General features: G+C 42.2%; 4 protein-coding genes and 1 long non-coding RNA gene across 26 annotated transcripts in view; 3 read left to right on the top strand and 2 right to left on the bottom strand.

Annotated features, from left to right (window-relative positions):
• The first annotated feature begins 8,414 nt into the window (after positions 1–8,414).
• On the top strand, positions 8,415–69,132 carry TEC (tec protein tyrosine kinase). Of its 4 annotated transcripts, none has more exons than XM_028745126.2 (18): positions 8,415–8,713; positions 32,185–32,367; positions 47,758–47,862; positions 48,453–48,534; positions 49,779–49,907; positions 51,755–51,795; positions 53,324–53,499; positions 54,597–54,662; positions 56,558–56,612; positions 56,754–56,833; positions 57,814–57,947; positions 58,834–58,908; positions 60,762–60,933; positions 62,620–62,836; positions 64,639–64,703; positions 65,212–65,330; positions 65,903–66,060; positions 67,778–69,132. In XM_028745126.2, exons 2-18 carry the CDS (start codon positions 32,230–32,232, stop codon positions 67,847–67,849), a joined length of 1,884 nt encoding a protein of 627 aa, XP_028600959.1. In that variant the 5' UTR covers positions 8,415–8,713; positions 32,185–32,229; the 3' UTR covers positions 67,850–69,132. The 4 variants fall into 4 exon arrangements, with proteins under 4 accessions (XP_028600959.1, XP_028600958.1, XP_077790476.1 ...); XM_028745125.2 differs by having other exon boundaries at positions 8,416–8,848; XM_077934350.1 differs by lacking the exon at positions 8,415–8,713 and adding an exon at positions 19,606–19,790.
• A 1,428-nt stretch (positions 69,133–70,560) lies between these two features.
• NIPAL1 (NIPA like domain containing 1) lies at positions 70,561–85,107 on the bottom strand. 2 transcript variants are annotated; one of them, XM_028745130.2, is made up of 6 exons: positions 84,810–85,107; positions 78,202–78,468; positions 76,801–76,857; positions 75,659–75,749; positions 73,968–74,128; positions 70,561–72,221 (listed from the first exon to the last, which is right to left on the bottom strand). In XM_028745130.2, the coding sequence occupies exons 1-6, from the start codon at positions 85,090–85,092 to the stop codon at positions 71,590–71,592; spliced, it is 1,491 nt and encodes a 496-aa protein (XP_028600963.2). In that variant the 5' UTR covers positions 85,093–85,107; the 3' UTR covers positions 70,561–71,589. The 2 variants fall into 2 exon arrangements, with proteins under 2 accessions (XP_028600963.2, XP_028600964.2); XM_028745131.2 differs by lacking the exon at positions 76,801–76,857.
• Positions 85,080–164,961, top strand: LOC114604708 (NF-X1-type zinc finger protein NFXL1). Of its 15 annotated transcripts, none has more exons than XM_077934340.1 (28): positions 85,080–85,168; positions 91,782–91,939; positions 97,455–97,532; positions 98,247–98,389; positions 101,594–101,701; positions 102,460–102,612; positions 103,774–103,880; positions 110,286–110,456; positions 111,144–111,253; positions 113,034–113,167; positions 115,707–115,885; positions 116,560–116,721; positions 116,902–117,002; positions 119,898–120,012; positions 120,335–120,459; positions 122,001–122,123; positions 125,839–125,929; positions 126,779–126,899; positions 128,871–129,030; positions 129,945–130,036; positions 131,418–131,439; positions 141,431–141,571; positions 145,517–145,683; positions 148,415–148,484; positions 153,573–153,677; positions 157,140–157,226; positions 162,062–162,115; positions 162,624–164,961. In XM_077934340.1, the coding sequence occupies exons 4-28, from the start codon at positions 98,274–98,276 to the stop codon at positions 162,795–162,797; spliced, it is 2,988 nt and encodes a 995-aa protein (XP_077790466.1). In that variant the 5' UTR covers positions 85,080–85,168; positions 91,782–91,939; positions 97,455–97,532; positions 98,247–98,273; the 3' UTR covers positions 162,798–164,961. The 15 variants fall into 15 exon arrangements, with proteins under 15 accessions (XP_077790466.1, XP_077790467.1, XP_077790471.1 ...); XM_077934341.1 differs by having other exon boundaries at positions 85,086–85,168; positions 91,795–91,939; XM_077934345.1 differs by lacking the exon at positions 91,782–91,939 and having other exon boundaries at positions 85,089–85,168.
• Positions 164,962–170,998: 6,037 nt separating this feature from the next.
• Positions 170,999–176,757, bottom strand: LOC144328898 (uncharacterized). 2 transcript variants are annotated; one of them, XR_013394275.1, is made up of 3 exons: positions 176,619–176,757; positions 175,814–175,965; positions 170,999–171,224 (listed from the first exon to the last, which is right to left on the bottom strand). It is a non-coding gene; the product is annotated as an uncharacterized LOC144328898 (long non-coding RNA). The 2 variants fall into 2 exon arrangements; XR_013394274.1 differs by having other exon boundaries at positions 175,814–175,969; positions 176,619–176,748.
• CORIN (corin, serine peptidase) overlaps positions 175,844–243,793 on the top strand; it is a 111,551-nt gene continuing 43,601 nt past the window's right edge. The window contains exons 1-11 of one of the 3 annotated variants that reach the window (XM_028745118.2): positions 175,844–176,039; positions 176,123–176,244; positions 193,361–193,505; positions 196,820–197,257; positions 205,177–205,387; positions 217,917–218,098; positions 229,685–229,798; positions 233,404–233,511; positions 237,993–238,103; positions 238,493–238,615; positions 242,545–242,652. In XM_028745118.2, the coding sequence (XP_028600951.2) occupies positions 175,844–176,039; positions 176,123–176,244; positions 193,361–193,505; positions 196,820–197,257; positions 205,177–205,387; positions 217,917–218,098; positions 229,685–229,798; positions 233,404–233,511; positions 237,993–238,103; positions 238,493–238,615; positions 242,545–242,652 (1,858 nt within the window). Of the gene's footprint in view, positions 176,040–176,122; positions 176,245–176,644; positions 176,778–177,634; positions 177,872–193,360; positions 193,506–196,819; positions 197,258–205,176; positions 205,388–217,916; positions 218,099–229,684; positions 229,799–233,403; positions 233,512–237,992; positions 238,104–238,492; positions 238,616–242,544; positions 242,653–243,793 lie in introns of those variants that run through there. The other 2 variants (XM_028745117.2, XM_028745122.2) reach the window with 2 other exon arrangements.

The raw sequence follows: 243,793 nt of genomic DNA, 5'->3' as shown, positions 1-243,793 counted from the left end.
TTTGCTGATGTACTAAGCACTAGAACCCCGCCCTTATGAGGCAACTTTATGATCTAAGATTCCACCCTTCCCAGGCCTCCAGTGCTGTGAGAATATTTTGCTCCACCTTTGTGGATGTTGGCAACTTCATTAATAAAAGACCAGTTTTACTGCATTTTTCTGTAATTAAAATACTATATATTTAAATAAACGCACGTGCATATACTTGGAAACGAACTCATTTCAGGATCACACTGTAAAAAAGGCATTTATCCATAAATTCCCACATTAACAAAAAATTATCCACATTGAAAATTGTGTGAATACTTTCTATATAATAATAAATGGCTAAGAATAATTCAAATTCAATATATTATATCTCTGGTGTACTTCTTAAGCATTGTGGTTAAATTAACTTCTTACTCTAAGAACACTGAAGAGCTAGCTAAAAGGAATGTACTGATAAAATATCTATTTTATTTCTGTTAGCCTTTCATTAGGCTGCTTTTTCTACTCAAGGTTGTGCAGTCTTTTCGCAGGGCCATCTCTAGTTCAGTGTTTCAGATCCAATATGATTATCAGGAGCATTCATTTTTGTGGCCGCTTCACTGGTTCTATATACTAGATGACTATTAATAAACAATTATATAAGCCAAATGTAAGAGTTGTATTCAAAGTTGTTCATAGAGTGGTAGACCCATTGAAATTAATATAGGTGACTGGTAATTTAAGTGGGTCAACCCTAAGTATGACTAACATCAGATGCAATCCTAAATGTGCATGCCCAAGGCCCTTTGCTTGAATTTATGTTTAATTTAGTTAAGATATTTTTCTACCACCCTTCAATAGAAACAACAGCACAGGTTATTGCCTTTGGTGGATTGCTTTGCTATATTTATTACACAGTATGCCAACTAAATGCAACAAATTCCATTGCTATGTATGGGCTGATGGGTTTTTTTAAACAAAAAAATTAATGTTGAATATATGCAAGGCAGAACCCTTGAACCTTGCTGCAAATTTGGCCATGAAAATATCTTCCCTTGCTGTAAACGACAGTGGTACCATCTACCTTACAGCACTGTAGCCCCCAGGATCCAGCCATTTCCACTCAGATTCCAAAAGTACATCCTTGCATATGATGTAGAAATCTGCCCTCTTTACAGCAGTGTGCCATGTCTGTCCTCCTCCTCCCACATCTTACCGTCTTGCAGCAGCCAGCTACAGCATTACAGTCTAGGCTTTGAGGGAAGATTGAGACATTTCTGTGCAGATACATTGCTAATACATCATAAGGTATCATTTGGACGCTGGTGGTGCTGTGGTCTAAACCATTGAGCCTCTTGGGCTTGCTGATCAGAAGGTCGACAGTTAGAATCCCCGCGACAGGGTGAGCTCCCATTGCTCTGTCCCAGCTCCTGCCAACCTAGCAATTTGAAACCACACCAGTGCAAGTAGATAAATAGGTACCGCTGCGGCAGGAAGGTAAACAGTGTTTCCATGCGCTCTTGTTTCTGTCATGGTGTTCCGTTGCGCCAGAAGTGGTTTAGTCATGCTGGCCACATGACCCGGAAAGCTGTCTGTGGACAAACACTGGCTCCCTCGGCCTGAAGCGAGATGAGCGCTGCAACCCCATTGACTGGACTTAACCATCCAGGGGTCCTTTACCTTTTTACCTAATATGTCATAAACACACATGGATCCTAATTTATAAAGGTGTTGTATTTTTAATATATAACTTCATAGAATGTATACAGTACTAAACAACCTATATTGTAGTGCAGCTTTTCCTTGCAACGTCTAGAAATACCTGAGGATGCTAAATTATACATTTGCATTTGTACTCATATTTTTGTGTAGAAAATGTGGCAACCATAGTAATCAAGCACCATCTAGTGGCAAGTGTTTATAGCGTCATTTACTCGGAATTAGTAATACGGTACAGTAAATCCTTATGTTACTCGAACACAAGCCATTTTCTAATTTGATTACAAAAATTGTATACTGTAGTTTGGTAATACTAAATTAGCTGTAGCAGCATATGAAATGATCTTCAAGAGCTTAATTGCCCCACTAGGACCTGCTCCCATTCTCTTGCTGTCAGATACCATCATTACAGCAGAACCATTTATTTTTCAGATTAAAAGGGTGAGTTGGAATGAATGTATTATAGACTTTGAAAATATTGTTGCTATAAAAGACATCAAAATTGTTACACACTTTTGTTCTAAGCTTAAAAATTAAGCACAATACTCTGTGAGAGTGTGTCTATGTTGGAGAGCGGGGGAGCCCTGGATTTTGGAGTTTTAAATATCAATCTCAGTAACCTATTTATGTGTGTATATAGTATAAGTTACCTATAGTTATATTATCAATTCTAAAAGTGGAAATCAGTCTGTAAAGTGGGGCTATAAAGACCATGGACCTGTTTTTGAACTCCAAAAGTCCATTTAAAATAATTAAAATGTGACAATATCCCTGTGATTATACAGCAATCCCAAGAAGTCCCTTTACCCCATTGACCTGATATATAGCAGAACTATCATTGCTTTGCCTTGTAAGCAGATGACAACCCTAAACCTTAAATGAAATGCAGGCAAGCAGGCATCTCTTCAACATAAACTAGATGTTTTCTTTATCTCTAAATGATGGAAGAATTAATGGTTTCTTTCTTAAGAGAGTACACTTTAGGGCTTCCTCTTTCCTCTTACCTCACTGGTCCCATTAGTGTTTTACAAGTCTGTCTTGCTTCATGACAACTGAAGATCAAGATAGATCATGATTTTTAAATAATTACCCAAGGAGAATGAGAGGGATATTCACAACCATCTGGCATTGAACATTTGACCAGACAAAACTTACATTACAAGACCTTTTGAGACATCTGGGAATAAAAAGTAGAAATTCAATTATTGGAGACACATAATTATATACACATCACTTTTCCCTCAATTATAGTATTTCATGTCAGATAAGATGAATGGTAATGTTAAGCAGGTCTGTTTGACATTACAGATGGCAAAAAGTTTTTCTAAGGAGGTTCCCCCTATTTATCATGCAAGTGTTTTCATTTTGTTCTCTGAAAAGCTAATGAGAGCTAAAGTTAATGTGAGCTTTATATGAGGCAAAAGATCATGAACAGGTTTAGTTGTCAATTGGTGATGTATTATATGTTTCTGATGCTTTCCTGCAACCTTCTAAAATCTAGACCAATGTCTGAAAGTGGAATTTTATCTCATGTATTACAGGATGAAATCTATGTATTTATAGAAAAAATGTCATATATAAACAGGATCCAGCATAATTTTAATTATAATTTTGTAACACAATCCTAAACAGGAACCTCTTTGCTTGCAGAGACAAAGGATCTGTGATATGCATGCAATGTTTTTGAGTTTGTCAACTGCTTCCTTTAACCCTTTATGTTACTTGTAGCTCTTAAATGTGACACAATTGTTTTATAGGTTTGGGGGGGTCAATCTGGATGACACTCAATGGTTCCTTCCAGATATATGATCCTGTAGAGGGGATGGTAAACTCTATAAGAGGACACCAGCCAAACCAGTTTCCTTTGTTAAGGCAATAGAATAATCTTAGCCAACCAGTTAAGTATTTCCATTAACATTAGAAAGAGGCTGCCCTGTCGCCATAGAGTCAAATGGGAGTAACCCCTGCTCACTTAGTAGGAAGCTACCTCAACTTGAAAGGTAGAAGAATATTAGCCAGTGTTAAGTGTGTGAGGTTGGGCTACTGCTGGAGGCTGGAGACAGAGAGGTGTGTCTGCTCTGTGCTGTACCCAAAGCTGAGTTTGGGCAAGATCAGCTGGAGTGTGATTGCTGTGAACCCCTTCATCCTATGCTCAGGTTGTATATATGTGTAAAGAAAGACATATATCCTAAAGGTAGCACAGTCTCCACTGAACTTCATTCCAAGGAAACCAAACATGGGGTAAACGCAGGAACCCCTAGAGTCTCTCACTGGTCTGAGATTGGGATGCACAAATCAATATACAGTGGTACCTTGGTTGTCAAACTTAATCCATTCAGGGAGTCCGTTTGACTTCCAGAACTGTTTGAAAACCAAGGCACAGCTTCCAGTTGGCTGCAGGAGCTTCCTGCACTCAATCGGAAGCTACAGAAGCTGCGTCAGATGTTCGCCTTCCCAAAAATACTAGGAAACCGGAACAGTCACTTCCGGGTTTGCTGCGTTTGGGAGCCGATTTGTTCGGGAGCTAAGCCATTCAACAACCAAGGTACCACTGTAAATGACTATCAAGCCTGTTGTCCTGGCAAGTACTACACTTCTGTCACTAGAGGTCAGATTATACATAGTTATGCATACTTGAAACTCTACACAGAAAAAAATAATCCTCAATATAAAACCATTCATGTGTGTTAACTAACTCTGAAAGTATCACAAAGTTTCCTAAATTTATTAATGAATTTAAGCTCCCAGGGTGGAGAGAAGTATTTGACAAGGATATAGTGGCATAGTAGCATCACTTTCAGTTTTCCTTTGGCAGTCTTGTGACCTACTGTTGAACTATGACTAGATTATTGTTACATTCCCCCAATCTTTGAGTGGTGAGAGATTTCAGAGGGTGACAGCAGGTTTGGTTGCTGTAGAATGAAGGCCACCGGAGATGGTTTTGTCCTTCCGATGGCTGAGTTCAAATAATGTGGGCTAGCTTCTGCTAAAAGTGTTTTGTTTTGTTTTTTAGCTTATGAAATTATTATAGACACCTTGCTGAACATGTACTTTCTCCCTAATAGATGTGATATGCATATGATTCCATCCAGATTAGGGTACTGTAAAGTGCTTCATGCGGGCATGCCTTTAAAAGAGTGTTAGGAAAGTTCATCTGGTTCTAGGCTGAGAATTTGAAGAAGGAATACATGTTTGTATCTCACCAATACTTACCGTAAGTACAGTAATGTCATTGGCTTCCACTTTGTTTCCAGGCTCAAGTTAAAATGTTGGTTCTGAGCTATAAGCAATCCTCAGTTTCCCACCACTCATAGTAAAGGAGTTGCAGCCTGGACCACTATTCTTGCTTCTCCAGACCCCCATTTCATGCTTGGCCCTTGTTCTAAGGTAGGTGTAGGGAACTTTTAGCCCTCCAAATATTGCTGAAAGACAACTCCCGTCATCCCTGGCCCATTGGCCACACTGGCTGGAGATGATAGGAGTTGTACTTCAACATCTGGAGGAACAAAGCTGAAGTTAGTGGCACCTTTTAGGCTTTGGATGAACTCATTTTTAGTAGGCTAGATATTTAATGGCTATTTAACTTGATTAGCCAGACTCCTTAATTGTGATACAGTACTCTTTTTAGTCTTAATGATTTTAACTACTGTTATGTTTCTTTGGTTCTTATTTGATGGTTTTATTAAGTCATATAATCATTTTAATTACAGCATATTAAAAGCTGCCTTGGTTGGCTTTGTTGAATAGCAAGGTATAAATATTTTAAATGAAATCACTGATAATGAAAGCGTTGAAGAGTGCCTGAGAAGAAGAAAATGTTAGGTTAATTTTTTAATATAGTTTGGAGAGGGGAAGATCTAATTATTAATAATAATAATAATAAATATTAAATTGTTCAAGTAGCCAGACAAGTACCATGATGGTCCTAAGTATGGGTTCTTAGTATAAGAAATAAAGCTGCTCTGTTCCAGAGGTCCTAAGTATGGGTTCTTAGTATAAGAAATAAAGCTGCTCTGTTCCAGAGGGCAAATGGATGGGACTCCCATCCATAGTTAGAAGAACAAAAGTCAGAACCTCTGTGTGTATGTGTGTGCGCACGTGCGTGAGAGAGAGAGAGAGAGAGAGAGAGAGAGCACACTGGGCTAGAAGCAGGCTACAGGGAAAAGCCTGAGAAGGAAAGACATGCTTGAATCCAAGGCTGTAGCTATTGGAGAAGCAATACCTTCTGGGCACCACAGACTCAGTATATATGTGTATATATGTGTAAAAAAGCCATATATCATAAGACTACCACTGTCTTTTTTGGTCCCTCATTCTGAGCGCCTGGCAGCTTGCACCTCTTTAATGAAATCCAAGCCTTCATACACAGTTCCCCATCTAGAAGAATAGCACAGAAAGGATCACAGAATGCAGCACAGACTGAATCTTTTGTGAAATTATTAAGAATGTGGCTAAATACTGACCTCAACACACCTAAATTTACTTCTTGGCTCTGAAATGATGGAATACAGCTGATGTGGGAAAGAGAATATAACATTCTGTTTACTAGGATTTATGAACATGTTCTGTTGTTGTACAGCACGATGGGAACAAAAGCATTGTATTCCTGTGATTGTACACATCTTAAAATGCTATGCCAAAATGATCAAGAAAGCCAAACCCTTGGTGGAAGAATCAAAGGCAGAGCTTGCTTTTATTTTTAGTGAAGAATGTTGCCATATTTTCCTTACAAGATTTCCCAGCAGAAACAATGTGGGTTGGCTGGCAGGAATTAGGTGTTTCCTCTGGGTTAGGTTCCTACTATTGTTAATGAGTGAACTGTTAATGGAATGATCCATTTCTTGTCATGCTACATATATCTGCTACCAAACACATGCCTATGTTTAAAAACACAAGGACAGGACTGTTCTTTACAGACTTCTTTATTTCTCATAACATTGCAGCATAAAGACACGAGCCATCCATACATTTTTCAATAAAGTTCTTGTTAGCTTATTAAAGCTTTTATGGGGTGCCAAGTATAGAAATATTTTCCCATTTAAAAGCTCTCTCTCTCCTTCCCTGCAAGTTTTGTGTGCATGTGTGCGTGTCCTAGCAGCAGGGTTAAATTATACTCATAATTTCCACTTATGTAAGAGTGAATACCAAAATTCCAATGCCTTTCAATTCATTGCTCAGAACACTGAAAGCCAGGAGCATATTTACTTGATAGAATGCAACAAAAAGCCTACAGACCGCATCTCTATGGCTCTGCGTATGTTGCTAGACTACAGGTCCCATCATTCCTGAGCAGCGGTTATGCTGGGAAACATAGAAATTAGGCAGCAAAGCCTTGTTTTGAGCAAGTCCAGCTATGAAGTAAGCTGGCTCTGCTTTCTTAAGAAGAAACAGGCAACAACTTGGGAAGTAAGTTAAAAAATATATAATTTTTGTACTTATATTCATGCATTGGTTCACAACCATGGCAGCAGCAAATCTATGCAGACAAAATACTTATATTTACAGTCTAACCAGCTTCAGGCTGGTGATGGGTTTCTCTGAAGCACTAGCCCCTCAACTGAATCTGACTCAGCAGCTACAGTCCCCGGTTTGGTGGGTTCAGTTCAAGGGTGTCAAGGAGACTCAGTGGGTTCCTTGTTTTGGTATTGGGGTCCAGCCCAGGGCTTTTAAAATCTGCATTCTTGGACCTTCTGACTCAGCTGGCCCTTTGCCCACTCTGTCAATATTCAGGTTACCCAGGAAAGGGTTCCCAAAGGTGTATAAGCTTCCACCCTGCCTTCTCCCAGGGCCTATTTCGACACCTCAATGGCCCATGTTTATTGTGCCCGCTTTTCAATTATAGTGAGCGATCTATCCAGTATAGGGTGAGAAATGCCATATATTAATGCTTATCCTCAAAGGAACATGCCGCCACAACCATGAAAGCCCAAAAGTCTGCTCTGATGTAAGCAAAATTACGTCGTAGCTTAAGTGGTTCCGACTACCCCATTTGGGGACTCTTGAATCAAGCCTAGGATCAAGGATGAGCTACAGTGGTACCTCGGGTTACATACACTTCAGGTTACAGACTCCGCTAACCCAGAAATAGTGCTTCAGGTTAAGAACTTTGCTTCAGGATTAGAACAGAAATCGTGCTCCGGCAGCGCGGCAGCAGCAGGAGGCCCCATTAGCTAAAGTGGTGCTTCAGGTTAAGAAGAGTTTCATGTTAAGTACGGACCTCCGGAACGAATTAAGTACTTAACCCGAGGTACCACTGTATAAACAGGTGACCGTTGTTTGAGGAGGTGAAAATCTAATGGAAAGGGTTATGAGTTTGGACTGTTCCAGAGAGTGGGCCAACTGATGGTTCAGATAGGCCGGCTTCTGTGAGTTGCATCCTCTTCCATCTTTTCAGGCTCAAGACCACACAATTTGAAGCAGCTTTCCTCCACATCTTACCCTACACCCACACCAGAGGTACCAACTTGAAAAACATGGGGTGGAGGGGTAGGCAAGCCCTACCTCACATAATCGATCACATGAGACACACACACACACACACAATTTAAATGACAATGCCCAACTTGGGGAGTGGGTTTCTAGTCCCCTCAAATATTTTATTGGGGGAGCACGAAAGGACCTCGGGCCCCTAGGAGTCGTCTCCTATGACCCGCACCATCCGCACGCGCGAAACGCTCTTTTGCGCGGAGCGCCTCCAGGAGGCGCCATGACTGCGCCGGCGGGAAACCCAAGCGCTGGCTTTCGGCAGCCTGCAAGCGCGGCGAGCGAAGACCTCGGAGCCGCCGCTGCCGCTTCCTTTTTCCTACGCTTCAAGAAACCTCCTCCTCCTCTTCTTCCTCCTCCTCCAACTGCTCGGGCGGCGTGTGCAAGGGAGAGGGCGAGGGGACGGGAGGAAAGCGGCTGCCCGCTTCGGTGAGCTGAGGGGGACGGACACGGCGGAGCTCCCTCGCTCACGCCCGCCTTCCACCTCTCTCAGGAGCCGCACTTTCGGCTCCCTGTCGCGGGCGCCGGCCGGAGCCATCTTCGGGTAAGAGCAGCTCGACGGCGGCGCTCGGCTCCTCCCCTTTCACAACTACCTACAGTACTTCTTAGCGCTACAAGTCGGCGAGGAGACCGGTCGGCTTCGGGTTGCCGCCTTGGACCGGCGTCGGGCAGCGGCTCTGTAAGTCGAAAGTCTTCACCTGTTACCTCAGGTCCTTCTTTTTTTAAGTGTGTGTTTGTGTGTTAAATAAGTCCCAGCGAGCAGTGTTTCCCAAACTTGGGTCTCCAGTGCTTTTTTTTGGGGGGGGGGGAAGGGAACACGACTACAATTCCCATGATCCCTGCCCCCTGGTCCTGCTAGCTAGGGATGGTGGGAGTTGTAGTCCAAACAAACAGCGGGAGACCCAAGTTCGGGGAAACCCTGGACTAGAGGGAAGTTCTGCTGATCAGAGGAAGGAAAACTCTAAGGAGATCAGTCATACCCCCTATTTTCAATCTCACTATCTGTGCACGTCGCTCAAGATCCGCCTGAGAGAGATTGAATTCACAAGTTACGTGCCTGACTCGGCTTGCGAAACGAGAGCGGGATAGTGAAGTAACTGCGGGCGCAACCTTGGGGATAGTAGGACGTTCTGCTCCTCCGTTCGCGTTTATTATCCCCGTGGCTGCGATGCAAACAATCGGTGGCATTTAATATCCGGCCTGGGGTTCATTCGAGGGCCGGGCTGTGTGGAAGGGCAGCAGGGTGCAGGAGGGGTGAGGATGTTTGACAAAGGGCTGAGGAGACCAAGGTTCAGTTTCCTAGCTGGCTAGGAAGCTCAATGGGTCATTCGCAAGCTCTTGGCCCAAACCTGTCTCACTGGATTGTTGTGAAGATAAAAGGGGGTGAGGAGACAATGAATGACAGGAATGGGACCGCCAAATGTTCGCTGGACTCCCAAGTCCCACCATCCCCAGCCAGTATGGTGAATGGTCAGGGGTGATGTGAGTTAGCATTGCCGTTTCAGTCCCAGGTTGCAAATTCTTTCCTGGCATTTTCGGAGTTTTAAGCAAGGCAACCAGGCAAGTGGGCTAGTGCGTTGTGTTTTTCTGGGAGTACTGAAGGGTTTGCAGTACCAGCACCTTTCCATCCCCCCCATTGTTAAAAGAGTGGCACTTAACTATAACAACTTCATGGTGAGTACCAATACCTTTTAAAAAAAGAAAGCACTGCAAGTGGCTCTTTACAAACCTGATGCAACCACATTTTGGGACTGTGTGTGTGTGTGTGTGTGTGTTTAGGTCTTCTATACCTTCCTGACATGACTGCCCTTGGCTTTCCACCTTGGCTAGGGAAGCTATACTTTGCTGGCACAATATTCTGGGAGGGCCTTTCATATGAGAGCTCAAGACGGACATTATACATGATATGGAGAAAGCAGTGTTAGAAACTGAGATATGAAAACTAGGAGCTAAATGGCACCTTAAAACCTAGGTTATTCGTGTCGCAACGGAATGTCTAGGCACGCTTTTTTAATAACCAGACTACAAAGCTGAAAATGAATGAACTGCAGCTAAAATCTTATATTAATTTTTCACGTGATTTAGTCCTCATCTGAAGACTGCAAAAACAAAGCCATACTTCCCCTGTCCACCCCCTAATATTCTTATGAGGGTCCCTTCTTCAGTCCTCAGACAGTGGCTGAAAGTGGGGAGGCAGAAAAAGCTCCTCCTTTTGTTCTAGCAGTGGCAGTTTTAATCTGAAATCTTAGGCGCAGTACTGCTCCCAGAGCTCAGAAACTGCTCACATTAATGAAATTCCCTGTCACAAAACGGGCCTAGAATAAGGGGAGTTTCGAATGCTGGGAGAAAGTGAAGAGAGAGATTTTTTTCCTTCTTTCATAATGCTGGAACACAGGACTACCCAATCAAGCTGAATGTTAGAAGATTCAAAACAAGCAAATGAAAGTACAGCGCAAAGTTAAAACTATAAAATTCACTCCCACCTTCTTGATTAGCTTTAGAAAAGGATTATACAACTTCACGGAGGATAAGCCTTCTGGAGGTCTGTTCTTAACCTGAAACTGTTCTTAACCTGAAGCTTCACTTTAGCTAATGGGGCCTTCTGCTGCCGCGCCGCCAGAGTATGATTTCTATTCTTATCCTGAAGCAAAGTTCTTAACCTGAAGCACTATTTCTGGGTTAGTGGAGTCTGTAACCTGAAGCGTATGTAACCTGAAGTGTATGTAACCCGAGGTACCACTGTATTATGTTTCCATTAGATGTATAAATGACCTGATTCAGCATAAGGCAGCTTTCTTTGCACTGTTGGAGGCATTATGCTTCTGCATGCCAGTTTATGGGAATCACAAGTATTGGGAGAATACAGTGCCAGTGTGATCCTTCCATCCCAAACTGGTTTTTTGCACATGGCATATTGTGTCCCATCCTTTCACTTTCTGCCATATTAAAGTGGCAGCAACTGCTGCAGGAGGAGGTGCTGAAAAGGCCATTTTGGCTTCTCCGGAAAAGTTGTGACAATGTGTTTCAATAAAATATTAAAGGCTGCAATTTAAAGAAGCAATATTCATGCACAGAAAAACTACAAATACAACTACAACTTTTACCACAGCAGTTTCCACTGCTGATGAGACAAGTTAGCTTTAAAAGGCAGTTTGGCTTTTAGTAGTAGTAAGTGCTGACCTGACAGTGTCAAACACAGTTTCAGTTATCTTCACAGTACTCCCTTCCCGTGTGCAAATTGCCTCTATTGGTTGCTGTAAAAATGCTCTGACAATTTAGCTACTAATGGGTTTATATGTCACTAATAAGTTGCTGAAGCATTCTTTGACCAGTTTCATCTAAGAAACTGGCTTAATCTTTCTTGGCATACCAGCCCACACATTTCTTTGTCAATCATTTATGATCTACAAGGAAAAGGAAAATAAGAAACTTTTCTAAAGCTAGCCCTAACCACTGAAAAGGGTGTTAAAAACAATCTCATGTATACTTTTCGTTTTAAAATTTACACAGTAGATCACTCTACTGGCGGCTAACATATTGAGGTTGAATCTTGACAAGACAGAAGTATTGTTTTTGGGGGACAGGAGGCGGGTGGGTGTGGAGGACTCCCTGGTCCTAAATGGGGTAACTATGCCCCTGAAGGACCAGGTGTGCAGCCTGGGAGTCATTTTGGACACGCAGCTGTCCATGGAGGTGCAGGTCAATTCTGTGTCCAGAGCAGCTGTTTACCAGCTCCATCTGGTATGCAGGCTGAGACCCTATCTGCCTGCGGACTGCCTCGCCAGAGTGGTGCATGCTCTGGTTATCTCTCGCTTGGACTACTGCAATGCGCTCTGCGTGGGGCTACCTTTGAAGGTGACCCGGAAACTACAAATAATCCAGAATGCGGCAGCTAGACTGGTGACTAGGAGCAGCCGCCGAGACCGCATAACACCAGTCTTGAAAGACCTACATTGGTTCCCAGTACATTTCTGAGCACAATTCAAAGTGTTGGTGCAGACCTTTAAAGCCCTAAACGGCCTCGGTCCAGTATATCTGAAGGAGCGTCTCCACCCCCATCATTCTACCCGGAGCCTGAGGTCCAGCGCCAAGGGCCTTCTGGCAGTTCCCTCACTGCGAGAAGCCAAGTTACAGGGAACCAGGCAGAGGTCCTTCTCGGTAGTGGCACCCGCCCTATGGAACACCCTCCCACCAGATGTCAAAGAGAACAACAACTACCAGGCTTTTAGAAGACATCTGAAGGCAGCCCTGTTTATGGAAGCTTTTAATCTTTGATGCGTTACTGTATTTTAATATTTTGTTGGAAGCCGTCCAGAGTGTCTGGGGAAGTCCAGCCAGATGGGCGGGGTATAAATAAATTATTATTATTATTATTATTATTATTATTATTATTATTATTATTATTATTATTATTATTTTACTACTCTGTAGTTCTTTTATAATAGTGTCACCTGCATAGTGGTAAACAATGTCCCCAAATTTATCCAATTTCTGCCACTTACCATTTACAGCACTGTGGGTGGCAGGAAGAGCCCAGGAAAATCAAATGAATCCTTCACATGGGATCCTTTGTTGCCCTAGCAGTTGTTAACTTGTTGGCATAAAAGAGGTCCCAAGCAAAAACTGACCCAGAGAAACAGATAAAATACCTTTCTTATGGCACATCATTTATGGCTTCTCAGACACATTGTCACGTATGATGCAGTTGAGATTCCTGCATTACAGGGGGTTAGACTGGATAACCCTCAGAGTCCCTCCCAACTCTACAATTCTAAATTTCTATGATTAATCTGAATTTGGGTTGAGGTAGAAAAATATTCCATAAAACTTCCTACATCTGTTTTTAATTTTCTTTTAAAGAATTACCATATTGGGATAAAAAAAGTGCTTATACAGTACATGATATATGCAGGCTTATTTGGGGCATTCTTCAACACTGGAATTCATCTTGGAGTGAAAAAATAAACCATAAAATTGCCCACGTTTGTTTTTCTTGAAGAAATAGAGGGAGTTGTAGAGGGAATAGGTCTCCCTGTGATTGATAGGATTCTAAATCTCCCTAACAGAAAAGGTTGAAAGTCTGGGAGTTGTTTTTGCTTTTGTTCCAACCCTGCTCTTTGGTAAGTTGGTTGCCAGAGTAGCTAAAATGCTTTCTTTCTGCTCTGTTTGTTGCAATGCCTTGACCTTTCTGGAGTAGAGAGGAACTTGCAATACTAATCTATGCTTTCTTAACTTCCAAGCAACGCACTCTGTATGGGGCCATTCTTGAAAACAACTCAGGGGTTTTAGCTAGTGCAAAATGTTGCCACACATCTCCTTACATATAGGGAACAGCAGAGTCGTATACAGTCAGTCTTGCTTTAGCAGCACCAACTGGCACTATGGTTCAGTTCAAGTTGCTGCTTAGCTATAAAACCTTTCATGGTTGGCATCCAATGGATGGTGCCACCTGTCCCCTACTGCAACTTCAGTCCACCCGTTAGCAATGCTGTTGCCTTTGATTGTACCTTCAAAATCTATGATTGTTCTCAGGCTCTTCTCTGAGTCCTTACTCCACACGAACTAGAATTTGTTGTAGAGACTTTAGGAAGGGAACTCAGGCAGGGGCAGATCAAGTGACAGTACTTTTTCTGTGCTGGCCCCACCACTGTAGAGCTCTCTCCCCTGAGATATATTATCAGCTTCTCAGTGCTTCTTTTCTGAAAAAATGTTTAGGGGTACTCTCATTTTGACTCAAGAAAATTACCATTTTATAGTTCAAACTGGGAAAAATAAAGACAGTAAATGGACAAAAGTACAAAGATTCACCAAATGTTTAGGGGTATGTGTACCCCTGTGTCCCCCCCAGGAAAAAGGACTAAGCTTCCTCGTTGGTAGTATTAGGATAGGATAGCTCTCCTCAGACCCTGAGGTTCTGGGTCCCAGTTTTCCATTCCATCAGGATATGAGGTAAAGGTAAAGGGACCCCTGACCATTAGGTCCAGTTGTGGCCGACTCTGGGGTTGCGGCGCTCATCTCGCTTTATTGGCTGAGGGAGCCGGCGTACAGCTTCAGGGTCATGTGGCCAGCATGACTAAGCTGCTTCTGGCGAACACGGAAATGCCATTTACCTTCCCGCCGGAGCAGTACCTATTTATCTACTTTCACTTGACATGCTTTCTAACTTCAAGGTTGGCAGGAGCTGGGGCCAAACAATGGGAGCTCACCCCGTTGCAGGGATTCGAACCACTGACCTTCCGATCGGCAAGCCCTAGGCTCTGTGGTTTAAACCACACATATATTTTTAGGCTTTATTTTAATGAGATAGTTTTATAAGCAGTAGACTCAGTAGTCCTAGCTGGCTGTGATATATTGATCTGAAATGTTTTAACTGCTGCTTCTGTAACTGTGATTATGTTGTTTACATATTGTATGGTTTTAAACTGATTTAATTTCTATAAGCTGCTGTTCTGAGCAGCACGTTTCTTTCCAAACTGGCCTGCCAGCAAGTTTTAATACCACAGATACTACTTCTTTCACATCTCTTTGGCCTCTAGATTGTTAGTTTCAGGACCAAAAAGTACATTTGCAGGGTCATCTTTGGCCCAGAGGCCTCTATTTGCTGAGCCAAATTTAGGTTTTATTTTCACATGACTACAGATGGAATTAAGAAAGTGCTGATTTAAGCCTCATGCGCAAAAAGGCCCCTTGTCCATTTTTTGGTGGTAAATCATGTAAATCTAGCTTCCAAACAAAACCATTTCAAAATTAAAGGCATAGTGTATGCTGCTACAGTGGTACCTTGGAAGTCAAATGAAATCCGTTCCAGAAATTTGTTTGACTTCCAAAACGTTCAGAAACCAAGGCGTGGCTTCTGATTGGCAGCAGGAAGCTCCTGCAGCCAATCAGAAGCCGTGGAAGCCCCATCGGACATTCGGGTTCCAAAGAACATTTGCAAACTGGAACACTCCCAGGTTTGTGGTGTTTGGGAGCCAAAACATTCGACTCGCAAGGCTTTCGGGATCCAGCGTACGACTGTATCATTGTTGAATCTAATGCCATACAAGAAAATCAGCATTATACCAACCAAGTATGTAGTGACCAGTGTTGAAGTAGGATTTGGCTGCCACTATGGTTTGCTTCTGTATGTGAAGGGGTGGGTGGGTGGCTATCTTATCCTTGGCTTCAGGCGCTAAAATGTGGGCCAGCAGGGCCTGCCCAAGACATATCCCACTAGAGGTCACTGTCCCTGAGTCTCAATCCAGCACTGCCCACTGCTTGCACCCTCCCTCCACCACAAAAGCAGATTTATAGTCCCATTGTCATCATGGTCGTTTCAAAATAAGAAGCCAACCTTTCACTTGAGTATTGCATATGGAGGGTGGGTAGGCAGCTACTGCAGGTGGTGGTCCAGAGCTGAGCAGGAACATCATTAGTGAGCCATGCTGCAACTCATCCCCATGTTGCCAAGCCCAGACACTTTAAATATTTTCAAAATGTCATTTTGTATTCTACGAAAGGAGGGGAGGGAAACTTTTAAAGCCTCTTGCTGCCCTGCCACACTTCTGGAGTGTGGGAGAGTGTTGTTGTAGTCCTTTAATACCTCCAAAACACCTGAGTGTAAGAAGAGTCTGCTGGGTCAGACCAATGATTGTCTAGTCCAACATCTTGTTTCCCCCAGTGGCCTCTGGGAAGTCTGCAAACGGAACACGAAGCCCAAGCCTCCCCCTGTTTTTCTCCCATCCCAGCAACTGGAGGTTGGATATAGCCATAATGTCTAAGAGTGATTGATAATTCATCCTCCATGGGTTTCTCAACTCCATCTTTAATGACTGCTAAACTTGTGGCAGCCAGTTCCATACCCTGTGTGAAGAAATACTTCCACCAGTCTGTCTTGAATCACCTGTGCAATGAATTTAATTAAATATCCAGAGTATTAGGTATTAAATATTTCTCTCTAGTCAGTTTCTTCAAGCTTTGCATTATATTATAAACCTCTTAGCATATAACTACTTTTTTTACCTGCTAAAAGTTCCAAAGGTAGACTTTCCTCATTTTGGTTGCCCTTATCTGTACCCTTTGTAGTTCCACTACTAGTACTGTATGCAGTATTCCAAATGTGGTCATACCAAAGATTCATATAAAGATATTAAAATACTGGCAGTTTTATTCCTGATCCTCTTCCAAAAATGCCAGCAAGATAATCCCCTTTCCCTGCAGGGCTCTACAACCCTTTCCTCACCTTTCCCCTGTTTTGTGTATTCATTCTTCCATCATTTGGTAACTCGCCACACAGATTGGGTAGTGAGTGATTTTTCTGCATAATACTGCTAACTGTGTGAGGGTAAGGCTCTTGCTGGTGGTGCAGATCAGATTTAGCCCAAATGCCGCACAGTTGCCTTAAACAGTTTTTTTAAAAAATACATCTGGAAAGGCACATAGGTATGTAGGTATTTTGTGGATATTCTTATGATTATGTAGTGTCTGAAGCATATACCATAACCAGAAAGGTTCAAATGCTAACATTTAGTTACAGTCATACCTTGGACGTCAAATGCCTTGCGATTCGAACGTTTTGGCTCCCAAACGCCGCAAACCCAGAAGTGAGTGTTCCGGTTTATGAACGTTCTTTGGAACCCGAATGTCTGACGGGGCTTCCATTGCTTCTGATTGGCTGCAGGAGCCATATCTTGGTTTCCGAATGTTTTGGAAGTCGAACGGACTTTCGAAATGGATTCCGTTTTACTTCCAAAGTACGACTGTATTGCTTGATTGTAGTAAGACCCCTAACTAAGCATTTACAAGAAATATGAAAATTGCCAATAAAAACAACTAATTTTTAAAAAGATAATTAAAACAAACAGTAAAAGAAATTTAAATGCATCATCATTTATGTATATGGTTTGGCTAAACAAAAATGTTTTAAGCAGGCACCTTATTCTGGGGTTTTAATTTTGTGTTTTTCTTAGTTTTTGAGCTTTCAGAGGAGCACCAAGCTTGGACTTGTGCATGATTAATATGCTGCTATCATTTGTTGATGTATTATTGTCTTGCCTATTAAAAAAGAAAGAAAAAGAAATCCAAGCTGGCTATGTTGAATATTAGCACAAAACGTAACCAACTATACTCTAAGCTTGGAATGAAAGATTTGTCTGGTTATTAATTTACAATCCATGTGTAGTTTGTTGACTGGTTTGTTTCTACGTTTTGTCCCTTTCTTGACTACTGTCTTTCTCATTCTCTCTCCTTCAACTCATCTCTTTGATTTTCTATTATTTGCATCTCTCTGGACCATCCCTTCTTCCATCTCTTTGTTCCTGTTTCCACCACCACCACCCTGGCACCTATCTACTGATTCATTAAAATTATATGCTTCCCTTCCTTTAAAAAGTTCGAGGTAAACTAAGGTAACAGTAAGCTAAAACAAATAAACTAAAACAGCATAATACACAAAGATACAATGCAGCCACTGAAAGAATTAGGCAATAGAAACAATTCTCACTGTTTTCATTATGGAGCAAGTTTAAAACAACAGTGATGCAGGACAGGAAATGAGAACCATTCATGGGCATCCTAAACAGGTAGCTTTTAGCAACCGTTAAAGAGGGAGCAAGATGAGCTTCACTAATGGAGGGGATCCTAACTTTCGGTGTTTGCAGCTAAGGAAGCTAGCCTGGCAAGATGTGAGAGGGAATTTTCAAAGACAAAATTTGCCCCCCCCCCCCAATATTTCTTACATTCACAATATTTTTATTTTGCATTTTTAAACAGATCTTCTCAGTAGGTATCCGTAGAAATAGAGGTTGTTGTTGTTGTTTTGTGCCCCCTCAGCTCAGTGCCCTGTGTATGGGAATCACCCGCACCTCCCTAAATTGGCACTGTTGGTCTCAACTAAGAATACACACCTGGGTCTGTGGAGAAGAACTTAGCAGGCTCAAATGGGAGAAATATCCCATTCAAATATCCTGGTTCCAAGCCATGAAGGACTTTAAAGATCATCACCATTTCTGATATGAACCTGGAAACAAATTGGAACTTGACCAGTGATTTCAGTAAGGAAGTCACACACTCCTTATGCTTATTTAAAAAACAATTACATTAATAGGTGTGTTCCGGATTAACAACCCAGAATTTGGAACCAATATCACTATCTGGACACTCTTCAAAGGCAACTCTATGGAGAGTACACAAGAGCAGTCCAGATGTGATGTAATGTGTGCCACCTAGCCTGATTTGCAGCTAGGGTATATGTGCCACCCAGGGACGCGGGTGGCGCTGTGGGTTAAACCACAGAGCCTAGGACTTGCCGATCAGAAGGTTGGTGGTTCGAATCCCCGCAACGGGGTGAGCTCCCGTTGCTCGGTCCCTGCTCCTGCCAACCTAGTAGTTCGAAAGCACGTCAAAGTGCAAGTAGATAAATAGATACCGCTCCGGTGGGAAGGTAAACGGCGTTTCCGTGCGCTGCTCTGGTTCGCCAGAAGCGGCTTAGTCATGCTACATGACCCGGAAGCTGTACGCTGGCTCCCTCGGCCAGTAAAGCGAGATGAGCACCGCAACCCCAGAGTCGGTCACGACTGGACCTAATGGTCAGGGGTCCCTTTACCTTTATATGTGCCACCTAGCCAGATTTGCAGTCCTCATAAATAAGCATACTTGGTACATTGACTGCAGTTAAGCAAAGGCTCCGTTGGTCACAGCTGACGCCTGGGCATTTAGGGACAATGCTAAGTCCAGAAGAACCTTACATTCCTTTCTATGATCTTAGACCATGGGTTCTTCCAGCTTTTTTCCCCTCTAGGCCCTTTGATTTGCATCACCTTCTATAGGATCTGAACAGTCAATGGCAACTGGAGATCTGACTGCTTACGCTACTCTCCTGTAGCATTAGAACATCTCATCCAATCACTTCTTACAACCATCTCAAAAAAAACCCTTAGCCTATTATAGTGGAGATGGCATTCTAGAAACCTTTTGTTCTTGGCCAGTTTTTCTGCAGATAGGTTTTATATGAACAAAATAAAGACATATTAATTGGGGGTGGGGAGGGGAACGCCGCACAATAATTTTAAATTGGCGTATATTTTGCATGTTGTGGATGTAGAATTCCCAAATTTCACTTCAGCATATGGAGGTTAAAATGCTGCAGTTTGTAACAATCTAAATACAACACTTTATATGCTCCTATTTAAGAGATTAGCAAATAGATGCTGAGCCATCACAGGCAGTTTTCATATGGGCGCTCAGATAGCTAAACCACTGGTGTCCGTCTTGAGAAGGGCTTCCTCTCTCTACTGCTTGTTACTTCCTCTTTCTCATAGTCACAGGGTATGCTGGTGGTTTCCCCCCTCCTCCTCTGTGGGTTATTTTTTTTCTTACTCCCTGTTTTTTCCTGATTGCCTTTCATCTCAGTCTCGGTTCCCTTGAGGCTTGATCCTCTTTGTCCATGTGCTTCGTCTGTTGGTCACTTTATGGAGTGAGCTGAAGAAGAATAATTTCATGAGACTGATTTCCTGCTAGAGAGAGAGAGCGATCCTATTCCATATAGTTTCCTGCAGTGGGCACAGAATCGCCCCTCCATTTGTGCAGCTGCCATGACGTGCTGGATCAGAGACCAATGGAAGAGAAAAAGGGCAGGCAAAAAGGTGGGTGAGGCAGCAGTGGTATTACGATAGCAGTTTTTAAAAATCTGGCCCGTACAATTACTGTGCATTCCTATAAGCATTTTATGTTCTTTTCTCTCTGCCTTTCAATAACAAAAGCTTGGCCAGATCATCATGGCCAAATTAGACATGCTGGGGCCATCATTTGTGTGTCTACTTATAAAGTGGGGCGAGGGCTCAGTCTAGATACACACCATAAGCTTAAAGTAAATCTGTCCCCCCAAATAATCCTGAAACTGTAATTTATCCCCCAGAGCTACAGTTCCCAGCACCCTTAACCAACAGTGGTCTATATGTAACTTAATGGAATACTTAAAACAGTTAAACAAGGGCAGGGACACTGAGCTCTCATGTGTGCGCAAATTACTTAATACGCCTCTCAGTCCATTTCGCCAATCATGTTTTTCTCTTCCTTGGCTCTGATACAAGTGAGCTGGGAATTCAGAACTGTGGCTGGAGCAATGGACTAAATGAGGAGAGGTAAAATGCAGGAGCGGGGGAAGGTTTAACGACTTTCTCCTACAGACTACTTTTACTGTTAAAAATAAAACATAGGCACTGCTTTATTTGCGAGTAGGAGAGATACACGGATGAAAAGAGCCAGGGGTTTGTCGCTGTCATGTTCGCTTTGATCCTGAAACGCCTACACGTATCTGACTTTTGGTAAAATGAATTCCTATATTTTCCAACATAATGTCACTGGGATCAGGGACATATAATGGCTGAAACATGTAAGAATGGAAACTTTTACTTTCTGGAGTGTTGTCTAATTTTGAATATATTTCTAGTTACAGGTAGGTAGCCGTGTTGGTCTGCCGTAGTCGAAGCAAAATAAAAAAATTCCTTCCAGTAGCACCTTAGAGACCAACTAAGTTAGTTATTGGTATGAGCTTTCGTGTGCATGCACATTTATTATTATTATTATTTATTTATTTGTTTTGTTTCGAATATATTGCATTAGTAAATTTTATAGCTAATGGTTGGATCCAAAGTAAGTTGGCCAGATTTGGGTTACTGGACCTACATGCAAACTTTATGAATTTCCCCCCTTTTCTTTATTCTAGAAATACCCAATATCTCTTGAAATTGCATGCCCATATACTATAGTCTGCATTTGCTCTGGACACTTCCTCTATTTGCAGACAAATTTAGTGTTCCATAAAGTGTGACGAGACTTTGCGTGGGTGGTTGCTCTATTAAGTTTATTTTCAAGTAATATATAGTTGCACGTGCTTGGCACAGCTGCCTCCAGAAAGCAAAAAATACCACAATTTCAGTCACCTCGGAATAATGTACCATTCTACAGAAGCTCATTTGGGGAGACAATTATGAAAACAAGTCAAAAGATCTTGTAAAATGGCTGCCTTAATCTTATCCAGCGCCTACATACTGTGGTAGGCAGCATTCTCTGAAGAAGAACTCAGATTAAGATCTCCTGATTAATTTCAACCAGAGGAATTGATGATGCAGTTTTCACAGAAGACTCTAGTCTTTTCCTTTCCCCTTCTTCTTCTGGTCTCAGCTGGTTGTGGAAGATTTAGCATAAATAACTGTTTATTGATAGGTAGCGTGAGCTGTCAGGAATTTATCTTAGATTTTGATATGATTAGAGGTTGGCATGGAGGAACCTGGTGCTTGCAAATGCCATATATGGGGGGAAAGTTAAGCAGATTTTATGATATGGCATTGCCTCACCCTGCAATAGGATTCTAATCAGTGTGTGAAATGTCACATGCCACCTTCCGAGTCGCAGTCAGACTGGAATGCAACTTCTTTTAACGACACAATAATTTTGTGTTGCAGTTATTCTAGTCAAGTTCCAGATCTGCCTTAAGCCCCAATGGTTTCATTTGGAAAGGTAAGCAGGTACCTGCTTGAAGCCCATGGAACTTAAGGAACAGCTTCAATGAACACAGAGAGACTTCTTTCCATGTAAACATGCATGGAGTGTGAGAAAGTTCTTTTTGTATTTTCCTATATCATATCCTGACGGGATGGAAAACTGGGACCCAGAACCTCAGGGTCTGAGGAGAGCTATCCAGGACCGCAGACCCTCCAAGTGTCCCAATTTTCCAGAGACAGTTCTGGAATTACAGAAGCCATCCTGGTTTCTGATCTGATTCTGGAATGTCCTGGTTTTCTTTTCCCCTTTCCCCCAAATCTCAGGAATACAATTAAAAGTGGTGGAGAGATCAGACACACACACACACACACACCCTGGTCCTTATTGGAAACAGGAGCCTTTGCTGTGTGTACGTGCAAAAACAGAGTCCTATTTATCCTGAAAATAAAATACCTGCAGTAAATGAAGCTGGCATACAAAGCCTTTTTTTATTTTTAAAGGAAAATATAACAAATCCACTTTAAATCCTTTAATTGCAATGCTTCAGCAGCCAGCATTTTTTTAAAGGAAATATGTGGAGTGTTTATATTGTAAATTGAGCCTTACTCTGCAAGCCTTTACATGTCTACTCAGATGTAAATCCCATTGTATTCAATAGTGTTTACTCCCAGGTAACTGGGTAAAGACTGTGCAGTTTTACACTAAGCATTTTTACTCAGAGGTGCGTTCCACTGAGTTCAATCGGATTTACTCTCTGGTATGTTCCTTATAGGGGACGCGGGTGGCGCTGTGGGTAAAAGCCTCAGCGCCTAGGGCTTGCCGATCAAAAGGTCGGCGGTTCGAATCCCCGTGGCGGGGTGCGCTCCCGTTGCTCGGTCCCAGTGCCTGCCAACCTAGCAGTTCGAAAGCACCCCCAGGTGCAAGTAGGGACCGCTTACTGGCAGGAAGGTAAACGGCGTTTCCGTGTGCTGCGCTGGCTCACCAGATGCAGCTTGTCACGCTGGCCACATGACCCGGAAGTGTCTCCGGACAGCGCTGGCCCCCGGCCTCTTGAGTGAGATGGGCGCACAACCCCAGAGTCTGTCAAGGCTGGCCCGTATGGGCAGGGATACCTTTACCTTTACCTTTTATGTTCCTTATAATTCTCAGTTTCTTTTACAGTGGAACCTTGGTTTTCGAACGTCATCTGTTCCAGAAGTCCGTTCGACTTCCAAAACGTTCAGAAACCGAAGATCAAAGGGCTATCAGCAAGTTCAACGGGGAAAATTGAGAAACGCGCCTCGGAAGCTGTTCAACTTCCAAGGCACGTTCAGAAACAGAAGCATTCATTTCCGGGTTTTTGGCATCTGGCTTCCGAAACGTTTGGCAGCCAAGACGTTTGAAAACCGAGGTTTGACTGTATTATTATTAGTAGCGGCAGCAGCAGCAGCAGTATTTCCTGCCTTTTCCCCTGACTCAAGGCTGATTACAGCTAAAATTTTATTTCATCCCATTTATCTGTTGAAGGTGTTGTACCCGATCCCTTCCCTCACATATTTTTTTCTTTACAACATTCCTGCGATGTAGGTTATGCTGAGAGGCTGTAATTGGCTCAAGGTAACAGATGTATATGTGTATATGACGCCTGTGTGGGAGATCAAACGCAGGAGAAGCTTCCTGATGTAGAATAGAACATTCCTATTTTCATCTGAGAAAAGTTGGAGAGTATGGGACTGTGTGTGTACAGGAATAATTGGTAAGACACAGGAGCAGTGTGCTTCAAAAATCCAGTATCAACAAAGGCCAGATAATGCAAAAAGCACTGAATACTGTAACATATATAAGTTATGCAAATTAAACAAGCTGTGCGTAATTACTTACCTTTTGCTTAATCAGTTTTGATGGTAAAGGACAAAGAGCTATGAGGAAAACTGTAACCACACCTTTAGTCTTTAGACATGCTTTCAAGCATCTGTTTTGCAACATTTGCTCTTTCTAAAAAAGAGATGCAAGATCCTTAGGAAGTCAGATTTTGCAACCCATTCCACAATATTCATTTGCTGTTGTTGCTTCTGCAGAATTGTTAACATGCAGGCAGCCTTAAAATAGGGGTGGCCAACATCAGCTTCTGATATATATTTATTTATTTCATAAAGTTTATATGCCTCTGGATTGTAAAAAAAACCCAAGCAAACCCAACTACATCAAAGTGGTTTACGAAAGATAAAACTAAAATCAAGAAAAATTAACATAGGCAAGCAGTTAAAGACCTCTATTTGCCAGGCCCAGTATAAATACTAGAGCCTGGTTATAGCCTTCTGTGTAACTGTTGTGAAATAAGACTCAGGTTCAGCCTTGAAAAGGAGGAATCTTCCTAATGTGTGTATCGTTTTGTCTGGCTCAACTACATTTGCCTGAGACTTTGAGCTAGTGATTTGGGAATATTGTGGAAACAGAGAAATGTAATTGAGGGGGGATTTGCTAAAGGTGAAGGAAAACAGAGGGTTAAAACCAGGGGTGGGAAACCAGATGTAGACAGCTGGCCAGTTTGTTAACCCCCCCCCCCAGCCAAGCTACCTTTTGGCAAGTTTTATAGACTGGCAGGGGCAATCACTTTTGCACAGTGCTAGGCATGGGGCTTTGCAAGACAACAGTAAATGTTATAGACTGTTACGTCTTACATTTATTGTGTGAACATGCGAGCATGCAGGCTCCTGGAAGGCAGATCACATTTGCTGTCTTTCTCTGGTCCTGCTGATGCCATGCTACTGACGTCTAAGCTATGATTTTGCTTAATAGGAGTCACCTGAACTTGAGTTTTTCCTTGGTTTACAGCTTGTGGTTTGTCTGTAGCGAGAGGAACAATGACCTCATGTTCAGATGACATGCTACTAAGCCCCAGGTAGAAAGCAGCAGTAAGACCAGAGAGGAGCTCACCTCTCTGGGAATCAGCACACTTGCATGTTTGTGTGCTAAGCCATGGCTTGGCTTTGCATAATGTGTGAACTGAGTTACTGACTCCCAACGCAGTTACAGTAAACCAGCATAATTCAACCATAAATATTTTGTGTTTAAATATGAACATCCATGCATACAGGTATTGCGTATCCCTGTTTAAAGACATAGACTCATCAAGCCCATTATTCATCTTGTAGGCAAAATAATCCATTTTAGGATGGAGCTTGAAGTTCAGAAATTAGAAACATACTTGAAGATGCTTATTTATCATTTCGTCATTCTTTAAAACAGAATAGCATCTGCAAGACAAAGGAGAGCTTCAAAGTCTTATTTCCTTTTGTTAAAAGCAGATGAATGTGTTCTGATCTGACTTCTTCTTTTTAGTGTCCCATAATGCGTTCACATTTTTCCTTTTAGTACATTTTTTTCCCCTTTTTCCACTTCATATGACAGTCTTTGCTAGAAATATATTTAAATGACCGTTTTCGGCAGCAGGAGGAGAGTACAAAACACTGGTGGAAATGTATTCAGCACTAAAGGTCACATTAGAAGTATATCAGGAATTGGAGGGAAATAGATATTGAGCCCATTTTTTCACCCATGCAATTATATATTTAGCATAATTTGTATAATATACCAACATTATTATCTGTGTAACTTCCATCAAAAGTTGTTTTCCAATGCCCCAGAAGTCAGCAGTCATAACTATGATTTATACTTACTGTTTATATGCAGTGAAAAGTTGGTTTCTGTACAAATTGCACAATATTTGAACACCTTGGTTTGTCCAAAGACCACTGAACATAGCAGATTCTATGTTGATGGCCATTTCTGTAACCAAAACCCACCATTTTTGCCTTACCCATTCTCAGTATAGTTCAGGAATTTGCTCAGCTCAGCAGTGTTTCTGTCCCTAAGGTATGGGGGGGGGGATTAGTGCCATGCATAGATTCTTGTCTTTCTTTCTCATCAGTTAGCAGAAGCAGCAAAAATTATGCAGATCAGTAAATAAATTGTAGGTGGCATTATGCAAAACAAGGGAAGTCATTCATCGGTGCCAGATTTGCATGATTCATGCTGGCTATAGGAACATGGGAAGCTTCCTTATAACTGAGTAAACCAATGGACCATCTTGCTCAGTACTGAAGGCACTGACTACACAGATTTCGGGCAGGAAATATTCTGAGTTGCTGAAGATTGAACCAAGGACCTTCTGCATGCAAAGCAGATGCTCTACCCCTGAGCTATGGCAGCATCCAGCTTTTGTTGCTAAATTTGACACACTAGTGCAGAGTTTTGCTTCTATGCAGAGAACACAGCAGTAATATTAAACTACCATATTTTTCGCTCCATAAGACACCTTTTTCCTCCTAAAAAGTAAGGGGAAATGTCTGTGTGTCTTATGGAGCGAATGCGTGGTCCCTGGAGCCGAATTGCCCAGGGGCGAAATGCAGATCATGCCTTTTTTTTTTTTTTAGAAAGAGGGAAGGGGGTGTTGAAACAAAACCGCCAAGCAGCTGATCGGCAAGCGATTGGGAGGGATAAGGGACTCTAGAGATAAAGGAGGCTGCCTGGGAGCGGGGAGGTAAAAGCACATGGATCCTCGGGATTTTTGCATTGGGCTACCCCAAACTCACCGTCAAATCACTTATCATGGCTGTGGCCACAGCATGAACCACAAAAATCATACATCCACTGTTTCGTTCAGATTTTTTTTTTCTTGTTTTCCTCCTCTAAAAACTATGTGCATCTTATAGTCAGGTGCATCTTATGGAACAAAAAATACAGTAATTTTAAGCTACTTCATTCAGAAGAATCTTTATTTTGCATCAGCCACTAGGTGTAGCAATAAAATGAAATGTACTGAAGACAGAGGTGAAAACTTAACTATACAAAATTCATTTTGGAGATGTACATCAATAATCAAATAACGGATCTTATTCTAATCGCCCCCACTAAAAACCTTGCAGTTTTTGCTGTCACCTGATCATCATGATCTGCTAAAAGAATGACACAGTAGCAATGGCTGTGCGACCCGGCATGGACAATAATAGAGGGGTAATAACCTCACTCCTCAAATCTTTGTAAAGAGTGCAAGCCAGAAGCACATGTGGCACTGACTCAATACTGCCACTTCCACATGAACGTAACCGTTTTTCCAGTGGAATTTTTTGAAATCGGCCCTCAAGTACAGCCGAAGGCAGTGCATTCAATCTTGCGAAAGTGAAAGTGCGCCTGCATTTTGGAATTGTTAAATTTTGCAGATAGGGTGCCAAAGTGTCAAAATGTCACTCTATCATTGGGCGGGATGATGAGGTCAACCAAATAGCAGAATCTTTGGAAAACTTACCAGACTGGCCTCCAGTATCTCTAACTGAGGTCAATAACCTTATTTCACAGTTTAAAAATAATAATAAAGCACCAGGCTTAGACTATTTGCCCCCAGAGCGGGTTGAAGTCTAACATCGACTGGTGGGCCTCCCTGCTGGCAGTAATACTCTCATTCATTTATTCATCCGAGTTATTTCCTGAAGTTTGGGCCACAGCGGTAGTCAAAAAGGGCTAGTTCTAGAGACCAATAAGCTTGCTACCTGTAATTAGCAAATTATATGCAAAGTATCTTTACAGTGACCTACTTGATTGGATAACTGGGGAAGCTATTCTTGCTGAAGATCAAGCAGGATTTTGACATGGCAGACCCACTGCTTTGCACTAGCTACTTCATCTGTTTTGGCTTCCTTCAGCTGGCTTGTTTGCAGTATAAACGAACCTCTTGGAAGGGGATGTATTGATTTTAGGCATTCCCCCCCCCCCCCCCGTTTCGCACACCACAAAGAGTCATTTTGTATTTAACGTCTTCTTAAGGAGAAAGAGAAACATTGTTTTATGTAGGACTAATCTTATAACAGTGTACCGTTTACAGTGGTACCTCGGGTTAAGTACTTAATTCGTTCCAAAGGTCCATACTTAACCTGAAGCACCACTTTAGCTAATGGGGCCTCCTGCTGCCGCCGCGCTGCCAGAGCCCGATTTCTGTTCTCATCCTGGAGCAAAGTTCTTAACCTGAAGCACTATTTCTGGGTTAGCGGAGTGTGTAACCTGAAATGTATGTAACCCGAGGTACCACTGAATATATTTCTATAGTTGTCTGTGTTCTTATCCCTACAGATATACGAGATTTACGTTAAGAATTAATTATATGCTCGAACCGTGATTACAGACATCTTCATAGAATCACGGAATTGTAGAGTTGGGAAGAAACCACAGGGGTCATCTAATCTAACCTTCAATGCAGGAACTTTTTGCCCAAGCTGGGTCTTGAACCCACAACGACTGAGCTATTCCAGCTATCATCATCCCTTCCTCAACTTTACAATAAGCCTAAACATTTCTAACTTGCAATGGCTGCATCCTTCAAGTCAGTCTAATTAAACCTGTGATCAGCAGCAATTTTTCCAGAAGTCCCGCTTTGAAAAGGGCACAAAGGTGGTGAAGTTCTGCTACTTTATGTTGGTGACTGAGATTTTGCTATCTAATGTCTTTCCGTGGGTCAGATCTGGTCCAGAGTCCTCTGTTTGCGACTTCAAGATTAAACCTGATTGCAAGTGAGCAAAGGTGCCTTTGCCTGTTTGTTTGATAGCGGTTGTAGCTGCGGAAAGACACTGAATTTGATGCTGAGCTGGGCTGATTTCTGTGTATTAATTGGTACATGAATTGTAAAGTTCTTCTTCCATCTTCACAAGCGAGTCTGTTAGATTTTTCTATCATTTCTTTCGCCGCAGTTCATAGATTGCTGTAAGTGAGAGACAAAAAGACCATGTTTGAAGGACCTGAACTGATTTTGCCATTGACTCATCCTGTGCAGCTCAGATTATTCAGCAGCCCAGGGTTAAAATTTCCTGTGTGGAAAATGAGTGTCCTAAGATTATTTTTGAGGCTTTTAGATGTACAGATGAGAATCTTTAGGTTCCTGTACGCATAACTTACTTTTATATTACAGTACTATAAAATGAAAGGAAGGGGTAGGAGGGAGCACAGTGGTATTATCTCATTTTGAGAGACTGTGGGTTGTATCCATTGAAGTCACTCTGTTCGCACATGGACTTTTGTAACAGAACTTCCCCTCCCTTTCGCCCCTCTTCCACATGCCTCCAGATCTGTTCTGGGGTTTTCCCCTACCTTCCAGAGCAGATTTTTTGGGGAGGGAAAGAAAAAGAAAGAAAGAAAGAAAGAAAGAAAGAAAGAAAGAAAGAAAGAAAGAAAGGGTAAGTTCCATTAGACAAGTGGAAGCCCTTGCACAGAAGGAATGATTTCATTGGATACAGTAGGGGTGGACTTTGGTCTTTGAAATTTTAGCGGCGCCTTGTGAGAGGCCAAAATTCAGTTCTCCTCACCTCTCGCTTTCCATTCTGCTCAGTTCACTATGACATAGTTGCTGCACCCTGCAGCGCCCCCTAGGCTCAGCACCCAGTGTGGTGAAACCGGTCACGCTGCCCTAAATCAACCTCTGGACACAACCCTATATAAATCACTTTAGTAAATCCAACTTATTTACATTTGGCAAGCATAGATCTGTGTTACTTGCTGGCCCTTTCTCTTGATGCAAGGCGGCTGCTGTTCTTTTTCCAAGTGTTCAAGTAGCCTGATGATTACTGTTAAGTATGAAGTGCACACCTCACTAAGCCCAGATGAACCATTATGAGGATATTCAATATGGTCGTACCTTGGAAGTCGAACGGAATCTGTTCCAGAAGTCCGTTCGACTTCCAAAATGTTCAAAAACCAAAGTGCGGCTTCTGGTTGGCTGCAGGAAGCTCCTACAGCCAATCAGAAGCTGCAGAAGCCCCGTCGGATGTTCGGCTTCCAAAAGAACTTTCGAAAACTGGAACAGTCACTTCCTGGGTTTGATCATTTGGGAGCCAAAACATTCGAGAACTAGGCTCTTTGAAAACCAAGGTATGACTGTATTCAGAATATCTTGGGCTGCATGCATACCACCTTTCAGTTTTCTTTTTGTTGTATTTTGATACACACATTGGCACACCCAAATGTATTTATTTGTATAACTGATGCTTCACTATTACATTTTCACCTATGGAACTTGCACCAGATACGTGTTCATACTATGTTGCTTTTACAAACAAAATGAAAGTTAAGAGGCATAAATATTCCAACAGCCAGAGAAGCTGAACATCTGAAACTCTCTCTGACGTCTCTAGTTGTGGTTGTCAGTCCTTAGTATCTCATCTAGTCAGACTGGCCAAGCAAGGGCTGGTGGAGCTGGGAATTAAGGAAATTCGGGGCGGGTCACACTCTGAAACTCCCACAGCTATTGCAAATGAGATGAGCCATTTGCCTCTCAGTTTCTATAGGATGTTATTAAAACATACTGCTGCTGTGTGAGGAGAGCTTTTCAGCAGGGAGCTACACTAAAAGCAGAAATATTAAGACTGGGCTCTTCTATGCAGGTAAGTTTGACTGCACTGGGAAGTAAAAATGTTGTAAATGTTCAGCTCTTTTGACATCAAAAGTTGCAATGGAAGTTGTGGCACTGATTTGATATAAGAATTTGTATGCCAAGATGAATTACTTACCCATTACCTCAGTATTTTGCACTTTAACAGTTGCCAGACAGGATGCTCAGGTGGTTTCATACATAGGTCATGAGATTGATGTCCATTTCCTATCGTCAAAGTGTGAAGTATGGTGGTTAGAGGAGAAGTGCTTCTGGATATATTGTGGGTTTGATCGTCATGGCAAACCATTGCTGATAAAGCCATCCAAGTATAATCATAACCTTTTAAGGTTATGAATAATCAGGCATCTTACGGTCATGTGGAAATAAGTTCCATAGGCAAATGCTATATTTGGAAAAGAATTTCTTGTTTCGTTTGGGTGGTGTTCAACTAACAGAGTAGATCCATTGAAATTAACAAACATGACTTAAGTTAGGTCCATTTACCCCCAATGCGTATACTCTGATTAAAACTTAGTTGAATCCTACACCTTTTATTACATGTAGATGAACCTGAGATTTTTGTTTTAACTGTGTGCATGTGTGCGGGGGGGGGGGGGGGACGGGACGACACCTTCATTTAAGCTGTTCTTCTAAGGAAGGTGATGATCAGTTCCTCGCCTTGTTTAACTATTTTCCCCTATGTTCTACAGCTCTAAGCATTTCTACCTGAGGAGGCAAATATTGCAGACCATATAGTTTAGCAAAATATTATAAATGTATCATAGATGTAATGGAATATAGTACTGTATAGGCACTTCTAGCCTGTAGGACATATCCCGCACCCAAAAGTTGATAGAATTAAAACTATATAAATATATAAAATTTATTTAAACCATACAAACTAGGGAAGATTGGTACTGTGTAACAGCATGTCTTCTTTTAAAGAAAGTAGTTTCTGAAAGCATTAAAAAAAACCTGGAATCACCAAGCAGACTTGTGTGTGGGCTGCATACAAGGGCGAGACACTCAGATATACACCACCATCTATCTTCTGTCAGATTCTCTTTTAAAGGAAGCTAATGCTGGCTGGCTCTACATATGCTGGAATGCTGAGGTAATAGAGTGGACTGTATCCAGATTAGAGATGAACAAGATTAATTTCAAATTCTCCTCTCTCTCTCACACACAAAAATGAATCCCAACAAATAAGACAGTTTTGTGCAACCCCTTTCCTGCCGTGACCTCCAGCAGGAAGCTAGCAGGTATTCATTTGGGGGCAGAGGTAGGGGGCAGGGAAACAATATTCCATTCTGCCTGAAAACACATTTAATATACAGTGGACGCTTGGGTTGCGAATGTGATCCATGCAGGAGAAGGAGAAGAAGACGACTTTGGATTTGATATCCAGTCTTTCACTCCCTTTAAGGAGTCTCAAAGCGGCTAACATTCTCCTTTCCCTTCCTCCCCCACAACAAACACTCTGTGAGGTGAGTGGGGCTGAGAGACTTCAAAGAAGTGTGACTAGCCCAAAGTCACCCAGCATCTTCATGTGGAGGAGCGGAGACGCAAACCCAGTTCCCCAGATTACGAGACTACCGCTCTTAACCAGTACACCACACTGGCTCTCGTTTGCAACCTGCAGCACCGCGTGTGCGCATGCACGGGTTGCGATTTGGCGCTTCTGCGCATGCGCAAAGCGAGATTGCCGAAACCCGGAAGTAACCCATTCTGGTACTTCTGGGTTTCGGTGTGTCCGTCACCCGAAAATGTGCAACCTGTAGCGTCTGTAACCCGAGGTATGACTGTAGAGCACATTAAGTCTGTGCTCTCGTGTTTTATTCTCTATGATATTAACCTCATCTTCAACACTAAAGCAGCTGAAATGTGCCGTTCTTCATACCCGCTGAGTATAGGCCTCCAGTTAGAGGTAACATGCCATTGCAGACCTCTGCTAAGGTAAAAGTTGACCTTTCTGCCTAATGTTTAACTTTTCTAGCTTTCTGGGTGTGTCGGAAGAGCAATTTCACTGCAATTTGCATAGTGAACTGATAGATGCATGGCAGTAAATATAAGGCAAACTATGTTACAGAAAAATATGACACCAACATAATTCTTTGCTTTCAAATTCTTTTTAACAGGATTGCATCTTCAATGGCTGGGGAAAGATTGATCAAGTGGCTGAAATGAATATGAACACTATCCTGGAAGAGATTCTGATTAAAAGATCACAACAAAAGAAAAGGACATCTCCTTTAAATTACAAAGAGAGGCTTTTTGTGCTTACAAAATCCATGTTAGCATATTATGAAGGTCGTGCAGAGGTAGGAAACTGGGTTTAAATTGCTCATTTTTTGCCAATTTGTGTATTGGAGGTGGTGATTGTATGTTTGCTCTGCTGATTTAATATTTATGATGCTGAACTTTGCTACTTGTTAGACTGAGTTCATGCAGTTGGTACCTGATGAAAGGATCATAACCTTTATCTTAGTAGTTTACCTTCTGTGTGCAGGGGCATACCTAGGGGTTAGCCAGGTTGCTGCTTGCCAAGGATGCAGGCCCAGTGCGGGCACAAAAAAAGCGCACCTCTACACTCTGGCTTGGAGTGGCTAGAACTCCTACTGCCCACACTTCTGCCCACTCTCTGGGCTGCTACTCCACGGCTCTGGGTGGCCAGGCAAGGTGCACAGGCTCCTCTGGGCACCTTTGTGGAGGAATCCAGTCCTTGGTGTGGGCTGTCACAGCAGCCCTCCAGGGCCCCCTCTCCATTTGGTAGAAGTGTGAGTGGAGCACCCAGGGAGGCTGCACAGCAGTCCATTGAGGGAAGAAAGATGGAGAGTTGCAGGAGGAGGAAAAAGGAAGGGAGGAGGCAGAAGGAAAAGCAGCGAGTGGAGGGAGGAAAGCAGGAAGGCAGGCAGATGGACTGATGGAGGAGAAGGGGAAGAGGAGCAGACCAGATCTGACCCCAATGACCATGGCACAAAAGGCAACAAAAAGCAAATGTTTAAAGTTTCTGGTCCATAGTCTCTCCTGGTTTTGGAGGTGCCGATCAGCTCCTTGCCAAGGCACAAGGGAGCTGACGTATGCCTCTGTCTGTGTGAGATGAGTTAGATTGCACTGACAAAGCTGGAAAATGCTTCGCTTGTTGCAAAATCAGCTGCCCTGAACAAAGGACTGAGCATCAAAATTGTAGCGGGCAGGGGGGTAGAATAGGGAAATGGCATGCTGATTCACTGCATTGTTTTACAGGGGGAAAGAACTAACTGGAGTTGAATATCATTTTCTTTAAAAAGGGGCTGTAACATTTATGCGTTGTGAAATCACTTTGTATGTGACGTAGAACTTATCTCACATGACTGCATTACAGGACTGCACCAAAGTGAAGTGGTACAGGTCAGTCGGTGACGCACTTACTGTAAATCCTGCCAGGGTTCGTTGAGAGTCAACATCCCAAATGGGTAACACGGTTGGAATCTTAAGACCAGGTAGAAGCAAGCTAGACGAGGGTAAAGGAAAGCAGTGTAGTCTAAGGCCCAAGAGGCAGAGGTTGAAGGAAGAGGAGTAAGCAGCCAAGGTAGTTTAAATAATAAAAACAAAGAAGTAAATGTTACAAATTATAGGATAGTTCCCTCAGGAGGACTGGTGGTCCTTTTAGGAACTGATGGCATGGGCTCCCTGGTCTGGGCTTATTCACTACTGCCTTCCATCAGGGCACAGAAGGTTAGGTAAAGGTAAAGGTACCCCTGCCCGTACGGGCCAGTCTTGCCAGACTCTAGGGTTGTGCGCTCATCTCACTCTATAGGCCGGGAGCCAGCGCTGTCCGCAGACACTTCCGGGTCACGTGACTAGCGTGACAAGCTGCATCTGGCGAGCAAGCGCAGCACATGGAATACCGTTTACCTTCCCGCTGGTATGCAGTCCCTATTTATCTACTTGCACCCGGGGGTGCTTTCGAACTGCTAGGTTGGCAGGCGCTGGGACCGAGCAGCGGGAGCGCACCCCGCCGCAGGGATTCGAACCGCCGACCTTTCGATCAGCAAGTCCTAGGCATTGAGGCTTTAACCCACAGCGCCACCTGCGTCCCATGAAAGGTAAAGGGACCCCTGACCATTAGGTCCAGTCGTGGCCGACTCTGGGGTTGCGGTGCTCATCTCGCTTTATTGGCCGAGGGAGATGCCATACAGCTTCCGAGTCATGTGGCCAGCATGACTAAGCCGCTTCTGGCGAACCAGAGCAGCGCACAGAAACACCATTTACCTTCCCGCTGGAGTGGTACCTATTTATCTACTTGCACTTTTGACGTGCTTTTGAACTGCTAGGTTGGCGGGAGCAGGGACTGAGCAACAGGAGCTCACCCTGTCACGGGTATTCGAACTGCCGACCTTCTGATCGGCAAGTCCTAGGCTCTGTGCTTTAACCCACAGCGCCACCCGCGTCCCACACAGAAGGTTAAGGGGAGGCTTTTTATAGCCAACTTTAACAGCACTTGCAGATTGTGGGACTTTAAACGCATGACTGGGTAGTACAGTACATCCCGCAACTCCTTCAGCAGACGTGGTAAGGCATTGGAGAAAAGCATGTCCTGGCTCAAAACCCACAGAGCCTTACAAACCCTTATTAACGTTTAAATTGTGGGTTGCGTGGTCTGCGTTGCAATGGAAAGAATAGTCGCAAATGGGCTGTTCCCCTTCTTCCCCTCCCTGCTTGAACCCTTGTCCCACGAGGTTTTTTATGCTCTTTACAGGCATGCGAATCCTGCCCATGGAGCTGCTGGGTACCTTTCTCCTTTCTCCCCCTCTTGTGCTATTCTCCAAAACAGTGGTTGTGATGGGCATAAGGGGATTCATAACACTTCCAGTAGGCATGCCTGGGGCCTGGCAGTAGTGGGGTTGCTTTTATTCATTAAAGTCGTTTACACACCATTTCCCACTCAAGGAACCTGAAGCAGTTTACAGAATAAAATTCTAACACTCAAATGTTAAAAACATATAAAATTAAATAATACACATAAAATCAACAGCAAGCAATAAACAACACCAGGGAGATACAGTGTTTAAAATGGGCCAGTAAGCTAGTTGCAAAAAATGTGTTTTTAACCATGGATGCCTCCTGTATAGCAGGCAGCAGAACATTCCAAAGAGTGAGCGTTCCACAGAGAAGAACTGTTTCTGTGTCATCGCCCAGCAACATGTTGTAAAATGTGGCCCCACTAGCAAGGCCTCGTGTGAGTAGATCTGTATAGCACAAAGGTGATGGTTTATGTACCCTGGTCCCAGGTTTATGACTTCGTAGGCCAGCAAAAAATCCCTGAAAATGGCCCAGTAGAATGGTTGGCCAGCACAGTGCATGGCTAGGTTGCAGCTTCCAAACCAATCCCAAGGCCAGCCCCATAGAGAGCACATGAGAGCAGTCAAGAATTGAGATCACTTGTGCTTAGCTGTGCTCTTTGAAAGCTTATTATTATTCCACAGCATTCAGGAGGCCATTGGATCCCATAAACTTCTGGGGCAAATCACCTTAATGGGTTCACCACCCTAGCAAGGGCAGGGGGAGTGGAATCGCAAGCCTGAACTTCACCAGATAGTGGTCTGACCATGACAGTGGGGTAATTTGAACCCTTCCACCTAATATCCAGGACTGCTGCCCTTCACATGAGGCATGGAATAAATTGAGGGGATGATTTTTTTCCATTGACCCAATGACCACTTGATACAGCCCCATGGCTGTCATGGATGCCATGAAGCCCTAAGCCAGCCCTGTCAGACAGCCTCAGTGTGAATACTGAAGTACCCCAGAACCTATTGATGGCTATACTAGTGGGGCTGATGAACTGGGAGTGTTTTGATGTCACCATGTGAGTGCAGGGAGTATACTGTGGGCATCCCTGACACTGTGAGCTCATTGACCCCTCTCCAGTTGTGTATGGTATGTGGACATTGGCACTGGTAATCCCTGATTGCTTGGCACTGGCAGTATTTTCAAGTACAAACTAAGGAAGAAACTGGGGAACTACTGAGACTATAAATTACGACAGAAAAAGCAGAGACAACTGGAATACCTACACAGTATTCTTCATTTGTGCAGTTACATTATTGTATGCAAAATGTGTTTCAAAATGGAAAATGATTACTTAGTACTGAAACTTCACAAGGGCATTGATGTAAGAGCTTGTGCTGAGCAGTGCCTGGTTGGATGGATGCAACCCAAGACCAAGAAACTAAAGCTAAAAATTCACAAGGGATTTAATTTTTCATGGGGTGGGGAGAGCATCTTAAGTTAAATGTGTATGGCATCTTCCAGATGTCAGTAGTTCTGTATTGGGAGGCTGAGGAGCAAGGAAACATGTTTTCTGGAGAATTAAGACAACAAATCCATTTTTAAATTGTGAAGTAAAAGAATTGTTATGTCAACTAAACAGAGCTATGCTGGTGCAGATGGACTCTGGGTATTGTTATAATGTGAGAGCCATTTAAACCAGAGGCTTGAAAGTGATTTTGCAGATTTTGAAAAGGAAATGCTGATTTGAGGGTTCACTCCTATGCCTGCTTTCCTGTATGTAAGGGTGAGACATGCATAGGATTCTGTTGGATAAAGCATTTCATAGGTCCTGCTTTTCAGAGGATTTAGTGTAGCTAAATCCTCTGAAAAGGATTTAGGGACGCGGGTGGCGCTGTGGGTTAAACCACAGAGCCTAGGACTTGCTGATCGGAAGGTCGGCGGTTCAAATCCCCGCGACAGGGTGAGCTCCTGTTGCTCAGTCCCTGCTCCTGCTAACCTAGCAATTCGAAAGCATGTCAAAGTGCAAGTAGATAAATAGGTACCGCTCCAGCGGGAAGGTAAGCGGCGTTTCTGTGCGCTGCTCTGGTTCGCCAGAAGCGGCTTAGTCATGCTGGCCACATGACCCGGAAGCTGTATGCCATCTCCCTTGGCCAATAAAGCAAGATGAGCGCCGCAACCCCAGAGTCGGTCACGACTGGACCTAATGGTCAGGGGTCCCTTTACCTTTAGTGTAGCTCAATGAAATGCTGGTGTTTGACAGATGCTGTCCCAGTGCAGTAGTCTCAAAGCCGTATGCGTTTTAATAAAAATACTTGGATCCTTCTTTTCTGTCCAAGGTGGCAGTCATTGTCGTTTTCTTTAAAAGCAATTCCAGCATGAAATCAACCACTTTCCCACTTCTCCAGTAGAAATAACTCCCTGGCAACCAGCACAGCAGATGTAGAGCCTCTGATTTGAAACAGGCCCTCATGCAGTTCTGCGTTTGCAGGCAACATTAAGCCAGATTTTCTGGCCTATCATGGTGTACCAAGAAGAAACAGCATGCTAGGACCTGCTGCCCAAACACTCCCTTTTCACACTCCACTGGTGAAAGTGGGACAAACAAACCTTGATCTGAACCAGTGATTGTGGTTCGTGACTTCCTAACAAGCCATGGTCACTGGCCAACACGAAGCCAACCGTGGTTTGTTGCTGGCTTTCTGATTTTGGCTTGTTAGGGAGCAATGAACCACAATCTCTGCTTTAGATGTCATGGTAAGCCAAGGCTTCCTGGTTTGTTTAGCCTGTTTCCACCAGGGGAGAATTGAAGCTGGAACAGGGCAGCCTGTGGCAGCATGTTGCTCATTCCTGTTAAGCCACAATCAGCCAGAAAATCTGGCTTATCTTAATGTCAATGCAGAGTGTGTATACGTAGTCACTTAAAAAATGTCAGCATGTTCAGTGCAGGTTGGGCCAGCTGTCCGATATTTTACTGCCACAAACCTGCTTTTGTTTTGCAAATAGTAATCTGTGCATTTATCTTTCTCATGGTCCTCCTTTGGTCTAGAAAGGGAACTGCTTGGTCTAGGAAAGGAACAGCGAAAATTCTATGATAATTACCTTGGTAAACAACAACAACAACAAAAGCAGATGGGGAGAAGGCTTTGAAAGGTCTCCATTGCACTGGCTGTGTGGGTTGGTTCTAGTTACCCAGTAACGAGGAAAGGCACTTTGCACAATGCTCAGACACCCTTTGTTTTCACAGATTCTTCATTCATTGAAAACCAATGCTGATGCAAAACTAGAAATCCTGTACATAGCTAGGAAAAGAATACAGATGTTGCTGGAGTCTTTAACTCCCACAATGAGAGCTGGAGACTAGCAGTGTTTGGAGGGCCACAGATTCCCCATTTCTGTTTTAAATTAGCAACAAAATCATGGTGGATCTTTTTCAGGGAGCTCACATGTTTCTCAGTAACCAAAACCACAGGCTTCCCAGAGATGAACAGAAAGCTGCTTTTGTAAATTTTGGCCTAGCAGTCAGTGGTGGGACCTGCATTATTGGGGCCCTGAATCTTGAGCTGTTATGTCGGTTCCTTCACAACCAGCAGCGAGGTCCGGGTAACCACCATTATCTTCTTCAGTGGGGTTGTTCCATGACAGATCACCACATTATTATTTTTTTACGATTAACTACTAGATCTCAGATTTTGATTAAATTTACTCTGCTGGGTTATCTCAAATCGCAAAGTCACTGATGTGATTAAAAAAATTTCTATGCCTTATAGTTTTTGAGTTATGGAGGGGTGAAAATTAGGGAAATGTTATATATATATATATATATATATATATATATATATATATATGTCAGGGAACTGCCATCAGAGACCAGAGGAGAGGGAGGTCGCCCCAATGATGCAGGGGAGGGGACTAGCAAGGAGAGAGAGAGAGCTTCCGCTGGGGAAGGCAATCAAGGGGACACCAGGAAGAAAGGAGAGGCTGAGAGCCCTTCGGAGGGAGGGCTCCGAGACTCTTCAAGTGAGATCAGCGGGGAGAGCACCGGACCCCCGCTTGGCACGCCCACTCTGCGCAGAAGGCTTCCGCGCAGAGAATCTAGGCAGAGACTGGGTGTCAAGGAATTTTTATGTTGGAAGAAGTTTAGAAAACGCCCACTGACGGATTCTGCCAGCGACTGAAGCAGCCGTGCCTAAGGGCTGCTCAGCCAGGGAAAGGCGCAACCACCCCAAGCAGCTTGGAGCAGTTGGTGGTTTACACACAAGCAACCCCAATTCCCATTATAATATATATGATGCATGTTGCATCAAAGAATGATGAAATTGGGTCAAAGGTAGGATTCAGTGGCTTAGCCAAGCTGATGTTTTCATAGTACTGGTGACACAAATCCGTTGTAAACACAGCAACATAATTAAGTAAGGCAGATATATAATGGGTTTGTATCTTTAGTGCTGGCAAAAGTGGCTGCTCTGTTCTCACTGTCATCTTCTTGTGTTTCCAAAACAGTGCAAAGCCTTGAAATAACAGTACTGTACATTGTATCTGTCCACTTTCCTCCAAGTTCAGTAATGCTTCAGTAAAGCTGAGAGGCTAAAAATATCGTTAGACATTCCTGTTCCCAGACAGTGAGGTCTGGGGCAGTAATAGGCAAACTCGGCCCTCCAGGTGTTTTGGGACTACAACTCCCATCATCCCTAGCTAACAGGACCAGTGGTCAGGGATGATGGGAGTTGTAGCACCAAAACATCTGGAGGGCCGAGTTTGCCTATGCCTGGTCCAGGGCTTTAGTTTTCATTCAGGTGGCAGATCACTAGTACTTAATTGTGTCTTTATAATAACAGTAGATATATAGTACACCCACCCCAAAGTGAGACCTGGGTTCACCCTTCTTCATTAAGCCCCAGGAATGTTGTACCTAAATCCTGGGTGCCAATCCCCTGGGCTATAGCAGGGTGCCAAATAACCGGGTCAAAACAACCTTGCAAGGTAGAGCTGTTGCACTCCCCCTGCCCGCTTGCTTCTCAACCTGAGCCAGGGGAATCTCGTTTTTCTGGAAATCCTTGGGATTCATGAAAACAACAGCCAGACAGACAAGCTCTCTGCCTTCTGAGCTCCATGCCCACAAATTACTTGGTAGCATTGTACCAGTCAAGCACCAGATTTAGAGCTAGATTTATTTTAAGAAGCCACACCAAGATAAACGAAGCAATTTCTTAAGGAGATTATAAGCATAGGTGCATAGTACCCATAAGAAGGCGATTAAGAAAAAGGCTAATAGTGTAAAAATACAGTTGAGAATTTAAGTACAGCCGTACCTTGGTTCTCAAACGGCTTTGTTGTCAAACAAATCGGCTCCCAAATGCCAGAAACCTGGAAGTAAGTGTTGCGGTTTGCAAACGTTTTTCGGAAGCCGAACATCCGACACGGCTTCTGCTTGAGTGCAGGAAGCTCCTGCAGCCAATCGCGCCTTGGTTTTTGAACGGTTTTGGGAGTCGAACGGACTCCTGGAATGGATTAAGTTCAAGAAACGAGGTATCACTGTACTGTATAGAATGGAAAATAACAAAGCTAGCTTGCCTCACCCTAGCACTAACTGTTAGAGTCACTTAACCAGGAAGCAGCACCCAGGCACATTGTTATAAGAATTTTAAGGTCATATATATATATAATAAATTTTCATAAATGTACCAATGTCTGGAGCAGCACAGGAAGACCTTCCTGAAACCATTTTGACTCCCTGAAACCATTTTAACTCCCAAACTGACCAAATATTTTCTCTGCAAGGAGGGAGGGGTTGGGGGAACTTTCCCATTGTCTCAGGAAGTGGGTGATCACCATTTCAGAGGAATGGGCGGACTACCAGGAGACGCAATCAGATAAGGCATTATCAGAAAACCTGCCAGACAGGAAAAACAACACTCAAATTTCTGTTGTAGACCGCCTTTTCTGTGATGTAGGCAGAGAAAACAGCAAAGACCTGATGAAGAGAGCACAGCAGAGGTTATATTTTCTGAGAATCCTCTGGAAAAACAATCTCTCAAAGGACCTGTTGATGGCATTTTACCATTGTACTGTGGAGAGTGTATTAACTTATGGTCTGTGTGTGTGGTTTGGGAGCTGCACGGCCAGGGGTAAAACAGTGCTGTCCAGGGTTGTAAAGACTGCAGAGAGAATAATTGGGTGCACTCTTCCCACCTTAGATCAAATCTATGCTGCCAGGTGCCATAAGAAAGCTGCAGAGATAGCGCAGGATAGTACGCACCCCGGAAATGATCTCTTTCAGCTTCTGCCTTCTGGAAGAAGGTACAGGGTTATAAAGACTAGGACTAGCCACCTGAGAAACAGTTTCTACCCAAATGCAATTCTGGTTTTAAACACAGTATAAGGAGTCTCTATAGGAGTATATTGTATTTTAAAATGGGGTTTCAGAGTTTTTAGGGGTTTTTGAATGTCTTATGTAGATTTTTCAATTTCATTGTTCTGTATGGGACAATGACAATAAAGATATCGTATTGTATCGTATGATGTTTGTGGGGGGTGGTCTTGGGTTACACCCCTTCTGTGATGTATGTATGGCGGGGTGGTCTTGAGCTCCAGGGCAGGGAATTTAAAATGTCTATATAAGGGCAAGCACACCGTTGTTCTATGTCCTCCTCCTTTCCTGCGTGTGGGGGGAGTACCCTGTTGCAACAGATCAATAAAGATCAGGCTTACTAGTTGCTTTGCTTCTCAATATTCTCTGGTTGGCCTCTGTTATTTTCTCCTACCAATAGGGAACCCACGTAAGGACTCTATATGGGCTCTTGGATACCCCATAAGGGAAGAAGGGCAGATTTTGTTTACAACAGATGGCGACACACGCAGGGACATTTGGTTGCCCGGATTCTGGGAGCAAGGAAGGACTGGTGATCCAGCGCACGCCAGGCAGTTTGTCAGGAGGAGCCACCAGTCCTCCAGTGATCCCAGGGTCTGGAAATAACTGGAGATCCACCAGGGTTAACCAGAGGAAGCAAAGCTTGATCAGGCTGGCCTTAACCAGTCAAGAGATCCCAGGATCGCCAGGCACAGCGCATGCGGAAGTGATTATAAGTAGGAAACACGGGTAGTGGGTTGGGTTCTCTAAACCACAGCAACCAAAATTTTTATACCAACAACATATAGGTGTTGCAATCCGCAATATCCATACCAAATGGGGCACCTGATAGAAGATCAGAACCATTTTTATAAGAAAAGGTCTGGATACAAGAGGCAGTTGTTGCTTAGCTCATCAGTGCCTAAGAATAATTTCTAGTGCTAGAGGGTGTATGTCCTGACACCTGAGTTAATTTCTGCCACAGGGTGGCAAGAAGGAACTAATTAATAGGACTTTCCTCCCCAGTAAGTACTCTGAAACCTGAGCTAAAAGCCATTTTAAAATAGGCATTCTGAATTGGTTTTCCTTTGGCTTGCCTTCACGCTTGCCTTCTGGCCACTGTGGTGAAGCTTGAGTTCATGCTCTTTTCCTTCCCAATCCTCCGTTTTAATGCAGCAGAGAAAGAAACTAGAAGTTTCTGGTTTTAAACTCACCACAGTTCCTAGCGAAACTAAGCTTTAGCCTTTGTTGTTCTCAAACCAGTATTGAAATAAACTGCTATTTAAATAAGCCACAGTTTATCCAAGATCCAGTGGCACAGAATCCATAGTTAGTTCAAAATCAAAAACATGTTCTTTCAATCCCTTCCTCTTCTGTGCTAATAAGGATTGGTGAGTGTAGATCATATAAACAGAAAGCTCGCAACTCTTTCAGATAGCAGGGAGCCTTGTCTGAACTGAGCCTTCTATATCTACTCAAATTAAAATAAAATGGTTTTCTCCACCTTCAGCCCCTGCATACACACGTTGAAGGTGCATTGCCAGTCATTAAAAACCTTCATTTGGTAACCCCCACAAAGGAAGCACCAACCAATCCACTGTGATTATTAACAAGCTGTCAGTTTAACAATGGATGGTCACCCAGAATCTGTAATAAAACTAAGAAAAGTTTCTGCCAGTCTGTTTGCTGATTCTGAAGTGGTCCATTGATCTTGTGTGGGTCATAATTCACCTGAACTGAATCAGGTGAATCTGCTTTGGAAATTGAATAGGGTGGGTTCGTCCTCCATCTCAAATAATAGCATGTAACTTATTGTATATCGGATGCCATATTGGAAATACTACATGGTGAGGAATTAATCTTCTTTGCTTTCTTGAGAACATTGTGTGTGGCTTGACATGAGTGGCAGCACCTATGCTGTACATATTTTACTCTGTTTCTGTTCGTTAATATAATTATCCCAGTAAAATATCCTGGGACTCCTTTGGAGTTCATCAGCAGGATAAAATCGCTGATTCTTCGCGAGATCAGCTTGCCTGAAATATTTTTTCGTCCACCACTCTTCAATATGTAGCTGTCCAGGTGTGCATTGGGCTTCTCCTGGGATGTGCTTCCTGAATGTGCCTTGGATCACTCCCAGAGTCTTCTCTTCTCATGAGGTGGCCAAAGTATTGGAGTCTCAGCTTCTGGAAGGACAGATCCTGAAGCTGAGACTCCAATACTTTGGCCACCTCATGAGAAGAGAAGACTCCCTGGAAAAGACCTGATGCTGGGAAAGATGGAGGGCACAAGGAGAAGGGGACGACAGAGGACGAGATGGTTGGACAGTGTTCTTGAAGCTACCAGCATGAGTTTGACCAAACTGCGGGAGGCAGTGGAAGACAGGAGTGCCTGGCGTGCTCTGGTCCATGGGGTCATGAAGAGTCGGACACGAATAAATGACTAAACAACAACATAGCCCTCCAGAATTTGCTGGGCTACAGTTCCCATCTTCCCTGACAGCTGGCCATGCTGGTTGGGGCTAATGGCTGTTGGAGCCCAGCGATATCTCAAAAGGGTCACAGGTCCCTTGTGTTGAAAGATGGGTCCGCATAGCCATATATGTGCTCATGTAAGGGAAGAAAGCACGTTATTTTCATTGGAGTGAGATTGACTGGACCCCAAACTACCGTATTTTTCGCTCTATTGGACGCACCGGACCACAGGACGCACCTAGTTTTTAGAGGGGGAAATCAAGGAAAAAAATATTATTCCCCCCCCCAGCCCCAAAGAGCAACGGACAGGCTGCACGCAGCCTATCCACTTCTCCCAGAGCTTCTCGGGGCTGCGGGGGAAGCCCGGGTTCCCCCCCCCAGCCCCAAAGAGCAAAGAAGCCAAGACAGCGCGCGGGGTCCATAGCCGCGCAACCTCTCCAGCCAGGAGCTAAACCTCTCCAGTGCAGCTAAAGAAAAAGACAAGGCAGCAAGCGCAATCCATCCCGCTCGCTGCCTTGGCTTCTTCTTTAGCCTTGCGCAGCATCTTTAGTCTTGCGCAATGGGATGGATTGCGCCTGCTGTCCACCGGGGCTGGACTAGATGACTCCTGGGGTTCCCTTCCAACCCTGCAATTCTATGACCTCGGAAGGTGTTTGGGGTCTCCACCACTGGAGGCTTTTAAGCAGCAGTTGGGGGACCATCTGCCTGGCGTTCTTTAGATGTGATTCCTACATTGTGAGGGGGCTGGGCTAGATGACCCTCGGGTGGCCCTCCCAACTCTATACAGTCCTACAGTTCTGCGGCAGGGGATCCACAGCCACTTCACACAATGCCCACTCCCAATTTTCATTGGAGAGACATGTGGCTTCACTGTCTAGGTAGGTACCCCCCTACCTGCCACACTTCCCCCACCCCACTTAAGCTGAGGGAATTCCTGCCCAGAGAAGCTCCCAGCAATCACGGAGGAGGAATCCGCTGCAGCCTCCAGCAGCGGAGGATCCATGGTCCCCTTCCTTCCCTCCTCCGTAGTTGCTTTGAAGCAGGAAAATGGGAGAGGAGCTGCTTACACGAGTGTAAGCTGCCCCCCTCCCACTTTCCTGCTTCAAAGCAATCACGGAGGAGGAATCCTCTGCAGCCTCCAGCAGCGGAGGATCCATGGTCCCCTTCCTTCCCTCCTCCGTATTTGCTTTGAAGCAGGAAAGTGGGAGAGGAGCTGCTTACACGAGTGTAAGCTGCCCCCCTCCCACTTTCCTGCTTCAAAGCAATCACGGAGGGGGGGAATCTGCTGAAGCCTCCAGCAGCGGAGGATCCATGGTCCCCTTCCTTCCCTCCTCCGTAGTTGCTTTGAAGCAGGAAAGTGGGAGAGGAGCTGCTTACACTAGTGTAAGCTGCCCCCCTCCCACTTTCCTGCTTCAAAGCAATCACGGAGGGGGGAATCCGCTGCAGCCTCCAGCAGCGGAGGATCCATGGTCCCCTTCCTTCCCTCCTCCGTAGTTGCTTTGAAGGAGGAAAGTGGGAGAGGAGTTGCTTACACGAGTGTAAGCTGCCCCCCTCCCACTTTCCTGCTTCAAAGCAATCACGGAGGGGGGAATCCGCTGCAGCCTCCAGCAGCAGAGGATCCATGGTCCTCTTCCTTCCCTCCTCCGTAGTTGCTTTGAAGGAGGAAAGTGGGAGAGGAGCTGCTTACACGAGTGTAAGCTGCTCCCCTCCCACATTGCCGCCTCAAAGGGAGCCCGGGAGGAGGGAATCTGCTGCAGCTTCCCCCACCTCCCGCAGAAGCCGCACGCTCTTTAAAGGGGCGGTGCGGCTTCTCCTGGCTTTTCTGGGAGGTGGGGGGATTCCCCCACCTCGTAGAAAAGCCTGCAGGAGCCGCACAGCCTTTAAAGAGGGTGCCGCTCTTGGGGGCTTTTCCCCCAGGAGGGAGAAGGGACTGCTACAGCCAGTCAGTCCCTTCTCCCTCCTGGAGAAAAGCCCGCAAGAGCGCACGAAGCTTGTGGGCTTTTCCCGCCTGCCTCCCCCCTGCATTCGCTCCATAGGACGCACACACATTTTCCCTTGCTTTTTAGGAGGGAAAAAGTGTGTCCTATGGTGCGAAAAATACGGTACTTGTCAGGGGGGGGAAACCTGTAGTAAAACAATCTAAAATAACACTATCATGCAGAGTTGTTCCTTGACATTTTCCACAAAGTTTGCTGCTGCTGATATGTGCGCAACTTGAGGTGTTTTATTCATTTATTTTTAAGAACTGTAGGCTGTGTTTCTCATGCGTATTTTTAGCTTTATCTAGATTCATGCATCCTGACATACTTCCTGATTCTGAGCAGTGAAGCGAGAACACTGAGTTCACACTTTTTGCTTCTCAGCCTTGCGTTGCTCCTAAACGGTTTTATTTGGATTTTCTTGATTGAGCATGCGACAAATGCAGTTTACCAATATTTTTAAAGAGACTTTTCAACGACAATGCCAAAGTGTAGCAGAGTGGGAAGAGAACAGCCTTTCTGCAGGGAGAACGCTTTGTCGCTTCAAACGAATGTTTGCTGGGTGTACATTCCCACACAGGAATTGTACTGCAAAGTAATGCAATGCGTCATTGACTGAGGCTGAGGGCTGGGTGTGGCTGGCTGTTATAGCCAGGGAGTCGACCAGAGGGAAGAAGTTTTCCCTCTGGTCCATTGTCTAAATCGTGCCCCAAAGCTCGCCTGCAATTGGCCACAACCACAGAGGAACCCCAGCAGCCAGCACAGCTGGCAGAGGAGGAGGTTCTGCCCTTCTCTGGCCATGTTGAAGCCAGAAGATTGCCCCCAACCGCCAGGCTGCAACCATCACTCCCCACCAGCCAACAGATAAACAGCTATTCCCACATACAGTAGGAGTTGTACAACAGAGTTTAAATGGTCCGTAGGATTTCAGAGCATTGCTTGCAGGAGGATTTTATTTCTAGCCATTTATCTCTTTAAAATTCTTGCTAGATGTGCATTGGATTTTTAAAAGGGTGAAATTAAATATCCAGGAGCAACGCGTTAAAGCCATGTAAAGTGTATATAGTAAATGGAAAAGAGGTGCATATTTATTGCCACCAACTATTGTGTGGAAAGATTTTGTGTACTGCTCCATTCTTTGTTGTTTAATTGGGTGGTAACATGTGCACCAACAGCTTTTATTTTCCCTTTCCTCTGATTTTGGTCCTTTATGAGCATATAAATTTACGCATGTTTTGAGGGATGCTTTCCATCTTCATAACTAGATCACTTCCAGAAGACCTGCAAAAAGAACAGGCATCCTGTACTTGTACAAAATTTGTTTCGTAGTTATACTATGTCCGCTATTTACTGAAGATTCGGTCTAGTTTTTTATTAATAGTTTCTTAATTGAATTTTTCAAAAAGAAACAAAAACAGTCAAACCGTACAAACTAAATAATTTGTGAGGAAGTTCTATGACACTGAACAAAACCATTGTTATTCCACACTTTGGGCTATATTTCCCCCTCACTTTCCTTACTGCAAAAAATTGTTGGGCAAATTTGCCATGCCCACTTGAATTATGCAACCTTAATTTTCTGGCGTGTGATTGAATCCCACTTGCACGATAGCAACAATCTTAACTTTAACTTAGTTAATATGATTAGACAGCAAATAATATTGTTGCTTAAAATATTGACTTATGAAAGTTTAAGACACATGGCTAGTTGTGGATCAGGCATTGCTATGCAGAAATCTTCTTGACATACTTGTGTCAGTCTCTGAAGAATGAATCATTATAAATTAATTTATGGGAGTCACTTGCAAGAACACTCCTAGTAATGAAAATTGCACAAAGAAATGATTTCAATAATCTGAGTAAGAAATTTAACCCTATGAGGGGTTTTTACTGTGTCTTCTGTCTTCTGCAGTCGTTAACAGCTATCAGTAATTATGATGCATTTGTGCTCCACCTTCAGGAATGTCAAAGCCATTGAGCAATGTGTTGTTAAGTTTCACTTGAACAAGAATTGTGCTGTGCCCTCTTCTGGCATAGCCCATAAAATTGAATTTTGCAATATCTCTGAAATTTGTACTGTAACCTCATGCATTTAAAAAATGTGACCTCATTACACATTTGTTTGACATGTTGCAGAAAAAGTACCGAAAAGGATCAGTTGACATTTCCAAAATCAAGTGTGTGGAAATCGTGAAGAATGATGCTTTAGTTATTCCCTGTCAAAATAAATACCCATTTCAGGTAAGTTTCTAGGGTTGAAAACGCAGTCAACTCCATAAAAATACGGTATATCAGTGTCACAATAGCATCATACATATCTATGGTGCAACCACAAATTTGAATGCTGTGTACACCTTGCCTCAGTAAGGATATGCAGAGCTGGAAAAGGTTCAGAAAAGGAAAACCAAATGATCAAGGAGATGGGACTACCCCCCTATGAGGAAAAACACAACATTTCCTGTTTTTGAGTTCAAGGGAGAAAGTGAGCAAGGTGAAGGTTGAGAGAAGTTTGGGTCACTCATTGAAGCTGTGTATTGGAAGATTCAGGACAGACACAAAGAAGTACTTCACACAACACTTTGTTTAACTATGGAATTGTCTCCCAGAAGATGTAGTGATGGCCACCAACTTGGATGAACACCACCTACCTGGGCAGATGAACGAGACCTTCATCTTGACAGAATTGAGTGATAGTTTACTGGTCCAGTCTGTTATGGATCCCAAGCACCAATTTTGCACTTGTTGAGGAGATATGAGCTGTATAGTAGTCAATAAAGCACAGCCAATATTGCCACTCTTATCATAACTTTTCTCTTCTTTGTCCTTTCCAGGTTGTGTATGAAAACAGCACACTTTATATTTTTGCTCCCACTGCATACAGTAGAGATCAGTGGGTAAGGAACTTGAAAGAAGGTAACTGCAGCTGTTTATAACATTTGCATATGAGAGGAGAGAAGGAAACAACCCTGATCGAAAAGGCTAACAAAGAACTTTCTCACATGTGCATACTGTACATACTGATGCATCCCCAGCCACCATTATTTAAAAACAGAAAATAGCAATTTGTGTCTAGTGATATATTTCTGGGTGAGAGGGAGGAGAAGTCAGTTGAAAACTATGCGGGGTAGAACAGTGAGGAGGGGATCATAACTACTTGTACAAGTCATGTCTTCATAAGAAATAATATTTCAACATCTTCAACATTTATTTCCCTCTTCTTGGGAACCCTAAGAATAGATCTAGATACCATCAAATGCATCTTCCTTAAACACTTCCCTTCTGGTTAATGCTAATGTTGGAGCATGGTACATGCAGGAGATAACAAGCTGCTTAACCCTTCCTGCGTCTACCAGCAAATGCCTTCTTCAAGGGCAAACATTTTCCCTGCAGTCTTCTTATGATCTTGAAGACTGTCCCAGCGAATTCTTTTTAAAGCTGAAAGGTATTTGCAGGAGAGAATCAGTGGACAAGGGATTAAGCACCTCTACCCATTGATTTTTTTCTCTTGTAGTTCCCCCAGCAGTCCTTGCCCCATGTTTATGTTACGAGGCCAAAATAGGACTCCCAGTGCTATGGTGCTGAGTAACATCTAATTCCATCCTAAGAATAGGCCTGTAAGGGCCTGTATGTGGGCCTGTAAGGAAGTAGGAATCTCTGATGGAGGACTCTCAGCGCCTGACTAAATTGTAATTCCCAGAATCTATTGGGAGAAACAGTGATAGTTAAATTGATGTAAACTGAGTATAAATTTCAAGTAGAGGTTGAGGCATAATTTAAGGTCTTTGACTGTGCAGAATCCCCACTTTATCTACTATGTTTTGGAATATGAGGGAAAAAAATAGAAATGTATCCCAAAATAAGGAAGTACTCAGAGCAAAGCCCAAAACTTCATTTGACCATAGATGCTTTGGTCGTTAATGATATGATAGATCATTTGACTTTTAATAATGTCTGAATAATGCCTGTTTGCATAGATATTTTATATTTCGGTGGCGTTTTTCATGTTCAGGTGTACTTAATCTCTGAAGAGTGGAGATGTGTCAATAAGGATGGTTCCCTTAGGCTAAAATATTAACAGTGCTGAAGCTAGAAGAACAGAACTACTAACAGAACATTGTCATTTTGGCCTGAAATGTTGGCATTTTACTTTTTTGTAGAAATAAAAAACAACAATAATATAATGGTTAAGTACCACCCTAAATTCTGGACAGATGGGATCTACCAGTGCTGCAGACAAACAGAAAAATTAGCGCCTGGATGTGAAAAATATAACCTCTTTGAAAACGGTAAGTGCTTGTATTCATTGTACCAGGGTAGCCAGACTTCAGGCTTGCACAATTTGCGCCCTCATATCCCGGAACCCTAAAGTACACCAACTGGAGCTAGGTTGCAAACTAGTGGCTCAGATAGGTAGACATACACTAAGAATTAAGAGTCAAAAGCTCTGAGCACATTTTCAGCCCAAGACTTTTTGATCTGTATCAGAACCAAGCTCACCAGGCCAAGCATTCTTCTCCAGCAATTTAATGTGGTAGTGGGGAAGTTTTTTAGTTGCTGCTGTTGTGTTGGAATCTAACCCCACCTGTGTGTATCTGAAGAAGTGTGCATGCACACGAAAGCTTATACCCAGAACAAACTTAATTGGTCTCTAAGGTGCTACTGGACAGTTTTAAATTTTTATTTATTTATCCCATCTCTTCGGTTTCCCTCCCCGCAGCCTCCCAGATTGCTCCCCTTCCTCTCCTATCAGTTGTTTCTCTTTATGTTCAGCTGCTCTGGTTCCAATATGAACTTTCAAAAAATGAAAGAGGAAATAGGAAGCGTGCCCCTCGATGTGCTTTTGGAGGCAGGTAGATGGTAATGATCCTTGCCAGCTTATAATGAAAGCCAAGAGCACCAACTCTATGGGGCTGAGGTGTATTCGCCCCATAGCATGTGGTGTAGTGGTTAAGAGCGGGGGACTCGTAATCTGGTGAACCGGATTCAATTCCGTGCTCCAACACGTGCAGCTGCTGGGTGACCTTGGGCCAGTCACACTTCTCTGAAGTCTCAGCCCCACTCACTTCACATAGTGTTTGTTGTGGGGGAGGAAGGGAAAAGGAGATTGTTAGCCGCTTTGAGACTCCTTAGGGTAGTGATAAAGCGGGATATCAAATCCAAACCTCCTCCTCCTCCTCCTCCTTCTTTTCTTCTTATTCCCCCATATCTGTTGAGGGACGGAGGAGGCTGAGCACAGAGCCAAGAGCAGAACGGCTTCAGTGGCTGGCTTCTCCTGAACACGAGAGAGGAGGAGCCGCCGCCGGCCACCACTGAAACTGTGCTTCACTGGGCTCTGGGCTCAGCCTCCTCCTGATGATGCATGTGCAATGCGTGTGCATAATGTCACATGCATGCAACTCGCGCCGGGTCCATGGCAATGCACACGGTACCTCTGATGAAAGCAGTTGTGAGCACGAAGGTTCGTAGACTTCGTGGCCATGCATAAGGATGCAGCTTTGGCAACCCTTGTGTTTAATAATTGACAGTCTTGTGCAAATCACCCAGAGATATGTCAGCAGATCCCAATCTACCTTAAGGTCATCCCTGTTGTGTACTATTTATGGACCTACTTAGACTCATACTATAAACAGGGTGATTGCTGCCACCTCCATGAAGGTTCCTATTCCTGTTTAAATGCTTCTGCCTGTGGTTGTTGTTTGAATTTATATACCATCCTATACCCAGGGGTCTCGGAGACCTTGGGGTCCATTTCAGCTCTACGATTCTACAATTCTTCTGGCAGCATGGTCAGCACACCACACCATACAGTGTCACCATACACATTTTCAGATTCTGCTTTGAACCACAATGATGGTTAATGTTGATGCCAAATTAACTTAATGGGTTAGACCCAGTGTGGAAAATTTGCACATCAGAAGGAGGGGGGGGGGGAGAGAATGCGTGAAATCCTGTGGCTGGCTTCCATCTGTGTTGGTTAATCCATAACCATTTCTAATGGTTAATCAATCAGCAACATGATATGATATGGGGAAGTGCAGCCATTCTGATCTTTCAAAAATCTTGATGCTACATACTTAAGCCTTTAACAGATACCTCTAAATTCAGACTCTGTGATTTCTGTGGTTTGTTTTAGGTATGAAGACTTTGCCTCCATCAATGCCGGATAAAAGTAAGGTAAGGAGAGAATTCAGAGCACTAAGCAGCTATAGCTGATGGGAGTTAATGGTTGCTAGTCTGATGGCTGTATTACCAGCAGTATCAGAGGTGGTTTATCTCTGAGTTGCTGTGGATCACAAGTAAAAAAGTGTTGTTGTGCTCAGGTACTGCTTGAGCTTCCTGCTGGCATCTGGCTGTTCACTGTAAGATTTTATGGGTCTTTGGTCTGATTCAGCAAGGGTTGTCTTATGCTTTTAACTTACATTCAGTTCTGTACTATTATAATTGGAATTATATATTTCAGGTTGTAATACAACCTGAAATATAGGTAATCCAAATCCAATGGGGGTCTGAGTAAAAGCTCCAAATCCATAGCCTAGGACCCTCATACCTATGGGACCGCCTCTCCTGGTATGCCCCATGGAGGACCTTAAGGTCCATAAATAGCAACACCCTAGTGGTCCCGGGCCGTAAGGAAGTTAGATTGGCTTCAACCAGAGCCAGGGCCTTTTCAACACTGGCTCCGGCCTGGTGGAACACTCAGTGTCTCATGAGACCAGGGACCTGCAGGATCTGATTTCTTTCCGCAGAGCCTGTAAGATATCGTTCCGCCTGGCCTTTGGCTTGGAGTCAATTTGATTCCCTCCCCCTCTTTCTTTTTCCTTTCTCCTCTTGTTGATGAGGCTGCTTTTAATGTTTTAATGTTGTATTTTAATCTTGTTTTTAAGTTGTATTCATTCAACTTGTTTTTATTATTGCTTGTTAACCGCCCTGAGCCCGGCCTTGGCTGGGGAGGGCGGAGTATAAATAATTTATTATTATTATTATTATTATTGGACTCAGCAAACACACGTTTGGAAACATGTATCTGCTGAGGCAACATATCATTATACCCCGACTGTCATGTGCTGTACCATATGCTATGCTTAATTATTCTACTGAGATCAGTATTTGTATTTCCATACAAATGCTAGTATTCACAGGCATATGCTTATGCTAGATCTGTGCAAACAGGTTTCTGTCTCTTCTGTCAAAACCCCCAAGCCAATTCTTAGCAACCAAACACCCACACCCTGCAGCTTGCCTCCCCCCCAACCCCCCCCCTACATCCTACCTGTTCTAAACTTGCTAACCTAAGCCCAGGTCTTTTGTAACACAGTTGTGCTAACCTCCTGTTGTCTTAATGGCTCGTTCCCCCATGAGGTTTCCTCCCAAGGAAATTGTTTGTGACTTAATTAACAATTAACTCAGGTTAATTTTCTAGGATTAAGAGGTGTCTCCATTTAAGATGTCTGCCTGGCTTAATTAGTTTTTACTTATGCTAATTCCAAGGACTTTGAAGTTGGTCTCACACAAGACCCAATGATATGTCTTAAGTCAGAAGGATCTGACATCCTGTTTTCACATACCAGTTCCAATTAAAGTCTGACATTTATTAAACCCAGGCATTTAGCCCTCCCCCCAGACCTATAACAATAACCTTAATTAAATATAACGATTAGAATCTGTAAGTGAAAATGGTTCTAATACCTTGTTTCAATTTCAGAGAAGGCCCCCACCCCCTGTTCCCCAGGAAGAAGAGGAGGAAGAGGAAGAAATAGTAGTAGCCATGTATGACTTTCAGCCCACGGAACCTCATGACTTGAGACTGGAAAGAGGTCAAGAATATACCATCCTTGAAAAAAATGACATTCACTGGTGGAAAGCAAGAGATAAATACGGGTAAGGAATCTTAAAAAGCAGAGACATCACCTTGCCAACAAAGGTCCGTATAGTTAAAGCTATGGTTTTCCCAGTAGTGATGTATGGAAGTGAGAGCTGGACCATAAAAAAGGCTGATCACCGAAGAATTGATGCTTTTGATGAATTATGGTGCTGGAGGAGACTCTTGAGAGTCCCATGGACTGCAAGAAGATCAAACCTATCCATTCTTAAGGAAATCAGCCCTGGGTGCTCACTGGAAGGACAGATCCTGAAGCAGAGGCTCCAATACTTTGGCCACCTCATGAGAAGAGAAGACTCCCTGGAAAAGACCCTGAGTTGGGAAAGATGGAGGGCACAAGGAGAAGGGGACGACAGAGGACGAGATGGTTGGACAGTGTTCTCGACGTTACCAGCATGAGTTTGACCAAACTGCTGGAGGCAGTGGAAGACAGGAGTGCCTGACATGCTCTGGTCCATGGGGTCATGAAGAGTCGGACATGACTAAACAACAGCAAAGGAATGTGACCATTATTTCAGCTTTTTAATACTGCCAGAAATGGATGGTACAATGATTCCAATAGATGTAACTGCATTATGATGGCCATTACTAACATTTTAATTGTTGGTGAATGGGTGTCCAACCTTTTTTTCGCTCAAGAGCCAGCACATGCTATAAAGAATATATTTTAAAAGATGTTGGGAATAAGAGTTCGCATTAATTTCTTGATTTATAATGAGAAAAATGTTAGTAGCACTAATACGTATGTAGAAAGCAACCATATATATATATATAGTAACAAGAAGCCGAAAGCACCAGCCTGAAGATGACGAGTGAGACCTCGTCGAAACGTCGCCTAGACACCCCAACTTTTACACGGGAAGATACCCGAGGACACCAAAACCTGCATTCCTGTACCCGTGAAAATCTACGAAAACATATATATATTTTATTATATAAAATATAAAATATATTATTATTATCCTGTGCATTGCTTTGAATACCCTGTGTGGGCTAGATAGATGACTGTGGAATTTATAAATAAATGCAAGTTTATTACTCTGACATGGTTATAATATGTGTTTTCTAAGCATGGGTTTCTTTTGGTCACTTCTAGAAGCAAAGGATATATTCCAAGCAACTATGTAACAGGAAAGAAGTCCAACAGTCTAGATCAATATGAGTAAGTAAATACTTAAATGTAGTACCTGGGAGAAAATCCTTCTGTATGTATTTTGGCAACTGCATAAAAATAATTGGCTGAATCAAGTGAGCTCTGACACCCACTTCTACGGTATTCTTCTTTCACCAGCTTGAGAGTAAGCTAACATTTAAAAAAACACTCCTGACCGGTTCCAAAACTTCATAAAAGCTGTTGTTCTGTAAAACATCTACTGATACCTACCCTCTTTATTCACAGAAAATCAACATTGCAGAGTAGCTAAGGGCCACTTCACATTTTACATTAAGAAAAAATGATATATGCATATATGAGTACACATCACAAGGAAATGAAGCTACCATATTTTTCGCCTATAGGACGCACCGGCCCATAGGGCGCACCTAGTTTTTTTTGGGGGGGGGGAATAAAGGGGGGGGAATTATCCCCCCCCCCAGCCACAGGAACTCCCGCAGGGCTCCCTAGGCTGCAGATATCTGGCCGAAGCGCGGGGCACTCTGCTTCAGTGCGCTCCGGGCAAGAAGACTGCTATCCGCAGCCTAGGGAGCCCTGCGGGAACTCCCGCGGGCTCCCCAGGCTTACGGATAGCTTCCCGAAGCGCGGGGCGCTCTGCTTCAGTGCGCCCTGCGCTCCGGGCAGCAGGCTGCTATCCGCAGCCTAGGGAGCCCTGTGGGAACTCCCGCGGGCTCCCCAGGCTTACGGATAGCTTCCCGAAGCGCGGGACGCTCTGCTTCAGTGCGCCCTGCGCTCCGGGCAGCAGGCTGCTATCCGCAGCCTAGGGAGCCCTGCGGGAACTCCCGCGGGCTCCCCAGGCTTACGGATAGCTTCCCGAAGCGCGGGGCGCTCTGCTTCAGTGCGCCCTGCGCTCCGGGCAGCAGGCTGCTATCCGCAGCCTAGGGAGCCCTGTGGGAACTCCCGCGGGCTCCCCAGGCTTACGGATAGCTTCCCGAAGCGCGGGACGCTCTGCTTCAGTGCGCCCTGCGCTCCGGGCAGCAGGCTGCTATCCGCAGCCTAGGGAGCCCTGCGGGAACTCCCGCGGGCTCCCCAGGCTTACGGATAGCTTCCCAAAGCGCGGGGCGCTCTGCTTCAGTGCGCCCTGCGCTCCGGGCAGCAGGCTGCTATCCGCAGCCTAGGGAACCCTGTGGGAACTCCCGCGGGCTCCCCAGGCTTACGGATAGCTTCCCGAAGCGCGGGGCGCTCTGCTTCAGCGCGCTCCAGGCAAGCAGGCTGCTATCCACAGCCTAGAGAGCCCTACGGAAACTCCTGCGGGCTCCCCAGGCTTACAGATAGCTTCCTGAAGCCTGGAGAGAGAGAGGGGTCGGTGTGCCCTGACCCCTCTCGCTCTCCAAGCTTCAGCAAAAGCCTGCATTCGCCCCATAGGACGCACACATGTTTCCCCTTCATTTTTGGAGGGGAAAAAGTGCGTCATATAGGGCGAAAAATATGGTAATTCAGAACTCCTTGTGACTTGTTACAGACATACCACCACTATTTTATTTACCATGATTAAGATATTAAAAGCAGTTTGTGGTTTTGAGCTCCCCCTTCACACCTCTTCAGCACAAACATTCCCACACGTTTTCCTTGTCTGTCTTAATCATGTTCCTTTATTAACTGAGAGAGAATCTGGTTAGCATTAACGTTTTCTAACAATGCAGATATTTAACACTAAACCATGGTAAACAGAAATGTGGTGTGTGTATTTCTGTATGCATTTATAGGGAATAAACACAGAAGAGAGAATAATGGCATGGGCGAAGGAGCTCATAACCTATTCCCAAATTCTTAAGCATGGTTAAGGGATCAGCAGGATGTCTGAACTGGATCTGTTCCATGTCACATCCAAAGTCAGCAGCCTAACATATTACAGCTTTTGATTTTTTCCCCTTTCTCTTTAGATGGTACTGTCGAAATCTAAACAGAAGCAAAGCTGAACAACTCCTAAGAAATGAAGTGAGCATTTTCTTTATAATGTTTCTAAGTACAACATAAAAACTTAAACTAACTTTATTTCATATGCTTGAATGAATCATAAATCATTCAAATAGGAAAAGCTTGTTGAATGAAGTTTTCATTTTTTTTATTGGATTTTAGGATAAAGAAGGTGGTTTCATGGTGAGGGACTCTAGCCAACCAGGTTTATATACAGTATCACTTTATGCAAAATTTGGAGGGTAAGTTGCTCAATCCATAAATTATACCCTCCCTTGACAATTTCTTGCTTCTATGTATGTAAACATCTGGCTTCCTCTTTTAAGACAAATCACACATATTTTATCATCAAACCTTTTCTGTAGAAGTAAGCTGAAACGTGTGCCTCCACTCAATTATCCAAACAGGTCATTGCATCAACTAAATTAGATCAAATGATGTCCTAGGATTGGTTTTATTATTCTAGCTAGTTGCAACTGGCCTCTTCTTTGGCAAAGGAAGTTAGAATAATTAAGAAGGTGGGAACAGTCTCTAAATTAATTTCTGATGGGCTATATGACCACCCACATTAAAGTCAGAGCTTCTCTCGACTTCAGTCCAAAGTCTCATCCACATCTGTAAAGGCTGGCGTTTGCTGATATCAGATTCCCATGAAACTGTGAGGCAGCCCCTCAGCCCCTCGCCTCCATTTTCCTGAGGAACTCTCCTTCTTCACTTAAGCCTCAGAATGGATCCTGTGCATTGCCTTTGCACATACCAAGGATACACTTTGTGTAAGTTGCTGAAACTATCATCAGAAATACATATGTAGCTGTAAAGTTGACCAGAAATGTATTTGTTTATTTTCTCTAATGTTGCTTCTTAGACTTCCTTCTCGAAAATGCTGGTATTACAAGCCTGGGGTAGGCTAAATAACTTTACTAGCTTGTAGGGTTGGTCTCACACACGTGTGAGTGCTTGTGTTTAAGCTGCCTGCCTACTTCTACTGTAGCTGCATGCCCTAGGTTTTCACAATCGTTGTGAACAAAAGAGGCAAAGACTGTAATTGTTCTTTAGCAGCTCACTTCAGTTAACAGTTTCAGGGCAAAGTTTGTCCCTCAGTTACTCTACTGATTGAAAAACACTTGTAAATGTTTTAGTAAAATACTTTATTAGCAAGATACGTAACATAATTATGTCTAGTGTAAATGAAAAACCAAATTATTATTATTGTTATTTTTAGAGAAGGGTTATCTGGAATAAGACACTACCATATTAAAGAAACGATGACATCACAAAAGCAGTACTACCTAGCTGAAAAACATTTATTTGACTCCATTCCTGAGCTAATTGAGTATCATAAACACAACGCTGCAGGTAAATGAGTCCAAGTTTCTTATCATTTGATTGAATGCTGCTTAACAATCTAGTTGCATAACTTTGGGAGACAAGTACATCTTCCTAGCTAGAGAGCCTGTCGCCCACTGCATAGGTCTGCACTTTCAAGCTCTGTGTCTGAGCACCCCTGCCACTTTCTGTAGGAAAACCTACTCTTTAATGCTAAATCGGAACAAATGGCAAATCGGGTTTTCCATGGATTGTTGTTTGCTCCAATTCAGCAGCAAAGAGTGGAAAAGTGCTGGGGCAAAAGAAGAAGAAAAAAGTGCTGTGACTTACAGTGTGGATGTGTGCCTAGAAATGCGATCCGAAAGGAAGTCCAGATGAACCCTGCGTACCCAGTGGGGTTTTTGGATTTGTTTTACGGTAATATTCCACGCTATATCACACCTTGCCCCTAAAACTCCCTTCAGTTTCAAAAAAGAATTTGCAGTTCAGCACTTGGGTGGTCTGCTGCTCGAGAAACAAGTTAGATGTACATGTTTAGTTTTTAAATAATAACGGGGGTGTTTTCCCTGGATACTATACCTTTGGGATTTGTGCAAGAAAGTAAAATATTATTCTGTACCCCTCTTGTGCTCCCCCTTTTATTTGACTTATTTTAACCTTCGTGGTTCCAAATTATCCTTGTAATGTATGCTATACCCTTGAACATTTTTAACTGCAGGCTGCTCCTAATTTTTTAAGCTTCTGAGAACACTTATTTTATTTTATCTTAACATATTGGACAGCAAAGTGAATGATTATTAATTAACAAAAATGTGGCAACCCAATATCATGGTAAGCACTAATAATAGCAGGACTACATTACTACCCTTCCTAATTCCTGATGTAGTCTTCATATGGATTTCCCCCAAACTTTCAGGTCTTGTTACAAGATTACGATACCCAGTGACTCCAAAGGTGAAGCCCTCCCCAACCACGGCAGGATTCAGTTATGGTACGTTTACACACCTACATAACAAAATATTTATTTTGAAAGTGTGGGGATTCTGTAAATCAACAAAGAGGCAATTTTGTTTGAAATTATCTTTTTATGTTCTTGGTAACGAATAGTTCAGCATCTGCTGTGCTGAAAAGCCTTCTCAACTCTGTAAGCCTTCGGTTGATGAAATTAGACATGACAGTCATGTGATGGCCCTTACATGCTTGCTTTTAATTGACTAAATAATAGCCGTGGAATGGGGCAATCTGGATGAGGACCACTGCATGAAGGGTGGGGTTTTTTTAACTCTTTGCCCCCGCCACAGTCCTGATTTAGATCCTCACCTCCATGGTTGCTATTTGCCCCAGGGAAGTTGGCATTGGCACTTGTAATGTTAGCCCAGAGCAACTAGCAGCCACAGGAACAAAGAGTTAAAAGAGCCCCCTCCCTACACCTCTTGGAAAAGAGCCTTCTAATAAAAGCAGAGACATCACCTTGCCGACAAAGGTCCGTAGTTAAAGCTATGGTTTTCCCAGTAGTGGTGTATGGAAGCGAGAGCTGGACCATAAAGAAGGCTGATCGCCGAAGAATTGATGCTTTTGAATTATGGTGCTGGAGGAGACTCTTGAGAGTCCCATGGACTGCAAGATCAAACCTATCCATTCACTGGAAGGACAGATCGTGAAGCTGAGGCTCCAATACTTTGGCCACCTCATGAGAAGAAAAGACTCCCTGGAAAAGACCCTGATGTTGGGAAAGATGGAGGGCACAAGGAGAAGGGGATGACAGAGGACGAGATGGTTGGACAGTGTTCTCGAAGCTACCAGCATGAGTTTGACCAAACTGCGGGAGGCAGTGGAAGACAGGAGTGCCTGGCGGGCTCTGGTCCATGGAGTCACGAAGAGTCGGACACGGCTAAACAACAAACAACAACAAAGAAGAAAACAGACACACAAGGACCAATCCTGTGATTGGGGTTGTGTCTCATTTAGGCCTTAAAATAGCCTTTTCCAGGACAATATAGTAGGATCTACTCTTCCCCTACTCTATGATTATTATGATAGGTTAGGTCCAACAGTAATTCATATGAAATATAATAGAGTGTAACTAGACTAAGGGGGAAAGGGGAAAAAGCATAGTCTTAACACATTAGGGGTTGAAGCTTTCTTGAGAAGTGAGACAAGTGGCCCAGAGAAGTACCAGATCACAGTGCTTATATTTTAGTAAACAAAGGCTGGGTTAGCTTCTGTTGAGTGTGAGAAGCATGAGAGATGTTGCTTCAGAAGGGGCAAATGGATTACAGTACACAATCTACATTTGTTGGTTTGGGCCTATCCACACCTTCCTTTTGTTGCGCTCCGGGTTTTCTCTTGGTTGACGTTTGCTCTGATTTAGAACTGAATAGTGGGTTTTCCATGGGAAAAGGAGCAGGGACAAGAGGGGATACCACTTGGACCCCTGCCTAGAAAGCATCAGTCAAGCAGAAAACTGCTTGGAAGAGCCCTCAATAAAATGTCTCCTGTGAAAATTTGTCTGTATCAGAAAGTTGGGAGCTTAGGTATAAAAAGTTTTAGATTTTTAAAAAGAAAACAAAACTACAAGAACCTGTTGAGTGGAGAGGATTCCTGAAGATCCAGTTGTTGTGGAGTCATCTACTTTGAGAAAGATGTCCCAACTCTCCATTTTTTAAGGAAGGCTTTGAGAATGAGAAGTGGGGGTCCTGCAGCGAGTGCCAAAGTTCTCTGAATGTGGAAAAGGATGGATAATGGTATTGGCTGGGTCTCTTTCAGAAAAAGAAAAAGGGAACCCTGGGGGGCATAAGCATTGTCTTCCTCTGAACACCTTCGTTTTATTTTCCTCCCTTGTAGAGAAATGGGAGATCAATCCTGCCGAGCTCACCTTCATGAGAGAGTTGGGCAGCGGCCTTTTTGGCGTGGTGCGCCTTGGCAAATGGAGAGCGCAATATAAAGTGGCCATCAAAGCAATCCGAGAAGGTGCAATGTATGAAGAGGACTTCATAGAAGAAGCTAAAGTGATGATGTAAGTAACTTGTAAGTAACTTGTAAGTAACTTGTAGGCTTTGCTTTTAAAACCCTAAAGAGCCTGGTCCTTATGTATCTTCTCCCTAGGGTATTTGCATGCAGCTTTCTTTATTTAAAGGGACGTGGGTGGCGCTGTGGGTTAAACCACAGAGCCTAGGACTTGCCGATCAGAAGGTCGGTGGTTCGAATCCCCGCAACGGAGTGAGCTCCCGTTGCTCGGTCCCAGTTCCTGCCAACCTAGCAGTTCGAAAGCACGTCAAAGTGCAAGTAGATAAATAGGTACCGCTCCAGCGGGAAGGTAAACGGCGTTTCCGTGCACTGCTCTGGTTCGTCAGAAGCGGCTTAGTCATGCTGGCCACATGACCCGGAAGCTGTACGCCAGCTCCCTCGGCCAATAAAGTGAGATGAGCGTCGCAACCCCAGAGTCGGCCACGACTGGACCTAATTGTCAGGGGTCCCTTTACCTTTACCTTATTTATTTAAAGTACAGTGGTACCTCGGGGTACATACGCTTCAGGTTACAGTCTCCGCTAACCCAGAAATAGTGCTTCAGGCTAAGAACTTTGCTTCAGGATAAGAACAGAAATCGTGCTCCAGCGGTGCAGCAGCAGCAGGAGGCCCCATTAGCTAAAGTGGTGCTTCAGGTTAAGAACAGTTTCAGGTTAAGAACGGACCTCTGGAACGAATTAAGTACTTAACCCGAGGTACCACTGTATTTTTATTCCACCCTTTGGCTGAAAAAGCTCTCAGAGTATATTTGGTATTTTGTTGGAGGTGATGCCAGGGAACAGGGAATTATGTTCACATGTGGTGGGGGTTTAAATATGTACAATTTTTCTGGCAAAGGGTCTTTGAGATAACAGAAATCACTGGTCTTAGTTGGTCTTTAAGGTGCTACTGGAAGGAATTTTTTTTGTTTTGTTTTGTTTTGACTATGGCAGACCAACACGGCTACCTATCTGTAACAGAAATCACTGGGTTAGAGCTGACGGAAAGTCCAGAGGTAGCATTATCAATTTATGATGGAGTGGAAGGTTCGCAGGCTATGAAGGACTTGTTCACAAAATTATTGACAGTTGCACGCATTATTATAGCTGGGAAGAGGAAGGGGCAGGCAGAATATAATATAGAAGAATGGTTTAAAGAGGTGTGGGGTGTAGCTATTAATGATAAATTAACTTGTGCCATTAAGGTAAGATGGGGACTAAGCAGGAGAAATGATTCTGAGGAGATATGGAGGGTGTTTGTAGAATTTGTACTGTTAAAACGGAAAGGGGTCAAACCATCGCAAGAGGTGTTGAAATATTGGAAGCTTGGATAGTTACAATAGAATGGTCTCAGTGGTGGGGTGCACATTTTTATTCTTATTTATTTATGATTATTACTTTGTCAAAATAAATAAAATAATTGAAAAATAATTGAAAAAAGAAAAGACTCTCATAGTGTCCCACAAATATCAGGAGTCAAACCCTCAGCTCAGTCTTTTAGACATGATGTGCACGAAAAAGCGAATGGAGGGAGTAGGAAAAAACGTAACTCAGACACAATTCTTAAAAGTCATAGTGATAAGTCTTATAAATGACCCGCTGGGATAGAAATAAGTTTGGGCAGCTTTAGGGAATGGCCAAAGACAGCTGGTCGCTCAGCAGAGGCAATTAAATATATGGATTTTAATTCCTTTCAGGAAGTTGACGCATCCAAAATTAGTCCAGCTGTATGGTGTCTGCACCCAGCAGAGACCTATTTACATAGTGACAGAGTTCATGGAGCATGGCTGCCTTCTGAATTACCTTCGGCAAAGACGTGGACACTTTACGAAAGACCATCTGTTGACAATGTGCCAGGATGTTTGTGAAGGGATGGAGTACCTGGAGAGAAACAGCTTTATTCACAGAGATCTGGTAAATAATATACTGAAGAGTCTTTATATTTTGCTTTGTGTAGAAAACGTAATTATTAAAGAAACGGTGTTCAAAATGCCACTGTTTTTGGTGGTTTATAAATATTGTCTTACTCAGTTGGGGTGACCAAAGGGAAAGGAAAGCAACATTCTTATCCCTTAACATATGCCAGAGGTTTTCAACCTTTTTGAGTCCATGGCTCCCTTAACCAACTACATTCTTTCTTCAGCACCCCTGTGGGGCTCAGGAGCCAGCCCAGTTATATCACCCCTTGCCTGCAGAGCTGGCAACCCCTCACCCCTTTTTTGAACACTTTCCCTTGTGGAGTGTTCCCTCAGCCTCCTCTCCTCTCCCCTCTCCTTGGGAGTCCTCCGGGCAGCTGCTGTTGCCCTCCCTGGTCTCTGAGCTGGCCCCCCTCGCCCTAAAGAGAGGTCCCTCCCAGAGGCACAATTCGTCTGCAGAGCTTATAACCAGGACTGCTGCAATAAACAAGTGCGCAAGCCTTGGGGAGGCAGAGACACAAGAGGGCATCAGAAGACGGAGGGAAAGAAAGAAAGAAAGAAAGAAAGAAAGAAAGAAAGAAAGAAAGGCCAGTCATCATTCAAGGCACCCCAGGGTGCTATAGCACACTGGTTAGAAACTACTGGCATATGCTTTACCCTGCATGATGAGTTGCACTTGCCAAAATTCTCACTTTGGCATCTCTGCTAGTATCCTGGTTTTCTTTGCATTTGGTTACCCCATGCCTGCATAGGCTACAGGATACAGCCGCTAATGATTTAAAGGTCCCTGGTAGATCTGATATTGTTAGTCTTCATCATTAAGTATTGCTTTCTGTTGGAATAGTAGCCAAACTCCTGCTCAGGAGTCGTGCATGGCATTTATTTGAGATCTTTGGACATGGGCCAGGATACAAATGTAACTAATAAATATGTTATTTTGACTCTCAGATCATTAGGGAACAGTTAGCTTTTTCTTTTTCTTACGCTTTCATGTGGAAACTTCAAGAGATTTTCAGACTGGGGACTAATTTCAGACAGGTGTATCCCCATGTGAGAATGGGGCACCAAAGCTACCTATTATTTTTAGCCACCCCAAATATGAGTATGTGATGTTCAAGTTGGCTTAAGTATTTTATGAAAGCCACTTCAGTCCTAGCTGAACTTGGGATCTGGCCAACGAGAGCTTATTATGCAATAAATTTGTTAGGGTCTACAATCCCTTTTTGTAATCTTTGCTATAGCTCCTGTCCCTTGAAAATACGCCTGCCTCTCATTCTGCTGCCCTCAATGGCATCCAAAATATGCCTCCACCTGAGGCAGCCACTTGAGGTGTGCTACATGCGGGTGGCACTGTGTGGTCTAAACCACTGAGCCTAGGGCTTGCCGATTGGAAGGTTGGCGGTTCGAATCCCTGTGACGGGGTGAGCTCCCGTTGTTCCGTCACAGCTCCTGCCCACCTAGCAGTTTGAAAGCATGTCAAAGTGCAAGTAGATAAATAGGTACCGCTCCGGCAGGAAGGTAAACGGCGTTTCTGTGCGCTGCTCTGGCTCACCAGAAGCGGCTTAGTCATGCTGGCCACATGACCCAGAAGCTGTCTGTGGACAAACACCAGCTCCCTCAGCCTATAGAGCGAGATGAGCGCACAACCCCAGAGTCGTCCGCAACTGGACCTAATGGTCAGGAGTCCTTTACCTTCAGGGTTGCCTCTGCACAGTTGCAGTTTTCAAAATTTAAGTTTAGCACATTCTTATCCGGCTGTATCGTCACTGTAAATAATAACATGCCTGTGTTTTCCCCCAGGCTGCTAGAAACTGCTTAGTGAACGAATCAGGGGTGGTGAAAGTGTCTGACTTCGGAATGACAAGGTACTGGCCCCTGGAATTTAAGTGGAACTGGTGCATTTTGCATTGGCAAGTGTGAAAATTACAAGGGGACTGGAATTTGTACCTAGACTGAGCCTGCATAAGCCAAATGCAGCTTTGAAAGGGACTTCTGAAGCCTCCCGGGGGCGGGGAAATCAGATGATGTCATTGTGATTGGTGGATTCAGAAGTCTTTCCACTCATAGATGGAGGCTTGCAGAAACTGCAAAAAAACACACACACACACACACACAAAAAACACACCAAAGAGTTGCGGTTGTCAAATTCCTGACAGCTCCTGATACATGTGACCAATAAATACGAGTACAAGTACAGATTACAAGTTGTTGGAGGTTTAAATTTTAGTTCCATAGTTAATACTTTCAAATGATGTTTGTGAAGTTTACAAGTAGCCACTAGATGGAGGTGTGGCTCTTGGAGGAGGTACCTCTTGATAGGCTTCTAGGGCTGGTTTCAGACTGGAGGAATCATAAAGTGTTTTCCTTTTTTAGATATGTGCTTGATGACCAGTACACAAGCTCTTCAGGTGCTAAGTTTCCTGTGAAGTGGTGCCCCCCAGAGGTTTTCAATTATAGCAGGTTCAGCAGCAAGTCAGATGTCTGGTCTTTTGGTAAGGTGGCAATGTTTTTATTCTATTTTAAATGTGGAGATATTATTGCTACAAACTGACCACATAATTTGTATTTACTATTTAGAACTGGGGTGGAGAACACTTAGGCTAGTGGGCCAGGTTGTTATCTCACCTACCGCTTGTGGACCAGGTTTGACAGGTGGGCAGAATTGGCTATTTGTCAATCACCTGAACTTTTTTTACCTTCAAGGGTCTCAGCCCCTTTCAAAGCACTCTTTGAGAGGGGTTTCTGAAGATCTGATAAGCTGAAGCATCATGTGATAGTCACGGTTGTATGAATAGGCCGTCAAACCTTCTCTGAGATGTTACACATAATTCATCTCTTCACCTAATTTTTCTCCATATGGCTTATTCTCATTCTTACTGTTCCAGTGTCAATTCTAAATTACCTTAGAAGACTTTGGACCAGCAGGCATAAAAGACAATAAGTACCTTACTGGGAATTACTTCCTATTAACATATTTGCCACTACAGATACATGCATGTTCTAGTTTAGATAACATCTCTCTGGTAATCGGCCAACAGTCTTTTTGTGTCTCTTAATTTTTCAGGTGTTCTCATGTGGGAAGTATTTACTGAAGGCAAAATGCCCTTTGAGACAAACACGAACTATGAAGTAGTGACTATGGTTAGCCAAGGACACCGTCTATTTCGGCCAAAGTTAGCATCTAAGAATATTTATGATGTGATGTTGCTGTGCTGGCATGAGGTACAGTACCTTATATTTTAGTTGTACATTTCCATGTGATCCCTGATATACAATATTTGTTGTTTAGTCGTTTAGTTGTTTAGTCGTTTAGTCGTGTCCGACTCATCGTGACCCCATGGACCAGAGCACGCCAGGCACTCCTGTCTTCCACTGCCTCCCGCAGTTTGGTCAAACTCATGCTGGTAGCTTCGACAACACTGTCCAACCATCTCGTCCTCTGTCGTCCCCTTCTCCTTGTGCCCTCCAACATTAGGGTCTTTTCCAGGGAGTCTTCTCTTCTCATGAGGTGGCCAAAGTATTGGAGCCTCAGCTTCACGATCTGTCCTTCCAGTGAGCACTCAGGGCTGATTTCCTTCAGAATGGATAGGTTTGATCTTCTTGCAGTCCATGGGACTCTCAAGAGTCTCCTCCAGCACCATAATTCAAAAGCATCAATTCTTCGGCGATCAGCCTTCTTTATGGTCCAGCTCTCACTTCCATACATCACTCCTGGGAAAACCATAGCTTTAACTATACAGACCTTTGTTGGCAAGGTGATGTCTCTGCTTTTAAGATGATGTCTAGGATATACAATATAGGAATGCTTTATACTTAACTATGAAGACAGAGAACAATCAAGGCTAAAGAACAGAGCAAAAAAAGAAGGCAGTATAGCGCAGTCGGTAAAAGCATGAGACTCTTAATCTCAGGGTTGTGGGTTTGAGCCCCACATTGGGTAAAAAAAATTGCTGGGGTTGGACTAGATGACCTTCGGGATCCCTTCCAACTCCAAAATCCTGATTCTCTATCATTTAAAAGGAGAAATCTAGTACAGACCCAGGGTTTCTGTACACTGGAGCAAACTGGATTTGCACCGACTTGTCTCCCCATTAATGTAGGGGCATCCTGTGGTTTTCCCAGACCTTCCCCTCTTTAAATGCTATTTCTCCCCAATCATTGGAAAGTCCAAAGGGGCCAGGATCAAGGAACCCTGCATTTACAGGGGGAAAGGTAAAACAGTGAAACAGGGAGGGCATCATGCTCCAGTGTGGACAAGCCGTTTGAGTGGAATTTGCATGGTTCCTGAATTGTAAGAATGAGCAATCCCTCCTTGATGGAATCACTTTAGAGGCACAGGTGAGAGAGATGCCATCAAAAAATAGAAAGGGAGAAATAATTAGAGAACCCGTGACACCAAGAAGTGACTGGCCTTCTTATAGGACATTGCACCTTCATTTTTCTAATTAAGTAGAATTGCTTACATCAGATACATGTAAAAGATTACCCTCTAACAAAATAAAGCCTTTATCGTTGTTAGCAAATTCATCCTGATACTTCTAAAGTCTGGGCTCAGTTGGAGGATGGACTATATGATTTAGTAATAGCAGTGAAGAATGAGAAATTATTTGCTTCTGTTCTAAAAAATAAATAAAAATCCCCATACTTTTTACCCATTTATTTGCCCTCTGTAACTCGGGTTGGGCTGAAGGTCTCTAATGTTATTTTGAAAATATTTATTTTATTCATTTGCATTTGTCCCCCCCCCCCCAATTATCTGTGATTCATCTGAGCAGTACACTAGGTGAATTAATGGAAAGGTGGTAGCGGTGGAGCAATCCTCTCTACTACTGAATTATTAGCTTTTACCTGCTTTTTTGTTGTTGTGTTAATAAAGATATTGTTTTAATCAGAGTTAAAGAATTGGCAGCTCACAATAATACTATCTATTAATTTCTAGAAACCGGAGGGACGCCCTACATTTCAGGATTTGCTGCAGATGATTGATACCATAGCAGAGGATGCTTCCTGAAAAGGCATGAGAGGAACAAAGTTGTTCACAGTAGAGACCGCATTCTGAAAAGCCATGCTCCTGGGTGTTGCTTCAAAGGGCCACACACACAGAGAGGACAACAATGCAGAGTTTCCTTCTCCTTAAAAGGAAGTGTTTTGCCAAGATAGCCATAGTTTGCTCAGCCATTTAAACAGTCTGTGAAGTAGACACTGATGAGGGTTGATGAGGTGGAAAACATGGTTCTTGGCTGGGGGGAAGAAACAGGACGGAACCACACTTTGAGCCCTAAATTGCAGAGCAGTAACTGGATTTTATAAGTCTCTTCCCACTTCTATCAACCAAATGTTGAGGAGTGGCAAGGACTAGATTCTTCAGCAGCAATGTTTCCAAGGCTTTCCTGAAAATGCAGTGTAACATTGGCTCACCAAAGCTATAAATATTGCCGTTCGCTCATGATCTTGCAGTGCTCTTTTGTTTTGCTTCCTTTAATGGCACTGCAGCACCTCTCAGCTGTTCCACCTCAAATGAAGGACCGTGTTCTTTTAATCTTCTCACCTGGACTTTTTCTACAGAATAACTGTAGAGGCAGACCAGAAGCTAGTCCTATGGCCACTGCTACTCTGTGCATTGTAGCACTTAGCGGATAGAGAAGTGGTAACTGGATAGTGCGCTATATTAGCAGAGGCTGGATTACAAATCCCTCTTCACCAATGAAACGCATATGGGGATTGTGGGCCAATTGCTATCTTTCAACCTAACCTACCTCACAGGGTTGTTGAGAGGCCAAAGGGAGAGAGGACAAGAGATTCTCTTGAGTTTCTTAGAGGAAGGGTGGGATTAAAAAAAATATGTAGAAGTTCTAGTGGATGACAAGCTGCTGCAATTCACCCTGAGTCTATGGATTAGGAAAATGTATTAAATAAAGAAGAAAACCTTCTTAGGGGGGACTTTGACACAGCATTCATATTTATATATATATATATATATATAGTTCACATCCTGTAAATATATACACTGCACACATGTGTTTATATGAATGGGACTTTAGGTTTTCTTGAAAGATTTGAAAAGTACAACTTGTTGAATCCTTTTTATGTTGCACATGTAGTTGAACACATCGCCAAGAGCTGAAAGAGTAAAGTTTCAGCGTTATTATAAACTGAAGAGTTCTTGGTCAGTGTGCTGCAGTTGATAAAATGCTCTTCGCAACCCTTATAAAATATTGTACCAAAAATGTGTCTAATAAATAATATGCATATTGTTTGAAATCTTGATAAAGGCTGTGCCACTGATTTTTAATATTTCCAGACTTGTCTGGAATTAATTTTAACACTTTCGCATTAGGATTCCCCCAAGATGTTTCGCTGCTCTGGTCTGCTGTGCTACACAGTGTGACATCACAAGGAACATTCAAGCCTTCTGCAACATTCTACCTCTGGGATCATGTGCTGCTTTACTAGACACCCAAGCCACCTTAGATGCAGGAGAGAAGCTATAACTCAAAAAGGTAGGCCTCCTGACAGATTACATCAAATTATGACTCCTTGTACCCATGAGCTCCATACTATCCAAATTATATCCCCAAGGATAGCAGAATTACCTGCACGAATTCAAGCAGCTGACATTTGAATAATTGCTATTTTACATAATACAGTGGTACCTCGGATTTTGAGTGTCTCAGAAGCCAAATGTTTTGGAACCCAAACACCGAAAACCTGGAAGTGAATGCTTCCATTTTCGAACGTGCCTTGGAAGTCGGAACGGCTTCTGAGGCACGTCCCTCAATTTTCTCAGTTGAATTTGCTGTCCGCCCACCGTGCTTCGGTTGTCGAACGTTTCGGAAGTCGAACCTTCTTCTGGAACAGATTACATTCAACAACAGAGGTACCACTGTATTACCTTAGAAAAATTCTAGTCATAGGAAGAGGTGAGGCATTTTTTCAGCTACCTTGCTGGCTTCTGAAATCTGTGTCCACACAAACTTTCAAGTGGTATCTCTAGCACAGCTAGAAAGCAGCTATTCTTAAAATACATATTTTCAAGAAGCTGAATGCTATCCATTACCAGCTTTTTCCAAAACCTGCAAACTTGCACCATAGGGCTTGTCCCAACTTCTGCTTGTCCCATGCATAGAAAGCCTGGGTCTGAGAGGTTTTCTGCTTGTCTCATGCTTTCTAGGCACAGATGCAGGAAGCTTTGCTTTTGCCCTGCCCTTCCCCCCGGAAAACCCACTTTTAAGCACTAAATCAGAACAAATGGCAGTTCACGCAAAACCGTTTTCCGATTCAGCACTAAACCATGCAAAAGCTCTCTTCATAAGAGTGATATCACGGCAGCAAAATGGTTTTTTATGTACTCTCCACGTTAACTCGCGAAAAAGAGAATTGCCAAGATAAGCCTTCTCTAAATTTTCTCAGTTCAGGTTTTCGTACACAAGGAAAGGCTACTTTATTGTTGTATGAAAAATATTCCTGTATCTGTTTATTTGCTTCATTCAAAAACAACTATGCCAGGTCATATGGAACCAGACCTCCCACCTCTCTACTCATCATTCCCATTGCTAAAAGTTCCTACAGGAACCAACACAAATTCCCCAAAATACTTCTCTCTCTCTCTCTCTCTCTCTCTCATTAAAAAGAAGTGGGCACAAACACATTTTATTGAAACAATATAATGCCCCCCCTTGTTTGGACATCATAGTATCAAACTTAAAATCTTTATATCAAAAGTTAGCATCTTAAAAATAAGTTTTATTCAAATGTATCAAGTCAAACTGTTTGTACACACACAAAAAATCCTGAATGACATTACAGACTTCCCTGCACATAAAAGTATGCTTCTCTAATAAACATTTTAAAATACAATGTTTGCTCATTTCAAAAAGGAGGTTAACACTGGGTAAATAAGAGTGCGGACGAATAAGGTATTTCCTCTGATTTTGTTTAAAAAAAGGTTTAAGTAAAAAACAAAAATTGTACCATGGACAAATGCCATACCTTACAAAAATAAATAAATTTTAATCTATGGCATCTACTCTGCATGTAAAGGACTCTTTTTCAGATAACTTACGTTATCTTTAGTCACCTTTAGTTGGCACACTTTGTAGAAAATGATCATACATATTACGAAAAAATGGAATTAGTGCTCAAGTAGGAATGTAGCCTGAGGTTTTTCCTGAAACTACTGAAAAGGTTATCATGTCGGTTCTCCAGTAATGTGTAATTGATTCCCCATCTCTCTTACTGCCTCCTTCATGTGCGAACAAATTCAAGCTTTGAAGATGTCAGTAAGTGAAAATATGCTTCTATACCAGTTCATTCAGTGCTTTGCTAACTGGCATATGAGAGACCTCTTTCATCAACATGCAAGAATTTTGAAAACTAGATACTTTTTCCACCCCTTTTGGACATTTGCTGAAAAACTCTGAATAATAAACATCCACTATGCTTAGGTGACAACATTCGGGGAAGTCATGATTTTTACACACAGCAGCAACTTGGCCAAGAAAACCACTATTTCCCCCCAATGCAATGAAACCATAAAGTGCTATCTGTGAAATTATGTTATGTATACAATTCAGTTCTCTTTACCAAGAGCACCACAATTGTCACTGAAGTTCATATGTTGCCAAAGATGAGAAGTGCACACACACAAAATCATTATTTCCTTTTCTGATCATTGAGGAGACCATCGCAACCACTTTCTGTCCTTCCAAGTACCACTCAGAGGTGCTTTGATATAGGTTTTCCAAAGATGACTTAGTGGTAGCCACCCCTTTGTTCATTTCCTCGACTGAACAGAGTGTTATCCTCATCACATGTCAAGGCTGGAGCCTCCATATTCTCCAATAAAGTATGATGAGCCTCGTAACCATGGAGAGGCAAGATTGGCTCCTTTTTAACAGAAGATGTCAACTGGCTCCAGGTGGTGCCGACATTTTTAAAAGCATGCAGGAAGAAGATGCCTATAATTATGGTGAAGAAGCCACTCAAGGTCCCAATGATATCGCCAAGCTCCATGCTATTCCATTCCTTGAAGAGGATGACAGAGCAGATCACCACCATGGTTGTGAAGCACACATAATAAATGGGTGTCACTAGAGAAGTATGAAACACATCCAGTGATTTATTGAGGTAGTTAATCTGAGTACTGATAGACACCACCAAAACAGCTGCCAAAATATAAACCAATGGATGTCGGAAGACGGGCTTCTGATAAAGCATGTCTTTAATAGCAATGCCCAGACCCTTGACAGAGGAGACTGAGAACACACCAATCACTGAACAAATGGAAATGTACACCAGTATATTGCTCTGGCCGAGTCTTGGAGCAACACCAAAAATGAGGACCAGCGAGATCACAATTACGATAGTGGCAAATGCAACGAACACTGTTTGAGAGAAAGAGAAAGGAATATAATTAATGTGTGTGAAGAACCAATTAAAATCACAATCAGGTCACTTCAGAGGGCTGGATCCAGATACCCATGAGCTCACAGAATATTCCTATTCGTGGTGAGGGGGCTGGGAGGGCCATTTCTGCTTACTCCCCCAGCAGCTCTCAAAAATCTGCTCCATAACATTTTCAAACAGCATGGAAAGCAATGTTGATGGAACTTCATCACTTTCTCCTCCTCCTCCTCCTCTTCCATGAATGATTCATTTTAGCTCTGGATTCAAGCCAGCATGAAAATCATGAATTAAAGACAGCATAGATCCTCCCACTTTGGTGTGGAAATGTAGTTCCATGTATACATTTAAAACCTCTCCATTATCCTCTGCAGACCAAGGAAAGGGCTCTTGTGTACAGAGGTGTGCAAACTTAACACTCCTGCAGTGTGAGTTGTATGAACTCATCAGGTTCTAGATCAGAGGGAAATATATTTCACCTTCTAATACTCTATGGAACTCTGCTTGCTTTTGCAAAAACTTAAATTCAGTTCTGCGTGCAGGGCCATTGCTGCAGGAGAAGCCACCTTTCGCAAAGCGGCTCCGCACTGCATTCTAACACTAAGAAGAAAGCTGATGACCATTTTCCTGTGCTCCAACTGGATTCCAGTACTCTACAGCAGACTGGGTGCTCTGGCTCCCCAACCCCTATGGGCCATTTTGTCAGGTGGGGACAGTCACCCACCTATCATCACCATGAAGTCAGATGAAGCATTTTTGTTTGCCTGCACAGGCAAAGACGTAGAGCTTTGCAACTGTCAATGATCAGCTGACAGGCACTGGCAGCAAAACCACTTCTGGCAGAGAGCCATGTCTTTACCTGCGACATGACGTCAAAGGTAGGTCTGGCTGATGTAGCCTCACAGGCCCAAGGGCTGGAGGTTCCTATCTGCTGTTCTATGCAAACAGCAAATGCACAATGGATCAAAGTTTCTCAGCCAAGGGAAGTTTATGAGAAAGCACAGCAGCCAGGAATGCGCTTTGCACCCAAAAATTCTGGGTCCAAAAGAACCTTAGGCATGATGAGGATTGAGAAAGCGCTCTGGAGGAGCCACAATAAACAATACAGGGTTTAATGGGCCAAATTGCTTTGGTATAAGGGTGCTTCGCATGTCCAACATTGCCGCAGAAGCAAGAGAAAGCCACTGTGTGCCTCCACCCCTCAATTCCTTCAGAGCCAAAGTGCAAGGATATTTGCTCAAGCAATTAAACAGGCAGAGTACACAGTAATGTCAAGCTTGACTGCCTAACAAAATTAGTTTCCTGATCTCTGCAAAGCTACACACCCCTGCACCTGTCTGCATGGCAGAAGGGAGTATGGGTCCCGCCCAATGTTTACTTTCCCCTGCTTTTATTGTTTGGTACTAGCAGCAGAGAGGGTGAAAGGACAATGTCAAGTGATACCAATGTCCGATCTGAGCATTCACAGATCACAACTGCAAAGAGCCTGGGAGCAGTGGGGAACAGGATGTATCCACCTAGTGGGGTTGCCAGTCTAGCATCCAGGCCCATCTAACGTCCTATATTGGATGTAACATGGCAATGGGGGTCTATGCATTGTAGAGTACAATATGCACAGTCCACAGTCCATCAACCCTATGAATGAGCAGGTTCTGCAGTAAAGCAGAAACTCCAACAAGGTAAGCCTTGCATTTACTTGTCCCAAGCCAATCATCTGAATGACATACCTGGGTCTTTTAGCTTTATCTCCATTTCATCCAATGATGTAACCTGTTCCTCTTCAGGTGCATGAATCACCATCACAGTGGACCCCAAAATGCTCAATACGCAGCCCAGCTTCCCATGAATATTGAGCTCTTCATTCAAAAAATAGGAAGATAATATGGCGCTATTTGGATTTAAACGAAAAGAACACCACCGTAAATATAGCATGTAACAATATCTAGAATGTCGAAACTATAAATATGACAAATCGAAAAACTGAAGTTCAGAACAACCACAATGAATAGGAACAAAGGAAAATACAATGCATATTTGCAAAGTAAGATAAGGCTAGGTCGTGTACATATCTGTGGCACCACACCCTAAAGAATATTGTAGGGCAGTGACCTGAAAATTTCCTGCTCTTGCCGATTCTGTGGAATGCCATTCCCTCTGCCATATATGAGCTAGCAACCATCAGCTGCACCCGATGTCTTATAAAGACTTATCTTTTTCCCCACTTTCCCTGACCCATAAGAATGGGCCCTGCTTTATATTTAGGAATCTCTTCAATCTATGTTCCTTTCTGTTAAAGAAAGAGGGGAGACTATACAAAGGATGTGTCTTTTCATGCCGGCATCACATGCACCTGTTCTACAGCACAGAAGTGCGTGTGTTTGGATTTGATATCCCGCTTTATCACTACCCTAAGGAGTCTCAAAGCGGCTAACATTCTCCTTTCCCTTCCTCCCCCACAACAAACACTCTGTGAGGTGAGTGAGGCTGAGAGACTTCAGAGAAGTGTGACTAGCCCAAGGTCACCCAGCAGCTGCATGTGGAGGAACGGGGAAGCGAACCCGGTTCACCAGATTACGAGTCTACCGCTCTTAACCACTACACCACACTGGCTCTCATATGAAAGGGTTGGACAGGTGCAGGTGTACACTAGCTCTCCTAAAAGGCAAGTCGTCGTCTCAGCTGGATAAGCACCCATAAATTGTTCATCAACTCACTGTTTCTGAGGCACAGAATTTCAAATACCACCTAGTGAAATCAAAAGCTTGATGCCACTGGGTTTAATGTGGAATTTAATGCCATATGTGCTAAAATATCACATTGCGAAGAAAGGCACTTGGTTCTGCAGAAAACATGGGGTTATTTCCATTTGTTTCAGCTGATTTTTAAGCAGCTGACAACATGCTCTTCTCAGAAGAAATATTGTGTATTTTACGTATGAAATGTAAAAAGGAAGCTGCTCTCAGCTGTAACAGATTCAGACTGTAAAACCACTGCCACCACTTAGGCCTTACCCAGATGGACACCTGAGGACCATTTAAACCATTGGAGTCGCCTGACGCCTGCCAATGTAATTTTTATGCTAGGCAAAATCCTTTTTTTTACTGTTACAATTTAATATTTTCATCATGCTGCTTTTAGTATGTTCCCTGTACACTATAACCATTCTCTTTTCTATTTCAAAAGACTGCCTAAATAGACTTCTGCTCTGGTTCAGAGAGGCTGCTCTTATTTTTGTTGCTTCTGGGGCAAGGCGCCCCAAGATCTTGCCTGAAGGATGTGGTAGAAATATCCACAATAAAACAAGAGTGTAAGAGCTGGCAACTTGCTAACTTGCTTTCGGCCCAGTCAAATGACAGATTTCAGAGTGCTTAACACAGTGTACTGGATGTTGCTGTGAGCAAAATAAATTTGTACTGACCTTATGAGAACACTCAGTGCACCCAAAGGGGTGACCAAGGTGGCTGGTGCAAAGGCATAGGCGGCAAAGTTTGCTGCTTCCCCTATTCCCACTGCAAAAGAAACTGTTGTTAGCAAGGCAACAGAGATCTCCCGACAGTTGCAAGAACCTTGTTGTAAATGGGTGCTAATAGTTCCAACCTAGAAAGAATTTATACATCCAGTGACAACTTGATACCTCAAGGACGGCCTCTTTCCATACGAACCTACCTGGACCCTGAGATCAGCTTCTGAGGCCCTTCTTCATGTGCCTCCTCCTCGAGAGGTCCAGAGGGTGGCAGCATGAGAACGGGGCCTTCTCTGCAGTGGCTCCCTGCCTGTGGAATGCTCTCCCAAGGGAAGTTCGCCTGGCGCCTTTATTATACACCTTTAGGTGCCAGGCAAAAATGTTCCTTTTTAACCAGGCCTTTGGTTGACCTGAACGACATCCTGTACCCTTTTAAAATGCGGCTCTTTTTTGGTGGGGGGATTATTGGGTTATTGTTTTTATTTTGATTTCATATATTGTGATCTTTTCTGTGAAACAAATGAAGTTATTGTTCTGTTCTAAGAGTGCCTCATCCTTACTTAGATCCTCGGGGTGAGGATTAAGAGGTCACAGGTTCCCCATCACCTAATTGTAATACCTTGCTGCTGGGAGACATGAATGCTGCCAGAGTTATTTATGGAAGACCTCTGCTGTGGGAACAACTGGGAGAGATTTCTCTAATAACACAACTATAGTAGTGGTCATCTTACCCAGCACCCATCTTAAGTGAGGGTGTCTGCTGCACCATCTGGGAAATCTGGCAAAATCGTGGGCTGAGGAAACACCATACATTTAAAACACATCACCTTGCTCCCCGCTCCAGCAAGGAATCCTGGGAGCTATAGCTTAACCCTCACAGAGCTACAATTCGCAGCGTCTTTAAGCTACAGCTTCCAGGAAGTGTGCTTTTAAACAACTTTAAATGTATGGTGTGTGCACAGTCATGGTTTCCAAACAAGTATATGCACATAAGCTTTAAACACCAGTGCGTTCCTACAAGAAAAAACTGCCATTTGGCAGTGTGTGGAGCTGCCTGTATACTTTTAAAACAAATAGAGAAGCTCTTTAATACTCACTTGAAAGCAGCCCTGCCCACCACAGCCATTCCTTCAGGTAAGAGTGCCCACCCTGTCCTTAAAAGAGAAAGGCACTATTTTCAGTGAAAAGAATCAAGGAAAAGCCATAAAATATTTGAGGTATACCTTCTTGCTTGTTTTCATATTTTTAAAAAGTGATCTCTTATCCAAGCAAACCTCTAAGCCAGGCACAGGCAAACTCTGCCCTCCAGATGTTTTGGGATTACAACTCCCATCATTCCTAGCTAACAGGACCAGTGGTCAGAGATGATGGGAGTTGTAGTCCCAAAACATCTGGAAGGCCAAGTTTGCTTATGCTTGCTCTAAGCAGTTTTTTACTCCATTACTCTACCTGGCAATGTCAAAGAGAAAAGCTGGATGGTAAAACAATCCAAAGTCTAGGGAAGTTATTTTAATGTACAGTCATTCTACTGTGTGCCAACATTGAAAAGTAGTAATATTAACAGTAACAAAGATTTACATTTTGTATTATTTAGCTGAAAAGTGAGTCAATATTGCAAGCTCCCAAAACAAACTGCTCACAAATTCATAACAAAGAAGTTGTTATTTACTCTTCACAGCACTCCAACTATGACTATTTGGACTACTGCAATGTGCTCTACGTGGGGCTACCTTTGAAGGTGACCTGGAAACCACAACTAATCCAGACTGCGGCAGCTAGACTGGTGACTGGGAGCGGCCACCGAGACCACACAACACTGGTCTTGAAAGACCTACATTGGCTCCCAGTATGTTTCCGAGCACAGTTCAAAGTGTTGGTGCTGACCTTTAAAGCCGTAAACGGCCTCGGCCCAGTATATCTGAAGGAGTGTCTCCACCCCCATCGTTCAGCCCGGACACTGAGGTCCAGCACCGAGGGCCTTCTGGTGGTTCTCCCACTGCGAGAAGTGAGGTTACAGGGAACCAGGCAGAGGGCCTTCTCGGTAGTGGCACCTGCCCTGTGGAACGCCCTCCCATCAGATGTCAAAGAAATTAACAACTATCTGACGTTTAGAAGACACCTGAAGGCAGCTCTGTTTAGGGAAGTTTTTAATGACAGATGTTTTAATGTATTTTTAATCTTTTGTTGGAAGCCGCCCAGATGGCGGGGTATAAATATTAAATAATTATAATTATAATTATATTATGACACTTTCAAATACACATTTCAGAAATAGAAGCCATGCTTTTGGACTTGAGCTTTTGAACATTTAAGAGATGTTGGTTACAACTTTGAATGTTATAAAGCGCAGTACTATTTTTTTTCTGGAAAAAGAGGTGCAAGAACTCACCACAAACGCCTCCTTTGTTCTGATAATGGCAATGAGAGGTGCTAGAACTGAGTTCTGGCAAATTCCAGCTTTTTAAAAAGCCCTGTATAAAAGAATAAGTATTTCTTACCTGCTCTAGTGAACCCCTTTTCAGCCAACTGTAAAAGGCCCTTCTTTTTCAGTATAAAGCTGGAACCAACAAAGATACTTGAGCCTATAGCCAAGGCGACACCCACATACAAGCTGTATTTGCTTCCTGTGGGTACTGAAACATTCAGCTCAGTTTCGTTTGAATATCTGCCGGAATAGGCAAAGAAAGAAGCTTCTAGCTTTGATACATTGAGGATTTGACACCAGGCATGATGAGAGTTGGAGCAGACCAGAGGAAACACGTCACCTGGGAAAAAGAAGAAAATTATATATATGACTGAAGCACATCAAATCCGCACACACAAAAGACTAAAAGCAACTATGCACATCTGTAACAAATGAAAACTCTTGCCCCCGCTCCAGGTTTTCGTAGAGCTTATTACTACGTTGAGAAGCCCAGCTTCTAATACAGCCACTTCCAAGGCAGGAAGCAATTAATAATCACTGAAAACATCCATTAAAAATGAAAGCATGCAGCAGAGTGACGTTGACAGGCAGCTGGGAGGGAGAGGCGTGCGGAGGAAAATAGCTGAAGGCAGAATTTGTGTCTGAATAGCACAGGGAGACTTTTTAGAGGGCTGTCCCAGAGAGGCAGGCACGCCAAGAGAGGGAGCTAAATAATCAGTAAATTCCTAGGTTACTTTCAGAAAAGCATTGCATCAGACACCGGTTCCGTTGCCAAATCTCGCATTAGTTGAATTTCATGCAAACTAATATGGGTCTGTATAGTTAAAGCTATGGTTTTCCCAGTAGTGATGTATGGAAGTGAGAGCTGGACCACAAAGAAAGCTGGTCACCGAAGAATTGATGCTTTTGAACTATGGTGCTGGAGGAGACTCTTGAGAGTCCCATGGACTGCAAGAAGATCAAACCTATCCATTCTGAAGGAAATTAGCCCTGAGTGCTCACTGGAAGGACAGATCCTGAAGCTGAGGCTCCAATACTTTGGCCACCTCATGAGAAGAGAAGACTCCCTGGAAAAGACCCTGATGTTGGGAAAGATGGAGGGCACAAGGAGAAGGGGACGACAGAGGACGAGATGGTTGGACAGTGTTCTCGAAGCTACCAGCATGAGTCTGACCAAACTGCGGGCGGCAGTGGAAGACAGGAGTGCCTGGTGTGCTCTGGTCCATGGGGTCACGAAGAGTCGGACACGACTAAACGACAACAATATGGGCTTTACTTAGTCTGGAGGGGGAAAGTTAATTGGCACCGGGTGGGTGGGCCCTTCATGAATATACATTCCCCGGAAGAAAGTCATTCATTCATGAAGTTTTCATCATGATCCCCTGCCATACAAGTGCCGGGGGTGGGGTGGGGAATGGGAGGCAGCAGGAGACAGATGGTCCCTTCATTTCAGCAAGGACTTGAGCGTAAAGCAAATTCCCTCTTTTTTTTAAGCAAATGGTTTTGCTTACAGACAGGCAACAGCACGATGTCCGGGTGGTGGTTTAACAGGTAGAAGAGATTGCAGACCACAGTGCTGCTTGTTCCAATTTTTCAAATGCTACCTATGTCCAGCAATGCAATTTTTTTAATAATTTTAAAATATTTTTTTAAAGCTAGCAATGCAATTCTTGGCACAACAAAGGGATGAAAAACACATTGGCGGAGGGTGGGGAGGAATACTACCACAACTTACAGTGCACATTCTTGGTTGTGGAAAGAGAGGTCCCCTTAAAAGCGGAGAAGCAGTCTCTACCTTAACAGTTGTCCCAAACAGTTAAATAATGAAGTTATTGCTCCTCTTTAAAGAGGAGTCCAGAATCCAGTGAACAGCATGAGTCAAGGAGCACCGTTAGATGGACAAAGGCACTCAAATACTAAATACATACTAATGTCGCCACAAGAAGCCTCCACAGCAATCTTTCTCCACATGGTATTCCTTTGAATATATCTCATTTCTGAAGCAAGATTGCTTCATCACATGCACAGGTCCCCTCAATGCCCAAGGTATAAAGTGCTATTTATTCATCATTTCTGAGGTAAAGTTATTTACCATTCAGAAGTCTAATACACATTTATTTGTATCTGCAGGGCAAAAGATTGCATCTTAAAAAAAGGAACTGTAGTCTGGAGTAACACACACACAGAGAGACAGAGAGAGGAATATTGGTTGTTGCTGGGGGCAATAGCAAAATCCTATTAGACCAGTGGTCTCTCAATAGTCTTCTGAAATGAATACATAAACGGAAAGTATTAAGTGAGATCAGCTGGGTAGCAGCTTAATTTTTTGTGTTGTTTTTGTTTAAATGTCTTTGTTATGTCTTTGGTTACTACTCTTTTCTCACAAATACTGTAATTAAATAAGTTAAGCTTTTATATTATTGCTATAGATTTGCATCCTTGAATATCTTGTCTTGTGAAGAATACAGAAGTTTTATTATCAAAATGCCATTGAAGTCAGAAAGCACATTGAATTCATCTTCTGGAAGTGGTATGACAAGGTTTTTATTTGAGCAGATATTTCAGCTAGGAATTCAGCGTAAGTCTAATTTACTGTGTACATGTGTGACAGAAACCAAGGACAGCATAAATAACCATTTTCTTCCTCTACACTAAAATCTGATATAAAATCCAAATTTCACTCATCACAATAGCAGACTTCAATTGTTGTGTAAAAAAAGAAAATGATACCCGGTAAAACAACAGCAGTGTTTTGGTGCTTTCAAAAGGGGGCTTAATATTATACATGGCCTGTTCAGATATCACTGGCAGCATGTTAGCTTTAACATCAGATTTTCCTCAGAAAGGGTAAATAGCAGACAAAGTTAGCAAGGGTTGATGTACTCCTTCCCTTCTTAATAGAAATAAATACTTCAAATAAAGTACTGTAATGTGCAATTATCCGCTCAAAACTAGAAGGGCAGATGAAAGATTTTCCTCATGAGCACCTCCATCTCACATTCCCGCCAAAATTTGCAGCCCGTCAAGTTCCATTCAAAGCAGCCTGCAAATTGAACTACCTGCCACCTAGAACCTCAGAGGTTAATGGGCAGACTGCAGTGAACAATGACTCGCAGTGTTTACATATTTCAAATGCAGTTTCACTGACAGAAGGGCCACATTGCTTAAATTGCTTTGATGACTACTCTCAGTTTCAACACAAAATAACTGTGTGTGCGTGCCCAGTCAGATTGAGTCAGATCAGATTTTCATTTCAATGAGACTTATCTTGCTTTCGGGGCCAGACATTTGCCAACTCACTTCCTATGAAACACACGGCTCTCATTTGCTAGAATCAACACAGCAACACCGCTTCAAATATACGTTCTGTGCGGCTTTAAATCGAGGGCTTATAACCTAGTCACAAGAGCTTTTTTGTGGAACAACTGCAGTTACAGAATCACAGAACTGTAGCGTTGGAAAGGACCCCCGAGGGTCACAGAGTCCAACCCCCTGCAATGCAGAAATCTCAACTAAAACATCCATGACCCATGACCTCTGCTTAAAAGTCTCAGATCAGAAATCACACATCGTTTTCACATCACTTGAGCGCTGTGCCCCACAGTGGAAGAAGCCATTAGCTCCAAAGTGGTTCTGCCAGTGCTTTATAGAGATGTTCATTTGTTCAGTTCAATTGACAACACCCATAATGTGACCTGCTATCATGCTTTCAATGGATGCCTCCCTGTCGAGGTAAGGATAAAAGGTAATTTAATAAGTGGCAAACCTTTCACTAGGTAATCATGCAATTCTGAAAGTTAGCACGTGAACTACATCCATTATATTGCTGATATAAATATCAAAGGGCAGTACCTTTCCACCTGGTAATAAATTACATCATATTATACCATTTCCTCACCCTGTGACAAACATCACCCTATGTAGTTTCTTGTACAGTCATACCTCGGGTTGAATGTGCTTCAGGTTGATCGCTTTCGGGTTGTGCTCCGTGGCAACCCGGAAGTAACAGAACGCGTTACTTCCAGGTTTCGCTGCTCACGCATGCACAGACGCTCAAAATGACGTCATGCGCATGCGCGGAAGCGGCAAAACACAACCCACACACACGCAGATGCACTGTCGCATCTTATGTTCTATTCAGGATGCGAACAGGGCTCCGGAACGGATCCCGTTCACATCCCAAGGTACCACTGTACGGAAGAACCTTGGTTTTCAAACGTAATATGTTCCGGAAGTCTGTTCAACTTCCAAGGCATGTTCGAAAGCAGAAGCGTTCAATTCTGGGTTTTCAGTTTTCGGCTTCTGAAAAGTTCGGTACAGTGCCGGATTTACTTATAAGCTAAACAAGCTATAGCTTAGGGCCCCACTCTCTTGGGGGCCCCAAAAAAATTTAAAGGAAAGAAACCTGGATGTACATTTCCAAAATACAATATAAAAAACAAATAAAATAAAACCTACATACAGCAACAGTGTTTTGTGTTGTGTAGGCTCCCATGATGTAAGTAATGGGCCCCGCCTGCTGGCCTGCTCCCTAAAATATCACCGGTTTGCTCATTTCTATATATAGGGTGCCTGCATTCTGCATGGAATGTATTTCAGTTCAACAATTACTTTGATAAAATATATATTTTGTTATGTGCAAATGGCTTTAGATACCTATTAGGTCCATAAATTACCATATAGCATATATTCAACACAAAAAACAGCAACAATTTGTTGTTGACCAAGGACAGCTGGACATATAAAGGGCCCCATTACCTTCAGTAGCTTAGGGCCTCCTCAAACCTAAATCCGGCCCTGGTTCGGCAGCCGAGATGTTCAAAAACTGAGGTTTGACTGTACAGTGTATTGAGCAAAACCACTTCTGTCCTCTCATTATCCTATTTCATCCTTTTTACTGTGATCCCACACTCATGGAACAACATTTTTATTCAAGCCCTACTCTTGCAGGGCCTTTCTACCATAAGTGTAAATAAACCATCTATCATAAAGACACTGCAGTCTCTGCTGCCTCATTCCTAAGGAAACATGAACCCCGAGTCAGTGGAGGACCTTGGGGTCTCCAATTTCAGTGGCGCAACCCCACTGCCTCTCACGCTCATTCTAAATAATAGCTGTGCAGCCGAACTGGTCACACTCCCCTAAATTTGCCTCTGCCTAGGTATGTGGCCAGAAACCCTGAAATCTCACACTGCTCAGAGACTGGTGTGGCACAAAACAATATAATACAGCTGAAATATGGCTATCCATACAATCTTTGGCATGCATTATTTCACTGCAGTTGAAACAGAGGTGCTTTCTTCAAATTTTAAGGGTATTGCTTTATTAGTGGTTGGGCTCTTACACTTCATATTACTTGCAAGCTGCTCTTTGATTTCCCCCCCTAAAAATTATAGAGAGTGGTGTACTGTGTAAATGCAACAAATAATCTATAATGCTCCCATGACCCTTTTTATAGAGACACCCAATCAACAGGGACAGCTTTCCCACCACTGTACCAGAGGAAAGTTTAACCTGTTGCATTTCTGCTCCCAGCTGAGCAGTGTTAGAAACTGAGATATGAAAGCTAGGAGCTAAATGGCACCTTAAACCTAGGTTATGGGCGCCACAATGGAATGTCTAGGCACATTTTTTTTAATAACAATAATACAAGGCTGAAAATAAACTGCAGCTAAAATCTTATGCTCATTTTTCACATGGGCTAGTCCAGGGGTCTGCAACCTGCGGCTCTGGAGCCGCATGTGGCTCTTTTACACCTTTGCCGCGGCTCCAGGGCAGATACTAGCGAGGGGAGGAGGCGCATTGTGCGCCCCGACACTCCCCACTGTGGCGGGCACTGTACTGGCTGTGACGTCGCATGGGGGCGGTGCATGCGTTAGCCACGCACCGTCCTGACGTCACCTTCCCACCCACTGTCAGATCGCGGCTCCAGAGATATATTTGTTTTAAATGTCGCAATGGTTTTGCGGCTCCCAGTTTTTCTCCCCTTTGGAAACGGGTCCAAGTGGCTCTTTTTGTCTTAAAGGTTGCAGACCCCTGGGCTAGTCCTTCCCCTGCCAACCTCCCTAATATTCTTAAGAGGGTCTCTTCTCCATTCTTCAGAGAGTAGCTGGAAGTGGGGAGGCAGAAAAAGGTCCTCCTTTCCTTCCACTCTGCCGTTTTAATCTGATATCTTAGGCATCTGAAGGCAGCCCTGTTCAGGGAAGTCTTTAATGTGTCATATTTTAATGTATTTTTAATCTTCGTTGGAAGCTGCCCAGAGTGTCTGGGGAACCCCAGCCAGATGGGCGGGGTACAAATAATAAAATTATTATTATTAATAATAATAATTATTATTAGTGCCAACTCCCTGGGGCCCTGAACACTCAAAAATTCCCCATGAAAGTGTAAGGCACCCACAAATTTCGGTGCATGGCCCCCACGGCCTCGGGCACCCAGGGTCTCGGGGCCAAGTTGGCACTCCTGGCAGAGACCATGCTGCCTCCAAAACCTCGAGCAACTCGAAGATTTAGGGCTTCTAACCAAAAAGAAAGAACTTCTCCTGGCTGGAGCAGAATATCCTCAGGTGTTCATCTCCCCCCCCCCCTTCCACCTCTCGATGTGGAAATCAGGCATCATCAAGGGGATGTGGGATGGGATGCGATTTCGGGGGGGGGGTTACCCCGCGCAACAGCTACTGACCTTCGCGGCACGCGCTCCGGAGGGACGCCGCTTTCTCCCCCATGGCACTTTCTCCAAAAGCGCGCTGCGCCAGAATCGCGTCCCCTTTACGCACGGCTCTCGCAACCGTGCCAAACGCAGAAAGCTCTCGCCGCTTCCAAGACGAGCCCGCCCCCTTTCCGCTTGGAAGAAGGAGCACTTTCTCGCCGCCTCTCCCTTGCCGGCCAATCGCAGCCCCAGGGCGGGAGTGTAGGGCAGAGCGCGCGGACCTCCCAAGCGCCTCTCGCTTCTTCCACATCCCCATCCTCCTCGCCGGTCCATTGTGACGCAACAATGGCGAGTTGGCCGGCGAGGGAACTCCGCGCTAGCCCGCGTTCCTGGTATGGTGAAGCTCCTTGCAGAAGTGATCTGAGCCTCGCCTCATTTCCATTATCCACTTCCATCATTCGGAGTGGGTAAAGTTCTTCAAGGCTGAGGCATTCGAGCCCCTACCCAAAACCAGTTTCTCCAGAGTCATGGAGGATAAACCTTTCTCTTCAACCAGGCTGATTAACACACTCAGATGTGTTGGGGGCAGGGGGGCGGTTATTGGTTCATTTTTGTTTTATTATGTACTTTGTATTCTCATTTTGTGTCTTTCTGTTGTGAACGGCCCCCGCGATCATTGGCCGAAGGACAGTATACAAATTTAATAAATAGTACTATTCTTGTTTACTAATCTGAAATAAATTCTCTTAATGTTCTAGCTCAAGAGCAGTTGAGAAGATGCATCCACACCACAACCATACCTTTTGTATTCTGCTATTTTTCTAGGGAAAGAAGTGCTCACCATGAACACCTCCCTCGTTCTCTTAGAATGGCAGTGGCACCCACCTGGGGGGAAAAGCCCTGACTATTACTCCGTGTGGGACGCGGGTGGCGCTGTGGGTTAAACCACAGAGCCTAGGACTTGCCGACCAGAAGTTTGGTGGTTCGAATCCCCGCGACGGGGTGAGCTCCTGTTACTCGGTCCCTGCTCCTGCCAACCTAGCAGTTCGAAAGCACGTCAAAGTGCAAGCAGATAAATAAGTACTGCTCCGGCAGAAAGGTAAACGGCATTTCCTTGTACTGCTCTGGTTCACATGCTGGCCACATGACCCGGAAGCTGTACGCCGGCTCCCTCGGCCAATATAGTGAGATGAGCACCGTAACCCCAGAGTCGGCCACGACTGGACCTAATGGTCAGGGGTCGCTTTACCTTATTACTCCATAGTCAGGCCACTCCAACTACACTTAAACGCACACAGGCAGGTTTGTTCCGTGTGTAAATGTCATCAGTGTGGGAAGGACTGCTGAGGCTGCTGGAATCCTGCACCCTTTACCAAGGGAGTAAACTCAATTTAACTTACCGTAATAAAAATATTTATTACGGTACGCAGGTGGCGCTGTGGGTAAAAGCCTCAGCGCTTAGGGCTTGCCGATCGAAAGGTCGGCGGTTCGAATCCCCGCGGCGGGGTGCGCTCCCGTTGTTCGGTCCCAGTGCCTGCCAACCTAGCAGTTCGAAAGCACTCCCGGGTGCAAGTAGATAAATAGGTACCGCTTACTAGCGGGAAGGTAAACGGCGTTTCCGTGTGCGGCTCTGGCTCGCCAGAGCAGCGATGTCACGCTGGCCACGTGACCCGGAAGTGTCTCCGGACAGCGCTGGCCCCCGGCCTCTTGAGTGAGATGGGCGCACAACCCCAGAGTCTGTCAAGACTGGCCCGTACGGGCAGGGGTACCTTTACCTTTACCTAATAAAAATATACTGTTGTGTATACAGAGTTGCACAGTCAATAGAGGCTTTCCACTTGCATTAGTAATCCAGTAAACAAACACCACTTTAAGCCTCTCTGCCACCAGCAGGGATTAGTATCAATGCTGTCTTAAGTCTGCCTTCAGAAAGTGAAAAGGAGCCATGATCCCTGAGCATCCTTACGTGGTTCTGAGTACAAACAGGTGGTTAATTTGTGTTGGAAGCAATGAATCCATGCTAACTAAACAGGATTGTAAACAGATTGAGGAGAGGAAGCCTTGGCTTTTCACAACCCAAGAGATAAGCGTTATCACCTAAGATCCAACTGTTCTTAAAGGCACAAATGCAGAAGGTCAGTTAAAAAAAAAGTCAGCAAACCTCTGTAAGTTGCATCTGTGTGCACCTTTAGTCTTTTAACATGCAGGATTTCCGGAGGAATAGCAATATTAATTTATTGTGGCGGGGGAGAGGCTTTTGGCACCTTAAAGGGCAACACATTTATTATGGTACAAAATACAGACTAATTAATCAGAAGCATGAAGTTATGAGAATATGTAGTGGAGGCGAATTGTGATCAGGTCAGAATGAAGTGAAATACAGAAAGTGCATTAGGTGATGATTATACTATTAACTGTGGCTATTTACAAAAACCTGTTGTCTGTTGATAACCGACTTTAAGTAGGCCAGTTAACAGATGTAGCGCAAGACGCCCTTCAGTCCAAAAGTGATAGCACTGAAACTCTTGAGCAACAATAATTTGTGGTTTCATGTTGCAGTCTTCCTTTAAAGTACCTATCTCAAAGGCTGTTTCTCTGCTGGTTTTGGATATTGCCATTTTGGATATCGGTTTGTGTTAATATTGTGTGTGTGTAGAAACAATGGTAGCATAAACTACGGTAGTTAACTGAAACTGTGTATTCCTTTTATATTTACTGATTCCTCTCCTTTTAATTATCGCAATAATAAATTAGACCATAAACTTGTTGAGGCAGAGATGTATCCTATTGCCCACTGTCAGGTGTCATACACGCTAATGGTACTTACATTATATTATTATTTTTTATTATTACTCTGGTACAGTGAGTTAACTTTACAATGTGCCTTTTTAACTACAGAGCAGACATAAACTTCATTTGATTTACAAACCACTACGGGGGCCTCTGCCCAGAACCATATACAGTATAACTTTGTTTTATCTGTTATCAGTTAACAGTACAACTACATCCATGTCTGTTTACAAGTAAGTCCTGTGGAATTCAATGGAGTTAAGTCCCATGTATTGCTAACTGCTAAGTAGAGACTGAATTCAACAATGAAGGCTCAGCAAATAATACATACTTTATACATATTGAGTATTATTGAAGAAGATTCAGGGGTCCAGGAGCAAAAAAGGTTATATTATTAGGACTGTTGTTTATTTTGAACTATGCTGCCATTGGGGAGCAGAGTAGTACACGCCAGTGTCTTTCATAATTCTAAAAGTAGTTGATCATCTGTACGTAATTGGTTTTGGGATTGTGGTCTTGTTTCTGGTTCTGGAGGTTTGTTTTGAAGGCTACTTACTTGGGCCTCAGTAACTCTTAAAATGGCTATTAAGTGAAACCTGACTTGTTGCAACGATTGACATATTTACCTATAAATGTAGGAGAAATGTCCATCTCCTTACTAGGAAAATATGTAGCTCTATGATAACCAAGGCAGGTGGTGAATATGAAACAATAATTATTATACAGTGGTACCTCTGGTTACGTACTTAATTCATTCTGGAGGTCCGTTCTTAACCTGAAACTGTTATTAACCTGAAGCACCACTTTAGCTAATAGGGCCTCCCGCTGCTGCCATGCCGCCACCACACGATTTCTGTTCTCATCCTGAAGCAAAGTTATTAACCCGAGGTACTATTTCTGGGTTAGCGGAGTCTGTAACCTCAAGTATCTGTAACCTGAAGTGTATGTAACCCAAGGTACCACTGTAGTTCTAAGTTGTTGAATATAATGAATGACATGTTGAAGTGCATCTCACACCAGCTCAGAGTAGTATTCCTGGACCTGGCAGTGGAAAGATGTAAATAATATTCCCTTCTTCTCCTGTTACGCTACACAATGCTTGATGGCTACTAGCCCCTAACCCATTTTAAAACTATATAGTGGGAGTCATGCAATTGGAAGCATACCCTGCTACCCGAATACCCCCTCAAAGCATTAATAGCAGTGCTTTTTTCTGGGGACATACAGGGGTATGCATACCCCTAAACATTTTGTGAATCTAAGTTTGGCCTCACTGAGAGGCAGTATTTCAATACGAGTAGGAAAATGAGAGGACGTGGGTGGCGCTGTGGGTAAAAGCCTCAGCACCTAGGGCTTGCCGATTGAAAGGTCGGCGGTTCGAATCCCCGCGGCGGGGTGCGCTCCCGTTGCTCGGTCCCAGCGCCTGCCAACCTAGCAGTTCGAAAGCACCCCCGGGTGCAAGTAGATAAATAGGGACCGCTTACTAGTGGGAAGGTAAACGGCGTTCCGTGTGCGGCTCTGGCTCGCCAGAGCAGCGATGTCACGCTGGCCACGTGACCCGGAAGTGTCTCCGGACAGCGCTGGCCCCGGCCTCTTGAGTGAGATGGGCGCACAACCCCAGAGTCTGGCAAGACTGGCCCGTACGAGCAGGGGTACCTTTACCTTTACCTTACCTAGGAAAATGAGAGTACCCCTAAACATTTTTTTTTACAAAAGAAGCACTGATTAATAGTACATAGGAGGATAACAAATGTAGAGCTCTGTTCTCAGAACCAAATGTAGCAATAGGAGCACCAGTCAAACTAATGTTTCCAGGAACAACACAGTACTTTTTAAGTTGATATTTTGATAAGTGGAGCGAGAATTGCTTCATTAAATTTTTAAGTGGTTTGTAATGTCAGAATTTTTATGCAACTACTGATTTAGGCAAATAAAGATAATATGTAAGAGAACACCTGGTTAAGAGGGTAGCATGAGTAGAGAAATAATCTGCAATTTACTCAGAGAAACAACAGAAAGCTGCAGGTTTGCAGCATCTCCAGTAATTGACTGCATAGGTAACTCAGCTTCTCTGCATGGGTGTGAAATCCATATGATTGATGCTTCCTCTCCCTAAGAAATTGACTGGGAATTAATACTACAACCCTAATCCTGCTTTACCTGGGAGTAAGCCCCATTGAATTCAATGGAATCGAGCTGGAGCCCTTGTACAATTCTAACGAGCAATACATTTTCCATAATATCCTAACTAGACTAAAGGATGTCGAGAGACAAAATATTATGGCAGCTGTAAACAAAATTTGCTCCCCCATATTCTATGATTTAAATATCTTAGATAGCAGAGCCAATTACGTCACTAAATTAATAATTCCAGCCCAACGCAGGGCTTTTATGCTGGCCCGTTTGAATGTTTTTCCCTCAGCATTTGTCAGGGGAAGATATCAAAACATCCCTAGAAACAAGAGATTCTGCAGATGTTCTATGAATGTCCCGGACACGGTAGAGCATATTCTCTTTCATTGCCCATTGTACAGTACGCTCCGTCAACGCGTGCTGTCCCCTCTTTTGGGTGGTCTGGAACCCCAGCAAGGTGAATGTGTGGGATTCTGCCTATCCGACGTTGACCAAAGGGTAACGGCGGGGGTAGCCGAGTTTTTGGTAGCAGTTCTCCAAGGAGCAGGTTAACAAGGAAAACCACTGATTCTATATGTATATATATATATATATGTATGTAGCCAACTGCTGCCTTTCTGTATATATTTCAAGGCTTTTATATGTTATTTTCTCTTTTATCGTTTTATTTGTATAATGCCTAATAAAGGTTTGATAAGTAAGAATTCAATGGAACTTACTCCTCCAGCAGATATACCGGTAATTAGGATTTCACCGTTAGTAAATGTCGCATCAGTTGTGTTGCTTCCAAATGTCTTGTAATCACCATGAATTTTATATTGTTTACCTCCGTCTATCCACCAGAAACTCACAACTAGTTTTTCTGGTTTAAGAATAGTTATGAAATAGCAAAAGTAATTTCCCCAAGCTTTAACAATCCAGACAAAGCCACCATCAGCTGTATAATTGTCTGCCAATTTGCTGCCTGATTCCGCAACACTTCCATTTCACAAGCCTTAAGCCAGAGTTGCCAGGCTCCAATTCAAACTACTGGTAAAATGGAAGGCAAAGCGACCAAGTCCTTCATCTGCCCCCTCTTGCACCTGCTGTAGTGAATAGGGCTCCAGGTGTCATACACAGCAAACAGGAAGGCAGCAGATGCATGGGAAAAGGCTATGTATGTGTTTTACAGTAAAGGTAAAGGGACCCCTGACTATTAGGTCCAGTCGTGGCTGACTCTGGGGTTGTGGCGCTCATTTCACTTTATTGGCCAAGGGAGCCAGTGTACAGCTTCCAGGTCATGTGGCCAGCATGACTAAGCCGCTTCTGGTGAACCAGAGCAGCGCACGGAAATGCTGTTTACCTTCCCGCCGGAGCGGTACCTATTTATCTACTTGCACTTTGACGTGCTTTCGAACTGCTATGTTGGCAGGAGCAGGGACTGAGCAACGGGAGCTCACCCCGTCGCGGGGATTCGAACCGCCAACCTTCTGATCGGCAAGTCCTAGGCTCTGTGGTTTAACCCACAGCACCACCCACGTCCCTTCTGTGTTTTACGGTACAAGCCTGTAAATGTCTACTCACAAACAAGTCCCGTTGCGTCCTTAATTTCCACCTTGCATTCGAGTTCCAGTCGTGACGGAGGCAGAAAACATGGCCACACATTTTGCTCCAAATCAATATTCTACGCTAGTTTTAACACAAGACATTGTTTCAGAGGCATAAATTGTGTAATTTTAAAAGCAAAGAGGTTCAAACCTAGCAAAATCGTTGGGCTTAAGTGTGGCCTTTGTTCTAGAGTGCGTGTACATACCGAATGAGAATTAAGATGACCACTTGTAAAAGGGATCTGGGAGGGCCAAGCCATATGGAGGATTGCAGTTGCTGGTATTGGCTCAGGACAGTGAGTTACAGATGCAGTACGTGAATATTCTTGTGTCTATAAACTGAGGCAGCTGTGTTGGCAAACCAATAAAACAGAATGCTTGATTTTAATGTGACTGTAACAAGGGAGGATTGTTTTCCTTCCCTCGCAGCAGCGGCAGCCCATTGTTCTGTCAAGTAGCTTTTTAAAAACATAGGCACTTTTGCCTGTATTGACAGTTCCTTGTTCCAGATGCTGTCAGAGAGAGAAACAGAAGATGCTATCACATCTTACTGGATGCTATAGCAAACCACTCCAGGGAGCCCCTAGCAGAGCAGGAAGTCAAAAGCCCTCTCCTGCTGTTGCTGCTGCTCAACTCAGCCAATTCAGCTTTAAGGTAAAAATTTCACATTTACTGTATTTTCCAGTGCTTCAGGATGAAAGTATCATGCTGGCCACTAGCCTCAGGGAGGGAGAATACTTAGGAGGGTGGCTGAAATGGGTGGTTGCCTAGAGAGACCCACCCCTCTCCCTGAGGTTTATAGTTTAAAGGGGAGTTGAAGAGGTGGGACTGGGCCTGTGAATTCTAACCAGCATTGAGAGGGGTAAAGTAACATGTAGAATTTTGATGTCCGCTCAAAAACCTCTCCAGGAATTTTCTCAGCCAGAGCTGGCAGCCCTAATTGTGGTCAGCTTCATGGTGGAGGTGAGGAGCAAGATCTGGGTTCAGAAGGGAGGGAACTTCTAGACGGAACTTCTATAGGCTTCTTTCTGGTGTTTGAAAGATTTGACTAACTTGGAATATCACAAGGAAGCATTAGATATTTTTCCTTTTTACAAGTGGCAGTTCTGATATCCAACAGGAAAAAAAGAACATCTAGTCTGAACGCTGAATAGCGTAAACTATTCCATTTCTTCTTCCCCTCAGCTAAGGTTTTCAAGAGACCCAAGCTGAGCTCCGATGAACAAGGAAGCAAGTTTAGAAATGTCTCGTTTTCTGTCCCAGTTTGTGATGGTTCTGTCCTCTGGCTCAGTATTTCTGGAACAGTGTCTGTCAAGAAAATGGTTTTCCTGTTGCAAGAAAATTGTTCCTGTGCTCAGCCCTCTGGGTAAAAAGCTGGCCTCAGATAAAATGTTCTTTTTTTCCTGGTAATTGGAGGTGAACTCATGAGTGCCGGCACCTGCGTTATCTAAAGTCTGCCATGGGCGTAGCCAGGATTTTTGTTGTGGGAGAGGCAGACCCTTTTTTAGGGGGGCGCAGAACCTCAGCTATATATTTTTACTGGTTTTTTAAATGGGGGGGGGGGGAGCTGCCCCCACGGCTACGTCCATGAAGTCTGCTGCTCAATCCTTTGAGGCAAACAAACCGACGAAGTTCTGTGCTGAACTGCATGTTTGCCATGGTATAACTTCTGGCCTAGAAGTTTGATTGGCAAGCTCAAGTCATCTCTGTGTGGTATTTAGGGGGGAAAACTATGCATAACCCGTTGTCTTTTGCCTCACATCTTTGTTACTGACATCCGCAACACCTCTTTGGGGTCAGTTGCTCTGGTGGTTTGTACAGTGGTACCTCAGGTTACAGACGCTTCAGGTTACAGACTCCGCTAACCCAGAAATAGTACCTTGGGTTAAGAACTTTGCTTCAGGATGAGAACAGAAATCGCACGGCAGCAGGAGTCTCATTAGCTAAAGTGGTACCTCAGGTTAAGAACAGTTTCAGGTTAAGAACGGACCTCCGGAACGAATTAAGTTCTTAACCCGAGGTACCACTGTATTAGGGTGTCTTAGCTCCCACTCTGAGATGCAGTACTCAGACCCTGCTCAATTGTTACCAAAGGTTTTGTCCTCCAAATCATTACACGGCCTAGACATAGAACAGGTTACAAAGTTCAAACATTCAAAGCAGAGCTCTGCGGTACGTGACTAGGCCCATACTAAGACAACACCTAGTGCACACCCTTTGCATCCTCTTCGGAAGAGGGAGGCAGGAACAGTCATTTGTGCTGTTTGTGTACTGAGTGATGGGACCTGACAACCTACCTTCAGGTAGGTTGGTACTATTTGTGCTGGCGCTCTTGTCAACCAGGGTAGAATCTGTCCAACCAGCTCATTATCCAATACGAGCCCAGATTGCAGGGAGTAGGACTAGATCAGGGTTTCCCAGATTTGGGTCTCCAGCTGTTTTTGGACTACAACTCCCATCATCCATAGCTAGCAGGACCAGTGGTCAGGGATGATGGGCATTGTAGTCCGAAAACAGCTGGAGATCTAAGTTTGGGAAACCCTGGACTAGATGGTCCTTGTGGTCCTTCCCAACTCTATGGTTCTAGGATTCTATGCTTCCCTGGTTGCTAGGGAGATCACACTAATAGGGAGCAGGGCCTGGTTGAGGTAGCAATTCCTCCTCTGCTGGGACATTAGGGCTGGGAGGTCTTTTTCTATCCACTCAGCCACTCCCTACTGCAAAGCTCAGCACTCTCAGATATTATCAAGCTGTTCTCCAGCATCCAGCACTCTCATCCCATTCCTCCTGCTCCATCCCCCCTCTCTTTTGGAGTACTTTATATTGAGATGTATTTGTTGGGCTATACGAGATGAAAATCGATAAAAGAATATTTAAAAGAAGAATGATGGTGTATTTTTGGTTGTACACATAGATATTTAATTAACAGTCAGGCGTAAGGAGTGTGTGGAATGAAGGCGCTTACTACAATTACACCCCTTCAATACCTTTAGGAATTGTTCTAAGTCAAACGTCAAAACATTTAGGATCTGTCCAGGAGCACAGAACAATTTGGAGTTCTGCCTTCTCGCAAATGCCTAGAAGCTTCTGAATGGTGGCAGCCTTGATGAGATTTAGAGGAATTAGAAAAGACCTGACTAAGCGAGATGTAAGAAGAGATTAAAGATAGCTTTAAATAAAAATAAAAATCTGCTGCTGCTATCCTTCTCCAGTTCATCCAAGATTACAAGCTTCATGATGTGTGCATGGCGGGTTGGGGAGCATTTAATTTTAATTTCTTTTTGCAGTCCTGGAAGTTTTATTTTCCTCTTGTCCTGGACGCCTCTGCCAAAGGCATGTGGATGTTATATTCAGAGAAACACAAACACTGACGCTCATAGCTCACACTCCTGTGAGGGGGTGCCACTGATCACCACATTTCCTCCCCCACTACTGCTGATCCATGTGTTTGTGTATGCACACATATGCTCTACCAGGTGCTGCTGCTGCTGGTGTGGGAAAGAATGATGTGTTCAGTGAAATCACATGTGAATTGGAGACTCATTCATTACAGAGGCAGTATGAGAGTAAACTACAGGGGTACCTCAGGTTAAGTACTTAATTCATTCCGGGGTTCTGTACTTCCGTACTTAACCTGAAACTGTTCTTAACCTGAAGCACTGCTTTAGCTAATGGGGCCTCCTGCTGGTGCCTTGCCACCGGAGCACGATTTCTGTTCTCATCCTGAAGCAAAGTTCTTAAGCTGAAGCACTATTTCTGGGTTAGCGGAGTCTGTAACCTGAAATGTATGTAACCTGAAGCGTATGTAACCTGAGGTACCACTGTACAAAGAATTGGCTTTTCAGAGGCTACTACTGTGACTCCAGGTAGGAGTCACATCCAAAGGGATAAGTACCCCAATCTTACATTGAGTCAGGTGCTTCAAAAGAAAGATGTACAGCAGTGGTTTTCAAGCAGAGTGCCATGGCACCCTGGGGTACCTTGAATGATGGTCACGGGTGCTGTGGGCAACACTGGCCTCTGTCCCTCTTCCCTTCCCACCTCTGATGCCCTTTCACATCTCTGCCTCCCAAAGGCTTGCACAGCTGTTTGTTGCAGCAGCCCTAGCTACAAGCTCCTCAGGCAAACGATGCCTCTGGGGCTGGCCAGGGGGTGTTGGTTGCCAGGAGCTGAGGTAGCATCACAGTAAGTAAGCAAGCGGGCATGGGAGCCCAACCAGCCAGTCCGCCAGCCCTATAAAGTTTCCGAGTCCAGCTCTGTTCCAAGAGAACTCAAGAGTGATGATATCTTGTTTTTAAAAAGCCAAATAACAATGATAGTATAAAACATAATATAAAACAGCACTAACTTACAGATACCTTAGAGCAGTGTTCCCCAACCTTGGGCCTCCAGCTGTTTTTGGACTACAATTCCCATCATCCTTGACCACTGGACTTGCTAGCGAGGGATGATGGGAGTTGTAGTCCAAAAACAGCTGGAGGCCCAAGGTTGGGGAACACTGCCTTAGAGAATAAGTCTTTAGCTGCTGGTGGAAGCTAAACAAGGTATGAGCTGGCCTCTGTTTCCTGGATAGAGTGTCCCAAAGGGTGGTTAAACCTGTTGGGTCAAGCCATCAACCTCTGATGGATGATTTAGAAGGATTGGGTCCGGCATCACTTTCGCTGCGTGTGTGTGCCAGTATCCATGCTCAGTAGAGTTACATCTCAACGCAGCTCCTTCCTTGGAAGCATCTTCAGGGTTGAAGGTATATACAGGAGGCAATAAACACTCATGGACGCCTTAAAGATTCAGTCAAGTGTAGGGATTTACTTGATGGACATAATAGCATGTTGGTAGCAAATATATACAGACATTCACCACTGCCATGGTCAAGGCAGGCTGAGAGTCTAACAAGAGTCCAAGAGTCTCTGCTTCTCTCACCGCAAGACGCAAGCAAGAGACTCACAACAAGTTACAACAAGTTACACAGAACCATTGTTATCAGTACTTCCTGTCATATTGCGCATATCCAAAGAACAGTTCCCACAGAAAATGTCCTTGCACAGACAAAACAATCAGCCTTCTGCTTCTTTTTGAAACTTCTTCTCTGTTCTTCTCTGTTTCTGGAACAAACGATGAGAGAATATCCAACAGAACCAAGTGGGCAAAGTCCTGTTTTGTATCCTTACTGTTCTGTACCCTTATTGACCATTGAAGCACAAATCGGAGCTGATATGATACCCAGAGATGGATGATAGCTGTCACTTGAGACCGTCCTAAGAACCTTAGTCTTTCTCAATGCCCATGCGTAATATTCATATTATTAATATTCCTAAGCTGATGCTAGGTTATCATTTTCTTGATGGACACTATGGTTTGTAGCCAGTGCTAATCCTGCTCAGAGTAGACTCAATGAAACTAATGGAAAATTAATGAAATGGTTATTAATTTCAGTGGGTCTGCTCCGAGTTGGAATAGCATTGGTTAAAATCCTCTGTGTCCCTGAAAGTTGTATAGCATACAGAAAACTGCAGGTGGAGTTCTCTTTCCGACTCCCGACGGGAAAACACCTGAACATGTTGAATTTCTGCCTGACACAACTGCTAGACATACAGAGTGCCTGGGGTGGTGGGGTGGTGAGTGACAGCTATAAATAAAGGTGCTTATCGTTTTTTTCTAGCTCAAAATCTCAATCAACAATGGGGTCAAATATGTTTTACCAGGTGTTTGTGTTCTGCCCTTGGAATGTTGCTACTTACCATATTTTTCCGTGTATATGACTAGGTGTTCTTTTTTAACCAAAAAATTAGGTTTAATATTGGGGCTCGTCTTATACATGGGTAGTGCTGAGGGGTGTTTTCTTAATTTGGAGTCCCCCAAAATAGGGGGCGTCTTATACATGGGGACATCTTATACACGGAAAAATACAGTATATTGCATATTTTGAAAGTACATATTGCACTTCAAAAGGGTAATTTTTCCCAGCTTCATTTTGGATTTTCATTATGGCTATGGCTGCTAGAGTGAGGCGATTTAAGGGATTGACTTCATTACACAGAACAGCAGATTACGTTTCCAAGGTGAGCACACGCAGGCGCTGTAATACCATCTTATTGCAACTGTATTGCTGGCATCCTCTTCACTAGAGTTAATTTATTCCCTCCTTCCCCTCCTCTTCATTTTGTTCTAGATATACACTTTCCTTAGAAAGCGAAGAATTTCATTACCGTTCAGGATTTACTGCAGCACATGGAATGAATAGAATGAGGTTGGTATGTGATATTTACATTGCTCAGTTTTGTTTAAAAGTCACAAATGAAAGTGGTGGTGGGTTATTAGTAGATGTAAGTTTGCCTGGGAATGCTACATGGAATTCAAGGAGTGGGCAATATTGAAATGCCGTTTTGCTGAAGTTGGCAACTTCCTGGAAGGAACACGCGCAAACTATGCATTACAAAATAAGAAACAATGTGCGTTTATTTTGCAATATATCGTAAAAAAAAAAGAAGCCCTCTGAGGCCGTTGATCATTGTGAAGCAATCACTATGTCTATACTGTGAGAAATTTCTGTTTTCTTTTCAAGATGCATAATGATTAGTTGTAGAGAAACCAGATCAGTGATCAAATTGGTTTGATCCAAGTAAACAGAAGCACACTTTCCAACTGATTTCAGGGGGTGAGGGAGAGTTAAGCATGTATTTCACTAAACTATAGCAATCAATAGGATTTATGCGTGCTTAGATTTGGCTGGATCATACGCATAAGTCCCTTTTCTTTCTATTTTCTGATTATTTTTCTGTTATTCACTCTAAATAAACCAGTCATGATGCAACCTCACAAACTCTTTTAAATCCCATTGGTTTCAAGGGGAGGGTGTTTGAAATCAATGAGACATGGTTTCTTTTCTCCGGATCGTGCCTATGCAGATTAAAATCAAGCTTTGTTTTAATGTCTGAATTTCAATCTTGGATCCATTTTGCAGTCCTCTCCCAGATAATACCTTTCAATTATGACCACAAAGACCAAAGAGGCGATCAAAACCCATCACTCACATTCAGATGCCCACAGCTTGCCTATCCAGGGCGAAAACAAAAGTACGAAAGGAGTGGAAAATGGTGAAAGCAGGTGAGTAGTGTGAACCAGTTGACTGGTTTTTAATTTTTTTGTGGAGGATCTGCATGTGAATGACCTGCCTTCTTAAGTCCTTCGCTAATATTGCTATCACATTTTACTGTCGCAGTTTAGTTAAATGTGTACTTACCTACAAGCAATGCAATCCAAAACATATTTAGCCACTAAGTCCCATTACGCTCAGTGAAATATACTTCCTAGTGTGTTTAGGATTGCAGCCTTTCTTACATGGGGCACAATCCAGCAACTGAAATTAGGAGGGCTTATAATGGTTCAATGTCAGCTAAACTTTGTTTTTTATTTGGCTAGGCCATGCCATGCCACCTTATATATCGAACATCCTTTAATTGTGGCTGTATGATTGCTGAAAACGCTCTTTAGTTTTGTGACTCTTCTTGTCTTGTTGACACAACACCAATAAGAACTTGGGAAACTGCCTATACGGAGTATATCTTCCTCAGATGTATACTTACTAGCAGAGAGGATGCGGGTGGCGCTGTAGTCTAAACCACTGAGCCTCTTTGGCCGGCTGATGAGAAGGTCAGCGGTTTGAATCCCTGAGATGGGTTGTTCGGGCCCAGCTCCTGCCAATCTATGTAGCAGTTCAAAAGCATGCCAGTGCGAGTAGATAAACTGGTACAACTGTGGTGGGAAGGTAAACGGCGTTTCCGTGTGCTCTGGTTTCTATCACAGTGTCCTGTTGCTCCAGAAGCAGTTTTGTCATGCTGGCCACATGACCCAGAAAATTGTCTGTGGACAAACGCTGGCTCCCTTGGCCTGAAAGCAAGATGAGCACCGCAACCCCACAGTCGTATTTGACTGGACTTAAACATCCAGAGGTCCTTTACCTTTTTTACCTTACTAGCAGAAGTTTTAGGGACACGGGTGGCGCTGTGGGTTAAACTATAGAGCCTAGGGCTTGCCGATCAGAAGGTCGGCGGTTCGAATCCCCGCGACGGGGTGAGCTCCCGTTGCTCAGTCCCAGCTCCTGCCAACCTAGCAGTTCGAAAGCACATCAAAGTGCAAGTAGATAAAGCGGCGTTTCCGTGTGCTGCTCTGGTTCGCCAGAAGTGGCTTATTCATGCTGGCCACAGGACCCGGAAGCTCGGCCAATAAAGCGAGATGAGCACCGCAACCCCAGAGTCAGCCACGACTGGACCTAACGGTCAGGGGTCCCTTTACCTTTACGGAACGAATTAGGTACGTAACCAGAGGTACCACTGTACACAATAAATTTAACTCTCCAAACATCAGCAAATAACAATTGAGCTGAAATTCACTCTTAGCAATGACAATAAATAATTACTAAACTATGATCGATAAAAGTAACTGCGAGTCACAAAGCATAAAATACCTCAGTACATACAAAACCCTGTAAAAGGGTCAAATTGAGAAACGAAGACACACCATTTATAAAACTATTTTTTTACATCCCTAAACTCCTCCCCATTTTATCCCCACAACAATCTTGTGAGGTAGGTTAGGCTGAGAGGCAGTGACTGGCCCAATGTCACTCAGTGAGCTTTATGGGCAGAGTGGGGATTTGAACCCTGGCTTTCCAAGTTTTAGTCCGACACTCTAACCACTACACCACACTGGGACCTACTGCATGCAATCAGGTGTTCTCTTACTGAGCTAAGTGCCTTCCCCAACCCAACACTGAGAAGGATTGCCTAGAAGCACCCTGTTGCAAATGGCGTGCCAAGATATCATAAATGGGTGGTTGCCATCAGGCTTTTTGTAACTGGATTTCCTCCAGAAATGGAAAGTCTGGGTTAAACTGGGGGGGGGGGGGGCGAATATGTGCTGGCATTGTGTGAATGCTGCAAAAAAACTTCCATGCACGAGGAGACTAACCCCACAGTAAACACCTACCTACATCCAATTATGTAGATTGAAAATTCCCTTGAAAACATTACAGTTTCCATCCCATCGAAGTAAATGGCAGATTTTGGTTGATTATAATGGATTTGGATAGACACGCAAAGCGTATAGCTTTTCATAAACAAATGACCTTCGCTTTTTCACATAGCTGCGTAGATGGAAGGTGTTTTTAATTTTTATTCCAGTGCAGAGCACTAGTTGTTAAAAACAGCTAAGACCTTGCTGCCATCTGCAGGACGGCTGGATAAATGCTGCCAACTGCTGCTTTATAGAGTACAGTATAATTTGCCATAGGTTGAAACAGACCATTGGGAGAACCATATACATGACACCTGCCTACAGAAGGAGCAAATCAGTTTGAGTGAGGAATAGCATTTGTATTTACAGGGTTCTGCCTTGCCCATTTGCTTCAGCCATTATTGCTGGTTACTATAGTGGAACTCATCAGAGTTTAACAAGAAATGTCTTGTCTTTACTTTTGAATTCTGGTGTTAGAGGAGACTCTTGAGAGTCCCATGGACTGCAAGAAGATCAAACCTCTCCATTCTTAAGGAAATCAGCCCTGAGTGCTCACTGGAAGGACAGATCCTGAAGCTGAGGCTCCAATTCTTTGGCCACCTCATGAGAAGAGAAGACTCCCTGGAAAAGCCCCTGATGTTGGGAAAGATGGAGGGCACAAGGAGAAGGGGACGACAGAGGACGAGATGGTTGGATAGTGTTCTCGAAGCTACCAGCATGAGTCTGACCAAACTGCGGGAGGCAGTGGAAGACAGGAGTGCCTGGCGTGCTCTGGTCCATGGGGTCACGAAGAGTCGGACACGACTAAACGACTAAACAACAACAACAAATAGTGGAACTCATCAGAGTTTAACAAGAAATGTCTTTACTAGGCCAAGAGAATGCCAAGTGAAACATCTGGGGACAGATCTAGGGAATGGCTTTTTTTTTTTTAATGTGGGGAAATTGGCCATCGTTGAGTATAAACTGAAACTTGCATGGCAACTAGGCGAGCCTGATAGTTTTGTTGTTTCTTCCTACACTCCACCCATCCAAAAAATAAATGTTACTTTTTAATATGGTTGCAGCAGCAAAACTCCTATATGCCAACAACACACCTATTTCCCCTCCCCCCGTTACAATAATAGTGGCAATATCAGTTTTTAAAATGTATCCCACAATTGATTGTAAAGGTTGTAAAGAAATGGGGGGAAAGGTAAGAGAATTAAATATGCACTGCGATATGTAATAAGACTTTTCTGAAGGGATGGTTCTACTTTTATTGTAAAAGTCATATAATTTCCATCAATCTTTCAGCAAATCTGATGGCGAAAAGGAAAAAGAAAAGGACACAGTGGCCAAGGAAAATAAGGACAGCCAAGAGAGACAGAAAGATAAAGCTGAGAAGAAAAATAAGGAAGAGGAGTAAGTGTTTTTCAGGGCTGAAAATACATCATAATTTTCACTTGGCTGGGCCTCACAGTGCACTAGTAACACTACTATATAGCACGGGTAGCCAATAGGGTGCCCTCCAGATGTTGTGGACTACAACTCCCATCATCCATGACTGTTGGTCATACTGGTTGGAACTGGTGAGACTTGTAGTTCACAACATCTGGAAGGAAATGTGTCAGCTTCCCTTGCTATCTAGGAAAATGTGGGCTGGGCCAATGGCATGCTTATGGGCTACCATAGGAAGTCACCATACTATTTTTCACTTGAGACCCTGTTGCCTCTTCAGCTTCCAGCACCTCCTTCTCCCAGTCTGCTCCCTCTTCTCCCTCTGACAATGCATCGTTGTCCCACCACCAATCCCCTGGCTCTGTGCCTGCTTTCTCTGGGGGTTCACCAGCTGGTGCCCCCTCACCATTCCTCTGCATCCAGCCAGCCCAAGACATTTGCCCACTAAAGAATCTGGCCGTTGGTCTGAAAAAGATTTGCCACCCCTGATTTGGAGAAAGCATGATGATCCATCCAAAGTTAAGTACTTTTAATAGTGTAGTTATGCCTGTCTGCCAAGAAGTAAGTCCGATTTACTCTCAGAGAAGTGTGTACTAGACTGCAGCATATGTTTCAGTAAACTCCTTAAAATCAATAGGAAAATGCTGCTGGCTTTCATTTATTATGGCTGTTATGTACCACTTGCTTCTTAATATATTAATTTCCTTCTGCTTGCTGTTTAGGGAGAAGAAAGAGGTATTTGTTATTGATCCCTCAGGAAACTTGTATTACAACTGGCTGTTTTGCATCACTCTGCCTGTCATGTACAATTGGATAATGATCATTGCTAGGTACTTTAAAACAACACAGTGCTGCAGCGTATTGATCTATATTAGGTATTTTGCTTTATCTTAAACGGAGAAATGAAAGGAAGCAAGACCCTTTCAACAGTAAAACAATTCTGCAGCATCCAAAGGGGGAAGCCATTAGATGGTTCAGCAGCTAACTAATGTGCTTGGCTAATCTGAGCTGTGAACAAGGAAGTCCTCAGCTCAAAAGGTTACATCCGACTTGAAACTTAGGCAGGCCACAATAAACATCGGTGCCATTTCTCCCCTCACTTATTGCAGTGTGGAGAAAGCAGTGCTTACTTGTCTGTAATGATTGCAGATATAATGTAAGCAAAGAGCTTTGGACATTCGGAAAATGTATACAAATGTTGATGATTTGCTGGACCATAGTGTGATAAATTTAGATGCAGAGCTTCTTTGTGTAATGAGTGTTGCCCTAAATTTGATTTAGCCTCAGCTGCATATGGGATGAGAGAATTTTGATTTGAGCCAGGCGGACAGCGAAAAGATGATGCGATTGCTCTGCCATCCATTCCATCAGCGTATCATAATTTGGTTATTTTAAACCTAAGCACTGATGAGCAAGCAGATCAAGATACAAAGGATACGCTTCAACTAGTTCTCGCAGCTACTTTGACCTGTGTTGGGAGACATTTATATTACTTTAACCAATGTTGGGATTCATTTGATTTTTAAACCTCTTCTTGGCTGCATTTTGCCATTTCCCCTAGAAGCTCAGACCACAAATGAGCAAAACATCGTAAACTTTGGGGAAGTGTTCTTTTGCATTGGCATGGTATGGGTTTGTAGTGGAATATATACAAGCACTTAACACCGGACAAGAGTGAAGTAAAAAGGTCACTCATTGTGTACAAATCATGGGAAATATAAACTGAGAGTCTTCCCTCAGTCCCATTGAATTGTATAATACTGATGGAAGTAGATTTCTATAGATCACCCGAATGCCCTTTGTTCTTTTGTGTAGGACAGAGGTAGGGAAACTGTGGCCCTCCAGATGTTGTTGCCCAACAGTTTCCATCATCCCTGATGCTGGGCCATGCTGGCTGGGGAATTTTGAAAGTTGCAATTCAACAACATTGGGGTGAGGGACGGCACAGGTTCGTTATCCCTAGTTTAAGGCCTGCATTGCCAAAATGCTTACTTTCAAATCCTGAATTTTGAAATTCTGTTTCCTTTCTTACTCAGAGCCTGCTTTGATGAACTTCAAAGCAACCATCTAGAGATGTGGTTCATTTTTGACTATATATCAGACATTCTCTATGTTGCTGACATGTTTGTACGTACAAGGACAGGTAAGGGTATGCTCTGATAAATCATATGGTCAGTAACTTTTTATGTTATACTACCTTGCTAAAATGAATAGCAAAGACAAGGTAACCTAGTAAGCTTTCTTTAGGGAGGGTTGTGCAAGACATTGAAAGTGTCTATGTGGAAAATGGCCCAGCTTAAAAAGTCACCTATTTCACCACCAGAACTGATGTATCATATTCTGATAGTAACATCCCACATTGCCTTATCCAGCCAATTCGAGGCTGTCTCTTTATATACAGTAGTTCTAGAAACAGGCAGGTAGCTGCGTTGGTCTGCCATAGTCGAAACAAAATAAAAAAAATCCTTCCAGTAGCACCTTAGAGACCCACTAAGTTTGTTATTGGTATGAGCTTTCACACTAAGTTTGTTATTGGTATGCATGCACACTTCTTCAGATACACTCGGGTTAAGAACTTAAAACGTTCTGGAGGTCCGTTCTTAACTTGAAACTGTTCTTAACCTGAGGTACCACTTTAGCTAATGGGGTCTCCCACTGCCACTCATCCTGAAGCAAAGTTCTTAACCCAAGATACTATTTCTGGGTTAGCGGAGTTTGTAACCTGAAGCATCTGTAACCTGAAGCATCTGTAACCCAAGGTACCACTGTAGTATTGGTGACAGGAAAAACAGAATAGTTCAGAATTTTCACCCAGTTATGGTTCCATTGGAGTTCACAGTATTATGAAAACATTGGGGGGGGGGGGTGAATACAGGTGTCCATTTACCAAATTCTGTCATTTACCTGCTTCTAGATTCCTGATTTGGTGTGGAACTGGAAATACTGTATGATAAAATTCTCAGCATTTAGCAGGATAATACAGTTTACTGGTTTACCAAGGAGTTACTAAATTATCATATATATTTGCCCTTTGCCATGTCAGTAAAAATAAAACAAAATTGTATCACAAAGTTATTTCTGCATTTTATTTCAGGTTACCTGGAACAAGGTTTGTTGGTGAAAGAAGAACTTAAACTCAAGAAAAAATATAAGGGAACTGTACAATTTAAATTAGATGTACTTTCCATCATTCCAACTGATCTACTTTACTTCAGGTTAGGCTTGAACTACCCAGAAATACGAATAAACAGATTACTTAGAATATCACGTATGTTTGAATTCTTCCAGCAAACAGAAACAAGAACAAGTTACCCAAATATATTCAGAATTTCAAATCTTGTCATGTATATTATAATTATTATCCACTGGAATGCATGTATGTATTTTTCAATCTCCAAAGCCATAGGCTTTGGAACAGACACATGGGTCTATCCCAATATTAGCCATCCTGAATTTGGCCGGCTGGCTAGAAAGTATCTTTACAGCCTTTACTGGTCAACACTGACCTTGACAACTATTGGTGAAACACCACCTCCCGTGAAAGATGCTGAGTATTTCTTTGTCGTTGTTGACTTCTTAGTTGGTATACTAATTTTTGCTACCATTGTTGGTAATATTGGTTCTATGATCTCCAACATGAATGCTGCTAGGGAAGAATTTCAAGCAAGGATTGATGCTATAAAACAGTACATGCAGTTTCGGAATGTGAGCAAAGACTTAGAAAACAGAGTTATCAAGTGGTTTGATTATTTGTGGACAAATAAGAAGGCAGTAGATGAAAGAAAAGTCTTGAAGTATCTCCCAGATAAATTACGAGCAGAAATTGCCATCAATGTTCATCTGGAAACTTTAAAGAAAGTCCAGATTTTTGCAGATTGTGAAGCTGGCTTACTGGTTGAGCTAGTCTTAAAACTGCAGCCTCAGGTGTACAGTCCTGGAGATTATATCTGTCGGAAAGGTGACATTGGGCGAGAAATGTACATCATCAAAGAAGGGAAACTTGCGGTGGTTGCTGATGATGGAGTTACTCAATATGTGGTCCTAAGTGATGGCAGCTACTTTGGGGAGATTAGCATTCTTAACATTAAAGGTAGCAAAGCTGGAAATCGGAGGACAGCTAACATTAGAAGCATTGGTTATTCAGATTTGTTTTGTCTGTCTAAAGACGACCTAATGGAGGCTTTAACAGAATACCCAGATGCAAAGGCCTTGTTGGAAGAGAAGGGAAAGCAAGTCCTTATGAAAGATGGACTGCTGGATTTAGATGTTGCAAACGCAGGAAAAGATCCTGAAGATATCGAGGAAAAGGTCAACCAAATAGAAGTAATGCTTGACTGTTTACAAACAAGGTTTGCTAGACTTCTGGCTGAATATGGTGCTGCACAGCAAAAATTGAAAATAAGGCTAACACAAGTTGAGCGCATCATAAAAGCGCCTATGGATTTTGATTTATCAAATTTAGAAGAAACTGAAGAATGAAAAGAGTAGAAACGGAGCTATTGTAAGCACTGCTGAATCTGTAATAGTCTAATAAAAGACAAAATAAGGAGGCTTCATTGAACATGGAATCTGTTAATCTTGGCTGGTTTTCTTTTTAAGCCAAGCATGAAGGGTATTTTCAATAATTTACATTTTATCTGTTATAAGTGTGACCAGAAAATATCACTTGATCTAGATGATAAGCTGGACTCCTCAGCAGTCATTTTGATTTACAGATAAGTTTGCTGCACTTTCTACTCAGAACAAAGTCAACTCTGATAGAAGATCTTTGTTTTGTAGCAGCTGCCCAGGAAATTAGCAGTAATTATAATCAGTCAGTTGCAAGTTATCGGGAGAATGTGATGCAATAAAATTCCACACTGTTTAATAAAACCCTTGTGAAAATTTTTGGCGTTTGTATTGACTGGCTACAAATAACCTCTGAGGATCGTGTGCCTAAAGGGGTTTCTTGAGATGGAGCTGTAGATTCTTACCAGGAGACCTCGTATTCTGTGATTATCAACAGTTTTAAACATATAACTAAATTATTTCTAGACTGCATATGGTGACTAGGTACAGTAGATTAAAATAAAGGCATAAGCCCTGCCCAAAGGTAGCAAGATTGACTCTGTAAAAAATGGATAAGGTGGAAGAAAGACATCAGTTTGTAAATGGCAGCAGGAAGAGGTATGTTTTGGTACATGTGCATTTCAAAATGCAGCACTGTTCTCTCAATCTGCTAATAAAGAAAGGCTTTCCATTCAGCAGTCTTGATCTGGAAATTCATATAAAGGTCATGTGGCTTTTTTACCCTGTTCTTTCCTTGGACTGAGGTTGGGAAGCTGTGTAGGTGCCACTGCTTCCGGGATCCGTCTGGTCAGTAGTTTGGACCAGGCTGACCTTCTCTTGGTAGGTGACCTTGATGTGGGGAGGTGAAGTAATCTCTCAGCAGCCCTTAGTGTTCTGCAACCTCTTGATAAGCACATTCCATGTCTCAGTTCTGTTTTGGCAAAACATGTTGTGGATATTTAATATTTGTGCTCTCGCTGGTCTATCTAGGCATCCCAAAAATAGGAGGAAAAAAATTATTAACTCATGGTTTACACAGAAAAAAGAACTTGTACTGCAATAATTAGTGTTTATTCTTTGTAGTACACTGGCATTTTGTGTTTAGAGAAGCAAATATCAGTTTAGCTACAGTCTGGATTAGGTGACCTGATTTTAAAAACGGGGCTTGAGGGATTTGCTTGCTTTTTTCAGTCCTTGGGAGAGACGGCTGAAATCTGAAAACAGCACTTTTGAAGTATGTGTATGCACACCTAAAAAGTTTTTTTCAACTGTCCTCAAAACCTTACCCTCTGCATGTTGCTTTTCATCTTCTTTTGAAATGGGGCTTTTTTTATTCTGAAGAAGCCCGACATGCAAATTGATTGTCTGAATGTGATTAATGTCAAGTGGTTTTGCTAAGTAACACTAACCGGAGGGGTGGGCTGGGGAGTCCAGAGAGCATAAACTCCCAGTAACATTTCGCTGAGCAAATCTGGAACAAAACTTAGCTGTAGTAACTAATGGCCAAATAATAATAATAATAATAATAATAATAATAATAATAATAATTTGTCTACTGCCCTTCATAAAAAACAAACCAATAACTTCCCCCTCCCACAAACACATTAAAAAAAACATAGAATGTTAATCAGCCAAACGCCTGGTTGTGGAGAAATACTTTTATTATGTATTAAATTTGTATAGATCAAAGTGACCCTGCAGGAAAAACACTGAAATGTCTGAGCCCAGGCGAATGAGACCTTGCACAGTTCCCTGTCGGGGGGAAGCAGGCGGGGTCTAAATACCAGATGGGCGTGGAATAATAATAATAATAATAATAATAATAATAATAATAATAATAATAATAATAATAATAATAATAATAATAATAATAATAAATAATTTAAAATATATTACTATATGTATAATAATAAATTATATATATAATTGCGCAAAACGAAAGCGCTCGACGACGCTCCTTCTGATGCATTCTGGGTGCTGTAGTTCTCCGTGGGTCACTTCGGAGGCCGTCGGTTCTTTATGCGCCGCACAGAAAGAGAGGGGGGGCGGAGTCCTGCCACACCACGGTTCCGGTGTTTGCCCGTCCCACTTCCGATTCTCTGCCGCGAGGGATGCCGGGAATTGTAGTTTAGGCGCCGGCGCGCCGTGAACTGCCGAGGAAGCGCTACGTCGGCTACACCTGGATCCTCCCAGCTGCTGCGCCTCATCCTCTGAAAGCGGGCGGCGACGGGTTGCTCCGTCCCGGCTTCGAGCGAGCGACGGGCCTTGTGTTGAGGAGGGAGGAGGTGGAGGAAGAAGGATGGAGGCGGCTTGGCGCCAGGGCGGCCGGGGCCGGGGAAGGGGGAGAGCCGGAGCCGGCGGTGTCCCTGCAGGCAGCGGACCTGGCGGCCGGGGAAGGGGAAGGGGAGGCGCCTCCCCGGCCGCCGGGGCTTGTAGTAATAACACCTCAGGAGCCCGCGGTGAGTATTTTCACAACCTCACACACCTACCGTGGGGGGGGGGGAGCCCCTCATACTCCACTTGGGGCCCAGGTGAAATAGGAAAGGCATGAGGAGGTGTTTAAAAAAAAATTTAAAATAAAATGTATTGAAGGGAGAGCAAGAATGCAGCTCCCTGCAGCTGCTTCAAGAAGGAGGGCATTTGATTTATTATTTTACACTGTGTTTATGTGTGTGTGTGTGTGTGTGTGTGTGTATATATATATATATATATATATATATATATATATATATTTCAAAAAAGGCTTCTTGGTATGGTGGGAGAGGAGGCTTCCATACACCCTTGCATAGCTTCTAATCGCCCTGAGCAGAAGCTGAAATCTTGTTCGAAGTATAGGTATATATATATATATATATATATCTTCATTGAGATACAAACCAGTTCATAATAGGGACCATTTTTATTTAAGGCGGACTCTCTTAAGTTCTTAACATGTTTTTAACATGTACAGTTTATGCTTGTTTTGATCTGTATTAAGGTTAATGTTTTATACCCTGCCTTTCTCCCTAACAGGGACTCGGGGCAGCTTACAATAAGAGCAGTTGAAAACTGTTGGGTGGGAAATCATTAAAAACAACGACCAATTAAGCATTGATAGAATTAAGGCAAATATAAAATGTATTAAAAATATAATTACAATAAAACGGCACCAGCCCTTCACTAAAAGCAATCAGTTTTCCAAAGCCAGCTCAGTTATTTGATACATTGGAGCTGAGAACTGGGAGCATGCCTGATTTGTGTGGCTGCTGCTGTAATTATTGAACATTTAGGTCATTTGCGATATTGTTGCTGAACGTATTTGAAAACCAGACAAGTATTTTATGCAAATATGCTTACATGACGTTCATTGACTTCCCCCAAAAGAATCCTGGAACTGTAGTTTACCCCTCACAAAGCTAGAAGTCCCAGCACCCTTAAAACTGCAGTTCCCAGAATTCTTGGGGGGAAGGAATGACCTTTAAATGTATGGATGTGGAATCCCCACACCGGAAAATAGAAGCAGCTGTTTGGAGTAGAGATGCAGCCAATGGATGTATGAAGACTTAGGCATTCCCTTCCACTGCTGCTTTGCTCCAAAATGGCCCCTTCTGAAGCAGGAAAGAAAGCTGTTAAGGGTTTGATTATGCACATTTATGTGTAACTCTTAAGTTGGGCCCTTAGATACAAGCCATTGTATGCCTTCTTCACCTCTGCAGCAGAAGTGCAGGTGTAAATGAGCTTGTATACATTGCTTATGCAGTAAGAATCAGGGAAGTATAGGCTGTGTTTCAAGAAAATACTGAAACCAACTGTAAAGAGTCATGTGCCCCTTCCAAGAATGCCAGAAGATAATCTAAACCGTGCTAGGGTGTGGCCTTTGTGAAAAAAAATATTCCCTTTAAAGCATCTAATGCTTGCTTTGTTCATTAGATATTTAAACAGAGATTTTATTAGTTGCATTTATTTTTCTGAAAGATGCTGTCACATTTTAAACTCTGTTTAAACTTTGTTCCCGTAACAGAGCTAACCTCTCAGAAAAAATTTGATGAAATTAAGAAGGCTAACCAAGCTGCAGCTAGAAAGCTTGTTGAAGATCAATTTAGTTCCTCCTCTGAAGAAGAAGATGAAGATATCAAAGGAAAACATGGGAAAATATTGGCCAAGACATTTACCACTTATACAAATCAAACTGGTAAAGCTCTTATTTCTTTCTTTCACAGGCCCTTGCCTTATAAAGACCTACCTATCACTACACTGAGATCATTATTCAGATAATGATTTCTATAATTGGAGTAGTAACACGTTAATGAATGTTTATATTATAGGAACCATACAGTATGTATGTATGTATGCTCAGAAATATAGCTCAATCTGTCACAAAAGTAATGTGCAACAGTAAATACAGCAGCTGTAGGAGACCATATAACACTGTTCTTAAAAGATCTGCACTGGTTGCCTATTCACTACCAAGCCTAATTCAAGCCTAAATGGCTTGGGACCTAGTTAACAGAGGGAGCCCTTCTCCCTGTATCATTCAGCCTGTGAGTTGAGATTCACTGGAGATTTGGGTGACTGAAACTTTGAAAAGGACCTACTCTTTGATAGTCCCCTGATTACGAAACAGTCTTCCCACAGACATTAGTCTCTTAGTAGTCATTATATTTTGGGGTTTAGAGAGGTATGGCCTTGATTCATGTATGGTTTCCATTTCAGACCATCAGTAAATGTTAGCGTGGCATTTTGTTTTACATGGAAATAAACAGCTTCACAAATAAGCTTTTGATTTATCCTTTGGCGCTGGTCCTCTAACATTAGGATAAAATAGTACTGACTACTGCTTTGTACAAAAAACAAAATTGTCTTCCTGTCTTGTTCAAAGATGGAGATGCAAGTGAACTGGAACGCACAAGGCAGTACATGAATGATGCTTTTCAGTCTGGGGCAATGACGTGCTTGATATGTATTGCTTCAATTAAGAGAAACCAAGCGGTAAGCATCTTACACTATAGAGTATTGTAACATTACCACTTCTTCAACATTTGCTGTTTAGTTGGAATGTATTTGCTCTTCAGTTAGAGAGGGCATATAAAGAAGTATGCTTTCGACTGCGCTGTCACTTCATCTTTGGAATTCCTTTCAAAATGATGTTGATAGCTTCAGAAAGTGATCAAAAGCCTCTCATTTTTCAGACATTTGTATTGTGGCTGGGCATGAAAAAGTAATTTTGTTTTATTACTTTGACTGCCTGAATTGGGTCCAGTTGCAGAAATCCAACTGTTCTCTGCATCCCGTTACATTTATTTAGGGAATCATCAACACATCCCCCCTCCCCCACCTAAAAAACCACAGTAAGAGCTAGTGGTACAATTGAAATTACCACTTCTGACACTAAAATTGCCACGTGTTGAAATCATCAGTCAAGCTCTGGCCTTCAGCACTCTCTCACTTGTGCACTCTTGCTCGGAATGGGATGGATCCTAGCCAGGACAAGCATACTCTGAAAGGGGTCAGGTCCAAGGAAGAGTGACTTCTTTGAAGGACAGATGGGAGAAGAGATACTTACCTTTCTTGCACTCTGAGCTTGTTTGCACATCACAGTAAAGCAAACTATGGCTTACCAGGACTTTGAGAATGTGTTGGCTCCCAGAAAGGCTCCTCTCCTGGTCTTTTTAGTGCAATGCAAGATTGGTTTAGTGTGTCATCTGAACCTAGGATCGTGGTTAAGGTATTTCCTCCTTAACCACTGCCTGTACCAAGGTTTGTCCTCTGGTTAATGGCTAAGGAGGAGAGACCTTAACCACAATCCTGTGTTTGGATGACACACTAAGCCAAACCTTGGCTTATCTGCTTCATTGCACTATGCTTAATGATAATAATCATCATCATTAATAATTATATTATTTGTACCCTGTCCACCTGACTGGGTAACCCCAGCGACTCTGGGCAGCTTCCAACAAATACAAAAGCATAATAAAACATCAAATATTAAAAACTTCCCTATAGAGAGCTGCCTTCAGGTGTCTTCTAAAAGTTGTATAGTTATTTATCTCCTTGACACCTGGGGGCGTGCATTCTAGAAGGTGCAAGGCACTCTGCCTGGTTCCTGTAACCTCACTTCTCGTAGTGAGGGAACCACTAGAAGGCCCTTGGAGCTGGAACTCACCGTCCAGGCTGAATGATGGGGGTGGAGATGCCCCTTCACGTATACAGGACCGAGGCCATTTAGGGCTTTAAAGGTCAGCACCAACACTCTGATGAACACAGTGGGCTCAAGATGCTCTCCAGGAGTCAGTATGGCCACGTGGTCTTGGTAAACTATAGTGTGGATTGTTGTGAAATACAGAAATTGTGAAATTGTGTCTGTCATGATTTGACCACATTTTTAAAAAACTACCAATAAGTCAGTGCTCCATTTGTTTAAACTCTATAACAGACCCTGTAGTGGGGATACCACCGTATTTATTTGAATGTAATGTGCACCTTTTTTGGCCAAATTACATTGCGAAAGTTAGGGTGCGCATTAGATTCAGCAGAGCATTCATGTAAATACGCTAACAATCATTTTTTTAATAAATAAAATGGCTGCTTTACACAGCCTGATAACAGGATCTACATCAGGACATAGCAAAATAAATAAAACCCAATATTCACCTTAGTTTTTTTGCAGCAGTGGGAGAGGAGGATTGTTGCATATGTGTGTTGAATTTTATACGCCAAATCAGCATGTTTACTTGGAAAGGCCTTTGAAACATCTTTATCTGCCTTCTAGGTCTGGAGCTGTTCTGGATGTTTCTGCATATTTCACATGCCTTGCATTCAGAAGTGGGCTAAGGATAGCCTTTTTCTAATATCTTCTCCACTGACAGATGATGATTTCGGAAAGAGGGATTATCCATGGCCTTGGTAGGCTTTTACGGTTTTATTTTGAAAGCTCCTTTATGTGGTGGGAAAACAGTACTTAAAAGAAGAGCCAGACAGCTGTAAAATGTGTGCTCTAATGTTGCATTTAATGAAAAAATTCCTTTGCATTTAAGTCTCTTTAGCAATCCCAGGGTAAGTTGGTGTTGTGTGCATGCAAAATACCATCTCCGTGACGGAGGACTTGGCTGCTCTGTGAGCACAGCCAACTAAAGTTAAACACGTTTAAGTAGTAATGGGTGAACTTAAAACATTGTAAATCAGTTTAATCCCACACCATTTGCTCAGATGAAGGTTCTCTGTTTCAAGAACTTTTAGTATATACAGCTTTACCAAAGAGGTTAGGCTGGCTCAACTAGAGCCAGGGCCTTCTCGGTCGCGGCTCCAATCTGGTGGAACACTCTGTCACAAGAGACTAGGGCCCTGCAGGACCTGACATCCTTCCGCAGGGCCTGCAAGACAGAGCTGTTCCACCAGGCCTTTGGTCAGGGCGCAGCCTGACCCCCTCCTCTGGCAATCGACAATCTGCACAGAATTTGGCTTGATGGTTGCCATTAATTTGATTTTAATTTAATTTGATTTAATTAATTTTATAATGAATGTTTTAGAATGTCGGATTATTTTGATTGTTGTTAGCCGCCCTGAGCCCAGCTTCGGCTGGGGAGGGCGGGATATAAATAAAATTTATTATTATTATTATTATTATTATTATTATTATTAAGCTGGGGAAATGCTCCTGTTGAAACATAACATGACCAAAAATAAAATAATGTCTGAGGACAGGAAGCCTGATTTCTTCCTTCTCTTTGCTACCCTGGTTGGTATAATCTGCCCTTTTGATCTTCCCTTGAGTTTTGACCTCAATTCTTTTCTCCTCTAGCCTTGTTTAATGGCAAATGTGACCCTGTTTTGTTCTTTTGAGTGGTGCTTAGGGTTAAGCAGTTGCACAGCAGCAGCAGAGTGGAAATGTGAAATTTCCCTGTGAGAATTTTGATCTCTAACCTCTTCATTCAGTGTACAGTTGTAATCATAATGTTAGTTGAAGTATCACAAAAAAGTCTTACTTTGGTACAATATGGATGGATGTCCATACACTGAGCAAGACAGCGGTTCTTTTGAGTGGGTGGTTTATTTTTATTTTTTGAAGAAATAGTGTTTGGCTTCCTCCCCTTGGGATGGATATCTCTGCATCCTGTTATATCACTGGAGGCCCAAGTGACCTTAGTGGTGCAGAGTGCTTTTCACCAGCTTAGGCAACCTCTTTGGGATAGAGAGAGCCTGACAACTATCATACATGGGTTGGTAACTTTATTGTTAGACTATTGTTATATGGGGATGCAGGTGGCGTTGTGGGTTAAACCACAGAGCCTAGGACTTGCCAATCAGAAGGTCGGCAGTTCGAATCCCCGCGACAGGGTGAGCTCCCATTGCTCGGTCCCTGCTTCTGCCAACCTAGCAGTTCGAAAGCACGTCAAAGTGCAAGTAGATAAATAGGTACCACTCCGGCGGGAAGGTAAACGGCATTTCCGTGTGCTGCTCTGGTTCGCCAGAAGCGGCTTTGTCATGCTGGCCACATGACCCGGAAGCTGTACGCCGGCTCCCTCAGCCAAGAAAGTGAGATAAGCGCCGCAACCCCAGAGTTGGTCACGACTGGACCTAATGGTCAGGGATCCCTTTACCCCCTTACCTTTTATTGTTATATGGGACTGTTCTTGAAGTTTTCAGTCCAGAATAGAGCTGCTGTGATAGGAACAAGGACCAGTTGCTGGGAAAACATCTCATAGATATTGAAAGAACTCCATTGGCTTCCAGTCTGTTGCAAAACACAACTCAAGGGCTTCACTTTTGAAATCCCTACATGGCTTTGACCTAGCTACCTGAAGGGACACCTGCTTCCATGTCAAGCTTCCATTAACTAAGACAATATGCTAAGTGAGGCAGCTGGCAGCCAGGGAAAATGATTGCGGTGCCTTCTCTGTAGAACTCTTTCCCCAGAGAGGTTCAGCTGGTGCTTATGCTGGTTTTATTCTCTGGGGCTGCTTAAACCGTTTTCTCTATTTAATGCTGCTTTGACTTAGGATCATAGAAGTGTAGAGTTGGACTTGGCCATCTAGTCCAAGCCACTGCAGTGCAGGAATCTTTTGCACAACGTGGCTCTCAAATGCATGACCCTGAGATTAAGAGTCTCGTGCTCTACTGACTGAGCTATTCATTTAAGAATGCATTTGGATGGAACCTGTATTTTTAATATTATGTTTTTACATGCATCTCTGTAAATTTCCTTGAAACCTTTTTTTGAAAGGCAGTGTAAAAAATCCGGTAAATAAATAAATCTATTTCAGTTGCTAATGGTTGATGTTATAGTGTCACTGTTGTTGTTTTTTCATTGTTGGTAAACACTGGACTTTGACTTGGCATTTAGCATCCATAATTGTGGCTGCATCACTGTTGCGGTTGTAGTAAAGTCGTATACTTCAGCTGAACTTTACCAAAGTCTCCGTGAATTTTTCCTCTGATCTTTCAGTCCAAAGTGCAGATTTGAGTACAAGCGATCGGAGACTCCCACTCGCTACTACTGCTACTGCAGAAAGGTAGAGGACCCGCCACTTGATCCCTGGCTAGTTCCACATTCCTGTGGCCAAGTATGTGAAAGAGATTTCAAGCCTCCCTGTGGACACAGGTGCCTGCTACTTTGTCACCCAGGTATGTGATGTTAATGTAGCTGTACGTAAGCTATACAGTGGTACCCTGGAAGTCGAATGGAACTTGTTCTGGAAGTCCATTCAACTTCCAAAATGTTTGGAAACCCAAGTGCAGCTTCTGATTGGCTGCAGGAAGCTCCTGCAGCCAATCGGAAGCCGCGGATGCCCCGTCAGACGTTCGGCTTCCAAAAATAGTTTGCAAACCAGAACAGTAACTTTCAGGTTTTCGGCGTTCGGGAGCCAAAACATTCAGGAACTAAGCTGTTCCAAAACCAAGGTATGACTGTAATTAAAAACCTAGGGCAGTGCAAATTTAAAAATGTAATATGGTTACTAATATGGTTATGTGAGAGTGAACTGAATTTTTACATCAGGTGGCACATTAAAAAGTTGCCAATGAGTGAAAGCTTTGGGATACTAGCCACTACTTTCTGTATAACTAACATGCACATACTAAATACAATATAATACAATCTCACACATGGATTTCTCAATGCGTCATCACAATAGCTTTGTGAAGTCGCTTAGGCTGCCCTAAGTTAACCAGCAAATTTCAGGACAGAGGGGGTATTTGAACCAAGGTCTCCCCAGTCCCTGTTGATTCTGACTCGACAACTCGGATGTTCTGTGCTGGAATATCATTTCTGTGATAACCTTTCTTTTTCTTATTTCTAGGTCCTTGCCCGCCTTGTCCAAAGATGGTCACAATAACCTGCTACTGCAAGAAGGCTAAGCCTGTGCCACGAAGATGCAGTACCAAAGAGTGGTCATGTCAGCTGCCCTGTGGGCGAAAGCTGCCTTGTGGACAGCACAACTGTGAGAAACCTTGTCATCCAGGTAGATGTTTCTGTGTTGGATGTTATTTCAGGTTGACTCTCATTTTTGTCAGCAGGATCAGTTTTCTCCCTCTCCTCTTCTAACACTCCCGCTTGTGCCCTGTCCTCCCCAGTGGGTGAAGAAATTAAAACAATCTCTGTCCAAGCTATATTCTAATATTTAACTCTGCCTTACCTTTAGGAGACTGCCAGCCCTGTCCAAGAGTCAGTAAACAAGCTTGCATCTGCGGTAGACAAGTAGCAGAGAGGCTTTGTGCAAGTCCTGTATGGCAGTGCGATCAGGTAAGTTTCCTTAAATGTTGCCATGTTTTGTCATCAGATATAGGGTTTCGTTATATAAGAAGGGTGGCGGGTGATACCAGCGGTGACTCTGTTCCCCGCGCCAACCTCTAGCAAGAAATCTTATGGGTTAACATGAAGAAGCATATGGGATTAATGGCGTCATTTGGAAAAACAGCAATTTTGGTCCCACTTTATACAATTAAGCAAGGAAATTTGTTTTCAGCACCTGTCTGCCCACTGAGCCTCTTCATTCCTGTGCAAGCAGTTGGGTGTGCTTAGTTTTTCACACATGGCTTCTCCATTATGGCTTTATTTATGTTAAATCATGATGGGGTGTAATACGCCATGTGTTGTTCATCAGAGGTTGTATTTACCTTATTTTAAGACCTGCTAAGGAGCAGGTGGTTGTTATTATGTCCTGATAGGTAAAACCACAGAGTTCAAAGAGCACCTTCCTTTTTAACATGACCGTATGTGGTCTAAACCACAGAGCCTAGGGCTTGCCGATTGGAAGGTCAGCGGTTTAAATCCCTGCGACGGGTGAGCTCCCGTTGCTCGGTCCCTGCTCCTGCCAACCTAGCAGTTCAAAAGCACGTCAAAGTGCAAGTAGATAAATAGGTACCGCTGCAGCGGGAAGGTAAACGGTGTTTCTGTACACTGCTCTGGTTCGCCAGAAGCGGCTTAGTCATGCTGGCCACATGACCCGGAAGCTGTACGCTGGCTCCCTTGGCCAATAAAGTGAGATGAGCGCCACAACCCCAGAGTCGTTTGTGATTGGACCTAACTGTCAGGGGTCTCTTTACCACTTTACCTTTATGGTTAGCAGCAGACCTACCAGCAGGCTTGCAACTCAGCTGGGATTACAGGCTGGGGTGTAGGTGTGCTGGTTGTCTGAATCATCGCTTCTGTGCTGCAGCCACTTTGTGTTGCTGTGGTTGCATGTGCTGCTACACGTGGATCCCAAAGGTATCCATGCTATGCGCTGGAGCTTTCCTGGCACTTCCCCATCACCACAGCTCCCTGTTGATCCCACCCCCACCCCTCGAGAACCCTATTACTCAGGGAATGGGGATTACTTCAGATGGTGTAGGGTACTTCTTCGTTGGGAAGGAGAAATTGGGAGGCTGCCCTCTGTGACCAGAAGAACCTTCAGCTTCTTCTAGAGCAGTTCTGGATCCATGCCATAGCTTCTAGACTAGAGTCTGCGGCCACATTTTATGCAAGTGGCTATGAATAAAAGGTTTTACAAGAGAGCCCAATAATTCCTTGTTTAGCGTGCGTTTGACGCAGTGGTTATTACAAAATACAGTCAGTTGCATTCAGCAGTGCCCTCTTGTTGACGGAACGCTCCTTGATCCAGTGGAGGCTTCCGTCATCAGCACACGAAGAAGCATCATCTTCTTTGTTGATCTTCCTCCCCCTCTGCAGCTTCCCACACATGAACCCAGTTCTGTTCAAGAGTTGCGGACGGTGATATGCAGCTGCTGAGGGGAAAGGAATTGGTGAAAATGACCTCCCTCCCTGTTATGCTGACTGACTGAAGTATCCACTGAATCAAAGAGCCTTCTGTCAGCAGAGGGACGTCATTAGATGTAACCCAATATTTATAAGTCTCAAAGCCCCTTTGAGGGCCTAGACTTGCTTGTTTTATGGCATAAAAATGCGAAAATAAACATCTCTCTCTTTTTCTGTTGTCTCCTTCGTGGCATGGTTACACATGAAGGACGGGGAAATTTCAGCACATTCAGCTGCTCTCGGCCTTGGCATAGCAAGCATCACCTGCAGAAATTTTCCTTTTTGCTGTACTTGTTACGAAACAAGAGGAGGGCTCCTAGTAGGCTTTCCCCCCTGAGAGTTTGAAAGTTTTAGTTTATATCTTTGTGCTGTATTACTTTTGTTGAATAATAAATAAATAATTTTGGTCGTACTGTCCATGGCAGTGAACAGTCTTGCCTTTGCAGAAAGAGCCTCTGCAAAGGGCTGTGTGTACAGTGCAGTTCTCTGCCTGTAGAGCTCAGGTGCATTTTACATTTGCAGTCTACAGTTCCCTCCCTGAGCTGTTACAATGATGACAGCTTCACTAGTGAAATATGAAAGCTGCATGATTCATTTATTTTTTTGCAAAAAAATTACCCTCAGTGGCCAAACATCATAATAAAAAACATCATACTAAACCAGTGGTGTCCAAACTTTTTCAAAGAGGGCCAAATGTTGAGCTTTTTTAGAGGATTTTCACCTAAAGTTGCAGTGCTTTTTTTAAGGATTAAAGTCGTTGGCGGACTTATTCCTTTGGGAATAACAGCACAACAGACTCATTTCTCAGAATTGCTTGGGGGGGGCGGATTAAATTGACCAGGGGGCTGGATTTGGCCCCCGGGCTGGACTTTGGACATGCCTGCACTAAACCATAGTTTGGTGTGACCGGAAGAAACTGGAATGAGGTTCAGTGAACTTTGAGTTCGGAAGCTTCCATGCCTCCAAGCTGATTTATTCCAGAGTTTGTTGGTTCTGATGAAACTACAAACCGTGGTTAAGTAAAAGCTTCCAAACTGCTCCTAGCCATAAAAGAAGGAAGAGTGAACTTTCACGCTCACAGCTGACAGATACACATTGCACTAAATTGTGGCTTAGCATACTGCTGGAATATGGCCAGTCTGTAATTGCTTGTCATCTTTTCTTGCTGAATAAGGCTGATGTAACTTGAACAAAGCTTTGCTCCAAAAGATGTTTAATTCTTATAACAATATGGTTCAGGAAGAGTTCACGTATTCCTTTTTATTAATATGGAATTCGGGGAGCGATCACCTTTTTCTTTCTTGCATTCCATTGGATTTTTGTATTTCGTTGCTTTGTTAAATTCCTCACTTGCATGTGCTGTATGTGTTTTCCCAACAGGTGTGTGGCAAAACATTGCCTTGTGGTTATCATGCCTGTGAACAGATTTGTCATGCTGGCTCTTGTGGAGAGTGTCCCCGATCTGGCAAAAGGAGTTGTCCATGTGGAAAGTCAAGTAAGAATGTGTTTCTTTTCTGCCCATCTAGCATGCATCCAGTTCACCAATATAGCTAAGCTTCCTAAAATCTAAACTGCATTCAAATACAAGTCAAAGTAATACAATAGTAGACTTTTGTTAAATTTAAAGTTTGCCCAGAATGAGGTTAGACACAAGACCTGCCTAGCTTAATTAAATTGGGCCCATTATATAAAAACTGTAACTCCTTTTCTTGATGTAAGGCCTTATTTTCATGAAACAACAGACACAAAAATGTAGCTTTCATTTTTCAGTTGCGTATAATAAATGACAGAAGCTTTGCTGTTTTGTTTTGACTTAGAATTTTCTTTACCGTGTACGGAGGATGTGCCCACATGTGGAGACAGTTGTGACAAAGCTCTTGACTGTGGGATTCATAGATGTTCCCAGCGCTGCCACCGAGGCCCCTGTGAAATCTGTAGACAGGTTAGCATTTCTCTTCCAGTTCGGTCACATGTTTTTGAATAACTTTCCATTATTTCAGGACTTCTGAAGGACTTTATCTCCAATGAGCTTCCTTGAGGCAGAGAAAATAAAGATATGTTTCTTCTTTTAGCTGTCCTCTCCCTCTCTGAGCTCAGGAAACATGCTGTCTCCACTGCTTTGTGTCCTCAACCAAAAAAACAAGCTACCACAACCCCTAGCTTCTGCCTTCAAATCTGGGGAATAGATAAAGTTCCTGTATTGGCTTGGATTTATGTGTGGGAACATGCTTCAATGTGGCCTGTTTTTATAGGCTTATCTGCTTTTTGTTGTGAGGATTCAAAATGTCCTTGCCTTAAACAATCCCATTGAAGAGTGTCCTTCAGAATAAGCTTGATGATTGTAACAACCGAGGCAGGAAAGGTAAACTTTCCCAAAGTCTGTCATCCACTTGGATAGTTCTAACATTGCGAGATTCCATGTTCTGCAGGTCCACTGGTAGCTGCTGCCCCTAATTTCAACCTCTGCTTGCTCCTCTACCTCTTAAGTTTCCTTTTTCTGATGGTATAGGCTTGTATCATCATTTTGGCTGCTACTTGCTTGAAAAGGCATATTCTAAACTACAGTTTCTTCCCCTTCTGAAAATGGTGGCCTTCCCAACCATCTCATGTTTCTTTCCTTTTGCATTTTCTACTGTCTCTTCTTAGGCCTAGTTCATACAAACAGATGAGAAGGTAAACAGTTTTCCTGAGGTCAGGTCAAATTAAGTTGTTGTTTCTATGAGGATGTGCCCCATCTTTTTGATTCTTTTTTTTTTTTTTTTGTAAATATTTATTAAGATTTTCGCATTATTACAAAATGAAAAAGAAAAAATACAAAAATAAAAAGCTGTTAAAAACAATTCCAACTTTTTATCACTTATCTTTCATTTACTTGTTTCCCGGACCTCCTCATACCTCTCTTTTTTGTATTCCAATTCAAATTTATTTCGTTCAGCAATTTCTTTCCCTCCTTCTTACATCCTAATCTTTAATCTAAATATATATTATAATAACCTTAAATTTTGATCTATTAAAAAATCCAATCTTTTTCATATTCTTTTAACCTTTACAGCTAGAACCACAACCTCAATCCAACATCATTCTAACATTCATTAATTTTGCAATATTTCTGTAAATAGTCTTTAAATTTCTTCCAATCTTCTTTCACCGTCTCTTCTCCCTGATCTCGAATTCTGCCAGTCATTTCTGCCAGTTCCATGCAGTCGATCACTTTCATCTGCCACGTCTTTTTGATTCTAGTTATTCCTAGTTATTCCCAGAAGCTCTAGCCTGTGAAAGAGTTTCTTTCCGGCCTCTTGTCACACAGCATGCTAGACTCTTCTATGCATTTCCACCATTGAATTCTTTTATATGCTACTCCCCCCCCCCCTCCTGAATTCTAATCTGTGATGAGTTCTATGCATTTTTTTGGTATGGAAATAATTTTAACATGCTGAACATACAACTCCTAGCTTTAGTTTTCCTCCATGTGTATCTTAACAGGAAGTTGAAAAGCAGTGCCGCTGTGGAAAGCATACGAAACAGATGCCCTGCCATAAGCCATACCTTTGTGAAACAAAGTGTGCCAAAATCCGGGACTGTCAAAAACACCAGTGCAAGAGGAAGGTGAGTAGGTATTGAGGATGCATCGCCATCCTTTTGTAGCTAGAGTTATTTGGAAAAGTTTGGTTCAACTTCCAAAAATGCTTCTGTTTCTGAGACACACAGCCTGTAAGCATGTGGGAGCAGCTGAGAAAGCCACAGCGGTTTTCAGCTTGCAGTGGCCTGGCTTGCACATCACACTAAGCGCAAACTATGGCTTACTGAGACCTGGCAAACATACTGGCTCAAGAGAGGAGCTTGCACCAGCTTCATATCGCTATACAGTGGTACCTCGGGTTACATAACGTTTCAGGTTACAGACTCCACTAACCCAGAAATAGTACCTCAGGTTAAGAACCTTGCTTCAGGATGAGAACAGTAATTGTGCTTTGGCAGCAGTGGGAGACCCCCTTAGCTAAAGTGGTGCTTCAGGTTAAGAACAGTTTCAGGTTAAGAACGGACCTCCGGAACTAATTAAGTACTTGACCTGAGGTACCAATGTAGTCCTTTGGGCTCAGTTCAGCAGCTAAGTCAAGGTTTGACTTAGGGACGCGGGTGGCACTGTGGGTTAAACCACAGAGCTTAGGACTTGCCAATCAGAAGGTTGGCGGTTCGAATCCCTGCGACAGGGTGAGCTCCTGTTGCTCGGTCCCTGCTCCTGCCAACCTAGCAGTTCGAAAGCACCTCAAAGTGCAAGTAGATAAATAGGTACCACTCTGGCGGGAAGGTAAACGGCATTTCCGTGCGCTGCTCTGGTTCGCCATTGAAGCAGCTTAGTCATGCTGGCCACATGACCCGGCCAATAAAGCGAGATGAGCGCCACAACCCCATAGTTGGCCACGACTGGACCTAATGGTCAGGGGTCCCTTTACCTTTACTACTGTAGTCCTTTGGACTCAGTTCAGCAGCACCAAATCAAGGTTTAACTTAGCACATTGTCCAAACCCGCACTTGTGGTTAAGCTCTTTCCTCCTTAACCATGAGTTGTAGACAGTAACAAACCTTAGCTGTAACTCATGCTTATGGAAGCTCGAGCGTATAACAACTAGCTCAGGTTCGGACAACTGCTAAGCCAAACCTTTGCTTAGCTGCCATGCTGCGTTGAGCTAAAAGGATTGGGAAGAAGCAAAAGGGTTGTCATCTCCTGCTTGGGAGCACACGTCAAGTCATGGTTTGGCTTAGCATTACTTGCGAATGTGGCCTGTGACGGCTGTTTTGCTGTTCTTTTATGGGGGAAAAAGCCCCCACATATATTGGATTTCTTTGTTCTTCTGTACAATGGTACCTCAGGTTAAGTACTTAATTTGTTCCAGAGGTCCGTACTTAACCTGAAACTGTTCTTAACCTGAAGCACCACTTTAGCTAATGGGGCCTCCTGCTGCTGCCACGCCGCCGGAGCACAATTTCTGTTCTCATCCTGAAGCAAAGTTCTTAACCCAAGGTAATATTTCTGGGTTAGCGGAGTCTGTAACCTGAAGTGTATGTAACCTGAAGCGTATGTAACTCGAGATACCACAGTATTGCCATTCTACTCACAGAGAAAGAAATCGGGTTACAGTGGTACCTCGGGTTAAGTACTTTATTCGTTCTGGAGGTCCGTTCTTAACCTGAAACTGTTCTTAACATGAAGCACCACTTTAGCCAATGGGGCTTCCCACTGCTGCCACGCCGCCAGAGCACAATTTCTGTTCTCATCCTGAAGCAAAGTTCTTAACCCGAGGTACTATTTCTGGGTTAGCGGAGTCTGTAACCTGAGGCGTATGTAACCTGTAGCGTATGTAACCAGAGGTACCACTGTATTTAAGAATGGTCTAATTCAAAACTGATGCTCTTACAACACCTACACTGTGAAATACCTGCAGAAGGTGGCAGTAGCGATTCTTGTTGGACTAGCTTGTTGGAGCAGTCAGAGAAAAGAAATATACTAGTTCTCTGATATGTATGATCTTCCTTCAGGCGGAGATGAAATAGCTTTCAAAGGCTTAAAGGAGCAAGGGAGTGGGGAGTAATGAAGAACAGGAGTATGTTCTTTCTAGGTGCTGAATGAATTTAGTAGTTCAAATCCAATAATCCAATATAGAGGAGAAACTTGGAGTGTGAAGTAGTTGGTGCTGGGAAGCTTTATTTGCTGGAGCATTCCTTTTTATATTCCATTTATTCCCACCCCCTTTCCCTGGAGCACTTTCCTTACTCATTTATTTCATTTACAATATTTGTATCCCTCTCCATGATAGTGCTTTCTGGATGGCTCACAATAAAACATTTAACACTGGTCTCTTATTGGTCCTTAACTCTGTCTTATCTTTGTTATATTTAAGAGACGTCTTCAATTTTTCCTTTTTTTCCTTTTTTTTTTTTTACTCCTAACCTTTTTCAGATGAACCGTTTTACTGAGCTTTGTTAGCCTGTTCCTCCCCTTGTCTTTTATGTGCCTGAGATTACAGGTTTTTGAAGAACTGTTTTTAGAGGTAGAAAGGAAGCTGATTAACTCAAATGTATTCAAGGTAACATGCAAAATATAATTGCAGTTTCATCAAAACCATGCTAAAACAGGTGCTTAGTTGTCGGTGCTATAAAAATAATAATAGCAAAGTCTTCATTTTGGGCCAAGAATAGAAGGGAATGTGGTGAAACAGTTAAGAAAGATTGAGCTGTATATAGCAGTGTGCTTTGTGTTAGGGCCAAACTAAAGAGGTTTTTCAAAAGCAAGCAGGAGGTGATGGCGCTGAGACTGAAAATCCCCTGTTTGAAGGTGCTGTAGGTGCTAGTGAGGTAGAATTGTTGAAGCAGATTAGTAGATCTGCATGTAGAATCTGTGAGGTCTTTTTGGAGTACAGTGGTACCTCGGGTTACAGACGCTCCAAGTTACAAACTCAGCTAACCCAGAAATAGTACCTCGGGTTAAGAACTTTGCTTCAGGATGAGAACAGAAATCGCACAGCAGCGGTGCAGCAGCAGCAAGAGGCCCCATTAGCTAAAGTGGTGCTTCAGTTTAAGAACAGATCTCCGGAATGAATTAAGTTCTTAACCCGAGGTACCACTGTACAATATACACAGGTCAAACAAAATGCTTAACAATAATACTTAGCCCTTAGACTGTTGAGGTGCTTGGCATGAATCACCTTGGTAATATTTACAACACCCTTGTGACATAACTCTGTGTTTCCACCATAATGAAGTTAGGGAGCTCAAGTTAAAATAATAGTAGCTCAAAACCATCTGGCTCCGTGTTTCCCAAACTTGGGACTTCAGCTGTTTTCAGACTACGATTCCCATCATCTCTGACCACTGGTGATGTTAGCTAGGGACGATGGGAATTGTAGTCCAAAAACAGCTGGGAAACAATGACTAGCTAGTTATTAGCCCAGGCAAGATTTGGACTATCCAGCTTTATGCTTTTAGCTTCTGCTTGCCACCTGCCCTTACTTGGGACTCCCCTATCAGTTTCTTGTCAGAAAATTGTTATCCCTGCTTTCAAATGGACAAACACTCCATCTTCCTGCGTGAAACTGCTGAAATGCTTTAAAATGGCAAAGGATATTCTGAAGGCGCTTCCTTAAGAAAGGGACATCTCAACATGTTTATTTTTCTTTGACACTTTATCATTTTAAAAACAAACCGTTAATGGTTTTCTTACACTTTGTGTGCTTACTCATTGGGGATCACTCCCAAGTAATTCATAGGCTTGCTGCTTTAGCTAAAGTTTCTGTACTTCAAAACACTTGCATGTGTGTTTCAGTGTTGTTCTGGAAATTGCCCACCGTGTGATCAAGCATGTGGACGAACTTTAGGATGTCGGAATCACAAGTGTCCTTCGGTGTGCCACAGAGGTAGGACTGAGCAGGCAATCTTGCTTGTAGTCTTTCATCCTGAATGGTACTTTAAACTTTATGTAGTTGGGTCTTTGTTGGTAATTGTTATAAAAAGGAATATTGTAATCTCTGATTACAGCCAATAGCTTTAATGTTGTTCAAATCATAGCATTTCTGAACCTAGATATATATTTGAGGGTCCAATCCAGGACATTAATGTTTTTTCATAAAAACAGAGTGTAATATGTTGATTAGCACTAGTCATGGTGGTAGAAATTATACCTTGAATTAAATAATCAGTGGTTACTCTTTGGCTTCTTGAGCACTTGAACTGTTTGGGGATGAATCAGTTGTCCACCTCTGTCTAAAGTGTGATAAAAAATTCTTTTTCTTTGCTATATATGCTTTATCAGTTCTACCCACTCCATATTTTTCATATTATGAAAGGATATTCATATTTGTTCCGACATACTCAAATACAAATGTTGAGCCTTTGTGTGGGCAAGGGAAATGTTTGCATCCTTGCAGTGTAATTTCTTTTCTTTTTTTAAAAAAATTGCTTCTTATAAATGTCAGAAATCTGATGCTCACTTCTGACCTTTCAGAAAGTAGAGAAAGGCGTTAACTCTTTTGACATTCAAAACAGATTCGGGGAACATAAGTAGCATGTTCTCTGGGTGGAGTTTGTCCAGACCGATGCCTCCTGAATTCATAATACCATTGTTAATTTTAATTGTACTAAATTGATAACTTCTTATTTAGATCCAGGTAATTAATTGCAAAGTAGTTTTGCTGTTGTAGATTGCATTTAAAAATGTGTTAAGTTTTTCCAAGGTTGGCAACTTGTATTGCTTGTCTTCATTGTAGGTAGCTGCTATCCATGTCCCGAGACTGTAGATGTGAAGTGCAATTGCGGCAAAACTGCTCTCAAAGTGCCATGTGGTAGAGAACGTACCACCAAGGCTCCTAAGTGCAAGGAACCATGCAGGTTAGTATTAAATAGCAATCTAATGCAAATAATTTTTTACTCCCCCTGAATATCAGACCACCGTGTGATATCGCAAACCGCTTTGGAAGTCCCCTAGCTTTCGAAACTAGTGTTGGAAATGGTCTAATTCTGTAATGGCGTAATTAGGTCTTTTGAGATTATTGGCTTCGCAGCAGGTGGAGCTACATTAATACAGTTTAGTGTTTTGAAAGAAGTATGCAGTGCACTGTAAGACTGCAACTTGCAACTCTTGAGAGGCGTTTCAAAGGCTGGTGTTGCTATAGGAAGGTGCTGCTTTGAGTTCCAAATAGTTTTACAAGAGCAGTAGAACCTGAAGCAAGCTTCTCTTAGTATCTTGCAGCACAGTGGGGTGGGCGTTGGAGTGTCAAGGTCGGCTTCCTTTGTAGTGGAGAGGGAGCAATTGAATTTAAAGCTTTCATAATAATATGCTTATTTACAGTTATACAGGTTGAGCAGGAAGTGGTATGGTAGCTACACAAGTAAGGCTGTTAGTGCCAAAGCTGAATTATTCCCGTAGTAATAGAAGCACCCCTAAAGTTCCAAGGCACCTTATTCATTCCAGCTCTGAAAAACCACCAGTGTAAAGAATCTACTTTGGCTCCCAGTTCGTTTACGAGCACAATTCAAAGTTTTGGTATTGACCTTTAGAGCCCTAGATGGCCTTGGCCTTGTATACCTGAAGGAACGTCTTCTTGACTGTTTCCTCACTGTGAGACATGAAGCTACAGGGAACCAGGCAGAGAGCCTTCTCGGTAGTGGCGCCCTCCCTGTGAAACGCCCTTCCATCCGATGTCAAGGAGATAAGCAACTATTTGACTTTCAGAAGACATCTGAAGACAGCCCTGTTCAGGGAAGTTTTTAATGGTTGATGCTTTATTGTGTTTTTAATATTTTGTTGGGAGTCGCCCAGAGTGGCTGGAGCAACCCAGTCAGATGGATGGCATATAAATAATGATTATGATTATGATTATTTGTCCAAATTCAAGCATTCTCTTGGGGCACAACTTTATGTGGCTATAGTGTCAACGCCACACCAAGACTACATAAGAGAACATGCCTATAGCAATAGGGAAAACATCAATTTGAACTGTTTGATGCTAATATAATCCAAGCTGTCAAAAGCAAGCCCTGAAATGAACTTTGTACCGCTTCTGAGAGAGGGCTTTATTAGTATCTGGGAGAAGTCATCTTCATAACTGTAGTAAAGACTCAATAAGAGCTACCCTCTCACAGACTTGGCATCCATGCGTTAAAAGTGCATCCTTGACTGAATGCTCCAGCTCATGTGATTTAATAGAGTGGGCAAGCTACCAAGCATGTTTGAATCTGTCCCAACAAATCCTACACTTAGTTGAAAATATGGTTGTAAGTTTAAAGCTTGCTAAATATAACTGTTTTCATTTTAAAACAATTGAGAAGCGGTGTGTTTTGTCTGTTGCTTTCTTTTATTTTCATTTGTTTTCTTTAAGTAATCTGTAGTGAAATACGATCGCCATTGTCAGAGGAGAGAGTTTCTTTGCTGGCTGCTGTTTACCACGTAGGCTAGGTTTCACCTAGTCCCTGCTATAGCCTCTGCGGTTCTCTAAGATTCGTTCTCCTGCTGCTGTTCTGGATGCTACTGCCTCCTAAGCCAGAAATTAGTTATTTTTCTCCCGCTAGAAACGAGTTATTTTCATAGTGAGGTTACTTGATTATGAATGTTACGGAACCATTTTTTAAAATTTGGTTTTCTATGGAGATAATATGGATAGTGACATGCTTATATATCTTTTCATTCCATCATGACTGGAGCATAACACGTTTGGAAAAGGGATACACAAAGCAAGCAGCTGTGTATATGGCTGTTGTAAACCACTTAGAGCTCTTTTGTTCTAGTAAGTTGTTTTGTTAAATAAATGACTGTAAACCAGTTTTTGTCGCAATTATTGACAGTTCCTGTTTTCATTTTAGGCAGCCACCTACCTGCCATCATGCTGCTCGAGAGAAACACAGCTGCCACTTCGGCCCTTGTCCCCCTTGCCGCCAGCCCTGCAAGAAAACCTTTGAGAAGTGTGGCCACTCCTGCCCTGCTCCTTGCCATGATGAAGCACTTGTAAAACAGACTGGATCGGTGAGAGAACCATGTGATTGCTCCCCGTAGCAGTGTCACCACTTTCAGGGAGAAGTGTGCTGGTTCCACAGGAATCAGTCAGTTGGTATAGCTCAGCTGGTAGAGCAAGAGACTGTTAATCTCAGGGTCAGAGGTTCAAGCCCCACTTTGGGCAAAAGATTCCTGCATTGCAAGGGGCTTGGACTAGATGATCCTCGCTGTCCCTTCCAACTCTATGATTCTGTGATTATCCCCTTCCATATAATCTTCCCACTTGAGATGTTGCTAGAACCCATCCAAAAGTGACAGCCTGTCAGGGGCTGGACTGAGGAGGAATTGTGGGAGCCCCCCCCCCCTTTTTCTGAACCTTCCCAAGGGCAGGAGGACAGTATTGATTTAGAACAGTGGTTTGCAGAGGAGCATAATCCAGAGGGGAAAAACTGGGTGAGGAACAGCTAGAAGAGGAAACACCAGGAGAGAGACAGCTGGCAGGATTCAGTGTCCTTGGACAGCATTCCTGACCCCCCTTCACCTAAGACTAGATGGGCTTTGAGAGTCATAGAACAGAGAGCGCAGAGGCAACAAACTCAGATTACCAGATGTAGGAGTGACATAGATAAATGGGGACGGAGGGGGTAAACCTTAACTGGGAGCAACGCCATTTCTGGAGAGAGATACATTCCTTTGTCTCTCGCTGTGATTGTTAAAAAAGCTAACTGGTAAGAATGCTCCTTTTGTTTGATCTGCTTATTTACTGCCTGACACAGCCGTACTGCTATCATTAAGAACTGGTGATTGGTTTTCACGACTTTAATGGTTGTGGTGTGTTGAGTTCTAATAAGTAAAGGATGTTTGTTGAGATTGGGGGTAGACCATCTAGGCATGGTTAGCTTTTATAATATGTGCTGTATAACAACAAATTTCTTTCATCCCAGCATCAGCCAGCAGGCCCTTGGGAACAGTCAGCTGAGCCTACATTTATTCAGACAGCATTGCCTTGCCCTCCATGTCAAGTTCCTATTCCAACGTGAGTATGAAAATATGCTTTGAAATGACATATTTCTATGTGTTCGGGTGGCATGGCCCTGCCTGTGCTGTGACTTGCTGTTACCAAAATGCATTTTCTTTAAAGCTGTTTCTAGAGGTAAAGCCAGATCAGTTAAAAAGACTAAACAGTTGGAGATCCGTAGCCTAGTACAGTCATACCTTGGTTTTCAAATAGCTTAGTTCTCAAACGTTTTGGCTTCCGAAAGCCACAAACCCAGAAGTGATTGTTCCGGTTTGCGAACTATTTTTGGAAGCCAAATGTCCGATGGGGGAGCTTCCTGCAACCAATCAGAAGCCGCACTTTGGTTTCCGAATGTTTTGGAAGTCAAACAGACTTCCGGAATGGATTCCAAGGTACAACTGTACAACTGTACATGTTTGGCTGTCAGCTGCAAAATTTGCTCACGGTAATCCAGCAGAGTTCGTGTTGACTTGGTGGAGCTTGCGCAGAAGAACTTCCCAGTGGATTGTGCCTGTCTGAGAGTGCCTAAGTTGTGTGCAAAGTTCAGCATTACTGGACTTTGCCCACAACCTGTGAATTTCATTTGTTGCATATTTATACACACAAAGTATATCTGAGAGTTTCCTATTCACTAAACAAAAGAGAGTACCACTCCAACAGCTCGCTTATCTGTCTGATAGCTACAATAGATATATTTTTATTACGTTTATCGTACCTTTCTTCCGTTAGATATCCCAAGGGAGCCCGCATGTGGTTCCCAGATGGTCACCCATCCAGATACTGACCAGAGTTGGATCTGCTTAGCTACAGCATCATGGTGGCCTCCTTTGCCTTTAAACCATACTGTGTCAGCCCCCTCCCACCCCCCGCAACCCTGGCCAATCCTTCATCTGTCTATGTAGCATGCCAGGGACAAGTAGACTAAGTAAATAAATAAGAATTTTCTAAATTTCTCAGATGTACTTGCACCTGAGGGAGTTGGGAAGAGGAGAGGAAATTACAACACTGGAGCCTGCCACCATGTAATGAGTTTGGGTGTGAAATAAGACCCTGTTGTGCTTCCAGTGACATAACTGGGAGCTCATACTTGGTTATCGAGAGACCACCTTCCAGGGGTTTTTTGGGGGTTGGAGTGGGGAGCCCAGTTAGGAATGTAACTGGGTCAACCATCACTACGTACAATTTACTTAGTGCTGTAAAAGCTATTGCTCACTGTTAGAAGAAAACACATCTTTTCTTTCAATTGACGTTGTAACAAATGGCCACATTCTGATGGCCATACTTGCAGCTTCTAATTGGCCAGTGAATTTCAGGTGGTTGATTAACTGAGGAAATGATATTCAAATTGTTTGACCTTATATTTATTTATTTCCTTTATTTTGTTCTTGTGTATTTACAGGCAATGCCTTGGGAAACATGAGGTGAGTTATAAAAACTGTAATATTTCAGAGTAAATCTGAAAAATGCATAATTTGGTTTTAATCGGAGGTTTCGAAATGAAGCCTTTGCGTTTGCCATGAGGTTCGTTTGCAAATGGAAGTATCCTGCTTTCCCCCTTGAAAGCGACAAATTGTTTTGTCGTTTGAGATCTGCTGGGATTTCTATCAAGACTATTGCAAAATTGTTTTAGGAAATTTATAAGAGTGAACTACTTATTAACCTTGATGAAACTTTAAACTTTTGACATCGCGTTTCAAGAAATGTGGAATGCTGGCAAAATGCTCTTCTGTTCGTGTTTACTGGGATGATTTAGGATGAGCTCTGGTTTTATAGCGCTTGCTATTTTATGGCTTTTCCAAAATGTTTGGAAATGTTTAAACGATCTCTTCTCATGCAGTTTATATCGCTGGCCTGATACGTTCTGTGGCTGTTTGAGGAACATCTGCAAAATATGTTTTGTAAATTGATATTAACTATCACCTACGCTAGTATGATGCCTAAAGTGGAATATGAGAGCTCGAATTGTAAGGCAGGGACGTTATGACTTTCAGCTGAATGTTACACAGTGAGGCCCTGTGGTGATCTGAGAGCTTTGTCTGAAGTTATTTTAACATTTGGTAGTATAAATGAAAACAAGCATGAACACTGTCTTGAATTAAGCAATGGTAATAATTTTCTATGGGAAGTTACAAAACAATGAAGATCTGAGTGGATTTATGGTTTTTGTGCAGAGGAGAAGTGACTTGACCATCTAGGCACAACAAACCCATTAGAAAAATAATAATTTTGGGGAAAATCTATACTTTTTCATTGTTAACGTAGAGATGGTATCAAGTTTGAACCACGGCTTAATCTGATGTGGTGATAGCTATTGAAGCCTAAAAATGTGTGTACATAAATGAAATTTCTTGAGGCAACTTTATAAAAGTGCAACTAATTTTTTAAGTATATTTTGCTAACTTAGGTTCTTTCAGTAGTTAACATAAAAATGGTTAAAGTACAATATGCACGGTAAAAGAAAAATTAACAGTATAAAACCAATTTCAGCAGTAAAATTAAATATAAACAGGTCTTAACTTTAAAAAGGCCAAAACCTCAGAATGGTTCAGCTAAAATGAAAATCTGGTCCCTTTTTGAAATGCATTTATGTGATGAGAATGAGATTGACAGGCTTTTGTTCTGGTGAAGTAGTCGTTATTGGCTTCTGCACAATGTAGTTTGTGCAAGCCAGGTGACCTAGCCTATATGAATGTAAGATTGAGTTTCAGCTAAACCATAATTGTGATAAAAAAGTGAGGACCTCACTAAAACATTGCCGTATATCCTCCTTCCTAATGGAGTTTCCTGTTCAGGGTTCCAACCAGGTATTTCCTCCAATCAGGACATCCCACTCTTTTCTCACCCTGATTAATCACATGATTAATGGATTGTGTAAGGGTTGATGTTTCGTTCTTCTCTCTCCCCTCCCACCCCCACATCCAATCACCCCCCCCTAAAAATGTGTGTGTTGTGTTTGTGCAAGCCTTAAGGTTCTTCCCAAGCATGCTGATATTTCCCTTTTGTTTTTAGTTGCCTGATTTGGGCCACAGTGCCGGCAGCTCTCTCAACCTCAATTAGTTGTTAGGAGGAGTGATTTATTAGACTTCCAAGTAGTCCAATGTAACAGAAATGAATTTAAGTGAACTCATTAACAGTTATGCACAATTGTACAGTCTTTTGAGCAGTGGACCATGTGATTTCAGATGACTTGGGGGAATTTAGAAAACTGAAAGTTTATGTAATACAAACTAGTATTGGCTTGGACACGGGTGGCGCTGTGGGTTAAACCACAGAGCCTAGGGCTTGCCGATCAGAAGGTCGGCGGTTCGAATCCCCATGACGGGGTGAACTCCTGTTGCTTGGTCCCTGCTCCTGCCAACCTAGCAGTTCGAAAGCACGTCAAGTGCAAGTAGATAAATAGGTACCGCTCCGGCGGGAAGGTAAACGGCGTTTCCATGCGCTGCTGTGGTTCGCCAGAAGCGGCTTAGTCATGCTGGCCACATGACCTGGAAGCTGTACGCTGACTCCCTCGGCCAATAGAGCGAGATGAGCGCCGCAACCCCAGAGTCGGTCACGACTGGACCTAATGGTCAGGGGTCCCTTTACCTTTACCTAGTATTGGCTTAGGCAGTAGATTTCCTCAAGCTCTACTGGAAGTGAATTCAGGAACGCCATGTGGCTATAACATCTTCTAAAATCATGTGTTAGATCTCATCAGCTAATGTGTAGGACTCAAACAAAACATTTATCCTCTTGTGCTTTGTTCAAGTCATGTAATACTCCATGCTTTGAAACGAATGCTTAGATGGAACAGTCTGAAAGTAATTGACCGGCCACTTAGAAGGCTAGTATTCTAAATGTCACGTTAGTGGGTCTGCAAGTGTTGTAATCTACATTGGTCCGCTACAGAGAATACTATTTGTGTACAAGCTCATCTTCAAACAAGTGTGGGTGGATTGATATGGACCTACTAGTCTTGTCGTATTACCCCATTCATGTGGAGAAAGTCAAGGTAGCTGTGTTGACTCATGAGACAGATGTCAAAATCTGTGTTAGGGCAATGTGTTTATTAGGCAGACAATATAATGTAAACTTTCAAGTTCTCCAGAATTTTTCATTGGGATAGATGGTAAACAGATTGAGACAAGGGAGGAAAAAGTTGGCTGTTGATGGAGTCTGCATCTGAAAATAGTCTTAAAATGGACGATGGGAGGAGGCAGCAGGCTCTGTTAGGTATAAGGCAGGGTTCAGGTTGCACTTGCAGATGTTGGGAAGAAGGAACATCCATCCATATTAGAGAATATAAAATTCAGCTGTTACTCAGATCTGTCTCCATCCTTAGGTGAAACTTACACCTTTCTTACTCCTATTTTTCTCCTACCAAAGAACCTGTGTGTTTCACCGGACTCAAGCTATCTTGATGTCATTTTAACTACTACAACAGTAGCTTCCTATGGATGCCATGAATACTAACAGTAACATTTGATTCAGTGCATTTTGATTACATGATTATAATTCTTTATGGGTCACTTTGCTATCATATTGAAATTACTATCAAATTCTAATGTTCTGTAAATGCATGTGATTGATTTTCCTCTTTGGCATAAATTGCACCTCTTAGGATGCTGGTTTATAACGTCTTCATTTTCCGGTTTCTAAGAATGCAAAGGAAGCATACCAATTATCGGCCTATAAGCCAGTAATGAAATTACCAAATCATAAGTCCTGCCAAAGGGGATGCTTTGCTTCTATGGTGATTGCTTTTAATTTTGATTTGGTCAAAAACCCAATTTCTCATAGATGTATAATAGTGTGCATATCAACTTAGTGGGGTTTGACTAACTTATTTTCTAAATTTATACTTTTAAAAATGCAGATTTTAAAAAAGCCCTTCTTGGTACAAGGGAAAGAAATGAGTTGTATATTTCTTAGCTAGATAGCCTCAGACTACTTTCTTGTTCAATGTTGTTTACATTTCTTGGCACAGAGTGTGGCCTTTCATTTTTATTCCAGACTTCAGCAAGAAACTTCATGTTTTTTTAATTACTTTTCTGTTACACAAACATACAAACAAGAAGGAGAAGACATAACATGCAGTGCAGACCATATTGGCAATTGCAATGTTTTGAAAAAGTTTAACATCAAATACGTAGCTGTGGTTGACTCATCTCTGTGTCAGTTATTCCAGTGTAAATATAGATATACATAAGGGAATCTGGGAACTTTTATAAAATCGGGGGAAGTTTGCACAGCCTTGAAATGACTTATCATTCTAGATGGTGATTGACAGCTAATTTGTCACTAGAGCCAAGTAATGCTAAACTGCTACCTCTGTGTTCATTACCTTGCACATTCTTCCTTCTTTTGTCTTTTGGTTCTCTTACAATCCTCCATAAGTGTGTGATCCTTATAACTTTTTCACTGCCATCTTGATCGCAGCCTTCATCTCCCTCCTCCTCTCTCTCTCTCTTACTAAGAGTTAAAATTAGCACTCGTCTGGATAATAGAAATAAGCTTATTTTGTATCTTCAGATTTCTCATCTCCATCCTCTTTAACACCTGTTCTACCTTCTGTTGTTCATATTCCTTTTTCTGGTCATGATTTTGATGTGTTGCCTTTTGCTGCTCCCTCTTTTCCATTGTTTGTCTTTTCCTTCAGTGAGTTCACATTTTCAAGACATTACATTTCTTCTTCCCTGCTTCTGTATTGCTGGGACATCACCAGTATTTCAAGCAGGGATAACCAACATGGTGCCCTCCAGATGTTGCTGAATTCCAACTCTCATCAGCCCCAGCCGGTGTGACCAGTATTCAAGGGTGATGGGAGTTGTAGTCTTTATGCAGAAATAGGTGCCAAAACTGTAGCCGCCCTTGTCCATTTCAAACAACAAAAAAGCTACACTTCAGTAACATGCTATCTAGTTTGCATAAATTATTCCCCATTCCTTAACACTTGTGTTTGTAATATCATGCTGAAATGCCATTAATTCCACATCTTTTCAGAACAATTTGCTGGCACAGTAAATTTCAATGTTAGGCTGTAAACATTCCAGTAGAAGTCATTTTTTATACTGCTTTCTCATTATAATAGGATTATTCTTGCTATCCTGCTGCTTATATAGAGCCGGGCTTTTTGTTCGTTAGCTGAAAAGCTATTCTGAGTGATGTTTTAATTCAAACTTCTGACCGTGTTCCAGGATGCTGACTCCAATATGTTGTTGCAGCCAATGTGTTTCTATTGCAAAAAACAGTAGTGTTATGATTTGTCCTTTTTCTTCACCTGGTAATATTTAGTAATATTAAATATGTGACGTGTTGTTAGTTTCCAGACCTTACAAATGACCATTTAAGTGGAGAGGTGTCAGCTGAAGGCCAGGAAAAAACCCCAACCACTATTGTCTGTGAAGTTAGATCTTTATTCAAAGAAACCAAATCAATGCAGGCCTCGTGACCCCAGCAACTCTTCCCCAAAGGTCTTGCCTCGATGAGGCAGTTGCAAGGACTGAAAGTCCCCATCTTCCCACCACTCTCTTAGACTCCTTCCCTGGGTCCTTCCCCAGCAACTTGAGGCTCCTTTGCCTTGCTTCTCTTTGATGGGAGACTAGGGAGAGCAGCCTGCCTCCATTCTACCTCTTGACACCCCTCTCCTTTCTAGCCTCCACCTCTGATTCAGCCCCTTCCCACTCACTAAACCCTGTTTTCAGCTTCTGACGCTTCCTCCAGTCTGTCTGCTCCCTCTTCTCCTTCTCATCGTTGTTCCAACACCAATCCCCAGGCTCTGAGCCTTCTTCCCCTGGGGGTTCCTCAGCTGTTGCCTCACACCACTGCTCTGCATCCAGCCAGTCCGTGACAAGAAGGTGCAGGAAAGCTTGCAATGAGATGATGTTGCATTACTAAGCATTATGTCAGGGGTTATGACACGGGTGGTGCTGTGGGTTAAACCACAGAGCCTAGGACTTGCCGATCAGAAGGTCGGCTGTTCGAATCCCCGCCACGGGGTGAGCTCCCGTTGCTCGGTCCCTGCTCCTGCCAACCTAACAGTTCGAAAGCACATCAAAGCACAAGTAGATAAATAGGTACCGCTGCGGTGGGAAGGTAAACAGCATTTCTGTGTGCTGCTGTGGTTTGCCAGAAGTGGCTTAGTCATGCTGGCCACATGACTACGCCGGCTCCCTCAGCCAATAAAGCGAGATGAGCGCCGCAACCCCAGAGTCGGTCACGACTGGACCTAATGGTCAGGGGTCCCTTTATCCCTTTAACTTTATGACACATCAGGTCCAAGAACCAAACGTGACTCTCGAGGCCTCTGTCTGGCCCTCGGGGACTCATCCCAGGCCAGACACCTTCTTGAACCACACCCCTTGCACTCGAAGTTGCTGTCCATCTAGCATTTCAAGTTTCTTCGTAAGGAAACCAGGAACTTAATTTGTATCTCAAGGTAAACCCAAATTTTGGAATGGAAACTTAAGTCTTTTTTTAAAAAGTACGCTGTAACATATTTTTCTATGGTTCTTCTCTCCCTCCCTCCCTCTCTCTAATTTGACATAAAGTCCAAGAGTTTCTGACTTCATTTTGTTTTCACCTTCCACTGCCAGTGTCGTTGGCTTATAACAAGCCTAATGTTTGCTGAAAGAGGAACATATAAATTTATATTGGAGGAGGATGTATTATTTATATGAACGTGGGGTTTCCCCCCCTGCAACCTGTCTCCTGAAGAAAACATTTTCTTCAGTGTTTTTGCTAATTCTCACCTCTCCCTAAATGGATGTTGGCTGGTTCCTCTGTTCTACCTCTTATCGTCCTCTGTGAGCTACCTTGATGTTTTGGATTTGTGAAAATGTTTGTTTTTAGCGGAAGTAATAATTTGAAGAAATTGCAGCTAAGCAGAAGATACTGGAACTTCAAAGCATTCCTTACATGCTGTTCTTTCAGGCATGGAAATGGATTTGGTGTTAGAAGCTAACAGCAGAAAGTCTTACACAGCCCAGTTGCTTGTGCTCTTGGTGGATGTGACTGTACTCAATTCTCTGACTAAAAAGCAGATTGTGAGGGGAATTGCAGATGTGGTTTGTAGCAAGCCAGCCATCTAGTTACAACTTAATTAATTTTTTTAGCAGGAGAGTTTTGTGTAGCTCCTTCCGTGACTTGATTTCTCTATTTTACTTCCTCCTTAGACCCCTCTACAGTCTACTCCAAACTGGTGCCCTTCCATCGACCCCACACATCATGGCCAATGGTTAAGGATGGTGGCCATTACAGTACAATATATGGAGGGCACCAGTTTGGGGAAGGCTGAGCTACATGTTCTTGAGACAATACAATCAATGCTGACCATCAAGCTTTCTCACCTGTATGTTCCAGGAGCTGTGGTTCAATGTCTACTCATGGCTTTTCAGCATGTTTCTTAACACGCAAGCTGTGTAAACATGCTCTAAAGTAAAAGAACATGTAGAAGTTTTCATATGTTCCTGGAACCTCATGGGACCAAACCCAAAGTTAGTTTCTGCCATATCGCTCAAGGGCTAAGCAAAGTAGATTTGGCATCTTGTCCTATTCCAGTGTAGGGCTAAATAAATAAGCTGAAGATTTTCCCCTGGCAGGACTCTACCGTGTATAGAATGATTTTTTAAAAGCCACTATGCCCATCGATTAAGGGACGCGGGTTGCGCTGTGGGTAAAACCTCAGCGCCTAGGACTTGCCGATTGCATGGTCGGCGGTTCGAATCCCCGCGGCGGGGTGTGCTCCCGTCGTTCGGTCCCAGTGCCTGCCAACCTAGCAGTTCGAAAGCACCCCCGGGTGCAAGTAGATAAATAGGGACCGCTTACCAGCGGGAAGGTAAACGGCGTTCCGTGTGCTGTGCTCGCCTAATGCAGCTTGTCACGCTGGCCACGTGACCCGGAAGTGTCTGCGGACAGCGCTGGCTCCCGGCCTATAGAGTGAGATGAGCGCACAACCCTAGAGTCTGTCAAGACTGGCCTGTACGGGCAGGGGTACCTTTACCTTTACCTTTATGCCCATCGATTACAGAAGTAGGTATTCACTGGAAAGCCAGAGCGGTGTAATGATTAGGGTATGTTACCGGAAAAATCCGAGGGCTCCCTTGGACAAAAAGTAAAGACACCAACCAGAGTAAATTGGAGCAAATCAGCAGCCTGTAGGCTTGGCCTTTATTGAACTGTTGCAACAGGGTGCTCCCCTCACTTGCAGGAGAGAGGAAAGACACAGGAAAATGGTGTGCAAGGTCTTATAAAGACTTTTGAAATTCCCATCCTGTAGATCATGCCCACCCTCAGAAACATCATGCATACATCACAGAAAGGAGGGGTTGAGGGAGGAGCTGTGGTGGTAACCTGAGTGTCCTGTCACCTGGCTGGTTCCCCCTTTCCCCCTCCCCATGAGTACTTTCCAGGTGACAGAGGGGAGTTTGCAGTTTTCTGCCCCCAGAGGGAAGAGCTGATTATTGTCCTTTGTTCCAGTCTGTGCTGAATCCACTCCCATATGCAAGTTCTTTGTGATCTTGATGGTCTTCTGTCTAGGACCATCAGAGTTGGCATAGCAACTGGGCAGGGCTCCTGTGGATGTGCTGGTATGCTGAAGGGATTATGGTGCCCTGTATCAAACCTTCCCCATTTTGTAGTCCTTCCTTCATGGAGTAAAATAAAAGTGGAACAGTGCAAATCCGATGTATGGTTGATTTTCTATGAATTTATAACAGAAGCGTAGCGTATGTAGTGTGTGAGTGTGTGTGAAGTTTGTACAAACTGAATGATTAGGGGGGTGGGTTCCTGCTACAGGTATAAGACCAGGGAAATCCAGGTTCAAATACCCACTAAGCCTTGAAACCCACTGGGTTGGGACAGTCACTACTTCTCACCTTTACCTACCAAAGAAGATAGTTTGTGGAATGTTCTCCCCAGAGAGGCTCGCCTGGCGCCTTCATTACATATATTTAGGCACCAGGCAAAAACATTCATCTTCTCCTACGCCTTTGGCTAATTAAACAATCATTGGCCTTTTAAACTGTGTTGTAGGGTGGTGTTTTGGTTTGCTACTATGTTTTTCTGTTTTATATTGCAAACTATCATGTGATATTCGGATAAAGGGAGATATAAAACGTAATTAATAATAATAATAATAGCAATAGGGGCATGTATGCTGCCTTGAGCTCCTTGGAGAAAATACAGACTATAAGTGCCATGTTTTTGTTGGATTTTTTAGAATATAAACTTTTAAGAATGTAGCTGATAAAAGAGACAATGTATACCCAAATTTTCTTAATTCTGGAGGATTTTCTTAATTCTGATTGGACTTAACTGCCTGATAAAGAATCATCCCACACTAACAAGTTTCAGTTGTCCCATGACAAATTGAACTGATGGATGTTGTGTTATCTACTGGATTTTATGGGGTAGTCGATGCTAAGGTTTGTAACTAGGGCTGCAATCCTATATACAGTTACCTGGGAATACCTCCAAGTGAACTCAGTTTGACTTACTTGTGAGTAGACAAGTATAAAATTGTATTTTGCCTGTTCAGGCTTATTTTATCATGTATTATTATGGATTTTAAAACCTATAATGGGACGTGGGTGGCGCTGTGGGTTAAACCACAGAGCCTAGGACTGGCCGATCAGAAGGTTGGCGGTTCGAATCCCCGCAACGGAGTGAGCTCCCATTGCTCGGTCCCTGCTCCTGCCAACCTAGCAGTTCGAAAGCACGTCAAAGTGCAAGTAGATTAATGGGTACTGCTCCGGCGGGAAGGTAAACGGCATTTCCGTGCGCTGCTCTGGTTCGCCAGAAGTGGCTTAGTCATGCTGGCCACATGACCCGGAAGCTGTACGCTGGCTCCCTTGGCCAATAAAGCGAGATGAGCGCCGCAACCCCAGAGTCGGTCACAACTGGACCGAATGGTCAGGGGTCACCTTTACCTTTATTATGGATTTTAAAACCTATAATGCAAACATGTAAGCTAGTGGCAGTTTTGAAGGGAATATTTTTCCAGAGTTTCAGTTGCATAGTTTCCAAGAATACAACCTTATACCAAAACAAGTTATCAGAGGGCAAACTCTAGAATGTGTATTTCATCATAATCACTGATCTCCAGCAATATATCTGCCACACTTCAGAAAACCTTTCAGGAGTCCAATTATTGTCAGCATTACTTAAATGTCAAGTTCACCCCAGTTCCTGTTTGTGCATGTTTCTGTACTTTTCCTTCTGTCTCAGAAAGAGAGAGAATTATGGATTGTCTGCCTTGTCTGGAATATCTTTAGTTCTGATTTGGATGCCTATCAAAAGCAGAATTGATATGGAGTTTTCATATGCTGTTTGGTAATTCTGTTGTGCCCATGGTCAAGTTTTAATTCTTATTTTATGGAAACTGTTGAAAGTTGTCCACAGTGGTCCCCATACAAGTTGTCTTCCATCTTTCAGGTGAGTCCATTGGCATGTCATGCTGTGGGACCCTACTCCTGCAAAAGGTTGTGTGGAAGGCTCCTTGACTGCCAGAATCATACTTGCACGAAGGAATGCCATAAAGTTACTGACACAGATAGTAACAACGATGTCCATAAGGTAAGCTTGACCTTTCTTGCAGGAGAGCAAAAACACCTTGCTCTCAGGTGCTGCAAAATGCAGCCAGCTCAGACACTTTTAAATGTTTTTGGTGTATGGTTCAGTTAGGTTTGACTGTCCATATTAAATGGCAAGGGTTGTGCGTGAGAAAGCACCTGCTTGTACTTTAAATAATAAAACGTGCCCATTCTTCAGTGGATTCTGGAGTTTTGTGGAGTTAAAATTTTAATCCAGAAATAATACGTAACAGTCTTGCATGGTTTCTGTTCTTCATGGAAGTTCCTTGTTGGAATTTTAATAGTGTGAGTCAGTTGATAATGCCAGGTAAAATATATGAAATGGAAAGCAATAGCACTTCATATTACCATTGTGACAATTATTTCTTATACCATTATTGCTCTATTTTTTAAACTGTTGACCGGAGAGATGTCAGGCATCCACCACAACCCATAAGACCTCTTTCCTCAGCAACAATTGCCAGTTCAGACATCATCAGTGTACATGTGAAGTCAGTTTTTTTAAAAAAATTATTGGAAGCCCTTTTTGTTTGTTATAAAGAAATGGATATGGCTTTATTCTAATGTTTTATCATTATTTAGCTTCTGACAGTTTAAACTACAAATACCAGAACAAAATAAACATCAAATAAAAAGAACAATACAGCACAATTGTCTAAGTTTCTGATACCCATTTTTGTTTTTATTACTGATCTGGTATTGATTGAGATCATTACGTAATATTTATAAATATGTGTACAATATAGAAAACTAAAGCAACAACGTTTTACCTCTGAGTCTTTGGCAGTCTCCAGCTGATGTCTTCCCTATTCACAAAATGAAATAAAAGAAAAGCCATATATTTTCAGAATCATTGGTTTCATTTGTAGCCTTTGACATCTGCATTATTTTACCTAATAATCAAATTGTTGACTATAGCTTGTGGTTAGTAAAGAGAGTGAAACCACGATCCCAGGTTTGGGCAAAACACTATGACAAACTTTGGCTTACCTCAGCGTGGTGTGGGAATGAAAAGGACCAGGGGGGGAGCAAAGTGGCTGTGAGCCCCTCCCCAGGAGCCCACACATTCACATGGTCCCAGTAAACCAGGCATGGCCAAACTTGGCCCTCCAGCTGTTTTGGGACTACAATTCCCATAATCCCTGACCACTGGTCCTGTTAGCTAGGGATGATGGGAGCTGTAGTCCCAAAACAGCTGGAGGGCCAAGTTTGGCCATGCCTGCAGTAATCCATAGTTAGTCTTAACGTGACATATGAGCCAGGTCAGTCACTGTTTTTCAGCCTGACCTTATCTCATACGGTTGTTATGAAGATAATATGATGAGAGGGGGGAGTCAGTTGCTGGGGAGAGGGGGGTGCACAAGACTTTGGCAAACCCACCTAATGGAATGAATGCTGGCAAGCAACTTCACTTCCTTTATGTGTGTGTGACTCTAAATAACTGTCATTCCCTAATGAGGTGTTTTTTTTAAAAATTGAACCACTTGTGGAAACAGACTTGTTTCCTGGACACTGTGCTAAAGGAGGCTAAAATCTCTTAAGTAAATTGCCCCGCTGAAATAATGTTAAACCTAGTTACAGTGGATACAAATAAAGATATTTAACCTTTAAAGATTGTCCTCTTATCTGTGGTGAGGAATATGCATTCGTTCCTCTAACTAAATCCTTTTCAGCTGTTTGTCAAATAGATTCCTGTCTCGAAAAATTATTTGTTGCTAAGAAGACTATAAAAGTACAGAAATCATACTGATGAATGATGTGTGTTGTGCTGTCATTCACTGCCCTTGATACTATGTACTTTATGGCAGAAACTAAAAACAGAAGGCTTTCTTGAGTAGTAATTTTTGGCTTTTTGTGGGGTTTTTTTTAAACTTCTTGAATCCAATATATATTTGAACAGTGACGCCTTAATGACTCAAATTAATGTCTTTTGGTACTGTGCAGGTGAAAAGCAAGAAAAAGTTTTGCTTTGTGCTCAAATGCCATAGTTACAATCACATAACAATTTTGTTCGTTTTAACCTTTTTGAGATTGACATTTGGTGGCATTAAATGTCATTTGCTTAGTCTCCACCTTTACTTCAGCTCTTGTTCTAATTCCCCTTTTGAAATTCAGTGCCGACTAGCTCAGCTACTTGTGACTGACAAGAGGGTCCTGTGTGGTGTCCTGGTGGTTTCCTATATAATACTGCATGCATATGTAATAATAATAATAATAATTAAGGTAAATGCATCTTAGTAGAGGAATTTAGCTAAATGCTTGGTAATGGGGTGGGGGGAGTGAGTTTGGAATGGTAGTGAGCGGATGAGAGTTTAAAGGGGAGTTTGATGGTGGGACAGTTAGAGAGTTCATTTGAGAGTTGCATGGAGAGTGGAGTTAGTGTGGAGTCCGGGAGCCTTGGTCGATAGTGTAAGAGCAGGGTTACTTTATTAATAGAGCACCAGTATTACAGTAACCGGACGCGGGTGGCGCTGTGGGTTAAACCACAGAGCCTAGAACTTGCCAGTCAGAAGGTCGGCGGTTCAAATCCCCGCGATGGGGTGAGCTCCCGTTGCTCAGTCCCTGCTCCTGCCAACCTAGCAGTTTGAAAGCACGTCAAAGTGCAAGTAGATAAATAGGTACCGCTCCGGTGGGAAGGTAAACGACATTTCCGTGTGCTGCTCTGGTTCGCCAGAAACGGCTCAGTCATGCTGGCCACATGACCCGGAAGCTGTATGCCGGTTCCCTCGGCCAATAAAGAGAGATGAGCGCCGCAACCCCAGAGTTGGTCACGACTGGGCCTAATGGTCAGGGGTCCCTTTACCTTTCCCTATTACAGTAACCATTACTGTCTATTAATAAAGTGACAAATAAGATAAAAGGCTGAAACCATACGCTTATGTACACCCAAGTAATCAGACAGCCCTTGTTGGTTATTTCCATTTAATAAATTATTGCATTATACCACACACCATTTATTTGGGTACACTAGGGTGGAGTAGTCAGATAAATATTATCTGTGGTGGCAGCAGGAATAAAGGGGAGTTTTAGAAATACCCATCAAAAACCCAGCTCAGACCTGTGCATCCTGTTAAGAGGGAGTGTGGGGAGTACCTGAGCATCTCATGGCAGAGGCAGGATTTGGGGTGGGTGGGTGGCATGACAACCTGCAACAAAACGTTGCAGTATTTAATTGCCTCCTAATAGGTGTGCTCCTGCTTTCCTTCAGCAGACCATTCCATCCAGTTTTCTGTTTTTCTGTTCCACGTTCTGTGGCTGCTGAGCATTCTCAGTCTTCACGGGCTGTTTTTGGAAGGTGGTGTTTTTTTTAATGTACTTCTGAAAACTCTGCATTTCCCAATTGCATCCTCCAAATGTGTTGATGCTTCCCTGTTGTTTCTGAGTTTCTTGGGGCTGCAGTCCTATTGGCATTTGGTACCTGAGTTCGTTGTGTGAAGGTGCAATTACAGAGTAATTCTGTATTACCTTTAACTTACTGTTCATTTGCATTTTTTAAAACTTGTATTCTAGCCAACTGCAGAAGCCACAGTTAGCAACAGGGAAAGGATCTTGCAGGTATATTTTGCTATGATTTTTTTTGGGGGGGGGGCCTTCATATGTAACGAGGAAGCGCTGCCAGATGACCGTGAAAGAGAGTGCTGTTGGTTGCCTGCAGTTCTGAGTAACCTATGAAGCTGCTCTGTGTGACTCCTAGAAATGAGAATAGTGTGCTATTTTTATACCCTTGTTTTCTGTGTACTTTTGAAACATTGCAGCTTGATTTTGTGATTTGCCTTCCTTTTTTTAAAAAAAAAAGGTAATTAGGTTTGTTTACTTAACCAAGTGCAACCATGTTTTTTGTTTTTTTTTAAAAAAAAGAAGGGTTATTAAACTAATAAATTGTCCAAAGAACAAATAATCCCACCAGTTCATTTTCCCGTGTTACTAGGCAGGTCAAGAATGTTCTCAGTGTGAAGAAGAATGCTCCAAGCCACGACCACCTGGGTGCCCTCATTCATGCCCCCTGCCTTGCCACCCTGGAGATTGCCCACCGTGTGCCCAGATGATACGGATGAAGTGTCACTGCAAACTCACAAGCTTGTACATTGAATGCATGTAAGTAATTAAAGGAGGCTCTGCTTCAGCTTTGAAAATGTAAAATACTATGCAGTGTGTATGTTGCCTTAGGGAAGAGCTTTTCTCCCCCCTTCCTTTCTTCTGGGATGTTGGAAATGGATGCAGCAAAAAGCCTATTTAAACTGGCTTGGAGGCAACTATGTCTGCCTGCTTGGTCTTTCCAACATCTGCACATGATATCCATATCCATAGCGTTCCTATGCTGGCAGGCTGGTTTTAGCAACTGCCTTGCCACATGCAGGTAGAGCCATTCCTGAAGGGGATTCTGCAGACTACCTACTGGAATGCTGGGAAGAGAAATCCTGAGAAACTGGTGCAACCTGAGGCTTGTTTGAGCAATTCTAACCAAGAGAGAAAGACACAAGGAGGTGTGGAAAATGTTTGCCCTGGAGATCATGCTAGCCAGTAAAGTAGCAGGGACTTTTGGCCCATTGGACAGCCAGCTTGTAGGATCTTGCTCCAAATCCATGTTGCTGGCATATCTTGGCAGATTTTGGGCTTTCTGTGGTGCCCTGTGTGATGCCAAAATTTGCCCCTCCCACCTTTCCTTTTCTAAGTCATAGTGATGTTCCCTGCTGTTCCCTCCCAGCTTGGTGCCCAGTGAGCACAAACCAGTTGCCCTCCTCTAAATCTGCCTCTGTGAAGAGGCCCAGATGTTGACATAAGCACCACATATGCTAACCATTCTGAGATAATGTGCTTTCCCCCTGTCATAAGAGTGTATTTACTGAACACACATTGACCTCATTCACGTGTAACACTAAACCAAACCATGGTTTAACGCAAGCATCTTGGCTCCTGATGGGGAGATTGCAGCTACTTTGTTCTGGTTGTTCTGCTGTGCTAAGCTAAGCTATGATTTGGCTTTGCACATTGTCTGGGTCATGGTTTAGCTTACTCCAGACAAACCATGGTTATAGCTTATGGTTTCTCTGAAGAGAGCGGAACCACAAGCCCGGGTTCAGTGCATCTCAGTTTTTCTCTCTCCCGCCTTGGTAAAAGCAGTTTGTTCCTCCTGGCTCTTCCATCAGTTAAGTGTTTCTCTTCTGTAGTCTTTCCCTATTTCTATTTGCAGCGTGTCTGTGCTAACACACTGTCTCTGTCTTGTCATCTTTCTTTCCCTGCTTTTCCGGAAAAAACAAACCAAAACAAAACTCTGTCTTTCTCTCTCTGCTTTCTCCTTAGTCGTATTGTGCCTTTCTGTTTCTGTGTATAATTCCTTCTACCCTTTGCTGTATTTTCTACTGGCTGTCCCTTTCCTATACAGTGGTACCTCGGGTTAAGAACTTAATTCGTTCCGGAGGTCTGTTCTTAACCTGAAACTGTTCTTAACCTGAAGCACCACTTTAGCTAATGGGGCCTCCCGCTGCTGCTGTGCCGCCGGAGCACGATTTCTGTTCTCATCCTGAAGCAAAGTTCTTAACCCGAGGTAATATTTCTGGGTTAGCACAGTCTGTAACCTGAAGCGCATGTAACCTGAAGCGTACGTAACCCGAGGTACCACTGTACTTTCTGAGGAGACGGTTGCCAGTTGGGAGAAGCCGCTGGCCATTTTCTGCGCGTCCGCCATTGCCGTCAGTGGAGCAGCGTGGACAAAATTTGATTGGCTGTGGCGTACAGTGGCTGCGCATCAGCTGCTGCTCTACCGCACGCCGTCTTTACTGCCTCAGATCACTCCTGCGTGAGCCCGCAATCGGCTCTGGCCATGAGACAGCTGTTAGGGGACTTTCCACCTCCATTTCAAACAGCCGATCCAGCTACTTTAAAGTGCAACAGCCACTTTCCGCTTCCTGGGGCTGGATTACACAACAGTTTCCAGCGTAAACTATTGCCACTCAACAGTTAAGCCGAAAAGGTCGCCTTCTGCTGACAACTTCTGCTATTTACTTCCTACTTCCAACAGCACTCCAAGTGTGCGTGTGTGTGTGTGTGTGTGTGTGTGTGTGAGAGAGAGAGAGAGAGAGAGAGAGAGACAGACAGACAGACAGACAGACAGACAGACAGACAGACAGACAGATCTAGGTGTGCTGCATGGCTGCAGCTAATTATTGCCTTCTCTGTGTGCACTGGGGGATCGGCGGTGCCTGTTTCAGTGGGTTTCTTCCCACATTCTAAGTGCAATATTTTTATTTTGCCACCTGTGCTCTATAACTGACTTCTTTCTAGTGCCTAAGGAACCGAGCCAGCCTGCACCTAAGGAAGGAAAGCAAAAGTCTAAGCTTTTTCGGCCCACGAGCTGTGCTGCCATCACATTTGGTTTGGGGGCTAAGTGACACATACGTGGCATACAAGGCATTTTTTTCATTAGAAGAAATCATTTAGTAAACATTGGGTTGCTAATGAGCCCCGTTCAGCTGTCGGCAAAGTGGCAAGAGCAATAATAGCATGCATTAGAGTTGTGCTCAAACGTCCCCCAATATAATGCAGACTTTTAAGAACAAAGTACTACCGTTTTTATGAGCTACTTAACAAAGATGAAAACAACCGAGTTTGGTGGCATCTTAAATATTAACAAATGTATTACGGCATAATCTTTTGTTTATTAAAACCCACTTTCTCAGATGCGTGACATGTTGCCTTTATTTGACAGGATGTGCTCTCTCTCCCCCTCTCTCTCTCTCTCACGCACTTTGTAAATAGTGTGTACTTGTTCATTTTAACTCCTTTTTAAATGTTGTTGTCTTTCTCGGTTTAACTCTTATTTCTTCAGAAAAATCACCTGTGCTGACTTAAAGGAAAAAGATGAGTTGATTTCCTGCAAAAATCAGTGTCCAAAAGAGGTAAGTTATATATGAATTAAAAATATTTGGGGAATACTTAATAAGTACTGCAATCCCCCCCCCCCACTTCTTAAAATTTATTTCTTTGTGTGTTTTTTACTTGTTAAACACTGGCAAAATAACATGAGGTACTTAAGTGTGTATTCCCAGTTGCAAGTGTACTTTTATTCTACAATTTTCACTGTGCAAAACTCTGGTGGTGGTTTGTTGTCGTTGTTGTTGTTCTTTAAACTGGTAGAGAAGAATAGAGAAAAAGTATATTATTCTGATATATGTGTTATGCAAGATGAATAAAAAATGATTTAATAACATAAAAAACTTGTAGATACTAATTTCCTCTTAAGTAATAACTTGAATAATATTGGGTAATTTGAATATAAGCATGCTACCTAGCTTGTAAAAGGGATGCGGGTGGTGCTGTGGTCTAAACCACTGAGCCTCTTGGGCTTGCCAATCAGAAGGTCAGCAGTTTGAATCCCTGCAACAGAGTGAGCTCCCATTGCTCTGTCCCAGCTGCTGCCAACCTAGCAGTTTGAAAGCATGCCAGTGCAAGTAGATAAATATGTACCACTGCAGCAGGAAGGTAAACAACGTTTCTGTGCGCTCTGGCCCTCGCCACAGTGTTCCGTTGCGCCTGAAGAGGCTTATTCATGCTAGCCACATGACTCGGAATGCTGTTTGTGGACAAACACCGGCTCCCTCGGCCCGAAAGCAAGATGAGCGCCGCAACCCCATAGTCACCTTTGCCTGGGCTTAACCATCCAGGTGTCCTTTACCTTTACTTTTCTTAGCTTGTGTACTTAAGAACTACTGGTTACAACAGGCAACCAAGAATTCCAGGCAGGTGCGTGAGGACGAGGGATGGAGTGCTTTCACCAGCACCCAGCAGGTCGTTGTCGTGTTCATCATCATCATCATCATCATCATTATTGTTATTATAGACAAGTAACTTTTGGGGGCTTATTAGAAGTGTACATTAGCCCTACTGTTAACCTCTAAATGGAAATTGCAGAACGCACAGAAAAGTGTACATTTCTTACAAAACGGAAGAGTTTAAGGCCAGAACATGCAGGGTTTATTTTCTCTTTCTTGCTGGCAAGGGGAAATTAACTCTTCCCATTAGCGCTTGGGGAGAAAAGCAAAACGCTTGTTAATCTCTAAACCAGAGGTCACCAACCTTTTGGGGCTCATGGGCAGATTTACAAACCAGAGAAACAGTCATGGTCACCAAGCACACACCACAGTTGTGTATCTACGAATGCGCGCGCGCGCGCGCACACACACACACACACACACACACACACTTCCCTGTCCCTAGCAATTAGGCTTGGGCAAATTAAAGAGGTCAGATCTTAAAGCCTGGTGAAATAAATGAGGTTTTTGCCACTGAGTAGACCCTTTCCCTACTAGCCATAGTTTTTCCTTCGCAAGCCAGGAAGATCATCCACCTCTGTAACAACTAGGCTACAATAGATGGCTTTCCTCCCTAAGCCTATTGGAGCCATCACTTCGTCTACTAACACGCTCATGCAGCTGCATGCAATTCCTGGCTCCCCATAGCTACGAGGCTAGTGTTTAAAAGCAAGAGTGGTCTAGCAAGTTTATTTCCATGTTATTTAAAATTAACCTCGTTTCAAGTTTTAAAAGAAACTTAGCATTTACATTTTTATTTATTTAAACAATTAATCCAATTAAAATTTTAATAATAATAATTCTTTTAAAATGTGAGGTTTTGAGACATTTGTTTGGCTACAGTAGTACTAAGCACAGAAGGAGCTTTCACTGTCTGGTGCAAGTGATACCTTTTTAGTGTCCCTCTCCTTTTCGCTTTAGGGATCAAGCAAACTTTGATACTGCCAGAGGCAAAACTTTCAGTGTCCTATAACAGAACGTTTATAGAAACAGCAACTATTGCTGACCTTTTGCTATTATGGAATTCAAGGCACTGTAATGTAAATTTAATTAGATGGTATTATGGTTTGTAAGTATTTTGCATTTTATGACATTTTGTCCCATCACCTTAAATGGGCAATTGCACCCTAAAATGCAGCGTATAAATTATTAAATAGAAATAGGCAGTAGTTGTGTTCCAGTGTTATGAGAATCAGCCTAGTCGCTCTCCATGCTTGCATTTTACTCTTTACTCCTTCTGTTGTGGCTGCAAAGAGATTTGAAGCTTGCATTTTAGATTACCCACAGTTTTAATGCGTTGTCTGAACCCTAAACTGTGTTTATTCTTAACTGTGGTTAGCAAAAAAGCAAGTATCTTCATAAACTATTGTTTGAAGTTGGATTGTTTGTCTGCATACAGGGATAGGGTAGACAGAGAGGTTTAAACCTCAACGCCCTCATGGAGATCCAAATCACCCTCTCCCCAATCATCAGATGGATCAAATACAAATGTGGGGAATGTGTAAGTCTCATGGGAGCCTCGGCTCATGGTCATATTGTTGAGCTATGGTTTAGTGTGGTATCTGAACCAGCCTACTGCTAAGTTATTAGACACTGTGCTCTTTCAGAGTATTTATTTTGCTTTTTATCACTTTGATGTAAAGCTATAAAAATATACTGTATAAGGCACACAGTATGTCAGAGAAATGCTTGTTTCTTGAGCAGTGAATAGAATATTGTTTTGACGGGCCGAATGTGGCATGTGATTTGAGTCATATTATTTTATGCTTAAGTTCCAAACAATGTGAATTAAAGCTTGCTATAAGAAAATGTTAGCATTACATTTTTTTTAAAAAAGCCACACACAAAAACCACTGCTGACTTAGAAAGTCATGGTGAAATATTTGAGAATGATGCTTGATGGTTAATGTTTTATTTTGTTTTTATATTTTGCTGGAAGCTGCCCAGAGTGGCAGCATATAAATAATACAATTAATACAATATAATATAATACTGAAGTCCAGCGCCGAGGGCCTTCTGATGGTTCCCTCCCTGCGAGAAGTGAGGTTACAGGGAACCAGGCAGAGGTCCTTCTTGGTAGTGGCACCCACCCTGTGGAATACCCTCCCATCAGATGTCAAGAAAATAAACAACTATCAGACTTTTAGAAGACATCTGAAGGCAGCCCTGTTTAGGGAAGTTTTTAATGTTTGATGTTTTATTGTGCTTTTAATATTCTGTTGGGAGCCGCCCAGAGTGGCTGGGGAAACCCAGCCAGATGGGTGGGGTATAAATAATAAATTATTACCGTATTTTTCACCCTATAGGGCGCACCGGCCCATAGGGCGCACCTAGTTTTTTTTGGGGGGGGGGGGTAAATAAACAAAAAAAAATTTATTTCCCCCCCAGGCGCGGGGCTGGGGCTTCCCCCGACCCCAGCCCCCAGAACAGGCTGCTATCCGCAAGCCTTGGGAGCCCAGCGGGAACTCCCGCCGGGCTCCCAAGGCTTGCGGACATCTGCGGAGCGCTCCCCGGGTTTCGGGCTGCAGGCTGCTGCAGGAACTCCCGCCAGGCTCCCAAGGCTTGTGGATAGCTTCCTGAAGCCTGGAGAGCGAGAGGGGTCGGTGTGCACCGACCCCTCTTGCTTTCCAGTCTTTAGCGAAAGCCTTCATTCGCCCCATAGGACGCACACACATTTCCCCTTCATTTTTGGAGGGGGAAAAGTGCGTCCTATAGGGCGAAAAATACGGTACTTTTACTCATGCAACTCAGCTAAAATTAATTGCTCCCAAGAAGTAATGGATGGTTTAAAAATCCTAGGAGAATAGAAAAGTCTTTCTTTATGTGGTGACAAAAAGATATTAATTTAAGTATCAGATAAGCCACACTGGGGATGATATCCCATAATCCCTGTTGGCTACCCACTTTACCTCTCAGTGCAGAAGGAGTCTGTCCTGCTTTACATTAACTGTGTGGGAGCATGTTGAGCTGAATTATGGGTGCTCTACTGTGTCCACCTGACTATTGCATGTATACTCAGGACCATGTTTGAATCGGCCCACGGAAGCGAAAATCACTGTATTAAAAACTTGTTGAACAAATGTGCAGATGCTGGTACCTAAACATAAATTTGAACATGAAAGCATTCATATACCCCCATCTGGTTATACATTTGGTTATATCATGTATTGTATAATGCAAGTAGTCTTCTTGATTTATTAACGTAAAAATACATTTACTAGCAAACTGAAAATGTCAAAAACAGACATCCTAAATATTAAAATAATTATGGCCCCTGTGACATTCCCCCCCCCCAAGAGCAGTCTGCAGAAGCAAATTCACATTAAAAACGAGGCTCTCCAGATAAAAAAATTCTCCCCAACCTACTGGAAACAAAAGCATCTCTATAAATCATGCTCTCCAATGCAAAGTTTAGGTCCTTGCTTCTGAGTTTGTTTGTTTTAAAAAAATACTCTTTAAAAAGTATCTGAAAGTGCTTACAGTTATTTTTCTTTGTGTTTGTTTCATAGTTTTGAGAAACAAAACTTGTTACTTCAGTTTTTGAAAAAGCATACGGGAAATAATGGATGCTTTATCGCAATCCTCCCAGAATGGCCACATTCAGGCATTTGGGGCGAACATGTGCAGGTTTAAGGAATGTTAGAAGCCCTTTCAGTCCTTCTCACTGAATGCAGGAAGTCCTGAGATGGAGCCATGGTGTGGGGAGACACTCAAGGGCTTCCTGCAGCCAATCAGAAGCAGTCCTTTGGTTTCTGAACGTTTTGGAAGTCAAACGGGCTTCAGGAAAGGATTCCATTTCACTTCCAAGGTACAACTGCATAGGTTAGACAAGTTTGAGGTGGGTGCAGAATTGGGAGCCGGATTGGTTATCTTTGATGTTGGAATCCAGTAGACGTTTGCAACATTTGAGCAACTACATTCTGAACAGCGGTCATGCTAGATAAAGCATGACAAATGACAAGACAGAAATGCAATTGTTGCATTAATTGTATAGAAGGTATCTTTGCATCATAGCTTCCAAAATCTTCAAGGATTAGGAGCAGAATAAATATGTAAGGAGCAAATGCAAGTCAATGGTAACAAAGCATTTATTTAGCAGTCTTGAAATACCACTCAGGAGTCGTACTGGTGCTCCATTTCAGAGTATCCTTTTCTTTCCGCCACCCCATGTTACAGTTGCCCTGTGGTCATCGATGTAAAGAGATCTGTCATTCTTCCGACTGTCCTCAGAATTGCAACCAGAAGGTTAAAGTCAGGTGTCCTTGCAAGAGACTCAAAAAGGTAATTTCATACTCTTCTGAAATCTGTACTTTTCTATTGAAATATTTGATTGATAATTTTATTCAATTTTTTAAAAATTATGATATTGTTATACCACTCTTCATAATATCTGACCCAGGATGGATTCGTGGTATGTGTTAAAGCAGTAAGTTATATAGGATAAAACTATTAAAATCAACAAACTGAGGGCGCAAATTGTGTATCAGTTAAATGGCAGAGTGAAAACTTTCTGGTATTTAAGACGCAACATCCTTCCAGTTTTCAAAATATCTGAGAAAATAAAAATGTCTTTACCTGACGTCTAAGATATAACAGTGGGTGCTAGTTCCACATAACTTTTGCTAGTTTTTTACGTTTTAGATATTGAAATTATTTAAAAATCATTTAACATTTAATGTGAACCACCTTGATAAATCTTCTCTGAAAAATGGATAAACAATTTTTTCCCCTAATGTGAACTCCAAAATTCCCATGAACTGCAGTGATGCAAATATAATTCTGAAATGGGGCAAATACTATGGAATTTTTACCTTTATAACACAAGGGGATTTTAGAGTGAAAATGGTTGCTTAGATATCATAGCCTTAAAAGAAATCATTGCGCAGTTAATTGAATTAAATGTGTTCAGACTTCAGAACTATCCTGGGAAATATACGGTATAGTTTAGCCCAAGTATGACTAGTCCAGAGTAAGAAGAGGAAATACGTTTTCCTGGTCAGTAATCAGGAAAAGGCGTATTTAATTACATAAAAAACTGGATCAAGAACAGTTGTTAAACTTGTGAATCCCTAATGCATTTTACAGAAGACTTTCTCGTAGTCTCAGTGCAACTGTGGTGTCATCATCACCCCTGAAGCAGACAGTATAATGGACAAATGACTTCCTCTTACATGACATTATTAATTTTTTTGCCAGAAAGCAATAAGTTTCATTTTTAATAACCCTTTTCTGAAAAAGAAGAATTGCTTGGCACAAGTAGCGTCTGGCTTTTTGAGGAAACGCAATTTATAAATGTAACAAACAAATAGTGTATAACGTCATCTTTTGGGATCTGAGATGCTCACATAATCCATGTCTGCAACATGGGACCCACCTCTCTCTCTCTCTCTTACATATATGTCTGCTTTCATATTCCCCTATCTTTTTTGTACGCATACCTGATTAGAGCCTGTCCCTAAAACGCCTCCTGTTAATTGCAGCACCTTCTATCAAATATAAGGCTCATATAGGAAATGCTGGAAAGTCAGCTGCTTGGTTAATGCACAATAAAGAACACAAAATGTTAGTCCATTTCCGTGTTGGAGAATTTAAGTTTAGCTTCACCACTCAAATCAATGCGACATAGAAGTGTTGAGCACTGGCTGGATCAACCCAAAGAGATGTGGGTATTTTAGGCTGGTGTCACCAGGGAAAGGGGAGAGACAAGGTGAAACTAGTCCAAAGGCACTAGTCCAAGCTCCTCACTCACAATCACAGTTTTAATCTCTCTATTAGTGTTTGTAACAAGGCTAATGGAATATTCTAAATTTGGCTTGCTTATCCACTTCAGTGAGAAAAGCATATACTTGGCTGGAGTTGTGAAGCGAAGAGTTGTGTAATTTCAGTATGTGAAGGGAAGAGTTTCTTATTCAAAGAAGGAGCACCCACATGACATACAAAAAAAGAAAATCTAAAAAATAGATCAATAGGGAAACCTTTAACCTCTTAGTCTTTGTAGTACAGTTATTGCTTTCATTAGGTTCTCAAGGTTAAACTCTGAATACATGCCTTGAAAAATGTATTTTTCAGATGTAAATTCCCCAGTCCAAGAAATCATGAAGACTAGTTCAAGCACTCCCTTTATGCCCAAATTTAGACCAGGCTTCCTAGTTAAAGTTCAGTTTCCCAATTTGGACGTCGGGAGAAATGTGGTTTAAAAAATGAGCAAGTCTGTTCTGAAGCCAGGCAGCAATGAAGAGAAAGCTCATTGCTCATTAGCACTTCAACAAACTCTGCTTGGTTAGAAAGACAACTGGACTGTTGCTTTGTGTTATGTGAATAGTCAGTTACCATGTCTTAAATGTTCAGTGGTGAGAAGTACATTTTGGAAAAGTCTACTTTACCTTTGCTTTCCTACCCAGCAGACTCACAGGGCGGCTTACAAATTTCCATCTAAAACAATCTGAACTAGATATCAGATGCTTAACTAATTTCATTTATTATTGAAAGAAAAGCAGCTATTCAAATCTCAATGAAATGTAGGATTGTGCTGAATTTTATAACCATCTGATTTATGTAATTCGTAACCTAAAGCGTTAAAGTCTTGTGACAGAGAGAAAAGATTCCTTGGCACTCCCCCCCCTCTCTTAAGTCCTATTTTGGGTATCAAAATTGATGAGATAGTACTTATAGTAGGTCTTTTTCTTAATGTAGTGTGTTCTCATGAATGCAGAGACTATTAAAAAGCAACATAAGATGTATCCTAGCTACATCTTAACTGTGGTAAATACTCCTATAGGTTTATAATTTAACTGTATACTGGTTCAATTCATTCCAAGAAGGAAATGTACAAACCAGTGGCTTATCCTCAATCCTTTAACTGGTTTGTTGTTTTTTTGCAAGAACATCAAGGTTTAGTGTCTGTGCTACTTCAAGAAATGACTTCACACATGAAAGTAGTTTTTTGTTGTGTTCTTTGGGCTCTTACTATACTGCATCCAGGGACAAGGGTGGCGCTTTGGTCTAAACCACTGAGCCTCTTGGGCTTGCCAAACGTAAGGTCGCCAGTTCGAATCCATGTGACGGGGTGAGCTCCTGCTGCTCTGTCCCAGCTTCTGCCAGCCTAGCAGTTCCAAAGCATACCAACACAAATAGATAAATAGGTACTGCTGCAGCGGGAAGTTAAACGGTGTTTCCGTGTGCTCTGGCTTCTGTCACAGTGTCCCATTGCACCAGAAGTGGTTTAGTCATGCTGGCCACGGGACCTAGAAAGCTGGCTGTGGAAAAACGCCAGCTCCCTCAGCCTGAAAGCGAGATGAGCGCTGCAACCCCATAGTTGCCTTTGACTGGACTCAACCGTCCAGGGGTCCTTTACCTTTACCTTTATTGCTTCTACGTTTGCCCTCCTCTTCCACTTCTTTTAAGGTATAGTTGCCTTGTTCCCTTAACATCTGGGGGGCAGTAACTTCCCACCACCTGAGCTTATTTTGAAGTTATTCATTTGTCCACCTCCAAAAGTAGTTTACAAGAGTGTATGTCGTATTTACAAAACACTTGTCACAGAAATGTTGGTTATGGTGTGAACGTATCTTGTGATGAGTGTTTTTATTTGTAATTCCTTTACTACTGGGAAAAAAATGGTTTGCAAGCTAAATGACAAGAGAAGGATTCTTTGATTATATAGGAAACAGTGTTTAGGCGTGTGTGTTTCGCGATCAGGCTAATGAAGAAAAATAATATATTTTGTTTGGACCCTGCTTCTAGGAGCTGCCGTGCAGTAAGGTCCGAGGAGACCTAGTTACGTTAGAATGTGACACAGTGTGCAAGGAAATGAAACGGAAAGCTTCTGAGGTAATTTTCCTTTTGTGGTTGCAATATATCCTCACTGCTTCAAGAGACTCATGCAGAGTTATTTTCTAAAATTATTGTGCAAGAAATAGAATGCAATTAAATCCGATGTTCCCTGTTCAACAGCTGTTACATGTTAAACTTGGCTTTTTATGTATTGTGGAAAGTTTGTCATCTTGCCTTGCTGTTTATGATAAACTGTTAATACTATGAGCCTCTACACGTGCTGTATTAGAATAATGTTGCTTATGTCTCTTGCTTCCTACCTTTCCCCTCCCAGTTTGGAATGTTTCTTGAAGAAGGTACACATTCATTCAGTTGGGGCCCAGGGGGCATGAAATGGGTTGCCCTGCCTTGCTCAGTTTGTTAATTTGAAGTTAGGATAGTGTAATGAATACATCTATTTAAAGTTCCAAAAATCTGATAACTAGTTTAATGCTCATGTGTGCGCACATGCTTCTCTTGATCTCTTACCACTTGATGACTACTTGGCTGGATATGAGAGCAAGTTGCATCAAAAAGAACAAGGAGTTTTGTGGCACTTTAATGAAATTTGTTTTGGCATAAGCGGACTGCAGTCCACTTCATTAGATACATGGTGTTATCCTGAGTTGGGGAGAGGGATTGCAAACAGCGGGGTCAACTAGAAACAACATGCAGAAAAGGGTAGACAACGAAGGTTTTATAATTAACAGTGGAAATTCACAAAGCAGCTGCTGATAAACACAGACATCCTGTCATCAGTAAGCAAATACACTTAGTGTGCCAAAGTATTTTTGTCCGTGTTCGGTCCAGAAGTGATCACATTGAACGACATAGTGTATTATAATTAAGTTGTTTCATATTGCCATGTCCCTTTTAGTTCTTTGACTCAGGATAACTAGTCAAAGGTCACTTACAGGTTGTCCTGGGAAGTTGACATGTTTCACCACTTTTGAATATTGCCATTTCTGATGCCAATTTTGCATCCTGTTGTTGTTGTTGTTGTTGTACCCCGCCCATCTGACTGGGTTGCCCCAGCCACTCCAGGTGGCTTCCAACATACATAAAAACATAAAAAATTACACATTAAAGTAAGGAACTCTGTTAAGGGATGGAAGAATTGGCATCTTCAGAAGGCATTGGGCCAAAAGCCACATGTGCTTACACAGATAAGAGCATGTGCAACACTGATAAAACATAATATGCAAAGAATGTAATAAGATTTCCACCTGACTTTTTGGTAATGCAAAGAGATAAGAAAGCCATAGATCTGGTGAGGCAATGTATTCTGGATTTAGATTTCCACGAATTGTTTGCGGACATTAATGTACATATAACATATCTCCCCTCTACTCAAGACTGGATGTTGAAAGTTCTCTTCCATATACGTAACAAAACTTAACTATCCAAAGTGTAAAAGAGTGATTCCCTTAAGAGGAACGAATGCCTTTCCTTCTGCAGTTAGATCATGATGATTCAGAGGGCAGTTGACTTGGAGGAGCACTGGTATCAGTGTGGACAGCCAGAGTGCTGAAGTGCAGTTCCGTATAGCTATCCAGGGTAGAAATGTATGTACAGTGGTACCTCGGGTTAAGTACTTAATTCGTTCCGGAGGTCCGTTCTTAAGCTGAAACTGTTCTTAACTTGAAGCACCACTTTAGCTAATGGGGCCTCCTTGCTGCCGCCGCGCCGCCAGAGCACGATTTCTGTTCTCATCCTGAAGCAAAGTTCTTAACCCAAGGTAATATGGGTTAGTGGAATCTGTAACCTGAAGCGCATGTAACCTAAAGCGTATGTAACCTGAGATACCACTGTATAGTAAAGTGGCTGAGATACAAAAAAAGGACTGGGGAGAATAAGATATATTGGTTTTCCTGCTGACAGCCCAGACCCATCATATCATATTTTATTTAGCCAGCTTCCTAGCTGCAGTCCTTTCTATTAAAAAGTAATGGGCCAAATCCCACATGGTTGACTGCCAATGTGATGAATATGGGGATGAAAGAAAGAGGATGGCAGGAAGCTGGAGGCTAAGTCTGAGTTAAAAGTACAGAGTTAAACTACAAATATTTGTAGCATTTCCTTTCCTTTGTGTAATGTACTATTGTTTGTTAGTATTGGTGTAGTGTAGAAGGCTGGGTGTCTTGTTTTTTATCATGTTTTTGAACAATTTATTATGCCCATTGGCTAACTAAAAAAGATTGGGCAAAAACTCGCGTGTATAATTTTGGCTACCTGAGCATGGGTGAGGGAAAAACTGTAAAAATGCAAATTATGCATGAATGGAGGGGAGTCCTAGTACAGGTGTATGACGGGAGACTGTATTTTGTAGATGGAAAAGAGTTGGAATGTGAAAAAGGAAATGTTTCAGTCTGTCTGCAAGCATAGCATTAGTTTGGTTTGGAAAGAGGGCGACAGATATGACAATGATGATAAATTAAAATTTTTTTACCACTCTTCATCTGAACAATATAGGGTGGTTCACAACATAAAAAGACAAAATGAGAACACAAAATGCATAATAAAAGAAAAGAAAACAATTATACCCCACTCCCACAAACACTTTATAAAGGCCATAGAATGTTAATCAGGCCAAGGCATGGTGATAGAGAAACGTTTTTGCCTGACGCCTAAAGGTATGTAATGAAGGAGAACGATGAGACAGAAGGAGAATGTGAGGGAAAGTTTTGGAAGTCAATACAGTGGTACCTTGGTTTACGAACTTAATCCATTCCGGAAGTCCGTTCTTAGACCAAGGTGTGCTTTCCCATAGCAGCGGGGGACTCCATTTACAAGTGGAACACACTCAACAGGAAGCGAAACATGTTCTTATTCCAAGGCAAAGTTCACAAACCAAAACACCTACTTCCGGGTTTGCAGCGTTCTTCATCCAAGTTGTTCATAAGCTAAGCTGTTCTTAAATCAAGGTACCACTGTACTATTCATGGCTTTTTATAGCACACAATTGTGCTCTTGTTTCTGCTTGTGTACAGTTTGCTTCTGTTCAGTTAAGTTGGAATTACTGAAACCCAAAGGCGCTTTCGGTTCCTGTGTGAAGTATATGGTACTTGAAATACAATATATAATTGACCACTAAACGAGCTTCCTTGCCAGAGGACGGGCAGATGTTTTCTCTTTATTTACTACTGTTAATGTTGAACTGCTCAATATATGTGGTTCCTAAGTGGTTTACAAAAGATGTTAAAAACCAAAATATGAGTACTTGCCACAAAATAAAGCAATGGAAAAGTTTCTGCACACTAGCAAAAACAAGAGAGAGTGGTAAATCTCCAGGGAAATCCTGCGTAAAAAGGGGCATGGGAAAGGAAGTACCGTTACCCCCTCCAAAAAACTGCACATGGAAAGGTGTTCCAGAGGCTGGGTTATACCACTGAGATGGCCCACTTCCTTGATGTCATTATGTGAAATTTCACTGATTGTATCCTGAAGATCTTGATGATTGACTTGCGATGTATAAGGGGAGGCAACAAGTCTCTAAATGTTATAGTGTCTGTGAAGCTGGGCAGGGAATTTTCAGTTATGTAAAATAACAGGCCCACCATTTAAAATACCGTGTAGTTTAATTTAAGCTATTTAATTTAAAGGTGTCTTCACCGTACTGTATTCAGCTCCTGCTGAAAACAATTCTTGTAAGGCTACCCAGATGCTTAGAAAGTTGAGGTGAATTTTAATTTGTTTTTTGGTATTTTAACATTTTGCATGTTTCAAAATATTGGAATAACCCCCCCCCCCCGATTTCCTTGTTTTATCTTTTTGTGAACCACTTTGAGGTTTGTTTGTTTTTTAATCAAGCGGTGCATAGATTTTATGGAACAGAAATAGATAAAATACCATACACCACTTATAATACTGTGCATTTAAAAAAACCCCACAAAAAACCACACACCTAACTGCTTTACAGTGTCTGTCTCAAAGTAGTTCAGAGCTTGGTGACTTTCTCCTGGCCACTTAATGAGGTTCCTGGTCAACTGGCCTCTGTTCCTTACAACAGTTCATGACTCAAAATTTCATCAAGCGCACCACAATGAGTTCTTGAAGGAGTAAGAGTCTATAATATAGTGGTAACAACATGCTTCAGAATATTCGGGATCTCAAGTAGCATGACTGGGGGAAACCTCCACATGCACCTTTTAAGAGCTGTTTGTGGACTACACAATTCAAGTCTAGCTTAACTCATTATATTCACATGAACCCCAGTGAATAACATATGTTCCAGTTCATATAAATAACAGGTACAAGAGAGGGGGCTTTTTTTAATGGCAGCCCTATCACTTTGGAGTTCCCTTCAGAGATGTGCAGCTGGGCCCCCTTTGGATGTGTTCAGCCACATCGTATTTGCCTGTTCCACACTGCCTTTATTTGAATCCAGATGCCGTCCTATATTTGATCCGTGGTGTTGTGTGGGATCGTTTCATAGCGTTGAATCCTAAGTTTTAAATTGCTTTTCTGATTTTAATTGTGAACAGCCTTAAGAGGGCCAAGGCCTTGAAAGGCAGTGTAAGAATAACTAAATAAATGAACAAAAGTGTAATGGTGCTTCCAGCAATTAACAGGGGAGCAAATTTGGGTGCCCAGTGCGTGTGACCTCATGATGTCATGTTGTGGCGTGACCTCATGGCCTCATGTGCACCCCCCTGCCTCAGAACATAACTTCTTGGCACTGGAAGTCAGGTTCCAAGGTCTTGTGAGTTGCATCAGGGGCCCTGTGTTTGGGTGCTGAGCACCCACAACAATTTTTTTCTGGGTGCTCAGGCACCCCTATAGTTGGTGCCCCTGGCAATTAGTAAGTTGTAGCTTATTATGTGCTAAGCATTATTATTTTTATATTCACACAGATTAAAGAGGCCGAGGCCAGAGCTGCCCTTGAAGAGGAAAAACGAAGACAACAGGTACCCACCAACTTAGTCTTCTCTTAAAGTGCAGAAAACTCTAGGACTGTAATCCTACATGTCGTTTGGGCTGCTTAAATTTCAGTGAAGGCAACTGAATGCAGAATGATGAGCTCACAAAATTCTAGTTACAGTACTAAGAGAGTTTGGATTTGATATCCCGCTTTATCACTACCCTAAGGGGTCTCAAAGCGGCTAACAATCTCCTTTCCCTTCCTCCCCCACAACAAACACTCTGTGAGGTGAGTGAGGCTGAGAGACTTCAGAGAAGTGAGACTAGCCCAAGGTCACCCAGCAGTTGCATGTGGAGAAGCGGGGAATTGAACCCGGTTCACTAGATTACGAGTCCACCGCTCTGAACCACTACACCACACTGGCTCTCTATTGTACCATGCATATAAAGTTTTAATATGCACTATTTTAAGACACAGTTGAAAAAAGATGACACCCCCCCCCCCCATTTTGCCACATTTATTTTTATAACTTTTTCTGCTTTCCTCCTATCCAGGCTGAGCTGGAGGCTTTTGAGAACAGGCTGAAAGGTCGTCGGAAGAACAAGAGAAAAAAGGACGAGGTTGAAGTTGAACTATCTGCATGGCAAAAATATAAGAACATGATTGTGTTGCCAGTATGTGGAGCTGCTGTCGTAATGTTTGCGTGGTTCATAGCCTACAATGACTAAACTATTCCATTTCAAAGCACCTCAATATGATTATAGAAAGCTAACTGCTAAGATGCTGTGATATAAATTAGGATTTAATGTTCAGTTGTACAGGTAGCGACTGATTGGCATGTCAGTGGGGCCCACGTAAGGCCGCCCCACCCTGTTGAACCCTTTTTGTGATGTTTTTGGGTCAGTTTGGGATTGGCACTATACGGTTGTGCACACATCGGACACACCTGATATGGTTGCTGCCTGTAGTTCGTTATAATTTTCCTGTTCATTTAGAGAAAGCTAGAACCAACCCCAGATCCTATACTTTGCTCCCAAATCAATTTAAAATATTGAGGTGACTCGATTGAAAGTTCTACAGTATAGTTGGTTGAACTATGCTAAGCAATTGTGCCAGATTATATTTTTAAAGTCTAATTTGAGAACCACCGAGTACCATTCCTGTCAATATCCATTTGTTTTGTTCCACGTGTGCACCAGATGAGCACTTGGTTTGTGTAGTTATTTTTAACCTCTTGGCAGGTGAAAGCAAGAAATGGATGGTTTGATACTGTCACAGATGACCATGCCTAATCTCTGTTGGAGGATGCTTGAAACTCTGATCCCGTAAGATGTAGTTCCTATAGCACACATGCACACTACAGCACAGTCTTGCATGAAAAAGCGCCCTTGTTTGGTTCAGATCATATGCAAGGACTGGGTTGTGAATCATGCTGTTATCTGAATAGAAGACAATGTTTTAATGTTTTCATCTTAGCTATATTAACGTGGGTCTTCAGAATAAACCATAAAGCCGTTCTTGATGCTGAGCAGTTCTAGTCATACTTTGTCAAACGTATCTTTTAAAATACAATACGGGTGTTCTGTACCTCCAAGATACATTTTTGTTGAATAACATATTTCTAAAGGGAAGTTGTCAGATTTTTCTCCGGGACCTCTCGCAAAACTGGTCATATGCAAGTTGTTGATTTTATTTACCTTTTATTTCAAGCTCTGTTCTTTTGCTAGTAAAAAGAAAATAGTATTTAAGGATATTGCTCTCCCTCTGAAATGTAGCTTTCTCGAAGAAAATTTACATCAAATAAATTCGTAGCTGTGTTTGCTGTGTGTAAAGTGGCATTCACAATTTAGAAAACGGTGTATGTACATGTGGCAAGTTCATTATGAGTTCAGGTGTGCAGGTACATAGAAAAATATGAAATGTTGTCTTAAGCAGATGCTCTCAGAGCTGGAATTTAAATATCAAATCAAGTAGCAAATGTCCTAGCTAACCTGTTCACTGTTTCTGTTTACAAATTGACACCCTTGCTTTCACCCCTTCAAAAGTGAACAATAAACTTTACTCCTGAACTACTTTTGTATTTAATTATATAGTGACTAAAGTCGCATCGAATGAGAGAGTGCAAGTTCTTCTGACTTGCTTGCTAGTGCTTAAAATGCTAAATAAATATTACTGATTATTAATTTCCTGTCTAAATTTGGTCTTTGTAAGAATTACCTAAATCCAAACCCCGAATCTTGGGCAAACATCCCAGGTGAAGTCTGGTAGGAATGCCTTTTGGATACCTTCAAATAATCTGAAATTGATATTTTCACATATTTCCAGCAGTGGGTCTTATCTACTTATGACGATTACACATAAGATAAATATATCTACTGTTCAGGGATATTTTGATCAGATGTATGCTGGCAGATTCTAAAATGTTCTTTCGAAAAGAAAAACCACAAAATATTGTAACTTTGGACTTGTTATATTTACTAAAGAGTACAGTTATTTTTGTTTTTCCATTGATTTAAGAAAGTAACTTGAAGAAATCCATCCTGCAATTGTACATTTTAAGAATTCTAACTTGGTCAGTAGCTCACTTCCTAGCCACATGAATAATTGATACTAATATCACCTTAGGTTGTCAGATTTCACTTTTAGGATATGTTAGCATGAGCCATTTATTTTTGTACTGTTATAACAAAAAAGAGAAAATCCGTCTGTCAATGTAGATAAATAGTGTGAAAACTGATACCTGTTTGAGTCTTACTATGTATTATGTGTGTTAGTAAATCAGCATTCTCTTGGTTTGAATGTTGATGAGATTTGTTAGCTTCTCAACACAAATAACTGGAAAGCTAAAAGGTTTTCGCTACTTCAGCACTTGTATTAAAACATTTGTCTTTGTTTATGTGTAAATGTACCTTCATTTGAAAGAGAGTTGCTCCTTTAATGTTTCGGATGTTCAGCTGAGTGGAAGATGAGAAAAGCAGGCACAATTTCAGTGTGGGGTAAGGCCTTCAGAATCACTTGCCATTTCTTGATATGAATGAGAGGGGAGCATAGCACAATTAGCAGAGTTATATACTTTGCACGCAGAACATACCAGGTTCGGTCTCTGGCATCACCAGTTGGAAAGACCCTAGTTTGCACAGGATATGAAAGACCACTTCCTGAGATTCTGGAGTGGCAGATTTCCATGTTATGGCTGCCACCAGGTCTTCCGCACCATGAAATAACATATTTTTGTACTGGGCATTCAGTTCAATATAGCAACTAGAAAATCTCAGCTTTCATTTTTTGATAATGTTTCTAAGCTACAGTATATGACTATAAAGTTCAGAGTTGAAAGTGTGTTAACAGTGCTGGTGAAATCATAGGAATTGTAGAGTTGGGAGGGACTACGAGGGCCACCTAGTCCAGCCCGCAGCAATCGAGGAATCTTTTGCCCCATGTGGGGCTGGAATCCACAACCCTGAGATTAAGAGTCTCATGCTCTACTGTATGAGCTATGCTATCTTGGGGCAGTGGTGGTGAGCTGACTGGATAGTGCTCATTTAAATGGGGCTTCCTTTTACAGCAGTAGCTCTTTTGCTTCTCAAGGCTAGCAGAATAAATTATATGAAAAGAAGTAAATATAAATGTGTTCATGTGCTTAGAATTTTACACATCTCAGAATTCCGTTTTTCTAAATTTAGGAATCTCCTGTGTTAGTGCTGGATAAGCAGAAGCTAAGAGGAAATCAGTAGTCTTGCAGGTATCGTATTGTGTGTTTGCCAGTTGTATGCTTCACATACCCAAATAACAATAAAGGATAGGCCTGTGATGAGTTTTCAAGAAAGTGGGGGAGGGGGGTAGTAATTCACACCACAGTAAGCATGGCCAATAGTCTAAACTGGAAAGAGAGCTTAGTCCAAATATTCCACTTTAGTCCTAAATCCAACTTGGCTACCCCTATACTTACTTGTGACATCACTTTTTACTCAAACACACTTAGAACTAAATGTTGAATCGTTTAGGCTTATATAGATTATTCAGTTTTTCATTCAGTAAACATGCAAATTTGCAGATTTTCCAGATGACTTTGCCTGTATTCACACTTTATTTCTTTATTGGACTTATTAGTCACTTTTGTTTACATAAGAGTGACTTGCAATTTTTACAGAAATTTTAATTAATATAAAGCTAAAACAAAGTAAAATGGGACGCGGGTGGCGCTGTGGGTAAAAGCCTCAGCGCCTAGGGCTTGCCGATCGAAAGGTCGGCGGTTCGAATCCCTGCGGCGGGGTGCGCTCCCGTTGTTCGGTCCCAGCGCCTGCCAACCTAGCAGTTCGAAAGCACTCCCGGGTGCAAGTAGATAAATAGGGACCGCTTACTGCCGGGAAGGTAAACGGCGTTCCGTGTGCTGCGCCAGATGCAGCTTGTCACGCTGGCCACGTGACCCGGAAGTGTCTTCGGACAGCGCTGGCCCCCGGCCTCTAGAGTGAGATGGGCGCACAACCCTAGAGTCTGTCAAGACTGGCCCGTACGGGCAGGGGTACCTTTACCTTTACCTTAAGACAAAGTAAAAGCTAAACACACACACGTATAAAAGAACCCATTGAAAGAGGCTGCAGTGTATAAACTTTCCAAGTTAAAGGTGAAAGGCCTGGCTGAAAAAAAAACATTTTTTTCTGACACCTGAAAATAGCCAGCGATGTTGCCAGGCCTCTCCCAGGGGAGAGCATTCTGTAAACAGGGAGCTACCATCAAAAAAGTTGTATTCCTGTGTTGCCACTTCTGGATAGAGTTTGGAGAGGGCACATAGAATGCAGGATCTGGATTGGTTTATGTGGAGACAGGTGGTCCTTGAGGTATCGGGGCCCTGAGCCACCTAACACTTTATAAATCAAAACCAGCCCTTTGAATTGAGCCCGGAAACTAATTGGTAGGCGATACAGGCTTGCCAGAATTGGTTTTCTATGCTTAGACCGTCTTGCATTGTCCTCAGTCTGTCAAATGCTGCACCACCTGCAGTTTCTGAACCATCATCAAAGTTGGCCCAATGTACAACACATAACAACAGGTTGGGCTGCCCCTGTCCAGATGAGTGTGCAGATTAGGTAAATGGTAAAGGGACCCCTGACCGTTAGGTCCAGTCGCGGACGACTTGGGGGTTGCAGTGCTCATCTCGCTTTACTGGCCGAGGGAGCTGGCGTACAGCTTCCGGGTCATGTGGCCAGCATGACTAAGCCGCTTCTGGCGAACCAGAGCAGTGCACGGAAACACTGTTTACCTTCCCGCCGGAGCAGTACCTATTTATCTACTTGCACTTTGTGCATTTGAACTGCTTGGTTGGCAGGAGCAGGGACCGAACAACGGGAGCTCACCCTGTTGTGGCGATTCGAACCACTGACCTTCTGATCAGCAAGCCCTAGGCTCTGTGGTTTAGACCACAGCACCACCCGCTTCCACCAGCTAAAGCAGATGCAGGGCTTTTGCATCATGGAAGCCACTTGAGCCTCAGATGACAGTAATGGATCCAGCAGTACACCCAAACTGCACACTTGCTACTAGAGAGGAAGTATAACCCCATTCAGAGCAGGGCACTTCCTACACATCCAGTCTAGGGATCCACCCACTTACAGTGCCTCAGTCCTGTCTGGATTGAGCTTCAGTTTATTGGCTCTCATAAAGTCCACTATTGAGGAAAGACATTGTTTCAGCATTTCCACTGATGGCCACACCTGTAGATGTAAAGGAGAAGGAACAGCTGTGTGTCGTCAGCGTATTGCTGATAACATACTGGAAATCTCCAGCTGACACCACTTAGCAGTTTCATGTAGATGTTGTATATTAGTTATATATGCTTCAGCTTTTTAACTTGACTCTCTTGTCCCAGCCTTAAGTTCAGGTCTCCTCTTCAACTAATGAACCTCTTGCAATAGTAAGTATTTGAAATGTGATTATGCCAACTGTCTTCTTTACCTGTTGTTTACTGATGCATCCTTCTCTCCCAATTGTGAACTCGGTGGTCAAGTATCTACTGGTTTAGGAACAGAACAGGGCCACCCAAAAACAAAGTAGTAGTTTGTACTTTGTTGGAGTGTGCTAGATATGCAGAAGTATATGACTTTGCAAACTAACAGAAAAACTCAAAAGGAGGCTGATAAGAAGCTGTGAGCTTCCAGGGTATCTGGCAGGAGTGAGGAACCCAGTGGCTGGAAGTTGTAGTTCGGCAATGTCAGAAGGCTAAAGGCTCCCCACACTTTAGAATCGTAGAATTGTAGAGTTGGAAGGGACCCAAGGGTCATCTAGTCTAACCCTCTGCAATGTAGGAATCTCAGCTAAAGCGTCCATGGTGTCGTCTGCAAATTTGATGAACATTCCTTCAATTCCTTCGTCCAAATCGTTTTATAAAGATGTTGAACAACAACAACAGGCCCAGGACAGAACCCTGTGGCACCCCAATTATCTCTTTTTTCCAGAATGAGAAGGAACAGGATCAGTCAGAGGGAGCAACATATTGCAACATATATTTGGCAGGCCCCACCATATTTCTGTGCTGTCTCCTCAAAATAGGCTTGAGGCAGCTTTAAGAAAAATAGTCAAAACAACATCTTGGTATAATATATTGCCATGGCAGTACTTGCCTCATTTACAAACATGCATTATAAAAGGCTCGGTTGTACAGTGGTACCTCTGCTTACGAACTTAATTTGTTCTGGAGGTCTGTTCTTAACCTGAAACTGTTCTTAACTAGAAGCGTGCTTTCGCTAATGGGGCCTCTTGCTGCCGCTGCGCTGCCGGCACACGATTTCCGTTCTCATTCTGGGGCAGAGTTCTCAACTCGGGGTAACTCTTCCAGGTTAGCGGAGTTTGTAACCTGAGGCATTTGTAACCGGAGGCGTGTGTAATTCGAGGTACCACTGTATTTTGGAGTGGCAAAGCATTGTAGTTTTGCCAGACAGTTGAAAGCTGGAGTACAGAACAATTAGAAAATTGTGAGGGTGGCACCAATAACCCCAGGTACAAAAGAGGCAGCAAAGTCCAAATAGAGGAGGAATGCTTAATCAAAGGCCTACAGGGTATTAGTGCTGATGGACCTGGTCATTTGTTTCGACTGTGAATTATCTGCCTTTTGATAGAATCCTAGAATACTGAATTATGGCATATTGTTTTGTAGTGGTTTTATATTGAGCCATTGTGCCCCATCCTAAGGTCGCTTGTTGATGAAGAATGAGCTAAAAATATTTTAAATAAATGTGACTAACTTACTCTAAAATGGGGCTGGAGAATCCAGAGGTACAGTTAAATAGAAATACCGTACTTTCCATTGGCAGAATTAAGTTGAAATTATAATGGTTCTGTTAGAATTCCATGCCGCTTGTTTAAAAAAGAGAAAGACCTAAAACACAATCTTTAATTTTGCTTTTTTTTTCTTCCTGAAGAAGTAGTGGTGGACTTTGAATGTACAGTATTTGGATTTGTATGCAGTAAACATTGAAGGTTTTAGCCTCTTTTAGAGAGTAATATCTCTATGAAGGGAATTCCAGATAGTTGGCACCCACAAGGGAGGAGTGCATCATAAGGCAACCTGGGAAAGGCTTTTCCAGCTGTTCTTAATAGAAGGGGTTAGTTCTTATGGGGGACATGTTTAAATATAGGGGGCTTGAGATGTAAAGGTGAAAAACAACACCTTGAATGGCCTGCCAATGCCAACATTGTGAAGTGATGACTGGGTGGTTGTTTTTTTAAAACTTCCCATTTATGGAGAGTTGAGCTTGGTAATGTCACACGGCTACACAAATTCCAAGCACTTTGTGGTTTTAATTGGTCACTTCAGTACTAGACAATGCTACTCCCCCTCCCCAGTATGCTTTAAAGTTATATTGGTTAATGTTCCTACCAAAAAAAAAAAAAAAAGTGATTACAACATAATTTATTAATACATGTTGTTTGTTATTGGTTATCTGGAGCCAGAAATACAATTGCATTCTACCTGTAAAGTAGCTGTGTTGGTTCGGTTCCAATTCGATGAGCCCTGGAAATTGAATATCTTTTAAATGTGGGTGCTTCTGAAAAATAATGGTATATTATTTTTTTTCTGAAAAAAATGGTATATTAATAAGTCATCCTGTGTTTTACAGCTGATGTTGCAGTAGAGCTCAAAGGTCAGAACAGTGTATTATCCCACTACAACCGTAGGAGGCATTATTTACTTGAGAGCATGGGAATGTCCTGGCTTTGGGGGCATGCAAGGAAGTTATCACTGTAATGCCAGAAGTGATGTGCAGTATGAGTACTGAGTCAGTAACACTACTGCAGTATCTACTGTGACCACAGCATTCTTCTTGTACTTTCTGTTGTCTCCTTCACCTATGACTCATTCATTGTAGGTAAGCAGAGCATGTAGACAGTGGTACCTCGGTTTACATACGCTTCAGGTTACATACGCTTCAGGTTACAGACTCCGCTAACCCAGAAATAGTACCTCGGGTTAAGAACTTTGCTTCAGGATTAGAACAGAAATCGTGCTCCGGCGGCGCAGCAGCAGCAGGAGGCCCCATTAGCTAAAGTGGTGCTTCAGGTTAAGAACAGTTTCAGGTTAAGAATGGACCTCCAGAACGAATTAAGTACTTAACCAGAGGTACCACTGTATAGGATATTCATTTGACTCCTCCAAGGTAGACTGTGCAGCACCTATATTGACTGGTGTGTATGTATCTTGATTTGTTTGGGCTAGCTGCTGTCTTGGTGTTGAGTCATATCCATAGCTAACTACATTTCAAGTGTTATAATTCCAAAGAGCATACTCATAATCTAAAAACAGTTGTTTTAGAAACCAAATCTTTTCTTCTTCTTCATGGTTTGAAGGCCATGTTCGGATCCTTTACAGGTTGCATGTGCCCTGCAGACTAGCTGTTTCCCAACCCTGAGATCCAATATGGTGGTTGTGAACTCTCAAGCCCTTATTTTATACAGCCATGTAACTCACTGTATGCCAAATTATCTAAGGATTACATGCTGGTTAGGATTATAAAATGGTCAACACTGCTCCATATGGGGTTTATAGAAGAGCAAAGTGAACAAGATGGATAATCCAGAAGTCATCTCAGATTACTAAAGCGTTTCCTCCTGTTAAGTGTTATCCTGTACAATTGCAGTTCTTGACATTTTTGTCAACAGTTCTGACAGGGAAGAAAAATGATGCAGAGAATAAAGTCAGAAACTATGTTAATAAATGACATTTTTCCCCCATGAGCATTTTCAAAGTCAATATTTATCCTTCTCTTAAGGAGTCTCCAAAGGACACAAAGAATCGTTCAAGATTAATGTGGCTGATTTTCCCTGTGGAACTATATAGTAAAAGGGGACAGATCCTTATTCTCCATGTCATATTGAAGCCTACCACTGTACCTTTTAAAATTTGGGGTAGGAGCTGGGTCACTACAGTAATTCATGAGTGCATGTTCTCTAGGAGGCGTGAAGAAGCAGGCATGCCACTTCATGCTATCATTTTAATATGATAGCACAGTTGCAATCAGGGGTACCAACTTAAATAAAACAGGGGCAAGTAAGCCCTGCCCTGCATAATCGGATCACATGACGCAGTGCACAGACACAATTTGAATGGCAATGCCCTTCAACTTTGGGAGCCCCCGCCCCCTCAAATGTTTTATTGGCAGGCGGGGGGCAAATACCCTTTGGCTCCTAGGAGTTGGCTCCTATAGTTACAATGTTCAAATTTTCACTCTTAGATATATTCAAGATTACATTGCAATACTGGCAACCCACAATTTACACGGGTTACGTTCCAAGGCATCGCGTGTTTAAGTGAAATCACGTAAATTTGAAACTCCATTGAAAAATCCTGCAAACACTCCATTCCACCTCTTTTTGTGATGTTTCCGGGTCACTTCCAGGTTCGGTGTGATGCACGTGCACAGTTGCACACATAATTAAACATGCCTAAAATGGTTGCTCAAAGATGGAGAAGCTCTATACAGTCAGCAAAAACAAGACCTGGAGCTGACTGTGGCTCAGATCATCAGCTTCTTATAGCAAAATTCAAGCTTAAACTGAAGAAAGTAGGAAAAACCACTGGGCCGGTAAGATACAATCTAAGTCAAATCCCTTATGAATACACAGTAGAAGTGAGGAACAGGTTTAAGGATTTAGATTTGGTGGACAGAGTGCCTGAAGAACTATGGATGGAGGCTCGCAACATTGTATAGGAGGCAGCAACGAAAAACATCCCAATGAAAAGGAAATGCAAGAAAGCAAAGTGGCTGTCCAACGAGGCCTTACAAATAGCGGAGGAGAGAAGGCAAGCAAAATGCGAGGGAGATAGTGAAAGATACAGGAAATTGAATGCAGATTTCCAAAGAATAGCAAGGAGAGACAAGAAGGCCTTCTTAAACGAGCAATGCAAACAAATAGAGGAAAACAACAGAATGGGAAGAACCAGAGATCTGTTCAAGAAAATTGGAGATATGAAAGGAACATTTCGTACAAAGATTACCATAATAAAGGACAAAAGTGGTAAGGACCTAACAGAAGCAGAAGACATCAAGAAGAGGTGGCAAGAATACACAGAAGAATTATACCAGAAAGATATGGATGTCTCGTACACCCCAGGTAGTGTGGTTGCTGACCTTGAGCCAGACATCCTGGAGAGTGAAGTCAAATGGGCCTTAGAAAGCAGTGCAAATAACAAGGCCAGTGGAAGTGATGGTATTCCAGCTGAACTATTTAAAATTTTAAAAGATGATGCTGTTAAGGTGTTACACTCAATATGCCAGCAAATTTGGAAAACTCAGCAGTGGCCAGAAGATTGGAGAAGATCAGTCTACATCCCAGTCCCAAAGAAGGGTAGTGCCAAAGAATGCTCCAACTACCGCACAATTGCACTCATTTCACACGTTAGCAAGGTTATGCTTAAAATTCTACAAGGAAGGCTTAAGCAGTATGTGGATCGAGAACTCCCAGAAGTGCAAGCTGGATTTAGAAGAGGCAGAGGAACCAGAGACCAAATTGCAAACATGCGCTGGATTATGGAGAAAGCTAGAGATTTCCAGAAAGACATCTACTTCTGCTTCATTGACTATGCAAAAGCCTTTGACTGTGTCGACCACAGCAAACTATGGCAAGTTCTTAAAGAAATGGGAGTGCCTGATCACCTCATCTGTCTCCTGAGAAATCTCTATGTGGGACAAGAAGCTACAGTTAGAACTGGGTATGGAACAACTGATTGGTTCAAAATTGGGAAAGGAGTACGACAAGGCTGTATTTTGTCTCCCTGCTTATTTAATTTATATGCAGAATACATCATGCGAAAGGCTGGGCTGGATGAATCCCAAGCTGGAATTAAGATTGCCGGAAGAAATATCAACAACCTCAGATATGCAGATGACACAACCTTGATGGCAGAAAGTGAGGAGGAATTAAAGAAACTTTTAATGAGGGTGAAAGAGGAGAGCGCAAAATATGGTCTGAAGCTCAACATCAAAAAAACGAAGATCATGGCCACTGGTCCCATCACCTCCTGGCAAATAGAAGGGGAAGAAATGGAGGCAGTGAGAGATTTTACTTTCTTGGGCTCCATGATCACTGCAGATGGTGACAGCAGCCACGAAATTAAAAGACGCCTCCTTCTTGGGAGAAGGGCAATGACAGGCCTAGACAGCATCTTGAGAAGTAGAGACGTCACCTTGCCAACAAAGGTCCGTATAGTTAAAGCCATGGTTTTCCCAGTAGTGATGTATGGAAGTGAGAGCTGGACCATCAAGAAGGCTGATCGCCGAAGAATTGATGCTTTTGAATTATGGTGCTGGAGAAGACTCTTGAGAGTCCCATGGACTGCAAGAAGATCAAACGCATCCATTCTTAAGGAAATCAGCCCTGAGTGCTCACTGGAAGGACAGATCGTGAAGCTGAGGCTCCAGTACTTTGGCCACCTCATGAGAAGAGAAGACTCCCTGGAGAAGACACTGATGCTGGGAAAGATGGAGGGCACAAGGAGAAGGGGGCGACAGAGGACGAGATGGTTGGATAGTGTTTTCGAGGTTACCAGCATGAGTCTGACCAAACTGCGGGAAGTAGTGGAGGACAGAGGTGCCTGGCGTGCTCTGGTCCATGGGGTCACGAAGAGTCGGACACGACTAAACGACTAAACAACAACAACAACAAAATGGTTGCTGCCTGTACTACAATGTAACTTTAAAACCATTTGAAATGTTTATTAGAGTCGTTTCCTGATGCCATGAATGGGTTGGTATTATCTCGTCCTGTGATGGAGGCAGGAGAGCAAAGAACTCTGGGAGGCAGGTGTGGTCACTCCTCAGTTTTTTCTTTCATACAACCATAATAATGCAAGGTTGAAACAGTTGTATGTGCCTTTGGCTAGTTCCTGTGTAGCTAGTTCATAGTGATGCTTCTGAAAAGTCATCTCATTTGCAGCAGGGTGCTAGTCATAAGAGATTTGGATCTATACTTCTGCCTGCCTATCCAGCATTTCATTGGTAAAGGTAAAGGGGCCCCTGACCATTAGGTCCAGCCGTGACCAACTCGGGGGTTGCGGCGCTCATCTCGCTTTATTGGCCAAGGGAGCTGGCGTACAGCTTCCGGGTCATGTGGCCAGCATGATTCTGGCGAACCAGAGTAGCGCACGGAAACGCCGTTTACCTTCCCGCCAGAGTGGTACCTATTTATCTATTTGCACTTTGACGTGCTTTCAAACTGCTAGGTTGGCAGGAGCAGGGACCGAGCAACGGGAGCTCACCCCGTCGCGGGGATTCGAACCGCCAACCTTCTGATCGGCAAGTCCTAGCCTCTGTGGTTTAACCCACAGCGCCACCCGCGTCCATTTCATTGGTACTTGCTGCTTAATTCAGTAGACAAAAGGCAAAACGTTCCCAATGCATAGGGAGCTACATAAGGTCTTTCACATATGCACAAATAACCCAAGCAGTAAGATCTTCCACTGGGATGCAGTGCCACCACCATTGTCATAGGCTAAGAAGGCAGCAATGAACACGTCTTGCTCATCTGTGGCACTGTGGTTGCATAACTTCTGAATGAGACTCACCTAGTGCCCACTTCATTATATTTTAAGACACTGGAATTTATTTATGCTTCAGTCACCGTTTCAGTTTGTACTGTTTATTATTTATTTGTTACTTTTAAGTGGCCTATTGTTTTGTTTTGAAGTGTGCCAATGACTGTGGCCTAAATATTATGAAGAGTGGCATACAAATGCCTTAAACCAAATGCATACTCATGCTAAACTTTGGATTTTATTTGTGGTACGTCTGTCAAAGAAGTTGTCAGTCACTGTTTTAATCCCATTTGAACCGAGATGTCCTAAGCATCTTAGACCTATTCAACTCCAATAGCACGGATAGCAACCCCAATAGCATTCCCCAATAGCGGAATGGAGTGTTTGCAGGCTTTTTCAATAGAGTTTCAAATTTACTTGATTTCACTTAAACACGCGATGCCTTGGAACGTAACCCCTGTGTAAATTGTGGGTTGCCTGTATTGCAATGTAATATATCTAAGAGTGAAAAATTGAATATATCTTGTAATCTTGAATATATCTAAGAGTGAAAAATTGAACATTGTAACCATAGGAGCCAACTCGGATAGCAACCCCAATAGCAAAGAATTTACTGTGGGGAAGAAAGCTGTGTGGTCCAAAATGTTGTGCTCCCGGCTCTTACAAAAGTGTCAGTAAGCAAGAAAAGGTGTGGATTTTATGCGATTGTTAGGAACCTACCGAGAACTTTAAAAGCGACAATCAAAAACCATGAACAGGCCTCACTTTGTAGTTCATCTCCTTATGGTCCGTGAGGTCTATCCACTACCTGCGTTCAGAGTATTTTCTCTGCTGCAGCCAAAATCGGAGGCAGCGGCATTCCACCACGGGAGCTGGCTTTTAGAAAGAAAGAAAACTTTTGTTGAAAGAGATTTATATAAGCCTCGCCACGTCCAACTCGTACTAAGTACAACTTAATACTGTTTCATAAGGAGAAGGGGGTGCTGCTGGGCAGGAGGGTATTGAGGAAAGCGTCGTCTCTTTCCGCAGGGTCGCCGGTGGACGAAGGAACAGCCAGCTCTCGACAGGCTAGCCGGAGCGAAAATCCTGCCTCCCTGGCGCCGGTGCTTCGAGGTTCAACTTGGCGACTGAAGACCCAAGGCGCGCAGCAGGTAGGCGGAAAAGGTGCGAGGGACAGAGGCAGCGAGAGCCACGTCGCTTTTAAAGCTGATCTGTGACAGCCTCCTGCTCTCCTTTCGCGGGGTCTCTTTTGGGGTGCGGGTGGGTGCGCGCCCTGAAGAGCTCTCCATCTCCGCGCGCCCTTTCTGATCCTTTGCGCCTTTGGCACAGGTTCCCCGGGCTCTCCTCTTCCTCCGAAGCTGGCTGCCTTGCCGAAAGAGAAGGGGCGGGCGGGAGGTGGGGTGGCGATGGGTGTCTTTCTCCTGGAGTTGATTCCGATCATCGTGGGGAGGGGTTGGGTGTGGATTGCTGAACGGACAAAATGCCGAGCCACCCCCACTCGGAAGGAGCCTGCCTGCCTACCTACCGTGGGGGCACTCCGCAGCCGTGACGGTGCGCTTTGCAGCCAAGGCGCCCAGAAGAGACCCGTAGCCGGGGAAGGTGGCGAAGGAGCCGGAGCATGTTGGCGCTGCAGCCGCTCCCTCCGGAAGAAGAGCGCTACCGGCAAGTCCTTGCCAATCAGCGGGTAAGACGAACGCTTTGGCCACTTGGCGCAGCCCGAGCCCAACGCTGTAGATGGAGACAGGCAGCCGGGGAAGGAAAGCCCTCCTAGAAAAATGCTAGGATCGCAGCCTCGCGCGCTCTGCTGGTGCGCGTACGCGGCAGCGGATGGAAAGGCTCTCCCGGTAGAGCCGAGCCTGAAGCGATGCCCTTTTACTACTGCTGCTTATTTGTGTCTTTCTCTTTTTAAACATCGCGCGTAAGTTACTCGCGCCTTTGAAGCCGCTCTGACCCCAGGTGGGGTCAACACGTAACGGTGGATTTCCTCCACTCTCTCTTCATTATGCCCAGAGTGGGGTTTTTAATCGGGTGTGGGGACTATAGAATCGAGTGTAGTAGATTATAAAAGCGGGACTTGTTCCAGATTAAATAAAGATGGCCTTTTGCGCTTTCACACGGTGCAATTGAAGCGCGCGCTTAAAAATTAAAGTGTGAATGCAACTTTGACCGCGTGTAGTACGAAAGCTCACAAAGATTGGACGCAGCTCCCTGGAAAGTGGACGCTCGCAGGAAGCCAGAGTCTGCTGCCCGGTAATGTTTGGAATGGGCCCGTGAGAGGAGGAAGAAGAAAGCGATTTTCCGTGGGAGTTATTTGCCTAGAAACGCGCTTCCCCTAGCCAATCTCTATTTTGAAGCGAGAGGTTACCGTGCCAGTTGCTGGAGACATTATTTATCTTGACTCTAGGAATAAACGCCAAACGCTTGCAAGCTAAACAAATATTAATTAATCAGTAGCCTAACGGGAAGTGGTTTCGCTGCGTCGTCCTGTACTTATCCCTAGTTGGTGTGTCTGCCAGTCCATCTAAACACACACACACTCGAGCACACGGGTAGGAGGCCTTTGGGGCGCGTTTAAGTATCCAGAAATGACACGGGGCGGTGGTGTAGCCGGCTAGAAGCCGCGATTGGTTCCCGATTCCCCCTCCGTCCTTTCGCTTCTCGTGGGGAGGCAAGTGGCCGCGCGTCTTTTGGTGGTGCTGAAACCAGCAAGCCACCAGGAGGTCCAGTTATTAGCCAAAGCAGTTGGGCAGGTCGCTGTTGGAAAGCTGCGGTCCCTAGGTACGTCTGTCCTGCTACAGCAGTTGCAAACATGGGTAGCCTTGTCTGTGAAAAGCATGGGGGGGGGGGGAATACGAAACAAACTGATTTTTTACTGTGTCACGGTGAAGTCTCTTGACAAAGTAGCTCCTGCAACAGGTTTGCGCGTTGCGCCCCGGCTGCACGGGTGCTGCTGGGACTGCCTTAGGAAAAGGGGACGGGTTTTAAGGAGAATTTTGTTTACTAGTTTGCTGGTTGTAGACAGGAGCCGTGGTGTCTGGACTCTTCCTTTCTTCAGTGGGACAAAGAGATCAGAACAAAACCGATCTGTCACCTGAGTTAGTTTTTGCTCGTTCTTCCTCTCCAATTCACTTAATTCTTTGGGAGGACTGATCCGCTGAGATACTTGGCTTTTCTTTTGTAGCGTTGACTTTCCAAAATCGGCCTTTTCTCTCCTTCACCCGCAGTGAGTGTGGATCCAGGGTTTAACAAAGCAAAGGGGTTATCGTGTTCCCTATTTCCGTAGCGCCTTCAGAATACAAAGTGATTTATGTAAGTCTTGTGTCAGTCCACTTTTTCTTCTCTCTTTCCAATAGAGAGTCAGCAACAAGAGTAATTCCTAATTTCCTAAGAGGTGAACAGTTACACGTAGCAAAGCAAACTAAAGCGGAAAATGGGTGAGTTTGTTAGCGCTTGTTTTCACCCAGCCGCTTATGTTCAATTAAGTTGGCAACAGATCCCGATCAATACCTTAAACCTCATAGGTTGGAAAGGACCTGCAAAGCACCACCTGGTTTTGACATTTAACTGCTTCCAATCACAGTACACTAGTCTAACAGCAATGCTTAAAAACACTCCTGAACCACAAAGAACCTTAAAGAAATGTGGTACAATGCAGGCTTCCTCAGTTCCACCGAGTTTGGTGAGGTTTGCACTTAAGTAAGGGAGAAATCCTATTCAGTTACATGGGAGTAAGTTCCACTGAGCGCAATGGCATTTTCTTTTGAAGAGACAAGTATAAGCTTGCACTGAAAGTATGCTCAGGCCACATACTTACTGCCACTTTCCTGTATTTGACTGAAGTTTTAGGTCCTCATACAAACAAGTGTATCTTCAGATACCCAGATGCTTGGATCCACAACTCTTCAAGCAATCTGGTCCAACCAACTTCAGTGACAAATGAGTCTTCATCAAATCTAAGCAGCGTTATGAGTTTGTGGGTGCCAGACTCCTATAATCCTAGCAAGTGTTAAAAGCTAATCAAGCCAGGCTAGCTTCCTGATGAGGTAATCGCCTGGGTGATCCGGCCATTGAGACAACAGAGGAAAGGGTGCTCTGTGCCAGATGGCAACTGGGTGGGGGCCCTTCTTCAACTTTTAGTTAGGAGGACAAAGCCTGAGTTGGAGGGCAGAGTTTGCTGTGATGTGACCTGGAGGAAAAAGCTACAGTCAGGGAGAATCTCGGCTGATTTCTGCTTGAATCCAAGGTTGCAGCTGTGGGAGGAACAAGACCCTTTTGGATGTTAAGGTTGTCAGCCCCTCCATCATTGGCTCAGGTTGTATATACAGTGGTACTTCGGGTAATTCGTTCCGGAGGTCCGTTCTTAACCTGAAACACCACTTTAGCTAATGGGGCCTCCTGCTGTCGCCAAAGCATGGTTTCTGTTCTCATCCTGAAGTAAAGTTCTTAACCCGAGGTACTATTTCTGGGTTAGCGGAGTCTGTAACCTGAAGCGTATGTAACCCAAGGTACCACTGTATGTGTAAATGAACTGTAAAATAAAGGGACCACAATCACTGCTGTGCCTCACTCACAAAAGGAAAGACCAACCCTGGGTGAGTGCCTGGAACCCCGGAATCTCTCACTGCTCGGAGATTGGGGTGGTGTGCAACAATACCTTTGGTCCGTCTGGGGTCTACTGCATAGCACACATAACAGATCCAGACGCTATAATGTTTATGGCAGCAGCAGTACTTGTATAACTGATTTTTCCCATGAAGATATGTTAATAATTATGGGTAAGAGGAGATAAAGGGATACCTTCTTATTTGCATCCCATATCTTTGTGACTTCCCAATATGGAGGAGCTGCCAATATATTATTTTACTTGCTTCTTTCTACAAAAGTTTCCAATTGGTGTACAAGAATACTAACTATACAAATGTAAATGATAGCAATGTAGCATTTAAAATTAGCAATAACAAGTTAATTAGGCACTAATAATAATTAATAAATGAAATTATCCTCTCTACGTACAGCACAAGATTGATCACCCAAAAATCTTGCTTAAATGACCATAAAAACCACAACAGTATTAATACTCAAATGCCTACAGCTTTTTAAAAAGTACTTCATTGGGCATCTCCCTGGGGTCAGCATTCAACAAATGAGGGGGCTGCCACCCAAAAACTGTTTTCTCTTTGCCGCTCTCTAAACTTCTCTGGGGAGAGGGATATAGAGTTCTTGGTGGTTCATAAAAGAAAAGGTAGTCCATGAGGTATTGGGATTCTAAACTGTATAAAGCTTTGTAGGTTAAATCCAACACTTTGAATTGGGCAATGTGAGCCTTAAAGCTTCATGCACCAAAATAACTTTGGAACAAAGAAGTCATTGGTACCTTTGCTTCATTCTCTATGTGGAATCTTTTCTGTGACTGAATGAAGCCTTCCTATCTTGTTTATTTTTAAAGTATCATTTCTCCTGTAATGGAACCATTCCAATTGATAGCACTCTTTCTTGCAGGAGTAACTTATGAATGACAGAAACAATTTGAATTTTCCAGAACTGAAACGTATGCGATCACTCCAATTTGATAAAGCCATGTTCTGGAATTTTGCCAGGTCTGGTGTTTTTTTCCAGTCCATCTATTGAGGGAAGTCTGAACTACAGTTGATAAAAAGTAAATTCAAGAGTTATTTGTGCAAGACTTTGATGTTTAGCCCTGCAGTTTATGTCTTTAAACATCACCTCAATTTATTCCCAGTTTTAAATAATCAATATTTTTCTTTCTGGATCAGAATGCTTCTGCAATCTACCCCAGAGGCCAGTATAGTTTTATGGGAAATAAGTAGCCATTCCTCATTGGAGCTGCCCACACTCTTTTTCTCCCAAAGAGGAAACACATTCCTCCTCACTTGGCCTGGCAATTCAAGCAGTGAAAAGCAGCCTGTTATTCTCTCTTATGCTCCCATAGCAGTTTGCAACTGTAGCATGTTTATTCACTTGGCAGTAAGGAAGTCTTTTGTCACTTAGAAGGTGTCAGCAAACAGCATATGGAGGGCTATCCTTGAGCTGGAGTAGTTTCACTGAATGTTGTGGAATTATTCCAAAGTCTGAGTATTAAAGCCAAAATAATATTAATAATCACCTGCTCAGGGATCTGCTGGTGATCTGGCTGCTGCAGTTCGAACCAGCTGAAGTTTCTGAGTGGTCGTCCAGTGCAGCCCCACACAGAGCACATTGCAATAATGCAGTCTAGAAGTTACCAGAGGATAGAGTACTGTGGCCAAGTCATCTCCATCCAAAAGGGGCCATAGCTAGTGAACTAGCTGGACCTGTTAACAGTCACTCATAGCCAATAATAATCAATATACCATATTCTGGAATATAAAGTCATTCAATTCCCAATTCAAAATAGCTCATTTTTAAAAAAATGACAACACACAAGTGCATGAGCATACGCGCACACAGACACATTCCACCACTCTGTATTTATTCAGCCAATTTGTAGCTGAATATGGACCTAGGGACGCAGGTGGCGCTGTGGGTTAAACCACAGAGCCTAGGACTTGCCGATCAGAAGGTCGGCAGTTCAAATCCCCGCAACGGGGTGAGCTCCCGTTGCTCGGTCCCTGCTCCTGCCAACCTAGTAGTTCGAAAGCACAAAGTGCAAGTAGATAAATGTGGGCCACATGACCCGGAAGCTGTATGCTAGCTCCCTTGGCCAATAAAGCGAGATGAGTGCTGCAACCCCAGAGTCGGTCACGACTGGACGTAATGGTCAGGGGTCTCTTTATTTTTACCTTTACTATGGACCTAATGTGGGTTACAAGTGCTACCAAAGGAAGGAAGTGGAAGGGAACCATAGGCCGTCATGCAGTAAGGGTGTTAGCAGGTCACAAAAAGAGAAGATGGACTCAGATTTAGCTCTTGTTTTCTTCCAAGGGGGAAACAGTGCACAACTGCATGTAACCAGTGTGACTACCGTAATAGGTACATGACTGATAAGGAATAGGTGAGGAAATATCTAGCTACCTTAAGTGAATTCATAAGCTGACCACAAGCCAGCAGTGTGATGTGGCTGCAAAAAAAGATGTGCCTATTTAGTCTTCTTTAATAGAAGTTTCCAACGCACCGGAAATAGTAGTTCACGACTGGACCTAATGGTCAGGGGTCTCTTTATTATTGCAGGGTGATTTCATAGCTAAAAGCATCCTTGGAGCATGAACAGCGCGTGGATAGCTCGTGCTGTCCCTAATGATTGGTCCACGTAACATAGCCTGATCAACTGCATGGTCTTGTGTGATGACCTGATGCCTATATAAAGTAGTTTCTTTGTTTGCCTGAAGGACGGAAAAGTTGCATTCTTCAGGTTGTTACTTTGAGAGTACGGAACGCAATAAACGCTGGACTGCAGAAAGTCAGACTGTTCATCCCATGGTGTGAGACTGGTTTTTTATTGATATGGCGAGCGGGCCCTCGTCATCTGCACTAGTCATAACTCAGCTGGCGTACTGGGTCGAGTTCTGGGCATCACAATTTAAGGAGGATGTAGATAAACTGGAATGGGTTCAGAGGAGGGCAGTGAAGATTGTCAGCAAACTAAGGGAAGGCTTAAGGATCTGTAGATGTTTAGCCTAAAAGAAGGCAAGACTGAGGGAACACAAAAAAGCCCTCTTCAAATACTTGGAAGGGCTGTCACTGTAGCAAGAGGACAAATGCTTATTCTTGCTTGTCCCAGAGGGCAGGACTAGATCTAATGGACTTGAGTAACATGGGCAGGTTGATTGTGGTTGGACATTAGGGAAATACCTTAATGAGCATAAACGAGACCAGATAACAGGGGGGGAGTGATGAGTTCTCCTTCCCAGGAGGTTCTTTAAGCCGAGGCTGGGCAGCCATCTGTTTGGGAAACTCTAGCTCTGGAGTTCCTGAATTGAGCTAGACGGCCTACAACAAGACCCTCCACTCCAACTCCAATTCTATGGTCATACAAATTTAGGTATAGATACAGGGGTTGATCCTACTGGGTCCCAATATCTCACTTCCTCCCTGCACAGAAATCCAGAGTAGCTTTTATAATAAGTGCACTTGTTGGATTTGCAGCTTATAAATGGCACAGAGGTGGGGGTGAGGGCTGAACCTCAGAAGTTTTTGCTCATCCCAAGAAAACAAGATTATTATTTTTAAAAGCCATTGCTTTCCTCTCCTACCACAGTTAACCACAACAAAAAGCCTCCAAGTATCTGATATTGGGGGGGGGGGGAGTTTACCTGTCGGAAAAAGGGGGTGCCTACTTGACAAGTTTTCCAGGTTCCCTGTGATTGCCATAGGATGCACATAAATCTCACAGGTGTGGAAACAATTTCCCTAGGCATCCGTCTCAGTTATTGGGTGGAGGGGGTACCTTAATCCGAATTGCAAAATCCAGAGTAGCAGGTGCGTTAGACTGCAAACTTAAAAAACCAACGAAAGCTTGCAGCGCCTCAAAAGGCGGCCAAACCCATGGAGACTTTATTATTATGCAATAATAAATCTGTTGATTTTTATTTTTAAAGCATCTGCAGCTGTTTCCTGCAGAATTGGAAAACGCACCCCAGACCCTGCTGCGCAAAAAGCTTATTTGGGCCGAGGGGTCGCTTTCTCTGGACACTTTTGGGCATCCTAAATAACGTCTATGGAAGTGGGCGCGAACCAGCACACGGAGATAACTCTTGTTATTCAAGCCCCCATTTAAGTTGTTACCTCAGCAAAAGCGCGGCAACGCGAACAGGAGGCCGGGCGCGGGGGGGAAGGCTGCCGTCGGAAGGCGAGAAGGGGATTCCCTCAGAGATGTCGGCTGAAAGAGAGACCTGACCTGTCGGTGTCATATTATTTTTCTCTTCCCTGAGGGGGAAGAAGCGCACAGCAGCCGGCCGGGGCAACCCCGCCGCTATAAATAGCGGGAGCGAAGCTGAGATGTCAGATTCCCGGGGCCTCAGCGCTTCCCCCGCGCAATGGAAAGTCTGAGGTAAAAAATAATAATGAAAAATGTCGCCGTAAAAATAGAGCGCCCGGGGACGCCGGCGCCGCTGAGGGAAGAAGCCTCGTTCCAGTCACGGCCCTCGGGAATCCATGTAGAGGCAGGCTTTTTCTCCGGGTGCCGAAAGAGGCCTTATTTCCCTGCCAAAGCCTGCCGTCGAGTTTTGCTTCACGTGAGGACAGGAGGCATCCAGGGAGGGTAGCCATATTTCTCTCTCCCCGCCCCACCGCCGCGCCTTCTGGGGAATTGAACAACTGCGAGATAGGAAACTTTCCACATAACTTTTTAATTTATTTTTAAAGCTTCGTCTGCTTCATTTCTGCCTGTCAAAGCCCACCGAAGTGACTCCTGTAAGGTTACCATATTAACCCGTCCCCGCTAGTGAAACTCTTTCCTTTCACAATCACCACCACATGGTTTGTAATCTAATGGATTCCATGAGCCATGAGGATTCCATGAGGTCACCAAGTGCCTACCCAGCTACCCTGTTGTCTGGTAGGTGAAACAGGGTGGCCAGACCTTTTTAAAATAATAATAATAATAATAATAATAATAATAATAATAATAATAATAATAATAATATTGCTTTATGGTAGTTTACTGCTACTTCCTCGTTTTTCTGCATTTGCAAAATCCAAAAGGAAACGGCAACAAAGGTAAATGGAACTCAGCAAATAGGTTTTTACTCTTCTATTTTATTTTTTTTATGCAACAAGTTTTTAGGAATCCCGCCACGCACGCCTGTTTTTAAGGGGAAGTGCCTTTGTTCAGGTTTTGCATGTCTTCTCTTTCCATAACTGCCTCGATATAAAGTTTCAGTTTGGAACAGAAATAAAGGCATGTAAGCAAGACTAAACTGAAGCTGGGCTATGCCCAAAATAGATGTGGTGAAACGTTGAGAGGATGTTTGTGTTATTGGGGAGTTTTTACATAAGCGTTGTATAAATAATAAACTTACTAAAATGTAATTTCTCAACAATCAACTGAGAAACACGGTCAGAAACGCTTGCATCTTTTCATAACCTTGGAAAGGAAGAAATAATTATGTTACTGAGAACAATCTCATGTTCAGTCATTCAGCATCAATGCCTAACAAAATGTAGAGTATCTGTAAGTTATTGTTGATTTGAGACTAAAGACATCATGCTAAATTTGAAAATTTCCCCCTCCTCTCCCTTAACTCTGATTTAAGGGTAATTTTAAACTAGACCCAGTTCAGAGTTATTTCTAGACATTCAAGTATGTGGAATTTCTATGAACCTGTGCAACTGTTTTAACTTGTATTAGGACAGCTTCAGATACAAATATTTTAACTAATATGTTATTGTCTGTGCCTTGTTAAGCTTTTTGATACTATGGCAAAACATACATTAAAAAATGTGCATGTATCATCAATATTCAGCTGATATTCCCAAGTACGTGGGTATCACACTTCCTGCAGTATTGTACACAACAATAATAATCTGTGGTCATAAATGTTTTTGTCTATTTTAGGTACCACTGTAATTAAGCAGCTTCCATTTCTTCCTTTCCTCCTTGTTAACAATAACGACTGCTTTTGGAGAAAATCAGGATTCATTATAGACATTTAATTCTCCATTATAGGTTGAGTCGTGTAATGGGATTCCCCTTCAAATGTTTGTTGGGATGGTACCAAAAGGGAACTGCACACCAAAGATATTTTCTCTTCCTGGAATCACTGATGTGTAATTCCCTTACTGGCATTATTCCAACTACATACTTGTACAGGAATTCCATGCTGCCAGGAATGAGAAAACATATGTGAATGGGTCCTAATTTAGGCTTCAAGTAGACTATTGCATCCTCTGGAGAATAGAAAGCATAAGAAGATTCGGTTATTCTGCACCAGTGAATTTATTTCTTTCGCTTTCCCCCCTACAGAAATTGAAGTTGAGTATTAGGTCTTACAGAATGAGACTGCTTTCAAAGACTTGTCAGATACCTACATACCAGAGAACCAAATTTACTGTGGGGACCCAATACCCCAATTATAAATAATATTTCACACATTAACAGTATTTAATATTTTCGTGATTTAGCAAACTTAATTGGAACAGTTGTCACTCTCCCTCAGACCCAAATGGTAGTAGCCACAGCACTGGGGTGGGTGAAGTCCAGCGTCCTGATGGGGATGCAAATTGTTTCCTCCCTAGTCATCAGATCGATCATTGACTGGAGAAGGGACCACAACTCCTCTACTTAGAGGGTTGTGTTCATACCTTTGTGTGTATGTGTGAGTAGGAGGATGGGGTGGGGGGTGGCCACAACTGCTTTTGGCATACTTGCTGCTGGCATGTAGCTATTGGAGGGTAAGCCAAGAGGGAATACAGTCCTCTAGACAAAAAAGTTAGCTACCCCTACCTTCTGACATGCCTTATTTGAACATACTTATCTGCTTAATTTCTGCATACTCTGCAAGTGTTGCCAGGTTACAGTCCATATACTAATGCCATGCATTTTGTCTCTGCCCTCCTTTTGTGTTGTGTTTTTTCGATGGTAAGTCTATGGGCACGGACTGTTTTGTTTTTAATCATAGCGCTGTACAGCTGGAAGGGATCCCAAGGGTCTTCAAGTCAACCCCCCTGCAATTCAGGCACCACAACTAAAGAATCCCTGACAGATAGCCATCCAACCTCTGCTTAAAAACCTCCAGTGGAGTGTTCATCACCTTTTGAAGTAGTCCGTTCCACTGCTGAACAGCTCTTACTGTCAGAAAGTTCTTCCTCATGTTTAGTCAGAATCTCCTTTATTATAATTTGAGATTGTTTGTTTGGTTCCTACCCTCTGGAACAAGAGAAAACAAGCTTGCTCCATCCTCCATGTCACGGCCCTTTACATATTTGTTATCATGTTACCTTTCAGACTCCTCATTGCCCACCTCCAGTCCACAGGGGTCTCACCTGTTCTCCAAGAATTCTGAAAACTTATAGACGAGTTCTGACACAACACAAGTTCTTTTAACATCCTTGGATGCAGTTCATCAGGCCCTGGATTTGAATTCATTTAAAAGTAGCGAGGTGATCCATTACCACCTCTCTTTTTTATACAGTATATATCTTGGGCTGCAGCTCCCTCCCTGCATCATTTATTCTATTATCACCAAGTTGGGCATTGCTTTCTTTTGTCTAAAGCTTGGAGGTAAGGTAAATGTTGAGCAGTTCCTCCTTTCTGTCGCCCAATAGCATTTCTCCATCTTCTCCACGCACAGGATCTACTACTTGCCTGTTCTTTCTCTTGTTTCGAAGATGGCCAAAGAAAGCGTTTAAATTATTTTTATTATATACAAGGAAAAAATTCAGGTGGACTTTTCTAATGTGGTAACAGTCTTGTGGCTATTTCTTAGCTTTATGGTCACTAACTGCTCGGGAGAGGAGTTTTTCAAGACTAAATGAATTAAGGGCCACAATGTCTCAAGAGAGGTTGTCAGCACTGAGCATTCTGTACATTGAAAGTGACAAACTTAGACAATTTTTTTTTGATGATGTTTTGGATGATTTTGCTATAAGGAAGGCTAGAAAAAACTTTTTTAGTCTTACTGTATTTGATGGTTGTAGTTTACTTCTTAATATGTTTTTAAAAACTGTTTAATGAAAACATAAAGTAGATTCTAAAAGTGCCACACTGTCAGGTAATCATGATCATATTATTTACATTTCCCAGGCAATATAATTTGTAAACTAAAGTTTTTTTTTTAAAAAAAGAATAACATTACAATTTCATTTTCCTAAAAATTAATGCTTATTCCACAAAAGGTTTACAAAGTTCTGTTATTGCAAAAGTTTTTCAGTGTTAATTTTAACATTTATGTATTTTTTTAAATCACGGTGGCGCTGTGGGTTAAACCACAGAGCCTAGGACTTGCTGATCAGAAGGTTGGCGGTTCGAATCCCCGTGACGGGGTGAGCTCCTGTTGCTCGGTCCCTGCTCCTGCCAACCTAGCAGTTCGAAAGCACGTCAAAGTGCAAGTAGATAAATAGGTACCACTCCGGCAGGAAGGTAAACGGCATTTCTGTATGCTTCTCTGGTTCGCCAGAAGCGGCTTAGTCATGCTGGCCACATGACCCGGAAGTGCCACAACCCCAGAGTCTGTCACGACTGGACCTAATGGTCAGGGGTCCCTTTACCTTTACCTATTTGACAATAACATCTTATGTCCTTTAGAGCAGAAATTGTGAATTGCAGAATTTTAAATACCTGTCTTCATCCTTGGCTTCAGTCAATTTTGTTTATAACATTCTTCCATTTTCTTCCAGTTGTGAGGGTGGGGGATTGGGAGGGGCCTCACAAATGGAGTAGCCTAGGGCCTCTCGTCATTTAAATTCAGGCCTGCAAAAAGCCTAATAGAATGCTCCACCTAGCCCATACTTCCCAGTGGTTTTTCAATTCTGTAGCTCTTTAATTGCTGTGGCCGTTTCCTCAAAGAAGATTGCTCTGTTCCAAAATTCACTGTTTTCTGGACTTAAGGGCTCTTTTGTAAGCTATGTCTGTCTGGAGAGTTGTATGTATATAAGCATTCATAGGGGCTGCAAAGCCTGAACTTAATTGAGCAGATCCTATCAGCTCTTGGTTGTGGGGCAGATCTTATCAGCAATATTTTATTTGTAGTAAGAATGTTTTGCTGCTCTAGTTAACAACAGTTGTCCTTGTTTCCAAACTTGAAGCAACTTCTATTTTGGTATATCAATGATTTAATCAGTCTATTCTTGTATGTATATTTGTGGTTATTGTCTTACTGCCTCTGTTGGTTGAGCCAAATGCCTCAGGCAGTTGCATTCAGGGAGAGTTCTCTGTTCAGTGGGGCTATGGTTTGCACTTGTTGGTTTACAGCAGGCTGGGGAACCTGATCAGAAAGTCTGTTTTCTTGCACTTCTCTTCTTATTCAAGGACTTCGGATAAGTGAATTTTTAAAATAGCAGTTCTGGTCTTGCTGGTCCTTCAGCTTCAGCTGAAGTATCGCGTCTGTCAGCTTTCCAAGATGGGTCTGGTTTTGCAGCCCCAAGTTCAGCACTTTACTAGCTGTCACAGATGTGTCTGCTGCCTTGCTCGATATATCTTTTATGGAGGCCTCCAGTGGTTTTAGAGCCTTCTCCAATCTTTAAGCAAATCATGTGCAAACTTTTTAATTTGCTTGGCTAGGTCACCTGTCACTATATACTTCACTGAACTGGAGACTAGATGATAATCTCAGTGTTTTGCACCAGGACTGCCAGTTGCTAATCATTGCACTTACATTTTCTTAATTCTCTTAATCTCAGCAGATTATAAAAGGTTAACTGTTTACACATCTGTTTATATTTTTAAACGAAAAGCTTGAAATGAATGGAATTATTAATAACAGATGTAAAGATAACAATAGCAGTATGTGAAAACCAGCTTGTCATATAGAATTTCCTCAGTTATTTTCAACTGTACAAAGACATATTTCTTGTTTAATTTATCAACATGGTACTAATTACATTCTCATAACAAACATAACATGTTGTTTATAAATGAGGACTTACTTATTGAAATGATGATTTAGGAAACAGCAACATTTTGGGACAGCTTCTTTCTGTGATTTTGCTAATGCCAAAAGTGAAAATATACTTTGTCCCTTTTAGAAATATCTGCCATTTTCTGGGCAATTACAATTTGTAAGGTTTTTCTTAAATAAAGAGAGGACAGAATTATTCATATATTCCACATACTGGAAAAAAGTGGAACAACATCGCCAAGTAGGTTATTATATCCAGGTTATACTTTAGGATTTTAGTCTACATACAACAGCATGCAATACTGCATTTGCAGCCTGAGGCAATGATTGTTGTTGTTGTTGTTTAGTCGTTTAGTCGTGTCCGACTCTTCGTGACCCCATGGACCAGAGCACGCCAGGCACCTCTGTCCTCCACTACTTCCCGCAGTTTGGTCAGACTCATGCTGGTAACCTCGAAAACACTATCCAACCATCTCGTCCTCTGTCGCCCCCTTCTCCTTGTGCCCTCCATCTTTCCCAGCATCAGTGTCTTCTCCAGGGAGTCTTCTCTTCTCATGAGGTGGCCAAAGTACTGGAGCCTCAGCTTCACGATCTGTCCTTCCAGTGAGCACTCAGGGCTGATTTCCTTAAGAATGGATGCGTTTGATCTTCTTGCAGTCCATGGGACTCTCAAGAGTCTTCTCCAGCACCATAATTCAAAAGCATCAATTCTTCGGCGATCAGCCTTCTTGATGGTCCAGCTCTCACTTCCATACATCACTAGAGGCAATGATTAGAGATGCACATTCTCATCAGTATTGCAATGCAGATGGAAGTGTGCACCCCCCCATGCAGTAAAAATAACATCTGGACACCTCAAATCACCATGCATTTATCTCTTTTTTCTATTGATATATATATATTTATTTCAAGCTTAAAAGTTACATTTTGTTACTCAACACTTATATTAAGTTCTACATATTAATGACTTCCCACTCACCGATCATCAATGCTTATATTCAAGATTATAGACAATGGCATTTTATAATTCCACCATATCCAGTTTCATCCTCTTTAACAGGTTTCTCAATATGTTCTGCTATTTTTTCTTAATCTTCAACCCCTGCTGTGTACTTCACCTATGGAAAATCATTTTTTTAAGGGTTTCCAGTCCTCTTTAAAGGATTCTGTTTATTGTGTCTCTTATCAGTGCCGTCAGTTTTGCCATCTCTGTATATTCCAAGGTTTTCACCAGCCATTCTTCTTTTGAGGGTATTCTCTCATCCTTCTGTGCATAGAGATTCCTTACCACAGTGGATACATAGATAAATATAGTTTAAGCTTTCTTTGGAATTTCACTTTCCAGTATCCCCAGCAGGAAGGCTTTCTTGAGAAAGGTCAGTTTGAATTTTCCCCCTATTATATATCATGGCCCAAAAGGCTGTGGCCGGCCTCCATGCAGGTCAACCTCATGTGATAGAATGACCCCTTTCAATTCTTACACTTGTTTGATACATTCTTCTACAATCAAGCTAGCTTCTTTGGTGTTAAATTCCACCTGTACATCATCTTTCAAGCTATAACATGTTGCAAATTTCATACATGTTTTCCGAAGCTTTTCGCAGGTAGCAATATCTATATTGTGTCCAACATCTTTTGCCAACGTAATCATTTTTTTTAATGCTCACAGGCCTCTATTGGTGATATCCATAGGTGTTTTTTTGTGTTCCAGAAGATTTTTATTCCTCCTCCACACCCCCAACAGACTCCTTATATAATGATTAAGAAAGTCTTTATGTACTTCGACTTTGTCATGCCACAAATAGGAATGCCACCCATATCTTCTATCAATTCCTCCCAAATCCAGTAATCTAATCTTCATTAATGTTACCCACTCTTTTAACCAAGTTAAACACTCTGCTTCATGCTGCAATTTTAAATTTGGTAAGGTTAAGCCTTCTCTTTCTTTTACATTTGTTAAATTATTGAAACTTATTATTGTCTCTTCCCTTGTCAAATAATTGTAGTAATGTCTGTTTGCCATTGTTTAAAACATATTACTGAATTGATTACTGCCACAGTCTGAAAGGGGAACAACATTTTAGGTAATACATTCTTCTTTACCACCGAAATTCTACCCATGAGGGACAGATGCATTCTTCTCCATCTCTGTAAATCCACTTTAACAGTATTCCATATTTTCACATAATTGTTTTGAAACAACATTGCATTTTTGTCAACCAGACCAGGCTCACAAGGAAATCGGTCTTAATAGCTTGCTTCCATACACATACTGCTCCCTCAGTATAGTCTCCCTCATTTTGTACTCATGGCTTTGGAATTCACACTATTTTCAGAACTATTTCACCCCCTAAATATTAGCCACATTTATTATATAGGTTATTAATAAAAATGATATCCTGTAATAGGATTTGTTTAAAAAATGAAAAAATTGGAGTACTCTTTTAACTCTGCATTATGTTTTATAATGCAACAGAGAAAATAATGGAACTTCTGTTCCAAGTTATTTCTTTCTTTCTGAGCATTTTGTCTTTACTCATTTTTTTCAAAGCAAATGTTTAATGCAAGGATTAATGCTTGTCCATCATAGATATTTCAGTTCATAAGAATGCCAAAGAACAAAAATTATTTATCCTTTGTGGTTTTTACTGAAGCTATACAACAATGTTTGAAATTTAAGAAAACAACAGCAGAGTTTACTAAGCCCTAATGTTCACCAATAACTATGTTGAGCTTCTGAATATCCTTTCCAATTCTTCAAGGAAGACTCCAATACAATTCTTGTCATTCATTCACTGTTTCCATTGTACTGGACAAACCAAAACAATGAAATCATCTTCAAAACCTGGGCTAAATCCGCACATTCTAAATCAACAGAACCACATGAAGCCTTGTTGTGAGGACATGATAGCAAGTTGATTTACTGGACTGGGAGAAATGCCCAGATTTTGTGGGTGGTAAGGAGGAGGGGGATAATATTAGGTTAGGGAAGAGGAATTGGTTTTTAAGGATGAAGGAATACTCACTGCCCAGGTTTGGTTGGTGGATGGCTGGAGTCTGTGAAAACCACTGTATATACATTAGAATGAACCATGTAACTTGAGTCAGTATTGTTGACTTTTATAAGAGTCTTTTATATTAGATTTTATGAGAGATATTGTCCTTATTACATAGAATTTGTCTCCCAAAGAAGGCCTCCATATATTGGGCATTGTTTTGGCAGTGGGTAAATGTGCCCTCTTTTTATCCCATCGCTGTTTGCCTCCAGCTAGTACAAAATAAATTTGTTTTAATGTTCTTGTTGTTCCTGCGTCAGAAATTGTATAATTTGAGGAGTTGTATTCAGCAGAGACCCCACCATCTGGGATTAATAATCTTGCTATTCTAATAAACACCTTGTAAAAGGTTGAGCATTTGCCCTACAATCCTAGGAAAAACAAAAAATATAGACTCTTTTTAAAAAGGAAAATGTATTTTATATTAGCACTTCTAAATCTTTTAGGACAGCTATTTGGCTTTTGAGCCCCTCAATATATAGATTTTTTTGTGTTTCCAGAAAAATATTTTCCCTCTCACAGCCTTCAAAGCATTCCAGACATGTGTTTCCTTATAAGAGCATGTTGTCCAATCATCACAAATGCATCATAAATTTATTTAATAAATATATTCTGTTGAGTATATTTTGCTTTAGTGTCACTATTATGTCATGGAGTAGCCATATTTAGATGCAACTTTTATGTTAGAAATTTAAAAACTAGCCTTCTCTGTGTTTCAGGCCCCTGTAACAGATGAAGATAACATGGAGGATGGTTGCTCTCAGAAACTTGTCTCTGCCAAGTACCTTCGACTCTTGTTGCTAATATTGATTCCATGCATTTGTGCTCTTATACTTTTGCTGGTGATCCTTCTTACATTTGTCGGTAAGTACAAAATTCATATGCAAGGACAAAAAGATCAGTGCAACGAACCTTGCTAGTAATTTAACTTAATAATGTAAAGTAGCACTGATAGCATTCTGTAATTTAAGAGAAAAGATGTTCAGTTATTATTTTCTTCTCTTGGTAGGCAAGAGGAATACTGCATTAATAGTTGTATGGTGAGCACATTTTGGGGTTCCATATCTCTGACCCATGGGTCACTTGATAACCACCTATGCTTGCACTAAGGTCTGAGCTTTAATGTTCATGAGAATCCTGCATTAAAGTTCACCAATCTGGGAAGGTAGCCCATTTAGGAGAAGAAAAGGTCTGATCCTAAATCTCCACTGCCTTGTGGGATAACTTTGGGAGAAGAAAAGGCTAAGGAGTAGACCCTACACAAATCCAGAGTGGAGTCCCTAAGACGGTTTGATGGCACCAGGTACGCTTCTTTCTGGCAACTCCTGCAGCCAAGCTGGTGCTAAACGTATTGCTCTGCTTTCCTTTGGGTCACATCAGCAAGGCCAAAGGAGCGTGTGTCTTGTTTTCAGGGCAGCCCAGGACCTCCATACACACTGTCCAGGCTTGTGCCCTGGGGAGGTCATTTCAGTGTTGCTAACACATCAGTTTGACTTCACATCCCAGTACGTTTCTGGGCACAATTCAAAGTGTTGGTGCTGACCTTTAAAAGCCTAAATGGCCTTGGTCCTGTATACCCGAAGGAGCGTCTCCACCCCCATCGTTCTGCCTGGACACTGAGGTCCAATGCTGAGGGCCTTCTGGTGGTTCCCTCGCTGCGAGAAGCCAAGTTACAGGGAACCAGGCAAAGGGCCTTCTCAGGGACTGAAAAAGTACCACACAAATAAAAGAAGACCCTTCAATAGAATCCTTTGATCCCATTGAAATTAGTGGGAAAACTCCCACACATTCAAGTAAGCATGAATGGGGGGGAAATGGCACATTTTGATCACGCTATTACCTCTGCCAAAGGTCAGGAGAACATTTTGCTTACTCTGTTTGGACCTCAGGAGATGATTTGCAATAAAACATTTTTATAGCCTCTGCATTTTGTATTTGTTTAGATGAGCAAAAGAATCCTGCATTGCCGGGGGTTGGACTGGATGACCCTCGTGGTCCCTTCCAACTCTGATTCTGTGATTGGTGGGCATCAGACTGAATTGTCTGATAACTGAGTCTAGGGATCCGTCTTTAAATAGAGAACAGACTGAAGGGAATTAAGATCAAGTAAGCTAACAAAGTAGAAACATGATATTCAAAGTGTATTTCTAGGAATAAAATAATCCAAACCCAAGATCCACTGGGATGAGGAAGTTTTGATTTGACATGTGCTGGGCTTTCCCAGCTGAGTCAGGGCTGAGCTGGGTCTATGATGGCATAAGTCCCGCACCCTGTCTCAGACTGTGGAACTTAAGCTGATGTAACTTATATGGGTGTAAGTCCCCAAAGGGGGGGAGGTGTTCAGGGGGCCTGATATGAGTTGGGTGGGGCAATGAGAATCCTATTCCAACACCTTTCAGCTTAGTCATGTGATTTAGCAACCCAATGGAACTTAGGCAACCGAAAAGGTAGTGTAAATCCAATTCTTCCTATACAGAGTTTGGAATAGGAGTAATTTATGTTGGATTTCTGTAGTTAGGAGAGCTCTGCAACTAAAAAAAACTTTATACTTTTGTTACTTTTATTACCCACATCGACACATTTATTTTATGCAGGCTGTCTTGTTGGCTCATACATTAAAAGAAATATAAAAAGAAAGATAGGAAGAATTTAGTAAATACATATGAACAAGTAATTAATAGCTCATGCTTTTAGAAATAAATTGCACAGTTTTAGAAATAAAGATAATTACCATGGGATCAAGTAGTGTGCTGTGGTGAGATTGTAGTTAAGAAATCCTCAATACAGTTGAAATTTCTTTACAAATAAAACATATGCTGTAAGTTTATGAGAAGCTGGCAAGACTAAAATACACATAACCCCATTTGTATTTTTTATGTTGACCACACATTTTCATGTAATATGCATAGTAGATACTTATAAGGACAAAGCATTTGTGGGTTAAAAACAGAACCTGCTTGCCCCAGAGGAATCACACAGGGCCCTGTTTTCTAGGGTTGTGCATCTGCTCCAGACAAATCTTGGATTCCAGTAAGAATTGTGCTGATTCATGCCGATCTAGTATTTGTCTGGACTGGGTCAAGGTGGTCCTAGATCCCCCTGGTTCGGATCCCCCTAGAGTGATCTTGAGCTGTCAGAAGGGTGCGATCAGGCGGCAAGGGAGGGAGAAGGAGAAAGTACAGGTTACAGTCTCTGCCTGCATGTCTCTTCCTTCCCTTATCCCCTGATGCTGACTGAGTTGTTTAATTGGGGCTTTAAATCCTGTTTAAACATTAGGACTGTGCAAGGCCTCCATTTCAGTTAAGGGCCTGAATAGGGTCTGGGTCAGAAAAGGACCAGAGCAGAGTTGCTAAACTGAGACCTGAACTGAATTGGGGAATGACTTGCACTGCCCTACGGTTTACCACTCCTCACCCCCATGTTTTAGAGAATGTCAATTTTATTTTTTGAAAAAAAGAAAGAAAATAATTTAGAATATGAAAATGGAAACCCAAATAAGTCATTTATAGGTTTGAACTTTAAACTGCATAATGCTCTACATAGCAAACAATGTCTGTCTGGCATTTTAAATGTTTTTTAAAAAACAATTTCTATTGGTTTTTAAACAAAAACAAATACAAGAACCATTAAGCACTTATCCAGCAGTACATTGAATGGTGTTTGTTCTATCAATTGACTCTAGATATAAACAATGTTCAAACATATTGCTTAATGTAAAATATTGAGCAGTTGATATAACAAGGTCTTGATTTTGGTCATTAACATAAGTAAAGAAAGGGTCCACATTTCTTGGAAATCCGTTTCCACATTTCTGTTTGTTATGCCTTTAATTGCCCTTCTGTGTCTGGTGAGATGCTCAGACATTGCTGTATCCCAGATATTATTTCCCCATATGTTCATTTTAAATGTTATTAAGGGGGAAGTACATTTGTCTATAGAGCTACAAAGTGTCTTTTAAAAGATACAGATGGCAATGTACACAATGGAAGGAAAATCAAAACACTGATGCCTAGAATTAAACAAACAAAAAACCCTTATCCTATCTTGCCTTCTATTCTATAGACTCCAACTGCCTACAGGATCTCTTCCAGTAGGTAGTGTATGGGATGTTCATTCTTGTTCAGTGAATTTTGTCAGGTTCTCTGGTTTATGTTCTATGATTTTTTCCTTCCATTCAGGTGCGTTGGGAAAAAAATGCTTACATTCAAATGAAAGCGACTTACTTCACCCTGATGGTGACACTGAAATGGCTGGTACTCCTTTTCCAAACATGACTGAAGGTCGTTCAAATGTTGTTCCATCTATGGGGAACAAAATACAGCCACCATCTTGGACCACAAACCCGTTATTTCACCTTGACCAAATACATAAAAACTTCAGTATACATAAGGGAGCTGCACAGGTTGCCTCACAAACCCCATCACTGAAAACTAGTCCTACAGGTGAAAAGATTTTGACCAAAACTCCTGGAGACAACTCCTGGTCATCAACCAATACAGGAGACGAAACTCTACAGTCCACAGACACATCTGTGAAGATCATAGACAAGAATTCATCTTTTTCTATCCTGAAACCTACCAGTCCATCTACTGTGCAGCAAATGGATTTGAAAAAAAGTAAGTTTATATTAATATGGATCCTTAATTAATTAAGATGCAAGAAATATAATATAATTTTGTGGTGTTATAATTTGCATACTTCCTTAATCAATAGCTACCAAGGAATATCAGTTTGTTCAGGTAATTCTCATCTTTTTTTTGGGGGGGGGGGGGGAGTTGTTGAGCTTTTTTTGTTACTTTTGCCCAGAGTTGTTGCACAATACGACAAGGGTTGCCATGCGTCTGGAAATTCCAGACATACAAGTCCTTATCTGGACCTTGTTTAATGTTGAACCATTATTTAGCTGGCTAAATAATTGTTCTGACCATGGGTTATTGAAGATCCCTGCGAGTATGGCAGACTAAGCTCTTTAATCAGAAGCAAATACTGTACAGATCACTGCTTAGCAAGATACATTAAACAAGCATGGTAAGTACATTAAGTACATCATATTGAAGTGATAAGCCTGTTCACTTTTTAAAATTGTCCATTTGTTGACTTGCCTTGTTGGAAGGCTCTTGATAATTCTGTAGTCAATAGCTAAAATCCAAGAAAATTAGTCTCATTTAATCTCATTTGTAATCAGTAGAACTAGCTGGTTATAAGCCTTGTTGATTTAAATGGTACTTAAGCACAATTGGTTGAATTGAAGTCTTTGTATTGCAGGGGGCATCTCTTCTCAAATGTGAAGATTTTACTTTTATATGTGTCTTGGGCACTTCCTCCATAGTTTTGTGTGTGTGTGTGTGTGTGTGTGTGTGTGTGTGTGTGTGTAGAGAGAGAGAGAGAATATATTGAAGGGCAGCTTATAGACATTCTGAAATGCCCTGAAAACTGGAACTGAAAATATCAAACTGAATAAAATGTCATTCCTTGTTTTACCTTTCGTAGTTTTAGTACATCTAGGTAGTCTACTTAGAATGACAATTATTTCTCAGCAACCATTTTGCTTACACTACATGTACCCTGCAAATAAAAGGGGGAAAGTAAGGAACTGCAAACTTAATAAAAATAATTTTATAGATGTAAACGTAATATGTAAATATCTGATCAAAAACAGATAAAGGTAGATAAAATCTGAGTTGTTCCGCAACTTGACCTCGAAACGTTGCACTAAAGGGAGACTTGGCATGGAGGCAGTCCTCATTGAAGATATCAGGGCCAGCTCAAAACAGTTGTTGCCTCACTCTGTCTAAAGGTAGGGCTAGCCTGGCTGGGGTAGTTATTGGTTCTAACATGTACACAGAGCGGGGTATATTCTTCTTTTAAGTGATTTATTTTAATTTCTCATAAGTTAATTGATATTCCTTCCCTATATCCATTGTGTTACATATACATGCATAGTTGCATACATACATACATACATACATACATAACTACCAAGCAGTTGCTAGCAATTCTCTGTGATCTCTTATTACCTTTCAAAATGGAAGAAACAAAAAGCCTCCTTTGCTTCATTCTCAACTGCATGTCTTTCCAACAGCAAAGCAGGAAGGATTCCTGCCAAATTTTTTTTTTTTTTGGGGGGGGGGCAAGGAGTTCCACAGGGCAGGCCCTGCAACTCTTAACAGTCCAATACCTCATTTTTGCAATGGGGTTGTTCTCTTTTGGTGCCTTCATCTTAAGTTATACCTTGTTCCTGTATAATTGAAAAACCCAATGTTTTTTAAAAACAACTTGGCCCCTGGCAGAGGCCGACTAAACCTAATTTTAGAGTGAAGTTAACATTTTTCTATAGTAAACTTAGGGAACAGCTCTGTTATAGAAATATTTGTGGAACATGTGCTTTGTGTGTTTATAGATTAAAGCAAGCACAAATATTTACTACAGCAGTCTACCTGCAATACTCTATTACCTTCCGAGATAATTTAACTAAGGCAAAGGAAGAAGAGTAGCCATAGGTAAGGTAAAAGGTAAAGGACCCGTGGATGGTTAACTCCAGTCAAATTAGACTATGGGGTCTGGCGCTTATCTCCGCTTTTAGGCCAAGGGAGCCGGCGTTTGTCTACAGACAGATTTCTGGGTCATGTGGCCAGCATGACTAAACCACTTCTGGAGCAACAGAACACTGTGATGGATAAATTATCCAAGACAAAGAAAGAAGAGTAGCCATAGGCACACGCAGAGCATGGGGCTGTTGACCTAGACTGTGCAAACCATACCAGCATGTCATTCTTTCTCTTCTGTGTCAAGCGACTAATGTAAGAAATAATAAAAAAGAGTATCCACATATTAAGTTCTTCCCTTACTCACTATTTTAAAGCATGTAGAAAAATTTCTACCCAATGTCCTGAACTCATCATATTGTGTATCTCTGCTACCAAACACTCAGTGAGGTTAGAGGTAGTTCACAATGTCAGATTTCTTCTTGAGATTGTGTATTGCAGGCACAAGGTTGTGTAGAGCCAGTAGCCATTTCCGAGATTGCAGACAGTTGCTTTCCAGCAACCGTGAAGACAGAGATGGCTACTGATTTCCTACATCCTGATATTTTTTCCACACAGTTTTATACCCACATATATGATTGCCTGGAATAATTTGACAGCATGAAAAAGCCCTTGAAGTGCAACAGAAGTACCATTAAAAGCAATTTCATGTACAGTGGTGCCTCGCAAGACGAAATTAATCCGTTCCGCGAGTCTCTTCGTCTTGCGGTTTTTTCGTCTTGCGAAGCACAGCTATTAGCGGCTTAGCGGCTATTAACGGCTTAGCGGCTTAGCGGCTATTAACGGCCTAGCGGCTTAGCGGCTTTAAGAAAAAGGAAACAAACTCGCAAGAACTCGCAAGACGTTTCGTCTTGCGAAGCAAGCCCATAGGGAAATTTGTCTTGCGGAACGACTCAAAAAACGGAAAACCCTTTCGTCTAGCGAGTTTTTCGTCTTGCGAGGCATTCGTCTTGCGGGGCACCACTGTAAAGAACAAGAGCTCCTTTAAGTCTTGAGCCAATAGTGTTGCATCTATAGTTCAACCTGTTTACTTATAATCTTTCACTTTCCTTAATGTTTTATTTTTATTTTTTTGGTGGCTTACTAAGTACATAAATTAAGTGGAATTTAGTTAATTCAGCCTTATAAAATTGTTGACAAAGATTATGGCCTATAGAGTATAAACTCTTATTTGCTGAGAGTTGTGTATGACTGGTTTTTTAAATATAAAAAACCAATTGATTTTTAAAAGACCAATTGTAAGTTTTACATCTCATGAAAGAAAATATTTGCAAATTCAGTGCTGCTGTTCTTGCAGAATGTTTTCTAATCCAGCTGAAGGGGAGGCAGTTTTTGCTAATTTCCTCTCTTGCAGCCTTTGTGCCACTTTCCACATTGCTGGAAAAAGATTTTCAGAGGGCACAGAACTGCAGTGGGGAAATTGCTCCCTCTTCTCTTAGGTTAGTGGACGCTTCCATTGGATCACAAGTCCTTCTACAGTTGGAATGGCAGCATTGGTTTTGCTCCATGTCTGGACTAGAGGCTATGATATGAGAGTGCATTTGTGTTCATTTTATAGTATAGCTTATTGGCTGTCATAACTGATCTAGCAGCCTGTCATGCTTTGTTCTGAAAAAATGTTTCCAGAAAGAAGCAAATGATATGAAAGAAAATAGTTTCCGATTCCAACAGAGGAACTGAAATGCATACACATTCAAAAATATTTTGGTATTTTTGTAAACACACACCTTTTTAACCAGACACACAGTTTATATGTTAAAAAAATCTGCTCATGGGAAAAGATCATCATTGTGTTTCCATAGAACACATAGGCAGCATAGAAACGCTATAAATAAATTAAAATGAATATAAACTCAAGTGATTATAGGATATCGCATAATCAAATGGAGCTTTGGATGGGTTGTACCAAGTGCTGTTCTGGCATTCTTTGTTACTATAATTTTACACCAAAGGGGAAGATAGGCTGACACTAGTGATATAAAAGTTGGTTTAAAATTTACTTTATATGTGAAAAAAGTATTTTCAAATAACATCAGGGAGGTGGTGGTTTGGTGAAAAGTTGTGGTGTTAGTTTGATTTTTGCATTATCAGCATATTAGTCACGTGACACATTATTTGATAATTTGATTGATACTGCAAATCAGAAGACACCTGGATTGTTGGTTGTAGAGACTTTTAGGGGGCTTCTAAACTTAGTATTTCTGCAGGACAGATTCAAGTGCATACTGAAATGTTAGGATTGCACAGTTAAAGAAGATTGGAAAGTGATGGGAAAGTGTATTGAGAAGTGTGAGATGAATAAATTGGAAGACACAAATACCCCACAAGCAAATCAGGATGAATGTTAATTGTCATGTAACTACCCCACAAATCAATCAGAACAAATGCTCAATAAAGAGCAGATATAGTCTTTAGTAAGCTTTATGTAAGCAGGGCTTTTTTCCAGCCAGAACTTGTCAAAACCTGGTTCTGGCACCTCTCAGGTAGGTGCCATTGCTATGATAAGAGATCAAGGGAAGCATTCATGGTGAGTTCCAGCACCTCTTTTTCTAGAAAATATAGCACTTGGTACAACCCATCCAAAGCTCCAGTTGATGATGCAATATCCTATAATCTAGAAATATAGCACTGTGTGCAAGCAAATCAGGGTGACTAGTCCCTAAACAGATTGTCCGGAGAAGTTCTTTGGCTGCATCTATACTACAAATATATTCTGGTTTTGTACCAGTTTAGCTATTTGCTACCCAATAATCCTGAGAACGCGGATTAATAATAATCTGGGACGCAGGTGGCGCTGTGGGTAAAACCTCAGTGCCTAGGACTTGCCGATCGCATGGTCGGCGGTTCGAATCCCCGCGGCGGGGTGAGCTCCCGTCGTTTGGTCCCAGCTCCTGCCCACCTAGCAGTTCGAAAGCACCCCTAAGTGCAAGTAGATAAATAGGTACCGCTTTATAGCGGGAAGGTAAACGGCGTTTCCGTGCGCTGTGCTGGTGCTGGCACGCCAGAGCAGCTTCGTCACGCTTTCCACGTGACCCGGATGTGTCTTCGGACAGCGATGGCTCCCGGCCTCTTAAGCGAGATGAGCACGCAACCCCAGAGTCGGCCACGACTGGCCCGTACGGGCAGGGGTACCTTTACCTTTACCTAATCCTGAGAACTATAGTTTGGTGAGGACTAAACTGAAAGGGGAATAGATGACATTCCCCTTTCAGAATTGCTGTTTTCACAATTCTGAAGTGAAGAAGGAATGACTATTGGAAAGTAATACTTTTGTCCCTATGAGGCATGTGTACAGTTCATCTTAGCTTCTGGCCAATAATATTTTTGGAAGATCCTAGACCAGAGGATTCCCAATTGTTTCCAATGAGGGTCAGTACAACATGGCTCAGTTTAAGAAATGGAAATTGTGTTTGTGTGTGTAATGCCACATAAAACTTAAGTAATTTATTCCAAAGATTTAGCCACTCCATTATTGAACATTATATAAAATAAATTGGGTTAGCCCCAGAGCTTATCCAGACAGAAGTATCTCCCTGTAGCCTGCAGAATGGGGTTACAAGCTCATTGGATGGAATCAAAACTAATGGGGATAATCCTGTACACAGCTTTATGTTTATGCAGTATTTCAAGAATGAGCTGGACCAATGTATGCTTGCACCAAGTATGGCATTTCTGTATGTTAATTAGACATGACTGTCAAATGTCCTTTAGACAGTATTCTTTATCTCCTCTGCGTAGTGGTTGTAGAGCCTCAGGTTATGCAGTGGAAAACCCTGTTCTTCCCAGCTGCTGTTCTAACCTCTCAAGAGATTTTGAACAGCACATTGCTAGAATATCTTAATTGCCAAAGTGTGGGGCCTTATAGTGGAAGAGGTGGTCTCTAAGAATTTAATTGCAAAAATGTGCAACATATAGTATGAAATTGGTTGTTTAAATATATTAATAGAGGCAAAACATGTTGCAATAAATATTGTATCCATGTGTTAGGAATAGCATTGGGGAACCCTTGCATTGTAAAATGCATGGAACTGCAAAAGCTAAGTGATGTTATTATAAGTTGTTTATTTAATTAAGAGACTGTAATATGTTGTGGAAACTTGGACATAAATTAGAGGGAAGATAAAAGAAAGGAACACTGAAAGGAAAATTTAGTTAAGTTGTCACTTTAAAAATAAATAGAATTTATACATGCTGCGTAAGAAAAACTCTTGAAAGCAATCTGCAACATATGACAAGGATCTGCAACATATGACAACATATGACATATGTTTAAACCCTGAAATGTTAGATGCTTCTAATTAAAATAAGACAGTACTGCTATACTATTTACCTGGGAGTAAATCCCATTTATTCCAACAGGCCTTACTTCTGAGTAGACATTTATAGAACTGAATTTTTGACATGACCTACAGAGGCACATGTAAGACAGAGGTCAGAAATATGTACAAATACAAGAATTGGAGATGCTAAAAGAAAGCAGAATTTCATAGCCTGAAAACAAATGCTGAAAACAAATAATGGGCTACAACTTCCCAAGAGATCTAATGATAATATTATCTGGATATCCCGGTGAGGGGCATGGAATACCAGTAGATATAGATATGACAACTTATTTGTAAATGGCTGCTATCAACATAATATTTCAGAACTAGAAAAGTGCCACCTCTTTGCTTAACTAAAGCCTGGGATGTGGTGCATATGGTAAAATTAACAAATCTGGTTAAAATGAGAGAGGGTAGACAATGAGAAAATGTTTTATTATAGAAAAATTGAGGGTTTTTTTTTATATTGGAACAGTAAAGTGCAAGATTCAGTGAATTCATACTATTTGTTGGGGAAAATTTAAGAGTACAAAGTATAGATGAAATAATTGAGCTGGGGAAGGATTATTACTAGGTTCTTTTTTCCTCTTTAAATGGTTAATGATGTAATTAATTACCGGATATTAAAACTGTATTTATGAATAATATTTTGTGGGAATTGCACAGTATTAATTATAGTTCTATACTACTGTAGCATATTGTACATTTCTGTATTCTTATAAAGAATAATAAATACTCTGAATAAACTAAAATGAAGGAAGAAAGGACCAACCAATGTTAATTTTGAGTCTGTTTAGGCAGGCTGCAATCCAATACACCCATTGAACTCAGTGGCACTTACTTGTGTTGTAAGTAGGGTTGGAAGGCTGGAAAACAAGGAAAATCCCATATTTGGAATTACAAAGAGAGGGATTGAAAAGAAAACTGCTGATATATAATAATACCTTTATGTAAATCCATGGTGTGGCTGAAATTAGTGAACTGGGAAAGCATCGTGCTAGAGAAGGTGTAGAGAACAGCATTCAAATAATGTAGTAGTGATTTGAGCATTTTCCCTTTGACAAAAGCAGAAAACATTTGGAACTTTTTAGTTTAGAAAAAAGGTGGCAAATGGAAAAAAATTAGGTAATAAAACTCTTCATAGTGTGGAAAATCTGAATATATGTTTTCTTTCAATTATAATACTAGAAGTCAAGTTCTCCCAATGAAATTAATGTACCAGGACAGACAAATGAAATGACTTCACACAATGCATATTATATTTAATTTATGCAATTCACTTCCATATGATGTGGTGATGCCCAGTGGCCTTGAGGACTTGAAAAGAATTTTGGAGAGATTCATAGAGTCTTTATCAATGGTTATTAGGCATTATATGTTCGGATGTAGTAAAATCCTGAATGCTAGCTGTTGAAGGGAAGACAATAGAGGAGGGGTGTTGCTCCATGTGCCCAGGGGCAAAACGGGTGCTGGCAGGGTGTAGAGTGGGCAACAGTATATCAAAAAGAAGGAAATGTAAATGAGGTTGGAAGTGAGAAAAACAACAAGAAAGTAGTGTACTAACAGAGGAGGCAGCTAAATGTCACATATTTATTTCAACTATTCAGCCAATATTACTTTGTAGTATAATAATGTTGTTCATCCCCCGCATATGTTCTTGTTTCACAGGTTCCTGCATAAGTATCACCTACAGCCAGTGCCAAATGCTGCCATATAACCACACCACTTTAACACCAGTCCTTTCCATTGTCAAAAGCATTGAAATGGAAAAGTTTCTCAAGTTCTTCGGTTATCTCAACCGCCTCAGCTGCTATCAACACATCATGCTGTTCGGCTGTAGCCTTGCTCTTCCTGAGTGCATCAGTGATGGTGATGACAGGTATTTGGGAACTAAAATGGGGTGATTAGAACTAACTACAACCAAATATTGAATCATGGCAATGCAGCCTAGAGTTAAACCATATGGCCTTTTTTATTGAAATAATTTAGCTGTGGATGACAGTCTCCAACAGATTTTTGCCAAGCTAAATGAGCTCAAAGGAACAAGCTGCAGTGTATTACTCAGGGACAACTAAATAGTATTCTTATAACAGTTTGAACATATTAACTCTTGTGAATGATTTTGTTATAGATTATGGGCCAGTTGGATGCATCATAATCCACATTTAATTTAGTGGCAGAATTCAATATGCAGCATTTTGAAATGTCCTGTGAAAGCATTTGTCCTCTTCCCTAGATAATACAGCTCATCTTAAATGTAAATGAATTCTTACCTATCTGAGGTAGTTTTTGCCTGATGTGTTGTACTTTGAGTAGCTTTATGCAAGATATACATTCCATTTCTCCCATCAGTACCCCTGCAGCTGAATATTTGGTGGTTTCTATAGTCCTATAGAACCATGCATGTGGTTTTTAGGCTCTGTGGCGAGGTTTCAATGGGGCCAGCTACTGCCATCCCCTCCACACATTATTTCACCCTGAATACCTTACAGGTATTCCAGCCAAAGGTTAAGTTTTCCATCCGTGTAGCCAATGAAGACACAGACTTGTTTTAGGCCAGGCATGGGGAGCCCTACTCTTGTTATGTTCACATAATTGTGCTTTTCAGTTTAATAAGGACAACACTTGAAAAATACTGTGTTTTGTGTTGACACCAGAAGATACATTATAATATTGAAGATTATTATTTCTCAAGTCTTAAGCAGAACTAGCAAGCTTACAGTCCTGGATCTATACATTTTGCCACAGGGGGCAGAAGTCTGGACAGTTGCTGGAGCGAAGGGAGAGAAACACAGGAGGATGAATGGGAGCCAGGAGGTCACCCACATGTCCTGAGGCTTAGCCTCCACACCTTACTCTCCCCAATTTCCTTTCCTTCCCAGTGCCAGGGAGTCATCTTGGGGAGGCGGGGAAGTGCAGCATGGCCCTTGCCCATGTGTAGAGTGTGCCAACACCAGCCAATCCCCCCCCCCCCCCATAGATGGTTCTCTGAAACTCCTCTCTCCTTTCCCTCCTTTGGCTCACCTCTGCAGCATCCTTGGGCCACTTCTGACACAGATCTCCCCCCACTTTAGCCTGCTGCTGGGCACCTCCCTTTTGTCTGCTACAGCTCCATGCTGTGCCATGGTGATGGTGGCTCCACCTCTTCCTCTCTTGGTGCTAGGAGGTTGCTAGAGAGGCAAGGAGGCTCAAGTTGTTCCAGCTTTCCTAGGCTTTTGGTTCCATTGGATGCCACCAGGACTTGAGTGCATCAAGCCAGCCCTGTGGTTCATGGGTTATTGAGCCAGGCTGGCCCTGCGAGGATGGACAGCATTAAGTGGGAAAACTCTTTCTCCCCTTCTGTCCTGTGCAGGCTTCCTTTTCCTGGTGGCGGTAGTGACAAAGGGATGATGAAGAGGGGAAAGACTATTCATGTTTCCCTGCCACCACCACCACTGAGAGAAGGAAGGCCTTCTTTTCTTTGTGTTTTGGGACACAAAGGGGAGAAATACTTTTTTGTGGTTCTGTTAAATGACATTAGGGCAGGGTGCTGTTTGTTTCCCCTCTCACCTGTGGCACATATCCCCTTTCGCCTCTCCTTGAGCCACGTATGCAGGTTTGCAATCTAAATAGGTGCAGGTGGAAAAGGAAAGAAGGAGTGGGTAAGGTGGGACAGCAAGAGAAAATAGATTGCTAAATTTTGATAATTGGAAAAGTTACATGAAAATGGATATTATTTGAAGCACTTGTTAAAGAGCAGAAGGGTTGAATCAAATGAGCCAATGAGTTCCAGAGATAAACTACTGCCAAAGCAAATAGGCAGAGGCATGAGAAAAACAGATGTAATCTTTGATCTAAGTAAGAGATTAGTACCAGAGGAACATACAGCTCTAGGAGGAGTATAAAGATTAAACAAGAAATATTAAAAGGAGCAAAGAGGTTCAAGCATTTAGAAGTACAAAGAAATTTAAGTGAATGTGATGAAGGCAAGAATCCAGTGCAAAGAGAAAAGGAGGAGAAAATCACGATCGTTTTTACAGACAAGAGAGTGAGATGAGCTGCATACTAAAGGATGATGGATACATGATTTTGAAGGGGCTTTGATCTGCAATGAAAAAAGAGACAGCCAAATAATGGTATTGATTCTGGTTACTCTTTGGGCCACCTTGATGTTACAGTCAACAAGTGATGAACATGGATGTGTGGATGAACCCTTATTTTTATGAGCTTCATGCATACCTATAGACTTAGAAAGTTTTTCTAAGGAAGTCTAGCAATGTACCCACCGCACCACACTAGCAAACCTAATTCATCAAATTCCAGTCAACCTTATTCCCTATTTAGGCTGCAGTCCCCTTCAGGTTTCCAAATCAGGGTGCTGGCTGCTTTTCTTATTTCAAGGCTATTAAAATTATATTTAAATAAGCTAAAATAAATAAATGTTAATGATTATCGTTTTCCACTTTGTGAATTTTAGTTGCTGCAGGTGTGCTGGTATATCTGAGTGGAAATCAGTTCAGAGTGAAGAAATCTCTTAATTCACAGAGTGATTAGCATTGATTCACACATAATGTTTCCATGTGATTACACACTAAATCATATGCAGTGCTCATCTGTGCAATGTCGGTGATTGCTTAAAGATGGCAAATACAGGTACATAGGTGTATCATATAAAACCACATTTGACAGCCCTCCATGCCACCATTAGCTCCTGTGGTACTGAGACCCACTAATCATGATTGATCACTGGACCTAATGGTCAGGGGTCCCTTTACCTTTTTATACCCAAGTGATGATGCCCTCTCCATGTGGCAGCTGTGGAAAAATATATAGTCTGCCTACATGGAATATGATTGCTTTGTTTTTCTTCAAATCGTTTCCCATGTCCAAGCCTTTTTGTGATTTATATTTATGTGTGTGTATTTTGTTTTAGTGCATTAGCAGTTGAACACTTCTTTGTTGCACCACTCCAGTATGGGAGTGCTCATCGAGACATGAAAAAGAAGTGGCAGATACCAGCAAAGTCACCCTCCCCCACTTGCCCAAAGCAATGTCCCATCATTTTATGAGGTTAATTCATTTAGTTGTTTAAAGGCATGTTTGGGGCTTCCTGTCACTGTTCATCTACACAATCCCTAATATACCTTACGTTGTAACAAAATGAAGAGATAGTAAGGTATTTTATTCCATATTTTTCTTAAAATACTCTTGCAATTTTTTGACATAAAATACCTAAATGTTCACCTAGTTGCCAAACATTTGGAGTCTGATTATATTTGGTTTCAGTTTTTTTATACTAGACAATTACTTAATTGTTGTATTTAGTAATTGTATTCAGTAAAGACTGCTTACCTCCTTTGGGGACAGCGGCACAGCATGGTGAGCCACAGGGAGAGGGCATTCCAGCACCGACATGGCTGGCTGATTTCATCATTGGCTTCAGCTGGCTGCAGGGGCACTTGGAATTGCCTGCTCAGTTTTATTTGAATTGGCCGATCATGGCCTTTGAAAGGAGGAGACAAGACCCTTTAAAGGCTGGATGCACTGGGAGTGGGCAGCATACTCACCCCATATGTCTGGTCTGCCTGGAGGTAGGTGAGCAGCGCACATGTATGGCACATAATTTTTTTTTATATATATTTCGACCAACACGGCTACCTACCTGAATCATTGCTGTGGAGCTAATTGATCATTGTCTTCAGGGCCAGGAAGGAATTTGCCTGTGGACCTATTGAGCCTGTCTGGGCGTTTTGCCTTTTTCGTAGCAATTGTCATAACTTTGGCGGAAAAAGACATGGGCTGGATCCATAGTCTTAAGTGTTGAGGTGGGGAGTGGAGCCTCATCCACTCCTAGGTCAGGATCAAAGTGCAGGATACCCCAGTAAAGGAGTCTAGAGGGAGAGTTGTATCTGGTGGTCTAGACACCCTACTGGCAGCCTGGTGGGACTCCTCATTTGGGGAGATACCTGAACCCAGGCTCAACCCTGAAGGAGTAACCAATCAGGATATGCCCACTTGGAAGTAACCTCCAGTTCAGTGGAGCTTAATCCCAGATAAGTATGCATGGCAGGGATGCAGAACTGGTGACTCTCCTAAAGCTGTTGGATTCTAACTCCCATCCCAACTTGAACCATCCTGGCCCATTGGCAGAAATGAAGGGAGTTGTAGTCGAAGAACATCAATGATGTATAGGATTGCAGGTTCAAGAAATGAATTACTTTTACAGTAAAGAAAGCTCTTGATATCACTTAGTACTGTGAAGTACTAAACCCATGACAGGGACAGAAGGAAATCACACCAAAGGTATAGCTATTAATAGCTACTAGAGGGGACTGGGAATTTGGTTATGTGTCAAATGAAGAGTGGTAAGAAAGCAGAGGGCTGAGTGATAAGGGCAGCTGACAAGGAGATGAGTGAAAAGAAAACTATTGTTCTTAAGAGATGAGAGAATTTGTGGAACACTAACTATGATTGGCAAGTATTAACATATGTATTGTCAAGTGTAAAAACAGTCTAATTTTGACATATGGTTCAATTATTTAATCTTGATTTTTTAAATATAAAAATGTGTTCTCTATTATAATTATTTCTTTTGGCATTAGAAATCTGAAACATTTATTGTTTTTATAGCATGATATTAAGCACATGTTCCAGGAGTTTTATTGTCCAAATCACAAGCAGAAAGGTTTGGTCAGGACACATAAAACACCTTTCCTCCATTGTTACAGAGGAAACATGAGTTCCAGCACCTATTACAGGGTTGGTGAGGAACATTAATAGTCAAACAGAAGAGGAAAAGAGCATCTAGGTGTGTGTCTCCAGAAATAAATAGAGAGCTATTTAATAGAGAGCTATTAATAGAGAGCTTGCCCAGGCCCACTCATTAATAATAATAGTAGTAGTAGTAATAAATTTAATTTTACTGATAATTCTAGTCACTGGAAGTGTCTGTAGAAAGAATAGCTCTGACTAAATGGAGTTAAGAAACCAATGCATTTCATTTGAGTGTTTTTTGTGGGGTCGGGGGGAGGCCAACTTCAGTCAGCCAGGTGTGTTTCAAACTACATTAACTATATTTGAGAGGTCAGGATGAGCTAGTCTGATATGCATATTTCCTGCAGAGCGCACCTGGCAATTCTGCCTTTAAATAGACCCCTTGATTACAAGGTTATCACTGCTGATTGGTGTAAATGTTTTTATGAGATAATGCAGGCCAGTAAATCTTCCATTTTGTATTGCAACTGATTAGGGACTAGGGAGCAAATGTTATAAAAAAGCAAGCTCTGCTAGAAAGGATTTAAGTACATGTTTCATGGAAATGAAACGGCGGGGGCGGGTGGGGTGGGGCTTCTCTGTGAACAAACTGCACTATGCTGTGCCACAGATCCAAACTTGCTTGTGGCCTGTGCCTGGAAGAAAAACATCAACATGAAGCAGTAATCTCAACCATTCCAGTGGGCACATAGCACTTTCATGTGGATGATTGCCAGAAACCCAGTGATTTTATGTGGGCTGGTGGAAGGCCCTACTGGAGGACTGTGGTGGCTATGCCTATGCAGAAGGAATGCGAAGCAAATTTTCTAGCCTTGAGGCCGCATTCCATAATGGCTTTTCTGAGAACTGCAGTGAACTGGTATCTGGATAAGTAGGTGTCATCCTTATGAATGAGTAGTGACCTTCAGAAAGGCAGGGACCGTTCCCTAATGTGGCTCCTGTCCCTAACTGATTTGTCTTGGAGGACCGTATCTATCGTGGCTGGCATTTAAAGGGTCTTGGCTCCTCCCGCCAAATGCCATGATCGGCCAATTCAAACAACATTTAATAGGCTGTCCTGAAAGGCCCACAGTCAGCCAAGGCTATGTGGGTGACGGAATGCCCTCTTCCCCCCACCTCAGCACACTGAGGCTACACAATGTCGCAACCGCCACTGTCCCTGAAGAAGGGAAGCGAACTTTCTGTTGGTGGATATTTGAGGGGAGGCTAGTTGATCAAAGGTAAGCTGTATTCCTTCCTCTGCAGTGAACTTTGGGGTGAGGTGGTGGAAAAGAGAACGGGTAATAGAATCACTCCCTCTCCTCTTCCCTGATCCCCATCTATTCCAGAGTAGGGATGGGGGACAAATTCAATTCCATTTGCATTTTAAGTCAAATTTATCAATTTTGTACTTTCTATAACGCATGAGAACTGAAACATAGTCATTCTTTGAAATGCACTTCTCCAACCGACCAATGTTTACAAAAATGCATTTATTAGCCACCCAGAGTTGCTGGGGCAGATGGGTTGTTTTTTTTTGTTTTGTTTTTCCCCCACAAATAATAAAATTCCATTAGGAGAAATGTGTACCAAAATGGCTAAGAATTTTCATGAGAATTTTTCAAAAGAAATTTTGCAAATTTCTGCAGAAATGTGGAGAACCAAATTTAAGATTGGAAAAACGAGAAACTGAAAGAACCAAAACTGAAAGAACTTGCCACCCTTATTTCAGAGTATGCAGTGGGCTTTTTACAGATAATTTCCATGCTGCTCTTGTGGATGTGACAGCATGCACATAATTAATAGACAGGAAATCATTAGGGCCGAGGTATTTTTTGAGAAAGCTCATGCAGTACGGCTCTGGTAGTCATAGCCCAACGCTCCTGACCCAAGTCTGATATTCAGTCCACTGAACTACATTGTACTTTATGAAAGTACTGTAAGTATGAAAGACTTACAGAAAACAGACCAGAATTGATGGCATTCTGAAATACTTTTCTCTTGTACAGAAAAACTATGATAGGCTAGCTATTCCTGATAATTCTTCTGGTTAGAGTCAGCTGCTGAATATTGGAAATGTATTTTCTATGTCCTAACACCTGGCTTTTTGCAATTAACTTGATTCCTCTTAAATATGAGGACAGAAAACACTCAATGAGCCGTCATGAGGTCATTTGGCTGAGAAGCAGACAATGATAACTGGTGGCACTCTTTTAGTTATTAAACTCTGAACAAATGGCAGTAATTAGTGTTAACTATGTTCAGTTTGAACAAGAAATTACTTCAGGTATTTAGGAATGTCAACACAGTACAGCTTTAAAAACTCTTGTTCAGACTTAACAGCAGGCTTTTCCTAAACTTTCAAGCTGTGAAATATGAACCCTAGCATTGCCACATTTCACACACCCTTTCACACACTGAAATACTATCTACAATGCGCATCAAACATACCCCCTCTATTTTTCATCTATTTCTGTCCAGAATTTGCTGCTTGTAGTGTTGTCAACTTCAATTAGCAGCCTCATTCTCATAGTATATGTTTCGACTGATTAAGGCTGTGTACACACCACACTTTTAAAGCACATTTGAAGCATATCCTTCCCCTTAAAAAATTATGGGCACTGTAGTTTACCCCTTCCCAGCAACCCTTCACAACCTTCAGAGCTCAGAATCCTCTGAGGGAAATAATGTGTGTAGGAGTGGGGTTCATGCTTGCTGGTTCAGCCCCAAGCAATCTGCATACAGTAGGTGTAAAAGGTTTTTTTTTCATGTACAGTGCGTACAGTTGTATGCACATATGGTATTCCATGTGATTGGAAACCCTACATGATCTTGAATCCAGTCCTTTTAAGCACCTGCTCAATGCAATAAGTTGATGGCAAGGGCCAGAAGATCCCACTGGGCATCAGTGCACATGCAGAACACATAAGGATAATGATAGTCAAACTGAGACTATTTCCCCATCAAGATAACATTCTTGTGACAATGTTTATGATGGAATGAGCTGTGTGAAAATGTGTTACGAGAATAGTGCATTACGGTTATACTATACCAATGTTGGATATGAAAGAGCAAACATTTCAGATAAAGAATAGTTAGTCTACTACCGGCTTGGAGACCTTGGATGATCAAGCATTTTCGGTAGTGTTCCAAAACCATAGAGTAATTTACTCTTAATAATCATTGGATAATACTGGTTACAAGATACCACAGGAGTCATCCTATAAAGATCCCTCTTTCACTTTAGGGTAGTGATGGCCAAACTTGGTCCTCTAGCTGTTTTGGAACTACAACTCCCATCATCCCTAGCTAACAGGACCAGTGGTCAGGGATGATGGGAATTGTAGTCCCAAAACAGCTGGAGGGCCAAGTTTGGCCATCATTGCTTTAGGGTCTAAAGATTGCACTAGTGGTGCATACCTGTCATGCCCTCCAGGTGCACGAAGTGTGTTTATGAGTGAAAGCAAGACCTCCTGTATGATCCATCCTTGGCATATTATTTTATTTTAGCATAAATGCAGTATCCCCAGGGTCTGGATTGAGCAGCACGTGGTGCTTGCCTGAATAGTCTTCAGGTGATCTTTCACACATCTAGTGCATTCATGCTTCCATCCACATGACACTTGTCAGGGGCAGGATTATGGTCTAGAATAGATCAGGAAGAAAACTGATTTCAGAGAACAATGCTGGCAGGTAGCTCCTTTTTCTGTAGCATTCCACAGGAGGGTTTCATAGGAATTTTATCATAGGAATCATTGTGGAACTGATCTTCAGGCAGGGAAAATATCCTGCATTAATGGGTTCCATTTTGAAATGTGCAAAAGATAAGCCACACAGATTTTATGTCTGATAAGCCACACAGATAAGGCACACAGATTTTATTTTATTTTTAAAATCACAGCTGATTTTATCTCATGATCCAAAGAAATTTAGTCAGGGAATACAAGGACTCATGCTGTGTTACATTATCCTATGTCCTATGATGGCTTTAAAAAAAACAACACATAAATGGTAGCACTCATTTATTTTTAACATCTGGTATATAAAGATTAATCAAGATGTAGATGCTTAACCATAATATCATTGTTGACAGGGGGAACAAATAGGCCTGTATTAAATTTGATCACTTCTTCATATTTATTTGTTTTACTGAGCTTAAAGGACCAAATGTAGTTGTGGCAAGTGTTGTGGTAAATGGTATGGCATAGAATTAGCATTTTCTTGGTTGCTTCCAGACCATAAACTTGGCCAATCTATCTAAGTATCATAAATTTCTCCTTTTATGAGCCCAGTCATTTCTACATTATTATCAAGTTGTTAGTATAACCCATGTAAGCATACTGCTGCAAAAGAGACTGATTTATAATAGTTAGGCTTGAACTAATTTGCTGAATCTTCCTCCTACACACATAGGTTTTCATTTAGAAAATCTAAACTTATCACTGTGTGGATGTGAGCATTGAAACATTAACTCAGTTGATAAAGTGGAGTGGAAAACAAAGCAATGTCACAAAGCTACAAAGGACCACCCACCCAGAATCCCTGTTCAAATCTAGAAGAAAAAAACACACCAATCCAATAAATGAATTCCAGTTGTGCAGCTTCCCACTCAAAGAATGAATTTATACAACAAAAGAGCCACATGGATTTGTTTACATTTTTAATATTCAGTGTAATTAGTGGGTTTCTAACTGTATGCATTAAAAGCAGCATGGTGGAAAACCATAGTTTTATTGGATCATTTATTGGAATTTTTGTATTCTGATCTATGGAGTTGAAAAGTCCTTCCCTACCACCCAGAATGAATGAAGGGCCTTCTGTTTTTATTTTATTTTTAAATGTATATTTTTTTTACGGAAGTGTTTGCCTCTACTGATTTTATGAGAACCAAGTGAACTGTTATCAATTTAGTCTTCTGCATTAGTGGAAAAAGTCTCCCCTTTTAAAATAGGTTTGTTATGTAATTATTATTCTATTTGTGAAGTATTAGGTTTTTTGTTTTTAAAAAAGAGCAGTAGGTTTTACATATTTTAAATTAAATGCTTTCTCAAGTTAATTGAAATCCTGTTTATATAATACTGGTATATGTTTGCAGGGGACCAAGGATTCCTTAAAACAGGTGATAGCAGAGGCAATGCCCTGACAAAAGGGACATTCATTGTCAGATAAGAAGGGTGGGGGGAAGGTTGCCAGCGTTACAAGGGGTATGGTGTCGCCACAGGAAAAAGTGTCCTTTTTGCACAAGGCTTGAGTTGCATTTTAGCAAGGGTTTTTGGGAGAAAGAAGGGTGGGGCTAGAGGCCATGAGGGCTGAGGAACGGACAAGTAGCGTTTTGGCTACTTTTGAATCCTATGCTGTGCTCTTATGGGGAGCAAGCCCCTCATAAGATGCAGTGCTCAGAACCCTCTCTACATCCATACTTGGGTGTAAATATGTGTAAATAAACCATATTCTTCACTGTGCCTCATTTTCCCCAAAGGAAACATAAACTCTGGTTAAGTGCCGAGACCCCTGGAAGGTGGCTGGTAACAATATTAAAAGCCCTTTATGCACAACACTATTGAAATTATCACATATCAGAAAGATGATGGGTTTATCTTGAGCCTTGCCTAGTACTAATCTCTGACAGCAGCTTACTTGATACTTGGAAAGGGAGCCCTCACATTCCAAAATAGTATCTTTCACCACTATTTTGTGATGTGATGAAAGACAGAAACGTTCCAGAACTATGTAAAAGGTCTCTGCCAGTAGCAGATGCAATACCAACAATAAATGACTTGCAACTTCTCCCACTGACAAGGGCAGCTAGTTATCAGTATATACCCACATTGCTGCCTGCATGCTGTCCTGCCAATTAAAGCCCTGTTATCTGAGCCAGTAACACCTTTTCAGAACAAATCACTCAATAACTCTTTTCCTGTTTGTGAGGGAGCTTTATTTTTGGAGAGTCAAAGACCTCAGAATATTTTGGAGCCTGTCAATGTGTAATGTGCAGCTCTGAGGTAGGTCCTGGAAGCCACAGACGGAAACTAGGCAAGACAAATAGGTGCTTACTTCTCTTTTGTCCCTTTCTTCTTTCTTCTTTTATAGAGAACTCCTAATCCATAGTAGTATGGAAAAACATCAGTACACAATGATAACATTTTTGGCTTACTGGACACTTACAAATGGATTTTTATATCTAGACTGGATCTATTCAATTAATCATTTTTTAGAGTTAATATACTCTCCTATCACATTTGAAGCTTATCCTTTGAACATTAGCCTAAAACAAACTGAAATATACAACATATCATTCCTTACATATCGGCCATGTGCTGCTGTGTATCACACAAATCACCTTCACCTAATTATGAATTTTCACACTTCCCAGCAGCCACCAACAATCTGGAGCAGAACTGGTAAAACTGATAATGTGGCATGACGTGTTGAATTCTTACAAGTGTAAGATGCCCAGTGGAAGTTGTTTGCTAGTTGCTACAGGAAGTTTGTTCTTGGCAGCATCTCTCTAGTGACCATAATGTGTGCTCTGGACTACAGGCGAAAAAGTTGGAAAGTTGTAATAGCCTCTAAGAGCCAAACTAGATGCATGCATAGTTTAGTGTGAACAAGCAAGCATGCAGCCTTCCAGAGAGGAGATTGCAGTCTTAGCTCTTATCCTCTTGTTTTTCTGAACCTGGGCTCATGGCTTGGCTTTCTCTTAATAGTCTAAGAGCTCAGAGTTTGCCTGATAATACTAAACTGTCCAGATTCAGATGACATGTTAAGTCAAACTGTGGCTTAGCTCAACACAGCACAGCTGCAAAAAGATGGGAGAAACAAAGTGGCCACAATCTCCTCACCTGGAGCCCGTTTCTGCTTGTTCATGCAAAGCTACAATCTGGCTTAGCATTCACTGTGAAATGAAGGCAGTGCACAGGAAGGTGAGATTTATTTCTTCATTTTCTTACTGAGCTTGGAACGGAGATTGGCCCTTCTTTAGGGGTAGGCTAAAAATTTCACATCTGGCAACCAACACCTGATGTATGTTTTGCTCTAGGAAGCTTAGTTTGGTCAGAATCGAGTATACGCTTCCAGAGTTAACGCTAAATACATTACTTCTGGTAAATGAGCCACCATAGTTTCTAGAGGGGTGTGAAAAATTGGGTCCTGGGCTTTTTAGACTCGTCTACCTATGTACTATCTGAAACCAAAGGGCCGCATTGGTTGCCAGATGGGAAATATATTGCCATTATTTTCTGCTCTCCTACCCCACTATAGGAGCCCATTGGGAAATGGGTACAGTGGTACCTCGGGTTACATATGCTTCAGGTTACATACGCTTCAGGTTACAGATTCCGCTAACCGAGAAATAGTACCTCGGGTTAAGAACTTTGCTTCAGGATGAGAACAGAAATCGTGTAGTGGCGGCGCGGCAGCAGCAGGAGGCCCCATTAGCTAAAGTGGTGCTTCAGGTTAAGAACAGCTTCAGGTTAAGAATGGACATCCAGAACGAATTAAGTACTTAACCTGAGGTACCACTGTACTTTTTTCCTTAAGTTTCCTAGCTGGGCAAAGGGCAACCTCTTTGCTGTTTAAAATGGAAGCTCTCTATTCGTGCTTTTCATTTAAAAAGTTAAAATAAATACGCATACTGGAAGGACAATAATCTTAGAAATATTTGTTTTTCTTTCTAGTCACGGGCTCCTGCCTTGCAGATCATTCTGTGAAGCTGCAAAGGAAGGTTGTGAGCCAGTTCTTGGGATGGTGAATTCTTCATGGCCAGAGTTCCTAGCGTGTTTCCAGTTCCAAAACAAAACTGAAAATAACAACACCACCAGGGTATGCTTCTCCCCAGAACAAGAAAAAGGAAAGCGATGTAAGTTCCCTTTAAATTTTTTGCTAAAGTGCTGCAGTGTGTTTCAGGTTCTACATATAATGTCCAAATTGCATGTTACACTCAGCCATGTCTTTTTTTGGGGGCAATTATTATAATTGAAATGAATCTCAGAGGTAGCTGTATCTGTTCCACTGTGGGGAGGGGGTATTTTTCAGTGCGATAACTGACTGGAATGGAAAGAGATAAACAGTCCCATCCCCAGTTGTTCCTCTGCTGAAACATGCAGTCTCAGAAGCTGCTTTTGTGTTACAAAAGAAAAGTAAGAAAGAGGATACATCCAGCTGTATGTAACATGTTAAAGGCTCATTTCTTTCTCCTAAGATTTTGATGCTGCAATTTTGATAATGTTTTAGTTCAGCTTGTATTCTTTATAGCTTTTATTGCATGATCTAGCCTATGCATTGGTTTAAAGCTGCTGTTTTAAATTGTTTTATATTGTGTTGTAGCAGGTTTTTACAACTGTGATTTCTTTCTTATAAGGATATTTCAACCATATTTGTATGCATGTAAACCACTATGTAAGTGCTATACCCTAAAAATCCCTATTTAAAAATAATTAGCTAAACAAACAAACAAACACAAACAAACAAACATGTAGCTTGACCCAGTGATGGGGAAAACCTCAATGAACTTTCAGGTCCCTTAAATAAATCATAAGATTCAGAAGAGGAAAAATGTAAGGTGGTAGAAGGCAAACTATTAGCTGGAGTTGTCCTTCATGCTTAATGCTATTATTTCAAAACAAATATGTTCCATTAATCTTGCTTTTGGAGTTTGAATCTGGAAAGCAATATTGAAATTCACATAAGCTTAATGGTACTGTCTCTGAAGCAGAGGTGCCATTTCCTACCCCGCCCCCATTTTTGTTGGGAGACTGGACCCCCCAATGGCTCAGCAGCAGCAGGAGGAGGCCGAGCGCCAGAGAAGAGTTGCTGCTGCCTTGCTGGAGCTGTGTTCGGCTCTGCCCCTGGCTTCTCCCAACGTCATGTTGCAATGTTGTGCATGACACGCATTGTGCCCTCTCAATCTTCAGCACAAGTTGGTGTCTCTGCTCTTAAGCCATGAAGTAGGTTAGACTTGGTAGCAACTGCAACATTTCCCCCCTGCAGTTTGAAGTAAGTTGGGTTTTATAGGAGTCTATAACAGATGCTGTCTATTATATATCAATTCTAGTGCTAGTATTTGGATGGGGAGGGAGAGGGAGAAAGAGGCTAAAAACTGTCCTGTGATGTGGGCAGACCTGAGGGCTGAGGCATTTGGTTCTGTTCTCCTTTTGTGTTTGATGGAGCATTTATGACTGTGGTGTGTGTGTGTTGTTTATTGTAAGCTGCTCAGAGAATTATACTAAACAGTAGTCTATAAATGTTACAGATAAATAAATGTCTGCTTTATGAAGTCTGCAAAAGACATCAACTTTCACAAGGGAACAGAAGGAACTGAGAATTTAGCTGATTTGGAATAAACATTTCTACAAGTTTCTCTGATGTCAGCATGCAAGGGAGTGAAAGTCAAGCTTTCATCAGTCTTTCCTTCTGCTTGATCCCTTTAACCTATACTCCACCTTGTTCACCGACTTGGAAAAACAGTCTTTAAATGGCATTCCTTTGGGTCAGAAGTGCACCTCCCTAGCAATGAAAATACTTCAGTTATTTTTCTTCTAGTCCTCCCTTCATATCTTTTATATCTTGTGTTATTTTAAGTAGCCAAAGCTGGGAACTGCGTTTAAAACAGCAGTAGATAATATAGAAATCATAAATGAGAAAAGCAGATAAAAGACTAAGGAACAAAATATTTTATTTGCTTTCTGAATCCATTTGATCCATTTTTAGAGCAGTAAATGCCTTGTTGTCATCCCTTGTTGTATTGATTGAGATATTTCCCCTCCTCTTCTGCATTTTGCATTGGGGGGAAAAATCTGATCATTATATCTCTTCTAATCCATGTCCATTATTATTTTCCTATTACTGTGTGGCATGTCACTGTGAAAATTTCATGGCACTTATTGGTGCTTAAATGTCATGTTATTACATATAAAACCCTGAATGTCTTGGGACCAGATTACTTAATGGACAATCTATATTTGTACAGTCCTACCAATAAAGCTCTAGTTCAGAGGGCCTCAGTGTCCATTGTTTCAACCGGCAAACACACGTGATTAAAGCATTTTGCTGGTGGCCCTGGATGTAATGTAATGTAATGCAACACCTGTCAAAATTAGGCAGGCCCATCTGTGTTGTCTTATGTATAAAGTTCCAGATTCAATGTAACGATTTAGAACAGGCACTTTATTAATAAGCAAGCACATATATATGTACAACATCCATTTAACGTACTCTAACTTACCAAGTTAACTGACAGGCTTGTGCTTAAGGATCTATTAATCTTAAATGCCCCCTATCGGTCTCTACAGCCACAGCAGGCACTGTAACTCTCCAACAGTTTGACCTCAGCACGAAGGCACATACACAGACACCTTAAACCGCCTATCAGATATTTCATGCATCAGAATCCATTAACCATTTTGGTGGTACCCTTTTGAGTGAGGAATGTCTGATTTTTGTCTTTCCATTGTACCTTGTTACCCGCCCACCTCTTCCTTAATATCAGTAATATATTTTTCATACCAGCCCTCTTGACTTTCTAAATAAGTAGGTGGTGACACCAGCTGTAAATATCTCTCCTATATACAATCCCATTATCACCTTCTGTCTCAAAAGAGCCGCTTGCATTGTTGCTGTTGCTTTCTTACTTCAGCATTTACCATTATGCAATCTCACTCTTATAATTTTTACACCATGCTAGTAACACATTTGGTCCTCATTCATTGCACATTTTTCTACTATGAGAACACAGGCTATTATTTTACTAGGTTGAGGCCAATGTAACTATAGTGTATAAAATTCAGGAATTTTAATAATCTGGGAAAGCCCTCCTAAACTGGACATGGGTGAATGTAACATATCTCTTCCTCCTACGATGACAGTATCTGTAAAGATCCTGTGTATTAAGAAAACAATGTCCTCCCTTGTTAATATATATCCTAATAGACTTGAGACTGTGTGGATTAGTTAATTCTCACTAATGCTGATTAATTTTATGGGCAATAGTAAGATATTTTTTCTTAGAGGTATAATAGTTTCTCATTTTAGTGTCTTTCTCTTTTATTTATCTATTACCCATATCTTGCTCTTTACTTGTTACTTGGTCCTCCAAAGCAAACACGCATCTTGGCACTGACTGGCTGACCTACTTCGGTGAGTAAGATTGATTTGCACAGCCACTTTGGCTATGAAGAGCCACTTATTTTTTCCAGCCACTTTTTTGCCAGTGATCTTACAAAGTTACACCACTCACAATAGTCTTAGGATTGCAGTAGTGTAATTACAACAGTGTTGGATGTGGTATCACAAACCTTCAAAAATACGAACTGCATCTTCTCTTGAAGAAAGTCTATCCTCTCTCTTTTAGCCTTTGTTTAAGTCAACAAAGAATGTGTATGCCCTAGTAAGTGCTAAAACAATGGTGAGGAAATAATTGCCCGTGTTCTAGTGGGACTTGGTTAGCTGTTTAATGCAGAACAAAGATCACAACATTGGTCAAGATAATGTTTTATAGATGAAGTAAGGCAGTCAAATACATCTTAAATCTAGTGTATGCATACACTCTGGAACATGAAAAAGTATGTGGGAGGATTTGGTTTTCAGTAGAAGAATTAGGCATGTCTTTTGTTATAATACTGGATTATTTTTCTGTACTCTTTGACATGTATTGTATGTCAAGCACATCTGCAAGCCTATTGACAAAAATAATGGCTTTAGATCAATTCCTGCTGAGTTATTCTAATTGGTGGATACAAGGAAAGAAAATTTATATGTGGAAATATTCATTTTGATAGCCAACTGAGGCCGTGTTGCATGCTAAACAAAATTGTTTTTTTCATGTAACTTAAAATCTTGAGGCCCTGACTTAGCAAGAAGGATTTACAATTTGTTTAAAATTACTACCAGTTTATATCTGGACCTGAAGACTGTTTAGAACTATTTTTCCCAAGCAAACTGCTTTATAAATAAACTGTAAAATACCTTTTTGTTCTTTGAAAAGTTTGTTTGATAGTCTATATGTTGTAACTGTGATGCATAAGCCTGGAAAATATTTAAAGACTTCTGTTCTAACATGTTGCAGCCAGTTGTGTGGATACCAGATGGCTCAGTCTGATAATTAATTTGCTCTCCCTGCATGTAGTTCCAATCTGCTGCGTGCAGAAAAGTAGATTTCTTTCTATAACTGTTTGAAAAGTAAAAGTTGTTAACCATGAAGGAGACACAGAAATAATTTAATGAAATTCTGTCTGAATGATATATAAGATGAGGGGAAAAGCTTGGATTTTCAATTTTCAATAAGGGAAAGAGCAAAATTCAGCCAGGTTTGGACTTTAATTTTTTATTGCCTCAGCTACACACTCTGTTGTATTTCCTGCAAAACAGCTTCTGATGGCAACTGTAGATATATGGGACAGAAATTGTCTTTTGGTTCTATGCTTTGCTTCTTTTTGTCACTTAAAATAGGTTAGATATCACTATTCAGGAGCTGAACAGCAAAAAGGCACATTTATTTATTAGTAAGGCTTAAGCTCTGAAAAAGGTTTACAAAATGGCATAGTGTTATCTACCTTGTGGTGTTTGTCACTCACAAATAATATTCAATAGGTGCCTATGAGACATTTATACTTGCAATCCATATTGCAATCAAAATAGTTTTAAATTCATATATGAGGGACTGATTGTATTTGCATAGCTCATATTTGCATGAATGTTCAACAGTGCACTGCAGATAGAATACATGTTTCCCAAAACCATGTCCATTTGCAATCAGCTGGTGTCACTCTAATGTGAGGGCAATGCCAGCTGAGGTTCATTTCTGAGTTGGTTGCACACACCAGTTCTCACAGGGAACTGGCACATGCAGCCAAAGCAACAGTATTTAATTCCCTGCCCATCAGCTATCAAGTGTGTGGGTGGGTTAAACCTTGCCTGCAGAGAGTAGGGTTGAAGTCTCCACTTCAAAGAGCAGCTGGGAGCTGTTTGAAAGCCATTTTGCAAACAGCCCCATGTTGCTCTCTGAAATTTTGAAAGTCAGAGGTTTAAAGAGAAGCAAGGGACTGTTTGCAAAAGGGCTTTCAAACAGCCCCATGCTGTGCTTTGGAGTCCAGACAACTGGAGCTTCAAAGCACCGTGTCATAGTGACATCAGATGAGCATCCCACCCACCTGTCTAATTTGGCCCACTATAATGATCTGATCTACTGCTCAGAAAAGGTTCACCACTCCTGCCTCACCACCCCTGCCTTAGTGGAACCACAATCTCCCCAGCTCTCTTTGAATCAATGAATGCAAAAGCAGATGGATACCCTTTCTATAAAGGGGCTCTTCTCATGGAAGGTGGAACTAGATACTGAGATACAATTGCAGTTCCTATTTAAGGTTCTTGAGTAGAATTGCTGCTGAAACAACACTTTTCTCCTGCTTGAATGGAACTGTCCATGGTGCTTTGTATTCATACAGCTGAGGACATTGCTCAAAATATGTCCCAAGCCCTACCAGTTCACAGCAAGTAAGGCAGAAGGTGGGAGCAATGTGAGTTTTTCACAATATCTTGCTATGCCATCTCCAGGCTGGTGTAGCTGAAGAGCAAGGGATCTTGACTGTGAGTCCTGGGAGACCTGCTCCTTGCACTGCAGGGCTTTTCCCATCGGGCAGGGCAGGGCAGGGCAGGACTGGACCCTAACTGACTCCAGCCAGAAAAGCTGAGGCCGCTGAACAGATTCTTGGGCTGGGGTGTCTTGATTGAGTGAGGGTTGTTGCTGGGTTTTTTGCACCTTTATTTTAGATCTTCTTGTGATTTATGTGGAAATTCTTCAGTCTGGTTGTGCATTTTTAATGTTTTATTTACTGTCAATGACTACTTTCGTTATGCTGTAGTGGTGTATTTTTTCATATTGTAAGCCACCTTGAGCATGGTTTGAGATCTGGGAAGGCAGCATACAAATAAAATTGTGTATGCATGCATGCATGCATGCATGTATGTATGTATTTATCCGTGGGAAATTGAATCCAAAGCCTCAAGACCCCTGCCTTCACAGTCCATTCCTGCTTTCCTGTCTCTACCACTGGTGAGGCAACCACTGATTGTAGCTTTCCATCTGCCTGGGTGAACTACAGTATTCACTGTGACAAGGTTTCCCCCACTCGCAATGCTCCTTCTACATGGCATCCTTAACACCCTGCCTTCAATATGCAGGAATGGGAGGGATGGTGCTTTGGGGCTTTTAAATCTGTTAAGGTTTTTGTTTATACAAAATTCAGAGTTCCTATGTATTACACAGTGTATCTGCAAATGTGAAGTTTGGTACATATACCCAAACATCCTGATTGGATAAATGTTGGTTGTGAGGTCTGTGACTGGTTCAATACTGAGATGTATTAAGCATTTTGAAAGTTGCCAGGCTAGAAAAAGTCTAGGATATAATTCTAATTTGGAACATAATCAAAACAAAAAAAATTCCTTCCAGTAGCACCTTAAAGACCAACTAAGTTAGTTCTTGGTATGAGCTTTCGTGTGCATGCACACTTCTTCAGAACTGGCACATGCAGTTCATGCATGCACACGAAAGCTCATACCAAGAACTAACTTAGTTGGTCTTTAAGGTGCTACTGGAAGGAATTTTTTTTGTTTTGACTATGGCAGACCAACACGGCTACCTATCTGTAATAGGAACATAATGTTCCTTATGCCTCTAAATCTTGTGGCTGCTCACTTTTGTTGCTCCTGTGTATAATAATAATGCTCAAGAGATGTCAACTGGGAAACTGGAGATTATCTTACTTAATAGGAATAGAAATTTCTCTCCTCAAAACACATCTGTTCCATCTTTCAGTAGCTGGAAAAGCCAGTGTGGTGTAGTGGTTAAGAGTAGTGGACTTGTAATCTGGTGAACCGGGTTCGATTCCCCACTCCTCCACATGCAGCTGCTGGGTGACCTTGGGCTAGTCACACTTCTTTGAAGTCTCTCAGCCCCACTCACCTCACAGAGTGTTTGTTGTGGGGGAGGAGGGAAAAGGAGATTGTTAGCCACTTCGAGACTCCTTAGGGTAGTGATAAAGCGGGATATCAAATCCAAACTCCTCCTCTTCTTCTTATGTTGGAAACTTGACAGATAGAAAGGCTTGTGTTATAACTTTCATTTAAAACTTCAATGAATGGAGTAAAGGTAAAAGTTAGGTTAAAAAACCCCTGGACGGTTAAGTCCAGTCAAAGGCGACTATGGGATGAGGCGCTCGTCTTGCTTTCAGGCCAAGGGAGTTGGCGCTTGTCCACAGACAGCTTTCTGGGTCATGTGGCCAGCATGACTAAACCGCTTCTGGCGCAACGGAACACTGTGCCGGAAACCAGAGCGCACGGAAATGCCGTATGCACTTACAAAATGCCAATGCAATAAAGATGAGTTTTCTGAAGAGGCAACTCACTCTAAAGGAAAGTAGTGCTGGGAGGACAACATATGAGCAGTACACCTAAAGAAGACATACCTTGTAGGGTTTATGAATATTTTCAAGGTAGAGTGGAGAGCCTGGTCCTGTTTGAGCCAGATTATCAAGACTGGATGAAGAAATGTTTCTGCCTGAGGCAGAGCAGCAAATGCTCCCACATCCATCCCCACAAGTCATGGTGTATCATATCCAACTGGGACAGTGCATGAGAATGTGCCACCTGAGCCACTATTGCTGTGCTGCCCCCCACTCCTTTGCATTCCTCTCTTCCCTCCCTCTGCTGCCCCTCATTCTTTGTTGCATTGGTGCCCCCTCCTCTCCCCTTCCAGCTTTTCCTCCCTTCTTTTGCAGCCAATTTAGCAAGCAGCTGGGGTGAGGTCTTCTGCCTCCTCCTTCCCTGTCTCGTTTTAGGAAAGGCCTCGACATGTAAATACATGTAAAGAAGACAAGTCTGGAGAAAAGGTGGAATTGGATTCAAACAACAGCAGGATTAAGATTGCCAAATACTTGAACAGGATTTCAGATTTCATAGAAGCTCTGTGGTGGAGGGAAGCTACTCTAAGATGCAGTAATAACTTGATCAAATGTTTTCCCTCCTGTTTCAGCCATAGTGGGGCTGCACAGGAGGTCGCACGCAAAAGATAAGAAAGAAATATTGAGACAAGTGGGTATTTCTGGCTGTAATCCTGCCAATGTGATAGGCAGAAATTCACAAGGTGAATTTGACTTGGAATAGAGTTGTGATGATGGAGAAAGCTTTGTGAGTTTAAATTTCTGTGCCTTATGTGACTGTTAAAGCCACAGGGGCTTTGCAAGGTAAAGGGTTTTCCACCTGCCACCATGAGGAAACATGAGCACCATCCTATAAGAAGAAGAGCACGAAGAAAGGACCCTGCTCAAAGGTGATATTTTGCTTTTGGATGAAGTCTTTCATCTCCAGTCACATGGGGCTTGAGGAGAATCATCTGACAGACAGTTTCATCTAACAACTCCTACAGGGCAAAGAGATGAGATGGGTGGTGGAGAGTTAATGTACTGAATTAAAACAAATAGGCCCTGTTATTGTTTTCTTTAAATATATCTGTTTCATGTTTTCATGTAAAAACCATCTGTCTACTTAAGAAAGGAAAGTCTTGTTCCAGTGTGTCTTTATTAATAAACAGAGGAACAAGCGCCGAAAACTCTGGAATTTGGAAGAATTCAGCTCAATAACAGGGGCGATTCTGTGAAGAAGTATTTGCTCCATGAAGAAACACCAGACTGAGAGAGGCATATGTACTACAGAATGTCTGGAGCTCATTTATTCTGAGAAAAAGAGCACAGCTTGTGCAGGACTAAAGCCAGAGTAGTAGTATAATATTTGGATCGCCAAACAAGAGCTATCTTAATATCTTAAGAAAGGCTTAGGGATATCACATGGAGAACAGGTAGATTCAAGAGTCAGAGCTTTGGACAGAGCAGACGAAAGATTATGAAAGCTCTCAGCAATATTCCCCCCATTCCTCCAACAAACATTCACTTCTAATTCCCAAGATAGGGCTACAGTTTTCTTTCCCAGATCTGTTCAGAATATATTTACTGTATTATCCCTGCCTTGGTGTCTAGCTTTCAGTTTCACTGTCTGCTGCCACAGTATATGGGAGGAAGATACTGAGACTGAAAAACAGGCTTAAAAAATAGTGAGCTGTTTCAACTTTAGAATCAGAGAGAAGAGTGTGGAACTGATCTGGGGAGAGAAACTTTCCTCTTTTGGCTCCTCATCTTAAGATTTAACTCCTGCCCCATCCCCAAAAAATGCTGAAAAGAAGCCTAAAATTGAAAGCATGGGGAAAACGTTAAGGCTTTGCAGCTCCAACTTTTGCAAACTTTGGCTGGAAAAGGATTACAGGGTTTTTGAAAGTATGTTGGTGTCTGATTTTATTAATGTGCAATATGCCTTATTGACTGGAAAATGTTTGATCTTTTAGTCATTTATATTTAGTCCTTATTGTACATTCAGATGAACAGTGGTATTTGAAAAAGCAGTATTCAGATAAGTAAGCTCACTAATATGGCAATGAATGATTAAACGAAAAGAAAAGTAGCTTTCATAAATTCACCTCTTTCGAATGGATCAGTCAAGCCATGGAAAATTATAACCAGTTTGTTCAGCTGTTTAAATCTGATAATGTAGGAAGTAATACAGCTGAGTTGCTGGTAAAGACAATCTAGAGATGAAACACTTGTAGATTTGTGGTAGACTTTTTTTTTTGCATTTTTTCATTATAGTGCACCACGTTATGTGTAATGACTGAAAAGGCCGTTCTATGTTTAGTTGATCTATGTTGTAACTTTAAAAGCAAAGCAAGGTAAATTTTAAGACAAACTTGCAAAAATGAATATTTGCTATGTGGTGTGATTAATTTGTTAGATGTCTCCTACATTGGCAACCAGGAAGAATAATAGATGAGATAAGTTTTCTTTCTTTCTTTTTAATTGCACAAACTATTTCTCTCTCTCTGATACATTATTTTCCTAATAATTAAAGCCTGTATATTGCACCCTGGAACCTCTGAGCAGAGAGTGAAATATATAAATATTAAAGATAAATTAAATAACCTGAGTAATATTTTAATCAGTATTTAATGTATTTATAAGGAAAATATATTTCACACAAATATTTTTGGCAAGAATCTGTAGTTACAGATTTATAAAACAGAACTTGCATCTTATTGAGAAAAGTAAGTTCTTTGCCATGTTACAGTCCTTACAGATACATGTAAGTATTCACTGAAATATCAGAAAAAAACATTGTTGATAGAAAAAGTTTGGATGCGTAATATTTTAAAAGAAAATCGATAAAGCCAGTGACTTTCCTCAATCTGCTCAATTCAGAGCGGATACATGCAAGAAGGCAATGTTGCTATTGCTTTTCCTGACCCCAGAGCAACTCTTTAGCATATGAAAGAAACATGCCATATAAACTGTAACTTATCTTTGACACTGAGGTTGCTTCCTGATGTGAACAATTAAGCATGACTCGATCATTGCTGTTTTGCTTTAAGCTGCAAGTGGAATAGCAAATCTGCTTCCAGATTTCTGGAATCCAAATAATCATCTTTAGCTGGGTGGACAGTTAGTTCCCCTTTCCTCAAGCATAAATGCTGTGGGGAAGGGTTTGATGATGATGATGATGATAACACAGTGGTACCTCGGGTTAAGTACTTAATTCGTTCCGGAGGTCTGTTCTTAACCTGAAACTGTTCTTAACCTGAAGCACCACTTTAGCTAATGGGGCCTCCTGCTGCCGCCGCGCCACTGGAGCACAATTTCTGTTCTCATCTTGAAACAAAGTTCTTAACCTGAAGGGCATTTCTGGGTTAGTGGAGTCTGTAACCTGAAGCGTATGTAACCCGAGGTACCACTGTAATAATAATAAAAATAAACCACAGTGTGTGTAGCATTAAATACATCCTGCCCCCTTGCTATGATTACCAGTCTCTGCATTTGAGGGGAGGAGGGGGGAAATAGATAGTGTTGCGCCCCAGCCCCCCCCACCTTGCCCCAAATCTCTGAGCTGCAAGAGACTCCAGAGTTCCCAGGGTTACGATTTTATTTATACATGTATACAACCTGAGCATAGGATGGAGAGACTCACAGCATTAACACTCAAGCAGATCTTGGCTCCCTATTGGGTTTCTTGGGAAGCATAGAGCAAGGCATGTCTCTACATCTCCTGTTTCCAGCATCCAGGGGCAGAGGAAGGGGGGTGCGGTAGGTGCGGGCCGCCCCGGGTGTCACCACTGAGGGGAATGACAAAATGTCAGGCGGCACTCAACGCGGCACCTGCAGTGCACCCAAGCCTCGCGTCTCTCCTTGTTCTTCAGTCCCCAATAACAATGTGTCTGGACCACTGCTGGTTAAAACCACTTCACAGCAGCTTTAATCAATCTGAAGAAAATTACGTTGTAAAAGAAATGGAGTCTAGAATTTGGTTTTTACTCTGATAAAAATGTCTTTCTACCTTGTTTTTAACCTTTCAGTGCTTTGTGAAGGGGAGGAGAGCTTCTTGTGTACAAGTGGAATTTGCATCCCAAGGAAACTGCAGTGCAATGGCTATAATGACTGTGATGACTGGAGCGACGAGACACATTGCAGTACGTCACTTAAATTTATTATATAACACATGTCTGGCAAGAACAACACTTCAACTGTTTGGATGGGCTTAGAAATAAAAGTCATATATTGTATCAGAATAACAGCTTTGCGTAGGATTTACGTATGCCCATTTCTGTCCTGTCATTCAGAAATTAATGGGACCTTTTTAACTTTGCCCAACTAGGCCACAGTATGTGCTTGTAGACCTTTAAAAATGTTTAAAGCATAATTGCATTAGTAGTTCAACAGCTAAAATTTCTGCAAAGACACACAGGGATTTTTACTTGTTTTTTACATGTCTGAGTAATCTAATCCACTCACAAAGGCTATCTTTGTAAAGAGATAACCCGCATAACAAGCCCTTGGTTTATAAGCTTTTGGCCATGTATTTGTTGGCACATTATATTGCAACACATGCAAAGCAACCTGTTTACAAAATTATTTTTGATCTGCCCCTGAGAAGTTGGTCACAAAAATATTTGTTAATGGAAGAAGTGCTGTGGAAAAGAACATGTGGTTTCTCTAGTGTATGGTGCGTTCAACCACACCCTTCTTCTCCATGTATATGAGAAGGAGCTAAAGGCTAGAACATACATTCCACACTTAATGACTGACCACATATAAGCAAATCTTCATCTGCCTTTTTTGAAATCCAGAAGGAGAAAGCAAGCTCCATTCCACCGGCTACCCTTACAGGCAGTGAAGACTGGAGAGCACTTGTCTAATCCTCCCCTTTCCTTTCATATACTCACCTTCAGCATGAGCAACACTCTATCTGGTTGCTTACACAAGTTTGGGAAATTTTGATATAATTCAAGTGACCCTATGTGATCCAAACCTTCCTATGTTACTGAAGCAGCACAAAGCTGGGCAATGAGCAGTAGGGTTAGCATATCACAGGGTAATGAATGAATTGTGCCTGTCTCTCATTCCACACCAGGACTTGGAACTCCTTGGAACAAGAGCAGAAGACCAATTGCAAGAAATAAATCATAGGGAGGCAGATTTATAAAAAAGCAAGAAAGCTGTGGGCTCTCCGATGTGGGAGCAGAGCACTGCTTTGAGCATTTTTGAAGAGGCAGGGGGTGAAAAAGAAGTCTTTTATATTTATTTTCCAGTGTCAAAGGATGGAAAAGTCTATTACAAAACCTTTTCTAGGAGCAAGGCCAGCAGCTTCACAGACATGATACCTCAGGCCAAGGGCATATCAGTCACTTATTTGTGGTGACTAGGAGTGGAAATAGACATCACATTAAGTTTGTTGCTGTGGTTTTAAAATGGTTAATAACTGTAACGAGAGCTGTGGCAGGAGAGGACAGGATTAGCCTCTTCCTGCTTACCATGATTTCTGATAAATATTGGAGGCCCCAGGCAGCTATTACCAATTAAAAAACAACCACAGTACTTCTAGTGACCTGTTTAAACTCAAGTCCAGTTTTAGCTCTGTGAGGTACTTATGTAAATAGGATTTCTGAGGGTTCTTCCACACTTCTGCTTGTCTTGTGCCTAGAAAGCATAGGTCTGAGCAGTTTCCCTCTTCCTCTGCTTTTCCCCTAGAGAAAACCCACTCTTTAGCTTTAAATAGGGGCAAACATTAGTCTGACATTTCCCAATTGTCATTTCTTCCAACTGAGTGTTCCCAAGGGAAAGCTGCGAGGCAAGCAGAAGTGTGGGTGAGCCCTGAGTGTAGATGCAAACCAGAGTGCAATCTAAGGGCTTATCCACACTTGTTCTATTGCTTTTCTCTGGGGAAAACCACTCTTTAGTGCTCAGTTAGAGCAAACAGCAATTTGGGTTCCCCCCCAGATTGCCATTTGTTCTGATCTATCGCTCAACAACAGATTTTTCCTCGGAAAGGAGCCGAGCAAGAGGGAAACCACTTGGACCCATGTAGCAAACCACTTGGGCCTGTGCTTTCTAGGTGGACGAGCCCTAAGTCAGAGGAGTTCTTCCGACAAAATGACAGACTTTCAGCAAAGAAAGGAAAGAAAAACTAATACTGAGCATTAAGGAGTAGCAGTCTTTGTTACAACAGAGGGATGGATAAACAGTGAGAACTGCCAGGATACCTCATGCTGGTTCAGATTTTAAACTCAGCTGGGTACCACATTACTCAATTTGAAATCATCTATGATCTACAGAGTACACAGATTTTCATTTAGTTTATAATGTTAAGGACTGTATGTCTTTGGTATTTACTGTCCTTTCATTCTTTGTGTTCTTTCAGAGCTAAATATAGATTTCTCTGGAAAATCCAGGATAGTGTGAACTATTGCATTGCTTCCTCTTAAACAGCAGTGGAAGTTAGCTTTGATGTGGTGTACTGGGCAATATGCTGAGCTTGGATTTCGGTGACATGGGTTTAAATCCAGTTCAGCCATGAGCATAACTAAAGTGGAAGCTGGTAATCTGGAGTGGATGAGTGGTTTCACCCTTTCCTTGCCTATCATTCCTTCAAACTACTCTCCCCAAGTATTTCTTTCCACCTGCATTGGGCTTCTTAATGTGTGTTCACTCTTGAAAATACACATTTTGAACTCAGCAAGGTGAAAAGTTGCTTGTGGACATCCCACTCTCATATTCTCCAAATGTATTTTTCCCTGAGCCAGAAAACTTATGACTTCTGAGGTTTTTGTTAAGCACATTTTTGTTTAGTTAGGTCTTCACTGGATGATGGCAGGCAAGCCATTCTCTTTCCATCCAATCAACCTTAACAGGTTGCTAAGAGGATTAAATGAGATAGTCCTGTGTAAAATGCTCTGAGCTTCTTGGAGTACAGTAGGATAATAATAAAGATGCTATGTATGTTAAAACAGCAGCAGCAGCACTGGCCCAATACATTTTGCTGCCTGAGTTATAGCAGCAAATGTTTCCTCCATCTCCAGAGAAGGAAAGCTGAGTTATTTTGATACCTGAGACTTCTCTCTCTTCTTGGCAGTAAAAATAAAATAAAATTCAGTAACTAAAAATTTGATGCCCTTTTAAGGCATCCAAAATCTCTTGCCTGAGTTGGCCACCCCACTCTGATGAAATCTTTGAAACTCGGTAGGATACCTAATGGCCAATGAGTGGGATTTCAGAGCCCTTCACGGCTGTTTTCCCCTCCATATAACCAGGAGAAGTTGGATAAATTATAGAAACCAGGAATTTCTATGCAAATGTGTGTAAATTGCCTAATTTATACAGGCAAATTCTTGGTGCAGAATTTTAATCTTTCTTTTTAGCTCAGTTGATACAACCCTGGTTTGAGCCATATAGTCTCTTAAAAAGTAGGTACCATTTTCAGAATTAGCTATTGTTTATGCAACATTGCCCAAGGAGGATTGGATTAAGGTGGTTATATTCTATTTGAACAGAGGCTCTGCATAATACTGAGAAATCAGCAGGCGATGTTTCCTGTTACTGCAATTCTGTGCTAGAAATTGCTTCACTTGTTGACTTCTGACTATTACGCAGCTTTTGAAAGCACAGAACATTAAAAGGTGGCCAGGGAGATTAACTTGGAATATGGATGCACTGAAACCTGTCTCAAAATAATTTCTGCGATATGTTTTTGTTGTGTATTCAAAGCAAAAGAAAGTTTTAAAATATGCTTGTTTTTCAGACTGTAGTGAAGGAGTTTTCCGCTGCAAGATGGGAAAGTGCCTCAATTACAGCTTTGTTTGTGATGGGTATGACGACTGTGGAGATCTAAGTGACGAGCAGAATTGTGGTAAATAAGAAACATAGCTGGGTTATTACGAAATCACAGTTGGTGGACAGAGACAACTCTGGAGCAAATGGGGGCAAAAATTTAGAGTGTAGTTAGGCACACTTAAGCCTGTTGCATTCAAAAAGTTTAAGTTTGTCTTTCATTGTTGGAGGCCATTTTGCATTTTCCTGTGATGTGGTCTGAGGTGAAATTATTGTTTCAGAAATGTTAAAAAGTTTCATTGTTTTGCCCTCTATTTATTACTTATAGAAGCCTTTCAAATGAAACTACACACATATGATGTTAAAGAATTGGTGAGAAACCTTTCATGTCACCTTTCCATTTTCATCACCCACTTACATAATACGGGTTATACTTACATTCTGATGTGGTACAGGTCTGCGAGGAGAATACCACATCAAAAACAGCATGCTGAATCAGTTCTAGGAAGAATGGCTTACATTCTGGATAATGGTTTTGCTTGAACTCCCTGTATTTCCTATAGTAAACCCTGGATTTGGATTACTGCACATTTTGAAGGATGGCTGAGTTTTGATTCTCTCATTGTTTTAGAATGTGTGAATTTGATAAATGCAGCTTTAAATGTGAACTGTACAAATTTCATAAATAACAACAACAACTAAAATGAATTTCTGCCCCATCCCTGCTCACCACTGGTGATTAAACAATAAAAAGGTGAGCTGAGTGAGCCAGCCAAACTCTCCCCTCCCTCTTCGTCCCTTCCGCCTTGACCAGTGCAGTCCCATTGCTCACCATCATCATGAAGTGTCAGCATGACTTTGAGCTATTCAGTGCTTGCCACTAGTTGGTGAACAATGGTCACAACCAGGTGTGGTAGACACGTCTCTCAAAGAGTGGTTTCTTATAGACAAGTCTGTAAGAGTGGAGAATAATAATAATAATAATAATAATAATAATAATAATAATAATAATAATAATATTTTATTTATACCCCACCCTCCCAGCCAAGACCAGGCTCAGGGCAGCTAACACCCGATATAAAAACAAATTGATTGAACTACAGCTTAAAAACAAGATTAAAATACAACATTAGAACATTAAAATACAGCCTCATTTCAATGGAAACTCAAATCAAAAACTTTTTTGGGGGGATGGAAATGTCAAGTCTTCACCAAGGCTAATTTTCCAGACTGGTCCTACATAGGAAGAAAAAGCCAGGAAAGTCCCCAAATAGGAGTTCCATCACAGGAGGAGAAAGGAAAAAAAGAAGAGGGGGAGGGAATCAAGTTGATTCCAAGCCGAAGGCCAGGCGGAACAACTCTGTCTTACAGGCCCTGCGGAAAGAAATCAGATCCTGCAGGGCCCTGGTCTCATGAGACAGAGCGTTCCACCAGGCCGGAGGCAGTGTTGAAAAGGCCCTGGCTCTGGTTGAGGCTAATCTGACCAGCCTGCTTGTTCTGCCACCCTCAGAGGTTTGGGAGGGGGCTCATGAGAGGCTGATGTGGAATGTCCTCCCCACAGAGGTGCAACTAACACTGCCTCTTTACAGCTTTCATTGGCTGCTGAAGATGCACCCCTTTATCCTGACATTTGAAAACTGAAAATTAGATTTTCAGTCTTCCTTGTAACATGTTGTGTAGAATTGTTGTTTAGATGTTATTGGTGGGCTTGTTGTTTATTGTTTCACTTGCACTGTGTTTTTAATATGCTATAACCCACCCTGGGACCTTCTGTGGAAGGGTGGGTTAGAAATACAATAATGGGATGGGAAAATTTGCTTTCCCTCTCTGTTTTGATGACTGGTGATCCACAGGGCACTTGTTTTTTACAATCAGTTGAAAATTTGATTTCCAACAATCCTGTAGCAACCATGTTTCATCAATAGCTCTGTCACAAAGTATGTACTCACCACACCTTCTCATTTATTCCTTTTTCTTCTTATAGCAGTTTAGAGTATGGTATTAAAAAAAAGTCTTTTTTATAATTAAGAAAGGAAGCTTTTCCTTTTGCGGGTCTTGTTATTTTCCCAAAGACCACCAGCAGAATAGTATGCATCCAAATAGGTGAGGGACAGTCATATTAGAGATATGGAGCTACAAATCAGGAAATCCTTGCCTTTGTCATTAACTTAACAGGTGGCTTTAAGCAAGTCACTGTCTCTCACTTTCAGCTTCTCCAATCGCAATATGGGGGTCATAATATTGGTGTATTACTTCGATTTAGTAACAATTGCAGTAAGATACAGTATGCAAAACACTTTTAAAGTGTTCAAAATACTATGTAAATATAATGATGATTTATTCTAAACTGGTTTACAAAAAACAAAAAAACCAACATTTTCTGAGGGAATGAATACAGGATTGGCATCATCTAGTTCAATTCATCTCAAAAGTCGCTTAAAAAAATGCTGTCAGATTACAAGTGTTAAATCATGTAAATGAAACATTGCGTAGCAGAATGGCTTTGTGTATCAAGAGCCAGGTTTTGGTATGCCTCTTCCTCTGCTAACATAACAGATTATGATAGATGCATAAAATAGTAAGGAATAGCATTTTCACAAATGCATCAAGATGGTCTCCTGCTGTGAGCTAAAGCAGCAATTGTCCCTAAGAGTCTTTATAGATTTTCACAGATTTCAACTGATTCCAGCAAACCTTTCTAAATATCCTGGATTTTCTGATATTACCTTTTCCTATTTGAGCCTCTTTGATTTAATTTTATGCAGTGGTTTATCTCCACTATAATATATATAAATATATGTGTGAGTTTTTGTTTGCATCTCCTTTTTTACAAATGTCATATTTTTCTCACATGTTGTCAGAAGCAGTACACAGATAGTAACTGCACTGTTGGTGTTATTTTGTCATATTTAACTTGCAGCCTAGTGATAAATCTAACGAAATGGTTAGTGTTAGGACTGCCTTTTTAAATTCTGACAGAGACTTTACACTTCTTGTAAACAACTGTGAGAAAGTCAGAAGTTCAGCAGAGACAACTATTCTTGGCAGGAAGATGCAACGACTGAGAAGGCTATAGTGAAATTCATGATAAGGGCTATGGCTATCATGTAGCTTTTACATGCATGGAGTCCCTGTCGGGATCAAAGGGAATGATTCCAGTCTTTCTCTGGGAACGAAACATTTGGAAACAGCTTTTTTTGTTTTGTTTGTTTCATGTTCATTTGCAGAACTTCTTGTGAAAAAAGGAGCCAGAATTCCAGGGACTGTGTCTGTTTCTGTTTCTCATGGCCAAGTTACACATGACACAGGAGATCTGTGATGGAATCTCTGACATCTCTTTTAGTCAGAATAGTGGCATGGAATGGAAATCATTTTCCCTTCATAACATTTCCGGATTTAATTTCCCTTAGGGCTGCTATTAGGTTTGGAGGGGAGGAAAACCTAAGAACGATACGAGTACCTTCCTTTTTTTTCTCCGTAACGGGCAGCAGTTTTGTTGGGTTTGTTGGGCTGGAGCTGTGGATTCCTTTAACTCAAATAAAAAGATGTCAGGACAGGAGACAGAGAGCTCATCCACACTTCCACTTGTCCCTTGCCTTTAGTGCTAAATGAGAGCAAACGTCAATCTGGAGAAAACCCAAATTGCTTTCAGCTCTGATTGAGTGCAAAATAGCGGTTTTCCCTGGATGGTGGAGGATGGGGGAAAGCAGTGCGACAAGAGGAAGTGTGGATATATTCCTAGTTGCCTGCTGTGGAACATGTACTTTGGACTTTGAACGGCAGGCCCTCCGGGCTGCATAGTGGTCTTCTTTTAAAATGAAATTGAATTCAGAACATTGGTTTTGAAGCACCCTATGGCCTCAAAGGGAAATAAGGGACGTGGCCTCAAAGGGAAATAAGGGACGTGGGTGGCGCTGTGGGTAAAAGCCTCAGCGCCTAGGGCTTGCCGATCGAAAGGTCGGTGGTTCGAATCCCCACGGCGGGGTGCGCTCCTGTTGCTCGGTCCCAGCGCCTGCCAACCTAGCAGTTCGAAAGCACCCCTGGGTGCAAGTAGATAAATAGGGACCGCTTTCTAGCGGGAAGGTAAACAGCGTTTCCGTGTGTGGCTCTGGCTAGCCAGAGCAGCGATGTCACGCTGGCCACGTGACCCGGAAGTGTCTCCGGACAGCGCTGGCCCCTGGCCTCTTGAGTGAGATGGGCGCACAACCCCAGAGTCTGTCAAGACTGGCCCGTATGGGCAGGGGTACCTTTACCTTTATGGCCTCAAAAGCAGGAAGGAAGTATAACACAAGAAATCCTGCCATGCACACCTATAATAGAATTCCGGTCAGGGTTCTTTCCTAGTGCCTGACCTTAATAACTGCAAGATAGTGAACAATTTGGCAGGCACAACTTTCCTCATCTTGTTGGTGTCACTGACAACTCCCCGTCCCAATTTTCACATGGGTCATTAGTTTGCCCCCCCCCCCAGCTGTATACTAAATATCAAATGTGTGTTGAATGCAAGGCGTTATTTCATTCATTCTCCCTGCTGCTCTTTTTGTCAATGTTCTAATAAAGACTGTGATCCAGTAACTCAACACCGATGTGGAGATGGGAGATGCATAACAATGGACTGGGTGTGTGATGGTGACCACGACTGCACAGATAAATCGGATGAAGTCAACTGTTGTAAGTTATCTGATTTTGTAAGCCTCTTGAGATCAATACTTTTAAATGCAGTGAAGAACAGTATTAGTAGGAATAAAAGGACTGGTCATGCTTGTTGATTTCTGCTAGATTTCCATGTGAAACTTAATTGGAATTTAGAAGCTAATAAATACTGTGTTTATTACTGTGTTATAACTATGTGCATTAAGTGTACTATTTTCCTCGTGTTCGTTATTTTAACCAACCAGCTGATATAAAATTCGTAGGATCTTATTTGTAATCATGCTGCTTTTATGATACATTCATTGAAATATAATAATAAATTAAGTTGTGATTTAGCACACATTTTTAAATTATAGAAAATTGGGAGCCTCTAAAAACTATCAAAGTAATTTATTGTTTCCCCCCAGCATGCCATAGTCAAGGACTGGCAGAATGCAGAAATGGGCAATGTGTTCCCAGTACCTTCCAGTGTGATGGAGACAAAGACTGTAAGGATGGAAGTGATGAAGAGAATTGCACTGAAAATAAGGGTATGCCACATGTGACTTGTTACCTACCTTATTGAGAAGACCAAATGTGGGGAATAAATCTCCTATATTTTATGGGAGAGCACTTTTGTAAGGATGATAATTCAGACTCTCCATCTCCCAAATTCCATAATTTTATTAGAAAGTGTCCTCTGTACTGTTCATCTTCTTGGCTTCTGTCTGCCTTTTTATGTTATAAGGCACTATCTGCTGAGAGATTATCCTCTGCAGGTTCCATTGCAGAGCTCCCACTTGTTAAATGGGGCTTGTGGCCCTAGGGGATTGTAGTCTGACAGTGTCTCCACACCAGAGACCCTGTGCTGCAATTTATTTCAGTTCTGTTGTATTTTGATTGCTTCCTCTTTTTTTTTTTGCTTGTATGTGTTCGTCTCTCTAACCACACCCACCCACCCACACTACTAGTATTTTATTTTATTTTATTTTATTAAAAGAGTATTCTGTCATGCTGCCTCTAAAGGTGGAAGGAAACACAGACCCTGATATGTAAAATGAGCTTCACTGCTTGTGGAAAAGCTAAGTAAGAGAGGCAACTTTGTGCTGCAATTCTGCATGTGTACATGAACAATCAGAGGAGAAGATTAAGTGAGGTAAATGAGTTAGTGGGGATGACTTGGTTGTAAGACGAGAGAGAATTACACTAGGAGTCCGTTTTCCAGGAACTTCTAGAGGACCCTCAGGAAAGCACCATTCTAATTGTGTTGCCTCATGATCCTGCTCTTAGACCATGCCCACTTTGGGACTATGTCAATGTGCTTGACCTCATCTTTTCTTTAAGACTCTGCATTTCTGGATTCCTCTGATTTATGACTACTACCTTAACCCTCCAGAGTTGGAAAGCAACCTTTCCTGGGGAACTAGCTTCCCCTTCACCTCCAGCTCAGTGACCAAGTCTGGACCAGATTGATGGAAGACACAAAGAGAGAGGCAGTTGACCTTCCCCATGCACTGTTTTCTAACAAAAAAATCCTCCCTGAAGCAGCTATTTGTCTCAAAGGTTTCATATGCTAGAATGGCAAATTGCAGGGGGGAACTGCAGTTTGAGGGCAGTTTTTGCAAGGAAATGGCTTGAGAAGAAATGTCAGTCCCGCTCCCACCACGTGTCATGGTCCCAATTCAGATTGCTGCCACCATGTGGTGGCTGTTTTTAAATATGAACAAACCCAGGAGAAGCAATCACGTACTGCTTATTTAGGACTTTATTAGCCGATGTAGATCACCACTTGATACTGCAGTCAACAAATGATGAACATGTATGTGTTAAGTATGGCTTTACAGTGGTACCTCAGGTTAAGTACTTAATTTGTTCCGGAGGTCCGTTCTTAACCTGAAGCACCACTTTAGCTAATGGGGCCTCCCGCTACTGCCGTGCCGCCGGAGCACGATTTCTGTTCTCATCCTGAAGCAAAGTTCTTAACCCGAGGTACTATTTCTGGGTTAGTGGAGTCTGTAACCTGAAGCGTATATAACCTGAAGCGTATGTAACCCGAGGTACCACTATATATGTATTACACTTCAGGCCCTTGAGATTAGAGCCTGTTTTTAAGAGCTACAATAATGGTAAAGGTAAAGGTACCCCTGCCCGTATGGGCCAGTCTTGACAGACTCTAGGGTTGTGCGCCCATCTCACTCAAGAGGCCGGGGGCCAGCGCTGTCCGGAGACACTTCTGGGTCACGTGGCCAGCGTGACAAGCTGCATCTGGCGAGCCAGAGCCGCACACGGAAACGCCGTTTACCTTCCCGCTAGTAAGCGGTCCCTATTTATCTACTTGCACCCAGGGGTGCTTTCGAACTGCTAGGTTGGCAGGCGCTAGGACTGAGCAACGGGAGCGCACCCCGCCGCGGGGATTCGAACCGCCGACCTTTCGATCGGCAAGCCCTAGGCGCTGAGGCTTTTACCCACAGCGCCACCCACTCTAAATGAATAAACAAGAGGCAGAGAGGACTAAAATCTAAATAAAAAAATCTCCTTGATAAATAAATGTATTGGTTTGGTTTTAGAAATGGTGTGGCGGTGGGACAGTGTACATGTGAAACTATAAGCAGAACTGGAAGGGAGTCCTTTAAGTATTCTAGTATTTCATCTGTGTAATTTGCAAATGAAATTAGCTCACTACGTGGTTGAATGAGTAAAGCAGTCTCCTTTCCACAGGGTCCTTAAGGAAATGCAATTAAGGGATAGGCTGAAATAACTGCCGTCATTCATTCTGTGGAAATAGAAATTCAATACAGGGTCCCCATGGCTACGTCAATGAAGTTGTCCGAAGACATGGTGTTTATAGGAATTCTGTTTAGGCTGTGCTATGATTAGGAAAAATCTGTGTGCTGTTTCATGCAGATTCTAGCTCCATAATGAACTGAGAGAGGAGCTCCCATAGGGAAGCAGGGTGAGAGTGAGGGATTAGGTTTTTTCAAAATGAGTTCCATTTCACAGCCTCATGGTATCTAATGAAAGCCTTGCAAATGTAATTTTAGAAATAGATGTGAATTAAAGCAATATATCTCCAAACCTGCCTTTGAAAAGCCTGCACAAATTAGCCAGTGCTTATCTGGCAGTTCATTACACATCCTGGGCTACACAGGCACCACCCTGCAGATGTGCCAGCCTCACCCACTCTTTGCAGCCTTCCCTCAGTGCCAGGAACAGGCTGTGCCACTGAGAATATGGCCATCCAACCAACACAGACATGTAATTATTCACCAGAGGATGCAGTTAGTACTATCCTTTGGGACAGAGGAGGAGAGCCCACAGCCCATCTATGTCCACCTCTCCAGGGGTGTCTCTGGTGATGTAGGGTGAAATTATCTACCTGGGTTTGATTAGGTGTATTAAAGCTCAGGCACACCTCATTTCCCCCCGGCAGAAAATAATCTCTCAAGGTTAGGTTTCCTCATAGGGGTTGAAGCAGGTTTGCCATCACTCTTGCTACCACTCCAATTCATATTGAGGAGACCATCACCATTATTCTCCTAGCCCTAACCTCAGGGCCTTACACAGAAGGAAGGGGAAGCAACAGTCCAATTCCTTTAGAAGAGTCAGATGCCCCGGTACACTCCATGGCATTGCATTATGGGAATAAAAGATGGTATCTGGTCAGAGCCAAATGGCTGTTTCAGTCCGATAGGATGTGTGCCATCAGCCAATGGGGAAGAACAGACTCAGATGATAGCTGCTGGATAGCAATGCTATCACCAGTATGGTCCATATGTGCAGACAACATAGATACTATCCTGAGAGGCCAGCAAAACTTGGCACTAGCCCTATAGTCATTACACTACACTAGCTGTCAGTGATACAGTTGCTCCCCTTTGGTGTGGGTGGGTGTAGAATTTGAACTTGCAAACACATAGGTAAAACCTGAGGTGTGGGGTATTGCAGTTAAAGTAGACTGGCATAAGCAGATTTTTTTTAAAGTTAATATATTGGCCAAATTCCTTCTCTAATGATATGTGTACTTGAGATAATATGCAAGGCAAGAATCTGTAATGGTATTTTTTTCTTTAGAATACATGTTGACAATAAGTAATGATGATGCGTTGGATTGATGAGGTTTTTACAGAATAATTGAGGTTGCTTGCCACCATTCTGTCTCCTATCACAGCACTCTCATGTACTGTCGAAGTATGCCCTGCCAAGTTATTGGGCAGCCCATTAAGTGTGTGGTCTTCTGCCCCTATTTGTGTTTTTTAGTCAGAAGCAATCACAGCCTGGAAGTTGGGTGGCTTAGGGGTACCTGATCAACCAATATCTTCTTCCTGAACCCAAATCCTTTTTAAAAAAAATTATTGTCTATCACTAGACAGAGTGTATCAATGAGATGGAATGTTGGGAACAGGCTTTAAGCACTGACTTGCACTGATGAAAGCATTATCCAATCCAGCAATTATTGTAAGATTTTATTTTGTTCTTCCAGGTCAGATGCCATGTCATGAAGGAGATCAGAAATGTACTTCTGCTTCCTGTCCTGATTCCTGTACCCACTCTCCTCTCTGCAACATGAATAATAGCCGAACAAATTGTAGTGAGTAGGGTATTACTTTATATAATTATTATATCTTGTACGTATTCCAGTATCTTCCTTGCAAAGATAATGGTGTACTTCAGTATTCAGAAGAAAAGGATCTCCTTGTTTTAGTTACTTCTGATGATTAATCATCACATGTCTCTGTTGAAATGGCTTTGATCAGATCAAACAAAAAACAAAGGTGTTTAGTCATGAGCTTTCATCATGACTACAGATTTAATTACCATCACTTGTTCTTCACATGCTTTCTGTCTTTTATATGCCTTCATTGTTACAAATTCTCAAAATATATTGTGAATGCAAGAACAAGCAAGCAAGAGAACTAGAGTTGGCTCATGATCTGCATGGTTGTCCAAACAATAAGATGAAGAGAATGTATAACAGACCTGGGTTTATGTGCATATTTTTTGTACTACACAGTCCCTTTTTTCAGTCATTTTTTATGGTGAACCTCCTCATGGAAATGAGATGTTTCAAGGTTTGTAGCTCTGGGTATGAACACACTCTTGTTTACTCTGCTGCTTTGGGAAGCGGTGTGAACATGTCGTTAGCTGCACTATGTATTATTCTGTATCTATCTTATCATGTCTTATGAAATACTGCATTTTGATGCATTCCCCTCAAGCCAGCTTTGATCCAAAATGAGAAAAAGAAAGACCTTGCTTTGTTTTAAGCCAGTAATGTATACAAAGCCTCAGTGTAAAGCACATACTTTGCCTGTAAAAGGTCCTACGTTCAGCCACTGCCATCCCCAGGTAGGACTAAGGAAAACTTTCACATGAAGGCCAATGCCAGATAACATTGGCAATACTGAACATGATGACATGATAGGCAGTTTCCCATGTTCCTATTGGAATAATGAGCCCACACAAAGGATGAATTCACTTACTACCTGGTGAGATGGAGAGTCTATCTTTTGCTAATTTTGATGCAGTAAGAAGATCCTATAGTCAAGTTGAAAATGAATTTCCTGGTACCATTGTTGCCTTCTCTTTTCATGATCTGCAATCGAGGAAAGAGAGGGAGATTGGAACATAGGAGTCTAACTCCTTTGTAATCTCAGCCTGCATATAATATTAAAGGCCAAATAACTAGTAGATAAGCCCTACTAGATCTATGTACACATTAGAGGCTTGAA

The sequence above is a fragment of the Podarcis muralis genome, chromosome 9 (assembly GCF_964188315.1).
Source record: "Podarcis muralis chromosome 9, rPodMur119.hap1.1, whole genome shotgun sequence".
NCBI classification, from domain to species: domain Eukaryota; kingdom Metazoa; phylum Chordata; class Lepidosauria; order Squamata; family Lacertidae; genus Podarcis; species Podarcis muralis.
This window is presented reverse-complemented; position numbering and strand designations above follow the sequence as displayed.

Excerpts from the sequence above, each read along its gene's own strand:
- NIPAL1 (XM_028745130.2), bottom strand. The coding sequence starts at position 85,092 with ATGGGGATGTGGAAGAAGCGAGAGGCGCTTGGGAGGTCCGCGCGCTCT. Across the intron at positions 78,469-84,809 it reads CCGGAGCGCGTGCCGCGAAG|GTGACGTGTTTCCTCTGGTC; the intron begins GTCAGTAGCTGT and ends TCTTTTTCCCAG. Across the intron at positions 76,858-78,201 it reads AAAGGGGTTCACTAGAGCAG|GACAGGGTGGGCACTCTTAC; the intron begins GTAAGAAATACT and ends TTCTCTTTTAAG.
- LOC114604708 (XM_077934340.1), top strand. The coding sequence starts at position 98,274 with ATGACCACAAAGACCAAAGAGGCGATCAAAACCCATCACTCACATTCA. Across the intron at positions 101,702-102,459 it reads AAGAAAAATAAGGAAGAGGA|GGAGAAGAAAGAGGTATTTG; the intron begins GTAAGTGTTTTT and ends CTTGCTGTTTAG. Across the intron at positions 126,900-128,870 it reads AAGTGCAAGGAACCATGCAG|GCAGCCACCTACCTGCCATC; the intron begins GTTAGTATTAAA and ends TTTTCATTTTAG.
- TEC (XM_077934350.1), top strand. The coding sequence starts at position 19,740 with ATGACGTGCTGGATCAGAGACCAATGGAAGAGAAAAAGGGCAGGCAAA. Across the intron at positions 19,791-32,184 it reads GAAAAAGGGCAGGCAAAAAG|GATTGCATCTTCAATGGCTG; the intron begins GTGGGTGAGGCA and ends TCTTTTTAACAG. Across the intron at positions 56,834-57,813 it reads CTTTATGCAAAATTTGGAGG|AGAAGGGTTATCTGGAATAA; the intron begins GTAAGTTGCTCA and ends TGTTATTTTTAG.